Here is a 220,026-nt window from a genome sequence, read left to right as displayed (position 1 = left end):
CGGCCCCGCCGGATGGGGGCGCTCTCTCGCGTTCGCTCGCGCTGCGGCGGGGCCGCGTACTCGCCTCCGGCCGGGTCTGCGCGCGGCTGGGCGCGACCAACCGCCCAGGGAGGAGGGGGGAACTCGGCGTGGGCCGCCATATCCCAACTGTCCCCCGCAGGACGGGCTCCCCCGCCACCCCCGCGCCGCGCTGCTTTGCGCCGGGCCGTGACGTCACCCGTCGGGGGGCGTGGCCACGGCGCTCCCAGGGTGCAGCGCACAAGTTGAGCCATCTTGGGCGAGAGGAGCTGCGGCCCTACCGCGCTCCGGGAGCTCCGGGGCCGGCGCAGCGCAGCGGGTCTGCCCGCCCGCGGCCGCTGAGCGCCGCTCCCCGGGCCGCCGCGCCTCCGGCACCCCGCCCGCGGCGGGGGTTTGCCCGTGGGGCGAGCCCGCGGGCCGGTTGCGAGCAGGATGCGCCTGGCGCTGGTCTCCAGGTAGAGCGCGGAGACAGCGGGGGGCGGGGGGGGGGGACACGGGGCCGCCTGGGCCTCGCCCGGCCAGCGCGGGGCCCCTCGCGCGGGGCGGGCCGCGGGCCCGCTGCTGCGGCCCGCAGGAAGCCGCGGGGCGCTCGGAGCGGCGGCAAGGAGAAGGAGGCCTGGCCGCGGGAAGAGAGCTGCGGACAGGGAGGAAGAGGAGGAGCCCCCCCGCCCGCTGCAGGAAGCCGCCGGAGGATGTACGGTAGCGCCGGGGGCCCGGCCGGCACACTGTGACAGCCCGCCCGAGCACCCCGCTCGCCTCGCCACGGCCGGCCGAACCCCTTCCTGCGGAGGAAATATGTCCAAGATGCCGGCCAAGAAGAAGAGCTGCTTCCAGATCACCAGCGTGACCACGGCGCAGGTGGCTAGCAGCATCACCGAGGACACCGAGAGCCTGGATGACCCGGATGAGTCCCGCACCGAGGACGTGTCTTCTGAAATCTTTGATGTTTCCCGAGCCACGGACTATGGCCCCGAGGATGTCTGCGAGCGGAGCTCCTCCGAAGAGACTCTCAACAACGTGGGCGAGGCCGAAACTCCCAGCAGCGTCTCTCCCAATCTTCTTTTGGACGGGCAGCTGGCTGTGGCTGCTGCTGGAGTGGCTGCAGCCCCCAACGGGGGGGCTGTGCCTAAAAGTTCGGCTGTGCCCCTGCCAGCTGCTGCCCCTGGCACTGCTGTGGGGGGAGGCAGCAGTGCTCAGGCTACCCTGCCTTCCACAGGGCCTTCTGCACCCAGTGCCCCCGGGGCCATGTCTCAGACGGCAGCTGCCACGTGCAGCTCACGCTTCAGGGTGATCAAGCTGGACCACGGTACTGGGGAACCCTACAGGCGAGGCCGATGGACGTGTATGGAGTACTATGACCGGGACTCAGATGGTGGTGGTGTTCTGGGCAGGACTGGAGATTGCATTAGGCACAGCAGCACCTTCGAACAGGCTGCTCAAGAGAGGGACAGTGGCCTCGGTGCCACAGGAGGTTCTGTTGTGATTTCGGCTGTGCCAGCATCAACCCATGGCCCCGATTCCATAGCTGACAGCTCCCTGGCTGCTGTGTCACAGCTACTTCAGACAGAAAAAATGAACCAGTCCTCTCTACAGCAACCTAATTTTGTCATTGGGCAACAACAGCAGCCGCAACAGCCCGTAGGTGGGGCCGTGCCTCAGAGTACTGCTCAGCCTGTGTTTTCTGGGGCTTCGGGAGCAAGTCAGCAAATGATAGTGCCGCAGCAACCACAGCCACAGGTAAATCCACAGGGTATTTCACAGGCTGGACCCAACGGGAAAGGCATGGCACCTCCAAATGTGACAGTAGGGCAGTCGAGCATTCCTGTGGCCCAGCAGCAGGTGCAGCAGGCAAACATACCAGTGACTCAGCCTCAACAATTTGCTTATTCTCAGTCCCAGATTCCACCAGTGCACCTACTGCCGACGCAGCCTCCTGGGCAGGCTGAATACATGCAGCATATGACAATTATGCAGTCTCAAGGAGCTCTTCAGCAGGCTACTACAAGCTCTGCTTCAAGTACTGTGGCCTCCAGCCTTCCTGTGGGGCAGGTCACAGGCCAAAACCCCTCACCTGTGGGAGCACCAGTGATGGGGGTGTCAGCGCAGCCCAGCGAAGCAGTCGGACAGGGATCGGGGTTGTTGCAAAGTGGCCAGGCACAAGCCAGTCAACCTGCCATCCCACAGCCGGGAGGTGTGGTGCAGCCAGGCCTTGGACATACCGGGGTTGTGCAACAGAAATCTGTGACTCAGCATCCAGTGGGGGGAAGCAGTCAAGTGTCGGGAATGCCTGGTGCTCCCCATGCTGTGGTCCCTGGAGTTCAGAGCGTGCCTGCGGTTGTGCCCGGTACAAGTGTGCCTAGTGTGTCCACCACCGCTTCTGTTACTATGCCAAACGTCCCTGTTACGCTGGTCCAGTCCCAGCTGACGAGCCACCCTTCTGTCAGCAGAAGCACTGGCGCAGTCCAGTCCCAGCACGTTGGACACTCGATGATGCAAGGTGCGCCCAGTGCATCCGCCAGTCTGCCTCAGACAAACCTTGGACAGTTTCAGACCCAGGCCCAGTCCTTAGTAGGCCAGATTGATGATACTAGAAGAAAATCGGAACCCCTACCTCAGCCACCACTTTCTCTTATAGCTGAAAATAAACCTCTTGTGAAGCCTCCCATTCCAGACACTCTAGCAAATCCTCTTCAGTTACCTGCAAGTACTCCAATGAACAGTCTTGCTAGCTCTGTTTTTGGCATATCCATTCCTGTTGATGGTGATGAAGACAGGTATGAATTATTTTATAATGCCATAAAAAAGAACTGTATTTTTAGGGGGAAAGAAGTCAACTTTCAAGTTACTGTCAAGTGTTTTTTGTAAATTCATATTTTCAGAAAGTTGCACTGAGGTTCACCTCGACTATATTTTTATTTTAGGAACGCAAACCATAGCAGTATTTAGGCAAGTAGTGAATTGTACTTGTTCTTTCCGGAGTGTGTGTGATTACTTTTCTCACAAAATGGGGTACAAAGTAGTCTGAAAGCTGCTTAATGCACAAATAATATGACCTCTTCCAAAACCAAAGGCTGAAATCTGTCTTTCTGTAGCCAGTGGCTCAGAATGTGAGAGGGCCTATTCTTTTTCCTAAATGCTTTATAAAACACTTAAGTGATAGCTGGGCTAAAATGACGCTCTCTTGACGGTGTTAAATCTGTGGTGATATCTCAGGGCCATCAGGTGGGGCATCTTGGGAAGCTTAAGGCTTTTAACACAGATTCTTGATTTTTATCCTGCTGTGGAGTTAACACTTTATAGTGTCAGTAAGGAAAGTACTTGCACTTGGATGTGGATTTGTGTGCAAATCCGTATGCAGGGAAAGCTCTACAGAGAATGGTCCTTTGTATTGAGAAGACAGATACTACTTTGGCAAAGATGTGGACGTGGTGGGAAGTACAACCTTACAGTGAGGAAGTACAACCTTTTTTATTGGAACATAATTTGGAACTATGAGTTGTAACAGAGGGGTGTGGTGTGAGCAGACTCCTAAGAGGGCCTGAGATAGGGAGTGGGTGTGTGAATGCTGTTCCCATAGACATGTCAGACTGCTCTGAAGGCCAAAACTATTTGATTGACTTCTTTTAGGGAAAGAAGAATCAAGCAGTGTTTGAGCACTGAATTTAAGTCCCAACATTTACTGTCAGGATTGCAGCAGTTTGGAGGGAGGGAATGCATGTATGTTATTTGTTTTTAAAAACAGGCATTAGGCCATTATGAGCAGATCTTGTGGTGAGTTTCTCTGTTAAGTCTTCCCTCACCTTGGGACAGCATCAGACGTTAAGCTAATACAGTCAGTGTTGCTTGGAGCATGTTTTAGTAAAGCAGCTGTGTCTGTGGGGCTGGGAGGCAGTGGATGGAGAGCACCTCAAAGTGGATGTTTGGAGAGTTCAGGCTGCAGATTTAATGCAGGCCTGTGCTTGCTGGGTCATTGGCTGATGCTGTGTCTGAGAAAGTAACTGCTGCGGTTTTCTGCTAGAAAAAGCCGTGGTTTGGAAAGCTGTGCTGGTTCTGATTAAAGTGGTAAAGGACTGACAAGAAAAAGTTAAACAGTTAAAATTTTCTTGTAGTTTGCCTACCTTAAGAAGATTGCTAACCCGGCTGACAAACTGCCTTGTGCAAATAAGGTTAGATTTCAAGCTGGTGGGTTCTTTTCATAGCTCAGTGTTATATGAGAAGATGATTTGTCTGGTGTTTAATCATTCTGTTGATTCAGGAATCAGAAAAAAAGGAATGCATTTCGCATTTGTTTTTCATAGTTTCTAGTACTTAATATAAGTTGTGGTAATGACCATGATTATCTGTGACAAGTGAATCACTTCTGTGTAAAGATAGGGAAAAACTTGTCCTGGTTATTCAGACTAGGGGCTTCTAACTTTGTGTGATACTCCAGTGAGTCAGTTCTTGGTGCTCTTACCCAGAACAGTGATTTTTAAAGTTGTTTTTTAGTTTAGTCTTTGAACTTGCCACCTTGCAGTGGTGCTTTACATGCTGTTGATGTCTAAAGAGATTCTTTCAGACACTTGGCCATGAGAACTATGAGTAAGAAATGGAAATGGGGTCTGAATGCAGTGTGCTCTTTTTGACAGGCCCTGCTGTGGTGTTCAGTAGAGAAACGAATGTCTGGTTATCAGTGAAGGAGTGCATGTGTCTCGTTTGTCAGCTTCTGCCCTGGGTGATAAAACTGTGCCGTGTACTGGGTGGTCAGAAAGCCAGGAGCACTCAAATGGTGTGAGCTGGGAAGGTCATCCTGGTAAGCTGTGAAAGCTCACCTTAAACGGGCCTAGACCTCAATGCAACGTAGGAGATAGATACAGAGACAGTAGATCAAAGTTTATTCTTTGCTCCCCTCAAGCAATAGCCTGACTTCCACTGGCTTCAGACAGAGGTGAGAATGAAAACCCAGCAGCTTGTTAAGGCTGTTTTACCACTTGGTTTTTATTTGTTTTACTCTCTGAAAAGACTTTATTGTAAAACTGTCTCCTGCTTTTTTCCTCTTTCCAGCCACTTAAATTGTGCCACTACTCCCATGGGCTTTGCCTAGCTGCCTTATCTACTGGAATCAGTGCTGAAATAGTTAATGAAGACCTTCAAGTGTTGTTAATGGGCTGGGGGTTGACAGTGATTAAGGTGCAAAAGGAGCTGATACATCATGAGTCATGGTTTGTGCTGGCAGGTCCAGGAAGTTAACACATAGCTGAGTTTGGAGAGGTTACTTGGTGGTCATAGAAGCTATAAATCTGTGGAAAGCATTTTTCTCTTTTGTCTTTCTTACTATTAACGTGTAACATCCCCGGAAATGGGGCTCAGTGTGTAGGCAGGTATCTACATTTCTTCTGGCACCTTCATTTATACTTCAATATTTGCATGTGCTTGAAGCTTCACAGACTTGTGTAGATTATTCTCCTATAGTCATCTTCTAAAACAGTGACTCATCAAGGAGTAGTGTATAGCTCTCAATACCCTGGATTTATCTGGAAAGTCACTCACCATTCCGAATATGAATTGTTTTAAAGGTAAAATAGTTAAGATGGAAATTCTTTGAAAACAGCATGTCAGGAACACAGTAAACATGATGTAAAAAGTTGGTTGGTTCATGTATTTCTGAAAAAAAAGTTTTTTGTATTACTCCTATCTTACAATCTGCTGTTTTAAATCAAACAACATCTAAGGTTATTAGGGGTGGAGGTGTAAGGTTATCTAGCCTGATATGTAGAGAGAACTTTGTTTATAGATTACTTTCTTCCAAGCCATTGCCCGAAGACTTTTAATTTCCTGTTCCCATAGCCCAGTACATTTTGACAGCAGTCTATAAAAAACTGTGGTTTCTTGCATTGACCTGATGAATAGGGAAGAATCAATTAATTGGAAAATCTTGTCTGGGGGAGAAGAAAGGGTGGATAGGTAGTCCAAAAGAATAAAAAAGAAAAGGAAGAAAGCCTTTGGGATGTCACAGCTTCCTTGAAAAGCAAAGCCGAGTTTTCAGTTGATGTGTCCAAATTGCTAAGCTCTTGAAAAGGAAAAACTGTTGTGTGAAAGTTATGAAATATTTACAGCATAACATAGTATTATTTTCTTTTCCTCTTTAAATGTGGCTGCAAGTGAAATAAACTGCAGCAGTGTTAAAGGATGGAGGAACTAGTACTGTTACTGAGGCAGATGTGGGTATTGCTTCCTCAAACAGGGAGTCTGAAAAATATTGCAAGAACACAGTTAGAACTGGGTCTCAAAATTGCTCTGATTCTTCTTTTGTGGGACTTCAGCACTAGTACTAGTTATTTTGAAGGGAGGGCAAGTTAGAGCACCTGAGAGGATTTTGGTATCAATGTCTGTCAGGTTCTCTGCTCACCCTTATGCCCATGTAGACACCAATTTGTACTTGACAAGCAGAATATTTCATCTGGCTTAATAACTTTATTTTGGCTCTTGGGGGAAAAGAAATATGTTGCTTCTGTTAAAAGAATGTTACTGTGAAAGCTTGTTCAAACCTCCTACATGTTTGGCAGACTTTTGGGGCAAAATATTACTCAGGCTGTTGGAAAAGGAGCAGAGTATAGATCATTTTCCAGAGATAACTGACCAGCTTGAACTGTTCCGGCTGTATTCCAGGAACACTAATGAATGGCTGCAATTGTGAACTGTCAGCTACGGCAGCTGGGCTGTTGAGAACCCGATTGTGCAGGGCTCTCCGCAGCGTGTCTCCGAGCTCAGCTAAATTGCATATTTGTATGGAGGACAAACTGCTGGTAGAACTGTGCTCTTGAGACCGTGTTCGTCATATAAGGACAAAGCTGGGCATAGGATCATTTAGGTATTGCTCTGGATGCATATTTTGTTGTGCTCCTAAATAAAAAAGTAAGTGTTCTACAAATACATGATACTTGAATTGCCATAGTACTCAGTATTATCCCTTTCTTCACCTTGCTCATAAACATTTTAGAGGTTTGAGCTCTCATGCAGCTGCAGACTTGTTCTCAGCTCTCTTCCTGAAGGCCTGTGTTTGCGAGTGTGTGTGAAAGCACGTGAGAACGAAACCTGGACAGACACACTCCAGAGCCTGGAGAGCCTTCAGTTTGACAGTTTGAAAACTAAGCTGGAACTTCTGGGGTGACCTTCGCAGTTGGTGGCAGCAAACGTTGGTTAAGGCAAACAAACTCTAGTTGGTTGTGTTCAATCCTTGCTGTACTTTCTATAACAAAAATTACCAAAGGTAACTGTAGCACTTCATGAGTTTCTGGGTGGTAGAAAGCCTATCATGCTCTGCAGTCAGTTTTGGAGTGGTGCAAGATAGCTAAACAAAACTGGTTACTTGTTTGACAGTGCTGTTTCCCAGTTTAAACATTCAAATGCCTTTGTTAAGGACAAGTCAGTACATTCTTAGAATCAATGAGGTACAAGTGTTTTAGATGAGAGAGTTATTAAAAGGAGGAAATGGGGAAAGTAGTTGAAAGAAATTCACAGTGATACTGTTCAGTTTGTTTGAAAGGCTCTGGTGACCAGCCCTGACAGGGGAGGTTCCCTGTACCTCAGACTCTCGAGTGTTCTGCTCAGCTGCTGGGGGTTAATTTTTTCCTGCTCTCCTATAGAAGAGTGCAAATGTTCCATAACTGATTCCTGTATGGCAGAAATAACAGCATGTGTTTTATGGAAGCTATTTTAAAGTTCTTGTTAAAAGCTGAATATTCAAGTATTTGGATGCTTTGAGAAGGCAGGACTACCAAACTGCTCTCAGACTCCAGAAGGGCTGTAAGTTCTCCAAGGCTGCATTTTTACAGGAAGTGCTGATAATTTTTTATGACTTCAGGTGACACTATAGTAAAGAGGAGTTGCTCCCTGTTACTGTACTGGATATTTGAGTTATTAGCCTGTTGCGTGTTGAGGCTGTATATTAATTTTCCCGCTTTAAAGCTGGTGATAAGCAGTTTCTATTGCTCAGGAGAAGTGCAAACCTTGTTTGTGCTTTATGTGTCAGCAACGATTCCTCAAGAAACTTCTGTGAGACTCCTCCTGCTAAAGTACATCTGGATGGTTGTGTTCAGTAAATCTAGATTGTCAAGCACAGGTGTCTGCTTTTATTCCTGTGTTTGACAAAGTGTAAAGAGAGAAGTATTTATAGTAACTACTAAAGCCACTGTCTCCTGAGAAGATTCTCCAGATGTAAGAGGTCACTTGAAGTGCAGAGTAAGGTTGTACTTTCATTCCTCTTGAAAATTATTCTATCTTTAAACTTCACACTTCATAAATACAAATGTGTCTTGAGTGCCAGGAAGTCTTTGCCTTATGAGGTAATCTATTTTTACTCAGGCAGGGCAGGTGAGTTACCTGGCCACATGAGGGACAGCTGGATGCTTGTCTTAATTTTCTTTGTCAAATAAAGCAAAATTAGTCCAAGAGAGTGTTTATCTGTTCTCCCTTTGAAACTATGAAGGATGCATTTGGATTGTGACAGCTCGCATGAGTGCTTTTGTCAGTGCAGAGAGAAGGTGGAAATATTAATTAGTGCCCTGGAGAGGTATCAGCTGTTTGCCGCACTGACAGCTGGTGGGTTTATCTGGTATGCACTAAAGATTACAAACTGCAGTAGGGATCTGGGTACAGCCCTGCAGGTGTGGCCTCAGCACTGCTGAGTCCCTCCACCTGCTGGACTTTGCCTTGTGCAGCCCAAGATACCATTCACCCCTCTGCAGTGAGGGCAGAGTCCTGACCCATTTATGTCTGGGAGGGGATGAGTGTGGCAGGTGTGTGAGCTTGCAGTGAGGAAGTGTCGATTGGATAGAAAATGAGAACTGCTGTCAGTGAAGTATCTGAAGCTTTTGTATCCATCTCAAGCAGGTTTAACATCCAATAGAGGATGGGGTGGTCAGAAATGAGGGTTAAAAACCCTGCTTGCTTCTCTGTCAAGTTACTTCAGCTGTTTTTGTAGGGGCGTAGATGAGAACTCCTGGGAATGTCTCTTATGTAGAACACTCTTTGGTGGGTGCAAAGCCTGTAAATACCTTGACCAACCCTACAAATGCTTTTTTAAAAATACGGTTTCTGTAAACCAAGTGGCAAGCACTCACTGACAGCACAGGCTGGCCTGAAACTTGAGTGGTAGAGACTTTTTAAATGGCGTGGGAAGGCAGACAGATTTATAATATACTGTGTAAATAACCGTGCCATACATGGCCTAGGGTCTAATATCTTTTTTAAAAGCTAAGTGTGTCGTTTGGAACGTTTGCTCATAGATGAGTTCCTGACCATTATCACATAAGTAGGACAGGTGGGATTTGTCTTGAGTCTGCTTGAAGCTGTTTTATCCACTCTTTTTTTTTTTTTTCCCCCACTGATGCTGAAATACTTCGTTGTCAAAAAAACAGGAGCCATTTGTATTTATATATGACTGAAATAGCTAAAAGTGTTGTCACTATAACTTAGTGGGAGGAAAAAAAATCTCATTTTAGTGCAGTTTTATTCAAGGATGAATATGTTCCACTGTGCAGGGCCACTTTCACCAGAAATCACAGGCAGCTTTCCCTTCATCGCTTTGTTTGAGAAGATCGAGTTTTGTGGGCATCACAGGCAGCAGGAGCCTGATCATCTTCAATAACATGTTCATACATACAAATACATGCCTTTTCTTTACCAGTCAAGTTGTATAAAAGTCAGTACTTTTGAGGAGTTTTGCAGATTTTTGGATCTATAATGCAATACTAGAAAATGTGGATCTTTTTATTTCAGAAATGCTGAATTTATTATTTTGCTCCCTCCTTTATAACAGTGTATCAGGGTCTGCTGGGTAGGAGCACTCAGAGCTTGCTCTCGTGAATGGGATCATTTGCAGGAGAGTATCATGGCATAGTGATATTCTTTGGCAAATCTCAATAGATGCTGAAGGGCTCCATCCCATGTGGAGTTCAAGGTGTTGAGACCATGGTTTTCAATAAGGCTTTGTTTGCTTTTGCTTTTGGTTTGTTTTTTTGGTTTTTTTTTTTAACTTGTCTCAGTTCATTCAAACTTGGATAACATTGGTGAGCTTTTCTGTGGCTTTTCATGAAAGCTGCTTGATAGAGGCAAGAATCCCTGACTAGGTCAGGCAGACTTTCTGCTTTACTGTTACCAGCTTGTAATCTCTAAGTTTCTCTCTGAAAATGTGATCTGCTGTAGTTTCTTTTTGCCTTGAAGGCAAGCTGTGCATCATGTGAGCTACTTTGTCCTGTATCCTCCCTCCAAGAACTGAAGGTTGACTATATCCAGTGAGAAGACAAGTCATTAGTATGAGAAACCTTACATGTGTTACATGTTTTGATTTGAGAACAGAAGCTCTCAGATTAGTCCTCACACAGTTTGTAAGATGATGTAATTAACGTTCATCCTGACTGACAGCCTTCACAGAACAGCCATGCTTCATTAGCAGGTGGTGTGTTAATCAAGGCATCTGTGGCAAGTGCTGTCTGGGAGAGGAGGAGCATGAGAGTGTTGGGTACCTGGCTGGGACAGGAGTGCATTGATCCTGGCTTCAGCAAGTGGGAAGACAGCATGTTGAGGATGGAAAGGGTCATCGCTGAATCCTGAAAACCTTAAAGGTGTTACGATTATAGGTTGTGCACAGCACTCCTGCGGCTTGGGGACCAATCTTTGGGACCCAAGAGAGCTGGGCTCCAGGGTTTTGAGCTGCAGCTGTTGAAATCAGGAATAAGAAGATACTTAGAAGATTGTTGTATTCTTCCTATGATTAGTATTAAATAGTCATACTGGAATTCACTATTTGAGCTCTTCAGCAAAGCTCCTTCAGAAATAGTGTATGGTTACTACCCAGTACAGGTAATAACGAAAACTTTTTTTTTAATTATTTATTTTTATTAAAATCACATAATTACGTAAAGCAAATAATAGCATTGGTAGGGGTTGAAAAATATTCCTGGTGTTGTTTTTAAATACCCAAGCTCACCCAGAGCAGGGGAAGGCTGATCCCAACATTTCAACAGAGCAGGCAAGTGATCAGTGAAACGCCTCTGCCAGACTTCATACCCTGTGCATTTGAGACAGCTGTCTGCATTTCCTTCTCCTTAGAGACTTCTAGTCGCTGCAGGAAAATATTTGCTAAAATCTTCTTTTGAGAGCAAGGTGAAGAAGTATGGGGTACTGCTTTTGATTTTTCCACTGAAGATCAGTTCCGTGCAGTGTGCTTTCTCTATGCTGTTATGATATTTTTATTTTGTAGTAGCCTGTGAAACCCCTTTAAATCCATCCTGGTGTTTGAGAGCTACTGTCCCAAAAACTGTCATGTGGGCTGGTCGTTGAGTCAGCCCTTCCTCTCATTTGTACCTACAACGTACCTAAAACTGAGTGTTAAAGCTTCGAATTCTTGCTGGTTTTTTAGGGTATGTATAGCAAGTATAACGGCTTTAAGGAACTGCGTGAACAGAATATGCAATTAAACACATCACTTCAGAGCTTGAGATGTTTTTTACCTGAATTTTGCATTGACTCCCCCACATTTAGTCCCTGTCAGTTTTCTTCTGCAAAGCTTTGTGCTCCAGTTACTGGTTTGTAGCTTGAGTCTTATTAAAGAAAGCTGATTCGAAGTTGCAGCTGCTTTAAATAGAAGGTGCTAAAAGTAAAGTGAAACATCTTTTAAAAGGAGAAGGATGGAGAAGGAATTCTGTTACTATTGTAAACATCATCTCAAAATGCCATAAACTGTGCTGCGAGTTCCCTGATAAGCTGTGATCAAGGGATCGTCAAATCCCTCGTCGAGATCCCAGATGAACCCTGCCAAGTGCTGTAATTTTGAGACCAGCTGTAATCAGTCCCTATTGCAGGTCATAGTCAGTACCCCAGTAAACAGCCTTTTTTTGGGGGAGCACTGAGACACAACTGAAACCTACCTTGGGTTTGAAATACTTCTGGATAAAAGTACATCCAGTCTTTTATAAACTTTAGACACTAAGGAGGGATTCATTTGTTCTTTAGTACACAAATGCATCCGTGTATGGTGACAGTTCTCTTTGAGCTCAGACTGAGTGCTTACCTATTCAGTAGTAATTCTGATGTTAAAAAAGGTTGAATATGGTTTTTTTGCTGATTTCCTCTTCAAGGCATCTTTGAATCACTTCTTTCTCAAAGTGCTTGGTTCACTTCTGGCTCTGTAGCAGTAACACAGATGCACAAAGTTCCACCCTGGTGTGCTTCCTTTGAGAAATGTGACCGAATAGCACTTTGGACAAAATGCCCCGCTCCTATATCTCTGTGCGCAGGATGGGAGCTGGAAGATTGCTATTGACTTCCCAATCCTACTGATGCGTTAGTGCATGATTAATGGCCTTATTTCTAGGATCAGGGTTATGAGAATAAGTAGGCATATATCCTTCTGGAGAGCTGGTATCCAAACCTGGCCATGAAATTGAAGCTAAGGGCTCAGGCCGAATAAAGCAAGATTTCAGTTACTCTGTGTATGTTCTGTGTAGAGGTTTGACACCTTTGCAAGGCTTTTATTTTTTAAATTCTGTTTAGATTCTTTTCTGTGGAATTGCAGTAAACTACTCATGTTTTGTACTTGTGCAACTGATTATTGCTACCAGAGCTTACTGCTGCCCCCTTATCCTTATTGAATTGCATCCTTTTTATTTCAGACCATTGTTCCAATTGGGCAAGATCTTCCTGAATTCTATTCCTGCTGTCCAGAGTCCTTGCAGATCATCTGCAGGTATAGAGATAGTCTGTACTCCATTGCCCAAGTAATGGAATAAAGTATCCCATAACACACTTGGAGGAGACCCTGGGAGAGCACTGATGAATGATCCTTCCACTGAACCCTTAGAGAGCCACATGCACAGAGTAGTTGCCAATGGTGGACTTGCTTTGTATGAGCCGAGCTCTTACTAACAAAAATGTCATGCAAGGTGATGTTAAAAGCTCAACTCATTTTATGGCATGGTCACATCTCCTGTGGCTTTCTATATGAGACCTGTTAATTGTTCTCAGAAGGAATTTTGGCTGAAGTGAGCTTTTGTAAAGGTCGTCCATGTGTACTTGCTACTGTCTGGGTAAGAAATAGGTGCTTCTACCCTTCTTTGGTTTTCCTTAGAGGTATTGAGCATGGATTGTCTGACTTGTTGTTTTCATGTTCTTCAAAGACAGGTGCTTAGGCCTTTTGAATGTTCTGCATCATTCCTGTTCTCAAACCTGAAGAAAATAAGTCAGTGATATTGAGAGAGAACTGCCTTAGATGGTATGAATTTTTTATTTGGGGAAAAAAGTGCTATTTTTCATGTGTTCTTCTTGTTGTTACCCTCAGTTGCTGACCTTCTTCAGTAGTTTGAAGATTTTCATGAGCAATGATGTTACTATTTCTTTCAAAGGAAGTAGCTGGGAAAAAGGCATCTGTGCAGCAGCCACTGTGTGTTGGGCTGATACCCAGTCCAAAGCCAGTAACATTACTTGAACCAAAAGGCATTTATCTGTATACTTGATGATCTGCCAGCTTTCACAGGCATGGTTTCTAGCAAACAGAGCTCTCAAGGATGAAGTTTTTATTTGACATATTGTCGTGATGAATGTCAGTGGGAGGATACATTTCCAACTGTGACGTGAGACTTGGGATGAGGTCTAGGCTTCCCTTTTAAAGGGAGACAACTTGACATGCTGGGCATTCAGAGAACTAAGTTCTTCTTTAAATTTGGATCAAATTTTCTGTTACATGAAAACTGTTCTTAGAAACCAGAGCATGGCAGTAAGTTGTAAATATTGGCATTCATGAGCTTTTAAAGGGCATAAATGCAATATGTATTGTAGGACTTGTTTATAGAGACATTTAGGCATTTTTGGCCACTTGCGATACACTTTGAATGTTGAAGTGTACTAAGCTAGTTGTCTGTCATAGTCTGGGACTGAAATCCAGCCCGTGTACCCTTGGGGATACCTGGTCTCTCCTAACAGAGATGGAAGAAGTTCTGGGGTACCTTCTGTGGAAGGGTAGGTGGTTGCTTTTTCTCTGGGTCAGCATCTGGGACATTCCTGTCCTGTCTGGCTCTTGGTTCCACTCTGTCAATCTGCCAGGGACTGGGACTGAGTCTTGACCTCAGACCTGGCAGTCTGCCGGGGAAAAGACCTGGGCAATCTGCTTATCTGGTCCAGACTGTCCCTGCATTCACTTAGGACAGTGTCAGGAGGAATTGTGGTGCTCCAGCTGTGGCACAGTAGCAGCAGACCAGGTTTTACTGCTCCTGTAAGCTGTTTTCTCAGTTGTTTCTGCAAACAGAAAGGCATTTTTAGGCACTCTGTAGCCTTTCACTGTTTCTTCTGGTTAACACTAGATGCCTCAGCAGTCTGAAACTCTCACATTAGTTCAGATCTGCATGTGAGGCATCATTCATGCTGCCTCTGTGGATTTGCTTTTCCTGTTTAGGTACACACACCCCCATTAATTATTTTTAAAATATATAGCTGGGGAGTAGAAAAGGTTCTCTTATTTGTCCGAAGTAATGCAAAAGCAGTTTCAGCAGTAGGGGTTACACATGAGAATCTAATAAGGAAAATTTTTCCATATCTTTTCAGATGCTTGCTTAAGAATAGTACAAAAATATAGAGCATATAGTGTATCGGTATAAAAATAGACTATGTGGAATACATGCTGTGTGGTTATAAACCACTTTTTATACCTAACAATAGCAACAGGGCTTTATATGCTACAAGCAAATTTGTCTTGGATGTTGAATGACTTTCTATTTACAGCCTCATTCTGAGGAAGGGGCTTTGCACACTCCTGACAGACAGCTGCATTAGAAAGAAGGGCCTGGGCCTTCCTTTCGGCAAAGGAATGCTCTCTTGATCTGCAGATGCCAATTGTCTTCCACATGTGAAATCCTATTAGACAAATGTCCTCCAGCTATGGTGTTGCTCTTTTTATAGTTACTTGTTGAATTGCGTGCAGTGCTTCTTAGAAAAATGTGAATATTACCAACATAAGAGGATGGTGTTTATCAGTTTTGATCAAGCAACTTCTTTAACAGGTTTTAAGCTAAATTCCAGACTCACATGAATTTTTTTTTTTGAAGGGTACAGTGCTGAAGGTGGGAAAAGGAGTGACAGACACTTTAAACTCAGACACTTCCTGATCATTGCTGATGCACAAATACCATTATCCTTGCAAGATTTTTGTTATACACCTGCCATGAGAATCAAATTACTTCTGATAGTGTTTTGTTGTGGTGCTGCTTCTGTGATGTTTTTGTTTTATTTTATGTGTTTTTTGCTATGCAGTAATTGTAGTTATATTGAAATAATTAAGTAATTTGAAGAAAGTTGTTTTAAGAAATATTCTTGCCGTAAACTTAGAAAAGGGATTGATACCTGTGCTTCCAGTGTTGATATAAACTTCTTGTTTTAAAACTGATTTTGAAAGGAATTTGAACTCATGCTTGCATTTATGAAGATTATTCACCAAGGTCGTTGCATTTGTCTCTAGGGCTGGCATAGCTCTGCCCACATGAGGATGAGCAGTTTGAGGAAAGGAGTTTCTAAGTCTCAGTATAACACTGCTGCAGCCACTGGCAGCAGAGAACTGCATGCTTCATCCAGTATCTAGTTTGCAACAAACGTTCAGATGAGACTTTGGAGAAGTAAGATTTTCTAATTACACTGTCAGTACAGTTGCCATGGTGGGGCTGAGGCTGGAGGGTCAGGCTGCCAGGGCTTTGGCACTGGTGATGTAATGTGGCCATAGTGAGTGGTTTTCAGCAAGGTTACTGTGCTCTGGCCTTGTGGTTGTGAGAGCTTTCTGATGAGTGCGTGGCCAAGGGCTTTCATCAGCTGTTGCCCTGTTGCACCTTGGGAAGGGAAAGTGGAAACGTGATTGAGAGGTGCTTACAAAGAGTTTATATTCCATTTTTCATTTCTAACTGGATCTGTTTTTGAGTTATAACTTGATCTGTTGTAGTTTGAATGTGACATATTAAGCTCTGACTTCCAGGTCCCCTTGGAGGACTCATCTGTTTTGAGTGTAAAGCAGGGAGTTAAGTAGGATGGAAACACTGGGTACTGTGTGCAGAGGTAGTTTGGGACATACTAAAGATGTGAAAGGTGTCTCTTGGGTTTTGGTATGTTTGGCATTGGGGTGGTGTACAGCTAAACTATACAGCGTTGCCAGCAGGACGGGAGATGTCTCACTGTTGGCCTTACAGTCATCTTTGTACAGGAGCAACTTGATGTAACCTGAAAATCCACAGGGCTTGAGAATTACTATTTTGTTTTGGGTCCTTGTGTCCTTAATGCAAACCCATAGAAACAGTAGGGCCTTTCAGACATTAGTTTAAACTGTCTGGACAGCTATTCACTTTGTAATATGGGTTGAATTAAGAGGGTTGATGTTTTTGTTACGTACCCATTTTCAATATGTCTGTCTGATTCTTGGATCTCATAGGAATCCGTCAACTGCATTCTACCAAGCGTTCCATTTCAACAAGTTACACGAGTCAAAGACCACCTGGGATAGGTATGGATGCTTGAGTATGGAATGCATACATGCTGAGGTATGCATGAACTGCTTTGCTCTCTGCAAGTTTCTCATTGTTTTTGTTTGCACAGAACTGCTGCCTGTGTTCAGAACTCCATATTGGGCTTCTGCAGTTTGAAGAGGTGAAAGCAGTCATGGAAGTGAAGTATTTGTTCTGAAACATGGAAATAAACTCTAAAATATGACATGACTTTTTTTTTTCTCCTTCCATTATGCATGTATCATACGTGATGTGTAAGCTCAGAGTTTAATGCTAGTCAGCTCCTAGCTGACCTTTGCCAAAATATTTACTGTTTCCTTTTCCAGAAGAGGAAACTTTTTGGCATTAAGTCCTGTATCAAAAAACACATTGTGAAAATTTGTTTAAGCACAATTTTGGTGAAGTTAAGATATTTCTATCTTAAAACCAGGAAAGGAAGCTTTCTGGCTTACTTTCGTTCTGCTGAAGTAAAGCTGGATGGGGAACACAGGTGAACTGTGACAAGGACAAAGTAAATCTCCAAAGTTAGCATTGAACTCATTGTGAGAAACTGCAGTGAAGTGCAACAGAGTCTTATCTGGCACAGATAGGACTTGAGAGAAGTGCATTACTAATTCATCAGTAGCTGCAAACCGTTTCTTTCCTGTGCTTTAATGATTTTGGGGGATTTTTTTTTGTCAGCATTAAGTTGAAGTCCTAGTGATTACGTGATTTAATGCCTTGTGCTGCCCTGGCTTGTCAAAACTTCTGCTTAACAAGCTGTGTAGAATGTAAATTTTGTTTGGCTGTTGAAGTATTGATAACCATTTCGTCACTGGACTGGCTGTATTTGACTTGAAAGGCTTCTCAACTTGCACAGCTCAACTGAATCCTTTAAAGTTTGCTTGTCAACAGTTTATATACTGCACAATGATGAAGGTTGTAAGTAATGCTAAGTGTCCTGCTCTTCTTAAAAAAAATTTTTTGTATTGATGGGGTGCTGGCATTAAGCTCAGTTTCAAAGCACATCTTCCTTTTTCAGCAGAAAGTTGGACAAATTTACGGTTTTGCTTTAAGCTCTGGATGATGCCACTTCCCTGTATTTATGGAACAGAGCTGGTATTTAGGTTTCAAGGACTCATTATTTCACTGGAACAAACTTCAGGGCTTAGAATACACATGTGGTTTGTAGACCAAAAAGTCACTTTGTGGTCTAGCTTTTAGCTGTTTTCTTTATTTTCATGCCTCAAAATAAGTCTTAAGATGAGGAAGCTAATTTAAAAAAACCCTAAAATCAAGTAATGAATGATTAAGATGGAGGCTTCACAAATCTGAGGTTTGTGTACAACGCCTGAAGCAAATGCTGGAAATGTGGGATATAGAAGAGCATTAAATTCAGGTAGAAGAAAATGGCTGCCTTTAAAATAACCTTGCATCTTTCCTGATGAATACTTTGTGGTAAAAACAAGTGTTTGTGTGAACATAAAATGAAATTCATCAGGATTGATGCATGTTTTAAACTTACAATCCATTCAAATTCCAAAGTCTTTGACAGGATTTTGCAGGTTTTGCATTTATACCCCAGTCATTGGATTTTAAGGTCATGTTAGGCAGCTTTCCTTCACGGAGTGACTGAAACTGAGAAGCTTTCAGCTATAAACTTCCAGTAAAAGCTAGTGGAGGGAATGTCAGGGGCATCAATGAGCAGTGCAGCTGGTTGTGGGAACCCTCGCAGGATGGAGGTGGGGAGGTCCGTGTGGGCAAGACACAGCAGGGGCTGTAACAAGAACATGGTGTGGGGCTTCTTTTTGTCATCTCTGGTTTGGGAAAGAAAAATCCCTGCTGTGAAAACAATAAGCTCGTGTGACTTCCTCAGAATCCCTTTGTTTCCCATCACAAAATGTGGGGGTTGACACACTGCAGAGCACCAGGACCATGAGTCTGCTGGCAGTGAACTCTTAATTACGTTTTGCAGCACTTCAAGAAGTAGTTTGTGAACCTGAGGGGCTTGATTTAGGAGACTTTGGTGTAAACAGAAAATCTTTGTGTTACTCTAGTACTTTTTTCTAACAAATATGGATTATTTTCCTATGAGTAGCTGTCTCTGGGGACCTGTTGAAGTCAGCAGAGCTAGCCACACGATACTGCAATAGAGAACAAGAGATTGCTGAACTGCTCCAGTGAATAGAAACTATTTGATTTTTCACCAGCACGCCATGGCAGGAAGAGTGCTGGTGACACTCAAACCAGTAAGTGTTAGAGAGATACTGGTTGTTGCTGACACATTAGCAGGGATGTTTTCTTGCACAGTGCTCACATAGGTGTTGCTGAAGGCACAAGTCTCACGCGTTGGTCTTCTCAACTGATGTGGTTTAAGAAGGGGAATAGTGGCTGCTTGGCATATTCACGTGAGTCGGGGTGACTGCTCTTCTGGGCCTGGGTTGTCTTTGCACAGTAAAGGTGCCGTAGCAGCTTTAGGTGGGTCTGCCTAAAGCACATTATTGGTAACTTGAATTTAAAGCAGTAGGATTTATGTTTCCGTTGCATTTATGTGTGAAGCATTAAACCTTCACAGTATAAATTAACTCATGAAATGTGTGTGGGAACTCCTGAGGTGGTGAATTCACTGCCTCAGCTTGTCACACATTCTCACATGTCTTTGACAAAGAAAAATAATGGAAGTCTGCAGTACTCACACAGATCCTGTTTCCAGGCTGGATAGGTGATTGCATTGGGATACTATCATTATAAAATCTCTTCATGGGATGGAGGCTAATAAAATAGGCCTTAACTCTTTCAAGAATAGAAAAGATTTCTCTGGATAGACTGAATAGCTCAACCAGTGGTAAGACAGTAGCTCATAAATGAGTAAACAATGAGGGGAAAGAATAAATGACCACAGGGCTTTAGTTTGTAGTTTGCTTGTAAGCAAAATAAGTGGGAACACTCCAGGGTGCCTTATTGGTGTTTACAGGAAGGTTGTTTGATAATTTGATTCAATGTAGTGACAGCAAAAGGGAGAGAAGAGCTGGGGGTGGTCACTTGGCTTGGGGATGTTCGTCAGACCACTGGTAACACCTTTCCCACTTAAAGTGAAGCACATCTGGTGCTTTCAAGGATTTGTCTTGCAGAGGCTGTTGGATGGAGCATTGGTGTCCCATGTGCTCTGCTCTGCAGCATCGGCTGTGAGATGTGATACATTTTATGCATCTAAAAAAGCAAGAAAATGGCATTCTAGGAGTATTTGGGAGGGTAACTTGGTGTCAAGAAATTCCTCAGGATAGTAGTATACAGATAATTATTAATACAATGGAACACAGAATATGGTTTTTTCACTGACTGAAAAGCTTCAGAATTAGCTTAGATCATCCTCATCCAGTCAGTAGGATTTCAGTCTCATTTCAGTGTGAAACACTATTACCTAGTCTAGTGCTTGACTGTGCCAAAGTAGGCTCTGTATAACTCGGTCCTAATGTATCCAGCATTGGCATAAAATACACATATTACTGAGCTCTGTGGAATATCTAAAGACAAACTATTGTGCTTTTTTAAGCATACAGAATGAATTAAGCCACAAATACCTTTGAAGTTTGATTCTTAGTCTTTTTACCTAGATTTTGAGGTGAATTTTGAAGTTCAGAACACGTGTCTTGGAAGGATGATAGTTGTATCTAAAGACATTAATGGTGAAAACATCAAACTGAGTACAGTAGCACTTGTTGGATCAATAATTGAAATGGATCTTGGTGCCCATGAATATGAGGTGATGTTGAAGGTTAAATTTTCCTGTGGCCATTAGCAAGTTAACATTAAGACATTAACCTTTTTTGTATGAGAAGCAGAAAAGGCCTTGGTGTTGTGCAAGCAAGTGCTTCTCAGCAATAACAAAAACACTTGTATTATTGACACCATTTTCAGTGCAAATCCAAAGCACAGCCCCATACCACCTACTATGGAGAAAATTAACTCTACCCCAGTCCAAACCAGCACATTATTCCCTTTATTCCATACTGTTTACATCATGCTCAGGTTGCACACTATCCAGTACAGCATCCTTAACCACCACCACCCCTTCCCATCTTTTGCTCTAATATGTAGGTATCATTCGTGTAGTATGCACCAGGCCTGCAAATTGTCCACAGATGTGCACTCAGATTGTTTAGTCTACAATTTTAGGCTTTGTCTCTCATGCTGGTCACTCAGGACAGGAGAGCTAGTGTGGTGCTTGGAATTACTGGACACCAAAGCTGAGTCAGGTTGGGTCCTGCTGCTTTCCCCACTGTTGTCTTCACCACACACTGCAGGGCAGTCTCACACTTTCCCCTGCTCTAGCATAGGATCCTGCCTACAGGGGACAGTCCTCCTTGAACTTCTCCAGTGTGGGTCCTTCCCATGGGCTGCAGCTCTGCACGAACTGCTGCACCATTGGGTTCTTTCCACAGGGTCAGTCCTTCAGGAACGGGCTGCTTCAGATTCTTCCAACAAACCTGCTCCAGTGTGGACTCCTCTTTCCATTGGGCCACAGGTTCTGCCAGGAGCCTGTTCCAGCGTAGACTTCCCAGGGCATCATGGCCTCCTTTGGGCTCCTGCTCCAGTGTTGGGGTTCTCCATGGGCTGCAGCTTGGCCTCTGCTGCCCCATCATCTCATCTACAGGTCACAATCCTTTTGGCTGGAGCTCCAGCCTGCCCAGTGTGGCAGCGCTGCCCTGGGCACTTGCCAGCCCAGGCACATGGTAGTGGCTGTTATCAAGTGTTCCAGGCCATGGCAGTGAGGTGATAAGAGCAGTGTGGCAGCAGTGAAAGCGAAAAATGGCCACTAGCAAGCACTGGCCTCTAACAGAGGCAGGCAGGCAAGCCCATGGCGAGCACAGGAGCTTCCAGGCAATAGGTGCACAGAAGGAACAGCTATTCATTCAATCTAGAACATCCCAGTCAAATCTGTCCTTACCTCAAACCCTTCCAGCCCCACATTGGGTGGCAAAAAGGTCTGTCATGGTTTAATCCTGCCAGCACTAAGCTCCATGCAGCTACTCACTCAACTCCCCCTCCTCCCAGAAGAGGAAAAGTGAGAGAACTTGTCAGTTAAGATAAAGACAATTTAATAGGTAAAGCAAAAGCCACTGAGATTTTTTTGAACCATCAAAATGAGGATTTCTCTGACAAAATAGGGTTTTGGCTACCTGGTGTTTAAGGTAGGAAAACATTGGGTTTACCATCCATCTCTGGGAATGACAAACTGTGCTTGCGGGGTCTTTGATGTTTTTGCTGACTGTAAATCTTGCTGTGTGCCTTGTGGGCTTCAGTGTGAACTTGGTGTAGCAATATAACCTATTTTTGGGTAGAGCCTTCATTGACATGACCTTCCTTAACTGGGAGGTCCAAGTCAAAATGAAGTGTGCCCTGTTCAGTGTATCCGTTTTATACTTGATGGGCTGCAAGAAGCTCAGTGTGGGGTGGGGGTTTTGCTGTTAAAAAGAAATGTTACATGCCCAATGCACCCCTTCATCTGCCCTGTTGTACTTGATGTGGATTTTTTTGCAGTTTTGACAGAAATTGTCAGACTTCTGTAGCTCTTGGAACAATCAGTAATTGGTCTTTTTGTACAAGAGCTAAAGGGTGTCTTTCCTCTTCTAACTCCAGGATTTGCAAGTTGAGGCATTGGCTCTACAGTGGATGGTGCACTCACAGAATGTGTCAGACTCTCTCCATTCAGTCATCCAAAAAGATTTATTTAAGAGATATTTTTGGGTTTCTTTCTGGCCTTTTCATAAGGACTGGATTGTATTCATATATGTCATTCTGAAGCCATGGGATAAAATATTTTTATGCAAACTGGAATTTGTTGTCAAGAGTTTGGGATTTGAGAAAAGTACAAAATTTTAAGATTTGGCAGCACATTCGGAGTTTCCCATGAGAGTAGCTGTCACCGGAGGGTCTGCTCATTAATGTCCCGCAGGAGCTGCTCAGTGTGGGGAGCACTGTGAGATGAGCAAAGAACAAAATCATGTGGGAATTGCGCTACGGTAACATCTAATTCTCATCTGCTTTTAGAAAGTGACATGAAGTATAGTCAGATGGTTTTATCCTGATGGCAAACTGGGGCACCCTCTGTCAGTGTGGAGCTTCTCCTGGGGGGGTGGATGGGTGAGTGGGGGTCTGTGTGGTCCCAGCCTCTGCCTGCTGAAGTTGGGGTGGCTGCCGGGATGTGTACAGGGAGCAGGGCTGGAATCCAGAGGGCAGCAAGAATATTACAAAGTAGCGTATAAAGCTGCTTACAGCTTTCAGCACTATTGGTGTCACGTTAAGTGTGGGGTATGTATGTGTGGTAAAGCAGTGGTTTCCCTGGCTCATTCCAGTCACACTTCAGGGAAGAACAATTCCTACACTCACATGGTGAGCACTGCACCCACCCAGCAGGCAGAGGGGAGCTCAGAACAGAAGGTACAGCACAGGAAAGGTGCCTCTGCAGTGTGCCACGCAGGTACAGCTCTTTTGGGAGGCTGAGGGAAGGCTGTCTGTTTTCCTCATGGAACTGCTTGAATGCCTTAATGTGGAGTGATGTAGTGGGGTTTATTTTTTAAATAATCACACTGCAAAATAGCTGAAACAGGGATAGAAGAACAAAGTTCCGGTCTCGAGTTTGACTAGACACCTATTGACAAAAGGTGTATGATTGTGCTGCAAAGATGGAGAAGTAGATCCCACTGTCAAGTGTGGTGTTTGCTTTAATTGTCCTCCTCTTCTTGTTACGTCTTCAGAACTGCTTCATCTGACCTGGAGAGTGGTGTCCATGAAGGGCTGTGAGAGAACATGGAGTCTTGGGGATTTTGTGGTTCATGAACGTAGATACTTCTGACAGTGCCAGATGAGTCTGATGCATGTTAATTCAACATGGAAAGGAATACTTCCCTTGGCATGAGTTATAAATAGTTTTTATTCTGAGGAGGTTTACCATAGATAGGGTTTGAAAGAGGCCTAGAAGACAGTAAGAAACTTGGAAGAGTTTTCTTCTGAAATGGGTGTTCAGCACTTTTGGTTTGGGTTTCAAGCTTGGTTCAGTAGAAATAGAGGCTGTTACTCCTTCAGTCTGCAAACCTGCTTGTAAATGCCCAGTGCTGGTACTGATGGTTCTGTGGGACCTCTTAAAATTAACTTCTCTGACCAGTATCACTTTTCAGGAGCTGCGCCGTGTTTCACGTCTGTGGCTAGTACTGCTGAGCACATTGCCATAATCTTTGTAAAAAGCCTTGAGTGTTTTTTTTCTTAACACTTGGTTTTGGTGAGCTGCATAATTCCAGAGAGGCAAGTTTTCCAGCATGACTGCAACCCTTGCATTTTCCCCATGTTAACTCTACTAAATGTGGCTGCACACTGCTGATAGCCATGTCCATGGCTGGGAGTGTTATCAGCAGCTCTCACTGCTGGGGCTGTCACAGCCCAGGAACTACCGTCTGTGTCAGACCGGAGCTGGGCGGAAAATGGGACCACTGAGACCCGGGATGGGAGGGTACTGTGGAGGGTATGGGGCCAGGGTGGGTGGAGAGGTGGCTGCGACAGGGTGCAGCCCTGTGTGCCCTGGGGAGAGCTACAGCTCCTCTCGGAACAGAGAGACCAGAGTCTGTGAGAGAACAGGGTCACCCCCTGCTCCGAAATCCCGGCTCCAGAGCTGCGAGTTGAGGGACTGGCTTGTGTGCTTGTGGTGTGACTTGGAAACAGACCCTATAGGCTATAAAAGGCTGGATTTCCGTCACATAGGATTCAGAGATGCAGTTTGGGATCTTGTTGGCACAGTAAATGCACATCCTCACAGTGTACTGAGGTGTGCTGGTGGACGTTCTACACCAGCGTGTCTATGGAACAAGCCTGACCCTAGCTGTGACCCATGGCCATGTTTGTTAGCTGTCAGACAGGATCTAGAGAGAATTCACTGGGAGCAAGGAAGTGGCCGCAGGGCTCAGAGCTCTGGTCATGTCTCGCCCTCCTGCTGGTTGCTGCCACAGGCTACACAGGCAGTGCTGAGCCAGGAGCTCCTTACCTGGAAGTGGACTCAAGTGAATCCAGAGAACAAGTATTATAGCAGGGTTGTTTTGTTTTTTTTTCATTGCTTTGTGAAAACACTTTGGAAGAAGTAATACTAGTGGTAAGAATCCCATGAATATCCCTTGAATTCTTGTTTTCTCCAGTGCAGAAAGCTGGAAAATGAGGCCAGGAATCAAAGCAGTTGATTTAGTGTTCATTCTAATGCATTTTTATGGTTATGGGTATCATAAGACCAGTATGAGAAGGTATAAACTGAAGGAGCAGTGTCTCTTGAGAATTCCAGCTGTACTGGGCAACTGGGTGGGGGTGGAGGGTGGGAGAGACATGGGACACCACCCTATGAGTGTATACTGAATCTTGACTCTGAGCTTCAGCCTTCCAATGACAGCATGAGCCAGGAGTCCTGCAGGTGCATAGTTTTACCTGAGTGATACAATAACACTCATGGAGTTTTCTCATTGTATTTACAGTGCTTCTGGTGCAAGTGTTGTTGCCATTGACAACAAAATAGAACAGGCAATGGTAAGTAAAATATAAGTTATTTCTAATGGATTAATGTGGTTCATCACTGAGCATAAGTTTCTTGCTGTATTGTGTTTCTGTGAGGCTGTGATATCCCTCCTGGTTGGTCAGACTGAAAACATCAATTGACAAAAGGATTTTCTGTATCAACTATGAACGACCACAAACCACATTGCTTTTACTGTTGGCCCAGGAATGTTTTTCAGTTAATTTTCTTACAAATTACTGTGAACAAGTTGATTGAATTTGAAGGAGTGCTGAAAATATAGTGCTTATTTCAGTCTGTTACTTTAGCCAAGTTCATTACTAGTTCTTCTGAAGAAGGGTCAGGTGTGGCATCCTTAACATGCTGCTCAGCTTCAGTACAGCTGTTGGATTTTTGCTTCTGATGATGTAAAATCTTTCTTATGTTTTGGTTCTCATACACCTCAGTGACTGGGCCTGCATACCACAGACCCGTACCCCCAGGTCACAGCGTCAGAGCTGGTGCTTTCCTTCTGGGGAGCTGGGAGATCATTCTCATCCTTGGCTTCCAAGTAACCGAAGTGACTGGAGTGCTGGAGACAAAGCTTTTGCTGTCAGGCCCACTTCATAAAAGGGCTGGGTTGTTTGTGCTCAAAGGCTGGTTTATTCATAAATTTTTAGTGATTAGTATTTTTTTCTCCAGGCTTACTGCAGTGAAAGCAGTGAGTTGTGGGGCTGGGGTGAAGGAAACTATTCTTTCCTGTGGTGTAACTCTCCCTCCACTTGTTCTTTGCAGGATCTAGTGAAAAGCCATTTGATGTATGCAGTGAGAGAAGAAGTGGAAGTCCTGAAGGAACAAATAAAAGAATTAGTTGAAAGAAACTCTTTACTTGAACGAGAAAATGCACTGTTAAAATCCCTTTCCAACAATGATCAGTTATCCCAGCTCTCAACCCAACAGGCCGCCCCCAGTAGCACCTCGCAGGCACAGCCCCCACCCACGCAGCCGCCGAACGTCTCCTCCGCGTGAGGCCGAGCCTGGCTCAGTCCCTGTGTGCTCCCACCGAGAGTGAGCAGCTGCGCTTCTGTGTGTGTTTGGCCTTTTCAGTATTAGACAATCATCCTCCCAGAGCTGTCCCCCGCCACTGTGGCTGCAGTGTGGGAGGTGTAAATCCTCGGTGCACACGGGAGCTCGCAGAGGGAGTCCCTGGGCCTGGGATCATTTCCCTGGGCTTCAGGAGGGAGGTCTGTCAGAGCTTGGGTGGCTCTCTGAGGTTCCCATTGCTCATGGGTTGCTTTGAGCCTTGCTATCTGGTAAGGAGCAACAATTCCTCTTCAGAGCCACTGTTCTTTTCATATAAGTAACATTTGCCTATGTTAGTTTCATTTATTTGTTTTATTTATTACAGGGCTGCTATTTTCATAATGTACATGAACAATGTCACAGAACTTTTGAATTTTTTTTAATAAATGTCTGTATGGGTAAAATGATAGATGGGATTGCGTTAATAGATACAATGTCTAGGCAATAATTGAACAAAGAATCCTGGCGTATTTCTAACACTAACGGCAATTGACCTTTGGTATTTATTTACGGTAGTAAAGATCCAGCTTGAATGTAAATTTTGTATAGAGTGTAAGTATGAAGACCATAGTGCATCTGTACAGGTAGTCACCAGTCCTTGTGATATAATAAATAAGTGATGGGCTATTTTGATGAAGAAAACTTTGCTCATTTCTGTTTCTACTTTCTAATAGAGAGAAAGGGGCCATGATTCCTCTGCTTTTTGACATTTCGTTTTTGGTTTGGTTTTTTGGGTGGGAATAAAAAGCTGTGAAATTGTTCAACCTACTTTGTAACCAAAGAAGCAAAGCTGTGTAATTGAGTTGGTTGTTGGATTTTTGTTTGTTTTTTTTTTTAATTTTATAATGCACATTCTTTATGTATTTTTTATTTAGTGTTTTCTCATTCACAACTTTCTTTGCTGTCTCGCATGATCTGCATGACCTGTAATCTTTGAACCACTTCCGTACCTCATGTTTTTATCCAGCACTCTTAGTGTAATATGTACTAGTCTGTGAACAATGTCAATAAAGAGAAAGAACAGCTGGTGTTGGTGGAGCTAAGCTAGTGTGCTAGGCACTAGTTGTTAAAACAAATAAATGAAGTGAGCCATCTTTTGTTCATTTAAAATGGTGTTTTGAATTTCGTATGCAGAAAACATTTTGTTACATTGCAGATTTAATGTATTTAATAAATGCAACATGCAGATTAAATGCAGTGTATACTGAGTATTTAAATTAAAAATGTACATTTCATAAATACAGTTTCAAGAAAGACCATCATTTGTGTAAACTAATGCAGTGTGTCAAATTGATGTACAAATATATATATATTTTAACACATTTTCTGAAATTAAACCAGTTTTGTTGAATTTTTTTGGCTGTAGATGTTGTTGCAGTATAATTAAGTTCAGTAGCCCTTTTCTGAACAAAAGGGCGAAATGCAGTGTCAGTGAGGCAGTAACAGACCGATGCCAGGGTTGCCACTTCTTCTCATGCAACAGACTGGTTTCTTCTCTTCTAGGAGAAGCATCTTCTGATGCTGTCAGTGGCCCTCTTAGGGGTTTGGGTTTGCACTGATAGCTCTGAATTAACGCCTGGGCCTGCTGAGTCACTACTGTGAATGTCTGCTTCAGTACCTGAGCCCTGAGCATCTCTTAACTCTCTACCAGGTTTATGTCTAAGGTGAAATAGAAGAAACACTGAAAACTGCAAATTTTGGTGTCTTCCGATCTCAAAGAAGTGTCCGTGTCCCGGAAACTGAGAAGCATCTCCTCGTCCTGGTAAGCATCAGCTCAGCACAGTTCAAACAAACTGTGTGTTGTGTGCTTATTAAAAAGCTCTTGCTGAAGTAGCACCAAGATGATCTCCCCATTAGCTGTGGGTTGGTGTTTTCTGCCTGCTGCACTCCTGTGCTGTGAGCACTGCTGGGAGACCTCAGTGCAATGAGGGCTTTGCACACAATTAGAAAACAAAATATTCCAGTAGTTGTGTGTTTCCTCTCCAGTGTGATCAGTGGCTCACTCCAGCTGTACAGTGAGGATGGTAAAGTAAGAAAAAAGGGACAAATCGGGGCCTTCCGGGAACAAGAGTCCCTCAGGTGAGTTGTTGATTAAAACTTTTATGGAGGGTACATTGTATCTGTCAGTTCACTTTTGAGTGAAGCAGAACAGAGACATCTGAACCATGATTCAGGTGGTCACTTTTTCTGCTGGGAACAGAAGGGGACTGAGCCCATGAGGAGAGTCCTGGGCAGCTCTGCTCCCCTCAGAATGCCTGCTCCCCTGTGAGTGGGGTGTCTGTGCAAGCTGGGCCGCAGAGTGACAGATCCCTCACACCAGGGTGCTGCAGAGGTGCTTTCTCCAAAAGTAAAAAGCATTTAGTAAATCTGAAAAAGAGGGAATGAAACAAATATTGAACTGATACTGTTAGAAAGCCTTTGCTCTGCTCTTGTCAGGTTTGCTCTGGGGCTTTGTGTTTAGTTTTCTCCTAGAGGCGAGTTGTATTCAGCTCTGGACAGCAGCTCGGCTTACGAGAGCACTGTGAAATGGCAGGAACGCTGCGGGCTCTTCTCCAGAGGAAGCCCGAGAGGGAACAGCAGTTCTCACAGTGAGATCACCTTGGTGTTAGTAGATGTGTGACTGCAGATGGCAGAGAGCCTCGGTGGCAAACGACTGCTGCTGTCAGACCGCCTCGGTGCTGCCCCGTGCGCTGCTGTGACCCCTCCTTGTCCTGCGTGTGGCGGCTCCTGCCGCTGTTCCTGGCACATGGGGCTGCAATGAGATCCCCACGCTTGGGGTCTGGCCGGGTGGGGGAGCTGGCTGTGGGAGCTGGCTCTCCAGACCAGATGCTGGTGCTGTAGCACGTGTCTTTGACATTATTCCATAGCTTTGATATAATGAGAAGGGATTCAGTTGCTGCGTTCACGGCAGCGTGTGCTTTAGCACAGGTTGGGAGCGGGCTGCAGTCGTGGTGTCACAGAATGGTCTGAATGTAGTGAAGCTGGGCAGTGGTGGCTCTGAGTTAGGCCCGGCATCTCAGAGAGGATGTGACAGAAGGTGTGGGGAAAAGCTACGGAAACAGTGGAGGATGAGAAGGAAATGCTTGCTGAGGAGAGCTTCAAGGTCGCGGCCCTGGGTCGGAGGAGAGAGCGTGTGCAGGAGGCTCGCCCAGTAGTGAGGCGGCTCTGGAGCAGGTGACGGCTCAGGTGAGCACAGAGTGGCCCTTCCCCAGCTGCGGCCGGCGGCTCCGTGCCTGGAGCAGAGACTCTTCCCCAGCTGCGGCCGGCGCGGGGCCGGGCCTGGAGCAGAGACCCTTCCCCAGCTGCGGCCGGCGGCTCCGTGCCTGGAGCAGAGACCCTCCCTCAGCTGCGGCCGGCGGCTCCGTGCCTGGAGCAGAGACCCGTCCCCAGCTGCGGCCGGCGGGCCCGGGCGTGGCGCAGCGGGGTCTGCGGGAGCCGCGGCGGCCGCGGGGCGGCGCTGTGGGGCGGCGCTGTGGGGCGGCGCTGTGGGGCGGCGCTGTGGGGCGGCGCTGTGGGGCGGCGCTGTGGGGCGGCGCTGTGGGGCGGCGCTGTGGGGCGGCGCTGTGGGGCGGCGCTGTGGGGCGGCGCTGTGGGGCGGCGCTGTGGGGCGGCGCTGTGGGGCGGCGCTGTGGGGCGGCGCTGTGGGGCGGCGCTGTGGGGCGGCGCTGTGGGGCGGCGCTGTGGGGCGGGGCGGGGCTGTCCCGCCGCCCCTGCCCGCTGCAGTTCCCGCCGCCGCCGCCGCCGCCGCCGCCGCCGCCGCCGCCCGGGGCTGGTTCTCTCTCGCTCGGGCCCTCGCGCCCTCCCTGCCAGCGCCGCCGCCGCCGCCACCTGTCCCGGGCTCTCGCCTGGGCTGAGGGGGTTGTTCCCTCTCCACGAGGTTGTTGATCCCTGTTCTTGGAGAACGTGCGGCTCCTGTCGCTGCCGGGTCCCCTCGTGTGCCGAGTGTGCGCAGATGGGCGCGACACGGGCTCAGCGCGGGGGACGTGGCTGCAGCCCTTTGTGCGGTTCCAGCAGCTGTGAAAGGCCTGGCAGGAGAGCAGGGACCTTTCGACTTGGGAAGCAAGCCATGTGCCCCTCCTGATGTGTTACTGAAGCGCAGTCCTAAAGCCAGCCTTGAGAAGGCTTCACAGGAGGAAGGAAAAAAAAAAAAAAAGATTTGAGATACAACTGTGTTGCAGGTGGTTAATGACGTCACCTCAACAAGCTCAGCTCCGCTGAAGAACCCGACCAACCGCAATTGTGGCACGGGGTCACAGCCAGCACGTCAGAACATGTCAGCTGTCAGTGCCTGGAGAGAAGAAGCTGAATCTCACGAGGGGAAATAAACCTGGGTATTGCTCTGCTAGGGTTTTGAAAAGAAACAAGTGTGGTGTTTTGCAGCTTTTGTACTTGGATGTGTGGAGCCAGAGAACAGCTGGGGCCAGAAGGCCCCTCCAGAGATGCCCCCACCCAGGCCCAGCTCTGACACTGCAGCTGCCCATGACCCCTTACACAAGAGCCACTGCAGGGCACAGCGCTGCACACATCTCTGTGGCCAGCTTGCACCAAAGCAAGAATTTACTGAACTTTGAAGAACCAACTTGTACAAACCACCCTGAACGTTCCAGTGCCCACAGCCCTAGAGCAGCTGCTGTGCTGTCACAGCCAGTGACTCCTGCAGCAACAGCAGGAACTGGTCAGACCCCTGGGGCCTCTGCGGCACCGCCAGGGGCCAGAGAGACAAGAGGTGAGGAGAAGGCACCTGCTGAACGCCTGTGGGGGGATGGTTGGTCCCCAGAGGGAAGGGGAGCGGTGGCTGGGTGTGTCCAGAGCCTTGGCAGCCCCAGCTCAGGCCCCGTGGCCCCAACCTGGCCCAGCACCCAGACAGCTGACCATGGGGCTGCCCCATGGCATGGTGGCTCCTCTCAAGGAAAAGCTGATCAATCCATGCTTGGTGTGAATGGCTGAGTTTCGACACCCAGCAGAGCCCTGCTTTACCCACGTCAGAGTGAACACAGCTTGTGTTTGAAAAGAACTTTATTTAAAATCAGCGATTATACAGACTTCCCCCGCCACCACTCACAGCACACGAGTGTCCCAGCACAAGGTCCCCGTGCCCTCGGGCAGCTCCACGCTGGGTGCGCTCAGGGCTGTGCTGGCTTACACCAGTCCCAATGATTCCATATGGAAATACAACGCGTACAAAAGATCTGTTCCTTCACAGCTAACAGGCATTTCATTAACCTCAACCGATTTAGTTTTCTATTATTTCTAATGTAACCAGACTTAAAATTTGTCTTCTACTAAGAAACCTGGAAAAAAGAAATCTTCCTTTAACAACTGTGTGCACCAGCAGAGCAATTCCCACCACCTTTGTCACCACGCAGACAGCGAGAGCCAGCAGGAATCAGGGCCATCAGCAGGGAAATATGATCAATAGCAGCATTTTCCATGTGATCTCAAGTTACAGTCATCTACAGAAGAAGGAACTGTGATCACCAGTAGGGAAGCAGTTAAGTACTGGATCCACTGTTAAAAAGAAATCGAGTTGAAAGCAGGTTTTACCTTAAATAGGATTAAATATATATTGCAAGACACACCACACTCTGCAGGGGCTGCACATATAGAAGCAGAACTGTGGGCAGGGGGGCAGCATGTGTCCCCCCTCCCCCAATATTCCCACACAACATCATCAAATTTAAAACTGTCACCACTTGTTGAAAGTTGAAAGTTGTCCAAGAAGTATTTACAGCCCAGGCACGGCCAGGAGAGGCACGGGGAGCCGCAGGTCTGGCCGCGGTGCTCCCACAGTCCATGAAGCTCCAGCACTGGGTCCTGCCAGGAGCAGCGGCTGCCCGGCCATGCCAGTTCCTCACTACCCCACTACCCCTACACAGACAAGCATTTTGCGTGGATTACGACAAAGCTACAGGCGGTGCCGTGGTGTGAGGATGGGTGCGGCCATGCTGCAGTGGGACTAGCCTACGCACACACGGAGGATGCACGGCGGGGACTGCGGAGAGACTCCTCGGGAACATGCTGCACAGTCGGGCTCCAGCCACTACAAGAATCCTGGCTTCCAGCGTCAAATAAAACCATTTCCAGCTATACAGCAGAGGGTGACACTGATCTGGGACCGGTGTTTACAACAGATGTCAGTTCCTACGGACCTACGTCGCGTATAGCTCCACGTATTACAGAGACCAGGCTGGATCTTCAGCGAATAAGTAGGTCCACGATTGTAGATCAACAATAGACTTTTATTGCTTTATACATGTGGTGCTGTTCAAGGCACTGTGGCACGGGCTAGAAAACTCGGAATGACTCGTGAAGGGACCTGGAATGCGACACGGCCGGTGCCGCGCGCCGCTCCTCGGCATCTGCCGCGGCGGCCGGGGCCGGCGGGCCATGGCCCGGCAGCGGCCCCTCACATGCCCATCCGGATGCTCTGGATGATCTGGAAGATGGCTGCAAGAAAGCGGAGAGGGGAGCGCTCGCCGGGCAGCGCCCGCAGCGAGCTCAGGGGACCCGAGCGCCGCCGGGGCCCGGAGGAGCAGTGCCGGGGCCCGCAGCCGCCACCGGGGCCCGGAGGGGCAGTGCCGGGGCCCGCAGCCGCCACCGGGGCCCGGAGGGGCAGTGCCGGGGCCCGCAGCCGCCACCGGGGCCGAGCCGCCCGCGCGCGGCCGCTCACCTGATCCGCAGACCACGAAGATGAACAGCGCCAACAGCCAGGGCCCGACCGACGCCTTCTCCTCCGGGGCCGTTCTCTGCGAGCACAGCACCGCCGTCAGCTCAGCACAGCACGGCACGGCACGGCCCGGCCCCGCCACCCCCGCCCGAGCCCGTGCCCGCCCGGCCCAGCCCGGCCCCGCGCACCGAGGTCTTGGCGACGTTCCCTCGCTGGGTGATGTTCTTGCTGTGCTTCTCGTTGGCCATGCGGATGCGCTGCTTGGCCACCATGTCCGCGCTCGGCCCGGTCCGGCCCGGCCGCCGCTGCCGCGTCAGCACCGCGCGCTCCGCACGCCGGGAGCGCGCCGGGGGCGGAGCCCGCGCGCGCCAACCCGCGCACGCGCCCCCGGGCCCCGCCCCGCCCGCTAACGTGGCGCGCGCTGCGGCCGCTGCGCCGCCGCTGACCCGGAACCGGAAGCAGCGCCCCACCGGCCGCCCCAAGATGGCGCCGCCCACGCCGCTGCTCGCAGGTGCGTCGGACCCGGGCGGCGCGGAGGTCGGGGCTGGTGCGCGGGGGGCGAGTGCGGAGGTGGGCTGGGCTGCGCCTCCGGTGCCCCTCCGGTGCTCGCCGCCGTCCGCCCCGCGTCCCCTCCCCAGCGTGCGCTGCCGCGGCGTGCCCGAGTCCGGCCCCGGTCCGGGAGTTCTTGACGATACCACTCCCAGCACTGGTCAGGGCTCTCCGGGCTCTGTGCTGGCTCGGCCCGGGGCTGGGGCGCGGCCAGGCCCTCCTTTGGGGTGCCGCTGCTCACCCCGGCCCCCCGCCCGCGCAGCCTCCCGGCTGCCGGCCTCCCCCGCGCCCCGCGGGAGCTCTCGAGGCTGCGTGTCGGGACTTCGTTCTTCAGCCGCGGACGATTTAGTCGCGGGGTGCCCGGGAGCGTTCGCAGGGGCGGGTCGGTGCTTGAAACGCGGCGGCCCTGCCCCGCTGCCCCGGGCGCTGAGCCCCCGCGGCGGCCCCGGCACCGCAGCACGCGGGGGCCGATCCAAGGGGCAGGGAGCGGCTCCCGGGAGCTCGGAGCCCACTGGCGTGTCCGCTGCCGTTCGTGGGCTTTGCACTGCAGTTTGTGAAGCTCCTTTCAAAAGTCGTATTCCTTTTCAGTATTTCACTGTTTAAACTGTCCCTAACATAAGGAATGTGTATTTTCCTTTTCTGGATCTGTAAGCTTTAAACACCAGCCTATTTCCCCTCCCTCGGGTCTGTGGGGGCTGCAGTTGTTCAGGGTAGATTTTGGGCTGCTCACTAGTGTCTGTTGTAAATTTGGATCTTAATGGGGAGCCTGACGGAAGAGCCGGGGAACACGTTCCAGACAGGGCTGCACAGCTCGTGGGTCGCATTTAAGGTGTGTTAAAAGGTTGCCTTCGGGTCTCTCGGGGCTGTGGCGTACACGAGCCCTGGGAAGTTGCATTTAGTCATGATAAAAACTGTTTTACTTTGAGACTAGGTCCAGAGGCTCTGGATCCCCATCCTGGGGGTTCCTTGCCCCCTGGCCGGGCACAATCCTACAGAGGGTGTTGCTGAAGGAGGAGTGGGATGGGAGCTCCAGGGGCGTGTCTAGGTTATGTCTTGGAATTCCCTTACAGCAAGCATGGGAAAGTGTGTGCACGTCTCAGGGCTCACAAATTAGAAAAACGTCTGCTTTGGACAATTTTCTGCATCTGAAATGAGTTATTTGTTTCTTCTTGCAGTGAGAGGGTCCGAAGGGCTGTATATGGTGAATGGGCCCCCCAGTTTCACAGAGAGCGCAGCATTCCAAAGGTACTGGTGTCAGTGGCACAAAAGAAATAGTTTTCTGAAAAGAAAGGTAGACTCTGGACTTGAAAAATGTGTGAATATAAGCGAATTCAGAAAATTGATGGTTTGGAAGGCTTTGTGCCTGCCTGAGCACTGCCAGGTGCAGGTGGTAGTCCCTGAGCAGGGGGAGCAGGGACTGTACTATGACACAGAGCTCCTCAGGAGCACAGCAGGCAATCTGTTTCATTTTTGTTAAAAAAACCTCAACTATGGCACTGTTGAATACTCACGTGCATTTCTTATTTCTTTAGGGATTCTGGAAAAAACTGCAAAGCTGTTGCTTTTAGCAAGGACGGCTCCCTCTTTGCTTGGTGCAATGGAGAAAAGTGGGTGCCTTTTATCATCCAATTTTTAGCTTGTATGAAATAAACAGGATCAGTTATGCTTCATTTACTCATGTCTGTGTAAAGATGATTGCTGTTAATGCAAGTGTTTGCATGTACATTTTAAATGCAGTTTATTGTTACATTAGTGGCTTTGTTTTCTGACTATCACATGAAATATTTGCTGTTCTTCTCTTATTTATAATGCACCCATTCCCATGCAATCTGGGTATGCTTTTGTGGTTTGGTTGTTTTTCTTATTCATGGCTCCCAGTACCTGGTCTCTGGGATTAATCTGTTAGTAAAGTCCACAGAAAATAATGAATCTATACACCTTGTGAACGTTACAAGGTTCCTTTCTTATAGAGCAGGTGCATTATAGAGTTCACTCTCTTGTTTAGAGCTTACGTGTTGCAGACAAAAACATGGGTTATGTATTGACCAGTGGTCACTTTTGGTTTCTGTCATACTTGGGTGTCTGGTTTTAAAATGTGCTCTTGGAAAGATTTAGTAAAAACAAGAGGGGGAAAAAAGCTCTTCTAATTCTGTTATATTGGCCAAATTTGGGGCTGATCTAGAAGAGTCAAATACTTGAACAATTCTCTCAGCTATTAATTAACTATTGTAAGCGTGTTTTATTGAAATAGCATCTTTTGGTTCCAGAGTAAATGTTGTTAATGTCACCAGAGCTGAGTTACTGCATTCCTTTGATCTCCCAAAGACAGTCTGCCTTGAATTCTCGCCAAAGAATAATGTTCTGGCAACGTGGCAGGCCTATGCAAGTGAGTATTGTACCAGCTGGGGAAGCACGGGTCTGTGCTTGTCTTAAACCATGTCTGGATTAGTACCTGACTCGTCTCTGTAGTGCATTTATTGGCTAAATGAGCAGTACAGAAAGGGTACAAAAAGTTCTGTGAGCAGTCAGGAACACGGTGGAGGAGGGAGGGAGGCCATTGTCCGAGAGCAGCTGGTGTTGGCCATCCTTACAAACGCTCTGTCAGAGTGCACGTGCTCATAGTTACTCTGTCAGTAGTCACATGTTTTCTAAACTTTGGGAAGTGGTCATGGTGCAGTGTGCTGTGCAGGCAGCTTATGTTCTTGGGTAGGCAAGGGAGATTGTACACTGTCTTGGAGTAGTTGTGTCCTCCCCTGGTCCCCCTGGACTGGAGTGTTCTCCATGTCCAGAGCTTTATTCCCTCCTCTGCCTCCCTGAAGGGGTTTGAGTTCCTGATTCTGAGAGCTGCAGTCCTGTCTGAGCCACAGATGGTGTAAATGCTGCCTTTGGGGGGGAAGAGCTGGGCAAGGCTGGGCCTTGGGAACTGGGCAGGCTGTAGGGAAACTGGGAACCAGGACAGGTGGTAGGATAAGAAAAGGTAGCACAAGCTGTAAGTGAGCTGTTCTGGGTCTGCCATAAATCACTGACAGCAATAGGCAGGCTGTGCTATCCAAGGCAAGGAGGAGAGTACAGACAGTTTACAAGCAGCAGAACCATTTTGCACTGCTTGCAGAGACAGCTGTGACTGTGGTGGAATGGACCAAATCACCTCATTCCTGTGAGAGCAAAATATTGGAGTGGAGAACATGCCTCCATTGTTTTCCATGTGGATGGGTTTTGGTTTGTATTAAAAAGCTGTGTAGGTGGTGGTGGTTGCAGCCTTGCAGTGGGGAGTAGAAACCCTACGCCTCCCAATGTGAGTTCTTTCTGAAAACAGACTGAGGTTAATAGGTACAGCAGTCAGCATTCATGGGTTTGGTCCCTCAGGGACAAAAGCTGCATGCTTGCGAGGAGTTTGGGTGCTAGCAGAACTGTGATGTCGGGGTGAAGCAGATTTAATCCTCAAAGACCACTGTGTTTTTTTGCAGCTGCTAAGGATGGCACAGCAGGGGTGCCCAACCTGCAGCTCCATGATCTGAGAACTGGAAAATGCTTAAAGTCTTTTATGCAGAAAAAGATGCAGAACTGGTAAATAAGCTTTCCAGATGCTAATTGTTTAAAAAGAAATGTGGTTTTCAAAATCTGATCCAGATAAATGGAGCTGTTAGTGTGGTGTTGGCTTTCAAACCAGTGCCTGCTGCTAACTGAAAACCAGCGTCTGTGCTTGTGAGTGTCTATATATAGTTCATTGTAAATTCACTCTCACTTTGCACCACAGAGAAAAGCTGGGCAGACAATAACCAAGTGCACTTACGTGCACTTTTTTGGTATGCAGTTGTCATTTATCCACATTAAACGTATTATGTTTGAACTTAACTGGGCTTTAAAAATGGGGAGAAACAATTCTGGAGTGCTGATGTTGAGCATCATTTTGTGTTTCTGACTTTTCCCATAATATGCAGGTGTCCTTGCTGGGCAGATGATGAAAGCATTTGTGCCAGGAATGTGAACAATGAAGTGCATTTCTTTGAAAACAACAACTTCAGTACGCAAGTATTTCTCTATATTTCGTTCCTTCTATAAATGCTGCTTCTTTTGATGGGTGGTTTTTGTTTTCAGCTTTTTATTTGTTTCTTCTTTTGCTTGCTTTTTATTTTAAATATTGCCTACAATCTATTTCAGTTTGGAATCCAGAATCATTATGCTTTAATGAAGTGTGTTTTCACTTTCTTATTTATCTTTTCACTGACTTACATGGTATGAAGTGCATCTGATTCTCAGTTAAAGAGACCTGATTCCATATTATTTCTCATTTAAAGAGATCCAGGAAATTGATGTTAGAAAACATGATCTGTGATTACTTCCTTGGGTTGTGCATATTCTGTCAATAGACTGTTAAAAATGGCTCATTAAAAAATTGATGGCAAAAATGAAATAGTGAAGCCTGAAGATTTTTACCAAGGAAATTTACTGTTGGTGGTAGAGTATCTGGAGTCAATAGATGTTGAAAAGGGCAAGGGGAAGAGAAAAGTAGAAAGATAAAAATTAATTAGAACAAAAATGTAAAGGAATTAAAGAAAATGGATGGGAGAACAGCAGTGTGTGGTTTTAGTTTTGCATTCTTAGTTTTGTTTTAAATATAACGTTGATACAAGAATTAAGGCTATGAGAGATTGAGTTTCCTGAGAATTAGCCCTGCTGATGTTAACCAAGCTGCAGGAAGCAGGGAATGTCAGCCTCAGCAGGACATCTGCTGGCAGTACACATTCCCGGCTGCAGTGGAGCTGCAGGGTGATTCTGTTCCCATCAGTTGTTTGTGGGAAGAGGCAGTGTTGAGCCCAGAGCAGGCCTCTTGAGTGCTTCCTGTTGGGAAGAGTTTTCCCATGAAGGTTGCCTCTGTGTAATGGCAGCGAATGTGACTGAATCCAGCACAGATAAGGTGAAGAATATGTGCTTCAAAAGCAAGCTGTGTTCACCTCGGGTTCAGAGGCTTCCTTTGCTTTTTGAACTTCCAAATACTAAATGCTGGGTTTCAGACATAGGGTTGATTCAACTTGGTTTTTTAGATAAAATTATGTGGTGAAATGGGAAAATAATGGTTGTTTGCCTAGAAAAAGAGATCCTTTATGATTGTCTTTACTGGTCTGTGTTATCCAGAATGCAGCCCCACAGAAAGGTGTGGTTAGGTCATCCAGGTAATGTGGTTTGTCATTAACATCACACATCTGTGGCCTTTTTCTTGGCAGATACCATTGCAAATAAGCTGCATTTGCAGAAGGTCAGTGATTTCGTGTTGTCCCCAGGAGCACAGCCAAGCAAGGTACTTCTGCTCCAGCTTCCAATCCTTTTCTTGGTTTTCTTAAAAAAAAAAAACAAAAATCCAGACTGTGATTTTAGTACAATGTACTGGTAGTAATGATGCCCTGTGCTACCAAGGCTTTAACTCGCAGTGAAATCTCGTGGCTGTTTCAGGTTGCTGTGTATGTCCCAGGCAGCAAAGGTGCTCCATCCTTTGTCAGGCTCTACCAGTACCCCAACTTCGAGGGCCCGCAGTCAGCACTAGCCAACAAAAGCTTCTTTAAAGCTGACAAGGTGACAATGCTATGGAACAAAAAAGGTATAACAGCTGTGTACTGAAACTTTTATACTGTGCTCATTTTGGATTGACTTACTTTGTTTACTATGTGGGGTTTGTGTTTAATTTGCATATGCAGATAAATCCTGAGGGCAGCCATTAATGCCTTGCTGGGGTGCATTTCTGCACACCCTGGAGTGCTCAGCACTTTCCTGTGACTTCTGTGATTTTATATGTTGCAATTGAAAATATTCTATGCATGCTGGTAAATTTTGCAGTTGAATAACAAAATCCTATATAATTTTGCATTCTTTGTCAATAATACATTTAGATTGTAAACATAAGAACAGTTCACGCCGTGGTATAATCTTAATGTGTAGAATTATCTGTATGCATAAATATCACAACTGGGGTGAGCCGACAGGCCTCTGTGCTTTGCTGTTTGTTAGCAGTGAGCTGTTTCAGAATGATTTTGTACAAATCATTTTACTTCAACCCACATAGTTTGGAATACAAGGAAGGTGTTACACACATGTAGAAACCGTGCACGGAGGCTGTGAGAGATGGGAAAGATTGATGTCTCAAGACATTTTGGGGTGCATGTGTCTGGGGGAAGGGGCAGGTTGGGCTTTGCCCTGGTGACACAGTGCCCTGCTCCGTACCCCCCAACAGGGACACAGCTTTGAATACAGAAGATATTGATGAAATATTTTATTCAAGGACTGATCAGGATGTTTGGTTTCTGCTGTAGTTTAATTTTTTTTTATAACTGCAAAGGATGTTCACTTGCTTGTGGTCTTACAGTGAATTAATAGACTGAGCTTACATTTTCCATCTGACAAAGGAAGATGTTCAGTCCTTTCGGGTTAGCATTTAGGAAAAACTCAATTCAAAAGAGGAATGATACCAGCACTATTACACAAGCAACCAGTAGGAATTCATAGCGGAGCTGATTTTGCTTTGTCTGTGGTGTTCTGTGCAATGGCTGGTGTGGGTTTCAGTAGCTGTGCTGCACTAACTGTGTCTGTTCACAGCCACGGCCGTGCTGGTGATCGCCAGCACTGAGGTGGACAAGACCGGGGCATCGTACTACGGCGAGCAGACGCTGCACTACGTGGCGGCCAACGGGGAGAGCGCCGTCGTGCAGCTGCGTGAGTACCCCTGCGGCTGCTGCGGGCTTGGGAACCGATCTGTAAAACAAAATCCTCTGAACAAAAAATCCTTCACTGCTTTTTTGGTTTTTTACCTCTGCAGGAAGATGTTGCTTTTTTCTGGGTTGGTTTGTGGTTTTTTTTAATAGCTGAATTTTCTTACCTTTGGTAGACTTACCATCTTAATGTCAGTGGCAGAGACCAACACTTCCAGTTAATAAATACTGATAATTTGCTTGGGAAGGTGTTTCAAGTGCACAGGGAGGGAACTATGCTCGTTTGCTGAGGAAAGACTTGGACAATGGAGCCAGGTTGATGTCTGAGAATCCATAATGGACAGGAAGCGCGTCACCAAACAGAATAATCCTACCTGCACTTTTACACATGCAAGATACTGTTACTCAATGAGCCAGGGCAGAGTGAGAGCAATTTTTTGGTCTGTTGGAAAATAGAAGTCCTTTATTTTGTATTGTAAAATTGAAAGTGTTTTAGACATAAAAATGACATGTTGGGGAGCAGCAGATGAATGTGCCTAATTCCAGTGTCTAGTTTGAACTGGAAGTCCATGTCTTAACTTGCCCTGTGGGGGGTCTTTTTTCCTTCTGTCAAGCTGTTGCTATTGTGTGCAAACATCTGGTCTGTTTGGGATTGTAGAGGCTAGTTTGTTGGGAATGCTTGTGAGCACTGGGGATGGGGTGACATGGACTATCTTTGCTGGAGGTACTGTGAATGTAATTTCTCTTCCATAACAGTGCTGACTGGGAGCATCTCCAGTTTGCCTCCACTGCAAAACTTTTGGACAAGTACTGGGCCCCATTTCCCCTGATGGTAACTTCACTGGGGAAGGAGAATTGGGGTTATGACTCAGTATATAGAATCTCTTTGGGACCACTTTCCTGGCTTGAGAACACTACTTGTTTAACTACATACTTACTAAAAAAATCTTTATTTCTACTGCATCTGTATTTAACAGGAAGTTTACCATTGCTTTTCATTTAATTTAGCTATTCCTTTTCAAGGGAAAGCCCAAACTTATGTCTGTTTCATAAAAGTCCTTTTCTCCAATAAAAGCAAGTGGTGGGCACTTGGAGTGAGAGGTATCTCATTCCTTGTGAAGTTGGATGTTTTTTGAAGTACAGTTTTGAAGCTTTTTTCCACACTGGCATTTGCATAGGGCTTTTCATTTTTGACTAAGACGTGGTGCTGCTGCAGGCTCTGGCAGAGCTGTGAAGCCTGCTTGGAGCTGCCCTCATCTTTCCAGCTGCTGCTGTCACCAAATGTCATTTTCTGTCACACCTCTGTATCTGAGCTGCACTGGGTTAGTGTCACTGAAAACGTTACGAAGGGGACACATAGTGTGATTATACATCCTTGTTTCTAAAGATAATGAGACTTCAGAGTGACAGCAAGCACGAACCATTTAACTCAGTTTGAACATTTTGCATCAACTCTGGATATAAGGATTCAGTAATGCAATTGGCATTTATCTGAACGATGGGTAAAGATACCCAGATGATGAAAAGTTATAATGGCCTGTGGTTTGTATTTACCCCTGGATATTTTACCTGAGTTTTCATAACTAATACATCATTCTTCAGTATCTCCTAATGTTCCAACCCCCAGAATAGCTTCTGGCAGTACCAAGTTTTGATCATTATGTGTAAAGCCATTTTTGTGTGCTCACTCACATTAAAATCTGACTTATAAAATATTGTGCATGGGCATGGGCCAAAGAGAACTCAGGTCACTATTGCTTGCCTCTACAAAGCTGAGCTACACCATATGTCTTACATTAAAAGAAGATAAACTGTTATCCAGCTGGTATAAAACTCCTGTTTTTGCAGGTTTCCAGTGGGACAATATGAGAAGGTCCTGAGGTCATACTTGAGGAAAAAAAATTACGGATTTTTTTTACATGTCAAGCTATGCTTACTGTTAAAGTGTTGGTGCTGACCGTACAGAGGTAATTTGGAATGGCTGCAGTTATTGTTGCAAACTGTAACTAAAGTTATCAGAAGATACAAGGTTGTTTTTCCCTCTGTTGTTAGTAGAATTAGTTTTCACTGTCAATAATTAGAATACAGCATTTTAGCAAAGCATGAAGAATTGTGATGGTTTTTATTCTGTCTTGCTCTGAAAAAAATGCAATCTCCCAACAGCTGCATGTTTTTCCTTTTCCTTTAGCAAAAAATGGCCCTATTTACGATGTTTCCTGGAGCCCCAATTCTGCGGAGTTCTGTGCTGTGTATGGTTTCATGCCTGCCAAAGCCACAGTTTTTAACCTGAAATGTGACCCTGTGTTTGATTTTGGTACCGGGCCTCGCAATGCTGTCTACTATAGCCCCCACGGACACATCCTAGTGCTGGCAGGGTTTGGAAACCTCAGGGGACAGATGGAAGTGTGGGATGTTAAAAACTACAAACTCATTTCCAAACCAGTGGCCTCGGATTCCACATACTTTGCTTGGTGTCCCGATGGAGAGCACATTGTGACAGCCACGTGTGCTCCCCGGCTCCGGGTCAGCAATGGATACAAGATATGGCACTACACGGGCTCTGTGTTGCACTCCTATAAGGTCCCATCTGGCGAGGAAATGTGGCAAGTGTTCTGGCAGCCCTTCCTGGATGGGGTGTTCCCGGAGAAAGCGGTGAAATACCAGGCAGTTCCCAGCGAACTGCCCAGTGCTGAGCCGAGGCCTGCGCAGGCGTACAGACCTCCTGCCCTGAGGAACAAACCCGTGACGAGCTCCAGGCTTGTGAGTAGCAGTGTCCTGTGGGAACTGACCTGTTGTCTCATGTCTGTTTGGAGCTTGGCCTCACATATGTGTGTATTTTTGAGGAGGTACATGAGAAGAGTAACCAGGTTGACAGCACTGTGGGGGTTTGGAGGGGTTTTGGTAACCTTCTTTGGCATTTTGCTCACAGTTTGCAAGAATGTATGCTAGAAAGCTCTCATCTCTTTGGCTCAAGTACAGTCCTTTCACAAAGCATTTGCAAGCTTTTGTAATACTCTTTGCAGTGTGCACTGAAACACTAAACTCCAGGTGTGGCTTGTGGTGAAATTGAGTGCTCTGGTTAGGACAGAAGCCTCTGATATGGATGACTCGACTTACCAGTTCTGAACCCAGCCAGCCTGGGCCTTGACTGGCTTCCCAACAGCCATTCTTGTTTGGTTTTTTTTATAAGGTAAATTTACTTTTTAGAAAGAGATTGGATCATTAGCAAGTCATCTGCAGCTTAAACACATTTCAGTACAGTGACCTACTTGTATAATTAGTTTCTTTCTACAAGTTTTCAAAGTAGGCTGAGTAGCAACTAATTCCAGTTAACAGCTGCACCCTTAATGTTTGAGTCACAGAGAGCTTTGACTTTGAGCCTGGTGCTTTTGCAGGAGACTCAGCCTGTGAGCAGTCTCTTAGCCATGCTGAGGGCTGCTCTCGCAAACCATGTGAGCAGAGGGAGTAGGGAAAAGATACATTCAGTAAAATAATTCTGTTTACTTATATGGGCAAAAAATCTTGTCACACGCATTAAAACAATACAGTGCCACAGTTGAGAGTTATCTTAAAAACACTGGAAAAAAACCCCTTCTCAGCCCCCACTGCCCCCCAAGAACCCCCCATTTTCCCTCCCAGCGCTCAGCCTTCCTCTCTGATCATCAAGAGTTTGAGTTAAAAAGCTGTCAAGAACAGCAAAATGCCAGGCTTCAGTCATTTTGTGCTAGATTATTCCTCTTGTATTTTATTTTATTTCCTTCCTGAGACAGAAAACATAATGATTTTGTTATTTTATCAGAAATCTATGAAGTCATCAGGGCACACAGGGTAGTCCCATGGAAACTTGAGTGGATGAGTTTGAAACCCTTGTCACCCTTCTTTGGCTATTCCAAGGAGTGCATACTTTCCCCCCTACTTCCTTTCTTTCTTTTTTCCTTTTTCTTTCTGGTTCATATTTGCATATGATGTCTTAGGTAGATTTTGGGGTTTCTGTGCCAACATGGAATATGGGGTTTTAACCATTTTGCATATCCTGCAGCATGAGGATGAGCCACCCCAGAACATGAAACCCCATCTGGGAAGCAGTGATAAGCCACTGTCTAAAACAGCTCTCAAAAATCAGAGGAAGCATGAAGCAAAGAAGGCTGCTAAACAGGTACTGCAAAAGTCATTCTTGCAAGGATAATGTTAGTTAGTTTTCCCAAAGGGCAGTGGTCAGTCTCGGAGCAGTGACTTGTGCACTGAGAGCCCTCCACGCGTGTCGCCTGTGTGTGACGGGCAGTTTCACCAGAGCAAAGCAGGAACAAAAGGGTGATTTAAAAGTAACACCTTTGGTGAGTTGCTGCAAATGTTAGCTAAAATCAGTGTGGAGACAAAGTGATTCTGACTTTTCATGGTCTGCAGGGTGTGTTTTGGTTGTAGTTGGGAGGTAAGAACAGACTGGGTATGATGTGTTCCCAGCAGGTCAGGGCTGAGGTGTGTTTTTAGGGCAGACCAGAGGCAGCCTGTCTGTCACTTCTGGACTTAATATTCTTTGACTAGGTAGATAAAAGTCAGCTTTTGGTATTAGCCTTCCAATTTCTACAAACCTCTGAAGCAATAGTTTCTTTAAATGCTATTTTAAAATTTTTCTAGCACTGGTTTTGAGCCCTTTCTTTTGCTTCAGAGACAATGACCCAGTCTGCTTTGTAAAATGTTTGTCATATCATGCTTAAACTGATGTTTCCCTGTGCTGTGTGTGGTTGGGATCTTGAGGAAGTAGAAATTAAACAAGAAACACCATGTGAGCTGTTCCAGATAAGCCTTTGTCCATGGAAAGCAGATCAATAGATAATGCAGTACCTCTGAGCAAGTCATGCCCAGATTTTGGAATACACCAGCAAACTGGGGAAAGAAGAAATATTGAATGGATCCTCTTAAAGTGATTAAAGACATTTTTCATTCTGTTTGTAATCAAAGGTATTTTCTAGCTTGTGTTTATGTGTCTACAGGAGGCCAAAGCTGATGCAAACCAAGGCCCTGCCCAGGACAAAACCCCACAGAATGCCCTGCAGAACGCTGTGCCTGCCATGACCACGGGAGATCCTGAAGTGGACAAGAAGATAAAGAATTTGAAAAAGGTGTGAAGGGGTTCTTTTTCTAACAGACAATAGATTTCTCCAAGGGCTGGTCTGTAAGACCTAGTGTGGGTGTAAGGTGAGCTGAGTTCAGGAGGATGCACGTACATTCACAGTAATGTCCTGAATTTGTACCCACCTCCCTTTGCCCTCCCACCCTGTGCAGCAGTGGAGACCATCGTGTGCCAGGGTTCCTGAAGGTCCCATCAGAGGTGGCAGTACAGGGAGGAGTTTTTGAAACGAACCCTCAGGCTGTGACTGGGAATGCTGTGGAGGTGCAGCCAGTCCCCCAGCTGAGGGTCAGGGGTGCACTGGCAGATGTTGGGGCTCAGACAGGAACTCTGTGGATTCTGTGGTTGTTGAGACCTGGATCTGGCAAGGAACAGTGCCTTGTGGTTTGCCTTGTGGCGTGAGTGCAAAGTTTATTGCCAGTCTTGAGAATGCTTGGATTAAGTAATTCCAGGATAGAAATTGTTTGGTTCTGGCTAGAGAATCTTTCCCATTTCTCTTGGCTGCCTCTTGCTGTTCATAGTCTCTGGATTAACATTCCAGGCTTTCTGAGGAAAATGTGTGGTGAAGAGGGATAGTGATAGAGTAATTTCCAAGTTTGGATCTAGCCCTTCAGTGAGACAATGCCCAGTGTTTTTTTCAGAGATGAAGAAGTACTGCTGTTCTCTAGGTTTTGTTCTTTAAAGAAATGTCTGTTATGGGTGGGAAATTCTGGACTGAGCATCTGGAGATGCTTAAGGGATTGTGCCTTCCATAGGGACCTGCCTCCAGATACATCAGGCAATTGCAAGTGCAGCAACTTCTAAGACTTTTTTTCTATTCTTGTTTCACCGATATTTTTGTGTTAGAGTGGTTTTTTTCTATTTTTTTTCCAGAAACTAAAGGCAATTGAGCAGCTGAAAGAACAGGCAGCTGCTGGCAAGCAGCTGGAGAAGAATCAGGTATGGTTGAGATCTGTACACTTTATTCCAGGTTCATTTTATAATAAGCTACATCTGTGACATTTTATGCTTTTCTGTTCTAGGTGGAGAAGATTCAGAAAGAAGCTGCTCTCCTTAAGGAACTGGAAGACCTGGAACTGGGTGTTTAAAACTTCCTTGAGCTCCAGCGTGGTGCTAACACAAAGTTCATGCAAAATATAGTTTGTTAAATATTTCAGCAAATGACCAAGGGTGTGAAAGTCCACAGATTTGCTGCTCATTTGCCTTTTAAAAGAGTTTTCCTAAAGATTCTTGGACATGTTGAAGCTGTAAGCAAGTAACGAGTATCCCTCAGCCAGTTCTGCTGCTGTTCCAACGAGAAACGCGCTCCTTTTCTGAGAACATACTGCCTAAACCAGATTGTTTTTCGTTATTTGGGTGGGAGAAGGCAGGGCGATAAAAACGTTTGCTAGCTCTATTCTATTTAAGAAGAGGTGCGATCTTTCCGCGATGACGTGGATACAATAAAGAGCGTTTAGTGCGAGCGAGCGTTCGGGCTCTGTGTGACCGCGCGGGGGCGCCTCCGCCCTCGTGACGCCGCTCAGGCCCCGCCCCCGCCGTGCGCGTGACCTTGGCGCGGCGGCGCGCGCGCGGTGCCTCAGCGGCTGCGGCGGCGAGATGCGAGCGGCGGGACTGCGGCGGCTGCTGCTGCTGTTGCTGCTGGCGGGGCTGGCGGCGGCACCGGGCGGCGGCGGCGCCGCGGCGGCGGAGCAGGGCGGGCTGCCGGCGAAGAAGCTGCGCATGGCCTACGCCACCGGGCCGCTGCTCAAGTTCCAGATCTGGTGAGGGGCGCCCGCCAAGATGGCGACGGCCAAAATGGCGGCGTCCGCTGGGCCGTCGCCTCTGCCTCCCTCGTTCGTTTTTCTTCCTTTCCCTCAGCGCTGCGGCGGCCTCGCTCGCTCTTGTCGTCCGTGGAGGGGCCAGCCCTGGGGCCGGGGGCCTCCCCGCCCTGGCGACCTGTCGGGGGGCCTGGCCCTGTTGGGGCGTGGGAGGTGGCACCGGCCTGCGGGCGGCGGCTCTCTCAGTGGGGCCCACTTTACGGCCACCCGCCATAAAACCGCGCTTTTCGGGCACGTTAATGCCGTGTGTGGCGTTGTGCTGGTGCGGAACTAACGTTTGGGAGGAATCGATGCCTTAGCAATGGCTGTAATTTTGTGTTTGTCTTGGTGCAGTGCCCGTGTTGGAGTCGGGGCGCTCGGGTACCTTTGCACCATTCCGGGGGTGTTGCCGATGGTATCAGCAGCTCCGAGCAGGGCTGAGGCAGCCCCGGCGCACGGACCTGTTTGGCTCGGGGAGAAAAAAACTCAAGAGGCCCGGAGCGCTTGTCGCCCCGATTCCCGGCCCTCGGGGTGGGCAGGGCCGGGCCTTGTGACTCTACGAGGCACTGCAGAAGTGCTCAGGGGAAAATGCTGGGTTTGAGGTCTTTAGCGATTTTACCGCAGTTTTTATAGAGGCGGCTGCTGAGAGACGACGCAGAGGACAGCTCAGGAATATTTAACTCCTGCAGTTCCCGTGTCGTGCTGACACAGGGGTGGCTGGGAGCAACATTACCTGTTTGGGCAGTCCTGGAGAGGACGGCTCTGTGTGAATTTTTTTTTTTTTTTTTTTTTGGCAGAGAGGAAGGGGTTGCTTCCACCGACTTCCTACATTAATCCTAATTTAATAGATTTTTCCAGGGGAAGGGAGTGATTTGATGCCCCGTGGCTGTTTCCAGAGCTCTGTGTCTGTGCTGGGATGTGGGGCAAACCCGTATCACACCCAGGCCTTACCTCTTTGGGTTTGTGATGTGTAATTTCACTGCAGATCAGTTTTTCTCTGTGCCATAAAAAATTTTAGTTCTATTTTAACTTGAAGGGGTTATGAACAGAGTGACTGTACCATGCAGCCCTCGAGCTGTGGTGACAATCCTGTCTGTGTTCAGTGTCTCCTGAGGCTACAGGCGGGTGTTTGAGGAGTACATGCGGGTCATCAGCCAGCGGTACCCAGACATCCGAATCGAAGGGGAGAACTACCTTCCTCAACCTATCTATAGGTGAGCATGTCACCTCATACTGTGTACTGTGCTTTCCAGTGGTAAACAGATGCATTTACACTGAAATAATGCTGAAAATACAAACTTAAGGGGATTTTCTGTTGGGATTACACACAAACGTGATTTTCTGCTTTCTAGGTAGCTGCCTTAGTTTTCCGTACAAGCATCACTATCTGGATATCTGTATGATGAGGCCTGTCATATCCGACCTAAAATATATTGTGTAACTCTTTTTTGTCACAGTGAATTTTCCCAGCTGTTCTTTGTGCTGTATCTGGACATAAATTCAATTTGTTGCTCAGGCTTATGCACTTAGTGACAAATCCCTGTAATGGGTTAAGGAGACAGAGGAAGGGAAAGTTCATTTTTAACATCTGAATCAGGGAGAGCTCACCTCAGGAGAGAGCCAGGGTGGCTTTTGCTGCAGCTGTGGGGGGAAAGTCCAAAGACATTCAGAAAAAGTCAAAATAGTGTTATTCCTGTTACTTAAAGTAGTGTGCCCACGCTGGAGAGTGATGCCATAGTTACTGGGTGGCTCCTGGAACACTCGTTGGCCCAATTTCTGGCAGGGTTGCAGTGGTGGGAGGCTGCAGGGCGCAGTGCCTTGGTGTGGGCTGGCTGTGGGGAGTTCTGCATCACTGGGAAATGCTCCACAAGAAATGGTGCCCATCACTTAAATGTGTCTCTGTAATATGGAACAGCTTCTTTAGAAATGGAATCTGTTATCCACTTCAGGCATATATAAGTTGAAAGCAAAGTCCCATTTGAGGTCTGCTGAGGAACAAAAGAATCTGTCTGTGGTATACAAGAAGGTGTCTTTCTGGGGTGCCGTATGAAAGCAGGGCCTTATTGGGGGTGTTGTTAATGCGTGTTGCTTTTTTGTTTTGTTGGTTTGATTGGGTTTGGGGTTTTTCCACAGTGAAATAAACCCTCTTGGAAAGTTTTTTACTTCGTTTGAAACATTTGATTGTACACTGTCAAAAGTCTACTAGTGAGGTGAATTACAGTTGTGTATGGTGAAGTAGGAACTGAACCTTTCAGTCATTGGTGTGTGTCGTCTCCAACAGGCACATAGCATCCTTCCTGTCTGTCTTCAAACTAGTATTAATTGGCTTAATCATCGTTGGCAAGGACCCGTTTGCTTTCTTTGGCATGCAAGCTCCAAGCATCTGGCAGTGGGGCCAAGAAAACAAGGTAAGGGACGTACTTCTTTTAGTCTGAAAAAGCAGCTTCAGAGTTACTTCATGAGGGTGTTCTGTGAGTCCCTCAGTTCTGACTGATTTACCTTTCATACACTACAGCCTTACAGTAGAATAATTCTTATCAGTTGTGCTTTATGCTTTTGACAAACCCAGGTGTGGTTTGGTGATCTCTTCACAAGCTGCTGCTACTGCAGAGGGGCAGCTGAGGTTAATGTGCTGACAAAGGTGATAAAAGAGTTTTTTATTTTTTAGGGCTCAAGAGTAGCATTTCAGGCCAGTGTTGTTGATGTTAAAATTACGGCTTCCCTTCTCTGTTGTCTCATAACTGTTTTGCAGTCGATGCTTCCATCAGACTCCTGATAGATTAGGCAGCAATTAGATGGGGGTTAGAAAAATGACGTTGAAATGTTGTGGGTGTTTTTGCAGAGCAGACTGACATGACATTGTGGGAGAATATCCCCGTGAGTCAGTACTGATGATGCCAGCAGATTCAGGGTGTTGTACTCTGATTTAGAGTAACCTTATTCCAGACTCATTCCACTAAACTAAAGTAATTTACAGACATTCATGCTGAGCTGCCCAGTGCCCTGGGTCTTTCACTGGCCAGTTGGAATGCCCAGAAGCTGTAATAATTCCAGTTGAATTAAATGGGCCAACTCTGTGCCTGGCTGGGCTGGCTGCGGTGTGTAGCTACTGTCCACGTGCCAGGTTCTGCGGTGTTGCAGTGACCTGTGTGAGTGTGCCTGTGAACAGGGAAAGGAAATTAGAGAGGTGCTGGCAGTGAGGGAGGAACTGGACTGCTGAAGACACTATCCTTTCCTCCTGAGTCACCCATGCGCAGAGAAAATTCCAGATGAAGAGCTCAGAGGCATGCAGGAGGGTCGGTGGTTCCCATGCACACGTGACTGGCCTTGCTGTGCTGTTTGTGGCTGGGCCCTTAGCTCTGTGATCTGGAGATTGCTGTGACAGTGACAGGCTGTGTCTGGGAATGGCTGTGTTCCCGTGTCACAGTGCCAGCCCCCTTGCAGCTGGCTGTGCTGGGTCCAGAGGTGTGCGAGTCAGATGGGTTCAGAGCTGGTTTGGTGCTTTCCTGGGGAAGGCAAGGTGCACAGTCTGTGTAAAAGGAGGAAAGGGAGGTATCTGTAGATGGGAACATTGCTTGAGCAATCACAGAGGGAGTTCAGAGATACCCATGAACATCCAGTGCTCACTGAGCGTGAACAGCAGGTGTGGCGGACATGGCTGAGGTCTGTGTGGATCTCTGTTCCCTTCCAGGTGTACGCCTGCATGATGGTCTTCTTCCTGAGCAACATGATTGAGAACCAGTGCATGTCCACTGGGGCTTTTGAAATCACTTTGAATGGTGAGCTGAGACTTTGTTTGAGGGGTTTTACATGTACACATATGAGAGCTGTGGGGTGGGGAGAATGAGGGATCGGGTCAGGAAATTTGTGTCCCAAACGTGCTATGTGAAAATTGCCATCCATTTGGATCTTCACATGTTGTCTATTACAATAAATGATGAAAATAATAGAAATCTTACAAATTTATACAGATGTCAGATATTCTACAACAGCTCTGTAAAAACTAGAGGGATATTTGATCCTTTGGAGTAACTGTGTTATGTTCTTTCTTTGTGTGTGATGTGCATTAAATAAGAAACCATCAGCTATAGGGGCATGTACTCTCCAGTTAGATGCTTTCCCTGTTTGTTCTGCAGCATGCTTTAGCCTTGGAATCCTAAAGAATCTGTTACTATTACTGGATTATCCGTGCTGGTGGACAACAGTACTGATTTTTCAGGTTGAGAGGAACATCAGTAGATACTTTGCATCTCTCCATCCATATGATACACTTCTGAATGGAAGCATTAGACACTCTACTCTCCTATTTGGGCTGGGGTTCAGCATAGCCAGAGGTTGGAAGCATCGTTGATTCACATGTTTTCCTCAACACAGATCAGTACCAACTCACACAGCTTCCTAGAGCTTCTCAATTCCATGTTTACACCAGCTCTGCCTGTTTTCTGATGCTCCCAGTGTAATGGTGCTTTTCTCCCCTCTGTGTGTTCTGCGCTAGATGTCCCAGTGTGGTCTAAGCTGGAGTCTGGTCACCTCCCTTCCATGCAGCAGCTTGTACAGATCCTTGATAACGAGATGAAGCTCAATGTGCACATGGAGTCAATGCCCCATCATCGATCATAGCCCCATTGATCAGCACTGAAACTTCTCGTAAGTCTCCTCCAGTCACCAGTGCGTTTACCCAGGTGAGACGGGCACACTGGAGACTGGATTTTAGGATTGTGTATTTGTTCAGGTAAATGTTTTTCTGGAGAGCCAGCTCCCATGATGTTAAACTGCCATGTGTGGTGTCACAGAGGCTGTTTGGGTGGGAGGCTTTGGGATGTAGCTCATTCTGCCTCCTCAGAGCAGGAAGCTGGCATTCCACGAGGCAGGAGAAGGTGTGTTACTGCATGCAGAAGGCCTAATGTCAGTGAAGCACGTGGTGCAGAGATCAGAAACGCGCTGTTACGTGCCTTAGAACAGCCTCTGTGCAAGGGATTAAGGTCTCCCTGGCTTTTAACCCAACTGAATTGCACAACCTTGGGGAACAGAATGCTGTCCTGTTCCTTCCATAATCCTGGAGAACAGAATACTGTCGTGCTCCTGTTGCTGTACTGCCCTGCCCCTCTGCAAAAGCTCCACAGCTTTTTGTAGCACAGGGTTCAGATCCTCTAGGTATTTTATGGCAAACCACTTCCATGTTCCTATGTCACCTGCGGCTTTCAAAACACCTAGGTTACAATTCCCCATCTTGGGGCTGGCTCAGTGCAGGTGTGCAGTAGGCTCAGTGTGGGTGTCCCTGGCTCAGTGTGGATGTGCTGCTGTGGTGTGGGGGTGTTGCCAACTGTAACCCCGGTGTCTCTCTGCAGGCGTTGGGTGGTGGTTCCCAGGCCACGTGGCGCAGACCCATGAAGGCCTGCACTGAAGACAGATGCTGTTGGTGCAGGCTGGATGCCTCTCTTGCAGCCACGTTGTGCCTCCTGGACAAACACTCAATGAGCCCTGTTTCAGTGCTGGCCGGTCCACACTGCACAGCCACGAGTGCAATAATACTGTATAGTTTTTTTAAGACTTCATTCGACCAGTTCATAGATCAGCAATGCAGGCATTACTAATGGTAACTTATTTTATATTCATGTTTCACACAATGGCAGATTGAGTTGATACCTAATTTTTCCTTGGAAAAAGAGAAGTTTGTTTAATCTGTTGTATTTTATATGAATTTATGTTCTTTTTGTAGTTTAAAATGAAGTTATCGGAGTGTCTGATATTGTCCTAAACTGTTGAGTAATTGATAGCTGTCTATCAAATCTCTCTGATGTGGTTAAAACAGGTTTGTATATTTCTCAAAATTTATGGCAGAGTCGAACAGTGCATTATATACTGAATTATATAAGGAAAATTATATGCGGAATAGTTACATCATTTGGTGACTTCAGTGAAAATTAAGATCAGCTACTCTTTAATCATGTGGGCCAGCTCCAGCAGTTTTTCCTTGGCCATTTGAGATGAGCTGGGCCTTCCTGCTGGCCTGAATTGAACCCAAGAACATTAATTGAAATAAAGAGTTCCCATTTCCTGTGTGAAGTACCTTGTTTGTCACTGATGAACATTCTTGGAACTGCAATTGAAAAACTGCATAAAAAGCCAACTTTCTAAAGTTAATGAGCTTGTATTTGTCATGTGTAAGCCCCTGAGAGCCTCCCATGCTGGGAGCGGTACATGGAGCTTGGCCTTGTCCTTCAGGCAGCTGCCACAGTTCAGGTGTGGCCTCCCTGGGGGAAACTGGCCAGGTGAACCCCAAGTTTCAAAGGCAGCTCTGAGAGCCTGGGAAGGTTCCTCACTGCCGAGTGCAGCACCATGGGCCTCTGAACACCCACTGACAGCTCTGTGTTTGCAGTGCTTGAACTAGAGCCCGTCCCATGCTGCAGCTGGTGCTCCCTGGAGCCAAGCATAGGTGATTGCTCTGGGCACTCTGAGGGCATTTGTTGCTCTCTGCACAGGAAACCACCTTGTCTTGTACCTGCAGCCAGCTGAGCTGCCGTAGGCGCAGGCACCAGGAACACTTGGGCCATCCTGCTAGTGCCCACCTTCTTGTTAGGAGTGGCAGAGCAGTACCTGTGTGGGTGACTTGAGCAAGCACCTGCCTGTGTACCTGTCCCAGGCCCTGGCTTGGCTGTGCTCTTTGCTTTTACCTTGTGCCATACCCAAGGGCTGAAGTGACTACTCGGCCAGGGCTGAAGTTGGAAGGAAGGCTGCTCAGGAGCAGTGAACTGGTGTGGAGCATGGGATTACTCTGCCCTAGCAAAGCCCTCTCGTGCCTCCAAGGTGTCACCAGTGCGGGCTGGTACTGCCTGCCCTGAGCAAGACCCATTTGGGGATGTGTGGAGCGGCCCTGGACCACCCTTTGCTCTGCACCAGGGCAGCGCCAGAGGTGAAACCTTGCTGAGCACATGCAGGTGCCACAGCATCAGGGAGTGTGTGTGTCTGGTGCATTTTGCCTTACACCACACACACGCTGGTCAGAGCTGCTGTGCATTTACTATCGCCCTGATGGAGCGGCGCAGCTTGTCACTTATGTCAGCAGCCATGCAGAGCTCCAGGATCTTCACAGCCTGGGTCATGAGGTATGTGGGAGGCTGCATTTTGTTCCACTGCTCACTGGAAGGGAAGTTGAGGCATCCCCGCATCCTGTCGAAGAGCTGCAGGATCCTCACCCGGAAGGCGAGCAGCAGGAGCTCATCCTCGCCTAGCCGGGTTGGAGGAGGCAGCTGGCTGGCAGCGCTGGCCTGCACAACAGAGGCAACATGTTATCAGAGCCACCAGAGCCTGGGACAGGGCTTCTGTCTCCCAGCAGACAAACCTGCCCCTGTGACAGGAGCCTGTGGAGGAAAGGAGCTGCCATGCACCCTGTCCACATGGATTCTAGCTCTTCTCCCTGTGGCAGAGCCAGGGTGACTCCTGGGGATTTAGCTAGGGACTTGCCTGGGAGTGGAGTCCCACACCTAGCAGCTCTCTTGCAGAGAGCTGGGGCTGGCAAGTGCCCCATCTCCATGGGAGTGGCTGAAATACACGCCACCTCCATGCCTTGCTTTTTGGGGAAGGAGCATGGGGCAACATAGCGAGCATCCACCACAGGGTAAGCACAGATGGGAACTTCCCTGGCTGCTCCCCTCCCACTGTGGGGAGTGGTTCGGCACAGGAAAAATACCTGCACTTTGGTTCCCATGTTGAGTTTTGCCTGTCGCCCCATGGCGAGGAAGGAGACGAAGATCTTGTCCTGGGCCAGGATCCTGACTCCCACGTGGCGGTTCAGGGAGATGAAAATGGGGCTCAGTGGGACATGGGGTCCTGGTGACAAATTTGGCCACATCCACCTTCTAACCCTGTTGCCTCCTTGGTCCAAATATTGCCCACCGTGGATACTCATATTTATCCTAAAAGAGAGGGAAGTGGAAGCTCTGAACCCTGTAGCTTCTGTGGCGGAATGTCTCTCATTCCCCTGAGGGATGGGACAGAGGCACAGCAGGGGCAGGGTCTGTCCCCCACCTCTCAAGGCACAGCTGGGTTGCCTTGCTGCTCTGGGGGCACCCAAAGCAGGGCCCAAGAGCTGCTGAATTTGTCTCTTTTTGGATGCTATTAAAAATACCCTTTATGGCCTTCAAAATGTCAATGCACAGAGGAGAGAGCAAAGCTGCTGAACACACCACTCATCTCCGTTCGGGTAATAGCACGTGCTCCTGCCCTCAGACTGAAACAGTGCTCGGATTTTGGATGTCCTCAGCTCATCTTCCTGTACTATGCAAGTCAGCTGGTCTCTCTCTTGTGTAATGATGATGGCCAGGTTTCCAGATGGATAGCTGCTGCCAGGTAAGGTGTTTGTAACCCCCTGCTTTGCTTGGTTGGTCTGTTATTACCCGCTAAATATTTCAGGGTACTACTTGGGGGTGTGAAAACTGATAAATTGCCCAGAGCGCTGTTAAAGGTGTGCTGCTCCCTTGGGCTGGGTGTTGGAAGCTAGTGCTTGTCCCTCATTGGAACTGCTGGCTGCTCTTTGAGACCTCAGCTCAGGAGCTGCGTCAAGTTTCACTGCTGCTGCTCCTCATACAGAGCGAGTGGGAGTGATGAGCCAGATTGTTGATATGAAGTTGACTGGGACACACTTAAAATCATTAACAGCTCTGGACTACTGCAAGTGAGCCCCATAAAGGATACAATAACTGCGAGGTTCCATCTGGGAGCATGGTAAGGAATTTCTTTCCATGTCTGTAGTACTTCTGCACCAATTTACCCTTCCCCACCTAAGATTGGAAGGATAAAACAGGTATCTGAGGCCAGTCTGGCACAGCTGCCCTGTGAAAATGGGCAGTGCCAGGCTCCGACCGCTCGGAGCGCTGACACATCCAAGGTGTTCCCGTCGCCGTCGGCCGCAGATACCTGCCTTCTTCCCCAGGAGACCGAAATCGTAGCCGATGACGCCGCGGGACACAGGCTCCTGGTTGCTCTCGGGCTCTTTCTCGGACCCGGGCTGCTCCTCGGGCCGGGGCTCGGGCTCGGGCTTGGGCTTAGGCTGCTCCTCGGGCCGAGGTTCCGGCTCGGGCTCCGGTTCGGGCTCGGGCTCGGGCCCTTTCTCGGGCTCGGGCTCGGGCTCCTCCTCGGGCCGGGACTCGGCCTCCGGCTCGGGCTCGGGCTCGGGCTCGGGCTCTTGCTCGGGCTCGGGCTCCTCCTCGGGCCGGGGCTCCGGCTCCGGTTCGGGCTCGGGCTCGGGCTCTTTCTCGGGTTCGGGCTCCTCCTCGGTCCGGGACTCGGCCTCCGGCTCGGGCTCGGGCTCTTGCTCGGGCTCGGGCTCCTCCTCGGGCCGGGGCTCCGGCTCCGGCTCCGGCTCCGGCTCCGGCTCCGGCTCGGGCTCCGGCTCAGGCTCAGCTGCTCTCCCAACAGGCACTGGTGTCCCGCCTTTGGGAGATGTGGGTTGCCGGGAAAGCTCGTACACAACGGATCCAGTTTGCTGTGAACCTGGAGAGCAGAGGGAGGGCTTCTGTGCAGCGGGGAGGGTTGGCAGTGCCCACCGCGGGGCTGCCCAATACCTCTGCTATAACTGCGGGAGTGGGAATTCCTGGCATTAGCACTCCATCCTGACAGTCTGTCTCGGGCTATTTTCTAACAAGGACAGTCCAAAGTGCTTATCTATTTCAGAGCACAGGATTATGACAAAAGATAGATTTTTTTTCAGTTATGTATATATACACATCTGTGTAAAGAGCAACTTTTTGGGATAACATTTGGCTCCACACACTGGAACTGACCATTTGAGATGCCACAGAAGCCTCAGTGCCCTGCCATCCTCTGTGAAAACATGCCCATATTGTAAATCTGGTTCACCTGTTAAAACTCCTCCTCTACAGCTAGACCCAAAGGCTGCTCAGTCATCCACAGCCTGGGCTAGGAACTGGTGGAGTATCCACCTGATCAGGCAAAATATGGGTGACCCTCATTCTGGCAGTTCCTACTTCCCAAGGGCTTGGCTTTGCCAACTTGTCCTCTCAGGTCAGGTTCTGTGCATCTCAGCTGGAAACTTCACATATGCATACTGAAAATCATGACAAACAGCCTCTCTGTGCAAAGGAGATGTGCCCGCTCTTGTGCTCATCTGTGAGGGATGATTTAATATGGCTGTATCTGTATCTAATTTAATGAGCTTGCATATCTGACAATGAACAAACATGTTGCTGTATAAAATCCTCCTGCTCAGTTAGAAACCAGCAATTCCACTGAATGCATTGTTGAGATAAATGGACAAATAGATCCATAAGGAAATACCAACTCACCTTCAGTGGCACTCAGCTCAAAAGACTGGTCAGCCAACTCTCCGGCCAGGTGTCTCTTCTGCTGCCTGGAAAATAGAGGTGTTCCTGATAGACATCTCATATATAGTGTTTGGAAAGCTGCAAGTGGTGGATATCCCTGCCTTAGGAACACAACTTTCTGAATCCGTTTTTCTCCCTGCTCACAATTTCAAGTAACAGGCAGCAGAGTGTCACCAAAATACTCATATCTCAGCAGAAAGGAATTGTGCCCACACAGATTCCAGTGAACAGACTGCCATTGCAGTGGCATCAGCTCGACTGGCAGGAGAGCTGAATACTGTAATGGGGTTTGGATTAGGATTTTATGTGAAAGAGAAGGACAGATACCCACAAGATCAAGAAAACAGCTCATCTTCAAGAATATTTTGATTATTCTTGTGTAGCTTCCTATAAATGACACTGGGACAGTGGTTTGGTGTGCTCTGTACATAGTAGGAGGCACTTGCACCCTCAGACTGCAAAGGATTTTCAAGGAGACCAACAGTTTACTTCCAGGTGTACTGGTTTACTTTTCCTTTTCCCTGTGGCTTAGACTTTCCCCCGAGGCTTAGACTCTTGCACAAACTTTGGGTCTCCTGCTAAATAGCCTGAGAACTTGCAGAGTTCTTGTGTGTCACTCTGGAAACTGTAATCCAAACACGTCACAGTTCATGGAGCAAAACAGGAATACAAATTCCAGATTTGTTTCAGTGCCAGAGGTTAAAGCTACACCCAAATACTGTCCCTTCCCACAGCTGTGGGTGTTTTTGGCTCTACCTGTCTCTACATAGTTTGTCTGTCAGCACTGGAATTAATATTTCACTCAGCATGTGCCTCACCACCTCCTTGTGCAGCCTGTCAATAGAGGAGTCAGAAGGGACCAGAGAGAATCTGAACTTCTGGTGCCTGAAGCAAAGTTTTTTCTTCTTTCATCCCTCTCCTGCAGTTTCTTAATACTCCTTTTCCCCTCAGAGCTCCCTGTTCATTACACAGACCTGATCCCCAGTTCTTCCAGTACCTCTGGTTCTCTTGCTCCTGTGACAGCAGCTGGTTGGCTTCAGAGCCGAGGGATTCGTGGGTGCTGACAGCTCTGGGAAGGCTGCTGGCATCCTCCAGCCTCTTCTCCTTCATGAAGAACTCATAGAGGTCTCGGCTGTGCTCACAGCAGAATCTCTAGAAGGTGAGAGAGCAGAGCCGTGAGTGTGGCCGTTCCACAGCAAACCCCTGCTCATCCTTCCCGCCAGCTTACGTCTTCCTTGTCCTCGGAGAAGGGGACATCCTCGGAGAAGGGGAATGGCCTCAGCAGGTTGCCACAGTACTCACATGTTGGCTCAGCATCCTCCTCTGCCTGCAGCGATGGTGGGGAGAGCAGGGAGAAAGGACGTGGGGTACCAGCCCCCAAATCTCCGGGTTAGCATGGAGAAAGAGGGCTCTGCTCAAAATGCAACAAATGTGACAAAGCACCTAAGGGCACTCATGACAGATCCATGTCTGGGATATCTTGGAACAAGTTAACATTAAGTTCAGGAAACCACCAGAAAGAAAAGCAGATCTGTTGTAAATAAATCAATAAATGCCCCCAAAGAAAGGAAATGACTGTGGTATTCATGAGCCCTGCTCCTTCCCCGGAAATCTGAGAGCACAGAACACTGTAGCTGAGGATTTGAATGTGTTACAGAGAGAAAAAGCTCCTACTGTCGCCAGTTGTGGGACTTTCTGAGGAAGCACCAGCAGATTTGGTGACACAGAGCTGGTCACATCTGACCAGATGCAAACCAGGTTGGCCGCAGGGTGTGTTTTGAGGATGGGTACTGGATATCCTGAAGCAAAATTCCCTTGCTCCCCACCTCGTGCCTCGGATTACCTCTTTGGTGACTTTTCTCTGCTAAGGGTTACAGGGAACTCTGTGCCCTGCTTGTATTCTGTGACTGTACCTATTTATATACATTTTGTATCTGATTTAGACAGAGGCCAAAAAAGTCTGCTGGGAAATTCTCAACAGAGGATGCAGCAGTGGGGAGAGGCTGCACAGCCGCTTGCTGCCCAGGTGTGCACAGCAAGCGCCGTTTCAACAGCCTTGCAGAAGAAAAACCTGTCATGAAGGGGCTCCTTTGCGGGCTCGGCAAAGGGCGTTGGTTCCATGTTGTCTACATGGAACCGTGTGAACGAAGCGGCGGGGAGCGCCCACCCCCGCCTGACCTCGTGGTGTACGTTTGCCTGTGAGGACTCGGGTCTGTAGGCCAGGAGGGTGGGCAGGCCCGCGGGGGGCGGCTGCGGGCCGGCCGGGGGTGCCTCTGCCGGGTGCCCTGCGCCCTTCTCGAGGGGCCGGGACTGGTGAGGCCCGCCCGCCACATCGTCCGCCCCTCCGCTGGGCTCCGCGGCGCCGCCCGGGCCCTCCATGCCCGGCCCCTCCGTGCCCGGTGCCTCCGTGCCCGGCCCGGTGCGGCGCCGTCTCCAGGGCGACGCTGTGGGCGCGGGGGACGCCGGGACCGAGCGCGGCGGCGGCTCCGCCCCTGGCCCGGCCCTGCCGCTCCATGCGGGACCCGCCCCGGGCCGGGGCCTCCCCGCGGTGCTGCGCTGCCGGGCGGCAGCTGCGGCTCCTCCGTTCCCCGTGCCCGCCTCGCCGGGGCTGCGGGTGCTGTGCCGGCCGCACCGCTCGGGACCCGCGGCCGGGAGAGGAGTCAGGGCGGCTCTCACGGGGCAGCCGGAGGCGCTCCGTGGTGCCCCGTGGTGCTGGCGATGCCCCGAGCCGCCGCGCTCGGTCCTGGTCTCGCTGTCCTGGCGCTCCACGCCTGCCCAGCCCCGGAGCTGCTGCTTCTGTCAGGAGCTGGGAGCTGGACTCGGGGTGACACACGTTACCAAACCCGACGTGACTGCTTGTTCGGACACCACCTTTCTGCACCTGGAACACCTGCCCGTGGATTCCTTACACCTGTGTCACACGCTTGTCACACATCTGTTCCTAATCTCTCCCGCAGGACTGGGTGCTGTCGAACCTCTCCAAGGAGCTCGGAGAATAAAAGAGAGAAAACCGTCTTGTGCAAACCCAGCCAGGTTTGGATTCCCTTCGGCAGAGCAGGTGTGTGCTACTTTATCTGTGCTCTCTGTCAGAATTTGCAGTGTCTTACTAGCACGTGGGTTCCACAACGGAGTAAGTCTTCACTTACTTTTCAAACGGAAAGAGCATGTTGAGGTGCAGCCAGTGGTATCGGTGGCTCGCCTGGTGTCGGTGCCGAGGAATCCCCATAGCACTGCGAGATCACTTCCATGGCTTCCCGGGATCGCCACAGCCCTAGGGTCCGGCTGCAGCACGACGGGGCGGAGTGCCCGTCCCGACAGCAGAGGGCCGGCGAGGCACGGCCGCGGGCAGGGCCCCCTCGAGTTGTGCTGAGTTCGCTCTAAACTCATCAGTCCCGTGACACTTGCATTTTAATTTGCGTTTGAAGTGGAAATAGTTTTTAGGGAGAACTCTAGCGACAGAAAAGTCGCTTCCCAGGCGCAGCTTTTGCTCGCTGGGTATCACCTTCCACAGCAGATGCTCCTGGTGGGCTGGAGAGCAGCCAAGGGGCTGCCCCGGCATGCAGGTCTGCCTGCTGCAAGCTCTGTCCGACATGCTTCACCATCCCTTTCAAGGCTGGGGGCTTGAAAGGGGTCAGTTCTGTTCAGAGAACCAGGCAGGCCTCAGTAACCTCTTCTGAATGTTTTGAGAAACTGTCACACTTTTAACTGATGTCACCCTTGGGAAGTTGTATCAGCTGCCTTGGGAAGAAAACCTGAAACCCGAGGGAATGCTGAAATGAATGTCACCTGTTTACTCACTGACCTGAATTGGAAACACCTCACTTCTTGGCAGTGCCAAGAAGTGTATTCCTTATCCTAAACTCATTTTCAGTCAGAAAAGACACAAGGTGATGGGTTGGTTTTGTTTGGGTTCTTTTGAGGTGAGATTTAACAAGAGTTTGCCATTCCTTCAGAACTGAGTGGTGTGGACAGACCTAATGATAACGTGTGTTAACTTATCTAATGTGGGTTATAGGTAACACTGGAGTAATTAATTAATCCTGCTATATTCAAAGACACGCTTCGGAGTTTTGTTTTACGCAAAAATCCTCTTATGTCCCAACTGTCAGTAAGAAAATTATCTTCCACTATAAGTTTTGCTGAATTACAGGAAAATTAATCAAATCTGTAAGACTTCTTGCTTAAATCCTGATAAAAGCACAGGTGGTAACACCTGTTGGAGCCATGGCTTGACGTTGTTTAAGCAGGAGGCAATTAGTTCACCAGGCTGATGCTGCCGGAGTTCTGCCAGCACAGTGTAAGTGAGACCAGATGTAGAATCTTTAATTGTTGGTATTCAGTGCCTAGAGAGTAATTCCCGGGGAGGCTTTTTCCATGGTCACTTCCAAGTTCTTGAGGCCAGACCTGAGCTTCCCTTCACTGAGACCAAACTTGTTCTTGTGCACTTTTCTGGGGACTGCTGCCAGGTGCCGGTGATGGCTGCTTAGAGCTTGGACATAACTCCAGAGCTCTCCCAGGAGGAACACTGTCAGGACTGGTTTTCCTCCTCTTGTATTGTATTTATTCACACCAAGCCTCATCTGTCACTTTTCCTGCAATTTTCCACTACTGTGAGGCTTCCCCCTGCCAGTGTCACCTCGTGGCTCGCTGCCTCCTCCAAATGGCGCACGGACGAGATCTGGCACAGCCGCAGGCAGAGCTGGTATTTGCTGTCAGTGATTCAGGCAGAACGTTCCCATGGCAGAGGGGGGAGCTGCAGGCAGAGTCAGTTGTGGTGACAGCCCCGTGATTCAGTTGCACAAGTCAGGCTGTCACGATTGTCCCTGGGATTCACATCCCCACCCAGCTCCTCTGCTCGTGCCGCACAGTGGCTGTGTCCGGCAGCAGGGCTGGGAGGTGTCAGCGGCAAGGACCCCGCCAGAGAGAGCCAGCCCATGCCAGGGGATCCCAGCTGGTCCAGCATGGCCAAGCACACAGCACAACTGCGGAGCAGCTGCCACACACTCGTGTGTTAGCACAGCTCCTCACTGTAGGTTTTGCAAAATATTTATTGCAAAATAAAGAAATATGGCAACAAAACTTAAATAGCAAATGACACAACACTGTGTGGCCATAAAGCTCTTGCTGTATTATGAATCTTTTACAATAAACAATAGTAAAGTGTGTCCCAGGGCAGCTGCACATGGACAGCCCATGTCACTGGCTCCAGCCATCTGTGATCTGTGACTTGTGCCTCCTGCTTGCACCTGTAACCGGCCCAATCCCCCTAAAGCTGACAGGAGCCAGCACCTTCCATGCTCTGTGAAATGTGCCATGCCATACCCCAGGCCCTTCTCTCCTTTTTCCTTTTAAAGCTGCCACAGCTGACCCAGTGCCCTTCCCTTCCATAAGGTAGCAGGCAATGGAGGGACATTGCTGAAGTACCTCCTGCTCCCCTTTGAGTCACAGCTTGTCCTGTGAGAGGTTGCTTGGATTTCTTTCCTTTCTCACCTACTAGGAAAGGACAGGCAGCCAGGAAGGAGTACAGAAATATTGTGAGCAGCCAGGGATCAGGTTAGGAATGCTAAAACCCTAAAGAATTAAATCTGGCCGGGATGTCAAGGGCAACAAGCAAAGCCTCTGTAGGTACATCGGTGATAAAAGGAAGACTTGGGAGAATGTGGACCCTCTCTGGAAGGAAATGGGAAACCCGGTTACCTGGGACATGGAGAAGGCTGAGGTACTCAGCCATGTTTCTGACTCAGCCTTCATGGCAATTTGCTCCAGTCACACTGCCCAAGCTGCAGGAGGCAAAGGCAGAGAGTGGGAGAACAAAGAACCACCCACAGGAGGAGAGGATTGGGGTCAAGAAGGTCTAAGGGACCTGAAGGTGCACAAGTCCCTGGGACCTGACGAGATGCACCCACGGGTTCATAGGGACTGTTGGAGGAAGTGGCTTGGCCACTATCCATCAGATTTGAGAAGCTGTGGCAGTCCAGAGACATTCCCACTGATGCCAAAAGGGGAAACAATCCCCCTTTTTTAGAAAGAGGAATAAGGAAGATCCAGAGAACTACAGGTGGTCAGGTCTCACTTCACCTGAAAAGAGCTTGGAGCAGATCCTCCTGGAAACTATGCTAAGGCACATGGAAAATACAGAGGTGTCTGGTGATAGCCAACGTGGCTTCACTGAGGGCAAATCATGAGAACTTACAGCCCCTGCCGGTGCCTAAAGGTGCTACAAGAGAGCTGGAGAGGGACTTCGGACAAGGGCCTGGAGTGACAGGACAAGGGGGAATGGCTTCCCACTGCCAGAGGATAGGGTTAGATGGGATACTGGGAAGAAATTGTTCCCTGTGAGGGTGGGGAGGCCCTGGCACAGGGTGCCCAGAGAAGCTGTGGCTGCCCCTGGATCCCTGGCAGTGCCCAAGGCCAGGCTGGATGGGACTTGGAGCAACCTGGGACAGTGGAAGGTGTCCCTGCCCATGGCAGGAGGATTGGAACAGATAATAGTCTCTTCCAACCCAAACCCTCCTGTGATACTAAAGCCTTTTATTAAAGCTCACCAGTGGCAGAGGGAGTCTGTACTGCTGCTGAAAGGGCTTTTAGGTGTGCTCCAAACAGGAGCCTCTTAAGCCACGTATCTAATGGAAGCACTCTTTACATAAAATATAATTAAATTATAAAAGGTAACTTGTGTGTGTGTAATCTTCCTAAGGCACCCAAGAATTTTAAAAGACCTTGTCCCACTCATGTTACTTACAGCACACTCTTGTTCCTCTTCTGCCCAAAGTTACAACTGTTGGCTAGTCAGAAACCTTAGCATAGAAGATGACATAGTTGAACAGCATAAAAAACGGGAACCGAAACCAAACCCTGGTGAAGCACTAAATCCAGACAGCTCGAGTCTTGCCAGCGATGCGTCATGGGCAACACATAGAAATTGTCACGTTAATGCCGAGGTTTCCATTGTCAGCAAAAAGGTGTGCAGTAGCTGTATCAAAAACGAGGCAGTTGCTGTTGCGGATGGCCACGGACACGCCATCGTGGATGGAGCAGGGAGATGCCTCCCAGGTCAGCCGGTGGCAGCTGCCATGCAGCTCCAGTCTGTACTGAAAGTTCTCTGCCTGCTTACGGGTGCCAATGAGCAGCACGGTGGCAAAAAACTGCTGGTGACCTTCACACTTCTCCTGTTTCTTCAGCACCAGCATGAAGTGGTGACCAAAGCATGACTGCATCATCACCCAGTCCACTGCCCCTGGCAGGTTAATGTCTGTGGCAAGGAAAATGATGTCTTCTCCCTGAAGGGTGGTAATGCTTTTGTGGGCATGCATGAGGTGGGACATCACGGCTTCCAAGGATCCCTCCCAGTCACAGGAGGTACCAGGGCACGGGCAGGAATAGGGACGGTACTCACAGATGGCTTCATGTTTTGGCTTTTCTGTGTGGTGGAGTGTCAGGGAGCAGCCTGTTGTGGCATACTGGAAAGAGATCAAACACAAGCCATCAGGAAAGGCACCAGCACTAGTATTCGCTGCTCCCACCTGTCAACTGGAAACACTGGTGAGCAACCAGAGCTCTCGTGCTCATTGCAAATTTTACATTACTTGGATGTAGCCCTGGATTCAAGCTGAGCTTTACTTAGTTTTTGTTTCCACTTAAAATGGATTCTTCTTGTCTTTTGTGGTTGTTTTTTCCTAATGCAAGCACTTAGATAAAATGGGTTGTATGGCTGAGTTGTAGTTAGATCTGCTGTTGCAGTTAGATCTGATCCGTCCAGATCAGCTGGAGAGGTCCTGGCTTGGATTTTCCTTTTCTTTAAAAAGAACAGAGGATTCTAGTTTCAACAGCTGGGGTGGTGGGTGGGTGTCCTCTGTAGGGGGATCGGGGGGGTGGTCTAGGGATATAGATGTGGGGGTGATGGGTGGGGATTTTCCGCAGGGGAACAGGAATGGGGGGATGGTCGGGGTGGCCCGCGCGTCCCCCTGCCCAGCCCCTCATCCTTACCTTGCACGGGAAGAGGACAGCCGAGGCCACCTTCTCCATGGCCAGGTTCCTGATGTTGGGGGTGAGGGAACCCCGGCAGGTGGGACAGAGGCTCAGCTGCTGCCGGCATTGCTTGCACACCAGGTGCCCGGCCTGGCACTGGAGGATGGGCGGCAGGACATAGTCGAAGCAGATGGGGCACTCGAAGAGCGAGGTCAGCTCCTGCTGCTGCTGCTGCTGATGCTGCTGCTGCTGCTGCTGCTGGGGGGGAGGAAGAGGAGGAGGAGGGGGAGGCGGCGGAGAAGCCCCGCCGGTCCCCGGTAGGACGGCGGCAGGGGACGGGGAGTGCTGCTGCTGCTTTCCGCAGGGCTTGCTAGGGCCGGGGCCGGCGGAGGACGGGCGGCTCATCGCGCCTCGCCACCGCCGCCACCATCGGGCCGCGCTGGGGAGGGGGAGGAGGAGGAGGAGGAGGAGGAGGAGGATGGATGGGGCGGTGCTGGGCGAGCGGCGGCTGCGCGCGGCCCCCGCCCCGCTCCCGGCGTGCCCCGCGCGGGGCCGCCTCAGCGGGACCTCCCGCCCTTCGTGGCGGTATCGTGCCCTGCCCGCGTTACCGCCTCCCCTCAGCGGGACTGTGCCCCTCGCCGTGCCCTGCCCGCGTTACCGCCTCCCCTCAGCGGGACTGTGCCCCTCGCCGTGCCCTGCCCGCGTTACCGCCTCCCCTCAGCGGGACTGTGCCCCTCGCCGTGCCCTGCCCGCGTTACCGCCTCCCCTCAGCGGGACTGTGCCCCTCGCCGTGCCCTGCCCGCGTTACTGCCTCCCCTCAGCGGGACTGTGCCCCTCGCCGTGCCCTGCCCGCGTTACTGCCTCCCCTCAGCGGGACTGTGCCCCTCGCCGTGCCCTGCCCGCGTTACTGCCTGCCCTCAGCGGGACTGTGCCCCTCACCGTGCCCTGCCCGCGTTACCGCCTCCCCTCAGCGGGACTGTGCCCCCTCACCGGCACCTCCTGCCCAGTAAAAGATGTTTTGGTCTGATTTAAAATGTTTTGTAGAATGAGGTGCTTTTTTAGCTCTGATTTTACACTTGGGGACCAATCACGGGAAGAAGTTGGGCTGGTTTCATTCCCCAGATAAAAGAAAGCTTGGGTGAAAAAACCTGATAGTTTAAACATCTGTTTCAGTAACACTGGAGAAGTGAATCACAAAACAATAAAACCACACAATCGTTTAGGTTGGAAAATAAAATCATTGAGTCAAACCATCAACATAGCACTGCCAAGGCCACCACTGACTGATGTCTGTCAACACCACATCTCCATGTCTGTTAAAATCCCTCCACGAATCACAGAATCTCAGGGTGGTTTGGGTCGAAAGGGCCTTTTAAACCTATCTTGTTCCACCCCCTGCCATGGGCAAGGACATCTTCCATAGGTCAGGTTGCTACAAGCCCCATCCAACCTGGCCTTGAACCCTTCCAATGTTATTTTCCCCAGAGTTCTCCTTGCAATTTGGCTCCAAGACTTCTTGTCTGTGAACAAGTAATACTTTGGTCTGAGATACCCACACAGAGAATTTTTAACCAAAGCGGTGTTACCTGTGACCAGGTCCTTGCAGGAGAGGGGCCTCGTTGCCAGGGGCTCTGGTACTTGCTTTCTCCATGAGGTTGACTAATGCATGGTGCTCCAATACAGCGTAAGTTTCACTATGTGTGTCTGGATTTGTTCGCATTCTTGGCTGTGTAGCCCCTGATCCTGCACAAAATATTACAGGGAACGACAGCACCGCTGAGCATCAGTGGGATGTGTGGGGGCATTGCAAGGTTTGTCTTTTGCAAAGAATTTCCAGAGTAGAAGTGAAAGCCTGTAGCTGTTGTCATGAGGACAGCACCTCCTGAGGTGCCAGAGCTTGGGGAGTTTTCAGAGAAATTTGACTAACACCCAGACTATGTCTTTATTGCTGCTTATTCCTAACACATTGCTAAGCATGATGTGACCTGGAAGGAATGAGCGAGGCCTGAGTTCTGATGGAGGAAAATGAGCAGCTGAAATATAGCCCCCATGGCAAGAAGGTTATAAAAGGATGTGCACATGTGGGGGCAGCGGGATGGAAGCCCAAGGGAGGCAGTGAGGGCATGTGCTCCCGCAGCCAGTGAGGCCGGGTTTAGCTGGGTCCTGTGTATTGGGTCTGGCTGAGGTGAAGTTCACAGCCCTCAGAGTGCTGGGCTTTGCATTGGTAGCTGGACGGGTGTTGATAACAGAGCAGTGTTTTGGCTACTGCCGAGCAGTGCTGTCCCTCTGACATTCCTCCCCCATCAAAGGGCATGGGAGTGGGCAAGATCCTGGCAGGGGACACAACCAGGCCAGCTGACCCAAATTAGCCAAAGGGATATTCCATACCATGTGACATCAGCTCAGCTATAAAAGCTAAGGGAGAGAGGAGGAAGGGGGGCATTCATCATTCTTCAGTGTTTGCCTCCTGGAGAAACCACTATGCATGCTGAAACCCTGCTTCCCAGGAAGTGTCCAAACATCGCTGCTGATGGGAAGTAGAGATTGACTTTTCCCTTTGCTTATGTGCACACAGACTCTCACTTCTTTCTTTCTTCCACTGTAATAAAACTGCCTTATCTCACCCGCTGCTTATTCTCCATCTTATTCTCTCCCCTGTCCCACTGGAAAAGGTAGTGATAGAGCATCTTAGTGGGCACCTGGCACCCAGATAAGGTCAACCTACTACATCTAGCCCGGTTTCTCTTCCTTTTTCTGCCTTTTGCAATCATACTGGGTTTGTGAGGGGATGGGGAGCAGGGGATGGGGTGGGACATGGGGGTCTGGGGGCTGTGGCATTGCTGAAGGGATGGCAGCTGTGCTGCTGACACTCCATTCCCCAGCCTGTGCCGGTGGCCGTAGTCGCCAGTTCTCTCATGGCAGGGTGATGGGCTGGTGCATCCCCCGCAGCCCCGGGGCCCCTTTCCCGGTGTCACTGAAGCTGTGGGTGCCCAGGGACTGCAGCACTTGGGCTGAGCCGCAGCTCTGCAGTGGGGAAGCCATGTGCTCAAGGGTGCCCTGAATTGAGCAGAAACTGAAGATGGGGGCAGTGGCAAGTGCAGACCCCATGTCAGCTGTTACCAGCATCTCCTCACCCTGGCCCAGCATAATCTCAGGCTGGATGTCACCACTTATTTTTATTTTTTGTAAAATTCAATAAATATGAACCAAGTTTCTGGACCACTTGCAGCAGGTTTATTATTCTCAGTTGTCATTAGCAACACACTAAGGGTGTGACTTAGAGGTCGTTTTGGAGTAATGATAATGAAAAAGGAAGTGGACAGTGGTTTCTGTGAGCTCGAAGCAATGTCCCCTGCCCGTGCTTGCCAGGCTAATGCAGGGTGCCAGGATTTGGCAATGGCAGTAAAATCACTGAATCACAGAACCCCAGAAAGGTTTGGGTTGGAAAAGCCCTCTAAGACCCAACAAATCCAACCATTACCCTGCTGCCAAGGCCACCACTAAACCACTGTTGCTGAATGCCACATCTGCACAGCTTTTAAATCCCTGCAGGGATGGGGACTCCATCACTGCCATGGGCAGCCTGTGCCAGGGCTGGACTCTTTCCTTTTCCTGCCAGCTGTCATGGCAAGTCGGAGAACCTGCATCCTACCACCTGGAAAAGGTGTGCAGTGGGGCAGGTTTGCTAGTCACTGTTCCTCCAGTGCACGCTTTTGCAGTGGGTATGATGCCTTATGGACAGGGTGTCCCTTCAATGCACCAAAGGCTGTTTGATTGGGGAGAGAGTTTTTTGTCCTACAGACTGCAGTGACCAGTGGAGTTGGTAGTGTGTGGGAGATGCCAGTATCCTTCAGGAGCAGGGGTCCATCCTTCTCACTCCTTAGAAGAAGGGGTCTGTCCCATTCCAGCTGACGGTTGCACCTGCCCACTTGGTCCTGATTGCCATCTCCAGGGCTGGATGCCTCTTCCGTGGGCTGCTGGGGTCTTCTCTTTGAGCTTCTTCCCAGTGATGCGAATGAGTGTCTGAAGAGGAAATGAAAAATCAATGTCTAAAAAAATATCTTAAAAACCCAACCCCACTGAAAAAGGTTTCAGTGAAGGTTAAAAGCAGAAGCTTCTGCAGTTGTATTGGTGTAGATGTGCTGCCGTTCTGCCCCAGGGAGCTGGGGGAGTGCAGGCAGGGCCTCCCAGGCTGACGACTGGCCCTGCACCATGGCCCCCCCCAGGAAATTCCGGTGCTCTAAATGCAGCTCTGGGCTCCTTGCATGGTGTGTTTGCATATTGCTTTTCTGAGCAGTTGCTCAGATAGTATCTGTGGCCACACAGGTATCATGACGGTTGATCTTGAATCACTCTGCTTCCCCGCAGATTTACCCTTTAGTTTCAAGGTTCTGACTTCACTTTAAGTGCTGCAGTGAAAGGAGAGCAAGGAAGGAGGCACCGAGTGAGGAAGGCAAGTGATGCACAGCGGCAGAGAAACAAGAACCTTGCACCCCAAGCACAAAACCTGGTTCGCCACGCAAGTGTTGCCACAGGAGCATTTTATCCGTCCTGGGGCGATGTGAAACTTGGTGGGGAACCAGAGGGCCGTGGTGGCACCTGGTGCTGAGCAGGAAGACAGACTTCAGCCTCAGTCAGCCAGGCAGGTGGCCCCTGCTGTGCCCTAGCCTCGCTGCATTGGTGTGCAGGTTTTGTCTGGGGTAGAATTCATTGTCTTCTCAGTGTCTGGTATGGAGCTGTGTTTTGGGTTTGTGCTGAACACAGGTGATAATATAGAGATGATTTTGTTGTTGCTGAGCAGTGGTTATACAGAGCCAAGGTCTTTTCTGTTCCTCCTACTGCCACACTGGTGAGGAAGTTGGGAGTGCATGGGAGTCTGGGAGAAGACACAGCCAGGACAGAGGACCCAAAAGGATCAAAGGGATATTCCAGACCGTATGACATCATGCTCAGTATATAAAGTGGGGAGAAGAAGAAAGGAGGGGGACTTTTGAGTATGGTGTTTGTCTTCCCAAGTCACTGTTGTGTGTGATGGGGCCCTGCTCTCCTGGAGGTGGCTGAACACCTGCCTGCCTGTGGGAAGCAGTGAATGAATTCTTTGTTTTCCTTTGCTTGTGTGTGTGGCTTTTGCTTTTCCTATTAAACTGTCTTTATCTCAACCCACAAGTTCTTTAGCTTCTACCCTTCCCATTCTCTCCCTGATCCTGCTGGTGGGGGAGTGAGTGAGCAGCTGCACGGGGCTTGAGGATTGGATGGGGTAAAACCATGGCAGCTGGAGAGAAGGTTATTATAAATTTTGAATTAATAATGAAACAGTCCTGCTTCCTGGTGTGTTTAAAGTTTGTATTGAGTATTTAACACAGGAGTAACAGTTGTCTGTGATGCCCATACCTCAGTCCCTGGTAAACCTGGGTCCGTACCTATCGTCAGGTGGGCTGTTTGGGTCTGCTCCTGCTGCCCACTGTAGAAGTACAGGTGGAAAATTCTCTCGGATTTCCAGTCGGAGAGCAGCCGGCTGTCGGTGCCGAAGAGCACGCTGTGCCTGCCCGAGACGCTGCACAGCCACACGGGCAGCCGAGGCGTCCGCAGCCCGGGGCTCACCTGGGCACGGGGACCCTTGGCAGGAACCTGGGCTCTGCCAAGCCCAGGGGCCTGGCGGGGGTCCCGCTGTCCATGGCGCTGCCCCTGCGCTCACCTGCCGCTCCACCGGCGCCCGCTCCCAGCGCAGGAAGCCCACGGGGCCCCGCTGCCACGGGGCCTCGCCATCCCCATCCCCGGTGCCGGACTCCAGCTCCTGGCTGCCACCGAGCTCCCATGGGCTCGCTCGTCCTGTCAGGAGCAGGCTGAGCACGGCCTGCGGGGAAACAGCCCACAGTCACACCATGGGGACACGGAGCAAACACCCTTTGCAGGTGATGTCCTGCTCCCAGCTCTGTCATGTCTGTCACAAGTAGGGGAATGCCAGGCTGCCAGTGGCTTTTTAAAAATTATTGTTACTATCATCATCATCACCACCATCATCATCATCTGTTTTTAAGTGCACATTCATGACTAAAATTGCAAAATATTTTTTTATGACCTTATGCTTCTTTTTTCTTTGGATTAATTAACAAGTGATAATTTTTTCCTAAATCAGATGTGGGAATAATAAAACCAGAAAGCTTGAGACACGTGGCTGATCCTACCTCTGTACAGGTGATGTTTCCAGAACTGATGTTCAACAGAGGAGCTGTGTCACCCAAATCCTCTTGGACCCTTTATGGCCAAGCACAGATCATCAGGGCAGCACTGGGCCCATGCCAGAGGCAATACTGTACCTCCCTGCCTGACCAACGGGAATGGGAGGAAAACACCATTTCAGAAGATGTAGCCAAACTACAGGAAAATGTTTAAAAAGTGAAATATACCTTTCAAGTGTCCTAGAGAAAAGTAAACTGTATAAAAATAGGATCACTCCATGGCTTCCTTCACCTTTGAACTGAAAGAAGAAATAAGGGATCACGGGGGAGGAATTATGGCCAGTAAATAATATTTAATCAAAACAATTCCTCTGCTTCAATACAGCCTTAGGTGAGTGTGTTGAGTTAGATGAGTAAAGTGTTATTCCAGGAAGATTTTGTAGCTGACTTTGTTGAATAAGATCAGGTAAAAAAACAAAGAAGAAACTTTCAGTTATTGGCTAAATGGGTTTTGTACAATTTTTCCCATATTTTTGCTGAGGCTGCAAGGAATCACACCTTTGAATGATGTACAAAATGCTGCCCTTTCCCCCCAGTGTTTGTGGGCTGAGAGAGATGGAATAATGGGTAAAGTCACAGGGATTTACGTGGGAGCAGGATCTCTTCCCACTGGAAATCCTGGAAGTGATCCATGAACTAACTGTACATTAACTGTGTGAATGGCCTGATGACGATGACACTGTTGTGTCCAAAATGCCCAATTTGAATGGGAAATAAGATGTAATTTAGCAAGAAAATAACTTGGATAAAGCAGTTATCCCCACTTACACAGTGTATGTGATCAGAGATGAACCCTTGAGCAGCAGCTTTCTCCGAGAACTCAAACAGCTGGATCTGTTGGGCATGAGCACCAGGAGGGTGGTGTAAAGGAGATGTGAATTATACCAAAAAGCTGAGCTTTTGAATCCTATGGTTCCGTTAGTCAAGTGGAAGAACAATGCAAGGGTTTGCTCTGCCCCTTCCCCAGCCGTGGGCTCTGGCTCTATGCAGGGGTTCAGCAGAGCAGCTTTGTGTTGACAGGATTCTCCTTTTGGCAGGAGAAGGAAGATGGGCCTTTGGTGAAGGAGAGGTAGATGTATCATGGGCTGCACCAAGACCTGGGTCTGGGATGATCACTGTTTGTGGTGCAATAGAAGTGAGGGAGAAGGTGTAGCAGATTCTATGTTTCAGGCCAAAGATATCTTTAAGGAAAATCCCGTTGGCAGAAGACGGTTCCATACTCACTCTCTCTGTGAAGCTGTTGGCTCTGTAGCCTTCACGTGGTGGCATCATGGTGATAGGGGCAGTGATGAGGCACACGACAGCTCTGCCACCTCCTCCCGCTGCCCACAGGGTCTCTGCCAGAGCCGTGGCCAGTGCCTGCCCCTGCTCCCACTGCCCGACCCGGCACAGCCTGTGCCAGGGAGAAACCAGGGGCTGTGACCATGACACCAGGGAGGTGGGAGGCACATGCCACTGTCCCGAAATCAGAGGATTTGCTGGGAAGAAGCCTTGCCTGGGGATCAGCCAAGGCTTCTTCCCCAGTGCATATCCCCACCTGTAGCTGCACACCTGAACCTGGATCTGGTTTGCCTGGACCCAGAGGCTGGCACTGACCAAGCAATAATTTTCATGTGTCCCATGAGGCCCAGCAACTTACCTTTCCAGCTGAGTACATTCTGTCTCTCTTGTGAAGAGCAGGTATGAGATGATGTGTGCTTGTACAGCCACCAGAATGGCTCTTGTTCCTCCCTAGGAACAGAAAAACAACCCCTGCTGTCTGAGGAGTCTGAACGAGCACATGTCACTCCCAGCAGACCCTGGCCAGTGGGACAACAAGAAGCCCTTATGGAGAAGAAGCTGCAGGGTAGCCCTGTCCATGTGCTGGGGGCAGCAGGGATCCCATGGGTGGGTGCCCTCCCTCCCTTCCTCCATTGCATCACTCCATCCCAGGGAATAGCCCCCAGCTCCAGGTACCATGTGTGCTTAGAAGCCCCATGGTTTGTTTTTTGTCCCCTCCAGCCTCGCAGCAAAGGGACAGAGGTCTTGAGGCAGCCCAGGGCTGATGTGAGGCTATGCATGGGAGTGCCTGTGCCTGCTCCCCGCCGTGCTGACACACACATCAGGGCTGTGGTCCCTCCGTAGGCACAGGGCTTTGGAATGCAGAGAGTGGCACCCATGGTTGTACTCAGCGTTTCAGCCTCCGACAAGTTTAGGGGATTTACAATTTGAATGTTTATCTTGGCCTTCTGCTTTTTTGGGTGCAGTGTTGTGATGGTAAATAAGGAAGAAGAAAACCTCCCTCTCAGAAAATGAGTCTAGGTGACTTGACTTGTTGGACGTCTAAGTGGGGCAGGAAGAATGAATTAAGTCTAATTTTCAGAAAAGAAACAGTCTTTTTGCAATGTGCTGCGTCTCTCCTGAGCCCTCCCTGGGAGCATCTCACACCAGGGTATCACAGTCCATGCCCACAGCCAGCTACTGGCTCCAAGCCATCCATCCCACTCCAGCTTCTGGCCAGCAGCTCCCATGCAAGGACAGCTGTGGAGGGGCTGCAGCTGGCACCCTGGAAAGCCTTCCCATTAGGGAAAGCTGAGCCTGGCAGATGGGCAGAGTGCATGGTGCAGGTGTGCAAGGTACAGGTGTGTGGGGTGCAGGTGTGCAAGGTACAGGTGTGCGGGGTGCAGGTGTGCATGGTGCAGGTGTGCGGGGTGCAGGTGTGCGGGGTGCAGGTGTGCATGGTGCAGGTGTGCAAGGTACAGGTGTGCGGGGTGCAGGTGTGTGGGGTGCAGGTGTGCGGGGTGCAGGTGTGCGGGGTGCAGGTGTGCATGGTGCAGGTGTGCGGGGTGCAGGTGTGTGGGGTGCAGGTGTGTGGGGTGCAGGTGTGCATGGTGCAGGTGTGTGGGGTGCAGATGTGCAGGGTGCAGGTGTGCGGGGTGCAGGTGTGCAAGGTACAGGTGTGTGGGGTGCAGGTGTGCAAGGTACAGGTGTGCGGGGTGCAGGTGTGCATGGTGCAGGTGTGCGGGGTGCAGGTGTGCGGGGTGCAGGTGTGCATGGTGCAGGTGTGCAAGGTACAGGTGTGCGGGGTGCAGGTGTGTGGGGTGCAGGTGTGCGGGGTGCAGGTGTGCGGGGTGCAGGTGTGCATGGTGCAGGTGTGCGGGGTGCAGGTGTGTGGGGTGCAGGTGTGTGGGGTGCAGGTGTGCATGGTGCAGGTGTGTGGGGTGCAGATGTGCAGGGTGCAGGTGTGCGGGGTGCAGGTGTGCGGGGTGCAGGTGTGCATGGTGCAGGTGTGCGGGGTGCAGGTGTGCGGGGTGCAGGTGTGCATGGTGCAGGTGTGCGGGGTGCAGGTGTGTGGGGTGCAGGTGTGCGGGGTGCAGGTGTGCATGGTGCAGGTGTGCGGGGTGCAGGTGTGCGGGGTGCAGGTGTGTGGGATGCAGGTGTGCAGGGTGCAGGTGTGCAGGGTGCAGGTGTGTGGGGTGCAGGTGTGCGGGGTGCAGGTGTGTGGGGTGCAGGTGTGCGGGGTGCAGGTGTGCATGGTGCAGGTGTGCGGGGTGCAGGTGTGTGGGGTGCAGGTGTGCGGGGTGCAGGTGTGTGGGGTGCAGGTGTGCGGGGTGCAGGTGTGCATGGTGCAGGTGTGCGGGGTGCAGGTGTGTGGGGTGCAGGTGTGCGGGGTGCAGGTGTGCATGGTGCAGGTGTGCGGGGTGCAGGTGTGTGGGGTGCAGGTGTGCGGGGTGCAGGTGTGCATGGTGCAGGTGTGCGGGGTGCAGGTGTGCGGGGTGCAGGTGTGTGGGATGCAGGTGTGCAGGGTGCAGGTGTGCAGGGTGCAGGTGTGCATGGTGCAGGTGTGTGGGGTGCAGGTGTGTGGGGTCCAGGTGTGTGGGGTCCAGGTGTGTGTGCCGCTGAGGCCCCCCGCACTGGCTGCCAGCTCCCACAAGTGTCTGAGACACCAAGCAGCTGGTGCCAGTTGCTGTGTGTGCCTTTTACCTTTCCTGCCTCCAGCGCGTAGGCCAGATCGGAGTGTGGCGGGCGGAACCTGAAGTGCGCCGCTGCCCACTCGAAGCTAAAGAGGGGGGTCATGTTTCTGAACAGCAGCTTCTGCAGCCTCTGTGGAGGAGGAGGAGGCAGAGGGGCCAGGTCAGATCTCTCATCCCAGCGTGAAGGGTCTGTAACATCAGGGGGTCTCGGGGTGCAGGTGCAGTGCGTGTGCCCACAGCCAGAGCAGTGTCAAGCTATCTGCCTAGAGCCACGCCTCACAGCTTCAAAGCAAAGGTGATGTTTTGAGCTCAATGCAGGCACTTCACTCAGCACTCAGCCACTCTGGTGAAGCTTGGTTGTTGTGTGTAGTAACCTATATTTGGGTACAGTGCACATTTTGGGGAAGATTGCACTGGGGCCCCATCCTGCCATTGCCCGCAGAACTGCCAAGTTGCTGGGCAACAGCACCTGGCAGCAGTGCTTTTGGGGCCAGGCACCCAACAGGAGCTGAAATCCTTCACTGATTGCGTTAAAGGCCCTTTCCAAGCCAAACAATTCTATGATTCCATGATCCTGCCTCCGGTCCTAAGGCTTTTTGTCAGGGAAGCCCCAAAGTGCAGGGAAACGTTGCCTGTTGTCGTTTGCTGGTTCTCCCCTGAGAATTATTGCGTATCAGCTTTAAGGCTGCATTCCAGCCATGTTTATTAAGAGTGTCCTAAATAATCCATCCCCATTCCACACCCTGTTCAGCTGACAGCAGGCTGAACCCTGCAGTCAAAACACCGGGAAAGGCTCCCCAGTCTCTTTCCCTTCAGGAGATTCAATTACAGCTCATACTTAATTCAGCAGGCAGCTCACCATTGCCGTGTCCAGGGAGATGGGGCAGCCACCCACACTCTGAGGGGGCAGGAGGGGCTGGGGGATGGTGGAGGGTGGCTGCGACCCTGGGGACTCCCCGGCTCCGGGTGGTCCATTGCCAGCACTGCTCCGTCCTTGCTGCAGGGATAGGAGCAGACAGTGCATCACCCCAGGGCTGCTGCCTCCATGCACGGAATGTTCCCCCCGATGTTCCTAGGGTGCACACAGCACCTGGCTGTAGGCTGACAGGGGCGTGGGGGGCACGTGCTGCCCTGGAACATGGGTGCCCTTGACTTCCAGCTGTGTTCAGACATTCCCAACACATCCCTAGGAGCTAATGACTGGAGCAGGTAATAGTGCTGTGTTTGAATTACAGGGAATACCCTTCCGTGTCTCCCAACTTAAGGGCGCAGCAGGTTTTCCAAATACTTACATTTTGGAGATCTTAGTTTGTCTTCCTCTTTCACGTATTCTAAAACTCACTGTGAAAACCATTAGTTTTTGACAGAAAGGTAAATCAAGTGTTGGACTGGTCTGCCCCTTTGATTTCAAAATATATGGAGAAAACATCTGTTTCTCAAAGGAGCAGCATGAGAAATTAATCTCCATAGATACCTGGGCTGCAGGTATGGATGTGTGACCTCCTCAGTGTGCCAACCAAGGACAGCCCAAAGCTCACCAGACAAACAGAAAATTTTACCTTTGGAAAAGGAGTTCCCTGATGAGTCGTGCTGTTGACTTCCAAGCTGAAAATGTAAAATAAAGTACAAATTGAAACACCCATCAGAGGTATTGCTAGCATGTGGAGAAACCGGAGTCCAACCAGAAGAGAACCCCAGAACAAAGGATGAGTAAGAGCTGTAGCATTTATATTTTTACTGAGTACATGAAGACCTTTTGTCATTGCCACATGTTTTGTAATAAAACATAACTAAAAATTACATTAAATAACCACCTGGAATTAAAACTGTGTTAAAGAAGCAGAATAAAAATCTTACCCATGGAAACTAAAGATTTCTCTCCATTTGGTCAGATCAGAGATTCTGCTGGTGATCTCCTCCAGCTCTGTAGGCGCAGCGTGCTCAGCCCCCCGATCACCCATCGCAGCCGCCGCGCTCCCTTCGGGCGATGCTCCGAGTGATGCTCTGGGCACAGGAGCTGCGGGGGGAGCAGCTCCCTGACCCGCGCTGCTGAGAGGCACCGACCTTCCTGCCCGTCCCCGGGGCTTGCGGGCAGCCCCCCGTCACATCGCGATTGAATTGTCGGGAGAGCCCGTCCCAGCCCGCGCTGCCCTGCTCGCTTGTGCCGGCAGCATCAATGTTTAATGCCAGAAGAGCAGAGTGGGGATGACGGCAGCGGTGGCTGCTCGGGGCGGGGGGTGGCTGCGGGTGGCAGGAGCGTGGGGCAGGAGCAGGGGCATTTTCCAGCATGGAGCAGGAACGAGGGTGTTTCCCAAAGTGGGGCAGGAGCGGGGGCATTTTCATGGATCAAAGGAGGTCCAGGGTCCATGCTGAGGCTCCCCAAGGGTCTTTTCCGGGGTACCCTCAGGGTCCGTGCTGGGGCTTTCTCATGGTTTGCACTGGGCAGACCATACCTGCTCTTTCAGCTGGTCAAACCCACAAACACTGCGTGAGACAAACATGGTCTTAATTTTATTTTGCTGGTAAGAAGTTGTTGCTTGCCTCAGGAACAGCTGGGCTGATGCTCGGGCACAGGGGGGGATGTGGGGGTGGTCGAGCCAGGCTTTGGGCAAAGTGACCCCTGTGAGGACACTCAGACCCCAGGTTGGGGCTGCTCTTTTCCGTACAGCAAAGGAATGGGTTTGCATTTGCTGTGTAGTAAACAATACCATGAGATGCAATACAAATTATATTTTAAGAACATACATTAACATTAGGAAGAATATGTATATAGATGAAGAAGAAAATTATGAAAAAGTTGGGAGCTGTACTGATTTGCAGAAGCCCTTCCACATCGTTAAAATCTGGGGAGATGCAGGGGCAGAGCCACCTTGGGAAAGGATACAGCTGACAAACCTTTACAATAACCCAGCAGTATTTTGCCTTTCACAGTAAAAGTATGAAAAATCACATCAAAGTCAATAAGGCCTCGTGGGCTGGTAGATCCTGAAGCACAGAGGGCTCTGGTACCTGGGCCTGACCTGTACCCGGGGACCGAGTGGATGCTGGGTGGAATTGCTCCTCACCCACAGCTGGGTGCAGCCCTTGCAGATAAATGGGGCAGGGGTTCTCTACCCATGTTTGTTCTGAGGGCTGTTTCTGTGTCCTGTGAGGAGCACCTCACCTCCAAGGCAGCCAGGGAACCCCACAGAGGTAGTGTTTGGTGGTGCGAGGCTCTGCCTGCCCGTAGCTGGGCTGGTTCTGCCTGGCGCAGCATCTGTTGCTTTTGCTGACTCGGGGATGTTTAGGGGGGCGAGGGCTGATGCGTCCGTCTGTTCTGGCTTCCCGTGCCAGACCCTCATGTGCTCGTTCCTCAGTCTCTGCTGAGCTGCAGCCTGCACAGGAGCCTGTCTGTTACGTTATTGCTGCCCTTTGCCAGAGGTTCTGACTTGGTTTATTGGTGGTGTTTGATGAGAACTTGCAGGGCTGTTCTCTGGAGGGGGCAGTGGAAGGTGAAGGCACCTGGGCTCACTCCCGTCACTCTGCTCTGGGAAATGCCCTTTGCCTGATGAGCAAAGAGAGTTTGTTCAGCAGCACCAAGCCTGGCTGCCTCCCTTGGGCAAGCACATGGCATTTCCCCTGCATCCGGTGTGCTGCGTCAGCTTTGTCACCAAGCTGCAGCAACTGCTGGGGAAATGAGGGCACCCAGGACTCTGGGTTTGGAGCACAGTTTGATTTGTTAAAAGAAAAAACCCGGAGAGTTTAATGGAGAGAAATGATGCTGTTGCCATGCATGTGAAGCCAGATCAAAGTGCAGGTGTTTGGGTTTTGCCCTCTGAGCACCACACATGTGAGCTGGAGTCTGAGGGGTGTTGGGGCAGAGCTATGTTGTGCATTGTCCTGTCCCTTGCTGGGTGTCTGTAAGTTTACCGGCTGTCCCTGGGCCCTGCTGCTCTGACGTGGTCACGGCTTCATCCTTGCCTTCACCAGGGCTGAAGGGCAAAGCTGCTGCTGGTGAGTGTGTGTTTCTAGTGCAACCCACCGATTGGATTTCCCAGATTCAGTGCAATGCTACTGAGATTCCTGTTTTACTTCATACCAGCCACTTTCCAAAGTTTACAGGAAAAAAGTCTTAGTAAGGTCTTACCCCAAGAGAGAGGGCTTTTCCATCCAGACATTACCATCCAGCACATCTTCTTTTGTTCACGCATACACCTTATTGACGCTTATTTGAAACTTCCCTTTTTTTACCTTCTCTAGAGTTAATCATTCACAAGTTGGTACATCTGGTGGTTGTTGATTGTAATAGTGACAAATTTCTTTACTTGAAATATTCTTAAATCCCATAATTTTAATACATCAGGTCAACCGCTCCTGTGATTGTCCCTGAATCTTTTGGTTTTGAAAAGGGAAATTCAAATCCAGCAAATCGGATTAGCAGGGCATTGAGGAAGTGCACCAGGGAGCAAACCAGGATGGTCCAGAAGGAATTTGCAAAGTGTTCACTGTGAGTCTTGAATGTAAAAGTTCCCTCTTTGAAATTAGCAATTTTCTCTGAAAGGTGGTGGATCTTCACCTCTGAGGAGAAGAGAATCATGATGAGGCAACCACAGGAACCTGGAAGGGAGGGGGAGATGCTCATCACCTCAGCAATCCTTCAGCTACGATGTACACTGCAGCCAAATACCCCATGGAGAATGTTTTTATGGCCACTTAGCTTTAACAGGGATTATTTTTGGAATCCAAGCCAATAGCTATTGAAATGGGTAAGCTTTTCTAATCGAATTTGGCTCAGGACCAGGAATATTTAACATAGCTGCTTTAGTGCCCTGAGCCAGCAAAGTATCTGTGCTCATGTTCAGCTTTAAGTTGCTCATTGTCCCGTTGAGCATAATGGAGCTCTCTCTGTGCCTGAAGATAAACAGGTACTGAAGTCCTTGGTTAAATATGATTGTAACATGTAATACCTTGTAAAGCCAGGGTAAATCTGCCTGTCAGCCAAGCCAGCAGCCCAGAGAGTGGGTGCATGGCAGAGGGATGGGGACACTCTGTTATCCCTGCACGGCAGGGTTCTTCTCAGAGACCACACTACAGGGAGCTGCTGCCAGCCTCTTGCTCTCTGTCTGCTCAGCTCTTCTGTCCTTGGGAAGGCTGTGCTGCTCTAAGTGGTGGCCTTGCTTACATTGTCTGGAACTCTCCTGTTGTGGGAGCAGTTGCATCACTGATGTATTTTGGTTGTTTTTTTCCCCCTTTTCCTACTCTGGCGTGGTTCCTGATTCTGACCGTGTGTTGGGTGTCTGTGATGCCACCCCAGCTCTGGGGCCCTTCTGCCCTGGATTCCTGCAGCTGCTTGCCCATTCCCGTCCTGCCACCCACCCTCGTGTGGGATCTCCCCATTTTATCTCTCAACTTCAATTTGGAAAACACATGTTTTGATACAGCAGAGTCACCCGCCCTCCTGCCTGGCTTGATTTAGCCAATTTGGAGACAATGCAGCCACAGTCCTTAACTCGCCTTCCTCTGCTGACAAAGGGTCATCGTGAGTACTGGACTCAGAGCGGTGTCAGCCCTCAGGACAGACCTGCTGGTACTCACAGGAGATGAAGCTCCAGAGGTACAACCCGACGGGGCCATGCAGTGTTTCGTAGGGGCTGCCAAAAGCATTGAACATGAAGAACCCTGCTCCCACCAGAGCAAAGACAATCAGTACTGTACAGAAGAGAATGACACTAACATGGATACTTGCAGGGATAATTTTGAGCAAATCTGGAAAAACTGAAAACAAAACAAACACAACATTATTATACACATTAGGCAAAGTTGTCTTGAAGTCAGGCTGGGGGTTCCTGCTCATTTGTGATAACTGTTTTAATCCTGCTCTTCTAAATGCAGCCAGATGAAGTTATTAACTAGAAATGCTTTTTCATGGATATTTGGAGACAGAAAAATTCTGTGAAACTCAGAAGCATAGACTGGCAAGGAGAGAGAGACCAGCTCCAAGGAAAGACTCTTCTCCCCTTCCTGTGGGTGGTATTTGGTCCTTAATGTAGTCCTCTGGGAAAAACCAGGAAGTTTTATTTGAGGAGGCAGGTCTGGCGCAAGGTGTCACAGAGGCCTCTCACAGTGCCAGTGTTATGGGACTGATCTCCCTCGGCTGAAGGCTTGGCCATCCACTCTTCTTTGGGAGTGGGACAATAAGTCTTTCTTTAGACTTTGTTTTCATTTATGTTCATGAGGTCCCACAAAGTGTTGTGACATAGGAAATGAAATTATCCTGTGATTATGGATGCACAAATTCAGGAATAATTTATTCTAAATATTTTTATGCAGCTTTTAAGCTACTATTTCAAATTCTGGTCCTGTTTGTCTAGGACACAGGGATAGTCATTCAGACAGCATGAGAAAATAATTTTTAAAAATTCCTGTTTGTTTGGCAAAAACAGGTATTTTGGAAGGAACTGTGAAATACACTTCACTGCTCCTGATCCATGGGGGCATGACCAAAGTGAGGTACTAATGCCTCGTGCTGCTTTGCTGTGGCTGTAATGTGTGGAGAGTAAAGCAGCCTCACATCAATTACTCCTCCTTGTAAGGTCTTTTCCAGCAAACTGCTCTGCAGCACCATGCAGGAACACAGAGCAGCAGGTAATGGGGGTATCAAGTCCATTTATCTCTCTGACTAGATGAAAAGGAAATTACTGAAACAAATGTCTGCAAAACTCATGAAGTTCAGCAAGTCCAAGTGCAAGATCCTGTGTGTGGGTCAGGGCAATCCCAGCACAAACACAGGCAGGGTGGGGAATGTGTGGAGAGCTGCCCGAGGAGGAGGATGTGGGGGTGCTGGTGGATGAGAAGCTCCACGTGCTTTGGCCACGTCCACTGGCACCCAGAACCTCCCCGTGCCCGGGCTGATCCCACAGTGTCAACAGCAGGGGAGGGGGGATTCTGCCCCTCTGCCCTGCTCAGGTGAGACTCCATCTGCAGAGCTGCCTCCAGCCCTGGGGCCCCCAATATCAAAACAACGTGGAGCTACTGGAGTGAGTCCAGAGAAGGCCAAGGAGCCAGGCTGGGAGAGCTGGGGGTGTTCAGCCTGGGGAAGGGAAGGCTCTGGGGAGACCTTAGAGCTCCTTCCAGTGCTCTCCTGTGCAGGATTCCTACAAGGAATAGCATTAGTTCCTGTGACACTATCTGATGTTTTGGGAAAACATGCAAAACTGTGTATTTAATAATAGAATTTTGTATTGTTTATTTCAAAAAACCAAATTATGGCATGGTATTGAATCCTCGCACCTGCATCTATATCTGGTTATGTTGTTAACATTTCATATGTGATGCATCATGAAAAATTAATTCCAGAAGCAATGTTGTCTGGAAATGAAAACATTCCTTCATGGTCCTGAATGAACCTCTGTGTGCTGTGCATGACAGAGACCTTTAGAAAATGAACCACTGACCTAGAAACTGATGGGAATGAGTGGGAACAAATGGAGCAGAAGTTTTCCCCAGCTGAACTGGGTTTGCTGGCAGAGCAAATTCATACTACAATTAAAAGAGATATAGTGGTCAGAGGGGAGCATTTAATGGGAACAAGCATAGAACTAAATCATTTAGCCTATTTTCTGTGTCTGTTCTCCTCAGACATGCTAAAGTGCAGTGAGTGCATTAAGCTATGGCTTTGTATTTTATAAGTTTGTCCTGCTTTCCAGAATGCTCCTGGTGAGCTTCCAAGGTACCGAGGTGATGGGAAGGGGCTGCTGCAGCCCCAGGGAACAGGGTCAGCATCTTATTCTCAGTGCTCTCTGAGGTGAATGCTCCTGCCCTGGCTGCAGCTTGTCCCCATCCAGCTGTGCCTCACAGCTGTCACTGACTGAGCCTGAGTGTCAGTCCCAGAGCTGCTGGCAGCTGGACCAGCCCTGGGTCATAAGTCTCACCTACAGCAGTAAACCAAATCCTTGGGATTGCATAGACCCCTCTGAAAATTCACCCAGGGTGCAATAACTGCACACTGGGATGGCACACAAAGCAATCAAGAGGGACCTTCAGCTGTATAAACAGACTAGTGATGGAATTTAGAGAGAACAAACACTAATACTATATTAAATGAACTTGGTCTATTTTGGGAAAATGTTATATAGTAAATAATTTCTGGTACCTAGTCTGGGAACCTTCCCTTGCATTAAATCACTGGTGTGAACAATTTGCATGTGCTGTTGTAGCAGGATTATAAACTGTGTGCTGTAGCAACTTCAGGTGAGGTATTGTTCACACAGCAACTGGCTTTTACTGCCTGTTCCATGTGCTGCTGGGTACAAATGTGTCTCACTTGATCATTTTTTTATTGATCTTCTTATCCTTGAAGATTAATAGGTTATGAATGCAAAGTGAAGCCATTACTAATACTCTGATATTCTGTGTGTCAGGTACCGAGTCAGCCAGCATTCCCCAGACAGCCTCCCCCCGTCCTTCTTCCAATTAGAGCCACAGATTGCGAACTTTTGGGCTGCTTTGTTTCTCCATAGCAGCCAGTACCCCAGCTCTTTCCCGAGGCTCTTGCTGGTTTAGTTCATTCTTCTTGACAGCACAGAGGTAACGTTGTAATGCTGACACACAGAGGAAGATGACAGAGATTAATTAAACCCCCCAATTATTCTTTTTTAAAGTAGTAGTATAAATCTTTTGGAATGTGGATATTTGTGTAACTGCATTATAAATTCTTGAAGACGTTAGCTAGGCTGTATTAGCATCATAAAGTAAGTTACCGACCCTGAAGATCAGAGCACTGTAAGGGCAGCGTTGCTTTGGCGTGGCCCGTGCTAAGGGGCCGTGCGGGCAGCCCTCTCCCGCCGCCCCAGCTGGCAGCAGGGCGGTGTAAAGAACTCAAACGCCATCGGTACTCACATGAGAACTGGAAGGGTCTCCCCCCGAGCCCGCACTGCCGCACACGCTGCCCGGAGAAGAGCCCGTACTGGATCTCGCCGATGAACTTGTCCAGCTCCGGGCCGGTGGCGTTGACGAGCAGCGCTCCCGTCGTGCAGAGGATCGTCCCCCTCACCCAGAGCTGGGTGCCGATGGCCGCCGCCGTCCCCAGCGCGCAGGCGAAGCTCAGCACCCCGGCTGTGCAAAAGATCAGCTTCTTCTGCTGCGCCGGCATGGTGGCACCCGCGGCTGCCCGTGAGGCGGTGCCGAGGTCCCGAGCGCTGGAGAGCCCCGGGCACCCAGCCAGCCCTGTGCTGCGAGCCCCAGAGCCCAGCCAGCCCTGTGCTGAGAGCCCCAGAGCCCAGCCAGCCCTGGCTGGAGGATGCTGTAAAGGCTCTTCTTCCCTGCGCCCTTCTGTACAGCTTTGCAGATGTTTCAGTGCATCCCCTGTCACTTGATCGCGAGGGTTTAGGATGACAGATCTCTGTAATTTGATGAGTGCTCTGCTCATTCCAGCCCCCGGCGGAGTGGATGAGTGGGGGGTTCAGAGACCAGCTTGGCTGCTCTGTCTGATTATCTGCTCTCCATAAAGGACGTTTTCAGAGTGTTTATTTTTGCAGGTTTTCTTCTAAAGTCGGCAATGCTGAGCTGGTCTCTTGGGTTTTTTGGTTGTTGTTTTATTTTCTTGGTTTGGTTTGGTTGGTTTTTTTTTCCTTCTGGGTGTATTTCTTTTTTGCTGTTCTTTAAGGTAATGCCCAGGTAACATACAGCGCCCTGCCAAACCGCTGACTTTCAGTATCCAGTTGCTTTTGGGCACCTGCTTGCACTTGCTTTGCCAATCAGGATGCTCTCTGGCAGGGGCAGTGTGTCTGTTATATACAGTGCTGTTTCGGCTGCAATGTGTAGAATGCTCAGGCAAACTGTTCAGTCCAAGTTTCAAATATACACAAATACATTTTGTCTTAAACTTCACGGAAGACCCAGCCCACCCTGAGGCTCAGAAACACACGGCTCCTGCGCCTCATGTCCTGCTGCCGCTGGGCACCTGCCTTGCTCTTCGCACGGCGTCCCCTGGAGTGTGGCCAATGCGGGTGCTCGGCGAGGGCCAGAGGCACCGTGTGCATCCATCTACCGACTGCCAGGGACTTCAGCAAAAGCGGGGTTTGGGTTTTTTCCGAATCAGATCACCTTACTGGTTTGTTAACTGCATGCACGCACTCTGCAGGTGGTTCAAGAATATCATATCATCTAGGCTTAAAGACTGAGTCTAGTTTAAATATGTAGGTTTTAAGGAAACCTGGAATTGAAATGAAATAAGGCTGTGTAAAAAGGATTTACTGATTTGGTTTGGGCTTTTTTTTAAGCTATTGCCTGTTTATCAGACTTGTTGGTCCTTGCCTTTGCAAGCACAGCTGGATGCATGAAAATAATTAATATGAGACAGTGTAGGTCAGTACCAGCCTTTATTATACCAGTACTTTATTGCTATTACCTAGTTCAGCCGCAGCTTTCAAATTATCTATTGTTTGACTAGAGAACTGCTTAGAGACAAAAGACACGTGGTTTGCCTGTTCTTGTCCATAGCACATTTAAACATAAGCTCATTTGTAGAGTGCTGCTGTTAATTTTATTTAGACTTGTTTGCAACCCAGTGTCTAGTCTCGTTTTTCCAAAGTACCCCGTGTCCGTACTGTCCCAGAGATGCAGCACGGGGAGAGGATCTGGCACAAATAATGGGTAGAAAGGGGAAAACTTCTCATGCTTGCTTGCTGTAACTCTGATAGAGGAATGTACCCACCACTCCAGCACCTGAGGAAAGGACAGCTCTGCTAGGCGAGGGGAGGGCGTTCTGTACAGCAGGGCACGGGTTCCAGGCTGTGATCGCGGCTGCAGCCCTGTCAGTAAGGTGGGCAGGTGTGGGATAACTACTGACGCGGAAAAAGGGAGCCCTAGAGCTTTCAGGTTGTATTGCTTGTGTTTTGAAGATCCATTAATCAGAAACTGCACTTCTCTTGACATCACATCTCCTGTCCTGCTTAGCCCTCTGGGCTCAGTGGATCCACTCGGGTGGTACAGGAGGGCCCCCGGGAGCACCCCTAGGGATGGCGGAGCAGCGTGCCCTGTGCCCAGAGTGGCAGCTGGAAGGCCATGGCCAGCCAAGGCTGCAGCTCCTGGGGATGTGGTCACTGCTGCTGGAGCAGCACCGTGCTCCTTTACAGATGGTCGGTACCTCTGGGAGAAGGTCGGGAGAGCGCACACGGACGGTGCCCTCGCTCCTCCGCTTGGCCTCGGGGCGCTGGAGCTGGGAAGCGGGGGGGCTTTGCTGCTCTGCCGCCCACCCGCGAGCCGCACGGGGCGGTTCGGACCCGCACCGGGCAGCGCCCCCGGGGCGGCCGGCGTTGTGCGGGGAGCTCCGTGCTGCCGGGCGCTCGCTGCCGCCGAGGGGATTGATGATTTCTTCCCCCATAAAGATGGGGGAAGCGCCAGGGTGCGGACGCTGAGCCCCTGCGGGTGCTCGGCCGCCCCGCTCCACTGCCCGGACGCTGCCCCGGCGCCTCGGCCCCGCCAGCCCGGGGACAGCCGAGGGGTCCGTGCCCGGCAGCGCGGGGGCCCGGTCCGCACCTGCCGCGGGGGCGGAGGGGATGGGCCGGGCCGCGCCGCCCCCGCCCGGCCCCGCCGCCCGCAGCCCGCCCCCGGCGCGGGGTGAGCGGGGGGCGCGCCGCCGATGCCGCTCCCTGGCGCTCGCCGCCCGCGAACATGAGCGATCATGGCCGCCTTCGGGCTCCTCAGCTGTGAGCACCGGCCGCTCAAGCGCCCGCGCCTGGGGCCGCCCGACGTTTACCCGCAGGACCCGCGCCAGAAGGAGGTGAGACCGGCCGGGCCCGCGGCTGCTGGCCCGCGCCTCCCCCGAAACTTTTGAGCGGCGCCTGCGGAGCCGCCGCTGACTTGCATTTTCTGCGGTGAGCGGGGGCCGCCGTCCCGCTCACCGCCCCGCTCCCCGCAGCGCGGCCGCGGCACCGCGCTTGCCTGCGGGGAGGGCGGAAAAGGCGCAGCCGTGAGGGTACAACTGCCTGCTGTGAGGGGCACCCCCGGCCTGTGAAGGGCACCCCTGGCTCAGGGAGAGTGAGGGGTGCCAGTGGCCGGGGGTGAACGTGGTCCTGCTCAGCTGCCCACCATGTGTCTGACCTGATGGCAGGGATCTGCCGTCAGAGGAATGAAACGCCTGCACGGTGTTGAAGGTCGGGAAATGCATCTGAAAAGGGAGGGTAGAGGCTGAAAGTTGTGCTTTGCCATCAGGCTGTGGCTCTCCTTCTTGCAAATACCACAACCAAACACACAGAGACCCAATGCCACCAGAGCTGGGGCAAGCGTGTAGCTCAGGCAGGTGCTGTGGTGTGGCTGGCTCCTCCAGCAAAGCTCCACAGCGCACTGCTCTCCCTGGCCTGGCTTCAGTCTTGCTTCCCAGCTGCCAATCCTTCATAGGTGAACGGAAGGAGCCTCTGGGAAGGGTTTGTGAACTGGATGTCTCCCAGCAAAGTCAACGGTTTCGCCGAGATTGGCCTTGTGTGCTGTGTTGTGTCTTGTACACAAAGCTGTGTTTGCAGGTATCTCTGCCCCGGCCTCTGGGGTGTCCTGTGCTGCTGTCCCTGGCTGCCCTCTGTCCTGGCGAATTCGGCACTCATGGAAGTCATCAGGCTGGTGATGAGGATGAGCACTGCTTAACTCGAGCAAGTACAGCTGGGTAGCCATGCAACCCTCTTCATGCTTTGCTCTTTGCCTGGTCTGTTGTCACGTTGTATTGTAGAGGTTTCCAGCAAGGAGGCTAATTAGGGTAATTTGTTAGTAGTTTATGAGCATCATCATCTGGTTCACATAGGCTGGAGGGCAGCCGTAAGAGTGACTGCTGGTTAGCGCTGGCTGAGAGGAGCCGAGACACCAGGCAGTAAAAGATGTGGATTTAAGTCCATTGTTAATGCTTTGAGACATACCTCAGGGTCTGTGACCTCCGGTATCTTTCTGTCTCCTCACTCTACTATTCATCAACCTTGATGGTCACAGTAACTGGAAATACTCCTCTAACTTGTAGTTTCTATGCTATGACAATTTCTATCCTGACTAGGCTGGCAGGACTGCATCCAAACTTGGCTGTGACAATGTATGGAGATAAATTTTTAGTTCTGGACTGTTGAATATTTTTAGTCAGGTGGTGAACTGATTCTTGCAGACATATTTATAAATATGCAGCCCATTACAATAAGAATGGAAGTAGCAAGTGCCCAGATGGTTAATATTTAAAATAGGTTTCATGGGTGCATTATTGACTAGAAAATAACTGCAACAGTCTCGTTACTGGCCACAATGGGATTGATTTCCCCTGGTTTGCGGAAAGTCTTTGTTCCACCTGTGTTGGTGCAACGTTTTTGTGTGTGTCACATGTACAGGACACAGCCCTGTGTCCCCTAGCTTCGGGGCTGCTGAGGGCTGGCTGTCATTTGAAGGAGACCAACACAGACTTACAGGTCCCAGTGGAGCTGGGGTGGACTCTCTGGTGATGTCGCTGTCGCCGACTGTTGTTCTGTGCCTTTCTAAGCTCCCTCTCTGCCAGGAGCAGCACCTCCCGGGGCCCTGGGCTCTCATGCTTTGGAGCCTGTTCACCTGGGTACCAGGTGCAAATCCGTGTCCTTAGCAAGGTCCCCTGTGAACAGCTTGGGCTAGGGCTCGGCCCCTGAGCGCTGGGCGTGCACCCTGTGTGCAAAATACCCTCTGCAGAAATGAGGGTGTGGGGGGAGGAAGTCTTCAAATGGCATAGGCATAGTTTCTGCTTGGAGGCACTTACCTGCTGGGGCTGCTTTTAGCACCTCATATTGCTCCGAAAGGGAAAGACCGGAAGAAATTAGCTTTCCTTGTCTTTCTGTAATGTGGTTTTTTTGAACTTTGGTCAGTGCTTTGCAAGTAGTTTCTCTGTACATGAGCAATGTATGCTGCTGATGTGGAGCAAAAGGTGCTTTGGAAACCAGCCTCCCACCCCTTTCCAGCCTCCTACCCCGTCTCGGCCTCCACTTTTTTCCTGGCCTCTACTTGCCCTCCTGCCTTCCACCTCTTTCCAGCCTTTTCTCTAGAAGACATCTGAGCTCTCTAGAGTTTGTGACGTTAGCCTGTCCTGGCTGCAGCAGCTGAAGGCAAGTGTTGGAATCAGCTAACACTTTTTTGTGCTCTGAATTACCACCATCTCCTTAAGATGGGTAAAATATACTGCAAATTGTGTTTGTTACAAGCCAATAAAACCATGGAATGTGCCATGTCTGCAGGCCAGAGCCTGATGATTTTACTTGTGAGTAATGCTTTTAACTTCAGTTGAATTGGGTTTCAAAGCATGAGAAAGTACAATTGACATTATTTTATGCTAAGAAATAGTTTTCAGACAGAAGAAATGACATCCTCTTCTCTGCACGTGGTACACAGGATTTGACCCTCAAAGCTCCATTCTCCAACGTCTGCACTCACCAGTAGCCCAGGCTCCCTCCTCACTGGTAGGATGGGTAAAGCAGTTGAAATTTCTGCCAGAAGCCTCTCCAGAATGGTCCCCCATATCCCAGCTGGGCATCCCTCTGGGCCCTTTCAGTGTCTGTTCCATCAAAACCTGCTCTTGCCCATGGTTGGCTGCTGGGCATGGCTAATCCTTACTTGTAATTTAGGAGTTGTTGATTTGGGACAGATAATGCTCCTCTAAATATTTTATTCCTCTCTGCATCATGAAATACAGCTTGTTTCATAATCTCTGACTGGCACAGTATTTTATAGCCTTTTTTGGGGAGTTATTTTTTGATCTTGTTGTTCAAACCTGGCATTGGATAGTGTAAGCTGAACTGAGTGGAGGGTTTATCGCCCTGGGTTGGAACCCTGGACCTCCCTGTCTCCACAGGTTTGGGTCTCCAAGCTAATGCTGTGGTTACTCCAAGCTGCTGAAGGTATGAGCTCTGTCGTATTAAAAGGACATGAAGCAAAAGATGGAGCATGTGAGAGGATCTAAAAGTAATGACTAATTTAAAAGATTCACTTAGTTGCTTTTGTGAGTTTAATTTGGACTTCTTTTAGAATTCTATTCTGAAGGGATATTTTTGAGGTTTTGGAGAAAGATTTCAAAGATTCCTTGGGTTTGCCTGTCAAACAGTACTGGTATAGCTCTGCACATTGTCTGTTTGCCCAGCTAAGATGTCAGAATCCACTGACCAGTTCCTAGTTTATCAAAACCTTGACACATCCTTAGCTCCCTGCTTTTCTTTCATTGGCCTGGTGCTGCATTGAGCAAGTGTTACTGCAGCTGTAGGGAAGCAGGAGAATGCTTCAGTTGAAAGAGCTCATTCCTATTAATTAAAAGCAAATGAATATAGGATTATACAGTCCAGAACACCCAACAATAACACCACAATGCTTGATTCCAGCAGTGAGCTCATTTGTTCTCATGTAGATACGGCTGACCTGAGGCAGCTGGCTGGGTAAGTGTCACAGGTGTGGTCCTCAGAGCAGCACTCTGGAGCGAAGGACCGTGCACAGACTTCTTGCAGGAACACCGGCTCGAGGTTCTCAGGCTGCCCTTCTGACAGATCCCGCCTGTACGGGCTGTGTTCACACACGGGGCTGTGCACGGGGCTTGAATATCCCACACAAAACAAGTAAAAGTCTGTCTGAAACAAATTAGTGCAATTTGGGCCTGAATGTTCACTTGGCTGTTTAAAATTGCAGAAGGGTTTTAAGCCTTGTTTGGGCACACTTGGGGCCCTGGCTGGCGTTTGGAAAGGCAGCTCGCCATTCCTGCAGGAGCCCAGAAGAACCAGTGTGTTGTGGCATGGGCACCACTCAGTGACAGCAGCCTGAGTGCTCTTGTTCTTCTCCTTAGCACACGGCCAGGTAGTGTGGACTTGCCCCTGGTACGATCAGCGTGTACAGCTGAGCTGTGTTGGCGTTCCTGCCTCTGTGCCCAGGAGCTTCCCCTCTGCCAGGGCACAGCCCTGCTCTCAGGGAATGAGCCTGAGCTGGTAACAGAGCTGGTACGAGTGAGATGTAACGAGAGCTCCTGTGAACATCCATTTTATCATTTTGTTTGTAAAGGTGTCTCCATTCCCTGTGTTTGCAGGTGATGTCTTTTCATTTCCATGTGGTGCTCAGTTATGTAACTGTGCCACGTCCTGAGTTTTCTTGCTGAAGTAGTAGAGGAAATCTGAGCTACTAATGGAGCCAGACAAACCAAGCACTGATGTGTTTGTGTTGTCAGCCCCTCACAGCTTGTTCCTACAGTGGTGGTAGGTGTGGAGTACAACAGACTGTTCTTGGTTATTTCCAGCATAATGCTGAAATTTAGATAGTGTGTTTTAAAAGGCAAAGTTTAAAGATAACAGAACTGGGGTCAGCTCTGGAAGTGGTGCTATTAGTAACAATGTCTCCATCTGTTTGCAATTTACCTTTTATTTGTTTGCTTGTAATGTCTTTGATCACTTCCAGCTCTCTCTGTATCTGTGTTTTCAGGACTGTCTGGGGGATAGTGTGGGTGGAGTAGTGTTCCAGCAATTCTGGTGGATTTAATTTAAAATTCAGATGAGCTTTGCTAAGTTCACAAACCTTGGAGAGCTTAGAGTTCCTCAAAATATGTTAGTCTGCTGTGTTACTCCCAAACTTTGGGAAAATACTGAAAAGCATAATGCATGGCAAAGTGTAAGAGAAGAAACTGAAAGGAAGCTTCTGGGTCGCTATTTTTGGGAGACACGTCACCCAAAACTAGGAATAAAATCTTCTAGAAAAACGGTGACATTCTTAACTTTATTTTCTGCTCTTTGCTTGGTCACAGTGCAGTTGCTCTTTGCTTTCAGAGGGTATTTCACAGCCATCTCACTCAATACCAGTTGTCTGTGGATCACCTGAGCTTGTGTAGAGTACCTGTGGTGGCAGGTAACTGCTTCCTTGGGGAGATCTGTGCCTTCTCTTCAGAGGCAGATCGGAAAAACCCAACAAGTTCCCATCCAACTGGTGTAGGAAAACCTGTCTGGCAGGCACGTAATCCTGAATGAGTGAACAAATGGCACAGCCTCCATGGAAGAATATTAACTTTGGTGAAGGCACAGAGTGAAGATAGGGAAGGATGTGGCTTCCTTAGGAAATTTGTGAAGACTTGGGGGTGTGTTTGTGCCTAATGCTGCTGACCCCCCTCTTGCCTGTTGTGTGTTCCTGCTGTGAATGCAACCCAGCCAAGCCTGCCTAAGTACCAATAAACAGCAAAATGAAGGTGTGTTGACAGTGCAGTAGGAGACCAGTCATGCTTCCACTGCAGAAGTAGCTCCAAAAGAAGTGGGTTTAGTTGCAGCAGGGCTGGATGTTCACCTGGAATTGCTTTTACTAGAGGTGATCTGTTTCCTGTTTCAGTAGATGTTCTCAAATGATGATGGTGGGCCCATAAACCACAATAGAAATGTTTTAATTGTCAACAGAACAACAATACAAGCTTGTTTTCCTGCTGGGGTAGGGACATACAGGGTTCTGGTGCTAAGGAGAAGTGTGCAGCAGCATTCTGTGGAGCAATTCAGCTGCTCCCAGGGTATCTGAGGAGAGGGGGATGTGTTGCTCTCCCAGTGCTGGTGGGGGGGGCTGTGGTCTGACACCACTTTCACAAGGGAAATTTCAGGCTGTGTGCTGGGGAGTGCTCCAGGTTTTACAGAGGATGCTAGTGGTGCTCCAGGTTTTATAGAGGCCTTGCTTCCTGCTGCCCTTCTCCTGGGCAGCAATTCCCTGTCAGCAAAACCAGCAGCATCTGTCAAGTGATGGCCTCAAGTCTGTAGTGAAGTGAACACCTGATGGGGACCAGAAGGTAACAGTGGCATCATGTTCCCTTTGCCAAAAATCCTGTGAGTGTGCAGAGGGCTCTGAGTGTTCAGATGAACATGGATTGTGATGTACTAGCAAATACAAAAATTTTCCGTATAAAAGCATGCTTCTTGGAATGATGCAACTTCTTAAATTGTCGTTTCATCTTTTGTGCTTAAAACACTCTTTACAGGATGAGCTTACGGCAGTGAATGTAAAGCAAGGCTTCAGCAATCAGCCTGCCTTCTCTGGAGATGAGCATGGATCTGCCAGGAATATTGTCATCAACACCTCAAAGGTAAGACAGGGCCTTTCAGTCTGGGTGCACTCACGGAAATTGGAACCAAGCTGACAGTGGTGGTACTTGGGTCTGGAATGCTTGGCTTTCTAGTCAGAAGTCTTGGTATGAAAGTTAATTACAGAATGAATATCAGAATGCTGGACTACCTGCTGTCATCAGTCTTCAGAGGAAACCATGGATGCCAAGGAAAAAACACAACTAGCACACTTCAGTGTACAAGGGACATTACACTTTTGCTCTTGTTCTTTCATTTGCGTGACTTACTGAGACAGCAGTGACTCCTCCTTCCCTGGAAGTCCCTGGTGCTTACATGTCTATAGCTTGCTTTGGTCTTTTATCTGTTTCCCCAGGGTATTTTCTGCCAGGAGAAACTGATCACTATGGTCCAGATCTCTTGGAAATGTATTCTTGGACTGTTTAGTGAATTTTAGCTTAGCTCTTCTGTGGTTGTTTTTGAGAATCAAAGAAGTTTAAGATACATAAGAGCAATAAAATTTACTAAAATATTGGTTACTATCTTGTAAATTGAAAATAATAGCTGTTTAGAAAAAGCCTTCCCATATTTCTTTGAAGCATCTGTCCAGATTAATGTACTCTTTTGTAATTCTTTTTTTTTCCTGTTGGAAAGGCAGGAAGAAAGCATTTGGAAGGAGAATGTTATCAAGAAACTTATAAAAATGTTTTCAGACAAAGTAATTTTCTGCTATTTGACTTTGAAAATCTAACTTCTTATGACTTATTAGAAAATATGAAATTATGTATACAGTGTTACTCTTTTAGTGGAGGAAGAGATGCATGTAAATGACAGGGTTGCTACTGCTGAAATTTTAAAAGTTTTCCTGTTACCTTCTTCTGAATTGTCCTTTTTCCCTAGGAATGCTACCTGCAGGCATTTTCTCTCATATATTAATTATTCACGTTTTGACTGTTGAACAGAACTGTTTGAAATGTGGAACATAAATTCACAAGGAAGTGCTTGTCGTTCTTTCAATATTTAAGTATAGAATTACCAAAATAAGTTCAGTATCTCCTAAAGGCTTCCCCTATATTTTAAAATGACCCAGTGATGATTATTCTGACTGGCAGGCCTATTATTTATTCCTATTATAGTCATTCTGAAAAGCAAATAAACTTACATTGGAAATAAAACCTCTGGGTTTTTTCCTGCTGTTTTGGGATTGAGGTACCAGGGGACCAAATCTTGCAAAGTTTCTCCTTGTGGAGGTACCGGGTGGTAGCAGAGGGGCTTTGAGTAGAAGTCAGACTTCTGAGGTTCCCTGAGACTTTGAAACTTTGGCTGCTGTAGCTGCTGATAGGCAATGGATGCAGTTCCTGTGACAGCTGGTTTGATCTAAATAGAAGTGAAAAGTGTGTATTTATGCAGTTTGTGCTGCCATGAAGGGCAGGAGGGGAGGAATGTTCTCTTAGGCTCCACTGCACTGGGGCCTGGATCCAAACAGGTGTTGGCTGGCAGGATATAGCTCTGGGCATGCAGTGGCTGTCCCAAGGGGCAGCTCAGCCCTGGTGGCCTTGAGCCCTGGTCCCTTTGATTGTTTTTGCTGACCCACAGCCTCTACAGTGGTAATGCAGATGTATCATACAGGTGTTTGATATTCTGAACCCCCCCTCTCCTCTCTGCAGGGAATAAGTGTGATCCCATTGCACTGCTCTGGAGCGAGGACTGCATCCCTTCAGATGGAAATCCTTGTGTATTGATGTACAGTAGATACTTAATTACTGGATTGTCATACATGTTTTTCTCCCCCCCCCCCAGATCGGTGCTTACTTCAGCAGCATCCTGGCAGAAAAGCTCAAATTTAACACTTTCCAGGACACGGGGAAGAAGAAACCCCAAGTAAATGCCAAAGACAACTACTGGCTGGTGACTGCTCGGTCTCAGAGTGCAATTCACAACTGGTTCATGGATTTGGCAGGAAGTAAACCCCTGACTCTCTTAGCAAAAAAGGTATCAGAATATCCTTCCTCTGTTTCCTGGATATTGGATTCTACTGGGCTGGGCTGTAAGAATAGCGCAGTATTTTGGAGCATGCTGGATGAAGCGTTGTGCTGGAGGCAGCTGGGGCTGTGCAGTGTGCCTTCTCTGCAAGGAGGGGGCTTGAGCAAGGGGCAACTGCTGATCTAACTGGCACAAAGTTCCTTTGAATGACTACATTTCATGTCCAGAATGTTTCTCTTGTTGAACCCTTACCCAAAACCATGACAGAGCTCTGTTTTCCAGAGGTACTGAGGATCAGCTCAGAGGATGTTCTCCGCACTTTGGATGTCAGTGGCTGTTGAGAGGTTTGCTCATGGCCTTGTAGGCATCACTGAGTAGGTCAAGGATGCTCCTGATGAAGCCTGGAAGACTGTAGGGCAGTGTCTCTTTTTTGTCAATCCCTGAGTTCCCCTGTGCCTGGACAGTTGGTGTTGTCAGCACAGTGGGTTCCTGGGCTGATGCAGAGTCTGCCACCCTCCAGGCTGTGTGAGGCTGAGCAGTGGAGGCCTGGGATGACCTGCTGGAGCCAGCTGCTGTTGGACTGTGTGCTGTAACTTGCTGCCTGTTTTCTTTCAGGTTCCCATTCTCAGTAAAAAAGAAGATATTTTTGCTTACTTAGCAAAATACTCTGTGCCACTGCTGCGAGCAGCATGGCTGATCAAAATGACATGTGCCTACTATGCTGCTATTTCTGAAGCTAAAATCAAGAAACGCCAGGCCACTGACCCAAATATTGGTAAATAAATGTCTTTAATGTCTCCATGCATGGTAATAGCTGAAGGGGCCTGCTTCTCTTTTTCATGGCTGTGGTGTTACTGGGTGTCCAGAGAAGAATCTTTGCAGTGGGAATTGGAGTAAAAATGCTTTAAAATCAGTTTCACTTTGAAGTATGTGTCAGAGTACAAAGAGCCATGGAACAGAACTACTGCCTAGTTGGCTGCTTCTGCTCCCAGCTGAATCCTCCCAAAATCTCCAGGTGCAGCACCTGAGGAGATGGCTGTGCTGCATCTCAGCACCGACACCGGTCACTGTGGGACTGGTAGGAGTGGCAGGGGCTGTGCCAAGCTAAATGTTGCCTGCGGCTGAACAGAATTGCTACTTTAGAATGCCCATAATGAAATGTGCAAATTTCAAAGCTTATTTATTAGAACACAGCTGGCAATTTATGTATTTTAAGGACTACTCTTAAAGGACACGGTGTGGCACCAAGCCAGTGGGCCAGGCAGTGACCACCTTTAAGGTGTTCAGAGATGCTTTAACTGTTATCAGAGTTGTGGTTTTACTCGCACAATTTACATACGATACCTACAGCATTTCTGCTATCTGAAATGAACATTTTTCTTCTTTCCCCTCCGAATAATTGTGTTCAGAATAGACAATTTCAGTGCTGTTTAGCAGCATCTCTGTAATGCTGGGAGAAATGTCTGCTTCTTCCTGCCAACTCGCCCTCATGGGAGGGGCGTAAGGAGGAGGTGGGGAAAGCTAAGGCTGTCCATGCCTTAGTTGTAATCGTGTATCTACACCTACTTTGCTCTGGCTGGGAGTAGCAGCTCTTCATAGCAAAGGGGTTCGTGTTTCCTGGGAGGGTGCAAGGTGGTCGTGTGTATCTGGGGTTGGCAGGTACTCCTGCTCTGGTACCCCCCTCACAGTGGGGGCGAGTGAGGCCAGGCAGCGTCTGTGGGCTGAGGGGCCAGTGGCTTTATCAGCGCATGTTCTGAGCTGGGTTACTGAAGATTTGGTCCTCTGTCCAAATTCCCTGTTCTGCAGAGGTTGTTGAGAGCTTTTTGGGAGGTAGTTTCGTGTGTGTTACTGAACAGCCTTTGGCATTTCCCAGAGTGTTTTATATCTATGCCTTGGCTACCAGAAAGGTGGTATTGCATTGTTTCCAACGCAGTGGCACAGAGACATTGGTAATTGCTTTGGGAAAATTATTCTTTCATACTGTCACATGAAATAAATTTGAACTAGTGGATTTGAAATTGTTTTCCCAAAATCAAGCGAATGTTTGATGTAAATGTAGTTAAACTGCTCTGTGAAAACACTAAACCCCACTAGCTTCATCCAGAAATTCCAGTGGGTTTGGGTAGAAAAGCTTCCAATGTGTAGTCTGTATTTGTTGACAGAGTTGCCAATTACAGATGCAAAAGGCAAAAAGAAGGAATGTGCTAGCTGGAGTCTGAGATGGGCAGTGGACAGTGAAAAGAGTTGTGTTTGAGAGTGGTGGTTTCTGTAGCTCTGACAGTAAACAGCTCTGGTTGTCACAGCAACTGCATTATGGAGTCGTAAAAGAGGGTGCTCTTGTTAAATGTTCTGTTTGCTGATAGACACAGCTCTGCCAGAGGTTTGTCTCCAAGATATTCACAAATATCCTGGATTGTTCCAGTTGCTGCTGAGAGAATTCCTTCCTTACAAATCCTCTTTTCCTCTTTTCACTGTGCCATGCAGACCTGCTCTGTGCTGGTCACACTGACCACAGAAACTGCTGCTGGGCTGCTGCAGCCTTGTCAGAGTGAAAACCTGGAGAAGCTGGCATTTCCAGAGTGGTTGCAGAAGGAATGGTTTTATAACCTATTGCTTGTGCAAATTTCCAATCAGTTTTTTGTTGGCTCTGTTTGGAGGGGGAAGGGGGAAAGCAGTAAAGCTTCAGATGGAAGGAAGTAATGTAGTATATTTATTTTATCTATTTCAAGGCAGTTTTGTGACTGACTGTCGAAATCTGATGAGACAGGCGATTCCTTAAAGGCGCAGCTGTGTCAGTGCAGGCTGCTTGCACACTGACAGCTCTGAGAGCAGGTGCACACAGGAGAGCCCCATTAATTTGCCAGAGATGCAGGGGTAAGGCTGGGGACAAACATTTCTGGTGACAAAGACAGTGTAACTTTGTTTCAATTCTCACTGTGCGGGAAACCTTTGATCACCTGAAGTTTTCTAATTGCAAACGTATTTTGTAGAATGGACTCAAATTGTAACCAAATACCTCCGAGAGCAGCTGGGAAAGGTTGCAGAGTTCTACCATGGAACTTCGAGCCAAGGCAACAGCTCTGTGGCGATGCCTTCAGAGGTGGAACAAGCCCTGCAGCAGTGGGAATACAATGAAAAACTGTCATTTTATATGTTTCAGGTAATACTTTTAGGAGTGCAGGGATTTTTTTTTTTAGTAACTATTCTCGGAAAATCCAATTTTAGAACTCAGTGGTAACTTTTGTCATAAGACTTGCATAAATTGTAAATGCTAATCCCTTTTACAGATTTGGTGGCTGAAAAAGCTCTGATTTGCTCAGTCTGCCTGATTGCAATTGCAGCAGTGCACTCAATTATTCCCTCTCATATATCATCCCATCTTTTCAGGGTGTTTTCAGTGACCGTGGCTCAGGCTGAGGCCACTGTGGCACATGAAGCCTCGGGTGTTGGAGTGGTGGCCGGGCTTTCAGTTCTGCCTGGTTCTAGTGCAGCAGAACACTCTGGTTGTTTCCAGCCCAGGGCAGAAGCAGCAGGAAGGTTTCTGGGAGGGAGTCACCCCTGCTGAAGCTGCGCAGAGCACGGGTGCTGTGCCTGGCCTCCTGTCTGTGGCACTGCTGGCGGCGCTGGGGCTGCAGCGGTGCTTGAGGGAGTTGGTAGCTCTGTGGTGACACGGGTACCGAGGGCTCAACCAGAGTGAAATGAACCATGGAATTACACAGCTGCTTGTTGAGTGCTCCCAGGTAACATGTGATGTGTTATTTGAAATCCTTTAAGGAAGGAATGCTCGAGAGACATGAGTATTTGACATGGATACTGGATGTTTTGGAAAAAATCAGACCCACTGATGATGGTCTTCTGAAGCTGTTGTTGCCACTGATGTTGCAGGTACGTGCATATTTTAAAGCCAAAATCAGTGTAAGTGTGATTCACACCTGTTAAATTTGTGGTGATAAAATCTATATAAATATTGTTTGGTGCATGATTGGAGTTTATAAACGCCTATGAGATGTTCATGCTTTATAATCCTTGACTCAGTTTGGTAGAGGGAATCTTTTACTGTAACTGGTCCTGGAGAGCAGATGAAATTTTTAAGAGAAAGAAGTATAGATGTACATTTGAGCTATTCTTTTCTAACTTCTGGAATCCTAAACATTGGAAGTGTTTCTTTCCAGTTCATGCATGACAACTGTTAGGTTGTCAAGGAAAATGGGTACACGGAGCAGACCGTATAGTAAACTGCATTTTTTTAAATTTCAGTACTCAGAAGGGTTTGTTCAGTCAGCTTACCTGTCCCGCCGCCTTGCATACTTTTGTGCCAGACGCCTGTCCTTGCTGCTCAGCGATGGGCCTAACCTTGGAGCTGCCCATTCCCCTCACATGATCCTCGGACCAAGTAACCCTCCCCTGGCAGTGCCCAGTCCGACTGCCCCTGGGGTGAGCCCAGCACAGATGACCTGCTCAGATTTCCTCGCCTGCCCTCAGCACCGTCCACTGGTGTATGGACTCAGTTGCATGCTGCAGGTAGGCCACTGCTCTGCTGCTCTTTGTTTTCAAGGCTATGTCCGTTCAGTGTGTTGGAAAACAGTGGGGTTTGGGTGGGACAAGGTGTGCTAGCTGTGGTTTGAAGTGTACCTGTGTCCATTAAAGGGTGATGGATGTGGGGAGAGTGGGTGGGGGGTCTCTGCACCTGCTGAGGCACAATGGAGCAGCCTCCTGGAGAAGCTTGTGGTGTCTGTGTGTCTTCGGCACCTCTGCTGGGGGAAGGAGTGGCTCTGCTGCCTGGGATGGCCAGGCCTTCCCTCTGGGATAGAGGGTTTGCTCCACGCATCTCATCCTGTTCTCGTCACCCCCGTGGTCCTGCCAGGCTGTGTGTGCCTGCTGAGTGTGGCTGGGCAGCCACAGCACTGCGCTGACCTCCGCGAGCCCCGGCGCGCGAGGGCTGCTTTGCTGTCTCCAGCCTGTCACTGATGCCTGGTGCCACTGTAGGACACCTCATGTTGGTTTTGTCAGTTTTATGGGCAGTTTATATTGCCTTACCAACTTCTCCAGTTTTCAAGACCGTAGAACAGAAGAGTCTGCTTGCTTGTGTTCGTTGCTTGGCAATCACAGAAATATCAAGAGAGTAATTACTTTCTGAAGAAGGGCGCTTGTGACGAGCTGTGGTTGTTTGCCTTCCTGAGCCCTGATCTAGTGAGACTTCCCCAAACCCTCCTGCTGTTGTTTGCTCAGTGTCTCTCCCTGGGGGCTGCACAGAGATATCCTGCTGCTGGTACCAGGAGTCTGCTGATGCTCATGGGATCACAGCATCATGGAACAGGTCAGGGACCTCTGCAGATAATGTGATCTGTGCCCTCCCTAGGCAGGGTCAGCCAAAGCAGGTTCCGCAGGACGATGCGAGGCTGGGTTTTAACGCCTACCCCAACGCTCTGGGCAGTCTGTTTCAGTCAAAGAGCTCTCCTAGTAGCAGCTCCCTCTCTGAGGGCTGCAGCTTTCCCTGGACGTTGCAGTGTGGGAAGTCCAGAGCCCGGAGGCAGGCAGGGTTGTTCCCAGGGCAGGTGTGTTGGTGCTGTCTGAGGAAGGGAAGTGGGAGAGTATCCTCGTCCCTCTCTGCTGAGGGGGCCTGAGCCAGGAGGTTAGATTCTCTCTGGTTCTCAGTGTGCTGTGACTTTTTTCCTCTTGAACATGGATCTGCTCTGGGAATGCTGGGTTTGTCTCCGTCCTGGGCTGCTGGGCTATGCTGTGACCTCTGGCAGTGTTACAGCGATTCTCTACTGGCAACACAGCTGGTCATCTTCCTGCGCAGCCTCTGCTGTTTGGGTTTGTGTGTGCTTGTTCTGCTCTTTTCTCTCCCCCTTTTCCCGCTTTCCCTCGTGCTGTCACATGGGTCCATAGCTCAGCCTGGATTCAGACAGGCTCCCCACCTTTCCAGAGGAATGTTTCTCTAGGCAATGTTTGTCAAGATGCTGTTTTCTAGTCCAGATCTGGACTGGGGGAGCTTCCCAAGAAGCAATCCAACAGTCTCAAAAATAAACATCTATAAGATGAGTCAACTTGTGTCATTTCAGATGATATTGAAGGTCTGACCCCAAAGAGCAGAAGATTCTGCTGTAGCTCTGCTTGGTACCAAATGCTGCAGGGTGGTGGTACCTGTGACAGGCCATTGTAAAATGACTGTTTTGAAGCCTGTCAATGCAAAATGCTAAGTTCATGGTGCATTTAAATTACTCCTTTATGCTTTCAAGTCTTGACTGAGGAGTTGATTTTAATTAATTTCTTAAATTTAAATTTTTCACATGTAGCTTCTTTCTCTAAGCTGAACAACAAATGATTTCTTTTTTGTTAAGCCTGTTACCATTTTGCAGAAAGGATCTAGCTGAAATGAACCTTTGGTGATGGTCTTTGATGTTGTTATGAAAGCAATACAAATGGAAATCGAACATGCATATATTTAAATTTATTTCTTTTTAATAATGAAGAAGGAAAATAAAACAGTAGTTGTATTTCCTCAAATGGAAATTCCTAAAGTAGTTGTGCATAGGCCTGTCTTATTTCTTTCACTGTAGCAGTTGGACCAAAAGTGATTCTGATCTCATAGACTCTTATTGTAGGTTTTGTCTATCACACATGTTTGGAAAAAGAAATTACTCCTGTTTTGTACTATTGCTTGCAGACCATAACTCTTTGTTGCCCAAGTGCCTTGGTGTGGAATTATTCCACAAATGAAAATAAGAACATTAATCCAGGCTCACCTCTGGATTTACTTCAAGTTGCTCCATCTAGTTTACCTATGCCAGATGGAAATTCAGCCTTTAATCAGCAGGTAAGAGCTATTTCTTGCCAGATTATTAAGATTTGGTTTATATCCCAGTAACCATTTTGATCATTAGGACTGCAGCCAAGTTTGGGTATTTCTGTGAGTCTAGTGTCAAGGCTAGTGCTGTGCTGGTGTTGACCTTCATTGTGGGACAGCTTTGGGGAAAATATCAGGAATTTTATTTACATTCAGATGTTTTCTGTTATTAAACTGAAATTACTTAAAGATGTAAAATGGCAAATAAGAGGAAGCTTTGTGTATGTATTGGGAGATGTGACTTTTCACACATGCTGAAAGTTAAGTTTTGCTGGGTGGAATGAAAGGAGATGATGTTTTATTGTGCAAGAAGATTCTTAGCAGAGAAGATTTGAACAGAATGTCCCTCAGTTTGTTGTTCCCAAATGTAGGGAGTGTTGTGGAACACTGTGGGGTACCTTGTTCCTGCTGAGAACTGTCATAGGCTTGACGTGGAAATTGACACTTCCCACCACCAGCTAATTAGCAGCTCTATTTCTTACAGGTTCGGGCAAAGATTTATGAAGTAGAACAGCAGATAAAGCAAAGAGGCCATGCTGTGGAGGTGCGGTGGTCATTTGACAAGTGCCAAGAGTCAACTGCAGGTAAGACAATTCCAAACAAACATTGGAGATTTAGGGTTTACATCTGTTCTTCCTTGAACAGTATAATGAGTGTAATTCTGTTGCCTTACCATTAATCCCAGCAATAGATTGCCAGGTGAATGTCTTCCTGTGTAAACCCTTTTTTTTTGCCCTGCTCCTGTCCCACTCCCATCTCCAGGGGTGACCATCAGCCGGGTTCTGCACACCTTGGAAGTGTTGGATCGGCATTGTTTTGACAGATCAGATTCCAGCAATTCCATGGAGACACTTTATCATAAGATCTTCTGGGCAAATCAGAGTAAGGATAACCAAGAGGTAATGGCTGCAGTCTCCTCTCAATTCATAATCTATCGACAATGGATTTAATTTTTACTTACATGAATTGTGTGTTTATTTGATAGAGAAGCTTTGGGTCTTCTTGGTGTGGTTTTTCCTTTACTAGTGGGCAGCTGGGTTACAGGATGCAACTGCTCTTTGCTGTTGCCATCGTATTCTTCAGTTCTGTGTACTGCAAACCTCAGGAGAAATGATCTAGCAAGGGTTTTTTTTGGATGCTGCCAAGTAAAATTCCAGATTATTGCCTTGCTGACAACGTCTGCATCTATTGTAGCAAGTAATAAATTACTAGGCTTTTTAGTATATTCTAAAAAATATTCTAAATATTCTAAAATATTCTAAAACTACATACTCCTGGAGTTTTTGATATTTTTGCCCCCGCTCCTAAACCCATTTCCAGAGATCAATAAAAAATTTAATCAGTAATCCGTGGAATTTTTAAGTCCTTTTTTTTTTAGCGTGTGTGTAGTGCAGATGATAATGGCACTGGGTCTATGTATAACACCAAACTCCTGAATTTCCTTGGAAGGTGTTTGGAGAAAAGAAATATCTGAATTTAAATATACACTGTTGGAGTAAAATTTGAAAGTGGAAAATATGAGTGGGTCTGTTTTGTGACTCCACCCGTGTTCTGCCAGTGGCTGTGTTCTCAGCCAGTGATGGTCGTAGTTCAGGACTCTCTGCACAGACCTGCTGCATTGTCACTGTCAATCAGTGCTTTAATGGCTTTGCATTAAACAAGCAGAATGTAGTGTTGGGGGGATCACACATCTGGAAGCATTTCCAGAGAGACAGACATGCCAGCAAACCATTAGGTGGAGCTCAGAACAGGTAAGATGGAGTGAAACACTTGCCAGAGTTGTCCTTGTGATCCCGATACACTTTTATGGTAATCAGAGAGACGCTGAGGAAGGAGAGCTGTCACAGCAGGCAGGGGAAGTCACTGAAAGTTCTTAGCCCTAATGCCTGGGTGACATCAGGACTTTAGCACACGGATGTGCTGTGGTTTTGAACAGGTAGGGTGTGATATGCTTTATCATTTGGGTGCTGGCTTTCTGTTTTCATTTGCTTTTGGAGCTGAATGGTGTGGTTTTGTGCTGTTGCAAATGTATTTGTCTCTTTTTATTTCCTTCTCCCTGTCTGTGTTCCAAAGTTTTTCTGACTTCCAGATACAATTGTAGTAACGCCCTGTGTTTAAAAAGACAGTGTTGGTAGGGAAACTTCTGAAATTCGTTATTCTGCTCTTAATGCAGATCGTCTGCCACTATTGCCTTTGTCTTATGGTACTTTATGAGTTGAGGTTGGGTTGCCTTGAAAACATGGTGCTTTGGCCCCTTAGAGCTGTGCTCCCCAGTTCAGGGTACCAGACATTTTTATGCAGGTGTGTCCATTTGATTTGCAGGAAATCTTCTAATGGCACCACATTGTACTGTGCAGTGAAGAATGACGAGTGGCAATAAAGCATTGTTGGATATGAGAGCAGTGTGCCTGTGTTTGCACAGCAGGCACAGGAGATTCGAGGGAGAGCAGAAGCAGAGAAGGTGCTGACTTCTTTCTGAGAGAAGAAAACTGAGCTTTGAAAGTTTTAGCCTTACCTTACCAGATTTGGAGCTGAGAAGAAATTAAACTGCCAAATTATGTGCAGCTTCTTAACCACATCTGGAATTTTCAAGACTTAGTTGTTGCTTGGCTCAAGCTCAACTTTTGGCCCTGGTGCAGAGTGCCTGATGGATGGTGCCTGTGCATTTGACATTTCAACTTCCAAAGCCACATAAAATGGTTTGGGTTGGGAGGGACCTTAAATATCTTCCAGTTCCATTCTCCTGCCATGGTCAGGGAGCCCACACATCCACATTACCAGTGCAGGCTCAGGTGTCACCTGCTGGGCAGGCTGCGGTGAGCACCTGGCAGGCCGGCCCTGCCCTGCCCTGCCCAGCCCCGGGGGGAGCCATTGCAGAGCCCCGGGAGGGTTGCGGAGCCCCGGCAGGGTTGCGGAGCCCCGGGAGCGCTGCCGAGGCTGCCGAGCCGCCCCACGGCCGCTGGATGTCGGCCGCTCCCCGCGCCCCCACGGATGTCACCACGTGCGGTCTGTTTGTCTTTTTTTGTCTCTAGTTTCCTTCCCCTTAATAAATTTCTGCTTTTCACTGGCAGAAGAGGCCATAAATCACGAGGCCGTGTACACCGTTTTCAGCTGGCAGCTCATGGAAGCTTGTAAGGATTTTCGTTTTGTAGATAGGATATCCACTACTAGGATGTCTGCCTACAGACATTGTTAGTGTTGTTAAAAATGGTCGTTGAAGGACAGCTGTCTGCTGCCTGTGTTTTGATGTGAGCCCAACTGAAGCATGTTTGGAACCTATTTCCTGTCTATTTTTCCTGTTTTAATGTCTTGATTTGAGCCTTAATCATGGATCACACGTGTTTTAGTGGTGGACTTAGCAGTGCCGTCTTAATGGCTTGATCTTAAAAGCCTTTTCCAGCCGTAATGATTCTGTGATTCTCTCCCAGCTGGCCCTTGTGTGGCAGGTTTCCATACAGGCAAGGGGCTCCCATCAGGCTGTCTGCAACCCAAAACCTAGCACTTAGTGTAGCTGACAGAGGCTGAGCTCTTTGTTCATGAAGTTTCAAATAATAATAGCAGTTGTTGAATTGTTTTGGTGGGAAGGTCTGATGGCCCATAAAGATGTAACATCACAATGAATGCAGTAACAGGGTTGCTGCCCAGTGAGTGTGGCAGTGTGCACAGAACAATGAAAGGACCTCCCATTTCTGGTTCTCTTTGACTTGTGTGGGTTCCTCAGGAGATTTGCCTGAGTAGGAGGGCTCAAAACCTATGATGTGTCATAAAGCAGTAAATTCACTTTCTTTTTAGATGGGATTGCAGAGAAAACTACTGATCTTATTTCTGGCCACAAGTATTTTCCGTCTGACATTTCCTTGACTCAAATAATCTCTTGTGCACAGCTCCAGAATGATTTTCACAGTGCTGATTTTTGTGACGGTGTAAATCCAGTAAACAGTCTGTATTGCTACCATACAGTTTTAAATTAGAATAAAGTTTTTACACTAGTCCAGACTTGGAACACCCATGACTCATCTGCAGCCCCAGTTAGCAAGGAGTCCTTGTGAGGGCAGGAGTTGATTTGGGCAGAAACAGAGTCCTCAGAAGGGTGAGCTGGAGAGTGCAATAGTGACTTTCTCATGTCTATAACAACTCTTCAGTGAGTTCACCTGTCATTTTCCTAGGGCTTAAACCCACTCAAATTTCACTGAACATTTGGACTACATGTATTTTATTATCTGTCATAGTCTGTCACAGGTACCACTATGGAAAGGAACTGAGAAAGAATAGCTTTTTTACCTCTTAATACTTTTTGGTTTTGAATGATTGGTGGGACTCTTGAACTTGTCAGTCTCCAGTGTAGCAAAATACATCTTGGTTAACTATAGCTTGAAATGCACCTCAGCAGTGGGGGATACCTGGTACATGCAGCTTGGTACCAGGATTTTCTAGCCAGTGTGCAGTAGTGACTGGAGGACAGAAGAGAGTGTTTGATTTTTAAGGACTGATGTTGAATTTCTTGAAATCACTATGTAGAATCCTGAAACTCCATGGATATTTATGCACTCAGGGTTCTGCTTTTAAAGCTTGGGGCTCTGCACTTGTATTTAGTCTTGCTTCTCGTGTTGTCTTTGAAGTCCATCTGAACTCTTATGATGCCAAGAGATGTTTTTCACTTTAGAGTGAAAAAGTCCTGTTTTGAATGTGGTTCTCACGAATGGGGCTTGTGACAAATGCAGAGAGTTGATATTTGTCTTTCTGGCATCACTTTTCTGGAAATGAAACAAACAAACAAAACTCCCCACCCCACTGTGGGAAAGGAGCTCTGACGGATCTTGAAGTCACGGAGCTTCGATTTAACATTTGTAACTATGTGAGAGACCCAAATCTGAGTGTGTTGGGCTGCTTGACAGGAAAGAGAGACAAGATGAGCAAAATAATACCTGGAGAATCAGTCTGTTTCCCCAAGTGCTGAGAAAATAGAGCATGTTCTGAGTAGTCTTGTAATAGTTTTAATAATGCAGTTAGCATTGCTTTGGTTGCTCAAATTGCTTAGTTACCTGTTCTTCCTTTTTTATTTTAGGAAATCCAGTGCCAGGTTCCTGCTCATCTAAAGGAGTTAAAGTACAAAATCTCTCTGGAATGAAAAAATTTGTTCTGTGACTTAAATAACTGATAGCGACCCTAAGAGGAACACACAACTTGCCTTTTCTTTTTAATCTAGACAACTTTTAAAGCAGGGTTAATGTTTTGTTGAACATGGTCTCATCTTCTAAAGAAATGTGCAGATGGTACTGTCTTTGGGCTGCTGTCAGGGCTGCTGTGTATGTGCAGCACTTGCCTTGGGCCCTGGTGGGCTGCAGTCAGGAGCGTTTTGTGTCCTGTACTTCACTCTGCACTGCCTGTTGCAGCACAGTTAGTTGGTTTTAACCTCCCAAGCTTTGAGGATAGTTTGTCCATAGAGTAGTACAGCCTGAGAGCTCTGGTGTGGCAGATATACAGATTTGTTTCCGAAGGTAATGAGCTGTCCTATCTCCAAGCTCCTCGGGAACAGAGGCGTGGAAATCTTTCCTTTTAATACGTTCCTGTGTTACTAATTGCGGAGCTTTTTTAAACCTAAACCCAAACCAACTCTTTTCTAATTTTCTTCACCCACCTTTGCTTCCAGTTATAAACAGGAGATAATGAAGCCTTTGGTTTTTTCTAGAAGGGTCTGACTGAGGCTTTCAGGAGGTTACAGTTATTTTGGATCATGGATAAATGACAGATGTTGGGAATGAGTTGTCTAAACTTGATCTCTTGCTTCAAAGGGGTGTGTGCTATGTATTGTAGATAATTTCTCCCATTTTATGTCACCTTGAAGTGTTTTTGTCACACTAGTACTTGTGGAAGTTTGGGAGTCTTGAGGGAGGATCTTGTCCATGGAGAGTTTCCCTCAAGCCCAGGGAGCTGCTGTTCTTGCATGCCCATACCCATGCTCTGCTTCAGTTCCTTGTGTCTTGTCTTCCCTACAAAACACTGTCATTTAGTAATGTGTGAACTGATCTTTTTGTTTTCCTGCCCCTGAAATTTTAAGAGTAAAAATGTGACCTTAATGCTGCTCTTTGAGGTAGCAGTTTGAGCCCCTCTGAAGCGTGCTCTGTGCTTGTTCAGACCAGCTGCAGATGCAAGACCCCAGCTAAGACAAATCTAAAGGCTGGTTATTCTGAGAGGTGCTGCTTGATGCATTCTGAGTGTGTGTGAGTAAATGTGGTGTTGGAAGAGAGGAAGCCCTGAGGTACAGCCTTTGTGACACAGGAAGCAGTGTGGCTCCATATTTGTTATCTCCAGTCAAAAGCAAAATAACATGTTTGATGGCCAGACCCCTCAGCTTTGCTTGTCTCAGCTGCTGCCAGGGCCCTGTGTTCCAGGAACCCAGTGTGTAGGAATGGCTCTGGTGGTCCCAACAAAAGTCTGCATCAGTTGAGAGCATCAGAGTCTTTTGAGTGTTTTGCATTGTCTTCAGAAATCGATAGCATCCATGGTTGTGTGGGTAGCTGACTGCATCTCACCACAGCAGTGGTGATGTCACCATGTTGCTTCATTTGGGTAAGAGAAAAGCATTTCCCCTCCTCCTCCATTCCCCCTGCCCTAGTTTTGTAGTATCTCTTGCTTACTGTTAAAGTGTATTTACAGGGAACCTCTCTGATGCACACGTGTGTGTACACAGCAGCCTCGTTCAGCACAAACTTATGTTCTGTTTTTCTGAGGGGTGTTGGGACAGCTGTGAAGCAGGAACTTTCATGCTCTCGGGTCTGTAATTCCCAATCACTTTGAGGAAAGTATTCGCTTGCTGAGGATGCCATGCTTGGCTCCAGCCCTTGTGATGGTCACTGCTCTGTGTAGCTTCCAGTGACCTTGGGGAAGGAAGGAAAATCACATCTCTTTAATTTGCAGGTTGGTATGTTGAAGTGTTCAGAGATGGTGCCCAGCTTGGGAGGGACGAGTGAGATCAGCTCAGGAGCACACAAGGAAAAAGTACTGGATATAAGCACATTACATCCCATTGCTGCTCTGTAAACACAGGGTTCTACAGACACATGGTGTTTCTTAAAAATGTCAGAAATAAAATGGAGCTCTTGGGGAGTTTTTCAGCCTTGGCTATCTGACAGATAATGCCTTTAGAGGTTGAGGGGGTGTTTTGTTTTGTTTATTGTAATGTGTCAGTGGGATGCGAGTCAGAGTCTGGAAACAGACAGAGGAGGTCTGGAAGAATGAGTGTACGGAGCACGTAAATCCCATGTGGTTAGTGGGCTGGGAGGCTCTGTGAGTACACTGTTCCTCTTGCTCACAAGGCACATCACCCTTCCCTGGTTTTGTGAAGCAACTTTATCATAAAGTAAAATTTTGATTTGAGTCTCAGCAGTTTGAAAACTGGGGATTTCCCTCTTTGGCTTCCAGCTTATGTTTCATGTGAAAATACTGCAAAGAAAGCAAACGTGTGCAGGTGACAGCAAATGTGTGCATTGAAAGACCAAACCCCAGCTCATTCAGCTTTTCTTCCTGCGGAGTGCTGGCTGCTGCAGGCTGTTGGGTCGGAGATCAGCTCGTGGGCTGTGTGGGTGAGCTGGTTTCTGTCTGTTCTGCCCTGCACAGGTAGCCCCAAACGACGAGGCCGTGGTGATGCTGCTCTGTGAGTGGGCCGTGAGCTGTAAGAGGTCTGGGAAGCACAGGGCCATGGCCGTGGCCAGGCTCCTGGAGAAGAGGCAAGCGGAAATTGAGGCAGAAGTAAGTTGTCTCTACTTCAGCACCGTGTGACAGTTTGATTAAAGAGGTAGATATTTCTAAGGAAGCCTCACTTTAATCTCATAACAAAAGGAGTGAGTTTGGCATTTGGAGGACTGGGGATCTTTGGCATCAATTTACAGTTTATAAATTCTAGAAAAGTTTAGCATGAAAAAGCCTTCTATTTAAAGTAAGAAATTGCAGCCTAACTCAGGAAGGTCTGTGTTAGCTGACTTATGTCTGTTAGAAAAAGTGTTCCACTTTTGTGAGCTGCTTGCCCAACTAGAGGAATGCCAGAGGAGCTGGAGTCCCTTACAGAGGGCTGTGGGTCTGGCCAGTGGGGTGTAGCTGTCACCTGATGGGGGACTCTGTGAAAGTTCCAAAGCCAAGATCCAATCTGAGGCAAAATTCAAGTGTAACTTTAAGTCTTGCATTCTGTAGAATTCCTTTGTTTTCAGGGGAAATGAGGTCCTGCAGAAGCAGGGTGCTGTAGTGCCATCTCTGATGTGAACTGTTGTCTGTTGTGGCAGAAGATCCCACTCCAGCTTGCCTAAGCTGCCACATCTGGAACTGCAGCAGCACCAGCTCTGCCCTGCAGTGGGGCTGGAGCAGGGCAGTGTCCCTGTGGCCCCTGGCACTGCCTCTGCCTCGCCCATCTGTGCCACCGGGAGTTCTGCTGGGCACTGTTTTCCTAGAAAAGGTCCCCAGCAAAGTAATGTGTGTTGTCTGTTCCACCTGGGTGTGGGACAGACAGGTGAGAGCACTCCCACAGCTGCAGAAAGACTTTGGCTTTCCCAAGCTTCTCTGCCTTGTCTGCCCTCACCACAAACCAGCTTAGGGGAATGGAGTCACTACATTGTTTCTGCCTCACTGCACCCAAATCCACCCAAAGCAGGGGGCTTTGCCCTGGTCATTGTTCAAACTGTAATTTACACAGACAAGAGAAGCTTCCTTTTTTATTCACAGTGGTCCTGGAAGTTCCTTTCCAGTCAGTGACCCAAAATAATTAAATAAAGCACCTTAGAAATAACCAAACTAGTTAATAGGAAAAGCCTGTCATTCTAGAGTGAGTCTGGATTTTATGCAGAGGTAAGAAACAGTCACATGTGTAGTGGCCTCAAATGCAAATGCTGGGGATATTGTGTGCATTTGGGTATAGAGACATGCTTTTTTATTTATTTAACTGTGCAGAAATGTGGTGAATCTGAAGTCCTAGATGAAAAGGAATCTCTGTCTTCAGCCTCCTTGACAGGTTCCAGTCTTCCTGTTTTCCAGAATGTCCTGCTACGGTTTTTGGATACACAAGCTCCCTCGTTATGTGAGTATGAACTAATTCCAGATATTCCAGAGTAGGTCAGAAACAGCTGGTAGGGTGCCTGGATGCTGAAGTTACTGGTTTGCTGTAGCAGGTGTTTCAGGTTCTGTATTGGCTCTATTTTCATATGGACATTTTTTGTTTTTAGATTTCTTGTCTTGCTATAGGATCCTTCTGTGGGTTTTGATTTTTTTTTTTCCCCACAAAAAGAAAATTTGCTTAAAATGTGTTTATTTCTGTTTAAGCTCAGTGAGATTTGGGGAAATTGCTTGCACTCTGTGCATATTTAACACCAAGCACTTGTCTCTTTCTGTCATCTCCATGTTCTCAGTGACTGACTTAGAAATGGCACGTGAGTGTTGCAGTCAAAAGCTGTTGGCTGACAGATAGTGGATTGAAAAAAGGACATTTTCTTTGTTCATTGAGGGCTGCTCCATGACGTATCTTGTCTGGAAAAACTTCCTGATAGCACCTGATAGCATTCTTCCTGGTTCTTCTTAAGTACTGTGGGTTAAGGCATCTTTTTTCCCTAATGGCCTTAAAATAAAAGGGATTTTAAGTGGTTTGAAACATGGTACTGAAAACTCTCAACATCTGAAAAAGAAGAAACTTCTTAAAAATGTGTTTCAGACTTAGAGGTATTGGCAGTGTTCTGTTTTTCTGTCAGTGGTGATCCTGGTTTTAATAAATCATCTATTTGTTTTAGTAAATTTTTTTTTACTAAACTATTTGTGTTAGTAAATTTTGTGTTTCTGCTGTGATTGCTTCGAATGGGGTACTGGCCTCTGTGGTCTGGGGAGCTCTGCAAGGCAGGGGAGGGAGAGAGCTGGGCATGTTTCTCGTGTTTGAAATGTCCTTTGGTGTTTGGGAGAGCTGGACAAGTTTTGGGGTGTTGTGTTGGTTTTAGTGTGGTTGAGCTTCTGAGTCTCCAAAAATGAAAAGCACCTAGGGGCTGTATTTGAGGGAGGGCAGCTCACCTGGGCTCAGGTGTGTGTTTTGGGATGCTCCTCCCCGCACCCCCAGCCTCACTCCTGAGGGGGTTTGGCGTGAGCAGGACCTGGGGCTGCAGCGACACGTTCTGACCCTGGCTGCTCACAGCTGCTGTGCTGCAGCCTACTGAGGATGCCTAAACACCAGCAGTGTTACATGCTGGGCTAATTCGAACTCTAAAGCCTGATTTCCTTTTAAGTAAATGGTGATGATTTGGGTTTGGTAGTTCTTTCGTTGTGCAATAGATTTGGTGTGGTATAAAGCTATTTTCTGTTAATCTCAATGTTGCAAGTCCTTCTGTGGCAAAGAACAAGTCAATTTAAATACAGCTGTGACAGATGAAAACTTAATAACATTTTATATGTTGTCTTTCTCTTGGCTTTGTTTGGTGCTAGCAAAGTAACATGCATTTATATTAATAATTGTTTTCTTAGTATGTGTGAGCATCTCTAATTGGTAAACTACATTGTGCTGTCAAACTTAAATGAATATATTGCTTTTACATCTTGGAGGCCTGGCATGCAGCTCCCAAGTTCTCTGCAAATATTTTATAAAGTTTTCTGTTATGATTGCAAAACTGATGTAGGTAAGACAGTAATTTGGGAGGAAGGGCTAGCTGTTGGGTGGCCTGTTACAATTCAAAGCTTCAGTTTAATTTTTCTTCACACAAGGAATGTCCTTGGCCCTCATCCTCCTTCAGTTTAATTTTCAGATGTGTTTGAACATTGTACTTGACAGCTGAGCCCCTGTCCCTAGCTGGGGCAGGTGGGTATGGGTGGGATGCTCTGGAACCCGCTGAGGTCTGTCCCATGTCTGAAACTGACAGGACCGTGCAGCTTAGATGGGGAATGGTTTGTTCTTTGGAGACAAGGAGAAACCTATGCAGATTCCCAAGATGTTTTTAGTAGGTCTTGAAAATTACCATGCTATTGGATAGTTCAAAACTACCATGCAATTTGGATAGTTCAAACCCAAATATTTACAAGCTGAAACGGCAGTTTAACTATTTTGTTTTCTTTTTTTGGGTAGCTGACCCAAGCAGTGACCTTGAGAAGACAGAATTTGTGAATTTGGTGCTGCTTTTCTCAGAATTCACTCGGCATGATGTTTTCTCTCATGATGCCTACATGTGCACTTTAATATCTCGCGGGGACTTGTCCACCACTGCAGCTCCCAGACCACGCTCCCCTAATGGGGCAGCTGTGGGTGAACACTATTCTAAGGATCCTGATGTGAAACTGGAGGTAACACTTCATGCTATTCCCCTGTTTGCTGTTCTGCTTTGTGAAACGTGGGTTTTCACCGAAGCATCAGTATTTCAGATACGAGATACTGGGGGGTTTAATCTCTGTCTCCTTGTCTTTTTCTCTTTGAGAAGTCTGAAAGGGATTCATTAGCTTAGTTTCTATGTAAATATTGCTGTTTTGGTGTAGATGTACTGAACTGGCAGCTGCCTGGGGATCTGAGTAACACGGGACAAACAGAAAGGCACAGCTTTGAAAGAGTTGGAGTGCTTGGGCTTACCTGTCATCAGTTAAATTGATCTTCAGTAAAATATGACTGATACTTGCTTTTCTCTCTGACAATTATTAGGATCATGGTATTATGGAACATGTGAGCATTGATTCAGGAACCGCTGGTATTTTTGATGATGTAGACAAGAGTGACTTTAAGGCAGATTTTAGTTCAGAATTTCCAGTATGTTTGCCTTTGATTCTCTGCATGCCTGTGATGCTTTTGGTGCCTGTGGCTGCTGTTGCCATTTCCACTGAATGTCCCTCTGTGCTCCAGCATCACCTTGCTCCTTCCATCCACAGCCAGTGGCCTTTGGCATCCAGTCCCCGCTGTCTCTGTGTCAGTGTATTGCCTCATCACTCTGCATCCCTGCTGTGGGACAGTGCTGCCCCTCTGTGCTGCCCTGCTTGTCCCCCTGCACACTCACACACACTCCTGTCCCTGCTCCCCATCCTGCCCCCGGCCCCAGTGTATTGAGCATTTAGTGTTACAGCAAAGCACGAATAAATGTGCAGAGCTCCCCACTTGTTTGACATTGAGGACCCCCACTGATGCCATCTGCTTCTCAAGTGATAGTTTTATGCTTTGACTGTGTTTCCTCCTCTTTTCCCTTTCTATTTTGCATGACTCTTGAATCTCCTGTTTCTTCCTTTGGATTTCTCCTTGTTCTTCATGGACTCCTGTGCCCACACCTATCACGTGCAGGATGTTGGGACTCTGTTTCTGCCTGATATCTGTCATGTTGGTGGTTTCAAGCACGTCCATGCCTGCCTACAGTGTCTCTTGTCAACTCCCACTTTGCCCTTCTCATTTTATTTCCCTCAGTCACTGGAACAGCTCATTGTGGTTTCTATGTCACAGCAGCATGAGTGTGGAGATTCCTTAGAATCTGAATACATTTTCCCAGACTAAATATCTCTAGGTTAAAACTTGTCTAATAACCACAGAGATATGCACAGAGATTTAATTTGTATATGTATCTTAAATCTCAGGCTTACTGTGACTGCCCTTGCTTTGTCCATCTTTGAAAAACCTCAGATGTTTAACAAATGACTGTGAGCAAGAACAAATCCTATCTCTGGCTGCAGCTGCTGGATTTCAGAAACTGGAGGTTACACTTAACTCAAACCTTTGCTTTACATGTCTCAGACCTTTTCTCCGATGCCTGGGGAGTCTTGTGAGAGCGTGAACCCTTCCTTTGGCAGAAGAATCTCAGTCACCAGTGAGAAGTCAGCGAAGAGGGACAGGCTGAGAGAACTGATTTTCCCATCCAATTATGACCTCCTTCGGCACCTGCAGTATGCCACACACTTCCCCATACCCCTGGTGAGTGACCAGTGCCACCCCTCCCCCCTGCCCCTGGTGAGTGACTGGTGCTTGTGCACCTCGTGGTACTGCCTGACTTGGAGGTAATTGTAAATTGGATTATTAATAAACCTAGTTGCTGTTGTATAAATTTATATGAAAAGAGATCAAACAAAGAGAACATGCTGGATACTTACACTTCTTATCTTCATTTTACAATTCACTTAAATTTTCTGCAATAACATGCTGTTAGCTTTTCTCATATTCATTGAGGCAGCAGCAAGGAGAGACAGTGGAACTTGGCAAGAACAAGAAGTTTATTTATGAAGCCTGCAGGTGTGCTGTAAGCAGATACAATAATTTTCAGTGCTGTTTAAAATCCCTTTCTGGAGTAAATAATGCCTTCTAAAATTCTTTATGGTTAATCTTGTCCAATCAGCTTTGCAGCTGGAGAACTGCTGTTAAATAATTTCTTCACTTGATAGCACCAAGTCATTTAATATAGTAAATGCACAATATTTAACTTAGTAAAGGTGAGTTCAGGTGTCTGCCATGAACAATTCCGAGGTACAGTTGAGTCTGGCCATGTATTCTTACGCGTTGCTGGTCCCGGTGGGTCACCGCTGTTCACGGAGCTGTTTGTGAAAGGCATCCCTGAAGGCTGTGTGTGCTCAGGGCTGCTGTGTGAGCGTGCCACACAGCGATGGGTGTTCACTGATGGGGTGTTCTCCTCCTGCTTGGGCTCACGACTCTTCAGGAGCGTTGTCGGCTGTGGTGCCCACGTCTGCAGTCACCCAGCAGCTGTTGGTGCTGCAGGTGGGCTCGTGTGCTTTGCAGTCAGGGCTGCACATCTGCTGTTCGCTGCTGTGCTGCACCTCCGCGTCCGTGAGGGCCTTTGTCTCCTTGGGGGCTGCAAACGTCTCCGTGAATTTCAGTCTGAACGATTTGGAAAGGTGGTAATAGAGAATGGGGTCAAAGCAGAGGTTTGAGACTGCAAACAGCAAGGTAGACTCCTTGGCTTTGAAGAGAGCCCGTTTGAGGGGGCAGCTGGTTATGGTGTTGCTCTGGCTCAGCGTGTAGGGGATGCGCACGGCGTGGTAGGGCACGAAGCAGAGCAGGTACCCGGCCGTCACCAGCAGGATGTGGGTCAGCGCCTTCTTCACTCTGCTGTAACTCTCACTGTACTTGTGGCGGTAGAGCTGTCTAACAATGAGAAAATTGGAAATCAGTATCACAGCCGAGAAATTCAGGAATATTGCTGTGCAGATGAAATTAGTGAACACATGCCAGTCTCTCCCAAATTTTGTTTTGAAATCAATGCAGCCTATGCCAGGTCTTTCTTCAATGTGTTTTATGGGAATAGCCATGTTAGGTACAGTTATGAGGAGAACCATGATCCATACGACTGCAGACAACGTCTTGGCAAACCCAGGCTCCTGAATGCGGTAGATCTTAGAGCTGTGCATCAGCTGGAGGCAGCGATCCATGCTCACAAATCCCAAAAATATGATTGATAAATACATGTTCAGGTAGATGAAGCAGGCCGTGACTTGGCAGTGGAATATTCTCAGATTCCAGGACGCAATTCCTAGGTCCACAGTAATCTTCACGGGCAATGTCAAAGTCAACAAGAAATCTGCAGTGAGGAGATTGATTAAGTAGATGCTCATACACTTCTGTTTCTTATCTTTCTGCGTGAATGCCCACAGTGCAAAACAGCTTCCAATAATTCCCGTAAGAAAAACCAAGTAGTAAAAATAGGTAAAAGGTTCCATTTCTTCATAGAGATGACATTCAGAAATGTTGCTTGACATCGTAAACTCCTTGTGTGAGTTGGCTTTTCTGACAGGAGGTATCAAGGACCTACAAAAAGAACCAAGAGGACATCAATGGCATCAACCTTTCCTGAGCAACAGTGGTAATTCTCTTAGAATTTTGTTTGATTAATTCTAAGAAAAAAATACCATTAGGAAGAAATATTTTTCTCTCTCTTTGTGCTGTTTTCCAAATATTCTGGAGGGCTTTGTTCTCATGCTGGAAGAATTAGGAATGTATTAGGATTTTTTTCTGAAAGCATAGAGCCTTCTGAGCAGCATTTCCACTACAGGAGCTTTTCTGACAGTGTTTGGTTCAACACCCTCCTCCAGCAAAAATGCTAGAGAAAAAGGTTTGAATCTATTTAAGCATCTGATTAATAATGATCATACTAAAACATCGTAAGTTTTGAAGGATTGAAACTATGCCTAAAAAAAAGTAGTATTTGTAGCATCCCCGTTCTGTAAAAATGTGCTGGGAATTCTGAGGGAGTGCCTTGTCCAGCCAATAAACAGATCTGTCAGATGGCTGGGCAAATGGTCCTGATCACTCCTAAGGTTTGCAAGCTGCTCTCCATTCGCACTTGAACAGAGAATGAATTAATTGTATATTTTTATGAAACCTTTAGAAAAAGCACATTTTGAAAGAAGCAGATAATAAATAATTTTGCTCACTCTCTTTGTAGGCTTCAGTAGAAAAGTAAAGTAGAAAATTTTTGTCCTATTTTAACTAAATATGCAGCTCCAAGACTGAGGGGATTTTGTTTGTTTGCTGCACTGTGTCAGTCTGCTACAGAGAATGGCTGTGGGAAAGGCTGTTCCTTTGAATTTCCTGGAACTAACACGTTTATGTCTTGAGTGGCGTCAGACTGCAACACTTCCATTTCTGTATATCGTACCTAATTTTTACATCCAATATAAGAGAACTACTGCACATGTCATTTCATCTGTAAAATTGTATCCAGATTTGCACAGTTTTTAAAGCAAAATGATTGCAGATCCTCCAGTGGTTTAAAATGTTGGAGAAAGCAGTTTGTTCCTTGCAGTTGGCTCTCTGCAGGTGTGTCTCGTCCTGAGAGCGGGGCTGACCTGGGCCTTGGTGCTGCTGGTGGTCTGTGGCGTTGGCGTTTCCTGCGCCGTGGCGCGGTGCAGCCTGCCTTGTCCCCATCCTCCGCAGGCGAGCAGTACCCGGCAAACCCAGCCCTGGAGGGCTGTGACCAGGTGACGCTGGCCACTGGCACAGCCAGGGGTGGCTTGCCAAAAGCTGAGCCCGACCTCCGGAGCGTTTGGCAGTCGGATTTCGGGCTGTGCGTTTAGGGAGATCTAAATAGGCTGTGACAGACAGAGAGTGAGATCACGTACCTGTCCTTGTGGCCTGGGGTCTTCTGAGCATTGGTCTGCAAAGCTCTGATGTCCCTCAGCGACTGCTCTCCCAAGCCGGTGATGCGTGACCTTCTGCCCAGGCTGTGGTTTTCAAATGAGCTGATTGACGCAGTTAAACTCAGCGTTCAAACAGCTAAATCACGTGGAAGTTACCCAAAAGAGTGGTGGCAGAAAGAAATAAGTGCTCACAGAACAGCCCGGAGCCGTCTCTTTCCTGTTGCTGGGGGAGAGGCAGGCGGGGGGCTGTAAGTGTATGACATCAGCGGCTGCTTCTTTGCTTTTGTTTTCATAAGTCTGAAACTGTTTCCCTCCTTCCCTGCATATATCTCACATTTAAAATCTGTCTGGAATTGGGATTTTGCAATGTAGTTGGTCCTCATTCATTTTAACACTCCTGCATGAAATCCTAGGTTCTGGGAATCTCAGGGTGTTTGTTTTAGAGTTACACCTTAGCTGGCAGATTTGAGGGCACCTAGGGATTCTGCTGATTGCAATGAACATTCTAAGTATTTGGGTATTTTCCAAGCACTATTAAAAATAAAAATGACACATTAGGGAAGTTGGGGAAATATTTATTTTTTGGTTGGTTGGTTGGTTGGTTTTGGAAAAGATGAGAAAAGATCTGACACCATGCTGGGGGTGAGGTACTGACAGCCAATACTGAAACTCCAAATGGTGGCCCTTGGTTGTAGTTGAGAATCCACAGGAATTTACAAACCCTGCACCAGAGCTTTGTGAAGGAACAGATGAAGAATGTCTGGTTTTACGTTTAGTCATAAACTGAAAGTTCAGACCATATATGTCAAAATGTTTGCAAAGCTTCGTAATCTGGAATGATCCTGTGTCCAGTTGTGAGCAAACATGGACTCATTTTATGGTGTTCTGCTCATGTAAAGCTGATCTTCCTATACCTGTAAGGTTTTCTTAAACCCAGTCTACAGCACTGGCAGTTGTTCCTGTCTGTGTGTCTCTGTCAGTTGGTTTCCCATTTTCTGTAGTCAGTTTACAGCTCAGGGAGCTTTCTAGGCCTAAAAAGACAAAGTGGTGGTTCGGCAAAACTTTACTGCATAATGGTCTGCCCTTCCTGCAGAAGTATCTTGGGAAGAGAACAGATATTGGAACATGAGTTCCCCGAGTGTGTGAGGAGCTGGCTTGGGGTATCTGAGGCATGATATGCTGGGAAAGATGTGAAAAGATTAATTTACCCAGTGCTGGAAAAAAATTGGCCTCAGTTCATCCAGCAAAGTAAGGAGCAAGGCCGAGGAGATGGAACAGAGGTGTGGTTTGACGCTGGTATTACTTGGGACTTGTCGCTCACAGGGTGGGATTGCAGCAGGATCAGGGGCATGGAACCATTTCCTGACTAGGGAAGCTCTTGGAGGAGGATTTTTTCAACATGAATGAAAAGCTGGAAATGTAGCATTCCTTTTGAACATGGGTGTTGATCACCATCTGCGCCCCTGGTGCCTGCATGTAGATTCTTGTCATTCTAATATCAGTAATCTGGTGAGGTGTGAAACAATTACACAATATAAATAATTTTTTCAAAGCTTGCAAAGCAATAAAAAAGTTATTTAAATATATATTCTGGAAGTGTTTCCATCTGTCTGTGCCAGTGATCTTTCACAGCCACAGCTATGTAAATTTATGTCAGCAAATACCAAGCCCTGCCATGTAGGGAACCGAAGGTTTTGCCATAAATGACAAAAGATCTCCCACAAAGCACCAGATTCCCTTCTCCAGCAGGCCAGTTCCCTTGCTTGGAGGGCAGAGCCTGCAGAGCCTCAGTCTGACAGAGTCAGGGAGCTCTGAAAGAACCATATAAATAATCTTTTATGTGTTTTCTTTAACAAACACAACCAGAATACAGCCTTCTCCTGTAGTTGCTGTGGGCAGGTTTGGGCTGGTGACCCCCAGCTCCCACAGTCCGATGGACACCCAGGCTGCCCCAGGCGTGGGGTACTGGTGCTCACTGGATCAGGCTGGAACCGCTCTGCTGGTTGGTGGGAAATACATGGAGCTGAACTTGCTGCACAAAGCTGTGTGTGAGCCCAGTGGAGGTGTCCAGACCTTTAGCTGGAGTACAATCCTGTGGAGTGGTAGAATCCTGCTGCTGCTGACCAGTGGTCTTGGATCAAGAGCAGTTACCCACAGCCTTGGAGAAGGTGCAAGGACCAAATGTTTTAAAATTTTTCACCCTTAGATCTGTTTGGACTAGAATGAAATGCAGTTGCAGAACAGTGAAGGACACGTTATTTCTGTTCCTATAGCTTCTTTGTTAAGTAAAATGAAGAAATTCAGCTTCCAGAGCCACTGTCTGAAAGCTTTAGTGGATACTTGAGGCCCTGGTAGGTTTTCCCTGTACAATGATAAAATCAATTTTTTAAAAAAAAGCTGTTCTGAAAAAAAGTTATAAAAGAGATTATATTTGTATAGAGGAGGTTGGTGGCTTTCAGCAGTTACTGTGGTACAGACAGAAATGCTTTACTGCTGTATAAAAATCATGGGAAAACCAGCAAACCATTCTTTCTGGGTTTAAATGTACCAGAGTTTCTAGACAGCTGTACCTGTGTGTTCCCACACGGCTCCAGGATGTTCTTGCCTCCTCCTGCACCAGTGGCGAGGGAGTTGCTACAGTTTGGTGTGGATGTGTTTCTGTTCCTGTACGTCCAGAGAAGCAGATTGGTGTGGTTTTGGGTCTGTTGGATGGTCCTTTCAGAGACCCACGGCCTGGAGCTCCAAAATGTGCCATTCCAGGTACTCCTCTCTCTATTTTTGAGATCCAGATGAGTCATGTCACACCCTAATGCAATCATGGCATCAGCTGAAACAGCATGTAGTGAATATATTGGCACATGCAATAATGAGTTTAGACAGAGAAATAGCACCTGGTGTTATGCTGAAACCCTTCTTCTGTTTGTTGCTGGTTGTCATGTGCTCCGTTTCTTTGGGACATTTGCATTCATGAATAACTTCCTGAAATGTGCATTATTGTAGATACACAAACCTACACGATGTTTATACTTTCCCGAAGTGTATTTGATCTTCTGGATTTGGAAATTTCAACCTCACTCGAAGCTTTAAGTTTGAGATGCAGTTTTTGATACAGCTTTTCTCTAAAGGGGAGGCAGAGGAAAAAATAAATAATGGGGTCGAGGCAGACATTTGCAGCAGACAGCACCAGAGTGAACTCCTTGGCATAGTACAGCAATTTTTGGGACTGGCAGGTGAACTGGGAGCTGGTCTGGCTCAGGGTGTATGGGGTCCTGCAGAGGTGGTAAGGCACAAAGCAAACGACAAACACAAACATGATGGTGAATATGTTCCGGCTGGTTTTTCTCTTGGCCACCTCTGAGTTCCTCCGGAATTTTTTGTAAGAACTGTATATTTTTTTGGATATAGAAGTGTAAAATATGATTAGCAGAAAAAAAACAACCCAGAAAATCCCTGTGCAAATATAAGTTGTTGCTTTGTGCCACTGTCTGCCAAGCTCACTTTTAAGACCTATACATTTTCTGGAGTAATTGTCTTTAGTGATTTCATTAGTTAAAATCATATTTGGAAATGACATAATCATTAATAATAGCCATATGATTATAGAGACCACCTTGCTGTAGTTAACTGTGTGAACAAAAGAGGTGAACAAAGGCTTTACGATTTTGTAGTATCTGTCAAACCCTATGAGGCCAAAAAAGGTGATCCCAGTGTACATGTTCATGTAGAACACAACCGCGGAGTATCTGCACACGAACAGGTTGAGCTCTGGAGGAGCAATTTCTGAATCGGCAAGGATTTTGAAAGGAAATGTCAGGCTCATGAGGAGATCAGCCACAGCGATGTTTTTGAGGTAGACAATAAAACTCTTGGTGCTGGAAACGTAGAGGAAGACCCAGGCTGCCACGGCATTGAGCGAGAGCCCTGCGAGGAAGATGAAGCAGTAGAGCAGTGGAATGACTGTTGTAGTTATCACCGTGCTGTGGCTGCAGTTGTGTCCCGAGGAGTTGGTGCTGGAGTTGAACATCTTACAGTATCTTCATTCCTAGAAGCAGAGAAGAGAGTGTATCAGTAGGACAGGGTGGTGCTGGGCTTTCTGCTAACTATTCTAAGTTTTCTGCTCTCACTTCCAAATGAACTTGGTGTGCCTCTCAGAAATGACCACGTTCCCACACCGCAGCATTCCCAGTGGGGAATGCAAAGAATTTTCTGAGTGGTGTCATCTCACTTTACAGTGATGTTCAAGGGCATGTTGCTGCTGTGAACAGAGGATCCAATTGCTTCTCTGTTTGACTTTAGCCTGTTGCCTTCCAGCCCAGGGCTGCCCCTTTCCTGCAAGCATGAGCCCACGTGCTGTGAGCTGGGACTGACCCACAGCGATCTGGTGACTCAAACGGTTAATGAGATGTGTTTAAGGACCACTATTTTTGGCATTGACTTACCATGAAGCATGAGGGATATGAATATTCCTGGTCAAAAAGTTCTGTAAAAACTCCTCTTCTGTTAGTCAAGTGTGGAGATACCCAGCGTACGCCAATATGTCCCAGTGTTCCCTTGCAAGGAACTCGCATGTGCAGCTGGCAGAGTTTGCTTTAAACTTCCAGCAGCCCAGCACACAGGAGTGTGTCAGTGTGGTAGTTTGTAATGTGGGAGCTTGAGCTGCCTTCTCAAGTCAGTCAGATTTACATTTTAAAAGATCTCCAAGAAGAAATCACATCTGCTGTCTGCTTTTCTTTGCCAGAATGTTTGTGGGGGTGGATTATCCTCTGTGGGGAGGGCAGAACAAATATAGATATAAATATAATGCTGCTGTATTTGGCAAGTGAAACCCTGGGCAACTGGAAAATATGTGCCTTAAAGCTGGGAAAAAACCCATCTTGTCTTATAGAAAATAAATAATTTCCTTTTATCCCTAATTCTGAGTCAGTAGCTGATGTCTCTGTGGAGCAGGTTGGAGCCTGAATGCAACCTTGCAATAGCTAGAAATGGACATTTTCTCTCAAGTAGGTAAAACCATCTCCTTTGGTGTATTGTTTTCTATACCTCTTGCAGATGGTGTAAAGGCTGATCAGCTTAGGTGTGTCCTGGAACCTGCATGGATGAGAGGAACATGGAGAACCCTGTGCACACCCAAAGCCTCCACTTAACCTCTTCCTCGTCATTCTCCCACCAGAGCAGCAGCCGTCCTGTCTTTGTGTTTCAGCTCTAGTCATCAAGGCATTTGTTTTTGTCTGGCTGGGATTTTAAAAGAAAAGATGATTTGGAAAGCAGGTATTAAACTACCACATGAAAAGGCATGTTAGGGCTGGGAGGTTTTGTGGGTAGAGCTTGGGGTGATACTGCTGAAATTAGAAGGATCTTCTGGAAAGCACTAATAGCAAATGGCATTTTTATTTAAATAGTAACACACTGTATTTAAAAACTCTTCTCTTCTGCTGTGTCCCTGTTCACTTTCTCCCTCCAGGCTGTCTCAGCAGGACCTTCTCTCTGCACATGGTGTGTTAAGAACTTGTTCCTTCTCTGTAGGGTTTTCTATAGCCGAGAACACAGAGGTGGGTCTTTCTGTGCTTGGACTTGGGGGTAGATATTAAATTGTGTAGGAAGTTCATGAAGTATGTTTTGTGCTGAGGCATCATACAACAAAGGATTGTTTCAGAACTGTGTGACTAGAGATGTGGACATCAAGTCTTTGTAAAGTCTGTTGTGCCTGTGCAGAATGGAGGACACCCTAGACAAATTTTACATTTGACACCAGCAGATTTATCAACCCTCTGTCATTGAGAGGGGGCCACCGGCCAGGCCAGACTCTGTACATCTTTCCATATCATTGGCATGTCCTTACCTTGCCTCAGTTGCCTGCTGGGGTACTTTGCTAAGGGTCTAGAGCGCTGTCCATTCTCAGGCACAGAGCCTCTGCTCTTGCTGGGAGACCTGTGGGAGAGACAGAAGATACAGTCCTATCTGACAGTGTAAACCTGTGGTGTCACAGCACACCACCTGATCAGTGCTCAGACTTCAGAAATGGTTGGGGACAGAGCCATGGAGCAGTCATGTTCGAGCTAAACCCTGTCACTGCACGGGTGAGGCTGGAGGCTCCCGTGTCCCCCTGCTGAGCGTCGCAGCTCTGTGTTCATGGTCAGTTATTGCTGTTCTTTTTGTCACCTTGTCACGCTCAGCTCTTTTTGGAGGGCCTTATCCTACTGCTGTGAATAGTTCAGCACTGACTGCAAACACTGTCACCTTCCTGGCCTGTCCCCTCTGTCAGCCGTGGGGCCCAGGGTGGCTCCTGTAGAGGCTGCTGGCGGGAGGCAGAGGGTACATGTTAGTGCCAGCATTTGGGAGGGGGGTCACAACAGCCTTTCGTACTCGAGCAGCTGTTCTTGTTTGAATGCTTGGGCCAGCATAAAGTACAGTGATTCTGTGTTAATAATGTCAGCTAGTTGTACAAAACCAGCAAACTTGATTCACCAGATGATCAAGATTGATTGGATAAGATGTAGAAAAGTTCTGACCATTCCCAGCTTGCATATCATGTTGTCTTGGCAAAACACACGAAAGGGAAGCTGCAGAAACCATTAAAGTGCTCAGTCCCTTCTGAGGTCAGACTCTTGTGCTGCCCACTGTGACTCTTCCACAGTAGCATTTAAGGCAATTCTTGACTTCCGTAACTTGTCTGTCAAGTTTCAAAGTTCACCCTGCTTTACTGAACTTAAGAATATATTTAGAAGTAGTTTTACTTATTTATTGATTTACCCTGACTTTACAAGCGGTTGTGTAGTTCCAAGTACACATTTTAGCTATTTATGGAAACTAATGCAGCTGTTTAATAAATATGTAATACAGTTACAGGGTCAGGAACTGTGGCAGTGGTCACTATCACCAGAAATCTTTTTTGAACAGCAAAATGGAGTTAATCAGGGGAGGTGATCATGCCAGATGGTACCTCTGATGTTAGGAGGAAGCTGGAGAAGGAGGAAGCACAACTCACACCACAGCCATTGCAAGTTGTGCTGAGTGTGCTAAAAGAAGAATCTTATTTTAAGATTTTCTCTCTAATGTGGTGGGAATGTTAGTACTGGTTGAACTTGCAGTGCTGGCCACGCTGGTGTAATCCAGTGGGAAAGCTGCTGTGGGTGTCCCTGTGGGGTAGAAGGGTGGTGAGGCTCAGGAGCACAGGGTCTGGGAGCTCTGCTGTGCACTGTGGGGTGCACCCCGAGGGTGTTGGGGGCCAGGCAGGGTTGGCTGAGGGAAGCCGCTCCCCCAAATGCTGGGGCACTTGTTGGTCTGCGTGTGGACAGGGCTGCTCTGACCCTTCTCTGTGTCCCCACAGAGGAGCCCAGGCTGGCAGCCTGTGGGGTGTGTGCCAGGTGGAGACACTCGGGGTCCCTGGCTGGAATTGCTGGTCTCCTCTGGAAGGCAGTGCTTGCGGTGACTGTGGAGATATGTTGGTGCATTTGACTTGTTGCAAGTTTGCCAAGAGACTAAAATTTCATGATACTGTTTTTATTATGACATTTGTCATAGGGCAATGTCTGGGTTTTAATACTTAAGAGAATAAAAGTATGCAAAATACACTAACGGGCTATTTTAGCCTCTGAAAGTGGCATGTTGGGTGGTAGTTGTTCCTGTTTGTCATAGAATGTAGTGGAGAAAAATGGGATGAATCCTGAGATTAGGATGACAGAAGAAATTAAGTCGCATTCCTGTTGCAGGAAGCAGCAGGGGAGTACCTGCCATGGCACTGGACGTGGCGGTGCCCAGTGCTCCCTTCCTTGGGCATGGCAGCAGTAACCACTGCAGTGTCTCGTCCTTGTCTTCCAGCTCTTGCTTTCTAGACCCCTCAGGTGTGGCGTGCAAGGACAGAGGACACAGAAAGCTGTGTCTCTGCTCAGCTGCTCCTTGTGTTGCCTCTGACAGTGGCTGAGAATGGACATGTGTCCTGTGGCTGTCACTGTGGCTGTGGCCCTGTGAGTAGCAGTGCCCCTGTGAGCCTGGTGACACTGGGGTGTGTTCTGTCTGCAGCTGCTAAGGGGAAGGACAGGTGGGCAGATGACTCTGTGCACATTAACAGGACATCCCACTTCTGATCCAGAAAGGCAAAACCCAGGAAGTTGTAGCGAGGAGGCAGCAGTCGGCGACCACAGTTATTACATCAGGTAGATCATCCGTGATGTTCTCCTGGCACCTGCAATGAACTTCTGGAGCTCTGAAGGACACGGAGAGGAGAGCCAACAGGTACACAGAGCAGAGGAGATAAGGTTGTGTATTTCCCATTAAAGCCGTGGGCTCCTTTGGGCACAGTGTCAGGACACCTCAAGGGCAGAATTGTATTTCTGTCTTGTAAAAACCACCAGTAACTGTTTCATTTCTTCTTCCTGTCCAGCAGGCTCTGTGCTATTTTGAAACCTGAAATTTAGCAGCTTTGTCTTCCTGATAAGCTAAGTTTTTCATTCTCTTTTTATTTCTGATTTTTAGAGTCTGCATTATTCTGAGCATGCTTTTAGCCTTAAAAGATTGTAGTCTGTGAAGTATCTGTGTAAACCCTGATACTCAGATGGAAACCAGGGCAATGTTTTGAGCTTTTTGCACATAGCATAATTTTCAGATCTAACTCAAATACTTCAAAATTCCCCCAGTGAGATCCTTCCTGTCTCACATCAGTTATTGTGTTGGAATTAGGGAGTGGTGGATGTGAGAGGAAATGTTAGAATCAGGTAAGAATATTTTAAGAACTGAATAACAACAACAACAATGATAATAATAGATTGTAATGAAGAAAAATAACAAGGAGAGAGAGAAACCCCAAGAAAAACAAGTGGGTCAGCTGTCCTGGTGTGCCCCTCTGCACTGGCAGGGCATGAGAAGCTGGGAAGTCCTTGACCTGGTGCAAGCCCTGCTCATCAACAGCTAAACCATCAGAGTGTTACCAACATCATTCTCATCCCAAACCCAAACCCACTTCTGTACCAGCTACTGGGAGAAAATTAACTCTATCTCAGCTAAAACCAGAGCCCTGGGTCAGTAAAATGTTTTAATGATTACTAGTTTCGTTGTCCTAAAACTGGGTTTTTGAAAGTAGTAAAATGTGGCTCAAGGAAGTTTTCCCCTTTAATATTATATTTTAATAGTAGCATTTGTCATTCAAATATTTTATTTTAAATTCTGTTTTCTGATGTTTTAAACTATGAGTTTCGTATAGTTACATTTTCTCAGTCATAAATTAAAAGTAGTTGCTTAAGAAAAATATCCACGGCTCAGCCTCACGGCTGAAACAATAGTTTCTGTACCTGCTTCTGTAGTTAGTTAGTTAGTTAGTTAGTTAAAACTGCTCGTTTGTGCTATTAGTTGTTAGTGGTTTGCAGAACGTGTGGATGTTCACCTCATTTGCCAATTTAAAAAGTAAAATTGCAGTGGCAGTTACTTAAAAATACCCGAGGATGTTCGGGGCGTTGGCAGGGGCAGGAGCAGGTGATGGGAGGTGGTGTCTCACCTGGACAGAAGCGTGGGATGGCGTGTGTGGTCCCTCTTCTGCTGTGCCACGCCGAGAGTCCTCCGCAGCTGCCGGGGCACGGGAAACAGCCGGGAGCCGCTCCCGGGGCTGCTCGCAGCGCAGCCCGTGCGGCGATTTCGGAGCGGAAAGGGGAAGGGCTGGGGAGCCGAGCCGTGCCCCTGCCCAGCTGTGGCCGGGCTCTCAGCCTGCAGCTGGCCCGGGCAGCTCCTTGGAGAGCAGCGCTGAGCAGCTTTCAGGAGAGACACGAGTGCAGCTGGCACAGCAGTGAGCAGTCTGAACTGCAGGGCTGGAGTTTGCTTTTCCTAAACTGTTCCCAGGGCTGGCTGCGACCTTTCCTGTGACGCATCCTGCCCTGAGAGCTGCGGCTCTGTGCATGGGAGGTTTTGAACTGGAGCCACGGGCTTGTGTGGTGCCTGCTCAGGGCGTGCTCAGGCTGGGAGAGGGATTCTGGGGATACATGATGAGTCTTTGGTGTTTGGCTGTTTCCTTTCTCTTCTTTTTTGTCCTTTTCTTTTAACCTTAAACACCTGCTTGGCTTTCTCCCTTCCTGTTCGTCCTGTAAGTTTTCTGGGAGGTTTTGAAATCAAACACAGAGTTAGTGGAAATGTATGGTAATAGAAGAACTAATATTTTCTCTGTGGATGTAGGAAACGAGTATATTCTGAGAGAGAGCAGAGGTTTGGGGAGATAAATTGAGGTTTAAATGTTTATTTAAAAATTGTGAAATATGTACATTGTGTACCTTAGAACTAGTAAACATTTAGTGCAGGACTTGAGCTCTGCTTGACAGTGTGTCACCCAAACACTACAGAAAACACACAGTTCCTCATGGACTTTGCTTCTGTGAGGGTTTATCTGTGTAGAAGGGCCCAAAGGCATGGGGAAATGCATATACCTTCTCCCTGCAGGTCGCTGCCATGTCCACATCCTTTACTTGGGGCCATTGTGAGTTACCCTGAGCCTCTAGTCCCTTCCTTCCTCAGATTTCATTGAATATCTCTCAATGCAATAAGGGGGTATCTTGAGAGGCAGAATTGTCTGCACATTCTTGTCAGTACTCTTGCCCCTCTCTGGATCCTGAGACTCGCAGCTCAAAGCTGTAGTGGTCAATTAATGGCTTCGGGGTGATGGGTTTGGGTGTTGGTTTCACTGACAGTTTCATGCTTCCCGTACGGATCAGGCAGAACGGTGCACGAGACTTCTCAGGTGCTCCCCAGAAGGCGCCAGTCAGCCAAACTCTTCCTCTCTTCCCATGCACCCTATGGTCATTGCTTGAAGCAGGGATGAGGAGAGTGAATCAGATAAGGCTTCGGTTTCAAAAGCGTTGGCTCTCCAAGGCAGAGTTTGTAATTAACTCTAAAAAAGCCCAAAACCTCAACTCACTTGGTTTTCTTTTTGATTGTGTCCTCTCCCCAGAAGCGGCAGCAGAAGCCTCAACATCCCTTTTGGGACCAAGGTCAGCTTTCAGAGTGTGACCTACAACAAACTTTTTCCAACAGCTTCCTCATCTAACCTCTAAATTAAAATAAGGATTGTTCCATTTGTGTCCAGATGGAATCCTTGCAGGAGAGGAACAGAAGTGCAGTCTGCCAAGACAAGTGAGTTTTAAAGAGAAACATGTAAAATAAAGGGTATGAGGAACTTTTGGCAAAGCAGAATTATTCACCAGCCTCAATGGAATCTCTCACTCCCATGGGCAGTTCTCACTTTACATGCACCACCCCACAACTTCTGTTAAGGGAGGCTCAGGAAAAAGGAAATTTGGAAAAAATAGCTGAAACATTCAGAAGTTATTACCATTATTTCAAGTGATTGAGCATTTAGCAAAGAGGTGAATAGGCTTTTTTGCTGATTCATCAGAAAAATCATGACTTGAGTCTGCTGCCAGCACTTTGCCAGTCTGTGTGTGATGGAAGTAGCCTTTCCCATGGGCTAAAACGGCAAATGTGTCACTGCAGGGCTGGGCTCTGGTGGGGCAACATGCAGGCATGGTGCATCTTTGGGATTTGATTGTCTGTTTATTATTCCCTATTTGAAAGACTGGATGTGGATGGAGAGTCTGACTTGGAAAATTCCACCTGGCTTAAAAGGGGTCCTCAGTGCTCTCTGACACCCATTTCCTCTCCTGGAGCCTCAGATCAGATCCTGAGTTGCCCTTGTGCCACCTAGCAGCAGGTCTGTGATGATTTAAAGCAGATAAATCTGTTCAGGTCATAGTGGTTTGGATATTCTTTCCCATCCCTCCTCCTGCTGCTCCTTTCCCCCAAGCAAAAGCAGAGAGTGCTCTGAGACACAAAGTGCGGCATCGCGTCCTCGCCCGCCCTGGCAATGCTGCCCCTACTCAGCCCAGCATGAGGCTCTGGCAAACAGCTTGGGCATGGCACATCCCTGATGCCTCTCCTTGTCTTTGATTGGTGTGCTGGGGCTCTGCAAATGAGCCCTGCTGGGGCTGGTGGGGTGAGGGAATGTTTAACAAGCTCTTGCCTTGTGCTGACTTCATTGCTCTGAAGAAAGCAACACCACCACTGCATTTGTGGCTTCCTTAGAGCATGATGCAACTCATTTATACTGAGTAACTTGGATCAAAGTCAGCAGGTGGGTGCTGCAGTGGATTTCCATCAGTTGTGTTGGAAAGGCCATCTGGCTTTTTAGGGACACAGCAAACACCAGAGCTCCAGGGAACATCCCACATTCTCTGCATGCCCAGGCTTCCTGTCAACCCTGGTTGCTGTGCCTGGTCCCGTGACTTTCAGAGCAATTCCCACTGACATTTCATGAGATGTTTTTGGAAAAATTTCTGTTTGGCTCTACTTACTACTTCTGTAATGGAATTGCACTCCCAGGATGAGAGTACGAAACAGTTGTTGGAGACGGTCTGCCTCTGAACGGAAGGCTGTGTTCCTTCTTTCTAGAGGGGAAATTTCTTGAGGTTGAACTCAGAAGCGACCATTTAGTTCTTACACAGTTCAGGGTTGTTTTCTGTGCTTTGCAAAACATTTTTGGGGAGCAGAACCCAATCTATTTAAAATAAACGTAGTGAGCCTCTGAAGGGGCAGCATGACGGTGCTGCTCAGGCTTGCAATGACTGTAACTCACCAACTTCATTGCTCAGAAAGGAATAAAGATAGTGGTGTTTGCCTTGAGTGGTGAATGAAGAACACATCTTTGTGTGTGTTAATGCATTGAGGTAAAGGATAAAAAGTTTTGAACAACCTGCAAGTTCACCTTTCCATGTTAAATGTCCAAGGCTGTTCTGGTGGCTGTAAACAGCCATCAGTGTCTGGCCTGTTGGGGATGTTGCCTGTCTCCCTCTCACTGTGCTTTGATATGATGTATTATTTTTCTGGTTTATTGTTTATTTTAGTCTGTTGTATTTATTTATTTGGGGTGTCTGATGACAGTCTTTCTACTTGAAACACAACCCAAATGCAAATAAAACAAAACATTTCACGTACTGTCAAGTTTGTTGCCTAATTTGATCAGTGCATGGTCCTGGCAGATTGAGTGGATCAAAGGTTGTGTGTGTGTGTGAGTAGTTTTGTACTTTAGATGTTCATACTTTGTATTCTGAAATTCTGTTTTTGTAGGTTTTCTTAATGGCATGGCTGTGCTTTTTGGTCTGAAATGTCATTCTTGGCTGAACCTTGTTTAGAATTGTTAAACTAGAACCAAGCACATCAGTCAGAGAGCTGCATGCAGTGAGGAAGTGGAGTGTGCACTCTGAGGAAGCCCCAAAGGAAGGGGTAGTGCAGTGTTTCCAGTGTAAGATGCCATTCTGTGATGGATTAAATGTTGCAGCACAGATAATTTTCTGCAGTGAGAAGTAAGCAGTTGTCCAGGGCAGAGGATTAAGGGCTTAAGGGGTGGGTGGGGTGCCTGAGCTCTGTGTACAGTTTCACCCTGTTGGAATGACTCTGGCCAGCAGGGCAAGCCGAAGGGTTGCTCTGTTATACAAACATGGGTATTTTTCCAAAATGCCAGCCAAATCGAATGTTTAAGGATCTAAAGATGTGGCTGCTGTTTCTAAAGGGTCAGAAAGCAGGCAGTGAGCATGGTTACTAGATGGCCCCACACTTTACCATGCACTTTAGGTGGCTTAAGAACAAACCAATAATGTATTTTACCTTTAGCCATTCAAATCTGCTTGTTCCCCCAGAATCCAAAATTCCCTACTGCTGGTGGTTGTATTAAGAGAAGCTTTTAACACTTTGTCTGAGCTCAGGGCCTAAGAAAGGAATCCTTTTGTAGGATCGTGCTGATGGACTTGGGTCCCAGAGCAGAAGAGCGCAGAGCCAGAGAGGGGAGAACTCTGCTGCCGTGTCCCAGCACGTCTGGTGACAAAAAGACTGGCGGTGATTTGGTTCCTCATGTGTCTGGTGACAGCAGTGCGGGGTGGGGTGGCAGCTCTGCAGTCTTTGCTGACAGAAGTGGGGCTGATGGGTCCTGACTTGTGTTCTAAGTGCAGGATCTTACTGCACCAAGCCATTGCCATGTGGAAGTGGTATCTGTGACTACGGGTCAAACCTGTGCCCTTTGCAGACCTGCTAACAGAGCTGTCAGTGCTTCCAGCCCTACTGAACATGAAATCAGGCAGATCGTAGTGTATCAGTGGCCAAGCTCTGGGAATTGCTAAAAGCAAGATGAACAAGACAAATATTTTACTAGGATAATCCCCCTGGAAGGCCAGCTAATTACAAAAGTATTGCAGGACTTCTAGTTGGGTTTTTACCCTGTCAAATCTGCCAGCAAATCTTTTCTGCTCGGTTTTGTTTGGGTGATGGGTGGATGTCTGTGCATCCTCGTGGAACAGCCTTCTGAGGCCTTACAAGGATTTGCCTGGAGCTCACTCCCCAAGCCCATGTCCGTGTTCAGGTGGCACCACTGCTGCTCCCACACAGATGTTTTACCTTGCGGGGTGGCGGGAGATCCAGAGGAGCACTGAGGGAGGGGACTTGCTAGACTGAATTAGAAAATGCTTCATGTGAGATTTGATTAAGTAATTTTTCTTACTTAATCAAAGTAGGCTTTCTTGGAGCTGGTTCTCTTTTCTTTCAGCCACAGCCAACCATTTTTCTAGTTGCACGTTTGTACTTAAAAGATCATCTCCATAATTTTTGCAGTTTCTCCTGTGTGTCTTTCTCAAAATACAATTGTGTTTAAAGTACCTCATTTTCTGATTTCAGAGTCATACATTCTACATCTGTAACCTTTTCAGGAAATGGGGAGCTCGTGATTTCCTTTTGTGTGCAAGATAAACTCTCCTTGAAAACGGCACAAATAACAAATACCTTTTTCTCTTTTTTCTTTCGTTTTTTTTTTCCCTTTTTCTCATCTTTCCACCATTTCTGCTCACAAGGTTAATATCTGGTCACAAGTTTCTTGATCACAAGCCTAATATATGGGTCAACACTCAGCACAGACGAGGACAAAAACTCATCAAATGGTGTCTCTTCTGGGGAGGGTGAGGAGGACGAACCCATGGATCTGTTCCTGCAATTTTGTGTTGAATTCTCATCCCCCAGTTAGATGCAAAATGGGGGTATCTTTTATACTTTAGTAACCACTAATGTGCAGAGTTCTGTGAGTGGGACTGTGGTCAAACCTTTCAGTGTTTGTGGGTGCATTGTACAGAATTTATGTACAGGTAGGTGGTGGACTTGGTTTACAAAGCATTTCTGGTCAACACAAACCACAAGATCTCCATCTGCATTGTGTTTGCACCATGGGCTCCCTTGCATGTTGAGTTCTTCATTTTCTTCACAGTTTTATGTTTCCAGCACTGATGCACGGCTGGGTGAGCCTGTCACAGCCACGCTGCCTATCAGTGCTTTCCCACTGCTTAATCCATCATGAGAGGCTGGTGGGTGCCAATGCAAAGACAGATTTTTAGAAATTTGGGTGGGTTTAGTTTCCTTTTTTAAGATTCCCGTGAAGCTGCACTGGTGGAAAGTCACAGGAAGGGTCATTACTAGAGAAACCACAGAAGAAGAGGACAAAATGTATGTAGTGACAAAAGTCCTGCGCCTGTAGCGATCTGCAGCTGGCTCTGAGTACGGGTTCAAATCGCATTTCTCCCACAATAATGCCCTGGCATGGAGAGTTCTGCCTGGGCTGTTCCATCAGAGTATGTAAAATATAATTACATTTGAACTACAAACACTGTAATGCAAATCTTCCTGAATGTAAAAAATCCCAAATGTTCATGAATTGTTCAATTGTTCAGGAATTGCTTCTTGCATTCTTGGGTCAGATCTGCTGTTGTACTTCCACACAGAAAACTCTGTTTCCTCTAAAAAACGGGACTCTGGGACTGTACAGCCACAGTTTATGTCCATGTCTGTCCTGATGTGGCTCTCTGAAAGGGCAGAGCTAGGTCAGGGCCTGAGACTTTCCGTACAACTTCCTTGTAGCTTTTTCTTTCAAGATGAACTTTTAGAGACCAAAATTCCATGTCAAATCTAGATAAATTAAATATAGTTATCTGGTATTTGGGGCTTGGGATATTGTATAATTCCTTTTTAGCCCTGGGAAAATACTTCACAAACAGCATCTTCAAAGAGCTGTCATGTATGTGAGTGTGTGTACAAGCCAGTGATGGAGGATTATCACAGACACACCCTGTCAAGTAAAGTAAACTGCTCTTGGGGTGATTTTTCAGTGGAGTGTTGTCTGCAGCCGAGGGGTCAGGCTCCAGTGCAGGGGGGTCCTGGCTGGCCTCTGTGCTGCATGGCCGTGTCTTCCCTTCCCAGATTTCATATGGATATCCCACTGCTGGGACTACACTTTCCAGAAACTACACTTCCTGTGCTTTGAAGGGCATCATCCCATCACCTGAGTGTGGCTGCTTTGGGTAATAGATTTTTTGGCGGAAAGCTCTTATAGGGGATCAGCAGTAGTGTCTCTCCTAGGAGGAAACACCATGAAAATCCATCCTTTAGTAAAAAAATAAGTGGGTAGTGAGAAAGGTGGTATGTGTGCATCCTGTCAGGAGGGCACGCAGCACTGAGGGCTGCAGGTGCCCATCTGTCTGCAGCCACCCCTGCGCTGCACCATCAGCTCCACCCTGTGCCAGGGCAAATCCCGGCCCTGCATGCCTGGTCTGCTGTCTCCTCACCTGCCTTTAGTGTCCTCTGGCTAGGGACAAACAGGGATATTGCCACTCAAGTGGCTCTTTGGGCTTTGCTGGGCTTGTGTGGAAATCCACCTGGAAAAAGGTCACTGTGAATTTAACACAGCAAGTACCAGGCACAACTTAACAAGCCATAAACGCTTGGTGATTTACACTTGTAAAAGGGAGACCAGAAGCACTCAGCCTTGATTTGCTTTAACCATATAAGACCTAAGAGGACAGTCTTTGATTAGGAATGTCTGCATACAGAACTGATCTTCCAGTCCTAAATAGTATCATTCCATTTAATTTGGTGCTTGTGAGAATTTAAACTATGCAACCCGGTCCCCAGAATGGTTCTCTTAATATGGTTTTGTATGTGCATGGAGACTGCTTAGGGTGCAAGATGGTAGATTTGGTCCCAGAACTAGTCTGGTGTGTGTCAACAGTTTTCTTACAGAGCTGATTGGGAAACAGGGTTTATCTGTGGTATTTTAGTCATGTAAAGTATTTTTATTTAAAGTAGGATAAATACCCAAAATATCCTGTCTTCCTTTCCAGAAATGTTCTCCCCTGAACAATGTAAGCGGTTTTATAATACTTGTGTTAATCCAGGTATTATTGTACTTACATTTCAACTTCTTAATTATTCATAAACCAAAATCTAAACCTAAACCAATAATGTTAAAAAAAAAATAGAAGAAACCCTTCTTTCAGTGGAAAAATTTATCAAAGATGTTCTCATACAGACCTTAATCTTGTTATTTGAGTGCTGCATTTTCAGGGTTTTCTTGTCAACCCCCTTTTTTTTGTGTGTGTGTATTAAAAGGAAGGTCCTGCTGTGTGTGAGGCACTGGCCGAGGGACTGTCGCCATCTCCTGCTTGTGCAGCTGCGCTGCATGCCGGGCTGGCTGTGAGCGCAGACTGCTCGGGCCGCCTGACAGCTCCTGCCAACCTGCCTTTATTAGGTTGGTTATTTTTCCTCTGAGCAGCTTTTGCTCTAAACAAATCTGATTTAGTCCCCAGTGACTCCAGGACAAAAGGGTCCATGTGAACATTGCTGGGTTGGGAGGATTCAGCACAAACACTGCATGAGATGGTGCTGCCGGTGCCAAAGTGCCGTGAGGGAACACGGAGACGCTTGGGCTAGTGGCACAGTGCCATGTGGCACCAGAGCCCTGCGCTGCCCCGGGCACACCGAGGGTCCCCACGGAGCCTGTGCCACCTCCTCCCCTTCCCTGCACCTGCTGGCGTCCACTGGACCCTGGGGAAGCTGATTCCTCACAATGCATCCCACTCCGAGGCCCGAGGGTCCATCCTGTCTGGAGCCTCCTGAGCTCAGGGTTGTTTTCTGAGCTGAGGCAGCCTTAAGTTGGTTTTTAAACCAACCAACCTACCAAAACAGCCCCCAAGCCCCACAGAGTGAGCCTGATCCCTGCGGGGATGGAATTTGGGATGGATGTTGGTGAGCTGACACAGAAAAGCTGAACATGTCTGCACATCCCTCAATGAGCTTCTATGGTCAGATACTTAAAGAGACATTTTATTTACATGATATACAAGCACTCTCACAAGTCAGCAGAGTCTCTGTGGGTGCCTTCAGACATCGGTGTACTCGTGGTAGATGCGCACCTCTGATCTCCTGACGCTCTGGAGGGACCTGATGCTCTCGCTTCTGGTTCTCATGTTGGATTTCCTGAACAGCCTTCGTGAGAATGATCGACACATGAAAAAATAAATGATTGGATCCAGACAGACATTGCATGCGGACAGGAACAGTGTCATTTCCTTACAATAATACAAGATTTTATGTGCAGAGTCATCTAAAATTTTGTCCAGATGACTAAAAGTAAAGGGTATTCGGCACAAATGGTAGGGCAAAAAGCAGGTGAAAAACACAGCCACAACAACCCTTATACTCTGGTTGTGCTTCCTCTTTCGGCTGGATGAGCTAATGAACTGTTTGCTTGATTTATAGATGTACCTGGATATGGCAATGTAACACCCTATTAAGACTATCAGCACCACTACAAACATGCAGGTGTTGATGTAGATGACAGCCGAGTGCCACTTGACTCCCAGGGGAGACTTCAGCTTTAGGCAGTCGTTGATGTTTCTCTTGGTGGGGTAACCGTTGGTGAGGATCAGGTTTGGCAGCGCCAGGAACGCCATCACCACCCACACGCAGGCTGACAGGATCTTGGTGAAGGTGATGCTGTACATTCTGGAGTCTCCAAAGGGCTTCACCACCTTCAGGTAGCGGTCAATGCTGATGAGCCCGAGGAACACGATGGTCGTGTACATGTTGGCGTAGAACAGGACCGTGGTGTAGCGGCACAGGAAGGAGTTGAAGTGCCACGGTCCCAGCTGCGAGTCCTGGATGATCTTGAACGGGAACGTCAGTGTCATGAGCAGGTCTGCAACCACAATGTTCTTGAGGTAAAATATAAAACTGGTTTTGTTTCTGATGTGGAAGAAGATCCACACTGCTAGGCCGTTCAGCAGGAGGCTGGCCAGGAAGATGACGAGGTAAAGCACGGGCAGGACGATGGTGGTGAACTCATCATGTGTAGAGTTCCCGAGGGAGCTGGCGTTGGGTGAGGTGCTGTTGTCTGGGCTGAGGCGATTCTCTGTGGGAATGAGGGAAAGCAAAAGGTTGAAGTTTGTTACTGGTGTTTTACAAACGGGCCAGTTTAGAACTGTCCTCTCCCTGGGCAGTCTGGAGGCTGTTTGGGTGAACCATAAATCAGAACAGCAGGTTGCCAGCTCTTGGCTTTCTTGACAGAATGCGACTTGTGAGCTGAGATGTTTGTCATGAGACAGGGCTCTGGAGAGGCTCCTCAGGCCTATCAAAATGCTCGTTTAAACTTAGTTTACTTAAATGTATTTGAAAATCACAGTCTCTGGGGGATTTTAAGATTTCATACGTAAATGTTTGTGAAAAACTTATAAACTCTGTCACAAAATGACAGTACATTTTGTTTCAAGTTGTTTATGCTCTGGCCCTGCCTGGTGAGGCAAACCAGGCTGGCTGGCTGTGGGGTAGCGCTGGGCAGTGCTCAGGCAGCCTGTGCTGGAATGACTTATTTCTTTCAAATGTTGGTAGGAACTGACAGTAATAAAGTAAACACTTATCAATCACTTATATTTCCATTATTATTTTACCTGGCAGTTTTCCATAGGACAAATTGTACCCCATCCTTTGTGTTGCTGTAGGTTTTCTGCTGAAATACTCTTCAGGAGTCCCACTGGCAGCCGTGGATCTGGGATGCAGCAGGGCCTGTGCCAGGATGATGTTCTGGGGAAAAAAAATCCAAATTAAAACCAAGGAAAATAGGAGAGCCCACCTTCTTGTCCCCTGCATGGAGAGGAGCTTTGTGAAAGGAGCTTCCTCTGGAATTCCCAGTGAAGGGCTGGCTAAGGTGTGCTAAGGGCTGATCTCTGGGTACTGCACGGTGGTTCTGTGGTCAGGTCTTCATTGCCCTCTTCTTGCTCATTTCAGTGATGGATCACCAAGAGTGGATTTTTTTTTAAAATCATTACTCACTTCTTGAAGTAAAAAAGTTTCATCTGTAATTATGAGATATGTGTGTATGACTTCATAGTGTATTCCCCAAACTGGGGTGGAAATTGTGGAAGTGGCAAGTTCCTGTTCCTTTTTCATAGAAACTGGCACACAAGGAATACTGAAATCTGCAGAAACTCATTTATGCCATGATGGCATCACAATGTTTGCCATTGTTCAAAGGGATTTTGCCAATACCAGTTTGTAAGGCTGTGCTCCAAATTGTTCTTTCCTCTATCAGTATGCAAATGCAGTAACTTTTCTGTGGTTCAATTTTTGCTTACAAGTTTTGATAGGAAAACTGGCAAAATTGTTCAGATCTCACCAATCCCACTAGACGTGACTGCTCTCATGGGAATGAAGAGAGGATGGAATTCCTGCAGCCCTTTTGCAGATCAGAACCTGTTTTAGGTGCCATGCCCATGTAGGAGCCACGTTGCGTGGCACTAGATGGCACCAAAGCAAGTAATGGTGTGTGAAAGAATCGGTAAAAACTTTAATTTGGATATTTTAACCTTTTTATCCGTCTGGCTTCTTGGCTGGCACTATTTCCTCTGACAGTGACAAGACTGTCAAGGGTGTTGTAGGTATTTTGTTTTCTGTGGGTCTGGGCAGCAGTAATCCATCATGTTTTGCTGTTGCTGAGGGTTTGCAGCTCTCTTTTCCGCCCAGGAGGCACGGAGATCAAAAGAATACGTGGTTTTATGAAAAGATGCATATCTGACTCCTTATGTAAATAAGATGCTTATTTCCCTGCTTTTCAGAGTTTCTTTTAAGTCTGCATAATGCCCGGTCCCTGGAAAACTCCTTGTTCTCAGGCTCTACTGAATCCTGAGTCCAGAGAAGTCAGTGAGGTATTGGCTGTGTTGCCTGGGATTCGAGGCAGAGCAAGAGGTGGCTCCTGTGTCCCCCTGCTGTAACCCTGGGAAATGCTGCAGGATTCCCTGGGGCTGGGGACGGATCTGTGTGGAATGGACTGCACGTGTACTGGTGTTGCTCTGGTCCCAAAGGGATTTGCTCTAAGTCCTGTCAAAAAAGGCTCCTTTCTTTTTCCTCCTCTGCATCCATTCTCGTAGGTGGATGCTGTCACAAGAGACTGTAAAAATCCAGCACCGGGTAGTGTCAGTGCCTGTGATTCCTGCACAGACAGCCCCGACACTCTGCAGAGGTTCTGTGCCTTGTTTGACGTCAGGTGGCTGTTTTCTGGTGCTGGTGGGGAAGCTCCCTGTGACAGGGATCTCTGGCCAGAGGGAGTTGCCATCCTCCGGCCGCTCCCCGGCACTGGTCACGTTCCCATCTGCATTTGCTACCGGCAGGGATGGGCCATCCCCAACAAACCCTCTTCAGTACAGATCAAAATCCAGTTTCCTTCCTTCTTGTGAGCAGTGTCTTGTTTCCTGGGTACTGTTACGTGAATCCACTGGCTGTCAGCCTGAATCCTGGGATTTAGCCCGTGGCTTTACAGTGCAAAGTGCTGCGGAGGTCGGACTGCAGTCACAGGGGCCAGACGCGGCTCCACCGCTGTAGCAGGAGGCTCTGCCCGGACAGGAGTGTTCTCTCCGCCCCAGGGAGCGCCTGCAGTCCCTAGTCAGTCTGTGCTGGGCTGTCTGTGCCCCGTGGGGGTTGCCGGGCTCCCCGCTGCTCCCGTGCTTGCCCTGCGCTCTTGCTCAGGTGCCTTTCCCGGTCCCCGGTGCCTGCAGAGCCCGTGCTGGCGGAGCATCCCTTCTCCCTTCTCCCTTCTCCCTTCTCCCTTCTCCCTTCTCCCTTCTCCCTTCTCCCTTCTCCCTTTGGCGCGGCTCGGGAGCGCTGCGTGGGTGGCAGGAGCTGCACGGTCCCGGCTCTGAGCCTGGAAAGCCGTTCTTGCGGTGAATCCCACACAGCCCCGCTGAATTCTGCCCGGGGCAGCGGCCGTGGTGGAGCCCTGCCACATGTGTCCCCTGGTCAGGGAAGGTGTGACCACGCTCGGATTGCCCAGGGACATCCAGGCCACTGCGAAGCCACTGTGGGACCTGTGTGCAGTTGTACAGGCCAATCAGGACTGAGTCTTTGCGTGGATATCTCCGTGTCTTCTTATTCCTGATGGTTTTAATGTTAAAATATGTTCCAAAATTATCTCAACAAACTGTGGGTTGGAAGAACAAAGCAGCAAATTCTTCACCAGTGTAACCTGTGCCAGCTGGGCTTCGTGAGCAGGGCCCTGTGCCCTGCCAGCACACCTGAGCTCAGCAGAGGCTCTGGTGTCTGCAGGGTGGAGGAGAGAGGCAACACTTGTGACTGCTTGTCCTTACACACCAAAGGCTCTCCCTGGTGTTGCTGTAGCTCAAAGCTCTAAAGACTTCACCAGGCAGGTCTGTGCAGAGCTGCAGAAAAGTGCTGGTGTGATGGTCCTGCTGCACAGAGCTGGGTGTGTGATAGAGGGTGGGATGCACAGCGATGGTCTGCTCAGACTCAGTGGGCCAAAGGTGTTTCCATAGTTTCCTGCCAAAGTCTGTCAGGCTGAGGGGTGCTGTGGTGGGCAGAGCACTCGGAGCAGTGTGGCTTTGTTGTTTACATGCTGGGGTACGTGAGCAAGGCCTGCCTGTAGAGTTGGGGTATCTGTGCTCCAGTAGCTTCGTTCTTGCCGACAAAGACTGTTATATTGCAGACTCCAGGAGTAGGAACAAACATGCTCTATGGAGAATTCACTCTTTTTCATGTGTTCTGTTGCAGTAGGCAATGAAGACTGTCTTCTCTTTAAAGAGTGTTTTAGGATATTTTGTAAATGCTCACTGTGTACTCTAATTGTGGATTTTTTACTTGTTTGAATATAGTATTTTTGTGCTCAGCAGGGCTGCCTTTCCTCTCCCTGTCCAGTTCTCTGGACACTTTCCTCACCAATTTCATCCTAAGCAACTATACAAATATATTCTGCTTGGATGGCTTTGGAGATGCACTAGAAGCTGCTCCTTTATCCAGGCAGCTTTGTGAACCAGAATACATTTTACTTCTTGTAGCTTCTGCACTTTGTTGGTGGTTGATGAGATAATCTCTTGCTGCTCATGTGGACAGACTGGTTTATGTCCATGACTGATGTAACCTCAGAGAAGAAACGAAGTAACAGGCTGCATGGCAACCTTTTGTGTCAGGTGGGTAGGGAATGACTGCAGAGTTTTTCTAGTGACTAAGGCTTTAAGTTGCCTTCCTGTTTAAAGAAATGGTATGTCCTCAAATCTAATCTTTTTTCAATTTATTTAAAACTTTTTAGAATTGGAAAACTCTCTTTGTGACCTAGACCAGCTGTTCTAGGTCATGGGGCTGCAGAGTCTTAAGTAATGGTTTTTATTTGAGCACATAACTTGTTAGTATGTGCCTTCTTGCCAGTCCCTCTGCATTCATCACCGTAAGCTTGGGTAAATGATGGGGTTAATGCAGCAATAGACATGTGAGGCAGATATTAAAGCTGCTGCTGGCTGGCTGCAATGCTGTTCTTTTCTGTTGCCCTTCAGAACCAAATCACGGAGATGACTGTAAAGATTTAGGGGGAAGAAGCATTGGTGCAGGGTAAGAGCACGTGTGCACACAGCTGCTGCAGGCAGGCATGGAGCCTGTGTCACTGCTCTCTGTGTCAGCCCCACACTGTCCTGTGTCCCCTGAGCCTGCTCCCGGCCCGTGCTCCCTGAGCAAGCCTCCATGTTCTGGTTTTCCCTGCCTGCATCTCTTTATCCTTCTTAGTGCTTTCTCTTGTTCACTACAAGCCCAGTCCCAGCAGCTAGGGCACTGCCACCTTTCCCTTCCTTGGAGGCCTCTGTCAAAAATGGTCCATCTCCCTTTTGGTGAAGGTATATGTTAATGTGCTGGTAATGCACAGTGGAATAACCTGAAATTCCTGTTTGAATTGCTGCCTACTTCAGTGAGTTGCCCTGCTTGCTCTCTTGTGCTTTGCACACTGTAATGGTTTTGGTGTTTTTGTAGCCAGTACGTCCTGGTCCTGGTCCTGGCCCTGACTGGGGTGGGGTGGGAGCTCCTGGGGTCCCCCCGTGCTCTGAGCAGTGCTGGAGCCCCCGAGCACCTCCTACTGCTGCTGAGCACGGGGGGTGCCCAGCACCCACCCCACTGTCACTTCCCTCAGCTGGGAGAGGGCGAGAGCAGCCCTGGGGTCCCTGTGCCCCCTGTGCCCTCTGTCCTGGGAGTGGAGCCAGCATGGGCTGGTTCCCTGGGCCAGGAACGCTGCCCTGCTCAACCAGCCACACTGCAGAGAGGCTGAAAGGAAGGACTGGGGTGTAACTGTCCCCAGCTGTGGCTTACGGTGCCTGTCTTCTTCGTCCTAGCCAGAAATAGGAACCTGCCTCTGCTCAGAAAGCTGCTTGTCTGCTCCAGCTTCTGGCACAAGACCTCCTTCTGTGTTTTCAGGTTCCTCCTTGAACTTCCCCTCATTTCCAGCCTAGCTTTCCTCTCACATGTCTCAGAGCAGTGCAGCATCCTGCCCTGGGAAGCTGCTGTGCAAACTGGCTTCCCTCTGCCTTCGGCTGCTGTCTCCAGGATCCTATCCTGTCCCTGCCCTGTCCTATCCATTCAGGAGAGACAGGAAGGGCAGTGGTCAGGGCTCACACCTGCCCGGGCCCTCAGCTGACACCCATGTTGGGATGCACACAGGAGCAGCCCTCCCTTGGCTCTGTGCTGGGACATGCTGCTGGCAGGGACCTGTGTCTCCACCCTTGCTCTGCCCAGGAGAAAAGGCACCTGTACCCTGCAGAGCCCCCACATACAGGCACTGACTGATGGTGTGGCTCAGTCTTCCTCTGTCCTCCGCCTGTGGCAGCTGGAAGTGGCACGTGTGGCTCCAGTGCCTGGGCTGGATGTGCCTGGCGTCAGGGCAACCACCTAAATGTGCTGAGTCTTCACCTGTGCTGCAGCTGAAATCTCACAGCCTGTTTGCACCTGTAACTCGTTGGGAGTAGCAAGATGCTGGAGTAAGCATTTGATAATACCATCTAGTATGCAAAATTCTCATTTTGGGGGAATATGCCCTTAAGATAACATGATTTCCTCACTTTGAAAAGAAATAGTAAAAGTACTTGGACAAATCTAACTTTCTCAAAGCCACTTTTGGAATATTTCGTCCAAATGTAGCCATTAATTTTTTTCTCATTTCAAGTGAATTATTATGAACCCTAATGGTCCTCTGTGTGAGACAGTTCTGACATGAGATGTTGCCCAAGCTATCAAGTTCTTTTTTTTCTGTCTTTTGAATTGTTCCTTGCTAAAAGTTCATGGATTATATTACCTGCTTGGAATTGGATTTTCTCTGCAGAGTTTGCAAGGTCTAGTAACTGTTGTTAATTGTTACAGTAAGACTGTTTTTTAAGCTTATTTGCAGAACCTAAAGCTGCATGAATTCCCTTTCCTGTTGCATAGGCACTGTAGTTCCCAGGTGACGCTGGAGGAGTGCTTCCCAGTTCTTTGCTGCATTAATGACCAGCATATGCACTGTCCGTGGCCCAAAGGCAGGGGGTACCTTCAGTGGTCGTTGTGGCTCTGGTCAGGTGTGCTGGGCTGTGGTGCTGTGTGCAGGAGGGGCTCAGAGGGGGCCAGCACCTCACTGCCACCTCTAAAGAGGTGGGGAAGGAGTGTTGTGGCATGGTACAGCTCCACAGCTCCTGTGGACTGCAGTGGTTTTTGCATGAGAAGTTGAGACATCTGCCAGCAGAACTGGTATCAGCTGGGCAGGAGGTGAGCAGCTGCTCTTGGTGCAGGAGAAGCTGGGCTGCAATTGCTGGCTGCTTTTTTTTGAGGAAAAAAAAAAGAAAGCTCAACACAGTGCTTGGGCAGAGCTGGGATAATGAATGTTTTCTCAGTAAGGCAGCCTCTAATTAGGAAGGAGTAAAGGAACTCTGGAATGTTTCCTTTGCTTCTTTCTAGAAGATGCTGCTGCTGGTTGGTTGTGGTCGCACAAAGCTGCTGGCAGTGGTAGCTGTGCTGCAGCCCTGTGGAGAGGCTTTCCTTGGGCCCCCACCAAGAATACACCACGTGAGGTGCAGCCCCCGTGCACAGCCTCGGTGGGGCCCTGTGGTGAGGGTCCCACAGCTCCTGCGCCGCGAGCGGGCGGGTCCTTGGCGCTGCCCAGAGCGCGGTGCCACGCTGGCCGAGCCACGTGCCTGGGCCATGCCACGGGTGACACGGCTGCCACGGGGGGAGCGTGGCTGCCACGCTCTGCACCCACCAGCAAAGGCCATGGCTGGGGTGGCCAGGCTTGAGTTGGAGGTTTTTACTGAAAATACCAGCTTTTAGGCTTGATTACTTGTACTGTGCTGTGAAAAACATTAAGTAAAAATTTCAAAACGACACTTTAAAAAGAATCAAGATGTCTGGGGCACAAACACAAAAATGCAGGTGTGTGACTGGCAGCACTGCACCTTCATCTGTTGGACCTGTGTCTGCTGTGCCTCTATCACATCCCTTGGGGCCACTGTGAGAAAATATGTTGGGAAGTCAAAATAATTATTAGTACGTGCATGTCGCCAGTGCCATTTAAATCCTCCAGTAATTCCAGTCTACCTTTCAGGCATTTTTCTTTGTGCTGAAGCAATTTCTATTGTTTTTTTTGAATGCAATCCTAATACACATCACAGAAGCACCAGGAAATCCTCATGTGCCTGTGTCAGCTGGTTTCTCTGTGGTCCGGGACATCCTGCTGCCGGACAGCGCTCTGCATGCTACTCTCAGCAGCACCACTGCTTGAAAGAGGAAGGAGAAGGACCTGGGGATTTTAGAGTGCGACTGGGAGAAGTCCAGCCTGGTGCAACGCCTTTCCTTCATGCACAGCCCAGAGGGTTCCCTGCCCCCTCTCGGAATGGATGGGCTGCTGGCCCTGGGCAGGGCGTCAGGCGCCAGCTGCGAGAGCTGCTGCTCCTCCTGCCACCCAGCTCTGGGCTCCTTTTACAGGGGTGGCACCAGCTGCCACAGTTAGGGTGATAGAAGCTGATAGAAGTCCAGTTTATGCTGCTCAGCATCAGCTGTCCCTTTGGCATGTCACTGACATTTTCTTGAGGAAGAACCAGAAGCAGTGGTTGCTGCAGTACCTCGCGTGAGGTTCATTGTTGGTCAGATGTGGAAAGCCAACTTCTGATAATCGACAGTGCAATGTTTTAATTTATTTAAGATGTTGGAAAGGGTTAAGACTGCTGAAATGTAGGAATGAATCTTGCCTCCTTCCTCTGGAGTTTTCTTGGCAGCCCTGGGCTTGGTGTCTGCTGCAGCCTGGGTTCCTGGGGAGCCGACAGCTGTGCAGTGGCTCTGGAGCTCGTGGTGTGTGTCAGGTGCATTTTCACTCAGTTCCAAACCATTATAAATCCTGCACAGTTTGAGTTTAACGCTCTAGTCGTACCACAGGGGGTTTGCCTGGCTGCTTCTGGTGCTCACTGGATCAAAGAGCTCTGCCACACTCCCGGGATCCCTGGGGCCAGGCGACTCCCCAGTGTCCCGGGGCTCTGGGGCCCCAGCCCCTGGCGCGGGTGCGTGCCGGCACATGACGGGCTGTGGGGTGCAGGTGCTGGGTGAGCTGGTCTCCCCGCTCCCTCCCTGCCCCGCAGGGGCTCCGTCAGCCTGGGAGGGAGCCGAGGGTGAGACACTGGGCTGAGCTGGGACAGGCAGCCCTTTGCAGGTGGGGAGGGAGGAAGGCTCACGGCTGATGCTGTTGAAAATTTGCTGGTTTTCTCTCCCACCCCCCTAATGCAAACACACAGTTTCTGTGTGTGAGGTCCCCACACACCCTCCAGCCTCTCTCCCCCCTCCTGCAAGAACTGCCCCTCCTGCAGTTCCTCTGTGAGGGGGGATGTCCCATGGAGCGGGGTGGCAGGAGAGGCTCTGTCTGGTGCCCCAGGGCTGCAGACCCACCCGCAGAAGGGAGAGGAGGGAAGCTTCTCCTAAAAAAAGTACTGGTGGGTTCTGTGCTCAGGACCGGTGGCTGGGAGTGAATCAGCAACATCAGCCAAAGGTTGCCTGAGTTTCCTGGTTTCCTTTTCTAAAGAGGGCTGCAGAATTCTTTAAAAAGATGGAAAGAAGTGTGAAATACTCCCAATTTCCAGATGGAGCGCACAGAAGGAAAGTGGCTGCAGGCCCTACAGCACGCAAACAAGTAATTTTTTAACAAACCCTTGAATCATGCTGCTGCTCCCAGTGCTCTGTAACCAAGAACAACCTTTTCAATATGAAATCTCTTTAAAAGACAGAGGCTTTTGCAAGCAGCTCAGATATTTCCCAGGCCGTGAGACTCATCAGATCTAGTCTGCTCATTCAGAGCTATGTGGTTTTTCCAGTGAACCTGACAAGTTTTAACATGACTTGAATGGAAGTACGAAGGAAGAGAACATTTATTCTGTTAATACAGTGAAGAGAGCTCAAGTTTGCTTTCCTATGCTGAAAGAGGTGAAAGGGAATATAGTACAAACCCTTTTAAAGCAAAATCAGATCTTGTAGTTACTGAATCTTACTTTCTATGAGTTTAGCTCTGTCAGGAAGTGAGTTATGGAAACAATGGACCCACCTGCACTTCGAGTTGTATCTTAGAAGGAAAGATTAGTAGAAACCAGGTTTTTTTTGCCACCATGAATACTATGTATGAATGAATAAAAGGTTGGTAAAGGCATGCTATTTTGAGAACTTGACACTTTTAATTGATCTGACATTCAGTTTATGGTTCCAAGTCTGGTTTTCAGCAGCTATATCTTAATTCCTGTCTTTTCACTCAAGGGTGAGAAAGTGCTAGCAGATTCACTGAACAGCTTATCAAACGCTTTTCCGATGGTCAGAGCTCACTTACCTGTCACCATCGTCGCCTTCCGCTTGTCTCGGAGCTGCATCCCAAAAGTGCCTCAGACTCCTCCAAAACGCATCTTGAAACTACAGTAGGCAGGAGAGTATTTCCTGGGAGAGGGTAGCTGAACAAACCATGTCTGGCAGTAAGATTTTTGGGCTTCTGATGGCTTTTTTTTGTGATACCTGATCAGAGAGTCAAAATTCCCCTGGCCAGGAGCAACTGGAGCAACTGGCTTTCTCATTCCTGGGAATGACTCACATGCCAGGGTAGGAGAGCGCGCTCCCGCTCACTTCCTGGCTCCGGAGCAGCTGGGGCGCCCAGGACGCAGACGGTGATTCACCTGGGAGGTGGGTTCGTGCGGGGAAGGCAGCGCTGCTGCCCTGCCTCTGCCTCCCGTGGCATACCGGGAGGGTGATGTGGATTTCATGTGCTCCTGAAGAATCTCGTGCTGGATAGATGAGAATATCTACTAATCAGATCATCTTGTCAATTATTAATTTGATTATATTTAGATTATCTTTAGTGTTGTGCTTTGAACAGATCCTCCCTTCTAAATAATGTGGAGAATGAAAGTAGAACGCTAGTCTGTCCCTCAGTATTGCAGCTAAAATGACCCGAGTGTCTGTTCCTGCCATGGTGCTCCTTAGGACCGACTGAGCCCACTGCCTCTCACAGCCCTGCCCTCAGTGGTCCTGGCTGTACATATGTTTACATATGTCAGACTATTTAGTGCCTTTAGAGCACTGAAATAATCATGGGGCAAAACTGGGACATATTATATTGGGACTGTTCTATTGGGACAAAGTTCTGCTTCATGTCACTGGAGGATGAAGTGGGTCATATCCCATTTCTGCTGCCTTCTTTAAAAAAAGGAAATCTCCATCTCCCTCATTAAAAATTCAGGGAAAAAAGAAAAATAATCTCAGTGCTCTGAGAGCAGTGGCTGCCAAGGCCTTTTTCTGTCTGTTCTGCTTGGACTGTTCTGTACACGTTTGGGTTTTTTGTCTCAAGTATCTGAGGGGCTGAGCCCTAGTCCCCCTCTGCTGAGACTGGACACCCCTCTGCACAGGAGCCCTGTCAGCTGCACGGAGCCTGTGAGGGGCCAAGCCAGAGCAGGACCCACTTGCTGCCCCCGCAGTGCTGAGCAGCTTCCTCTGGCCTCTGTCCAGGGAACCCTGTGCTAAATCCCACATTTCTCCTTGTGGGCAGACTGTAAAATTTCCTCTTGCCTCAGGACCTCTCCCTTGAATCAGGCGCAGTCCCTGATCACAGGAGACTGCTGGCACAGCTCGCCTTTGAAGAGCAGCTTTTGCAAGGCAAAGCAAACCCATGCAGATGGAGCTGTAGGAACACAGCTTCACTCTGTTGTATTTTCAGCTTTATTGTCACAGGCTGCCAAACTCATCCCAGGAGCTGGATATCCTGACAGTAGACCCAGACCAACAGATGGTCTCTGTTGCAGGCACATGGCACCCCCTGAGGATGGAGAAGCCTTTCCCTGCAGATAGGGAGAGGAGACCTGATGAAGCCCATGCCTTGCTCACACCTTGCACATGGCTGTGCAGGGCGGTGTGTGCCAGCCTCCATTTCACCTCCTTTCAGCTGTCCCTCATGCTCCAGGGTTTGGCAGCTGCCTGTTGGAGATAGGGGAACAAAAGTCAGAGGGTGTGTAGGGGGTTCATACCCTCCTGGAACAATCCCCTCCACGCTCGACTTTGCCCTGCATGAGGTGCATGCTCCAGAGCCAGGTGCTCCAGACCCAGTGCTGTGTCCTGGCTGCAGAGCAGAGTTCCTGCATCCCTGTCAGGGGAACAGCTGGCCTCCCGGGAATGCTCCTGTGGTCTCAGGCCTGTGGTCCAGACACGGCACAGCAGCACGTGATGCCTACATTTGTGCTGCTGTTTTTCAATGCTGCCGGTGCTGGTGGTTTCTCAGGCTGGGGTCTGAGGACCAGTGCAGCAGCGTGTGCTGTGGGGAAAGAGAAGAAATTGAAAGTGGAAACTGAAATGTTTGAAAAATGTAATTTAATTGCTTACAGAGACCCAAGTGTTTAGGATTTGGCACTCTGGGAGTAGAGTGCACACACCAAAACCAGTGTGTTAGTAATGGTCAAATAATAAATAAAAGCTGGACCAGAATGGGGTTTTAGTTTGTTTATTTTTTGAATATGGTGCAAAGGCACATCAACTTTTTAAAAAAATCTCTGTATTTTGGTGTACCAGTAAAACACGATGGGTTAGAACCCAGTGCCCTGGCATCCCCGAGCAGGCTCCAACGCAGACGTGTTGTTGGCTGCTCCCAGGCTGGAGCAGGTCAGGACGAGCTGACACATGAAACACTGAAATGTGGGGAGCTTGTCGTAAAAACAGCACGGAAGAAATGTGAAGGTCTGATGTAAAGAAAAGCTGAAGGTAACTTGTAACTTCACTATTGTTCACATTATTTAAAGGCTGGATATCCCTTTTTGTGTTTTGATGATTAGAGAGCAACTCTTGGATTTCATAAGAGCCTGAACAATGTTATTACAGCAATTACTGCCTTGCTTCATTCTAAAACGTCTTCACTGCCATATTTAGCAATGTGAACTGCAAGGTTATGTTAAAGCAGATTCATCACCTGGGTAATGCACAGGACTGGCTGTTTCTGTTTTTTAAGCAGAAAAGAGTCAGCAAGATCAGAGCTTGCAACACGGGGAGGATCCTCCAGCCCTACAGCTGCAGATGTGAAGGTGGTTTTGTCAGGAGAAGAGTCTTAGAAGAGCTGACATTTCCCCTTTCCTGATGTGGATTACTCCAGTCACTGTGTGATGCCTGTCACTAACAGGAAAGGAAGGAGGAAAGTATCTAATTAAGACCTGACTTTAAAAGCTCAGTTCTTTTTCCCTCTATCCTCAAGTTGCTCACAGTGTGCTGATAGGGAACCTGTAGTTCCAGGCCTTGGCTGGCTGATCCTGTCTGTAGGCTCAGGTCTGTCCTGGTGCCTTCAGTCCTGCCCTATGCCCTGCTGGCTCTGTGTGTGTGCCATCCTGTGGGTCATACCCTGGCTGCTTGACTTGTCTGCCCAGCTCTTGTTCACCATGCAAATAGTTGGTTTGCATTTCTAATTAATTGAAGCACTGCTGTGTCTTATGAGAGTTTTCTCAGTGCTCAGAACGGTGGGAGCCTGTATGGAGGGATGTGTGTAGCTGTGCCAAGGGTCAGGATGTCTCTGAAGAGCAGTTTGTCTCTGGGCACTAAGGAATTATGCAGTACCCCTGAGGAGAGGCAGTCCAAAGACTGGAGGATGCATGTGTTAGGTGAGGGTATAAAATACTTCCTTTTTCTGAAACACAAGTAAAATAAAAAATTCATGTACCCAAAGAAGTGATTTCCTATAAAACTCAACTGCTGAGTGCCCTGTAGTTCCATTTTCAGGAACCCAACAACCTGTAGAGATGTTTAGGACAAGTGTCAGTACTTCCTGTGTGGAACTGGCCTGTGGGAACCCGGGACAAGAGTCATTTCTGCTAACAGGCTGAAGGTCTCATGCCAGTTTTCAGTTTCTAGGTTGTCTGGAGTGAGGACAAGCCATGCAAGGGAGCATTTGTCTGCGGGAAGGGAGAGCCCTGCTGCTGCCTCATGGTGTGATGGGCTGGAGTGAGCACAGGTGAGGTGGGAATGGTGCACGTGTTTGCTGTCCTGTACGGCTGCTGTGTCAGGTAACAGCAAGGGTTTTGCTCAGGGCAGAACCAGCACATTCTCAGTGGGTTGGGAGGAAAATCAGGTTTGGAAAAATGGTGACTGCTGTGTTGAATATGCTGGTAAACTTTGCTGAGTTCCATAAATCTCTTGGCTGCACTAAAGGAAGCTGGGGAGCCCAGTGAAGGGGCTCCATGGCATGCTGTGGTCTCTCCCTGTACTCCGGGCTTCCTGCCAAGGGAGATGTGCTCTCCAAACATGGCTCTGTTTGGTCACATGCAAAACAAAATACTGCTTTGGTTATTTCTTTGACCCTTAAAAAGCAGAGACCTAAACTTTGAGGCATTTTAACTGTTACGATTTTTACTCCGTCTGGAGGCAGTGATCTAAAACTGTGTAGAGAAATGTGCAAAATCCCAAGTGTTAGAATTCAGGGACTTTTTTCCCCTAAGTGGATCAAGCAGGTGTTCTGTCCTTGCAGTCACCTTCACTTCTTTGCTACAGTTTGGTACCTTTGGCTCCCTTTTACCTACCTAAGAAGCAGCAGCTGAAAAACAGATGATTAAGACTCCTCAGAAACCTTTGGCACACCCTTTATTTAAGGACCAACTCATCCCATTTTGTGGTTACACCCACCCTAACACACAGGCTCTCAGCACTGAACTTCGTGTGCTGCCAGTGTGTGTGCACAGCGTTGGATGAGCCTCAATCACAAGCAGAAATCAGAAAATAAAAGGAATTTCTGTTCTTCAGCATTTTCTTAGTTTCTCACTGCCACACTGCTCTGTAAATCCAGAGCTGGATGCAGTCAGTGTGGGGAGTCCTTGGGACCTCTGTGTTAGCTGTGCTGGTGTGATTCAGAAGGAAGAGGGAGGACTGAGATGGATGGAGAGTTTTGTCCTGAATTCCTCCCTGACACATCCGAGGTTTGGGAGCACAGATTTCAGTGGGCACCTGCCTGGTGGAAGGTCACAGCTGGTTTACAGACCCTCTTCTCCCAGTGTTTAGCTCAGGCCTCTCTGTTAATTGTCACACTGTGTCAGCAGGTTGAGAGGAACATTTCCAGCCTCCTGTATGTTCCTCTAAGCAGTTACTGAAGTGGTGGCTATTTCAGCAGCTAAGAATTTATTATATTTGCTTTTCCTAAAGGAGCAAAGTTAATCCTTTTAACAGCGTATGTGTGTGGGGAGAGCCTTTAATGCAACAGCATTTAATCTGAGAGGTGGACAATGGCTGAGATAACACTGATTTATAGGGAAATTCAGAACTAATTGAAAGCTGATTGGGGATTAGTTCAGTTTCCAGTTAGGAAGGATGTTACAGCTGTGGAAGGTATGTAACATGCCTGGTGAAGAAGATGGAGTGGGTAGAAGTTGCTAAATGAGACATACATCTTCCTATGTGGCAGAGGCTGGGGAACCCCAGAGTCAGATGTAATTCATGCACAGCAATGTACAACAGCTTTGAAAAAATCAAGCTGTATGGAGCAACCTGCTGGATTGGATTAGGCTGCTGTAAACAATGAATTTCTAAAAACAGCACTCAAGTGGTGATCAAAGTGTCTGGCACGTGTGAGAGAGCGCAAAGCTGGCAGCAGAGCTGGAGGAGAAGGGATGGTTGGGATAAGGGACACTGCTGCCTTGAAATAGTAACATAAATTCCAGAATTTTGGATTAGAAAGTAGTTTCTCTCCAGGGACGGTCCCTGTGGGATAGCCAAGGGAGAGCTCTGTGAGTGCTCTGGTGAGCTGGGTGGAGAGGGATTCTCTGGATGGGGAGGCTCAGGCAGTGTTCCTTGCTCCCTTCTCTTTGCCTGTTGTTGGGACTGGGAAGGGTGAACATGCCACCGAGGGGACGTCCCTGGGTGTTCCTCTCTGGTGAATGGTGGGGTGGGGCTGAGCCCCACCTGGCTCTGGGGCCCCCTTTGTGGGGGACTCAGTCCTGGGTGCTCTGCTCGCCCGGACGAGGAGCATGTACTGGGGGCAACTGGGATATTGCCAACACTGTCCTCCACCAAAGTCCTGCTGGGAGCAGAGAGGAAGGATGGTGAAACAGTGTGGGTGGTAGGAAAGTAATTACATGTGTGAGAGAGGTGAGGAGGATGGGAAGGGACTGTGTCCATCCCTCTGTTCCTCCTCTTCCCTACTGTTGATGTGTAGCCAAGCTGACACTCAGGGTAGGAATTACTGACATACACAGTCAGCAGCTCTGGGGTTTAATCCCCAAGAAAGCTGAATTGCCCTTGGAAGCAGGTGGAGTCAGTGAGCTGCTCAGGTGTTAGCAAGTGAGTTGTTTTAGTTTAAAGCAGAGAGAATTAACCTGTGGATTGTCTTAGGCAGTTTGAGCGAGAGCCTTTTGCCCATTAAGGCTATGCAGTGAGTATACATAGAAAATCTATTTTGCTGCATTTATTGAGTATTTATATTACTTGGCAAATACCCTTTTGTGTTCTTCAGCAGAAGTAAACCAAACTATTTTTCAAGTTCTCTATGAACGTGCAGAGTAGAGCGTGCAGCTGCAGAATCAAGACTCAGTAGGAGACACTTGTGTGTCCAGTTCAGTTTTTGGGTTTGTCTGGACCATTCTCTGAAGAGTCTTTACCCTCCTGTACAACACCTTCTCCACAAAGGGCCTGCACAGGAACATGTAGATCAGGGGGTCCATGCAGATGTTGGTGGCTGCCAGCCACAGTGTGCTCTCTTTGGCCACGAAGAGCTGGTTCTGCAGGCGGCAGTCCATGTGGGCACTTGTTTGGCTCAGGGTGTAGGGGACCCTGCTGAAGTGGAAGGGGGCAAAGCATAAGAAGAACACAGTAAAAATGATGAATACTTTCCCCTTGATCCGTTTTTCGCTTTTGTTGCCTTTCTTCTGGGTTTTTATGTAAGACTCATACACCTTTTTGGCAATAATTATATAAAAGAGCAACATGAGGATGAGGACAGTCCAGAAGATGAACTGACAGATGTAGTTGACGGCTTCGTGCCATTTGAGTCCGAGGTAACTCTTCAAGGAGGCGCACTTCCTCACGGACTGGGGCGTCGCTATCTTGTTGGACAAGATCACATTGGGGAGAGAGAGAGCCAGGAAAAAGAGCCAGACCAGACTTGCGAAGATCTTTGCTGAGGTCAGATTTTGCACCCAGAACTTCCCAAAAGGTCTCACAATCTTGAGAAATCTGTCGAAAGCAATGAGCCCGAGCAGCACTATGCTAATGTACATGGTGTCGTAGAATATTACGGCTGAGAAGCGGCAGACAAAGGCTTTGAGCTGCCATGGTCCCAGGCCAGAGTCTGTCAGGATCTTCAGAGGAAGCATCAGGGTCATTATAAAATCAGAAACTAAGATATTTTTCAAGTAGACAATGAAAGTTGATGTGCTTGGAATGTGGAAGAAAGCCCAGCAAGCCAGGCTATTCAGTGTGAGTCCCAGGAGGAAGATGAGTGTGTACAGCACTGGGAAGAGCAGGTGGGTGATGGTGGTGTCGCGGGGGCACTGTGCAGAGGAGGGTGCTCCACTGGTGTTACCAACAATGCTCGTGTTTGCAGAATCTCCCATCGTTTGAAGTAGACTTGGGCGAAAAGGAGGGAGAGAACACAAAACATAACCTTCTGTATGTAGTATTACATGTTCTTGCAGTGACAGCAGGTTTGCATGAATGAACACAAAACCTGAGCATACGTTAAACAGACCAACCAATTTCTCTTCTGATTCATGGAAAATCTAAATCTTTGCAGAAATTTAGATTGCTTATAAGCTAACATCCACTGGAAAGTTAGAAAGGTTCATACTTATTCTGGAGGTCTAGGGTAATGTCATAGCAGGGTATAAGAGCAGATTGCCTGGAGCACCATTGGTCTTTCCATAGAAATGTATTTTAGCATTGAATAGAAATGTCAAGAGCCATGGCCCAAAAGCTAGCCACTTCTGGGTAAGTGACTTCTCGTAATTCTTTCCAAGCACCCGCTGTTTTCCTTTCTCAGCACAGCTTTAGGTAGCATTTCCAAGGTCAGATGCACACAGGTGGCCCTCAGCCCTGAGCACCCCGTCACACCCCCTGAACACTCCGACCGTGCAAGTACCTGGACAAACCTGCCGCAGCTGTTGCAGAGGCCTCTGTGGCTGTCCCCATCTCATCCGCTGTTCCTCTGCCAGCAGAAGCCTCGAGCAAAGTATTAAGAGTGGGGAAATGTGTAGAAAGATGAGACTTTTTCTGTTGGTGTGATGTGTGGTTTCCTTCCTCATTTTCACGTGTCGCCTGAGTTAGTAATATTTGCTATTGCTTTTGTCTCTTCCCCTTGCTCTGTATGAGAAAGCAGACCATCTTCTCCTAAACGAGAAAAGGAAACCTGACCCTGTCCCTCAAGACAGACCTATTTTTGGGTTTGTGTGTGCGTGGACAGTGCTACACCTGCACTGGTAGGATGAACAAACACAGAGTGTTTCCTGACAGCGTTCGATGATAATCCTCAAATGTAGCTCCTAGCTGTTGTTTGTGTGTGAATTCCATGTTCTGGATGGCACTAGTCATTGCCAATATGTGACAGGAGTCTGCTCAGAGCCACCTTACAGTGGGTGCTCAGCTCCAAAACCATGTGCACCAACATGCTCAGGGACTGCCCCCTCTCCCTGCAGCCTGGTATTACTGACACATGGACCTGAGCTTGACTTTGGATCTCCAGAATGGATTCCTGGTTTATTTTGGCCTGTGTAGGCACTGTGCCACTTACAGCCACTTTCTGGTCCTGGCAGGAGCTACTGCTGTGTGGGAAGCTGTGGATTGATGATGTGTTTGTTGGGTATAATGCTGAAATTCGGTGCGTTTCTCTGTGAACAGAGCTGTTTGTGTAAGTTTATTCCTGCCTGCTCATGTGACAGCTCTGGCTCAGGGCTCGCTGCTGTGTGGTAAGTGGCTCGTGTTCAGGCGGTTTCCTGGGACAGCCGTGGATTGCTTCATGAGGTGCTCAGGCTGCAGCTGTGACAGGTAGTTTGTGCATCAGTACCTGGGACATTTTGGTTAATGTAGGTGCTGGTGTCAGTGTTAAACGGCTGTTGAGAGCAAACAGCCTTGAGGATGGCTGGGATGAAGCTCACCCTCAGCACTGCCATCAGTGTGATGTGTCCCTGGCTGCCCGACCTGGCTTCTGTTCACCCCCTGGTGACTGTGTAAGGGGGTCACAGTCCACTGCAATGCCCCAGGACTGATGTCCAAGGCAGTGCCTTCCATGTTGTCTTCCAAGCTGAGTTCTTGATGCTGTTCCCAGCTGTCAGAGGCAGCAGGTACCATGTACCTCTGCATACCCCAGCAGTGGTGGCTCTGGGGGACAGGTGTGTCTGTTGTCTGGACAGCTCACCGGATCAGGGAAAGCAGCTCCTGGGTAATTGCCGCTCTCTCTCCATGTGTAGGTGCAAAAAATGCATGGAGTGAGTACTGGGTGGGAGTGGGGCATTTGGCACTTCCCTCCCTGGGCATTAATGGGAGCTGATCTGGCCTGGTGCCTGTGGGCTGATGGGGGAGCATGCTCCAGGGTGGCTGGACACTGTTTCCAGGGAAATCCTGGTGTCCTGAGCTCTGTGATAGAACCCAGCTACTGATTGTATCAGCTGGAGCAGGGACCAGCACGAGCAGGGCATGAAACAATTTGTGGAAGGGTTAATTCATCCCAGCGGGTTATCAGAGAGGCACAGACCCCAAGGCCGAGTGTGGCAGCAAGTGAGCAACAAGTGAGCTGCCTTTTAACTTCTTGGGAAATTGGGTTTCAGTTGTAGAAGTGCCCTGGCAGGCAGGGACACGTACCAGGAAGGGTGGACAGGCAATGGCTTTGGCAGAATGAGCTCTCGTGTAACAGTGACCCATGCTGCTCAATTGGAGCTGTTTGCAAGTGCTGATAAATGAACCACAATTTATTCCAATAGCCCACAATCTATTTCATGTGCAATTGTTGTGATACCTCAAAATGTCATGTACTTGAAGATACTTCCCTGTTTTTTTTTCAAGTTTTCCAAATGCAAAAGGGGAAGTGGTTGAGTATTTTGTATAGTGAAAAAAGCTGCCCTTAATCATCAGTAAAGAAGTTACCATGAGCCTATCTTTCCCCAAGATCTCAGTATGATGTAAATCGAGTCTTCGTATGTTTTCTAATATAATATATTCTTCTCTGTGAAAATATACAGATTTGTTTATTTATGTAGTAAGGGGAAGGAGCTGGGGGTTTAATTCATATCAAGATAAGCCTGATTATGAAATAATTTCCTCTGACGTACAACTATTAATTACTGGTCAATGGATTAGGAACTGCAAGCATAGAATGAGATAAGCCGAGTGTTATTCTGTTACCAAAAATTTGCACAAATGGCTGCTCTACATCTGGCCTGGGTTTCTGTTTGTCTGCCCGTTGCATACAAGGTGACAACTCCCTGTATTGAAAAATCACATCTCCTGTGGATTTATCTGCATTTCTCAGATCCTGTGTTTTCATGGACTTCACTCTCCCCAAGTTTAGCTGTTTCTGCAAAATCTTTACAGTTCACGATATCATCTGTAGCATTTCATGATTCTGTTTTAAGTTTTCCTCACAGTTCCACCTTTAAGTTCAGATTCTTCCCAGCAGTTCTGACAGACATGGTTGGGGTCAGGGGAGCTCCTGTTTTGGCAAGGATGGAGGTTGGGGGCAGGGGGACTCCTGTTATTTAAGCTTTCTAGTTTTGCAACCAGTGGTGGTGGTTCCAGGGTGCTCATGCTTCATCTGCAGGACTGTTTCTAAAGAAGTTGGTGAAGTTCTAGATACGCTTCATGGATTTGTGCTCCTTCCACTCTCAATAAACGTGTGTGGCCAGGAAGGGGTGTGTGGAGTCCTGAGTTCTAGAGCGGCGTCTCGTCTGTGTCATCCCCCTCGTTCTGCTCCTTTGTCCGTGCTCCGAGCCCTGCCATGTGCTTGCACAGCATGTCTAGCAAGGATTTCCTAAATGATTTGCAAAGGAAAAAGTATATGAATGGGTCCAGGCAGGCATTGAGGGACGTCAGCCACAGTGTGGTCTCCTTCAGGTAGAACAGGGTGTTCTGAGCAGAGCAGTCAAACACATCTCTCGTTTGGCTCAAGGTGTAGGGGATTCTGGTAAAGTGGAATGGCACAAAACAAATAAAGAACACAGCAATGATTATGAAAACCTTGAGATTGACAGTCTTCTTGGATGCTTTCCCTGTGCATCGTGTCCTTTTATAGGATTTGTACAGTTCCTTGCTGATGAGGATGTAACATACCACTATGACTGCTAAGTTAACCCAGAAGATGAACTGGCAAATGTAGTTTACAATTTCATGCCAGACTAAGCCAAACTCTGATTTCAGGAGAGCACACTTCCTTACGTTCTTGGCTGTTTTCTTCTTATTAGTTAAAATCATGTTGGGTAACGAGAGAGCAAACATTGATACCCAGATTGCTGTGGATAGGATCTTGGCAGCTAAAAGACTCCGTGGAGTTGATGTTCTGAATGGTGAGGTGGCTTTCTGATAGCGATCAATAGTTATCAGACCAAGAAACAAGATGCTGATGTACATGGTGAAGTAAAACACAACCTGGGTGACCTGGCACACAAACCCTCGCAAGACCCAGGATACCAGCTTTGCGTCACTGAGGATCTTAAATGGAAAAGTCAAGATCATGAGGAGGTCAGAAATTACAGTGTTCTTGAGGAAGATGATGAAGTTGGATTTACTGGATATTTTAAAGAAGACCCACATTGCCAGGCTATTCATGGTGATCCCCACCAGGAACAGAAACGTGTAGAGTAAAGGGAAGATGACTTGGCTGATCCTGCTGTCACTGGTGCAGTTGCTGTCATTCCTGGAGGAGCTGAATTGGGTTGTGGCTTTCATTTGCACTGTGGTATTCCCTCTCCCTGGAGAAACAAACAGAAAACCAAAAGAAATTGTGAGTTTTATCTTTTATGAGGCTTCAGCCTTTTCAGTCAGCTTTGAATCGTGTTGTGAACAAATGCACTCAGCGGGTGGGGCCCTGGCTGGGCCAGGGCAACTCTCAGGTGTGTAGCGATGTGGTTGTTTATGTGACTGTATCTCTGTCTGGGCTCTGCCTGTGTAAAACAGGCACTCGGGGGAGCTGATGTGCCTCAGCTGATGCCCACATCCCTGGCAAAGATTTATTTCTTCCTATAAGGTAGAAAAAATTGGCTTTTGCTTTGAAGAATGAAACAGGTTCATCTGCCAAGTCCAATCCTATTGGAACAAGCCCTCCCTGAGCAGGGACACATTCTCCCCCCAAAAGCCAAGGGAAGGGTACCGGGAGAAGCGGAGGAATGTGGGTGTTCCCTGCGGTGGAAGCTGGGGTCAGTGAGGGGGGGTCCTTGGCAGTCCCTCCAGCTCTTCACCATGGGAGTGGGCAGGAGTGTTCCTGTGGAATCCCTCGGAGCAGGGAGAGGCGGGAGGAGCAGCTGAGCATCCCAGCCCTGAGGCTGAGACCTTCCTGTGGTTGTGAACTGGTTTCTTAGCCAGTGACAGCTGCAGATTGCAGGTGATGCACTATGAGCTTCTGCTTCTGTTTTCTGCAGAAAAGAGAGAGAAATGAAATTTTAAGAAATAATTAGTGTTTTACTTCCTGCCTTTCACTGACTCTCAGAGGCACTATTTGTAAAGGGAACGGGGATTTGTCAGATGGTGCAACTTTTCTGCGCGCAGAGCTGCATTCCCGTCGGCCCCTTTGGCCTTGTGATTCCTTAGTGTTATTCCTGTACACAGACTTGTTTCTTAAAACTTTTAAAGCACTTGAAAGAAGTAGTGATTGGTTACTTTGGAGAAGGTTATTACTGAAGGAAATATTTTTACCTTGTGTGATTTTGTAGAGCAGTGCTTCAAGTTTTTAAGCTACATACAGTATGTCAACATTGTATGATATATACATTTAACTGAAAGACTAAGTATAAACAGTTGCAATGAAATAAACTACACATATTTCAATTTCTTTGGGATGTGCAAGACAGAACTTTAGGAGTTGGGCTGCATCTTTTTTTTCAAAGATTTGTATGTAGTGTCACAGAGTTTCTAAACATCTGTCTTCTATTTACTGATCTGCTGCAGAATATTGATCCAGGGAGCAGTTTGGAGGGGCATCCATTTGCATCCTCTGACTCTGTCCTTGTAGATACACACGGAATTCATAATAGCAGATTGCATTTTCCCAACTGTGCTTTTACACCACTCTTCAGTGATTCCCTTTGGCACTGTTTCCTCCCTGGTGACAGCCACGGGAGATGTTTTTGTGTTGGAGTCAGTTGTTTGCCGCACTCTGGGTTGCTTAGGTTTCCGTAGGTGATGACAGGGACAGGCAAAGAGACTTCACTTGTATCTGCCCTTTTCAGGATGAATCCTCAAGCCATGAGTGTAACCAGCGCATGATTCTCCTTTATGGTGTGGGTAAGGAGCGTGATGAAGCAAAGCATCAGCTGAAGAAGATTACCAAGGACATCCTCAAAATCCTGAACAAGAAGAGCACTACAGAAATGGGTGGTAAATGCTCTAACACTGCTGTTGGGTCACTGGTAGTGAAGCTCACAGGAGCTGTGAGGTGCTCAGCATATTGTCTGGAGCCGTGCACGTCATCCCATAATTTGGTTTTCCAGCGCTTGGCAGTCACTGGGAGACGGGCTGAGCAGAGCCCTGCAGCACAGGCAGGGGCTGCTGTCCTGCCCCACGGGGCTGTGGGATGACCAGCGGCCACCACTGCCAGAAACCTCAGTTTTCCCTTGTAGCAACTGGCTGCAAACAAACTTGTGTTGGGCTAAAGCCTGGAATGTGAGTGATGCATGTCCCTGGCCTCCTGTAGCACTGAGTGACTGCTTGCAGCTTTTCTGGGGTGTCACCTCTTCGCACTGGGATAACCTCGCAGTAGCTCTGACAGTGCTCCATGCTCTGGTGTATCTGTCCCAATTATAATGGAAAATTGGGGCAAGTAGGGTTTGTGTAGTCATGAGTAAAACTTACTAAGATTTTTATTGTCTTTTAAGTCAGTGACAATCTAAACCTGCTAGGGCTCCATTAAATATAAAATTACTGATAATTTTATATAACCTTTTATATCTGTTCAGTTGAGGATGAAGGACAGAAGGCCAGGAAGAACAAACCAGAGGCGTTTCCAACCCTGGAGACCGTGTTCACAAAACTGCAGCAGTTGTCCTATTTCGATCAACATCAGGTGACATCTCAGGTACTGTGGCAAATGGTGACCTTCAGAGTGCTGCTGTACCTGAGGAGCCCTCAGTCACATCGGACTTTTGATGTTCCTTTTCCCAGATCTCCAGCAATGTCCTCGAGCAGATCACTAGCTTTGCCTCAGGAACATCATACCACCTGCCCTTGGCTCACCACATCCAGCTCATCTTCGATCTCATGGAGCCAGCACTGAACATCAATGGACTTATAGACTTTGCAGTACAGGTGAGCAGAGTTCATTTTGGGGAGTTATGTCAGGACAAAGCTGCAGTACATTTTCTACGAAGCCAGAAAAACCCCAAGATCTGGACTGCAAATTACTCAGATTTGATGCCATGTGCTTGTATCTGTTTCAGTTTCCTGTCCTCTGAAACAGAATGCTGGGCACTTCCTCATTCTCTTGTACTGTGGTAGTTGTGGAGAATCAATACATGCATTTTATTTTTAAATCTTTCAAAATTAATAAAATTCTAGATTATTTTAACGCAAAGGATTTTAGGATGGGCTTTGCTGTTTTGGACTGAACCATCGAATCACTCAGTAATACATCTGATTGCCTGAAATACCGTGGATTTCTGAGTAGTTCTGAGGGATGGTTTTTCTACTTTAACCATTTATTTTGCTCCCACTGCTCCTTGTTCTCTAGTGAATAGTGAATTGCATTTTTGTTTGCCACACAGTTTATCCTTAATGTTTTTTTTTTTCTTGCTCCTGTTTCAGGTGCCTAACTTGGGCGTTACTTTCAGTTTGTTGTTTGTGTGTATTCTCAGCTGCTGAACGAGCTGAGCGTGGTGGAGGCCGAGCTGCTGCTCAAGTCGTCCAGCCTGGCTGGGAGCTACACCACGGGACTGTGCGTCTGCATCGTGGCTGTGCTGCGGCGGTACCACGCCTGCCTCATCCTCAGCTCCGAGCAGACCGCGCAAGTCTTCGAAGGGTTGGTGGCACCTGAACCTTTCCAAAGAGTGTTTTGGTATCTCTTAAGCAGAAAAAGCATTTAGGTTCAGGCAGTGGGAGCAGGTGTCGCAGTGCTGGTGGGGGGCTGTAGGTGAGCTCAGGGGAGAGGGGAGGATGATTCGCCTCCACAGGCTGCACCCCACTGCTGGGGCTGGTGGGACCCCCACCCTTTGTAGCCTTGGCTCAGGAGGGGTTGTGCATCTTGATTTCCTGCCCGCTGGCCCCACTCTGCCCTGGGCTCCCTGAGGGCCTCTGCCACAGATGACACCAAATGTCACATGAAGCCTGTCAGCCTGATGAGGGTCGGTCACGTTCCCCAGCTGACAGAGGGGTTTATATGATCTATGGCAGTATGGGACACGTTTCTCAGGTGCATTGGAACAAACTCAGGATGGTTTTGTTTGCAGGTTGTGTGGGGTGGTGAAGCACGTTGTAAATCCTTCTGAGTGTTCCTCTCCAGAACGGTGCATTTTAGCTTACCTTTACGACCTGTACGTGTCCTGCAGCCACCTGAGAAGCAAGTTTGGAGACCTGTTCAGGTGGGTGGTGAAGGGATTGCTCTCACCTCTGTGCACAGACTGATGCGGGCTACTGGGGTTTCCCTTTACTTTGCATCCCGTGGAAATCGCCGTGGCCTTTGCAGCCTTCGCTTCGCTGATGCAGTTCCCCTGTCCATGCCAGGGCAGCGTGCGGGGCCGGGCGGTGCCGTCGCAGCCTCGGGCGGGGCGGGGCAGGGCAGTCCCCGGCGGGTGTGCGGTCCCCGGCGGGTGTGCGGTCCCCGGAGGGTGTGCGGTACCCGGAGGGTGTGCGGTCCCCGGAGGGTGTGCGGTCCCCGGAGGATGTGCGGTCCCCGGCGGATGTGCGGTACCCGGAGGGTGTGCGGTACCCGGCGGGTGTTCGGTCCCCGGAGGGTGTGCGGTACCCGGAGGATGTGCGGTCCCCGGAGGGTGTTCGGTCCCTGGAGGATGTGCGGTCCCTGGAGGGTGTGCAGTACCCGGAGGATGTGCGGTCCCCGGAGGATGTGCGGTCCCCGGCGGATGTGCGGTCCCCGGCGGGTGTTTGGTCCCTGGCGGGTGTTCGGTCCCCGGAGGATGTGCGGTCCCCGGAGGGTGTGCGGTCCCCGGAGGATGTGCGGTCCCCGGCGGATGTGCGGTCCCCGGCGGGTGTTTGGTCCCCGGCGGGTGTTCGGTCCCCGGAGGATGTGCGGTCCCCAGAGGATGTGCGGTCCCTGGCGGGTGTGCGGTCCCCGGAGGGTGTGCGGTCCCCAGAGGATGTGCGGTACCCGGAGGGTGTGCGGTACCCGGCGGGTGTTCGGTCCCCGGAGGGTGTGCGGTACCCGGAGGATGTGCGGTCCCCGGAGGGTGTTCGGTCCCTGGAGGATGTGCGGTCCCTGGAGGGTGTGCAGTACCCGGAGGATGTGCGGTCCCCGGAGGATGTGCGGTCCCCAGAGGATGTGCGGTCCCTGGCGGGTGTGCGGTCCCTGGAGGGTGTGCGGTCCCCAGAGGATGTGCGGTCCCCGGCGGGTGTGCGGTCCCCGGAGGGTGTGCGGTCCCCAGAGGATGTGCCGTCCCGGGTCTGTGCTGCGGGGAGCAGGGGCTGAGCCCTCTCCCGTCTGGGTCAGCTCAGGGGCTGCTCTGCCCGCAGTGCGGGACGCTCTCGGTGCAGCCGCGGCATCGGATCCCTCTCACCCCGCTGCCTTCGCGGGTCGGGGGTGCCTGATTGGGTTCCTGGGGCACCTCAGCTGCAGTACAGGCAGTGCTGGATGGAAAACCTGCAAAATCTCAGCTGTCGCAGCTGTAGTTCTCTGTGAAGGTTTCCTTTGATGCGGGGAGAGGCACAAACGTGTTTTGAGTTTGTGAAGTTTTATGCTTGAATGTTCAGTTCCTTGATTTTTAAATTTAAAAAGAATTGGGTTCCCATATGCTGTATTTTTGGCTTTTACTTTGTAAAGGGGGAGTGGAAACCTTTCAGATGCAAATCCACATCTTATGAGAATCACAAACTGCCTCAGTTGCTGTTTCCCCTCCTGGTTTGTGTTCCTAGTTTGGGTATGCATAGTTCAGATTTGTGGTTTCATTTCATAGGGAGCAGGAAAGGATTTCTCAGTAATAATCTTAATATTTTAATAGGCTTACAGACTCCTGGGAGCGGTAGCATTTAATCAGAAACACTAGGAAAAAGAAATAGGAAATACAGAACTACACAAGTGTCTGAGCTCTATGTTAATTTTTTCTGCTTACAACATAAAGTTCAGTAACACAATAAAAATTAACAGTTTTATTAACACTAATCTACAATAACAAGTCAAAATAGTCTAGTAATAATACAAGGTATTAAATAATTTATTAAGGATATGATACAGAGAACTTGTTTGGAAGCACCTCTTTTTTATCAAATGGAGTTAGAAATTCCTGAAAACTGTTAATAAAATTTATGTATACATTTTGAAACAGCTGTATTTAAGGTAATAACATTGCATTCATGTTGGTCTCCTTGCTACATTTGAAACACCCAACCCCATTGCATGTTCACAGTAACATTTTCAGCTCCTTTCTAGCCTGCTGTAAGCCCAGCTGTTTCTCTCAGTCAGTTTGAAGCAACGATAAGTTAAAATTTACAAATGTTCACACTTAGAGACTCACCTTCTGTGGTTTGCTGTGCTCTGGTCTCCTCTCGAGTGTCTTCTAAATGTGTGTCACTGAGGGAGGGGTGTGTGGTTTTGTGTGCCTGGAACAGTTACTTATCTTCCCTAAGCTTCCTCTTTTTAAATCATTCTTTCACTTTTTTAAAAATTCTATCTCCTGACCACTCCTTCAGCATTGCTTCTGGTGCAAGTGCTGTCTCAGAGGCTGCTTTGCCGTGCTCAGTGTTGTTTTGGGTTTGGCTTTCCTTTCTGCGACCGTGGCTGTGGGTAAACACTGGGGTGTTGGGGATGTTCCTGTGCCCAGGTGCCCGTTCACTGCCTGGTGGTTTTGGTGAGGGGTGTTTGTGTTCCACTCACGGGATTTATGTCTTTGCTGTTGCACTGGCTGTCAGAGCAGAGGGTTCACATCAGGCACTGTCCTTCTTGTAATTATTTACCCTGCTAATGGCCTCGTCCTCCTGTCCTGGGGTGTCAGCATGTGGAGCAGCTGTTGAGGGCTGGCAGTGATGAGGGGCCCAGGGCTGCAGGACAGGGTGTCCCCAGGGCTGTCGGGGACAGGGTCACACGGTGTTGCCCTCTGAGCCCTTGGCCAGGCACACCTGGTGCTCCTCTCTCAGGTCCCAGCTGCCTTCCAGGATGCCCAGTGCTTCCTCTCTCTTTTCATCCTGGGGCCAGTGGACTTCTAAAAAATCCCAAAATTTTCACTTATTTTAAGTTAACTTCAATTAATTGATTATTTTCAGAGATGAGGAGGTCTTCCCAGTTGGGCTAATTAGTCAAATTTGTCCCTGTGATGTAAAACCCCATGCTGGAAACAAATGCTCCTTGGAATATTTTGGGTATGAAATTTGCATTCCTCACAAACACCTATTTTTCTCCCTGAAGAAAAACACTTCATATACAGGTGTTCCTGGCCTGGGACAGTTCTTGCCCTTTTGTCTAATTATTAATGTCAAAATATGAGCTTTAAGTATCTTTTCTCTATTTACTGATTTCCAGACCCTGTCTGTTAAGTCACCTTTTTATCAAATGTAGCTTTTAATTTGGATAAATTTTCTCATTTCTCCTCAATGAATTCCCCCTGCCTCACTGCAGCTCGCTGGGTCATGGTGCAGTGTTGGGAAGCGAGGTTACGTGCCCCGTAGGGACGCCTGATGCCCCAGGAACATGCTGGGGAGGAGGATGTTGGGCCTTACCCAGCTGCTCAGAATTTCAGTCCTAGAAATGTCCAAGAAGCGATTTGAAAATTCAAGACTTTGTTTGCGGGAAAACTTGAGTGAAGTAGATGCGTCAGCCTTATTATCTGGTAGATGCTGCTTATCCAAAAGAGTTTGAAAATGTGTATGAAGTGCTAACCCAACCAGGATTTTCTCATCCCAGCAGCTTTCCTGCAAAGTGCATTTGTAGGCAGCTCTGTTTTTGCTCCTCAGTAGTGCCTGTTCCAAGGTGAAGCAGACGATCTACAGCAGCATTCAGCCTTCAAACTCCAACTTGCTGTGGGACCCGGAGTTCATGCTGGATTTCCTTGAGAACCCCTCAGCTCACAGCATCAACTACTTGATGCTGGGCAGGATCCTGAGTGACAACGCAGCCAACCGCTACAGCTTCGTCTGCAACGCCCTGATGAGCGTGTGCATGGGCCACCAGGACCCGGGCAGGTGAGGCCGGGCTGGGGCAGGACCAGGGCAGCTTTACTGCTCTGCAGAGATTTCCTTTCACCTTTTTGGTTTGTGTCTTTTTTTTGCAATTGTTTTAATTTTCTTCCCTGTTGCTGAAAATGTATTGAGTAAAGTACTTGGAGCTACTTTGTTAAATGGGTCTGTGTAGTTCAGCAGAAGGGAGGAGGCAGCAGCAGGCATTCGCTGCCAGGCAGTCAGGAGCAGTTTGGTATCAGCAGTTGTGCTGTTTCAGACTGAACAGCTCAGGACAGTCTTTGCTTGTTAGAAGTCTGGAAATGAGGGAAGGCTCTGCATTAGGTCATTGCCTCCTGGTACAATTGGTGGTTTTTAATTAAATGTGTAATTTATAAGTTATGGATTTTATCTCCACAGATTTTTGAAAAATCTGTTTTTTCAAAGTATTAAGAGATTTATCAGGGGAATGGCTTCACTGACAGAGACTAGGTTTACATTGGATATGAGGAAGACATTCTTCCATGTAAGGGTGGGCAGGCCCTGGCACAGGGTGCCCAGAGAAGCTGTGGCTGCCCCTGGATCCCTGGCAGTGTCCAAGGCCAGGCTGGATGGGGCTTGGAGCAACCTGGGATAGTGGAAGGTGTCCCTGCCTGTGGCAGAGGGTGGAACGGGATGATCTTTAAAGTTCCTTCCAACCCAAGCCAGTCTGGGATTCTCTGGAGTGGGGAGCATCTTTGGCATGGCAGAGCAGCTGAGAGGAAGCAGTTTTGTAAGAGCACAAAAGGGAACATCTAAATGCAGCCAAACGAGTTTCACTCTGGAACAGAGAGAAAATAACTTGCACTGGGGTGAGTCAACTCTGCCATTTCTTAAGCTGTTACATAACCCTGAATCATGCCCCAAATCCTATGTTACACCGTATGGGATCTCTGAAGTGAAATTCATTAATGCCAGTTGATTTTGTGGCTTGTCTCCCTCCTGATGGCAGTGCTGGCTGGGCAGAGGGAAGGGTCCTGCAGTGACCTGCCACAGTAACACTGAGCTGAGGAGAAGTGCCTCACACACCTCTGTCCCTGACGCTGCTGCCAGGAGAGGTTTTCCCAGGTGCTCGTTGTTGACCATGGAGTAGCTGTGGGGTGTGAGCAGTGGCCTAAGCACTTGGGGACATAAACGCCCACCTCGAGTAAGGAAACTCCAGCTCTGCTGCCAAGCACTGCTCTGCTTTGACCTAAATATTTATTGCTTACAAAATCTCTGGGTTCTGTAAGAGTGTGGCTCTCCTTCCCAGGATCAATGACATCGGGAACCTGTGTGCAGAGCTGACAGCGAGCTGCACCGTGCTCAGCTCGGAGTGGCTGGGGGTCGTGAAAGCTCTGTGCTGCTCTTCAAACCATGTCTGGGGCTTCAATGATCTGCTCTGCAGTGTGGATGTAAGTTCAGTATCTTCTGAATACCTGTGACACCTACTTACCCCAGGTTTTTTTAGAGAGGTAGTTGGGCTTCCATTCTACACAAAATGTGGAGCACAAATCCAGTCTTGTGTCCAGTTGAACTTTCAAGTCTTTTAATGAGATTCCTGATAGATTTTTATTTGTTTTTACATCTTCAGTGTTAATGAAAAATTTGAGCAGTGTTTAGAGTTTTCTCTTTGCAAGTTTTTTCCTTTCTCTCTGATGGGATGATGCAGAGTACCAGCGTCACTCTTCAACAGGAGCAGGCAAAGCCGAGTGCTTTTCCTAAGATGCTGATGGATGTGTAAATAACTGTCTCTGTTTTAAGGACCATGTTTTGGTGTTGGTTCCTCAGTTGTAAAAGGGGCGCTACACTTGGGTTTTTCTTACTCACCTGGTGTTGTTCCCATAGCCCTGTTTCAGTCAGCAGGATTATGGTGACTGGTCTGATCCGATACCCCGTTCCGTGTATTTACCCTCAGTTTGATGCATTTGCCTTTGGGAGCCGTTTGAAGCTGTGTCCGTGGGGACATTCCTGTCCTGAAGCTGAGGAAGGAGCCTTGGTGTTGCCTGGTTTTATTGAGTGATAAAATTTTCTGAAGCTTTTATAAGGTTTATGTTTTTTACTCCAGAATTTTGGTATTCGAAATCGGTATTTGTTGAAATTCAGTTAAGAGCTGTCAGTATTTGCCATAAAATGTTTGGGAAATGCATTAAAAGGTACAAAAGGAACAAGTGCTTATGTGTAAATGTTTTACTGTTTATTCTCTGAATGAATTCCTCAGTACTTGTGGCAGGGGTGTGTGCAGTGCTGTGCGAGGCTGTGCAGTGTTTGTCCTTCCAGGTGAGTGACCTGTCGTTCCACGACTCCCTGGCCACGTTCGTTGCCATCCTGATTGCCCGGCAGTGCTTCTCCCTGGAGGATGTTGTCCAGCACGTCGCACTGCCCTCCCTCCTGGCAGCTGGTAAGAAAACACCGAGAGAGAAACCTAAAACAAAAGACTTGAGACTTCCTAAGAAGTGTCCAGGGAGGGGGCGGGCAGGGGCTGTGCCTGGCGGTGCTGGTGCCCTGCAGCGTGGGGGTCCCTGCGGCCCCCGAGGAGCGCTGCCAGGCTGGGGCAGCCTCTGGGCACTGGGGCAGAGCTGCTGCCAGTGCTGCCAGTGCAGCGTGCCCGTCCTGCTGTGTGCAGCCTCCCCTGCTGCTCCCAGCTCCTGGCTGCTCCATGCTCTTGCTTATCAAAAATCTTGCTGTTCTCTTCTTGTTTTTTAATGACTCAGGGCCATAAGGGCTAATTCCTGTTGCTGAAATCATTGTGTTTCCATTTAAAGTGGGGCTGTGAGGAAGAACATGTCCAGGCCTGACACTGGGACTTGTGAGGTCCTGGGCAGATCCTTATGTCCATGTCCTATCTTCCACAGCCTGTGGGGACCCGGATGCCGAGCCTGGGGCAAGGATGACCTGCCGGCTGCTCCTGCACCTCTTCAGGACACCCCAGGTGTGCCTCTTTCCCCAGGAAACAGGTGAGTTGTCTGCTGCCTGACCCTTCCATTGCAGAAAGTAAACCTATAATTGGTTTTTGATGGCTGCAGATTTCATGGGTGAAGGTATTGATAGTGCAAGTTCAAAATTGCAGATGTTTCACTGCTGAGGAGCTGATACCAATGATTCTTAATTGTTTGGGAAATGGTTCGGATGCAGGAGTTTGCTGAAACATTCATTCTCAACACCTGGCAGAGTTGAGAATGGCAGTGGCAGAGGCACTAACGGGGCTGTTTGGGAGCCCTACATGGAAATGGAGAGTAAATGTGATTTCAAGTAGAGTATAATAAAGCATCCAACAGAAGGAATTAGAAAATTAGTTCTCAGGATATATGAAGGTAGTTCTTTTTTCTTTTAAATGTAACTATTTAAGAGGTCTGACCTGTGTGTGTTTGCCACAGACCAAAAGAGGAAGAAAAATGGCAAGGAAAAAGCACCTGACAATTAAAATGAAACAATTCTGGTGATAAGCTGTGTTATATATATATCTGTAACATTTATATATATATATATATATATGTGTGTAACTTAAAAGTATTTCAGCAAATTTGAAAACAAGATTATATCCACATGAAAAAGAAGTAGAAAGAAAAAAAGAGTCAGCTCTTAAGTGGTGTCAAATTCTTCCGTGTAAAAGTAAGAGTAATTTAGTTTTTGACCATAAATGAATGAGCTTTTGTTGCTTATTTAAGCAAAACAGGCAAGAGCCATGAGGAATACTGACTGAGAACAGACAGACGTGCTTTCCCTAGAAATAAAAGTGGATTTGAATGGATAGGAGAAATCATGACTGACCTGTAGGAAGTAGCACACATCAAACACAATGTGATCATGTTACAGACCCTTCTTATCTCTGGCTCAGTTAACCACCTCGAGAGGTGATGGATTCATCCTTCCTCCCGCCCTCCTTCCCACTTCCAGTCTGTGCATCTTCTCCTACAAGTTAGACAGAGCACTCACTGGCTTCTGCAGGCTGCAGAGCTAGGTGCAACTGTGCAACACTCATTTACAGCACTTAATTTTGCCTCATTTGTCTCGCAGATGAGGTAAGGGAAGTAATTTCCTAAATCTGTGACATCAAAACCAGCATAGGCTTCAGTGTCTCATTGTGGTTAAGTTCACTGTTCACATGGACACAGTGAACCAACAGGCTCCTTTTCTATTTCACTGCCCACAGCTTGTTTTGCTATTAATCCATCATAACCACATATCCCAGTTGACTTGATCACTTACCTGTTGGGCTGCAGTTTCAATTTCAGAAGGTTCAGTTCTTTCTTCAGTTCTTGAGCTTCTGTAGCTGTTCTAACTGAGGAGGATTTCGTACAAAGGAAATGTTAGTTGGTAAATAACACCCATTTTTACAAGATCTCCTCTTCTTTCCATAGAGAAATTATTTCCTGGAATTCGTTCTTCCTGTGATCGTCACCTCTTGGCTGCTGCTCACAACAGCATTGAAGTGGGAGCTGTGTTTGCAGTCCTGAAAGCAATTCTGATGCTTGGTAAGGGTGTGCAGAGTCCTGTGTGATGTGTTTGTGCCAGTGTTCATGTGGGAAACGGCTCATGCTAGTTCACTTCTGGGGGACTGCTCCTGGGAAGGAAAACCCTGAGAACAGGGGAAGAATGTGGCTGCTGTCCCTGTTCCTGCAGCATGTGGGGAGTGCAGACTCCAGGTCAGAGGCAGATCTTTCCCTGGTGAGTCAGCCCCAGTGGAGAGGCTTTAAACAGATGTGACTATTTCAGATGTTGACCCTGACCTCCACCCCGGAGTCCCAGTACATATAAACTCAGGAAAGTCCCCTCTCAAATATAGGTAGGAAATTGGGTCTCAGGTAAGTTTTCCCACCTTTTTCTATGTTTTGCCACAAATCCTGGGTGTCTGCCATTGTGGAAGTTATAAAAGCATCACTCTGAGCAGCTCTCCACAAATGGTGAGTGTTGTTTTCCAAACAAGTAACTGCCTTTGGTTTGGCACAAGTTCACCTTGTTGGCACCCTCCATTAGCAATTCAAAATTTTTACTTGCTTTGCTGAAGAAAAGCATCAGATAAAGGGTGGCTTTTGCAGTTCTGTGCTGAGGAAGCAGCTCCAGTTTTATCAGAGCATTCTGGGATGTGCCACTCTCTTCATTGTATTATCTCCCTGCCAGGTTCTTTCCTCTCATCCTTCCTGGATAAAGGTGTGGGCTCATAGTAAGACTGAGGGGCCACTCAGTGGCTGAGGGGCCACTGGTCAAACTTATCTCTTGAACATTGTTAACAGAATGTTAACAAATCAAAGTGAGAGATAGGACTTGGAAAAAGTGCATCTGAGAAGAGTGATTAACTCAACTATTCCTTATTTGCCAAAGCAATTCCTTTCACTCACCTTTTCCAGCTGAGCAGGTGGTGGCTTTAGTTGTGTTTTATTTGTGTAAACCTTTTCCTGCTTCTGAAATACCCATTAGAAAGATGCTTTGCAACATAAAGCTGGAGGACAGTACTTTGGTGATGCCCAGAGTCAGTCAGTGCTGCCCTTTTGGACGTGATGGCCTCAGTGCAGCTCCACTCCCCAGCTGTCCCGTGCCCCAAGGCGTCCGTCCCTGCTCGGAGCCGGGGCCAGGCTGGGAGTTCACCCTGTGCTTCTGCCCTCCAGGTGACGCTGACATTGGCAGCAACAATGTTGGCTCCTTGAAGAGTGAAGAGTTCCATGTCAGAGGCTTCTTGGATGAACTCAGTGAGGAGGAAATCTGGGGTTCCTCTCACACTTTGAAATCCTGTGGAAAAGCTGTTTCCATTGAAACTGCCAGTCTGAGCGAGTATGCGAGATACGTGCTCAGAACAATCTGCCAGCAGGTAACACCCTAAAACTGTTCCTCTGTCCTCTTTTGGAGAAAGGGTGTTATTACATTTGAAAAGCATAACATGTATTTTGGTGCAAAATGAGTGTTGAAGTGTGTCAGTATTTGTGTTCTGTTTGAGTTTCCTGATTTGGGCAATTTGGAGTAGTAAGTTATTTGGGTTAAAAAATGCTTTAGTTAGTTATTAACCTCCCCTGCAGTCTCTCAGAACTGAGGAGCTTTCCCTACCTATACCTCAGCTTACCAAAAAGTTAGTATTGCTTCGAAACTCTCTGGTGAATCTGTCATGTGACTCCTTACAGGAGTGGGTTGGAGAGCACTGTTTGAAAGAACCTGAGAGGCTGTGCACAGACAAAGATCTTATTTTGGATCCTGTTCTCTCAAACAAACAAGCACAGAAACTACTTCAACTAATCTGTTATCCCCATGGCATTAAAGAGTGCACCGAGGGTGACAACCCTCAGCGACAGCACATCAAGCGCATCCTGCAGGTAAGGCACCAGGGAGAGGTGGAACAGCTCCCTGTCACCCTTGTTCAGTGTCCCTGGTGGTGCTGCTGAGCAAGGTTCCCCTGCTGCATGGTTAAAAGTACTGAGGAACAGTGTCAGCTGAAAGGTGTGGAAGTGCACGTATGTTCTTCTGTGGTCTGATGGTTTGGCATGCCATTAACTATTAGAAAGATCAGAGATTGTGATGATCTGCTTGTAACATGAGGTTTCTGCACGTGATGATTTAAAGTATGAAATTTATTTATTTTCTTCAGACCTGTAAAGTGTTGACTTTAATGTTAATATTATTAACAATTAATATTTGCACTGTCAATTCTCCCCTAGAACTTAGACCAGTGGACTCTGCGACAGTCATGGTTGGAGCTGCAGCTTATGATCAAACAGTGCATGAAGGACCCTGTAAGTATTGGTTTTCAAACTTTCTGATTTAAATATTTAATGCAAAAAAGTATGTTAACTTTTAACATAGTCCCTGAGCAAACATGCCGTGAATGTGCTAGTGTACTTGTGTTTCACTGTAGGGTTCTGGGTCTGTGGCTGAAATGAACAGCTTGTTGGATAATATCGCAAAGGCGACAATAGAGGTGTTTCAGCAATCCGCTGAGCTAAACAATAACTCTTCTAACTCTGGTATAGGCCTCTTCAGTCCACACTCTGTTGGAAATTCTGACACAAGTAATACAAGACAGAATGGTAAAAAGACATTCCTAAGGTATTTTTCGTAGCACATTTTTAATTCTTTTAGCCGACATGATGCTTAATTGTGTGTAGATTGCCTAAACTGTTTTGCACTTGAACCAGGAATGTACAGAAATAGTTACCTGCAGGTTCCTTCTATTTACTTTTTATTAACAATAAATGTAGTTGCTATTCTTGAACTTTCTGCACATGAGAAATTGTGACTGCTCAGTCCTCACTCGTGACTCCAAAGGCGTTGTGTCATTGCTTTACTGAGGCAGCTCAGTCTTGTAACAGTTAAAGCTGGTTACAAAACTGCACGGATGCTTTGGCTGAAGTAAGTTTTTTCTGCTCCTAGTTCCTCTGAGCGGCAAGGAGTGTGGCTGGTGGCCCCCCTGATTGCAAAACTGCCTACCTCAGTTCAAGGTAGGGTCTTGAAAGCTGCAGGAGAGGAGCTGGAGAAAGGGCAGCACTTGGGGTCGTCTTCTAAGAAGGAGAGAGATAGACAGAAACAAAAGAGGTATGACATTAGGGAACCCCTGCACACAGAGCTAAACGGTGTTTGTGAAGGAGGAGCTTACTGAGGACTGGATTTTGGCCTCACAAAACGTTATCGCCCCAGAGAGGGTTCCGGTGTTATTTGGTCTGACAAAATACCACTGGTTTCAGAGGAAGAAATGTGGCAGCTTTGTAACCCACCTGCCAGGGGCTATTTTCAGCTTGGTGATGGGAAATGTTAGAGATTTAAAGGAACAGTTAGAGCACTTGTCTCTTCCATTGTGTGGCTGTAGGAGATTTTGCTTGCTGTTAAGGTCCCACCATTGTCATGTCACTTGCTTCCTGTTGGGAATTCAGCTTAAGCTCATCTCCAGCTCCAAATGTGTGAGAATTTTAATTACGTAATGGTTATTGATTTTCCTTCAGTAAAATATTCTTCCACAGTGACTGAAATGTTTTTGTACTTTGTTGGGGTCTAGTATAGCTAGACATTCTATTGAATTAAGTCCATGCTGGAATTTTAGAGTGAGTCAGGCAGCTTTTGTTCTAATCAGAGCCTTTAGGGGAAACTTCCTTGGGACTTACTTCAGACCACTGACATGGATTAGAAACTTTAGCTGCCTTATCGCCACCAAAATGACATCCCTGGTTAGTCAAAGTAGTCTGTCTGCTGTGCTCCTGGGCCAGGCCTTCAGGTGTGTGGGCAGTTCTCGCTCCCTCAGGGCCCCGCTGAGCTGGGGGATTTCAGTAACAACTTGTGCAGCTGGCCTGACTGGGACTCTGCCTTCCTGGGAGAATGGTCCCTAATGCCTCTGCCAAGGCTTTAATTGACTAAAACAGAAACAGATGCAGCAGTGCCACTTAAGGGAAAAAGTGTAGACAAAACAAGGAAGGGAGCGAGGATGGGAAGTACCAAAATAACTTTACTAATGAAGTGCTGTGTTTGCTTCTCCTAAAGCATGTCCCTGCTGAGCCAGCAGCCTTTCCTGTCACTGGTACTCACTTGCCTTAAGGGTCAGGATGAGCAAAGGGAAGGGCTCCTCACATCCCTGCAGAATCAAGTTACTCAGGTAAGACAGGCACAGAACCATGAGCACCCTTGGTCAGGTGGGTGTGTGTCAGCAGTTCTATGTGTATATGGTGGTGTAAACCCAGAAAAATTACAGCGGTGTGCCAAAAGGAGCAGTCCCAGGAGGGGAAAATGAGGAGGTGTTTGTTCCTCTTTTGAGTGTGAATGCATCTTTTCTCCTAAATTTATTACAGAGAGATGAAATGAACTGGAGTCTGATTTCAGTTCTTTCTAGGAAAAACAATAAAGGTGTTAGTCCTGAGAGCATGTCTTCCCAGTCCCTTGCTTGATCCTGGAAAGTTTTTATAAGTTTAAAACTGTCCTTCTTTAGGAAAAACCAGCACCCTCTCCAGCTGGCACAGATTAAGAGTTTTGCATATTGTCAAAAGGAACATTCCTGGCCCCAGACTGGCCCCTGCCTGCAGCTCTCCTTTGGGTCTCTCGTGCTTACTCACAGCCTCTGCTCACAACTTAGTGCTCCCACCCACTCCTGCTCCAGCCTCCAGCAGCTCCTTCAGACTGAGCATATCCAGTGCCCAGAGCAGGGGGTCATGCCTCCTTTCTCTGAGTGTAGTTTCTGTGAGCTGCTGTGACAGTGGGAATTGGTACCTGTGGGGCTGTTATTTCCCATATTGCCCCTCAGCTCAGGTCCAGCTGTGACACAGCTCCACATCCCAGGGAAATTAATTCCTTTGATGGTTTTTTCCCCTAGTTTCTGCCACTTGGGCTTTCATTTCATTGTGTGGGTTGTCCCCTGATTTGCAGCTGGTCCAGCTTCCTTGAGTTTCTGTCATTTCTCATCTGGAGATCCCACCAGATCCTGTTGGGAAGCTGCATCCAGTGCAAGAGATTTATTGACTCACCAGTAGTGAAATAGTGTGTTTCAAGCAATATTGCTAAGAAATGCATAACAAAGCTGGTTGGGTTTTTCCTGCAACAGGAAGATGCAGTCACACAAATGACTCTTTACAAGTTAGCCTTTTCTTCCCATTGGTTTTCTTAGTCTGTTCTAAGCCTTAAATAAAGAGAAGGATAAAGAGGTCAATAGTCTTTTATGATTCTTTATAGCTAAAGGGCCACAAATACTTAGAGGGAGAACGTTAGTGGAAGAAAACAACCTTAGTCCAATGCTTTCTCTGATCTCCAGATCCTCAGTAACTGGAGAGAAGAACGGTACCGGGATGATGTCAAAGCCAGGCAGATGATGCATGAAGCCCTGCAACTGCGTCTCAACCTGGTAACAAAACTTGTGGTTATCCTGCTGTTACGAAAAGATGCAGCAGCTGCTCGGGAAGAGGTGGTAAGGAGCGAGCAGCTCCGAGTATCCAGCTCCCAGGGGACTGGATAACTATTTTATTCCTAAGTGATCCCTGTGCCAGGGGAGCCAAGGGCTGTGTGCTGCTCAGGCGTGCAGAGCCCTGCTACCCGTGTGCTGTTTTGCAGGTGGGGGGCATGTTTGACACGGTGCAGAGGAGCACCCAGTGGACCACAGACTGGGCCCTTCTGCTCCTCCAGATCATCACCTCAGGGACTGTGGATCTGCACACCAACAAGTATGTCTGCTCTGTTCAAACAGCCAGTTCGTGTCCTTAGAGCTTTAAGCTTAGGTTGCATGCATGTAGTTGTTACCTTTTTTATCCTGTTACTGCTTGAGTGGGACGTAGGGGTTCTCTGCTGGCCTGGGATGGGGGCACCTCCATTTGGGAAAGCACTGGAGCCTTTATTAACACTCCTTCTCAGCTGAGCATTTTCCCAAGCTGGACTCTGTAATTCTTACTGACTCTGTGGACAGTTTGTGCTGATGAGCTGCCTTTGGGGCCTCTGTCATGAATCAGATCTCTGGATCTCCTGGCAGTCATAGTTCCCCAGGGTAACACTTGTCTTTACTCCCAGTGAATTGTTCACAACCGTGCTGGATATGCTGGGGGTCCTCATCAATGGGACGCTTGCCTCGGACCTGTCAAATGCCTCCCAAGGAGGGCCTGAGGAGAACAAAAGGGCTTACATGAATTTAGTGAAGAAATTAAAAGTAAGTGTCATGAATGTCATTTTCAGCATTTCCTTTGAATTGCTTTCTGTGCTCATCTTCTAATCCTATCATTCCTAGTGTTTGGGGAGGCCTCTTGGAAAAAAAGGAGAGACTGGGACATTCCTAGTAGTAAGAAGGGGAAATAGAAGAAAATAAAAATACAGGAATGTGGGTGTGGGAAGAGATTCCTAGGATTTTCTTCATATTTGATTAAAATTGGGAACCCTGCAAGACACTTAGTTACTTTTATTCATGTTTGGGACACTAAATTTGTATTATGTACTTTCTATGTTGCATTTAAAGAAGAGATGAAAAGAAAACTTACGTTCTCTAAACAAAGAGAAAAGCCCAAAACCCTTGCAAAGCCACTTGCTTAAATTTAGTAAAAGTACTAAAAAATAAAGGAAATGATTCATGCAGAAAGTGGATGTTTTCTAATAGTGAAAGTCGTGTGTGTCCTGTCCCCGTCTGTGTCTGTGTCTGGCTGATGGGTGTCTTTGCTCCCCAGAAAGAGCTGGGGGACAAGCGCTCCGAGAGCATCGACAAGGCCCGGCAGCTGCTGCCGCTGCCCCGGCTCACGTGTGACATCGTGGCCTGCGAGCCCATGGGGTCCCTCATCGACACCAAGGGCAACAAAATCGCGGGCTTTGACTCCATTGATAAGAAACAGGCAAGAGCAAACGTTTGGCTTTCATCTCACTTTTGCCATGAGTTTGGAGTGTGGGGCTGCAGGCGGACAGGCACAGCCTGTGCAGTGCAGGTGCTCCTGGGCAGGATTGTAGGAGCCGTGACAGAGCTGCTCGTGCCCTCTCAGTCCCCACGAGAGCTGCAGCCCCAGCACTGTGCTCCCTTGCACAGGTGGGCTGTCTGTGGGCAGTGCTGCTGGCACCCAGGAACGCTGAGCTTGGCAAGTAACACCTTTAAAAACAGCTGCAAATGACAGTGTTCGGTATCAAAAGCATTTGTTTCTCTCCAGGAGAGCTGGAGAGGGGCTTTGAACAAGAGCCTGGAGGGACAGGACAAGGGAGGGCAGGGATAGAGGGGATATTGGGAAGGAGGGTGATAAGGCCCTAGGACTGGTTGCCCAGAGAAACTGTGGATGCCCCATCCCTGGATAATTTTTTAATGTGAATTTATTTAAAAGAGAGGGATAGAGTTTGGGTACAGAGCTTTTCATTCTGCAGAAGGGGTAGGTGTGTTTTGGTGATACAGTGCTTAGGCTTCCTCCCCTTATTTGAATGCATAAACTTTTAGCAAGAGATGCAGACTTTTATTCTCAGATCAGCAGTTTTTGATAGATATTTGTCTTTTCTGCCATATATGATATATCAATGGCACTTGAGACTTTTAGCATGTCTATAAGCAAATGCTACTATAAAAATAGAATTGCTTTTCTCTAGTGGCAGCCTTGCACACAAGTGAAAATCCCGCTGGTGTGCATTTGGTGCATTTTGTGGAGGGGAAACATCCTTACTGTTTTTTCCTGACTCAAACAGTGATGTACAAAAGCAAGTGTATTGTTCAGCTTCCTTAACTCCTGACTTCCCCTTGATTCTGAAACAGGGTCTTCAGGTGTCAACCAAACAAAAGGTGTCCCCTTGGGACTTATTTGAAGGTCACAAAAATCCTGCCTCTCTTTCCTGGGCATGGTTTGGGACTGTTCGTGTTGACAGGAAAGTGATCAAATACGAGGAGCAGCAGCATCTGCTGCTGTACCACACACACCCCAAACCCAAACCACGGAGCTACTACCTCGAGCCCTTGCCCCTTCCTCCAGAGGAGGAGGAGGAAGAGCCCACCTCACCTGTGTCTCAGGAACCAGAAGGAAAGCTGGGAGAGCTCTCAGATCAGGGAAAACATGCCACAGATGACGAGAAGAAGGCAAAGGGCAGGAAGCGGAAGTCAAAGTCGAGCTCCAGGGCTGAGGTAAGTGGTTGGTGCCTGCACAGAACCTGAAATACCTCCCCGAAGCTCCTGGTGGTGTGTGTGGCGCTGCCTTTGGAAATGGTTCTGCACCTGGAGAAGGGAGTTCCAAGCGAAGGGAGGGAATGGAGATGGCCAGGAGGAGGGTGGATTTCTGTCAAGCAGAAATTCCTCAGTGTGGAGGAACGTGCTGAGCTCAGGACCTTACACACTGTGTGAAATACACCAGAGTGGATCTTGCTGACTGTTACTCAGGTTCTGTATGTGCTTCCTCTTGTTTGAGGTAGCAAACTGCATGTGCCAGTTTCTGAAATGATTCCTCTTCACCTTATGTTGAGACCAAACATGTTGGTTTAAACCCAGGTCTCATTCAAATGGAAACCAGTTTGGAAAAGTCTCTTTCATACAGATAAACTGTCCTGCTGTGCAGTTTTGTCTGGTGTCTGAGACACTTTCCCTTTTACTGGAGTTGGGGCTGTGGATTCCTGAGCTGAATAGTCACTTAGAGCAGTTTGAAAACATGCCTGGCACCAGTGTGGCCAGCCCTGGTGTGGATGTGCTGGTATTCCCGCAGCATCCAGCTGGATTGCCCATGTGGTGTGGTTTAAGTAGCTGTAATTTTAAGATGATTTTCTGGCCTTTTTGATGTTTCAGTGGAGTTCTTCATGTTACTTATATCCTGACAGTTTGAGCTGTCCTTGTACTCCACCTGACCGTGGCCTGGAGAAGGTAGCTGCTCTTGAGGCTGGGATGTGCCTGGAGCTGTCAGTGGGAATTGCCAGACTTCACGTGGAGTTTACATCATTGCCAACAACAGGGACCTGTCTCTGTCTTTTAATAATTCAGTAGGAAAATGGGCATTATTTACGAGTTGGTAAGGTATGAATGTCATTAACATTTCCTTTTGCTGTGTATTTTAGGAATATGCACAGGCCAGCTTATACAGAGTGCCTCCCGCCTACTCCCCGCTGCCGTCCCCGCTGGCTCACGCAGCCCCCCCGGCACTGTGGGGGTACAGCCTGGGGGGGCCCCCTCCACAGCCCAGCTTCTTCCTGCAGAGCCAGCCCCTCGCCCCAGGTAGGTCAGCTGGGAGGGCACAGCCTGGGGACTTGTGACCACGTCCTGTTTCTCTCTCTGACGTGGGCTGTGTCCACCTGCGCCATTTGGTTGGTTCTTTTGTCAGCTGTGGGTTCTCAAAGGGCTTTTCTGCTCTCAGCTGTAGCTCTGTCTCTGTTGAGGTGTTGAGCTTTTTGGGTGGATAAACCAGAATGAGCTCCTGTGGTGGCAGTGTCAGAGAACTGGTGGGGTTCAGTGAGGAGTGAAGGGAGAAAAGGACAATTAAAGGAACAAAGGCCCTTTGGATTATTTCCTCTTTCATTCATACCTAGAGTCATGGTGGCTGATTTGCCATCTGCTAGATGTAATAAATCCACAGGCTCACATTTTTTCAGCATTTCTGATATGTGCTTAATTTTCTGTAGGATTGTCTTCTTTCTTCCAGTTAGTGAATTGCAGTTTTACAGCGATTTACTGGCTCCAGAGGGCAGCACTTTGTGATGGTTTGAGAAATACTATTGTGACTTCTCCAAGCAGAAGTTTAAAAGTTTGGTTCCAGTTATAAATGTTAAATATTTATTTCTGAAGCTCCAAATACAACTAATCTGTATTATAACTGTGTAAAGTCTTCAGAATATACCAGAGAGTGGCTAAAAAGTTTAAGGAAATGCTGCTTTTGAAAACAAATGTATAAAGATTACCTTTTTAAGTCTGACAGAGAGATACATGGCTTTTATCAAATTGCAGAGAGTGCATAAACTGCTGCCATCTCATAAAATGGGCTTGACATATTAAGATGTTCATATCATGCTTTTGATCTGACACGTGACTTTGGTTCAGCAGTAGTAGCAAGGTGCTTTATGTGACATGGAACATATAGCAGCCAGCAGTCTTTGAGCTTTTTCCATTCTCATTTGCAAGCGGCAGTCTTCAAAGTTACTTTGCCCATTTAAATTTTCAGGCCAGAAATCAGGTTTAATCTGGACTGTGCCTCTGCAGAGATGCATTTATTGTCATTATGTAGAGCTGATGGGTTAGCAGTGCTCTGTACCACTAGCACTCGTAGGGAAGGCAGAAGATGCATTTTTGTTTTGGGTGGTTTTCAGGTGGTTCCAGGCTGGACCCAGCAGGCTCCTTTGTGCCAAGCAACACGAAGCAAGCCCTGTCCAACCTGCTGCAGCGGCGCTCGGGCTTGGTGGTGCAGCCGCCCTCGATCCACGGGATCCTCCCTCAGCAGCAGCTGCTCCAGATGAAGCTCCTGCAGCAAGAGCAGCAGCAGTTCCTGCGGCAGCAGGCACAGGCACGGGCTCTCCAGCAGGTTTGTCCAACCCCTCAGCCTGAGGAGCAGCACAGGGGGTTTGCATCGTGCGGGGGCTGTGTTCCCTGCCTGGCTTACAGTGGGGAGCCAGCTGATAGTTACGTTGCAATAATTCCCCAAATATTGGCTAACCAGGGCCAACTGCCTTTAAACTTCATTTGGTGTCTTAGTCCCTTTATTTTTCCCATGTTCCAGCATTCTCTGAGCCCGTCCAGGTGAGCTCTGTAACGGTGCTGCACAGCCCTGCTAACCCCCAAGCTGAATCGTCCGTGCTCCTTGTGCTGTTGCTATATTCTTGCCCGTCCTTTTCCCGCAGGATGTCTGTAGTTCTGCTGTATCCCTTCAGGATGGCTTTGACAACATAATGGTAACCACTCAGAGACCATGACCTTTGCTTTACTTTCACCCAAGCATGCACTCCTTTCACCACTCAGGCTGCACTCTGCTTCTGATAGTGACACTGTGCTTTGGGGCCGCTCACCCGGGACCGCAGCAGCTGCATGGGGGACACTGCAAATACACGGGTGCACAGAGAATGACTTTCACCTACAAGTATTTCCAATAGCTGCATCACTGGTCAATTTTTTCCTCTTCTCATGTGTTTCTTGCTGTGGAAAATGAGAGCAGCTGCAGGATGTGCCCGAGGCTGTGACTGTGTGAGCATGGCTGGGTGTTCTACACTGACATATTATTATGGGAATAATCAGATCTTGTTACTTCCAAAAGCAGTAACAGCTAACACTTACCTACTAAATCGTTGACTTTCATAGAATTCAGTTGTTTCTGGGAAAAACAGTGATGCTATGAAGTTTCATTCCTAGTATCCATGCCATAAAGCTTTCCAGATAATAATTAGTGAAGCTGTTCTAGAGTTGGTCGCAGGACTTTGGTCCTGTCCCAGTGAAACTGCCACACTGTTAAAGGCCCTTCTTGGTAAGGCAAAGCCAGATGTGTGTTCAAAGAGGCTTTGCCATTGACCCTGGTTTCTGTATTTCCTACATGTGCAGTCATTGCTGGTGTTACTGGGGGCCTGTTAGAATGGGGGATCTATCTCCCTGTTTGCAGTTAATTAGGCACACTTGGGTTTGTAGCAGGGACACAGGGAGGGTTCTCCAATCCTTATCCAGCTGGTAGCCTACGTTGTGATGTTGCTGCTTGCAGTGTGTTATCAAAGTCACTTTTAACCTTAATTTATCATCTCTGTTGAGATATCCTGGCTGGAATGGCAAAGGCTTTGTTGGAGGGCTTGGATTTGTATTTGTTTTTGTGGGGAACTGGGCAGCTGCAGGGAAGGATCATTGCTGCTTCCAGCTCCTGTCACTGGGTTTTTTTGGTGGAATGGTTCTAAAAATGGCCAGCTGTGCAGCATCCCAGTCACACAGGAAACACATGGATTGATTGTATCCTGGCACATTCTAATTTGCCAGGTTTTTACAATCATGAAATTAAGTCTAACAGTGAAATTCTTTTCTCTTTTGTCATGCATCAAAACGCACTGCAGCAGTTATAGTTGAAATCTTTAAATGATTTGCCCTTAACTGGGCACAGATACTGAGGTGATTTGGATGGACAATCAAGGCTGGCTGCTGATCTTGACATGGAACATGTTCCCAGCTGCACTGGTTGGAGCTGGAGCTGCTTACATTACCCATACTGGTGTTTGTATGTCACCTTCAAATTCATCAGCACTCATGAGCATTTCGCCTGCTGCACCTGGGGAAGCTGGGGACCAGGTATCCTGAGCAAAATCCATCAGCTGGGTGGTTGTATCAGAGATTGTGCCTCACTCTGAGTTTCCTGGGTGGTTTAATGTACTGGCCCCAAGACAGCCAGACTATTTCTTTTCTAATCTTTTGCAAAGCCCCATTTAAAGGGTCTCTGCAAGCCCTCTGCAGTGGAGGGCTGCCTCCTCCCGGCTGCAGTGTCAGCGTGCCAGACACCAAAGGTCAGTGCTTCCACCTCCTGTGACTAAACACAGCGCAGAAGTTCAGCACTGAGCAGTGGTGCTGTCCTGGAGGAAATGGTTGTCACTCCATGACTCTTTAGGACACAATTTGGTGGGGTTTGTGTCCAGAACCAGACTTGCTGCAGGTGTGGGATTGTATCTGATGATGCTGTATCTTGCAGGGGCAGCCAATGGACCAAGCTGCTGTCTTCACTCCCCAGGCTCAGCCCCTGTCCCAGCTCCCGCAGTACCCAGGGTTACAGCAGGCACAGGTACTGCCTCATCCCGTGGAGCACCTGCATGAAAATGCTGATGGACAGATCTCCTTCCCCATGCCTGCTCCTCTGCATGTGGCCTGGGGTACCAAGGAGGCCTCCTCCTGGGGTGGTTATGGTCTCTGCATGCAGTAGCTCATGAACATTTTTAACGTGGCTACTTCCCAGTTTTTCTTGATGCTGGGAATGGCAAGCTTACTTCAGCATTAAGCCAGATATTTAGCCAGAGATGGTGATAGCAGTAAGTCTTTATTATGTCATGATCATTCTGGTACTTGGGATTTTGGGGAGATAGGAGGAAAATAGAGGTGGTGTTGTGGTTCAGAGCCCTGCTTCTACTCAGTGCCTCTTGGGAAAGCAGCACAGTGTGAGTTCCATTCTGTGCATGTGACCGTGTGTGACCATGAGTGTGTGTGAGCGTGACCCCACAGACAGAGGGGGTCCCGCTGGTGTGGGGGATGTGTGGGGCAGCATTGCAGCTCCTTGTCCTGCGGGCTCCCTGTCCTCGACAAACACGCTGTCTGTCCTGCAGCTGGGCTGTCTCCCGTGGGGCCCGCTGCAGTCAGTGCTGTGTTTTCCTTCCTGCAGAGCCTGTCCCCCGGCTACCCCCTGTGCAGCGGCCCGCTGCCCATGCAGCAGCAGCAGCAGCAGCAGCAGCCTGGCGTGGGGCTGGCCCCTGGCGTGGGGCTGACCCCCGGCCCTGCGCTGATGGAGCGGCTGAGGCAGGGCCAGCACCCCGGGTACCTCCAGCAGCCCCCCCCGTCCTACGGCCCCGCGCCGGCCCCGCGGTGAGCATGGGGACAGCGAGGGGAAGCTTGGTTTAAAATAAAGTGTATTAATAATAGAATCAGAGGACCAGAATGGTTTGGGTTGGAAAGGACCCTAAAGACCATCCAGGTCCAACCCCTGTCGTGACCAAGAACACCTTCCACTAGACAAGGTTGCTCATTAATCAAAATGAGGTTAATGGGTCTAATTAGCAATTAATATTCCTTTCTCTACAATATCCCACTGTTTTCCCCTCATTTAATTTTTATTTTGAGTTGATCTTGGCACACCTTGTCATCCAGTTGTCCTGTGTGTTTGCAGAACATAAAAATCCATTTAAAGATGGCTGTTGGATCCTATTTCCCTACAAACACAGATGTGGGATCCATATTATACAAGCATGTGTGTGGTACTAAACAGTCAATACTCCAGGTTTGCCAGAGTCTGTAGTCAAGAAAGCATAAGACCAACTTGGTAGAAATCCATCAAAGGTAGTGTTACAGAGCTGGCAGAGTGGAGGAGTTTCCAATGACAGCCTGGAATCAGATTTCTTTTTTAAGAGCCTGAAACAGCCCAACTAATGGTCCAGCTCTTTTGTCATAAACAGAATATGGTGTGTCATGTATGAAGCTGTGCAATTCTCCCTCAATCTCTGTGTTTTTTTAATGAAATCAGCATTTCTGGAGTTGTGAACATTATGTATGTGCTGCAGTAGTTACTGATTCCTTAACGTCTAACTTCTTGCAAGCCCAGATATCTTAGTAGTATTCCAAATTTTGAGTTTGCTTGCACCTCTTCGAAAAGTTTGGCCTTTACTTGATTGACAGCCTGGTGTGCAAACCTTCAGGGCGCCTCGCATCAGGAATGAAGTGGCCAACCTGGATTGCCTTGTTTGTGCTGAGCTAACCAGCTAAGCTAAATTGATGATGTAGTTAACATTTTTCAGTATTTTAGAACAGGATTCTTTATTTCAGAGTTTTTCAGTGTTTTAGAAAGTGAAACATCTACTTGTGATGGCTGATTTTCAGTTATGGTATTGGAATGCTGAGATGTTTTGAGCTGGAGAACATTTTAGTGGAATTGCTTAAGCTCTAGAAACCCACCTCTTTTCCTAGCAAAGCAAGAGCTGAATGCTTGGATCTGTTCCTGTTCAGAGGAACATGTTATTGCCTACATCAGTCACTGGGCAATAGTATGGCACAGCTCTATTATGCAATGTTTTTTAAGCATTCATACTTGGAGAGACATTCTTCCTGTGAAATGTAGCATCTTTTAAGTCTGTGGCAGTCAGATGTCACAACTATAGTTGAGTTCTCACAGACTGTGGTGCTCTGCCTGTAAATGAAGTTTAATCCATTATTTTTCCCCCATCAGACTGAGCCATCAGCCTCTGCAGCCCAGTTCCCTGGCTGGAGGGGGCCTGGACGCTGCCTGGGCCGCGGGGCCGGGCTCGGGGCAGGTGCCGCCGGAGCCGAGCAGGCAGGGGCAGCAGCAGCCGCGGCACCAGCGGCTCTTGCAGGTGAGCGCTCGGCCGCGCTGGTGCGGGGATGTGGCGGTACAGGGGTGTGCGAGCACCTCTGTAGCCGTGAGGGTGTTGCACACTCGCTTGCACGTGTCTGTGAGTCTAAAGCTCCAGAGCCCCGCCTGCCTTACCTGCGTGCGGACATCCATTGCTCGCCTTTGGGGCCACCAGAAGGGAGCTCTGGACATACGTGTCAATGCCACATCCCTGGCTCCCGGCGGCCCGGGGCAGCGCGGGGCCTGTCCCTGTTGTGTCACCGCCGCCTTCTCCCAGGTGCAGCAGCAGCAGCAGCAGCCGGGGCAGCAGAAGCAGCAGCAGCCGGGGCAGCAGCAGCCGGGGCAGCAGAAGCAGCAGCAGCCGGGGCAGCAGCAGCCGGAGCAGCAGCAGCAGCAGCAGCAGCCGGGGCAGCAGCAGCCGGAGCAGCAGCCGGGGCAGCAGCAGCCGGCGCAGCAGCAGCCGGCGCAGCAGCAGCAGAAGCAGCAGCAGCAGCAGCCGGAGCAGCAGCAGCCGGGGCAGCAGCAGCAGAAGCAGCAGCAGCAGCAGCCGGAGCAGCAGCAGCCGGGGCAGCAGCAGCAGAAGCAGCAGCAGCAGCAGCCGGCACAGCAGCAGCAGCCGGGGCAGCAGCAGCAGCAGCAGCAGCAGCAGCAGCAGCCGGGGCAGCAGCAGCAGCAGCAGCAGCCGGGGCAGCCGGCGCTCGGACTCCCGCCCGTGCGGCCGCAGGTGAGCAAAGGCGACCGGGCTGTGCTGGGGAGCGCTGAGGGGAGGGACGGGGGGGCTCTGTCCCCCGGGGACGAAGAAGTGACCCTTGGCCACATGAGGTGCCGGTGGCTGGCACTGCTCCCCGTCACCGTACTCGTGCTGTTGGGAGCACCCCTGCTGCCTGGCTGATCCGCCGCAGCCAGACCCCGGCCCCTGCTATGTCCCATCACAGGGGACTGTTCCTGACTTGAGGCCTTTGGTTTTTAGGCTGTACTACTAACAGGCTGGGGGGGAATGGGGTTTATTGTTTTAAGATCCCTTTAAATTAAATTGTTAGTAATAAACCAGAGTTTCATGAAGACAGCTGAACAAACTGAATTGCTTTTGAGACACGACTTTCTGCTGGATTGGAGCCTTTGATAGGTTAGGGAATGATTTTACCCAGTAATTGTCACTGCCAAATCCTTTTTCAATCTCATTATGCTTGTTTCCTTTATTTCCACAGTTTTTCCAAACATATTTAAGGTAGGTGGAGATAACTAGGAAAAGTTTGCTATAGAAAAGTAGAGAAAATACAGTAATGCTGAAACTGCAGCTTCTGAGTTTACAAGCATTAATCTTAGATAATTTTCATCCATTTTTGAGGTTTTTTTAATAGTTCTTATCTCCTGAACAAACTGATGGGAGAGTGTCCCTGCAATGGGCACCTGCCTGGTGATGATTCCTGTGCCAGCACCTGCACAGCAGAAGGTGCTGTGGGTTGGGTTTATGTCCCCAGAAAACCCCGGTGTGCTGGGTAGTGCCTTTGACTAACCTCAGCAGTTACTATAGCCTGGTAGCCAGGAGATTACACAACACATCTTAAGTGAAGGATTTGGTTTCAGAAAGGGAGAAGATGCTGAAGTCTTGTAAAACACTGAAACTGCCTTCAGTAAGCACGAGGTTTCGCTGAGCAAAGCTCGGGCGGTTTCTGTAGCGCCCACGGAGTTATTAGGGTACTGGATTACTCCAGTTTTATTCAGCATGTCAGGTTTCCAAACTGCATCCTGTATCCTTGTGCAGAAGAATCACTTAATTAAAAGCATTAGAAGCATGTGCATTTTCACTGGGTCTAATGAGAAAAAAAAAAATTGGGGATTTAAGAGGCAGATCTGTAAAGCTGAGAGACCAGAGATGGATGGTAGACGCCGAGTTTGGGGTGCTGCTCCCATTGTGCTCAATGCCACAGCCACAGTGGGGCTTCCCTGAAGCCTTCTCTTCTGCAGGCTGAACACCCCTGGTGGGAGATTGCAGGGAAGGAAGAGAGCAGATGTTCTGAGAGTTCTCAGGGTGTTCCCTATGTCCTTGCTGTCCAGGGCACCTGCCTGCCCTCACTGCCCTCCCCAGCTCCTGCCCACTGCGCCGGGGCAGCACAGCCGAGCACCTGTGTTTGGGCACGGAGGGATTTGTTACCTGCCGTGGCTCAGGCACTGAGGGATTTCTTTCACCTTTCCCACTCCCACTGCAGTTCCCAAGGCCAGGCTTGCAGCAGACCCAGCAGCAGCAGCAGACGGCGGCGCTGGTCAGGCAGCTCCAGAAGCAGCTCTCCAGTAAGTGCGTGTGTGCACGGACACGTGGAAATGTGTCTGAACGTGGAATTGTCTTTCTGGAGACTTTCTGCCTGTTTGCCTGCTGCTAGAGGTACATGGAGGTCATTCACCTACTGACAGCTCGATGGATGTCCCAGTCCTTTTGGTGTGGCACCAAAGCCCAGTGCTGGGGCACCGTGTGGTCCCCAGGGCAGCCCTGGGGCTGCAGCTGGAACCCACCTGCCTTCCCCAGTCCTCTGCAGGAAAAGTCCCCAGGGAAGTGAGTGCCCCTGACCTCGGGTGGATGAGGGATTTGCTGACTGCTGCTTGCCACTGCTGCACCAAATTCAGGTATTCTTCTGTATTTTGGTACAGTCACCTCTTTTTCTTCCTCCACCAGGTAACCAGCAAGGGGTGAGCCAGTATGGGCACCCCCCCCACTTCTGACCACGGTGGGAGTGGATGCAGGGGATGTTTGCACTGAGGAACAGGACACTGGAAATTCAATGCACTAGTCATTGCTGGACAGCAGAACATGAGTTCTCTCCTTATTTCCATCATTATTTTTTGTGCTGCAGTTGATGTGAATATGTAACAAGGTTGGGGGTTGGGTTGGGGTTATTTTTGTGTTTAACTAGATTTCAGTATCTGGACTTTTGTGGACCTATTTGAAGAATGTTATGGCAGATTTTATGAATTTGGTTCTTTTTAGGTCCTGTTACTTTCAAAGAGGACAAAGAATGCAGGATTTATTTATTTGTGGAAAACACTTTTTTATTTTAATTTTTTTTTTTTTTTTAAGAACTGCACTGGACCAAACTACTAAACTAAAAGGCACTTCTGATTCTAGCGTAAAAGTTAATTTGTCCATTAAAATGTTCACCTCTTTCTTCGTTGGCAGAACAAGCATTGCTTTAAATCATGTTTATTTGACTGTGATTTTCATATGCACTTTACAGAGTTTTTTGTTTAAAGTACCAATTCTTCTTGCTCTTACTGTGGTAAGAAGGTGCTGAAGTGGGCTTATTGCTTGTATTAGAACTTCTTAAAGTTTACATGAAAAGCCACAATGTAATGTTAATAAACCTACTGGAAGTAGCAGTGGTTGCTCTCTGTTGCCTTCCCTCTGAAGCTCTCAGGTGAAGGTCCCCAGGGTGCCTGTGGTGACAGGGGCTGAGCCTCCAGGTCACCAGGGAACCTCTGAGTGCTGGCAGAGCCTCACAGCAGGTGAACCCCATGTCCCACCCGATGCCATCAGTGCCAGATCTCATCCTAGCTTTCATGCACGAGGATGGAAGAGCCCCCACGTCCTTCCGGCAGTTTCAGCTGTCCTGGAGCCAGCTGCCCTTTGGATGGCATCGCCTCCTGTTTCCTGTGCCAGCTGCCAGTGAGGCACGGCAGGTATTCCCCATCCTGGGGGGAGGCCTTGGCTGGGTGAGGCACTGCATCATCAGCTGAGTGCAAAACAGGCGAGCTATCAACCAAAATCACCACAAACAAATCGTGGTTATTCAAACCTCTGCAAACAGGTATCATTTTGCGTGTGTTGAGAGTTGAAAAAGCAGAATGAATTTATTACTATTTTATGTAATTTAGGAGTTACTCTATACAAATCTTTTTCAATGCCCTCATTTTGCAAGAGGAACTTTAAATGCTGGAGCATTTAAAATACTCTGGTAATACTTTTTTCCTGCTTTGTACTAACTCAATTTGCTTCTTGAACCTACCTGGCTGCTCAACTGAGGAATCACAATTCTAAATTGAGATTCAAATTGATGTGATTTTTTTTCTATTGAGAAATCTTTAAAAAATGCTTTTGTGACAATAAAAAAGCGATGCCAGGCTGGACTGGTTCTACACCCAGTCTGTATGCATTGGCTTAACAGTACTGAGCAGAGCTTCCTGTCTTGTTCCAAACTGAGCTGTTCTGTGTCATCCCACAGCTCTGCAGAAAAGACTGTGGCAACCACTGCTGTGCTATTAAAAATACTTCACTACTTGTTACATCATTGAGTATTTATTTTAAAAACATACTAAATATTAAAACACAGTAAGAAGGTAATCTGCATCCCAGTAAACCTGCTCGTCAGCTCCCAGGTGTCCTTGCCCTCTCTGATCCATGCTTGCGACAGTCATACAAGGTGGGCAGTATGGAACTGATGAAAAACTCTGTCCATACAAGAGCTCTCTGGGCACATTTCCAGAAAATTACCATGTTTGACAGTCAATATTTGCTATTACTTTGCAGAGCAAAAGTGCCTTAATTTTGCTTTCATTTAAATCCCCTGAACATGGAGAGATCCAATGCTAGCAAATAATGCTAGAGCTAATTTTCCCCTTCCTCCCTCCTTTTGCCCAGTCACTGCAGCCTGAATGCTGTGGACGTGTTCAGGCACGCACATGCTTGTGGCTGCCTTTGATTAAAGTCATTGCAAGGATGACCTCAGTCCAGCTGCAGCCCGTGTTCACCACCATTCCTGCTGCATTTCTGGCTTCAGATGACGTGGATATACGTTACTGCAGTGTCAGTGCCAAGGGCGTTCCTCGCTGTGCACTTGTACGTGCCGGAATTGGAGGGTCGGGGATTCTGCAGGAGCAGAGTGCCCGTGGGGTGAAGCAGCTCGCCCCCAGATCCCCAGCCCTGGCGAGCTGTGGAGAGTGTGGAGCGGTCAGGTAATTCCCAGGTAATTTCTGGTTTTGGTATCCCCAGCACTACACAGTGGAGCTGGACTGCTGCCCCTGGCATGGTGTGGATGGCTGGGGGGGGTCTGCCCACGATCCGCGGGGCGTAGGCTGTGACCGTGACAGGAATGCTGAGGGAGGAGTCCCCGGCATCGTTGTGGGCCCTGCACACGTAATTCCCGGCGTCGTGGGCCGAGGCTGCCCCAATGACCAAGGTGCCATTCTCCAGCAGCAGGTACCTCCCGCTGACCTGCGGCCGGTCCAGCACACGTCCCCCTGGCAGCGTCCACACCATCCTGGGCTTGGGGCTCCCCTCAGCCAGGCAGTGAAGCGACAAAGGCTCCCCACTGACACCCTTCACCAGCCCTGCAGGGCGGGTGAGGATATTGGGCTTCTGGGCAACCTCCAGGACCATGAGCTTTTCAATATAGCCAACCTTGTTCCGGGCAGCACAGCGGTAGCGCCCGGCTTGGTGTCTTTCAGGATTGTTGATGGTCAGGGTCCCATTGCTTCCTGTGAAAAACTGGGATGTCCTGATGCTGCTGGAAAACCACGTGCCGTTGGGCAGCATCCAGCTTATATCTGGGGGAGGGTTTCCATCCACAGAACAGTTCAGTGTGATAGTTTTCCCAGGTTTTACTATTATTTTTTCGTTGAAAGGATTTTTGAACACTGGTCGCCGCAGCATTTCTGTGACTTCCAGCTGCACCACCAGCACAGTTTCTCCCCCGTCGTTACGTGCCACACAGATAAAATCCGCTGTGTCTGAGGGCCTGATGTTCCGAATCTCAAGTGTCCCGTTTTTGTGCACCACAATCCTGCTCCCATAATATGGGGCTGTTAGGAAAATGTTATCGGGCATGATCCACATAATCTGAGGAGGAGGTGTCCCTTCTGCCCGGCAGTCGATGTGTTTCTTCGAGTGCCTCACTGCCGTCACCTTCATGATCGTTTTGTTCCTGTATAAACCATTTATGATGGGGGGTTTAGCAGCCACGTCCAGCTTGTACAGTTTGGTGTCATCCCCGCCAGGATTCCGAGCCACACACATGTACTCCCCAGCATCCAGCAGGCTGGCGTGGCTGATGGAGAGAGAGCCGTTGGCGTGCAGGGAGTGCCTGTCTGTGGACGAGGAGATCATCTCACTGGAAGGCAGCAACCAGAATATCTGTGCCCTGGGTTCTCCAGCAGCTTCACAGTCCAGCAGTGCTGTGTCTCCAGCTGTCACTGTAATGTATGTCTTGTAATTGTGCTTTATTTGAGGGGCTGCCACGATGACCGTGACGTGGATCTTCATCTCGTCCCTCCCCAGAGTGTTCTGGGCATAGCACGTGTAATCTCCTCCTTCTGTCACTCCAGCTTTGTTGAGGTACAGAGTCCCATTGTTGAAGAGGACGTACCTGCGAGACCTGTGCCCACTGTCATCCGCCAGCATCGCGTTGTTCACCACCGTCCCGTCTGGCAGACCCCAGGATATTTCCGGTGTGGGCGACCCGGAGGCCTTGCAGTCCACTCTGAAACCCTTCCCATATGGCACCAGTTTCTTGAACTGCTGTTTGTGGTCAATCTTGGCTGGTTTCATTGTGATGCTGACTTTCATCAGTATCAGATCATCTCCAATTCTGTTTCTTGCGACACACAGATAGTCACCTGCATCTTTTTCTGTAACTGCCTCAATAGCCAGGGATCCATTGGGGTAGACATGGATCCGACTTCCCATTCTGTTGTGGGGAGAGAGAGAGGAAAAGAATTATGAAAACGAGTGCTGGAGGTGAATACTGAGCACTGGAAGGGACTGAACGTGTTCATAGCACAGCACAGCAGCTCTTTCTAAAGGCACTGTGCCCACGCCAGCTGATGTCATTGCCATCAATAACATTTGGTGTTATGTGGATGTGAGCAGTGCTGACTCTGCTGGGAGCGCCCTGTGTTGGGTCTGTCTCTCCCAAGGTAAAGGTGAAGTGTTACTGTGGGAGGGGGTCTGGGGAGACCCCCAAAGGTAGACTTGGCAGAGACGAAAGAAACCTCTCCCTCCTGAGCCCTGCTTCACAAATCTGTTACAAGTAACTTCTCTGAACTGACAGCAGTCAGCCAGTGCATGATGACAGGAGTTACCTTAATTCAAATATGACTTGTACCTGTTTTGAGACCTCACTCACTTAATGGCAATTGATGTGATCTGTTATTAGATCTGTTATTAGATACAGATGCCATTAGAACAGATGTTTCACCACTGCTAAATGCTTAAAAATTGGTTTAGTTCACAGTGGTTTAGTGCTGTAATAGGCTCTTATGTGAGCACCAGAGGAGGCAGTGTTTTAAGTTCCAAAGAGATGGAGGAAAAAAAAGGGGCATACCTGTGCCACTGGTCCACAACAGCCTTGGAGGGCAACCTCCAGATTATCCTGGGCTTGGGCTCCCCAGTTGCTGTACAGTTCAGAAGCAACCTCTCCCCAAAGTTCAGCCGAGTCAGTTCTTGAGAGGCGATGGCTATTTTTGGAAGTACTTCTCTGCGCTCCACCACGAGGCTGACCACCCTCCTGTCCGAGCCCGTGGAGCTCGTGGCTATGCACTCGTAGTTGCCGCTGTCGGAAGGGGCGATGCTGCCCAGGTGGAAGGTGCCGTTGGGGAACAGGAACAGCCTCGTGTGTACCAACTGCAGAGGTTTCACCACCGTGCCGTCAGGGAGGACCCAGTGCACGCTGGGCTGAGGGTTCCCTTGCACTGTGCAAGGGAGTTTCAGGCTTTCCCCCATCATTCCTGCCACGCTCTGTCTCTTCTCCTCCAGGATGGTGGGAGGGGCTGCAACGACCTGCAGTTTCACAGCCAGCGTGTCGGTGCCCGCAGGGTTTTTGGCCAGGCACGTGTAGAGGCCCCTGTCGTACACAGTGACTGCCCGGATCACTAAAGTGCCGTCCGGTTCCACGTGAGCTCTGTCGTTTCCCGTGGAGGAGGGGACGAGGTGGGTTTGATTTGCCAGAAGCCAGGAGATGGTGGGAGGGGGCCTGCCCTCTGCCCTGCACGCCACTGCCACGGTGTTCCCGGAGTGCGCGGTGAGCAGCCGCTGCCGGCCGCCGGCGATGCGGGGCGGGCTGGCCACCACGGACAGGGTGACCAGGAGCCGGGCCGCGCCGTGCGCGTTGGCCGCCGTGCACAGGTACTGCCCGCCGTCCTCCGGCCGCGCCCGGGCGATGGACAGCGTCCCGTTGGCCAGCACCACCCACCGGCCGGCACCGCGGCGTCCCGGAGCATCGGGCCCTGCGAACAAGGGCGGCAGCACAGCCTGTCAGCACCTGCCTCTTGGTTCCTTCTCCTCAGTCCCAAACACCCTGGCCTGGTCTGCTTTGCCCAAGTAACCCCATATATATAGAGATAAATAATAACAGCGATAAAATGGAGAGAAACCAGAGTATTTTGCATATAGAATGACAAAGCTTTAAAGTAAGAATGAAGCTGAATCTCCAGCAGAGACAAAGTCTGGATAAAGCAGATGGGGCTTTGCAGTCCAGACCTGGCACAGCTGTAACTGGATTTGAGTGTTTTTACCACATTTTTCTTTTCACTTGTCTCACTGTTCTGGAATAGCAGGTAATGTACAATAAATACTGAATTCTTCCCACAATAAGCAAGAAATTATAGTTAAACATACATTTTTTTTTTTTTTAAATCATTTCACTAAAGAGCTCTTCCAGAATCAGCACTAAGATGATCCAGTGAGTCCCTGTCACTGTTTCCAAGTTTACCTTTCACTGGTATTTCATAGCACTCTGAAATGAAGCAATGCTTGAGTTTGGCACACAGAAGAGGTGCCAAATTACAGCACTAATGGAGGGTAAATTCTAGAGAGGTTTATCAAGCTCACCTGATGATATCTTTGTCCACTGTATTATTGGAAGGGGATTCCCAGTAGCTTCACAAGGAATAAAGGCATCGGAATCCGCCAGCAGAGTGAAAGCAGCCAATTTCCCTCCGACTATTCTGGGCTTTGAAAAATGGTTTCTGCTTGCAGAACCTAAGGTGATGAGATTGGGGATGGTGGCAGTTTCTTGATCTCTTCTTTCAGACCAGCCACTGACAGAGCTGTCCTTGTCCCTGCCCCACGGAGATGCGATCTGTGGTGACTGCAGTGTGGGCCCCCGCTCTGTGCCTTTGGGAGGTGGCTCGGGCTGGCGTCCGGCATCCCCCCGCGGAGGCGAGGAGGCTCTGGCGCTCGGTGCAGGTGGCACGGCTGCGGTCGGGGCTGGCAGAGGAGAGGGGTGCCGAGTGCTGGGAGCAGTGACTGCAGCGGGAGCGCTTGGCACGGTTCTTGCTGGGAATGTGGCCTGTGCTGCCTGGTTTTTCTCCCCCATTTTCAGGTAGGATTTTTCTCCTGCCGTGGCAGTGGCTCTGATGTGCTGAGCAGGTACTGGCCCTGATGTGGCCCTGACTGCAGCAGGTCGGGCACTTGTGGCACCAGGAGGCTCGTCCAGCCATGGTGAGGTTTGGAGACCCATGGTGGGGGTCTGGGCAGCACTAGTGGGTGGTGATGTGGCCAGCTGGGTGTTCCTCTGTGTGCCTGGTGTGGTTTGGAGTGCCACGATGGGGCTCTGAGCAGTCAGACTGCCAGGCAGTGATGTTGCTGTCTGGGTGTTCCTCCAGGTGCCCAGCATTGCTGACGTCTGTGTGGCTGCCGTGGGCCTGTGCTGCGGTGCCTCGGGGGTGCCAGGGATCCACAGTGCTGATGTTTTGGCCATGGAGACTGCACTGACGCTCCCTGGTAGAGGTTTTGCGGGTGTGAGGCTTGGAGGCACAGCTGGCGCTGTAACTGTAGCCACACGCTGTGGGGCAGGTGCTTTAGGAGGCCTCTTCTTCCTCTGACCTCTCCTTCCTCCCACTCTGAATATTTTACTTTTGGCGAGTCTGGTGTCAGTTTGAGGAGTAGTAACGAGTGTACCTGTTGGCTTCAAACCCATTGCACCCAATCCGCTGGTTGCAGTAGTGGCAGTGTCCTTTGCAGTGACAGATGTGCCTGTGGTAGCAGCTTTTTGCCTTGCACTACGTTTGTTTTCCTCTTCCCTGGGGAATGCTGTGTTTTGATGGGCTCCCATGGGGCGCTCCAATGGCATATTCATGGTGGAGGGGGGTGCTTCTGGGCTAAATGGATTGATGGAACTGCTTAAGTTATTTACGGTTGGTACATTTGATACATAGTTCGTATTCAGTTGAACACCTGTAGCCACAGCTGTACTTCCTCGGGCAGACCCTGGTGTCCCAAAATTGTAGCGGTGCTCTTTCATACTTGGGATACGTCCTGGTCTAACAATTCGTCTCCGACCAGAAATTTTCCTTCGTCTTCCATGGTGCTGCTGGAGCTGGGGTGGATGAGTTGGAAGGTCCTGGATCACCCGAATTTGCTGACGAGTGGTGAAAGTTGAGGCCAGTGGTGGCTTAGGGGTTCCTCCTTTCTGAGTACTATGAAAATAAATGGGGCCAAATTCAGCGCTTGGTGCATTGACTGTCACCACAGGGACCTGGGGATCTGGTTTGGTGGAAACCTTATCAATAGACTCAGTAAAAATATGTAACTTGTCTGCTGTGCTTTGGGGAGTCACAGCCTTGCTGGTGCCTGTAGCTTCTGTCGTGGGTGTCACAGATGCAGATTTTAGATGCTGGTTATTAACTTCCCCAGAATATATTGAGTTTTGCCCAGCAGGGAAGAGTGTGGATGTTCCACTTGATACACTTGATTGTTTTACACCATTTGCTGGTATTTGACTCAAATCAGATCTTTCCCATGAGTCTGTAGGGCTTGGATATGTTTGTGGCCTTTTGCTGCCCGGTGCCACAGTGTGTGGAAGAGGTGAGGGTAGGGGAGTTAATGACACTGTGAGCAGGAGGGAGGTGTTCCTGGCAGGAGTGGGGTTCGCGGTCTGCTCGGGCCCTGCAGTGATTGCGAGTTCTGTTGCTCTGCCCAGAGCAGATACTGGGGGTCTCTCTGTTGCTGGTATCATGAATTCTTCTTCTGGAGATATGAGATCACCAGATGCCTCCTCCTCATCCTCAGGTTCCTCTGAGAGCTTATGGACTTGAATGGGTGGTTCTGTTGCAACTTCTTGTTTGTCTGTCACTGTCAAATTCCTCTTTGTTTTCTCCAACAAGGCTGCCCAGCGCTGTGGATCAACTCTCCTGCCTGAGGAAACAAACTGTCTCCTGTGTCCCCTGAACCGCCTGCCTGTTCTGTCTCCGTAGGGCCAGTGAGGCATTTTCCCGTGGCTGTTCCTCTGACGTGCGCTCTGTGCGCCCTGGCTGCTGGCTGCTGATGCAGCAGATTGCCCACGAGCTGTCAGGGTGGCTGGAGTGGCTGAGGGATGTCTCTGTGCTGCAGCAGAGTGCAGCAGTTCATTGCCAGAGCCCTCTTCCCACTCTCCCACAGCTCCGTGGTTTTTCTTCAGAGCAGTTTCATCCTGTCTCATTAGCACTTGGAAAACCAGAAGATCGACACCGTACTGGTTGGCTGCAACACATCGGAAGTAGCCCACATCTCGCTCCGTCACCCCTTGTATTCTCAAGGTGCCATTGGCAAAAATATGTTTGTTTCCTACAGACTGACGAAGAATCGCGTGCTCAGGTGACACCCAGGTAACGGCAGCGTCCGGAGCGGCCGTGGATGTGCAGGGAAGGTGGAGCGTGCTGCCGAGAGCCGTCGGCAGCTGGGCTCCATTCACTCCGTTGTGCTCCACGTGGGGATCCAGCACCGTAATCCGGAACGTGAGCGCGTCGGCGTCGTTGCGGTTGGTGCTGATGCAGTGATAGAGCCCCGTGTCAAACACGTCAGCCGTCCGCAGCGTCAGCGTCCCGCTTTTGAGGACTACGATTCTCCCATCCTCGCTGATATGGGGAGCTCGCACTTTGCTGCCATCAGCCAATATCCACTCCATGGCAGGAGCTGGCTCCCCAGCTGCCTGGCACCCCAGTTCCACGGTGCCCCCAACTAGCACAGTGTGCTCTGTTTGGGTGCTGTTGTCCCTGGAAATGATGGCCCAGTTATTTCTCACCTGGTTTTTGTCATCGCTGGGCAAACTGATCTGGGCGTCGGTGGAGTAGCGGATGTGCAGCGTGCTGAGTGTGGTGGCTGTCCTGTCCAGCTGCAGGGACACTTTGCTCTGCATCAGCCAGGCTGGCTCAGCTTGCAGGTCAGCCTCAATACTGGTGAAAAGTTCATCTTTCTCACTGTAGATCTGCTTATATTTGTAGCTAATAAGAGGCAGGTCAGTTGTCCGCCCAGTTTGCTCCAGTTTCAAGGGAGAATTGCTGTACAATGCCAGGATGCTCCACAGCTGCTGGATGTGTCCATAATCGATGCCACACACCAGGAATGCTGAGAACGAGGTTTTGAGGACTGTGCTGTTGCCATTTTTGTCAAATGAGATGGGAGACATTTCTTTAGGTTTCTGGACATTGCAAACCAAGTTGCCTCGATTTCCTGCTTGGTCAGTCATATTCAAAACCACAGATCCTATCGGAGCTATTAGATCCTTGGGAGACACGAAACTGAAATCCCCATCGTCTGGCACCGTGAGGTTTCTGGATTTCAGGGAGTCATGGATGACTGGCTTAGTGCAGGTGAAAGATGCAGAAGGAAGATCCACTAAACTTTTCCCATTATGATTTTTGGGACTAGCACAGACTGGACATTGATGGACGCCAGAACTTCTCTCTTTTCTGCACTTTATAACATCTGAAGGGAAGAAAAGTTCAGTAAGCTTCTGTGCTACAAGTTTTAGTATTAAAAATGACATATAGCTTCTAACAAGTGGTTCTTTTGAATAAAATAAAACCAAAGCTTGAAGTGACATGTGAACGGCAGCAGCAGAGAAAGTACTCTGGTCCCTTGTGTTCCTTATTTTCTTTTTAAAGAATCAAGTGCAATGTGGCCCTTGCTCTTGCCAATTCCATGAAACTTAGCTTGTTCCCTGTGGATTCTCCTGGTGCCCAGAAGCTTTGGACTGGCCAAAGAAAATTCTCCGTTAAGGAAAGCTACACTTGGGAATGCGTTAAAGCCACTAAATTCATTTAATCTGGGAAAGTGAGTGGTATTAATCTCTTTACCCTGATTATACACACCTACAAAAATCCTATCTTCCAGACTTTTCTGGGAGAATAAATAGATGAATAAAGGGCAATTACCTGTGTCGGGAAGAATAAGATGCTACAACAGGATTAAAGAGCATAAACAAAGCCTTCAGCTCACCTGGCCTCTCCTGTGCCCACTCAGCAAACCCCTGCAGGCTGCAATCACAGGACCAGGGGTTTCCATGGAGGTAAATGCTCTCGAGCTCTGACATGTAGGAAAACATTTCTTGTGGAAGTGAAGTCAGCACATTGTCAGACAGAGAGATGTGCTTCAGGAAGGATATTTTGAATATTTGACTATAGCGCAAGGTGACAAAAGTGTCTGGATGCAGCTGCTGAAGTAAATTTCCATCCAGGTGGACCAACCTCAAGGAAGTGAGTCCATAGAAAACATTGGGATTCACAAATTCGATTTGATTGTGGTCCATATGCAGCCGTACCAAGCTGTTCAGGCCATAAAATACATCCTGCTGAAGCACTCTGACCTTGTTGTAACTCATTTTTAAGACCTGTTTGTGAAAAAGTAACAAATGCATAATATTAAACCATGTTAAAGTTATAGGATCCCTAATAAATGCTGCTGAAGGTTTCTGTGTGCAGTGAAAGTTCTTCACCAGACCAGGAATGCCAGGGAACTGGAGTTTCTTTAAAGAACTGAAGTGTTTATATGCAGTGTGTTAAGTTTCTGCACAGTGGTGGCCTTTTTTTCACGGAGGCTAGAAAAGGACAGGATTGTACTGAAGGGAAAGCTCGATGGAAAACAATCCTCAAAAACCCCCAGACTGACTAACAAATTAACAACGACAAGTTTCCTTTTTCAGACACTGTAGTTGGAGCTTTGCAATCTTTCTCCCCTGTATGAAAGAGAGTTTTTACTGCAGCTGCCTGCTAAGATAAGCTGAGAGATATCTACCAATGTGTTTGTCATGCTCTTCACCCTGTACCCGAGTGCCCACCTGGGAAGGAAAGACATTTCCCATTAGGACTCTGGATTTTGAAGGCCCTTGACTTTTGTGTGAGTACGGTAAGAAACAGGAACCTGAAATGCTGCAGAAGGCTGCTCTGTGGCTGTTTACCAGAATCACTGAAAGTTAAGTCATAACAAAAAGTAACACTGGGTCATTTAGCTCTTACCTGCAGTGAACGTAAATCACTGAACACCTTCTCAGGGATCATGTTGATCTCATTGCTGTGCAGCATCAGTAACTCCAGTTTCTCCAGGCCAGCAAAGTCCGTGGGGCTCAGCTTTCGCAGGCTGTTGTAGCTGTATGGGATGGTTTAGTCAGCCCCAACTCACACATTTAAATCCAACCAACCCAAAACAAAAGAACCACTTTTTGGGAATGGCTGAAGGTAAGCAGCACTTCCCCTTGCCAAGACGAAACTAGGTCATTCCTTCATGTTAGCACCAAAGATGATCACTTTTCCAGGACAGAATTCTGATGGTGAATTCCCAGTGGATGGGGCAAGTGACAGCAAGCATGAAACACATCTGTCTGTGTTCATTTTGCTACCACTTCAATGAAATATTCCCTGTATATTTTCTGTAGACACATGTTTCAAAGGTTACGTGTATCAAAAGGGATACACAGATCAGGCAAATATTGCTGATGGGTCTCATCATTTGACTTAAGAGAGAGGACACTTGCTAGAAACTGCATGAAGGGGCCAGACAAGCCTGGGTATGATCTGTTCCCTGCTCCTTTAACCACACAGAGAACAGAACCACCACGGAGGCTGACAAGGCCAGACAAGTGAAATTTCCCTTGAACTCAGCAGATGAAAGCACAGACCCTAATGCTGTGGGACATTCTAAGTGACAGAATCACAGAATAGGCTGAGCTGGAAGGGACACAGAAGGATCGAGTCCAGCCCTTAAGTGAATGGCTCATATGGGGATCTAACCTGCGACCTTGGTGTTACATCACAGCAAAGTCTCTGCAGATGTTAATACATATGCTCCTTTTCCAGTCCTCTTTCTGAGCTCTGAACTATCCTTTCCCGGAGAGAAATCTATTTCAGACTTCTTCCAGGTTCTATGTGGGTTCCATGCTACAGACACAAAATGTTCAGGTAATATAAAGGAAAGTTAAGTTCAAAACTTTCTGAAGTTTTCGTGTGCCCTCTGCTAGATCCTCAAAATTCCTCCTTAGTGTGGGTGGTCTCAGGCTTTGCTGGCTGTGACTGCAGCCACTGGTGAGCACTAAAGAACTTTAAGCTCCATAGACTTTGGTTAATTTTTAGCCCTAAATCTGGAAAATTAATTATTGCTGTGCAAAGTGTTGAAAGGCAAGTGGTCTGAGTATTCAAATCCCGCAGTTCCACGTACCCCAGGTTGATGCGCTGCGCGTCCGGGGGGATGCGCGGGGGGACGGCAGTGAAGTAGCGGAAGGTGCAGTGGAGCTCGGCGGAGCCGTGGCAGGCGCAGGGCCGGGGACAGGCGCTGATGCCCGGCAGGGTGGCCAGGCAGGCGGCCAGGAGGGTCCCCAGCCAGCGGGGCCGTTCCCTGCGCGGGGCCCCCATCCTGCGGGGATCCTACGCTGCCATCCCCGACAGCGGCGGGCAGACGGGTTCCTGCAGGGGAAACAGAGCACACAGGCACTTACAGCGACAGTCGAGCTGAGCCGCTCGGGTTTAAGCCATAAGCAAAGAAGAATTTTTAACTTGAAAGAAAAACCCACCCACCAACCAGCCCCCAAACTCCCGGGTTTCCCCTCAGCGACAGATCTGTGTCATGACCTAAAGCATTGTCATTTGACAGCTGCCCCACTGTGCCCCTGTCCGGCGCGATGTGCCGGGAGCTGCCGCTCACAGGAAAAGCTGGAATTCCGCAGGGAGCAGCCGGGGGAGCTGCAGCCGGTGCCCGCCGTGTATCCCAGCCGCGGACCTGGCCCGGTTGTGCGGAGCGTTCCCGACTCCGCCGGCGGCTCATCCCCCGGCGGCGTCTCCACACGTCAGCTCCTTCCCCGCCAGGAACCATTCCAAGCAAAATTAACTCATTTCGCATCCCTCGCACAAACCCTCGGCGCTTCCCCGGGACCGGGACCGGCCGCACGTTCCCACCTGAGCGTCCCCACCTCCGGGGCCGGGCCGGGCAGGGACAAACCCGCCACCGGCTCCTCCTCCCGGGGGACGCTGCCGGCTCGCCCGGGCTCCCCGCGCCGCCCGATCGGCACCGCTCGCTGCGAGGCGGGGAGGGGAGAAGCGCCCGCCTCTCCCGGGGATGCTGCGGACCGGCACCGCCGCTCCCTCCGCGGCCCCGCTTTCCCCGCGCGGGTGCCCCGCAGCCCCCGGCCCGCCCCGCCCCGCCGGGGGCTCGGCTGCCCTCGCAGACAAGGAGCGGTTGCTCTCCGGGGGGAGTTCGTGCATGACCCCTCCAAAACCCGGCCGATTACACCTTCAGTTCGGTTTTGGAGAGAAAGGTTTCCTCTCCTTGCAGACGGAGTCTGTCAGTGCTTCAGGTCCTTCTTTTCGGCTCAGAGGTGTCTGTAACAGCCACAAACTCGACTGACAGCACCTTTCTGCTGAAAGCGTGTCATTCTAGGGCAAACCTCCTTCTAGGAGAGGTTCGACTGGAGATATAAAGGCAGTACAAAGCTTTAAAGATAAGATAAAGCCTCAAATATATTTTTAAAGGTTCTAAAACTGTTCAGACGAATTCAAAATCAAATGTGAGCTGTGGGAGCTCAGGAGGGTTGGCAGGGATGGGGTGTTCTGTGTAAGCCAGTTAGAACTTTGCCCGTGGAATTCGCTGGCTGGCGTTTGTTATCATCTCAGGAGTTGCTCACTGAAACATGGATGGTCTCACGTTGATTCAGCATGGGAGCTGGTGCCAAGAAACACTGACCCACTCGTGTGACTGGCACTTTGGGTCTCAGGAAAAAGAACAACTGAGCCCTGCACTAAATCCTGAGGTGGCATTTCTAGGTGCTACCCTGAGAACAGGGAAAATCTTGACAGCTCACGCTGAATTCTGTTCCCCTGAGTGACAGAGAGGGTGACAAGGCTATTGTTAGGTGCATTTTCTTCATCTTAATTACTGTTCTGAAAAGCAAAGCATCAATTGCTTTATTTCAGTTCATCAAATTTTTTCCTCTGGATGACTGAGGTCAAGGCTTCTGGAGTGACACATTCCAATGCTGTGCTTTTGCAAGAGTAAACATGAGGTAAAAGATATTTTAAAATTATTTGTACCAGTCTTCATAATTTGTAGACAAGCTAGACAAGGAACTGAAGTAACTTCTGAGAACGTTTTCCAAAAACACACATCTGAAAATCTGCATTAAAATAAAACCAAGTATTTTAAAGGTACATGGACCTTGTCAGTGTCTTAAGAACAGAGTTTTCATCTCAGGATATGCCGTCTGTTGTCATTTAGCTGCAGCTCTCATTTCTGAGAGGCAGAGCATTAAATTACAAGAGATACAGAGTTCTCCCTCCGGAAGGTGGCTGAGGAACATGTGGAATATTTTATTGTAATGTGGTTGGGATTTCCCGGGGCAGCCTTACGGAGAACACAATGGTTGTACAAACCCGTGCTGAGCTCGCTGCTTTGCTGGCAATTCTGGCCCATGTCTGACATTAGGACATTGGTTTAGCTGGAATTCATTACTAGGGAGAATGAAGGGAGCTTTTTGTTAAGTGGAACTATATTTTGGCAAGAAAGTGTGACTGAGTGTGAGCTCAGGAGTGCTGGGAAGAGGAAAGCTGAGTGAAGGAAGCGTTTGTGAACAGGATCTGCATAGCAAATTGTACGTATCAAAACTGGAGCACAATTTCAGCTCATTTTTCAGCAGATCAGTTCCTAACATACCTTTCTGTGGTATAACCTGGCTTTGTCCAAGCCGGAGGGAAGGCAGTGCTGCTGCTCCACAGCTCGTCCGTGCGGTTTGCGTGCTCAGGTGCCGGTGGGCAGGTCGGTAGGAGCCCTGCTCAGGAGGGCGTGAGCACCTGAGGTGGCAGGAGGGAACAGCCCAGCTCTCCCGAGCCTGGGGCCAGGCTGTCAGTGTAACCCTCACTGTGTTCTCAGCCTCGGCACTGAGACTTCATCCAGCAAACCCCATTCGGCCCCTGAGTGCCCCTCGGCCTCCCATACCCCAGCCTCGCTCACCGCCCTGGCAACACCAGGCCCGGAGTCAGGCACATGCAGGCTTCCCAGGCACACACACTCACCCAGCCCTGTCAGAGCCTTCATGGGGGACCCTGCCTTGCTTTGCTGTTTCTCTGCTTACTTTTTAAATGAGTGTTTTCTTTTTCTCCTTCCTCAGCATGAAAGAGTCAGTGGAAAATGACTCGAGCTTCAGGGAATGGAGTCTTAGAAAGCAAATGGTGTATGGGAAGAATGATTCTTTTTTCCTTAAGAGATGGAGATAGCCTCACTTTCCAGGCAGGGACTCTGCATCTCTAGTGGGCAGCCCTGTTCATTAGTCTGGTATTAATGATGATGCTGGTCCCCTGGGACAGCAGAAGAGCCCAGCACAGGGAATCTGGATGCAGTTCATGCCCATCAGGGGTTGTTATGTGAGGCTTTGGATCTTCAGGTAATCTTCAGCTTCCTTCAAGAAAATTGTGGTGGGGCTGATCCACAGACCTGGGATCTTGACAGAAATAGTGGATGATCTTTTTATTTACAGGAGTCAATAGAAATTATTTTAAGGAGGCAGAACGCAACTTAGGAGAACACCACCCTGATGTGTTCCACGCATCAGTGTCAGCAAAAGGGTTTTTTTATGCAATTCTGATCTTAATTAGGTACCTGAATTATGTATCTGGGTTTTGTTTGATGATGTTTGCTTTTTAATTTGTTCTTCCATTGCAGACACTGCCTGGTCCCTCCCTCATCCCACTGTTCCCTTGTGATACAGTCCGGGATGTTTCCCAGGCCAGCGCTGCAGGTGCCTCTGTTCCTGCAACACAGCATTCCCACTCTGCCTCAGTTTATCCCTCCTCATGCTCTCTCTTCTCTTTACATTGTGCCAATTCTCCTTAAAGGCCCTTTGCAAAATGTTTTCATGTTGGTTCTTTTCCTTCACAGCTTCTTGCTGGCCAAATTCTTTCAATGTCTCGGTGGGTTGCTGGATGCCTTGAAGAGGATGACATGACCCTCTGAGGGCCTAGTTGGGAATTTTCAAAATAACACACTTAGGTACAACTCTCCTGTGGCTCAAGGCCACAGTCAGACATTTTAGCTCCATTGTAATGAGCTGGACAAGCTCCCAGCAAAGCAGCGACCGATTCTGGAAGCGCGGTCAGTGTTTGGAGCTGCCGGAGTATTTGTGCAAATATTGATTTTGGGACAGTCAGCCCTGTGTGCGTGGGCAGTGTGGTGCTGAATGCAGTGCAGTGAATGCTGCACTCCAGGAAACCAAGCAGCACATCAGAGGAATGTGTGTTGTAAAGGGGACTGGGCCATGGCTGTGCTCCTGTCCCATCCTGTCCCCAGCAGTGCCACGCTGCTCCGTGCTCCAGATTCCTTCTGTCCTCCCTGTGCTCCCTCTGACTGGCGAGAACCTCAGTGGTTCAGCAGGCTGGAGGCAATCCATCTTTTCCTGGGTGGGATGGGCTATTGTTGATGTCCACACCAGGTGTGAAGGGCCAGGGACCCCCACTGGCTGCTGCTTTTGAACTCCGTCCAGCGCAGATGACCTGTAAATCATTCACAGTGTGGGCAGCCACAGCAAGAGCTCCTGCTGGGTGCATCTCAGCCCAACATGCAGACCAGAACCTGTGGAGTTGAGAAAGGTCTGTATTTTCTTGTCTGGAATGCTGTGACACCTTTCTCTTTCTCATGGGCAGTGGTTAGAGGTGGGCATGAAGGGAGGGGTTGTCTGTCACTCCGGTTTAGAGGAAAAGCCTGTTCAACACTCGGTGTGCCTGAGGAAGATCTGCTCTCCTCATTACTGGAGCAGATCCTCAGCCAGGGTAATTCCACGTTTGATCTGCAATGACATGCTCCACTGGTGGTTCCTGTGCTCTCAGTAAGGTCTTTAATCTCCTGTCAGACCACCTCACAGGCAGAGTCACCTGCAAATCCACTCCAGCAGCAGCTGAACCAGAACACAGGCACTCCTGCTAAAGCACTTCTGCAGGTGCAGGCTGGATGTTTTCAACACTCATCTCAAACATTAACTGGAGCATTTTTTTCATGGTTTGAATTGCAAAAGCAGCACTGAATCAGATTTTGGAGGTCTCTGTTGTGCTCTCTGGAGTTATATTGTGAGGGTGCCTAATCAGGCACATCCCTGTTTCTTGATGGCTGCTATACATCATGGATCTACGTCCATAGGATAAGGCTGCAAGCTTACAAATCTACAGCCCCCATAACCTATAGGTGTAACGCAGTGGTTAAAGGAAAATGTTCTGCAGTTCATTAACAAGAACCTGAACACCTCCCAGCCAGCTGAAAGAAAACCAAAAGCTGATCTTTGCTGCACGTAATTTTTGCTTGTGATGGAATAAGAATTTGTCATCTGCAGAAGATGGCCCTGCATGCTGGTCTTTAATTCAGCTTTTAAATTGTTGAAAACACAAACAGAACCCCCCAACAAAGAAACTAACCAACCGCCTACCCTCACCCAAAGAAGCCAACAGATACCTCTGGGTGAGGGAGATGAGGCGTGGCTGCTTATTCCCAAGTTACAGGTGAGAGTGTGGTTCTGAATTATGCTTTATTTCCCAGTGACAATTAAATAAACAATTTCAAAGCAGAGGCCTTTAGCTTTCCAGGTGCGAGCTGCAGCCTTTCCCCTGCCCATCTGATTGGTGCTGCTCTCAGTTTCCGATCAGCCAGAGAGCCGCATTATTTTCAGGTGTCAGAAGGGTGAGGCACAGGCGCCTGGTGCCAGGCACAAAAACCCCTGGGACTATTTAAGGCAGGCACAGGGTCAGACCCTGTTTGGCAGGGCCAAATGTTCTTTGTCGTGACTTCTTCCCTGTTTTGAGGCTTGTCACTGGAGACCAGTAACAGCAGAAGTGAGAAGCCTCATAAATGCAGGAATTCCTATGTGAGTATTTTAGAAAATGAGAGCTCTTCTGGGCTGAACTGTGAGGAGAAGGGAAGCAAAGATGCCTGTTCTGCAGGTAAGGAAGCCTGAATGCTGCTCTGGGGTCTTCATGTTGGCAACACAGGGAGCAAGAGTGTTTTTTACCTGATAAATGTAATTTACTTGCTGAGCTTGCCATGGTGGGTCACATAAAATTGGACTACACTTTCCTGTGTAAGTTTAACTTGCTTTAGAAGACTTTCCTGCTATAGCTGTGCCAGCAAATAGTAAATGTGAGGGTTCTGGGGCTGTGTGTGCTAAATGAAGCAATGCTGGGTTTGTGGAGAAGTGGCATTCAGAAGCTGATGAAGGCAGAGGGGATGGTCAATTGCTGGGCCCTTTTAAAACCTTTGGCTTTAAGTGATGGAATAATTTTTGTCTGGAATAGCATGTGAAGAATTGTTTGGGAGGAGAAGGCATGTGGAAGTGTGATATGGATTAAAAAGTGAATAGTGGAGGGTTCAAACTTGTAATTTTCTCCTTTTTCTCCATTTGTATGTTCAGCACAGTAATTCACCACCACTTTCAAGCGTTGAGAATATCTAATTTAAAATCCTTTAAAAAATTGTAGTTTTCCTAATTGAGACAATGAGGTTATAGCTGGATAATGATCTCCCACTGTCTCTTCTGCTACTGTTGTCCTGACAGTATTGTCCTATGGTTTCTTTAATGGTTCACAGGGACTGCTGTGTGGCTGTTGGCTTTCCAGAGCTCTGGTAGTTGCTGTGTCCTACAGCAGATTAAATGCTCATGACCTGCTTTGCTTTGAGCTGTGCATGTGGGGTGGTTCAACATTTAAACCACGTTAAACTTGTGGTGTCACTTATTAGACTTAATAAGTTTATTTGTGTTCTGGTTTAAAGTGGATCATCGCAGGCAAAATCAAGGTCTAATCCAAAAACCATTTCACAAACATCTCCAGATGATGTTTCTGAAATCTGTGTTGGTTAATTATGCTCCAGCATTGAGTAATATTGTGCAGCTTCTTTCTCTGTGTCCTGCAAACTGGTTGTCCAGCTTGTGTTTAACCTCGTACTTGTGTGGAGAAATATCTGAACTGTTACACAAAATAATGTGAACTCAGCATTTAAAAAAATTGGTGTTTTTAAGTGTAATGCTAAAAATGTCTGAAGTCTGGTGAAGCATATAAAGAAGTTCACTGTGACACAATCTGAAGGCCTCGTGTCTCAAGCAGGAGTAACAGGAGGAGGGATGAACAGGAGCACCACTGCTGAACTGGAATGCCCACCTGTGGCATTCCCAATAAACCCAGTAAAGGTGCTGGCTAAAGGCCTGTGCCCCTTGAGTCATGCTACTGACTCATTACAAGGAAAGGGGCAATTTTGAATTAATTTTATGGCTAGAAGTATTTCTAGAACGTTCTGAGCTTTGGTGTGGTAGCTCTAAGCTATGGAGGTGTTGGTAATGGCACAGATCTGGGTCCCCTGTGCCCAGAGGTTCCTACAAACTCCTTTTTATCAGTGAAGTGAATTCCCCTCCAGCCCCAGGAAACCAGAGTCCAATGTGGCCCACCAAAGCAGTTTATAGGCTGATACCTGTAACTGCATTTATTTACCTGGGGAATGCCTTTTGGGGGTTGCCACTGCACTGAGCCGGGGGTGGAACAGGGCCTTGCCCTGGCACTGGGCAGTCAGCTTTAGCCCTGCTCTGGGATCTGGCTCCATATGTGGGCTCATTGGGATGAGGGGGAATGGAGGGGAAATGCCATCATTTGACCAGCCCTTCCAGCACATCCTGCTGACCCTGAGCTGGACAGATGAGGCTGGGCACCCTTCAGCAGCAGGGTGAAACAAAAGCTTTCTGTTAGGGGTATTGTAAAGCAAGAAGGGGCTGGTGAGGGGCAGAGCATTGCCTTACTGGCTCCCTGAGGGACTGCTCTCGTGTTCATTGGTTTTAGAATGCGTGTTTCAGACTTCACTGTGCATTGGTTTGTGTCGGAACTGTCGGCTGGATCAAATGTCCTTTCCATTACTGAACATAATAAACTCTCCAAGGATGAATGCTGCAAACTATTCCAGAACACCATTTTCTTCCATAAAAGCCTCCTATGGAACATCCAGCTGCTGCGCTGAAAGTCAAGAAATCTGATGCTTTCGTACATATCAAAATACAATAAACCTCCATTTATTTTCCCTACACCTTACTCGTTTCTTGTCTCCCTGTTGCTGTTGGCATAACCCTTAATGCAAATTCCATCATCTTGGGAAACACGGGGAAGGGGCAGTGTGCTGGGACAGACCCTGGTGCCAAGCTGGGGGAGCACTGTGCTCCTCACCTGCAGCCCCTGCCTGGCAGTCCCAGGGGCAGGAGATGCTGCAGGGTCCCCTGGGACACCTGGGCAAGCAGGGATCCTCTGGTCAGGAGTCAGGCTCTGGGATTTGGGATCCCCTGCATTCAGCCCAGCATAATCTGGTTTTATTTATCCTGTGAGGGATGTGGGATAGAGAGCACTTGGAAGCAACTCGACAGCCACTAAAATAAATGTTCTTTTCTGTTTATTCCTTGGCTTGCATCCGGAAATTAAATGTGCTGCATTAGGAATCTCAAACTTTGACTGTCTTACTGAGTCTTTAATTGAATACAGGTCAAACCCAAAAGCATGACCAACTTCTGTTGTTGCACTAGGAAAAATCACTGATTTTAGAGAGGCTGTAGGTACAGTACATCACTGCTGTACAAAATTCCTTTACTTTGATCAGGACATGGCAATGACTCTGGTTTTGAATGGTTGAAACAAGCAACAGGAAATAATCAGATCAGTAAAGACTTTAAGGCTGGTCTTGGGTAAAACTACTCCAAGTTACGAATGCAGGCTGAGAGCTTTCTGTTTAAAGCTGGCAAGTCTCTGCTAAAAGCTGGTAATTTTTCCACAACAGTCAGCTTAATGCTGCAATTTTTGCATAAAGAAAATTGTTGAATCAAGCTGAAAGGAATGTGCCCTTAATTCTTTCAGCAGTTCTTGAGCCACACATTCAGCAACTCTGTTCACAAACCCCAGTAATGTTGCTCTTATTTCTACAACGTTTGCCTCAATTTCCTGTTTTCTGGAATTTTTTGATATGAGGAGAAAATTACTTTTTTCCTCAGTGCTTTCTCAGGGCTGAAGGTACTTGTCAATATATATGCACAAATGGTTTCACAAGACAGCTCAGCTCTGTGAGGCACTGTAACCTGGGCTGGTGCTGTAGCTGTGAGCTGGAACCCTGTGGCCAGAAGCTGGTCTAGACTGAAGTCCAGCTGGTTTGTCCTGCTGAATTGTCCCTGCCAGCTCTGAGACAGCAGGGACTTGTACGATTAAACAGTTTTTAAACCTCTGCCAGCATGTTAATAAAGCCTTGTTTATGTGCAAAGCACTTGGAAAACAACTCTAAACACTGGATTTATTTGCAGTAAATGTACTTAATCACAGAAGATTTTCATCTGAATTTGCAGACATTATGCACATTTTTTGCTTTGTTTCATGGCACAGAATCAGGCACTGGTTACCTGTTGGAAGGACTGAGTGGGTGGTTCTACAGCAGCTTCACCCCACTGCTCCTCTTTTCTCTGCGCTTACGCTCAGGTCAGCGCGCGGAGCTGCGTCTGTGCAGCAGCTCAGTGCAGTGATGGACCCCTGCAGCAGCTGCAGAGCAACACTGACCCTTTCTCTTCTTCAGGCAGAGCCTGTGTCCCTCAGAGCAGCTGAGGAAGGGAGGTTTCCCAGTCAGTGTTGATAGGTGGAGGAATCCAAAGCTGTACGTGGGCAAAATGATTGGTTTTCCAGCACTTGAACTGAAGCAGTCTTTCCTTTTCTAGAAAAGGACTTCCAGAATTTCTTTTTGACTGTAAGAATGAAAAAAGACAACTTGGCTTCTTTCCTTTTCTAAAAGGCTCAGCTCATTTCTGAGTCCTTCCTGGAAATGCATTTTCTGATGTTGAAATTAGCCAAGACCAGAGTATCGCTGTCCGGGCATACTTAGCTGTAAATTCACATGTCTTGGCCTCTGGTTTGTTTTATCTCATGCGTGTTTAGCAGAAAGCCTTTGGCTTTGTTCTGGTTTTGCTGACGATGTGAGCTCCAAAGTGATTTCACCAGAAGGATGTTACAGTCCTGAGATTAAAATCATGTGTGTTGGACAAAACTGGCAGCTTCTGTGCACCACTGATCATGTGATGGCATGGTGTAAAAGTGAAATAACATTTTATTCCAGTTTAGTTCTTGTGTCAGTCCCAGAGCAGTACCAAGGATCTGTGAGGTTCCCAGTGGGAGCTGCAATTCCTGCACTGTGGGTCCCAGGGCAGGAGCAGCGAGGGATCAGGGGCAGGGTGGGGAGCTGCTGTGGACCCCAGTCCTGGGGGGGTTCACCTGCTGACTCGGACAGCCCTGAGGGGACGGGGGTCCCTTTTGCCCACACCTTTGGCTGCTTTCCCGTGTCTGTGCGTGCTCGTGTGGCTGGATGTCTGCACATGCCACCAGTGTCTTACCAGGAACATCGCTGGGCTTCTAGTGCTGCTTTCCAAGCAGGGGAAAATGCCTCTCAGGGGAAGTGAATGGAGCCCTGGAAATGGAGATCCGTGGCTGACAGGCTGTGCCAGGCTCCGAGCTCAGGCTGCCTCCAAGGCAGGCAGGTTCCACATGGGCTGCTCTGACCCAGGAGGTGCACTCTGCTCCCTCTGTCCATCTCTGATGTTAAAGGAATAAGAAACATCTGGCAGAGAGGCCACGTAGCTCAAATCTTTTAAACGCAGATGCTTTGGAGAGTTGTGTACAAACATGGAGCTTGAGTTCTCTTTGTTGTTGAAACATCTGACGCTTTCCCCTGTGCTGAGCCTCTGCTCTACCTGGCAATCTTCTGTGGATGGTCTCTTGCTGGCTTTTCCTTTCCTCCTGGTAACACTGGTTCAAGTATAAAACTGAGGTAGGAATGCCACAGGGCTTCCTCTGCTCCTGCTGGCAAGGTTTCCCTTAGGACTGTGTAGAAAATACCTGGCTGGTTGTGTTTGAGCTGGATTTAATTTCTAGGTCATGGTAAGCAGGGATGAGGGGCCAAATTCTGATCCAGTGATGACATGGGTAAACTCCCACTGATTTCCAAAGACTGAATTGGCTGTAGAGGGCTGAGTTTTGCAAATCCGAGTGCCTCTGACAAACACATTTGGCTCACTTTCTGCCAGCACTCCATTATTTTTTCCCCAGTTCAGATGTTTATGTGAGTGCTTGCTGGCTGGAGAGGCTGAATGTGTCTGGATACATTTGAGGGTATAAATGAAACTAAACAAATACAGCAAATGCCATCAGCTCTGCTCAGCTGGAGGAGCCTTACAAAGCTCTTGTCTCACAGCTCTGCTCCTCTGGTTTCTCCTGGCTGGCAGGATGCAGGTTTCTTGTAAGAGTTCCCACAGCTGCCACCTCCCAGATCTGCACAGGGGCTTAACCCCACTGGCCTGGTGCCCCAGGTGAGCCTGAAATGGCAACCAGGTTTTCATAACGGCCCTGAAATTTATGGTGGGCAGAAATGCTCAGAGACAAAACCCTCTTATGTCATATGGATAAATTATTTTTGAAGCATGAGAAGTACTGATTTTAGCTGCACATGTCTATAATTAGCAGTGCAAAACAAATTTGGGGCCAGAACCTTCCCTGCAGGTCCGGCAGTGCAGTACTGAGCCACTGTGATTTGTTTATCTTGATATTGAGATAAGCAACCGTTGTGGTTTAAGCCCCAGCCAAAGCCAGCACAGCAGTGTGTACAACAGTTTTTACAATTTTATTCCAAGTATTAAAAATACAATAAAATTTATCTATATGGCTCTGAGAGGAGCAGTCACCTCAGTGAAATGTGCTTTCAGCAGCAGGAGTGTAGGAGTGACACACGGTGGGAAAACATAAAACGGAGCATAAACACCTTCCACAGACCAGGGTGTTCGGGGAACTGCCTGAATGTGCAAAGCTCTGACGTGGTGTGTGTGACTGCCAGAGCAGCCTCTGAAATGGGACACACAGCTGAGAGGGGTTTGCACTGAGGCCTTCACAAACCTCTGCCTTCAGATCGTGTGGTCAGCAGCTCTGGTGCTGCATAGAGGGAACGTTCTACCCTCATTACAGAGGGGATGTTTAACCTTCATTTCCTTTCTGGCCTGGCATGACAGGGGATGTGGAGATTTTCTCTGTCCTTCTGGATGTACACACTGTTCTTTGCTATTTTTCTATTCGATATTATGAGCTGTAATTTTGTGTTAAAACCAAACACTGCATGGAAGCAGCAGTCAGCAGGGAGTCAAGGAATGCTGGACATAACGTACTTTCACACTTGTTAAGCCATTGCACTGAGCAGTTTGACTCATTGATGCTTCTTCCTCTCTACTTTCCTGGATATCTAATGCTATCCTGGTTTTCCTTTGCAGTTTTTTTGCTGTCGTTCCTGTGGTCACTGCCACATATGCAGCATTCAGCACAGGGCCATAAATCATAGAATCATTTGTGTTGAAAGAGACCTCTGAGGTCGAGTGCAGCTGGTAACTTGGCCGAGGTGTTCCTGTGCCGTGGGAGCTCCGGGGCACAGTGCTGCCCTCGGGGGCTGTGGGGCTCTGCCCCCTCTGCCAGCAAAGCAGCCCGTGCTGGAGCACAGCCCTGTCAGTGCTGATCTGGGTGCCAGCCCCCCGCTCCCTGCCGCAGCACCACCCAGCCCCTCCTGCTCCCTGCAAGAGTCTGCACGGACTTGACAGCGCTGGGTTTACACTTGGACTTGATGATCTTCAGTGTCTCTACCAGCCTAAACCGTTCCCTGTGCATGTGGTGGAAGCCCCTTGTAAGCCCATCACCTGCCCGGTGCTGGCACTGGCGTGGGTGGGAGGCAGGAGCTAAGCTGGGGATGCCAGTGAGCATCAGGTGCCCTTTGCATGGGCATCTCCTGGGGCTCTGTCCACGCCCCACTGCCCTCTCCTTGCACTCTGGAGGTAAAGCCCAGAATATCCCAGGAAGTTTTTCCTTCCTGAGCTGGTGGAAGTGGATGGAAGGAGGGAGCCTTTTCCACCTGCAAAAACAGGTTGTGTTTAAATTGTTCATAGGTGTTATTAGGAGGCTGTGATACATTTCTGGGTATAGTTTTTGAAATACTTTTATTTCAAGACCAAGACAAGCCAGAGAGCCTGAATGACATGTCCAACTCATGGGCTCATTCCCAGAGATAGTAATTTCCTTGGCTTGGACAGCTGACTGGGATCCAGCTCTCATTTCTGACTTCATCTGAAAATCTGACAGAGGAAAGTGCTGACCTTGCTGAGGCATCCCACAGGTGATAAGAAAGGGTCAGACACCCAGGGCCTCTTGTCCATGGAAGAAGCTGAGACCATTTTCCCCTCGCTGCAGGAGGCAGGCTGCTGCAGCTGGGCTGGGTTCCTGCCTGGTGGGAGCTGTGGCTCCTCTCCCCCAGGGGGACCAGTCCCTGCCTGGGGTCAGGTCCCCTCCTGGACACGGGGAGGACGCTGTGGATGGGGAACGCAGCCACGTTTTCCCTACGGCTGCTGCCGTGAGCGGCCAGTCCGCTCCTGGAGTGTCAGCTCTGGCTTGTGAACACCTCTGGGATAAACTGGCTCTGGGAGCTAAAGCCAGAATTTGTTTCTAGACAGAAAGAATTCAGTCCATGGAAAAACCATAAAAGTTTCTGGTTGTGGCAGGATTACAGCAGGGCTGACAGTGAAAGTTCCTGCTTGGAGCAGGATTACAGCAGGAATGAAATTTCTCAGGAACTCATAGTTTCCACTCAAATACAGACATTGATAATTTTATATTTGCCTCTTTGTGGCTTGAAGTCAACTTCCTCCTGAAGTTGATTTTTCTGTTTTGTAGAAGCTAAGTCTTCCACAATGCATTTTATAATTTTAAAAATATGTTATGAAATTGTGTTTTATTAGAGCCAGCAAAACTGCAGGCAAAGGTACTTTTATTTTGGAATTTGGTGTGTTATCTCTGTCACTCAGAATTGCTCCGTGTTTAGATTCAGCCCTGCTGGAGTCAAACCTGGCAGCTCTGTGCCTCTTCCAAAGCATGAAGCCGATCCTGCTCCGGGACCTGTGGCACAGGTATCTGGTTTGCCCTTGGGACACTTTCCACTGACTGCCTGGAAGCTGGATGCAGTCCCAAACTAACACACTCAGGCTTCCCAGAATCCCTCTTTTCCCAGGATGTAATACCTGCCCCGTTCCTTGTGTCCCGCTGCTGGGTGGGCGTGCAGCTCCTGCTCCCGCAGCACCCCGGCAGCTCAGGGATGCAGCTTGGGGATAACTGGAAGTTATTGCTCAATTAAATGCCACAAGAAGGTTGCCAAGGCCACCAGGCTGTGATGGACTGGGGCAAGAAACACCGGTTGCTGATTGCTGGGATTGTTTAAAAAGTAAGGGCTGTGGGTTTTTAATCTGACACCATTCACATTCTGAGGCTGTTCCTATGAAGTTTTGGTAAACCCTTTTGGCCAGTCCTTGGTCAAATCCCAGCAGAAATCTCAGTCCTGTGAACATTCTAATTATTTTCCTCGACTCTGTTGGTTATTGGCAAAGGCTGTAGATTCTCTTGCAGCTTTTTAGTGGTTTTACGCATGAGAAAATGAAGGGATGCACTTTCCAAAGTGATGGGGCCACAGAGTGAGACTTGTCAGGGAGTCTGCAGGCACCAACAGTAAGGTTTGCCTTTGTCCCTCGGACTGTGCAAAGCCATGAGTCACTTCCCACCCCTGCCTTCACCTTCCCACAGGCAAAACACAGTCTTGGAGCTGATTTAATATTTAGAGAAGTGGTTTGAGAGGTATTTGCTTAGCTTGCACTATTATTATTAAAGACAGAAATGGGTTTTTAAAGGTTTTAGTGAGTTATAATTGTAGATGGTTTTCACTTCAAATCACCCAGTGGGGACTGGCTCTGCAAAATGGGGAAACCTGAGCTGCAGCAGTGATGAGCCCCAGGGACTTGGTAGTTTCATTGCAACTCCACTGCAGTTGCTTCAGAATCACAGAATCACTGAGGTTGGAGAAGACCTCTGAGATCATAAAGTGCAACCTTTGACTAAACACCACCTCGTCCCCAGCCCAGAGCACTGGGTGCCACATCCAGTCTTTCCTTGGACACCTCCAGGGATGGAGACTCCGCACCTCCCTGGGCAGCCTCTTCCAATGTTTAACAACCCATTCAATGAAGAAATTCTTCCTGATGTCCAACCTGAACCTCTTCAGCGTAGCTTGAGGCTGTTTCCCCTGTCCTGTCACTTGTTGCTGGAAGCAGAGGCTGACCCCTACCTGGCTACAACCTCCTGTCAGGTAGAAGTTCCAGCTTCAACTTGAGAATCTTGAGTCTTTTGCTGGAGACTGAGCAGGACCCTGCAGCAGCACTGCAACCCGCTGGGCACTGCAGGTGCTTTAAAGCTCAACAAAAGTCTCTGTAATGAACCTTCAGTTAATGAATGCCAACAATCAGTTGCTGCAAATTCATGTCCTTGATACTTATTAGAAGTATTTGACATTGCAGCACTTCTCAGAATTCTTGTGAGGCCAAACCCTGTGAGTCTGTTCTAAGAACTGGCTGAGAGTGAAGAACAAACTTTGCACTGAACACAGATGTGTTGCTCACGTGCTCCTGGTAAGGAGAGTGTATGGACAGGACTCTGCTTACACAGAGGGGTTTTCCCCCCTCATAGTGCATCTACTGAAGTCGTGGATTTTCTGCTTTAGTTTGAAACAGTTTCAATTTTAACATCAATCAAATACTTCCTGCAATATTTTCTTGTAGTTTTGTACAGCTTTGGTGGATTGAAAGATGGAGGTACTGTACATGGTCCTGGCTTGAATCCTCACTCTTAGCCCTTACATGGTGGGATTATTGCAGGAGGGATTTCTGTTGGCTCAGCTCTGAGCAGTCAGAGGTGACCCATGATCCCAAATGCTTTGCAGGGTGATTTGAGAAAACACATTGGTGGTACCTGGTGTGACCAGGGACATTCAGCTCTTCTGAGGAGCTGTTCAGCACCATTCTGTGTCCCCTTGTGCGTTTGTGCTCCCTGTGTGTCCCATCCTGATGGGTGAGTATCAGCTGGTTGGTTTGAGCAGCCACCGTTCTGTGGCAATTGCATCTTGTTCAAAACTCTGTGGCCTGGATCTCCCTGAGACTTCCAGTGCTCCTCAGCTCCAGCCTGGCCACAGATGCTCGGAGAATATTGGTTCAGGATGTCTGGGTCTGGCTGAGAATGGGTGTGAGAAACAGAAGTGGGGGGAGAAAATGTGTCCCCAAATGAGGATATTGGGGGTTCAAGTTTTCAGTTTTGTGTTTGATTTTAGCCAAATGACTGATTTTGTTATACAGTGAGAGAATGAAAACTAGAATGTTAGTGTGAGGTTGCCTTTAAAAATGCACTTATTGGGGAGTAACCTTTCACTATGATCTTTGTGGAAACAAGATGAAACCTGCAGGTTTGCCAGTTCTGACTGCACCACACATGTGAGATGCATTGCACACATGGCTACTGCTCAAGTTCTGGTGCTTTGGAGTGTAATTCTCACTGTAGGTTAGTAGCAGCAGGATACAACTTCACAGCACAGAGCTGCTGCTAAACCAGCTCCCACAGGCAGGGAAACAGCCCAGGCTCCCTCAGAGCACTTCCATGATTCCACAATGGTGATGCCTTTTCTGAGTGCTACCACAGAATGGAGCTTCTGTTGGCACAAATGGGATGTGACCTGTGTTTCTCCAGAGCATTAAGATCTTCCAAAGATCAGTAAGATGGTTTTATACCCATCTGAGTTGTGTAATGTACCCTGGCTGAGCCCCCACTTTTCCAGCAGGAATAGGAACAGTTTAACTCCATCCTCCTGGCACGGCTGCAGGGATGGCCTCAGGGGATGGGTAACAGGTAGCACGATGGTTTTAGCTTGCTTTAGCCTTTCTCTTACAAATACACAGGCTGAGTATCTGTGGCACTTTGGCCAAACCTCCTCTTGCATAAAGAAACTCCCTGGGGTTTTTTGTGTTGGTGTTTCCAGCAGCTGCTGAGAATTACTCCTGGTCGTTTCCTTTCCCTCTCCTATTCACAAAAGGAACAAATTAAGAAAGTCAAGATTTTCTGCTTACAAAATGAGAGAAAAAGCTTTGTAGAAATGAGGTCTGGGCAGCAGTTGGGTCTTTGTTTTGTGCTGCAGGACTTGCTTATGCAAGGGAGAGCCTTTGGCAGGGCCCTGCAGGGAGGTGGGCACGGGGCACCTCTCCTTCGCTGCTGGGAGAAACAGGATAAGAGAGATCTGTGGAGGGGGAAACATACAATACACCTGAGGGGCAAATTGTGTCCCAAGAGTCCACACTTTCCCTAAGGCACTGTACTCATTCAGCACAGGTCATGTAATTACCTCCTTGTCAATGGAAGTCCCATATCTGGGACATAAGCTGCATAGTTGGTTTAATAAATATTAGATCCAGTGTAAATGGTTACTTTCTGCTAGTCCTGCTCACCATGGCTTTATCTGCTTAACAGCAATATCAGAGTCTTCCCAGCACTTGGGAATCACCATCTTTGCTTTCCTTTGCTCCTAATTTTGGAGAAAGGAGTGGGGGCAGTGAGAGCAACATGGCATCGAGCTGTGCAGCATGGGCTGCCTTCCCCAGCAGGGCTGGAGAGGAACTGGGCTGCTCCCAGCACCCCTGAGAGTGCCTTGGCAGCACAGGCTGTGTGTCTCTGAGGAGTCCCACACCCAACAATCCCATTCCAGTGACTGGTCTCAGACTGGACAGCACTCCTGACCCCTGGGATCTGTGTGAGTCAGGAGCTGCCCTCTCTCAATTTGTAGTTTATACTATCAGGGACAAACCTGCAATCACTTCCCTGACCTTGGGTATAGCCTGGAATAATGGGGATGTCCTGGAGCAGTGGGGTAGAGCTGGTCTCCTGCGCCCCAGAGCAGATGGAACTCTGTATTATCTTATATATACTCTTCAAAAACATCTCAAAGTGTTCAACTGGCAAGATAAACAGCAAAAGTAGCTAAATCCTGGATTTCATCATGCTTTTTTTTCTCATTTGCTATTGCAGTTCCATTTCAGAGCTCTGTTGCTTTAGCAGCAGCTTAATCCCCCCAGTGCCACTGCATCTCAACTGGAGAAGCTGTGAAACTCTGGCTTGGATAATGTCTCTCCTGTTCCTCATGCCTGGTGACTCTGCAATTCCAAAGTGTCACTAATTTCAGAATTCAGCCTTTGACATGTGCTCCTGCTTGTGTACACATGTGCATTCACAAAGCCAGAGATGTGTTTGAGTCAACAAATCCAACCTGCCTCTTGCTGCAAGCAGTTCCCAAATGGTCTCTCTCCTGTTTGTGGTCTCCCAGGTGCTCGTTCCCCTTCCCAAATGACTGCCCTGGGCTTCAATTCTATCAATTATTTTGCTTCTTCAACTGCTGATTGTCCCTCAGGTTCCTTCTCTGCCAGTCTGTTCCCCCAGGATGGCAAATCTAACTCCAGCAAGCTGCTGCTGGATCCAGAATTCAGGAATTGTGCTTATTGTTGTAAAAATGGGAAACTGTATGAGAACTAGAACTACATGAACATTGAGAAGCTGGCAATGGGAGGTGTGAGCTAGGTGAAATTCTTGTTACAAGTTTGGGTGTCTTAAATTACTTTGAACCACAAACTTTAATGTAGAAGGGAAAATCAGTGGAGGTGGTTGGCAGTGTGTGTAGGTCCTGGTTCTGTGTATGCTCAGTGAGGGGGTTTCTGTCCTGATCTGCCTCCAAAGCAGCTGCTGTGTTGGTTCAGAGCGAGATGCCCTTGTCCAATAGTGCACCCAGGGAGCAGCTCTGCTCCTCTGAGCCTGTTGCTTCACTTGGAACAGAAAGAGTGAAAAGCAAAACTGTTGCTGCCTTCCTGCCAAACAGTAAAAAGTCACATGTTTGAAAAGAAGATTTCAGTTTGAAAGCATCAAAGCAAAACACTGACTTATTTGAAAACCCCCATTATCTTATCCTGATAATAATGTTCATTTTAGACAG

General features: G+C 48.3%; 15 protein-coding genes and 1 long non-coding RNA gene across 24 annotated transcripts; 5 read left to right on the top strand and 11 right to left on the bottom strand.

Annotated features, from left to right (window-relative positions):
• Positions 1-552: 552 nt before the first annotated feature.
• TSC22D2 (TSC22 domain family member 2) lies at positions 553-27,472 on the top strand. Of its 4 annotated transcripts, none has more exons than XM_048313889.1 (4): positions 553-2,792; positions 16,460-16,568; positions 25,022-25,073; positions 25,834-25,921. In XM_048313889.1, exons 1-3 carry the CDS (start codon positions 814-816, stop codon positions 25,049-25,051), a joined length of 2,118 nt encoding a protein of 705 aa, XP_048169846.1. In that variant the 5' UTR covers positions 553-813; the 3' UTR covers positions 25,052-25,073; positions 25,834-25,921. The 4 variants fall into 4 exon arrangements, with proteins under 4 accessions (XP_048169846.1, XP_048169847.1, XP_048169844.1 ...); XM_048313887.1 differs by having other exon boundaries at positions 554-2,792; positions 16,460-16,531; positions 25,834-27,472; XM_048313890.1 differs by lacking the exons at positions 25,022-25,073; positions 25,834-25,921 and adding an exon at positions 16,624-19,316 and having other exon boundaries at positions 16,460-16,531.
• A 3,647-nt stretch (positions 27,473-31,119) lies between these two features.
• Positions 31,120-33,140, bottom strand: SERP1 (stress associated endoplasmic reticulum protein 1). Its single transcript, XM_048313893.1, has 3 exons — positions 32,977-33,140; positions 32,792-32,867; positions 31,120-32,568 (listed from the first exon to the last, which is right to left on the bottom strand). The coding sequence occupies exons 1-3, from the start codon at positions 33,058-33,060 to the stop codon at positions 32,528-32,530; spliced, it is 201 nt and encodes a 66-aa protein (XP_048169850.1). The 5' UTR covers positions 33,061-33,140; the 3' UTR covers positions 31,120-32,527.
• A 62-nt stretch (positions 33,141-33,202) lies between these two features.
• Positions 33,203-46,628, top strand: EIF2A (eukaryotic translation initiation factor 2A). Of its 2 annotated transcripts, XM_048313891.1 has the most exons (14): positions 33,203-33,299; positions 34,513-34,582; positions 34,870-34,944; positions 35,605-35,723; positions 36,805-36,904; positions 37,279-37,361; positions 38,563-38,636; positions 38,789-38,933; positions 39,926-40,042; positions 42,227-42,798; positions 44,078-44,194; positions 45,030-45,158; positions 46,040-46,105; positions 46,189-46,628. In XM_048313891.1, the coding sequence occupies exons 1-14, from the start codon at positions 33,272-33,274 to the stop codon at positions 46,252-46,254; spliced, it is 1,761 nt and encodes a 586-aa protein (XP_048169848.1). In that variant the 5' UTR covers positions 33,203-33,271; the 3' UTR covers positions 46,255-46,628. The 2 variants fall into 2 exon arrangements, with proteins under 2 accessions (XP_048169848.1, XP_048169849.1); XM_048313892.1 differs by lacking the exons at positions 35,605-35,723; positions 36,805-36,904.
• Positions 46,629-46,736: 108 nt separating this feature from the next.
• Positions 46,737-53,028, top strand: SELENOT (selenoprotein T). The gene is made up of 6 exons (XM_048314687.1): positions 46,737-46,926; positions 48,066-48,176; positions 49,244-49,370; positions 50,654-50,741; positions 51,458-51,609; positions 52,311-53,028. The coding sequence occupies exons 1-5, from the start codon at positions 46,763-46,765 to the stop codon at positions 51,580-51,582; spliced, it is 615 nt and encodes a 204-aa protein (XP_048170644.1). The 5' UTR covers positions 46,737-46,762; the 3' UTR covers positions 51,583-51,609; positions 52,311-53,028.
• On the bottom strand, positions 52,620-59,691 carry ERICH6 (glutamate rich 6). The gene is made up of 9 exons (XM_048314680.1): positions 59,484-59,691; positions 58,534-58,632; positions 58,303-58,457; positions 57,267-57,331; positions 55,883-56,454; positions 55,657-55,742; positions 55,149-55,301; positions 54,653-54,878; positions 52,620-54,230 (listed from the first exon to the last, which is right to left on the bottom strand). Exons 1-9 carry the CDS (start codon positions 59,682-59,684, stop codon positions 53,964-53,966), a joined length of 1,824 nt encoding a protein of 607 aa, XP_048170637.1. The 5' UTR covers positions 59,685-59,691; the 3' UTR covers positions 52,620-53,963.
• A 146-nt stretch (positions 59,692-59,837) lies between these two features.
• Positions 59,838-63,342, top strand: LOC125331061. Its single transcript, XR_007205842.1, has 2 exons — positions 59,838-60,363; positions 60,467-63,342. It is a non-coding gene; the product is annotated as an uncharacterized LOC125331061 (long non-coding RNA).
• Positions 63,343-63,743: 401 nt separating this feature from the next.
• SIAH2 (siah E3 ubiquitin protein ligase 2) lies at positions 63,744-65,740 on the bottom strand. The gene is made up of 2 exons (XM_048314970.1): positions 65,292-65,740; positions 63,744-64,765 (listed from the first exon to the last, which is right to left on the bottom strand). Exons 1-2 carry the CDS (start codon positions 65,676-65,678, stop codon positions 64,208-64,210), a joined length of 945 nt encoding a protein of 314 aa, XP_048170927.1. The 5' UTR covers positions 65,679-65,740; the 3' UTR covers positions 63,744-64,207.
• A 3,211-nt stretch (positions 65,741-68,951) lies between these two features.
• On the bottom strand, positions 68,952-77,426 carry MINDY4B (MINDY family member 4B). The gene is given in 12 exon segments (XM_048314679.1): positions 68,952-69,296; positions 70,694-70,900; positions 70,902-71,127; positions 71,459-71,528; positions 71,681-71,751; positions 72,281-72,346; positions 72,737-72,905; positions 73,152-73,243; positions 75,476-75,595; positions 76,325-76,462; positions 77,025-77,070; positions 77,323-77,426. Coding segments are annotated over 12 exon segments (1,452 nt in total). The 3' UTR covers positions 68,952-69,153.
• Positions 77,427-77,953: 527 nt separating this feature from the next.
• On the bottom strand, positions 77,954-84,620 carry CLRN1 (clarin 1). The gene is made up of 3 exons (XM_048315121.1): positions 84,343-84,620; positions 81,040-81,219; positions 77,954-80,061 (listed from the first exon to the last, which is right to left on the bottom strand). Exons 1-3 carry the CDS (start codon positions 84,593-84,595, stop codon positions 79,796-79,798), a joined length of 699 nt encoding a protein of 232 aa, XP_048171078.1. The 5' UTR covers positions 84,596-84,620; the 3' UTR covers positions 77,954-79,795.
• A 2,451-nt stretch (positions 84,621-87,071) lies between these two features.
• MED12L (mediator complex subunit 12L) lies at positions 87,072-189,272 on the top strand. Its single transcript, XM_048314678.1, has 44 exons — positions 87,072-87,226; positions 93,407-93,511; positions 95,289-95,480; positions 96,087-96,246; positions 98,462-98,631; positions 99,246-99,356; positions 99,729-99,992; positions 102,142-102,291; positions 102,806-102,905; positions 103,084-103,220; positions 109,939-110,070; positions 111,259-111,385; positions 113,402-113,616; positions 113,966-114,070; positions 115,037-115,213; positions 160,407-160,554; positions 161,133-161,251; positions 161,338-161,481; positions 162,027-162,190; positions 162,618-162,749; positions 166,285-166,512; positions 167,777-167,918; positions 168,784-168,904; positions 169,359-169,460; positions 170,865-170,978; positions 172,110-172,309; positions 172,617-172,805; positions 173,148-173,222; positions 173,345-173,535; positions 173,860-174,021; positions 174,958-175,069; positions 176,216-176,305; positions 176,512-176,621; positions 176,962-177,097; positions 177,606-177,767; positions 178,661-179,023; positions 179,941-180,097; positions 181,183-181,394; positions 183,522-183,611; positions 184,203-184,402; positions 185,757-185,901; positions 186,178-186,201; positions 187,925-188,192; positions 188,572-189,272. The coding sequence occupies exons 1-44, from the start codon at positions 87,128-87,130 to the stop codon at positions 188,616-188,618; spliced, it is 6,591 nt and encodes a 2,196-aa protein (XP_048170635.1). The 5' UTR covers positions 87,072-87,127; the 3' UTR covers positions 188,619-189,272.
• GPR171 (G protein-coupled receptor 171) lies at positions 115,488-118,851 on the bottom strand. 2 transcript variants are annotated; one of them, XM_048313924.1, is made up of 2 exons: positions 118,369-118,851; positions 115,488-117,055 (listed from the first exon to the last, which is right to left on the bottom strand). In XM_048313924.1, the coding sequence occupies exon 2, from the start codon at positions 117,004-117,006 to the stop codon at positions 115,936-115,938; it is 1,071 nt and encodes a 356-aa protein (XP_048169881.1). In that variant the 5' UTR covers positions 117,007-117,055; positions 118,369-118,851; the 3' UTR covers positions 115,488-115,935. The 2 variants fall into 2 exon arrangements, with proteins under 2 accessions (XP_048169881.1, XP_048169882.1); XM_048313925.1 differs by lacking the exon at positions 118,369-118,851 and adding an exon at positions 117,682-118,357.
• On the bottom strand, positions 118,946-128,129 carry P2RY14 (purinergic receptor P2Y14). 3 transcript variants are annotated; one of them, XM_048313928.1, is made up of 4 exons: positions 127,874-128,129; positions 124,226-124,314; positions 122,826-123,149; positions 118,946-122,428 (listed from the first exon to the last, which is right to left on the bottom strand). In XM_048313928.1, the coding sequence occupies exon 4, from the start codon at positions 122,408-122,410 to the stop codon at positions 121,397-121,399; it is 1,014 nt and encodes a 337-aa protein (XP_048169885.1). In that variant the 5' UTR covers positions 122,411-122,428; positions 122,826-123,149; positions 124,226-124,314; positions 127,874-128,129; the 3' UTR covers positions 118,946-121,396. The 3 variants fall into 3 exon arrangements, with proteins under 3 accessions (XP_048169885.1, XP_048169884.1, XP_048169886.1); XM_048313927.1 differs by lacking the exon at positions 122,826-123,149; XM_048313929.1 differs by lacking the exons at positions 122,826-123,149; positions 124,226-124,314.
• Positions 136,525-147,736, bottom strand: GPR87 (G protein-coupled receptor 87). Its single transcript, XM_048313926.1, has 3 exons — positions 147,365-147,736; positions 138,168-138,300; positions 136,525-137,632 (listed from the first exon to the last, which is right to left on the bottom strand). The coding sequence occupies exons 2-3, from the start codon at positions 138,199-138,201 to the stop codon at positions 136,602-136,604; spliced, it is 1,065 nt and encodes a 354-aa protein (XP_048169883.1). The 5' UTR covers positions 138,202-138,300; positions 147,365-147,736; the 3' UTR covers positions 136,525-136,601.
• Positions 153,447-155,215, bottom strand: P2RY13 (purinergic receptor P2Y13). Its single transcript, XM_048313923.1, has 2 exons — positions 155,117-155,215; positions 153,447-154,605 (listed from the first exon to the last, which is right to left on the bottom strand). The coding sequence occupies exons 1-2, from the start codon at positions 155,164-155,166 to the stop codon at positions 153,561-153,563; spliced, it is 1,095 nt and encodes a 364-aa protein (XP_048169880.1). The 5' UTR covers positions 155,167-155,215; the 3' UTR covers positions 153,447-153,560.
• On the bottom strand, positions 157,196-164,950 carry P2RY12 (purinergic receptor P2Y12). Its single transcript, XM_048313922.1, has 3 exons — positions 164,853-164,950; positions 159,332-159,593; positions 157,196-158,933 (listed from the first exon to the last, which is right to left on the bottom strand). Exons 2-3 carry the CDS (start codon positions 159,420-159,422, stop codon positions 157,897-157,899), a joined length of 1,128 nt encoding a protein of 375 aa, XP_048169879.1. The 5' UTR covers positions 159,423-159,593; positions 164,853-164,950; the 3' UTR covers positions 157,196-157,896.
• A 97-nt stretch (positions 189,273-189,369) lies between the features above and the next one.
• On the bottom strand, positions 189,370-202,027 carry IGSF10 (immunoglobulin superfamily member 10). 2 transcript variants are annotated; one of them, XM_048313920.1, is made up of 7 exons: positions 201,778-202,027; positions 201,295-201,539; positions 200,100-200,229; positions 199,084-199,474; positions 194,716-198,570; positions 193,211-194,111; positions 189,370-192,574 (listed from the first exon to the last, which is right to left on the bottom strand). In XM_048313920.1, the coding sequence occupies exons 2-7, from the start codon at positions 201,486-201,488 to the stop codon at positions 190,666-190,668; spliced, it is 7,380 nt and encodes a 2,459-aa protein (XP_048169877.1). In that variant the 5' UTR covers positions 201,489-201,539; positions 201,778-202,027; the 3' UTR covers positions 189,370-190,665. The 2 variants fall into 2 exon arrangements, with proteins under 2 accessions (XP_048169877.1, XP_048169876.1); XM_048313919.1 differs by having other exon boundaries at positions 201,853-202,027.
• Between the last annotated feature and the right edge of the window lie 17,999 nt (positions 202,028-220,026).

Source organism: Corvus hawaiiensis, chromosome 10 (genome assembly GCF_020740725.1).
Source record: "Corvus hawaiiensis isolate bCorHaw1 chromosome 10, bCorHaw1.pri.cur, whole genome shotgun sequence".
Classification (NCBI taxonomy): domain Eukaryota; kingdom Metazoa; phylum Chordata; class Aves; order Passeriformes; family Corvidae; genus Corvus; species Corvus hawaiiensis.
The sequence above is the reverse complement of the archived record's forward strand: the minus strand, read 5'-3'. Positions and strand labels throughout refer to the sequence as shown.

Excerpts from the sequence above, each read along its gene's own strand:
- TSC22D2 (XM_048313887.1), top strand. The coding sequence starts at position 814 with ATGTCCAAGATGCCGGCCAAGAAGAAGAGCTGCTTCCAGATCACCAGC. Across the intron at positions 2,793-16,459 it reads GTTGATGGTGATGAAGACAG|GAATCCGTCAACTGCATTCT; the intron begins GTATGAATTATT and ends TGGATCTCATAG. Across the intron at positions 16,532-25,021 it reads TCAAAGACCACCTGGGATAG|TGCTTCTGGTGCAAGTGTTG; the intron begins GTATGGATGCTT and ends TTGTATTTACAG.
- SERP1 (XM_048313893.1), bottom strand. The coding sequence starts at position 33,060 with ATGGTGGCCAAGCAGCGCATCCGCATGGCCAACGAGAAGCACAGCAAG. Across the intron at positions 32,868-32,976 it reads GGAACGTCGCCAAGACCTCG|AGAACGGCCCCGGAGGAGAA; the intron begins GTGCGCGGGGCC and ends CTGTGCTCGCAG. Across the intron at positions 32,569-32,791 it reads CTTCGTGGTCTGCGGATCAG|CCATCTTCCAGATCATCCAG; the intron begins GTGAGCGGCCGC and ends GCTTTCTTGCAG.
- EIF2A (XM_048313891.1), top strand. The coding sequence starts at position 33,272 with ATGGCGCCGCCCACGCCGCTGCTCGCAG. Across the intron at positions 34,583-34,869 it reads GAGAGCGCAGCATTCCAAAG|GGATTCTGGAAAAAACTGCA; the intron begins GTACTGGTGTCA and ends TTATTTCTTTAG. Across the intron at positions 40,043-42,226 it reads GAGCGCCGTCGTGCAGCTGC|CAAAAAATGGCCCTATTTAC; the intron begins GTGAGTACCCCT and ends CTTTTCCTTTAG.
- ERICH6 (XM_048314680.1), bottom strand. The coding sequence starts at position 59,684 with ATGGAGGGCCCGGGCGGCGCCGCGGAGCCCAGCGGAGGGGCGGACGAT. Across the intron at positions 57,332-58,302 it reads CAGGAGCAAGAGAACCAGAG|GCAGCAGAAGAGACACCTGG; the intron begins GTACTGGAAGAA and ends TCTATTTTCCAG. Across the intron at positions 54,879-55,148 it reads TACCCGAACGGAGATGAGTG|GATAAATATGAGTATCCACG; the intron begins GTGTGTTCAGCA and ends CCTCTCTTTTAG.
- SIAH2 (XM_048314970.1), bottom strand. The coding sequence starts at position 65,678 with ATGAGCCGCCCGTCCTCCGCCGGCCCCGGCCCTAGCAAGCCCTGCGGA. Across the intron at positions 64,766-65,291 it reads CTGTCCTCTTCCCGTGCAAG|TATGCCACAACAGGCTGCTC; the intron begins GTAAGGATGAGG and ends ATCTCTTTCCAG.
- CLRN1 (XM_048315121.1), bottom strand. The coding sequence starts at position 84,595 with ATGCCGGCGCAGCAGAAGAAGCTGATCTTTTGCACAGCCGGGGTGCTG. Across the intron at positions 81,220-84,342 it reads GAGACCCTTCCAGTTCTCAT|TTTTTCCAGATTTGCTCAAA; the intron begins GTGAGTACCGAT and ends TTTTGTTTTCAG. Across the intron at positions 80,062-81,039 it reads CCTCTGGAGCTTCATCTCCT|GTTCCTGTGGTTGCCTCATC; the intron begins GTGAGTACCAGC and ends CCTCCCTTCCAG.
- MED12L (XM_048314678.1), top strand. The coding sequence starts at position 87,128 with ATGGCCGCCTTCGGGCTCCTCAGCTGTGAGCACCGGCCGCTCAAGCGC. Across the intron at positions 102,906-103,083 it reads GTGCCAAGAGTCAACTGCAG|GGGTGACCATCAGCCGGGTT; the intron begins GTAAGACAATTC and ends TCCCATCTCCAG. Across the intron at positions 188,193-188,571 it reads GCTCCAGAAGCAGCTCTCCA|GTAACCAGCAAGGGGTGAGC; the intron begins GTAAGTGCGTGT and ends TTCCTCCACCAG.
- GPR171 (XM_048313924.1), bottom strand. The coding sequence starts at position 117,006 with ATGTCAAGCAACATTTCTGAATGTCATCTCTATGAAGAAATGGAACCT.
- P2RY14 (XM_048313928.1), bottom strand. The coding sequence starts at position 122,410 with ATGTTCAACTCCAGCACCAACTCCTCGGGACACAACTGCAGCCACAGC.
- GPR87 (XM_048313926.1), bottom strand. The coding sequence starts at position 138,201 with ATGGGGTACAATTTGTCCTATGGAAAACTGCCAG. Across the intron at positions 137,633-138,167 it reads GTCCTATGGAAAACTGCCAG|AGAATCGCCTCAGCCCAGAC; the intron begins GTAAAATAATAA and ends TCATTCCCACAG.
- P2RY13 (XM_048313923.1), bottom strand. The coding sequence starts at position 155,166 with ATGGGGACAGCCACAGAGGCCTCTGCAACAGCTGCGGCAGGTTTGTCC. Across the intron at positions 154,606-155,116 it reads GCTGCGGCAGGTTTGTCCAG|TCTACTTCAAACGATGGGAG; the intron begins GTACTTGCACGG and ends TTTTCGCCCAAG.
- P2RY12 (XM_048313922.1), bottom strand. The coding sequence starts at position 159,422 with ATGGTGAAGAGCTGGAGGGACTGCCAAGGACCCCCCCTCACTGACCCC. Across the intron at positions 158,934-159,331 it reads ACATTCCTCCGCTTCTCCCG|GGAGAGGGAATACCACAGTG; the intron begins GTACCCTTCCCT and ends TTGTTTCTCCAG.
- IGSF10 (XM_048313920.1), bottom strand. The coding sequence starts at position 201,488 with ATGGGGGCCCCGCGCAGGGAACGGCCCCGCTGGCTGGGGACCCTCCTG. Across the intron at positions 199,475-200,099 it reads GTGATTTACGTTCACTGCAG|GTCTTAAAAATGAGTTACAA; the intron begins GTAAGAGCTAAA and ends TTTCACAAACAG. Across the intron at positions 192,575-193,210 it reads GTTGTGGACCAGTGGCACAG|AATGGGAAGTCGGATCCATG; the intron begins GTATGCCCCTTT and ends TCCCCACAACAG.